The 266,412-nt window shown below is 46.0% G+C and overlaps 4 protein-coding genes and 2 long non-coding RNA genes across 7 annotated transcripts; 2 read left to right on the top strand and 4 right to left on the bottom strand.

Moving 5' to 3' along the window:
- Nucleotides 1-16,056: 16,056 nt before the first annotated feature.
- On the top strand, nucleotides 16,057-17,191 carry LOC142011212 (Fanconi anemia group M protein-like). Its single transcript, XM_074990321.1, is given in 3 exon segments — nucleotides 16,057-16,306; nucleotides 16,309-16,608; nucleotides 16,611-17,191. Coding segments are annotated over 3 exon segments (1,131 nt in total).
- Nucleotides 17,192-37,560: 20,369 nt separating this feature from the next.
- Nucleotides 37,561-47,017, bottom strand: LOC142006997 (uncharacterized). The gene is made up of 3 exons (XR_012643880.1): nucleotides 46,962-47,017; nucleotides 46,810-46,882; nucleotides 37,561-37,581 (listed from the first exon to the last, which is right to left on the bottom strand). It is a non-coding gene; the product is annotated as an uncharacterized LOC142006997 (long non-coding RNA).
- Nucleotides 47,018-55,276: 8,259 nt separating this feature from the next.
- On the top strand, nucleotides 55,277-247,560 carry ZNF654 (zinc finger protein 654). 2 transcript variants are annotated; one of them, XM_074998688.1, is made up of 11 exons: nucleotides 55,277-55,355; nucleotides 78,595-78,663; nucleotides 80,389-80,507; nucleotides 194,839-194,947; nucleotides 205,096-205,177; nucleotides 207,725-207,860; nucleotides 210,464-210,666; nucleotides 211,600-211,739; nucleotides 236,336-236,477; nucleotides 239,033-241,328; nucleotides 243,004-247,560. In XM_074998688.1, coding segments are annotated over exons 4-11 (3,009 nt in total). In that variant the 5' UTR covers nucleotides 55,277-55,355; nucleotides 78,595-78,663; nucleotides 80,389-80,507; nucleotides 194,839-194,945; the 3' UTR covers nucleotides 243,012-247,560. The 2 variants fall into 2 exon arrangements, with proteins under 2 accessions (XP_074854789.1, XP_074854781.1); XM_074998680.1 differs by lacking the exons at nucleotides 55,277-55,355; nucleotides 78,595-78,663; nucleotides 80,389-80,507 and adding an exon at nucleotides 167,649-167,784 and having other exon boundaries at nucleotides 194,839-194,984.
- On the bottom strand, nucleotides 63,947-77,531 carry LOC142015261 (uncharacterized). Its single transcript, XR_012646113.1, has 3 exons — nucleotides 77,455-77,531; nucleotides 67,483-67,605; nucleotides 63,947-64,253 (listed from the first exon to the last, which is right to left on the bottom strand). It is a non-coding gene; the product is annotated as an uncharacterized LOC142015261 (long non-coding RNA).
- On the bottom strand, nucleotides 110,016-133,944 carry BTLA (B and T lymphocyte associated). Its single transcript, XM_074983508.1, has 7 exons — nucleotides 133,857-133,944; nucleotides 118,287-118,607; nucleotides 116,911-116,947; nucleotide 116,308; nucleotides 114,584-114,737; nucleotides 112,270-112,316; nucleotides 110,016-110,357 (listed from the first exon to the last, which is right to left on the bottom strand). The coding sequence occupies exons 1-7, from the start codon at nucleotides 133,942-133,944 to the stop codon at nucleotides 110,016-110,018; spliced, it is 990 nt and encodes a 329-aa protein (XP_074839609.1).
- CGGBP1 (CGG triplet repeat binding protein 1) lies at nucleotides 159,290-167,151 on the bottom strand. Its single transcript, XM_074998670.1, has 2 exons — nucleotides 167,048-167,151; nucleotides 159,290-165,361 (listed from the first exon to the last, which is right to left on the bottom strand). Exon 2 carries the CDS (start codon nucleotides 165,340-165,342, stop codon nucleotides 164,839-164,841), a length of 504 nt encoding a protein of 167 aa, XP_074854771.1. The 5' UTR covers nucleotides 165,343-165,361; nucleotides 167,048-167,151; the 3' UTR covers nucleotides 159,290-164,838.
- Nucleotides 247,561-266,412: the final 18,852 nt, after the last annotated feature.

Raw genomic sequence — 266,412 nt, 5'->3', positions numbered from 1 at the left:
CAAACTTTGCCACCTCACTGCTTACCTCATTTTCTAGATCATTGATGAACAAGTTGAACAGGATCGGTCCCAGGACTGAGCCCTGGGGAACACCACTAGTTACCCCCCTCCATTGTGAAAATTTACCATTTATTCCAACCCTTTGTTTTCTGTCTTTTAACCAATTCCCGATCCGTGAAAGGACCTTTCCTCCTATCCCATGACCACCTAATTTACATAAAAGCCTTTGGTGTGGGACCATGTCAAAGGCTTTCTGGAAATCTAGGTATATTATGTCCACTGGGTGCCCCTTGTCCGCATGTTTATTAACCCCTTCAAAGAATTCTAATAGATTAGACAGACACGACTTCCCTCTGCAGAAACCATGCTGACTTTTGCCCAACAATTCGTGCTCTTCTATGTGCCTTGCAATTTTACTCTTTACTAGTGTTTCTACTAATTTGCCTGGTACTGATGTTAAACTTATCGGTCTATAATTGCCAGGATCTCCTCTAGAGCCTTTTTTAAATATTGGTGTTATATTGGCCATCTTCCAGTCGTTTGGTACCAAAGTGGATTTAAAGGATAGGTTACAAACCACTGTTAATAACTCCGCAATTTCACATTTGAGTTCTTTCAGAACCCTTGGGTGAATGCCGTCTGGTCCTGGAGACTTGTTACTATTCAGCTTATCAATTAATTCCAAAACATCCTCTAATGTCACTTCAATCTGAGTGAGTTCCTCAGATTTGTTGCCTAAAAAGTCTGGCTCAGATTTAGGAACCTCTGTAACATCTTCAGCCGTGAAGACTGAAGCAAAGAAATCATTTAATCGCTCCGCAATGGCACTGTCTTCCTTGATCGCTCCTTTTATATCTTTATCATCCAAGGGCCCCACTGCTTTTTTAGCAGGCTTCCTGCTTCTAATGTATTTAAAAAACATTTTACTATAGTTTTTTGAATTTTTGGCTAGCTGTTCCTCAAACTCTTTTTTGGCTTTTCTTACTACATTATGACACTTAATTTGGGAGTGTTTATGTTCCTTTCTATTTTCCTCACTAGGATTTGACTTCCACTTTTTAAAAGCTGCCCTTTTCTCTCTCACTGCCTTTTTAACATGGCTGTTTAGCCATGGTGGTTCTTTGTTAGGTCTCTTACTGTGTTTTTTTATTTGGGGTATACATTTAAGTTGGGCCTCTAGTATGGTGTCTTTAAACAGTTTCCATGCAGCTTCCAGGGATTTTAGTTTAATTACTCTACCTTTTAGTTTCTGTTTAACTAGCTTCCTCATTTTAGTGTAATTCCCCTTTTTGAAATTAAATGCCAGAGTGTTTGACCGCTGCGGTGTTCTTCCCAACACAGGAATATTAAAAGTTATTATATTGTGGTCACTATTTCCAAGCGGTCCAGTAACAGTTACCTCTTGGACCAGATCCTGCGTTCCAGTCAAGACTAGATCGAGAATCGACTCTCCCCTTGTGGGTTCCTGTACTAGCTGCTCCAAGAAGCAGTCATTTAAGGCATCAAGAAATTTAATCTCTGAATCCCGTCCTGAGGTGACATGCACCCAATCAATATGGGGATAATTGAAATATCCTATTATTACTGTGTTTTTTATTTTGATAGCCTCTCTAATCTCCCTCATCATTTCAGCATCACTATCACTGTCCTGGTTAGGTGGTCGGTAATATATTCCTAATGCCATATTCATATTAGAGGAATGAATTGTTATCCATAATGATTCTATGGAACATTTTGATTCCTTTAGGATTTTTACTTCATTTGATTCTATATTATCCTTCACATATAGTACCACTCCGCCACCCACACGACCTGTTCTGTCTTTCCGATATAATTTATATCCCGGTATGATAGTGTCCCACTGATTTTCCTCATTCCACCATGTTTCTGAGATGCCTATTATGTCAACTTCCTCCTTTGATATGAGGTACTCCAGTTCACCCATCTTATTAGACAGACTCCTAGCATTAGCAAATGATGCCTGCTGGGGTGTGTCTGGTAGTCCCTTACAAGACAGAGATATTTGCAGTGTTATTTCCAAATTTCTTAGAGGTTGCCTCAGTTTCCTCTACTTCTGGGAGCTTTTTTTCCTGAAGATATTTGGAGAGGGTAATATGTTATTGCATTTCATTTCTGTTAATTGCCGATTTACAGAGTTTGGCTGAAATTAAAGGAAAGTGTAGAGTCTGAATGTCACTTTCAGAGTTATGACTGCACAGACCTTCCCTTCCCTGCTGTGGTTGCACAAGTCACCCGTCAAAGTCTCATTAGGGAGGATTTTCAGTCTTCCTCCATTTGTAGACAATGACCCACTCGCAGAGACCACCAGAAGAAAGGGTCTTACCTGATCACAGAGCTCTATTACATACGCTGCAGGAGTTATTGAGTGTCTTTGTAGGTGGACTAATAAAGAGCTGGCCTACAAGTCGTCCACCTTAAGATGATGCAGAGAGAAATGGATCAATCAACCCTGTCACTTTGAACAGAGGTGATGTGTGGGGAGCACGTGGCGTGGGTGGGGGGTCACACACACCCCCAGGGTGGCCTCTCCCTGAACTCACTGTCAGCACCATGCTGTTTCCAGTGTGTGAGGGGCAGTCCCACCTCTCCCCTGTAGCAACACAGCCTAAAAGCACTGAAGCTCACATTACTCTTGGGCCATAGTGCTTGGAAGGGGTGGGGGAGAGCCGCCTGTGCATGTACCATAGGCAGCACAGTGGGGTATGGAAAGAGAGCGGTGTAGCTGGGTGTGAGAGGAGCAGGGCAGGGATCACATGGATGGTGCCGCTCCCTCCCATCCCCCAAAATCCCCAGACCTGTCCCTCTGGCTTCATGCATGTGATAAGCTGACAAAAGATGGAGAGCAGCCTTAATTCGCTCTTTGTACATGTGAGCAGATAACACGGGAGCGACGGGGGAGGGGATGAGAAGCACTAGAAGCAGTTAAGGAAGAGCTGTGCATGCAGGGGCTTTACACTGAGCTCTAGGAACCAAGGGGAAAAACTCTTAGGACTGTGGCATAGAAGAGCTCAGACTAGTTGATGATAATTATGTTTCTGGCCTTTAAAGCACTTACATTTAAAGTACTCCTAATGCACTTACAAACTTTTACATGCTTTCAAAACGAACACACACACTCAATGTTTCAAGGTTTTTTTTGCTAGCATCAGGAAGAAACATTCCCTGGAGCTTTTCCATTTTCTGTCCAGAAACAAGACTCTATAATATTTACCTCGAATCATCTTATAATTCCTGCCAGTACATTTGGCTGCCTAAATCACAACCATCTGGATGTGATTCATGGGAAGGACCAAAAGTGGGGCACCAGCTAAAATGACTCTTCTCTGCCCAGACGAGGGCCTCAAACTCCCCCCATCTCCTCACTATGCCACCTTACTTGGGACAGGGGATCTACCTCCCAGAGTGCTGGATATGCACTTCTGAGCCACAGAGCTCTGTGGCACATCAGCAGCAAAAAGAACAGAATGTGGGACTGCCAGGTAGACCCACATGGGCACCTCCTTCAGCACAGATGTACTGGCCCCAGGTCTCCCACTCAGCCGCTTCTCCTGGAGTCGGTACAGCCTTGCCAGAGGACAGGACTGGGGGCAGTACCAGTAGAGCCCGGTGTGGACAGAAAATTTGTATCTGCATCTGTAACCACAAAAACGAGCTGAGGATATCTGCATCAACATCCATGAATGTGAGTACCCATGGGTATAGAGCAGACGGTCACAAATTTGCAGGCTTCTAGGTACTGGTACAGCTGTGCCAGAGAATGTGCAAGTATGGGGCTGTTCTACTTCCCCATGTTCTACTTCTTTTCCTGCAGCTGTTTCCTCCTGGATGTGACCCCTCCCCAGATTTCTGGGAGGTGAATGTGACCCTTTTTGCTCCTCCCACACATTTCCTTTTAGAAACCAGTTGGATGTCAATTACTAACCACATTCCATAATATATGCCTGTTATCTTTCAACTGATGCAGAGCCACTTCTGTATGTTACAGAGAATGGAAGGGGAAGTGATGGTGTGTGTGGAAGTATGATGGGGTGGCTGGTCCACAATGGGTTAAAATCAACATTAGGAAGCTGAATGGCAGGCAGCCACCAGTGCTGCTGCAGAAAATTAGGGCACAGCTGACCCTGTTAAAAGGAAAGCCACAATAGAGGTGTCTGAGACTGCTGCAAGTAGCCTGAGGGAGAAGGTCAGTTTTCTAGAGCACGGCACTGCTGCCCCTGGGCATGGCCTGGCTGAGTCTTGCAGGATTAAGACCCTGGGAGAAGAGAGCAGGGAAGGGAGGAAAAGGTGCTGGGACTGTGGGGAAGTGGGGAAGCAGATTGTGGTAGGCTTTGAGGAGAAGCAGTGAGAGGCTTCTGCTGAAGGGTCTCTGGGTGAGGGCCAGAGTAGCAGGCAGGCCTGGCTCCACTTGCCTTCCACCTCCACCATGCTTTGCCAGTGGTGAAGGTAGCCAGGATTTAGTGCAGTTGGCCTCTGGAGTAAGAGACTAGACCAGCAGTTCCCAACGCTTTCCTTATGGGGATCCGTTCTGACAGTTCAGGAAAATTTGGTGACCCAAGACAATTCAAAAATGGTGGGGAAATGCAGAGACATAACTACCTAATTTTGCACCTGAAGCAAGAATATAAAACTGCGCCTCCTCATGTTTATATACTAATAGTCTATAAAAAGGGAAAATACATTAATAAAATAATAACACTATTTATTATAGTGTATTATTCTAGTATTAAACTTAATCTGAGTTGTAGATGGGGAAAGACTCATACTCAAACCATTCACCCCAGCCCCAGCTTAAACCCCACACTCAAAGGCTGGAGGGGCTTGGGGGAGTCACAAGCAAAAAATGAGAACTGAGAAATCAGCTACATAGAAGGGTGGGGCAAAAGGGGGGAAGAGAGAAGGGGGTGTGAAAATTACTGCCAGAGACTATTAAGTGGCTTGCCTGGATCACTACAAATATCGAAGCAACGGGAGCAGTCTTTGTAATACGTAAGGTGGGGGGGTCCAACTTTTTTTTCACTGGGGGCCACACGGCAATTTTTTAAATGCTCCAGGGGCTGAACACAAAATAGCCCCAAGTCACCACCACCACCACCCCCAGCCTTAGACACACACCCTCCGCCACCCAAAACTGTCCCCAGCCTTAAGCCCCACTCCTCCCTCACAGCCCTAAACAGCCCCAGTCTTAGACACTCCCCTCTTCCTGCTGCCTTTTCACTGGGACTGCTAGGCTGGGCAGCTCCCCCAGCCCTCCTGCTCCCAGCAGGTAACAGTCATTAAAACCAATTAACTCAAGTGTTCAGCTTTCAGCACCTAGGCATAAGGTAATTGTTATCCCTGTAATAGATATCTGCCTGAGGCAGTAGTGTTAAGAAACTGCAAATGACTTCTTTAACAACCTCATGCAGCTTGGAACTGCCCAGCTGGTGACCCTTACCAAATCTAATGGTGACCCATGTTCGGGTCCCGACCCATAGGTTGGGAAATGCTGGGCTAGATGGAGGCCAGCAGTGGGCCCTGAGGTAAGTAACAAGACAGGGGGTTGCTCAGGCCTGCCACTGGGGACTAAGGGAGCAAATGGGGCAGTTGCCCTGGGGCTCAACCTTGTGGCAGTGGCCGGAGCTCGGGGCCCTTTGAAGTGCTGCTAATGCTGCTCATTGTGGCTGTGGGAGGCCCAGGACCACGGACCCAGTGCACTAAGGGTGACTGCCCTTGGTCCCACTCCTTCAGGGTATGGGGAGCTGGCCTCCCCCTTCTCACTTTGTGCTGGGGCCCACAGTGGCTATCATTCTGTCTGGAGTTGCTGCTCCCTCAGGAGAACTGAGGGGCCCTGTTGCCTGGGCTCAGCCAGAGGGCTGTGAGCTATGAACTGGGACTAATGTGTGTCTGGACAGAGAACAAAACAAGTGATAGTGGCCAGACACCACTGGTAGAGAGCACCCTGGGTGGGTAGGGATGTGGGGTGGGGGAAATGAAGGTGTTGATAGAGATAATTTCTAGCATGACTGGCAAAGGGGGCACCGTGATGGTAAGTTGAACCCCATGACAGACCAGAAGTTAAGGTGACTGATGAGGAAAAGGAAGGTCAGAGAGGAGCTGTGCTCTGGTGAATCCTCTGGCTCATCAGGAAGAGGTTAAACTATGGCAGAGCACGTGGTTTGTCAGAGTGTAGTTCGTCATCTTTGCTCCCAGCTCAAGCATGCAGGAAGGGCAGTGGTTGGCAGGGAAGAGAGGCTCCAGCACCAGAAAACCAGGCCTGCCCACTGGACCACTGTGTACAACCCAACTGCCTCACCGAATTTTCAGGCCTAATACTGAGTGGAGATGCCTAGTTTCATGGTCTGCATGAGTCCATTACCCCCATGCTACACACACTTGCTCCTCTCGATCCACATCGTATTTGTATGTCTTTTGATTAGCTCCAGAATATGTAATACAGGCTGAACCTCGCTAATCTGGAACTCTCTTGTCTGGTAACGTCTGTAATCTGGCTTGATTTGAGTTGGCTACATGACCATTTATCATGTGTGTGGCCAAGTTTCCTGTTGTCCCCTAAATTTTGTTTCCAGCCACCTGTCATGGCTGTCAGCATTCTGCTCTGTTATGTAGCTGTGATTTACCCCAAAATGTCTTCCAAGAACCTGGTAAGCAGCAGAACTGTTGGTAATGCTGCTAAATAATATTGACTCCCAATGGTCCAGCAAATTCTTTCATCTGGCACCAGTCAGGTCCCAAGGAAGCCAGATGAGAGAGGTTCAACCTGTATTCGAGAAAGTTAAGAATCCTTGCAAAGCTATAAAACACAATGGCCCAGCCCCAGCTTCTAATGTAGGAAAGTCTAACAACATCTGAACCAATGCAAAATTCTACAGACAATATAAATAAATTTCTAAATAAATTAGAAGAGCTGTGGTTTCTGAAAAGATTTTTGATGGGAGTAAACTGCCTTTTTCCTGGAGGGCGGGGGAAAAGCCTTTCTGACGAGGAGAGAAAATACCCGCCTTCTTACAAAGCACTTCCTATTTGAAAAAAGTTTTGATCAAACAATCATAAGATTATATTTTTTCTAATAAAAATGCATCAGAATGAATCTTTAGGTTAAAATATCCCAAATGTATAAATTAGTGCAACTCCACTGAAATGTGTTGCACTGGCCGTGTCTACACTAGCCAAAAACTTCGAAATTGCCATGCAAATGGCCATTTTGAAGTTTACTAATAAAACACGGAAATACATATTCAGCGCCTCATTAGCATGCAGGCAGCCGTGGCACTTCGAAATTGATGCAGCTGGCTGCCGCGCGGCTCGTCCAGATGGGGCTCCTTTTCGAAAGAACCCTGGCAACTTTGAAGTCCCCTTATTCTTATGAGCAGATGGGAATAAGGGGACTTTGAAGTAGGCGGGGTCCTTTCGAAAAGGAGCCCCGTTGGGATGAGCCATGCGGCGGCGAGGCTCGTCAATTTGGAAGTGCCTCGGCCGCCCGCATGCTAATGAGGCGCTGAATATGTATTTCAGCGCTTCATTAGTAAACTTCGAAATGGCCATTTGCATGGCCATTTCGACGTTTTTGGCTAGTGTAGACGTAACCATTGTGTCCTCCACCCCCAGCAATGGTGAAGTGGGTGGTGAAAACCTCCTCAGAGAGAGGTTGTTAGCAGAATGCAATTGACTTTAATTAGTCAGAGATTTGCATATATAGAGAAGTCGCACTTGTCTCTGGTGGCACAGCTTGAAATGCCAAGTGAGTTTTGCAAACATGGCTTCTGAAATAGTATTAGCCCATAGTGCTGAGTGCTTTCTGGAGGTGAGTATCAGCCTCTTCACAAAAGTGTTTGCTCAACCCAGTGCAAATAGAGCAAATTTGGTTTAACACACCGCCTTTTACACTAAAACCCTTTTTTGAGTTGGGGGCCACTGACCCACAGAAAAATCAGAGGCCGGCAAAAATGAAGTAAAATACCCAAAACAAATCAACCCAATGTATTGCTGACTGGTCCATCACTAAAAAGCAAAAAGGACACTCAACTCATTCCCTTCACATACGAACCCCATAGCCTAGTGGGGCCAGGGCTAGTCGATTTTGTGAGCTCCACCAGGCTCTGGGATGGGACCAAAAATGAGAGGCTTGGTGGAGCAAAGGGACTGCCAGGAAGTGGGCTTGGGGTGTGGTGACCGAGAGAGAGGGTTCAGGAATGGGCTGGGAGTGGAGGGATCTGGGGGGGTGGGAGTGTGCAGAAGCTGGCTGGAGATGGGTAATCTGGGCAGGAGTGGGGTTCAGGAGCAGTGCAGGGGATCTGGTCAGGTGAGGGTACAGGCATGGTCTGGGGATGTAGGGTCTGAATGGAAAGGGGGTTCAGCAACTGGTTGGGATGGGGTGTCTGGGTGGGAAAATGTGCAGGAATGAGCTGGAGGTGGGGGATCTGGGTGGAGGGGTGGCACTTACCTTACAACCGTTCAGAGCAGTGGGGGACAAGCCTCTTCAAGCAGCACTCCTGAATGCTGGGGAAGGGAGCCCCAAGCCTCAGGGGCTGAATCCAGGCAGTCCATGGGGCACAGGTTTCCCATCCCTGATGTACTGTGGTGTTGCCTTCTGACAGAAATAGCACAAAATGCTTTCATGCTACTTGCCCAGAAGGGGCTAGTGTGGTCCAGGAGCACGGTGTTGGAGCCTGAGGTAAATGATTGGAAGACAGAGAAACAGAGAATCCCATATTCCAGTGTTTGTCTACAACTTCATCCCAATAACATTAACCAAGGAATATACATTTTGATTATTTCAAATGTAAATATTTCCTCCTTTTTCTAGAATCTGTCAATTCATTCTTATGCCTGTACATGACTTTGAGACATTTGGAAGGACCCTTTATCTCTGACTATGTCTACACTACAAGATAAATTTGACTTACAATAAATTTGATTATTTTTTAATTTCATTCTTATGAATTTGAATTTAAGTGTCCACAAACCTTTTGGAAATTTGACCCACCATTTCTCTGTGTTGAGTTTCCGCATCCCCATTGCCTTATCCAAGTTCGACTGCAACAGCAGTGTATTGTGGGTACCTATCCCACAGTGCCCCAGCCCTGGTTGCTTGTGGTTGTGTGTTGTCACTATCCCACGATGCAAAGCACTGTCCCAGAATTCAGAGCACCAGTAACCATGCAAAAACGAATAGGAGATCATGCCATTTTCTCTAGCACAGCACCAAAACAAGCATAGATCCCAAAATGCTTCAACTCATTGCACACACCATGACAGCATCTTTCCAGACTGTTGTGCAATTTTTTTTCAGATAAAAAGGTGATGATGGTTGAGTATGATGACGAAGGTTTGAAGAGGAAATCTTTCAACTGAGGTCCAAGAACTCACAAATGCCAACTTCTGTGAATGCATTGCTGACAGTGGATTGGTGGTTTTGAACTCGTGAGACCAGCATATGCTGGTGGGACCACATTGTTCTGGAGTGAGATGATGAGGTGATGATGATGATCAGCTGTGGTTGCAGAACTTTCACATGTGCAAGTCCACTTTGATGGAGCTTTGTGATTTGCAGGCCCCTGCCATTAATGAGCTTTGCCACGTCCTCCCTCTGCTTTGCCACGTGCTCTCTCTAGAACTCAAGCATACTCTCCCATCATCCTGCTATACTCAGCCACCACTGTGCTGTGTCCCTTGTCCTGTCACTGGTTTCTGCTTCAGAGCACTCCATGTGCTTCAGGATCAGATCCTTTTTTGGACCTGTTGTGCTTCCTCACCCTGTCTCCCATGCTGGGGATGCCCATTGGAAAGCGAAGGTCAAAACTGAGATACAATTCACACAAAGTGCTTATCCATGAAGTGGACAGGTCTCTGTCTCTACTATGAGGGAAAGTTTCTTTCTCCAAGGCCTATTAAGGCTTATTAAGGATGGTGTTCAAAGTGTGCATTACACAAGCCATCATTTATCCAGAACATTTTGTTGTGAACATGGTAAGCTATTGTCCGCTTTCCAGAGGGGCGGGGGCATGCTGCAAAGAAGGGGAAGCCGTCCAGTGTCCTGGAGCAGGGCAAAAACTTTTTCACCTGTTCTGGGAGCAATCCTCTGCAAGTAGCAAGGACTGCAGAACCCAGCAGCTGCATGGTGATAGGGAAGGGCGGGGAAGGGCTTGACTCCAGCCTCAGGGACAGTTGAGTGGGGAGGGATCCCTGCAAAGTGAAAGGAAATGTGGGGGTGTGATGGAGGTCAGGGGTCCCCAAGCACTGCACCCTGTCTGTAGACAGGAGTGACTCTCGCTCAGCAGGTAGAACAGGAAATTTATTAGTCGAGAGAGGCACAACTCAGCACAGAGGTGTCAGTACAGCTGGCAGACACAGTCATTCCAACCCATCCTGAGGAGAGGAGCCCAAGGGGTGCCCCATCTGGGGTGTAGCTTCTCACACTAGCCAGGTTGTCTCCTTCCAACTTCCTCTCTCCCCTGCTTCTAACTGTCCTCTCTGATTCAAAAACAGCTCAGCTCCTCCCTGCTCTTTGTTCAGGTCAGAGGTATTACCTGCCAGCTTAGGTTACAGTCCCAGGGGGTCATCCTTAGCTGCTGTGAGCTGCTCTGCCTGACACACACACATATCCAGCCTGACTCTCTCACACACACCCACCACACCACCACAGGGGGAAAGGGACATGGGAGTGGAGAAGGCCCAGAGAGCCTGCCACCCATGCGGGAGTTGCGGAGGGGCGAGACGGAACGCCCACCAGCTACATAGCGCAGCAATCATAGAATCATAGAATCATAGAACACTAGGACTGGAAGGGACCTCGAGAGGCCATCGAGTCCAGCCCCCTGCCTCAATGGCAGGACCAAGTACTATCTAAACCATCCCTGATAGACATCTGTCTGACCTGTTCTTAAATATCTCCAGTGATGGAGATTCCACAACCTCCCTTGGCAATTTATTCCACTGTTTGACCACCCTGACAGTTAGGAACTTTTTCCTAATGTCCAAGCTAAACCTCCCTTGCTGCAGTTTAAGCCCGTTGCCTCTTGTTCTATCCTCAGAGGCCAAGAAGAACAAGTTTTCTCCTTCCTCCTTATGACTCCCTTTTAGATATCTGAAAACCACTATCATGTCTCCCCTCAATCTTCTCTTTTCCAAGCTACACTAGCCCAATTCTTTCAACCTTTTTTCATAGGTCACATTCTCTAGACCTTTAATTATTCTTGTCGCTCTTTTCTGGACCCTCTCTAGTTTCTCCACATCTTTTTTGAACTGCGGTGCCCAGAACTGGACACAATACTCCAGCTGAGGCCTAACCAGCGCAGAGTAGAGTGGAAGAATGACTTCTCGTGTCTTGTTCACAACACACCTGTTAATGCATCCCAGAATCATGTTTGCTTTTTTTGCACCAGCATCACACTGTTGACTCATGTTTAGCTTGTGGTCCACTATAAGCCCCAGATCCCTTTCTGCTGTAGTTGTTCCTAGACATTCTCTCCCCATTCTGTATGTGTGAAACTGATTGCTCCTTTTGAAGTGGAGCACTTTGCATTTGTCCTTATTAAACTTTATCCTGTTTATCTCAGACCATTTCTCCAATTTATCCAGATCATTTTGAATTATGATCCTATCCTCCAAAGCAGTTGCAACCCCTCCCAACTCGGTATCATCTGCAAACTTAATAAGCATACTTTCTATGCCAATATCTAAATCATTGATGAAGACATTGAACAGAACTGGTCCTAACACAGACCCCTGCGGAACTCCACTTGTTATACTTTTCCAGCAGGATTGAGAACCATTAAGAACTACTCTCTGGGCATGGTTATCCAGCCAGTTATGCACCCACCTTATAGTAGCCTCATCTAAATTGTATTTGCCTAGTTTTTTGATAAGAATATCATGGACAACCGTATTAAATGCTTTACTAAAGTCTAGGTATACCACATCTACTGCTTCTCCCCTCTCCACAAGGCTCATTATCCTATCAAAGAAAGCTATCAGATTAGTTTGACAAGATTTATTCTTTACAAACCTATGCTGGCTGTTTCCTATTACCTTACCACCTTCCAAGTGCTTGCAGATGATTTCTTTAATTACCTGCTCCATTATCTTTCCTGGCACTGAAGTTAAGATGACTGGCCTGTAGTTTCCAGTGAAATGTAAAAGGGCAGAAATCACTGCAAAAATATCCAACTCAAATTCCCATGCTGCTTTAGTTTGCCCAAGAAGACATCACCCTCCTAAAACTAACGGGTGTCAACAAAGAAGAGCTGCTCATCATGTGTGACCACAAGCTGGAACATTTGCCAAAATGCTGTGTGGTGCCATGACACCAGATTGCTATCTGGTTGCACTACCAGAGCACCTGGATGAGGTCTTTGAGGAAATCTCCAAAAACGAGACGCACTCCATCTTCCGAAATGTTAACATGATATTCTGAAGGGCACAGATGCATAGAAGACCTGTACCCATACCCAAAACTATACCCACCTACAACCCGCTTCTAACATTGAGAAAAGAACTACTCACCACAGCAGCTTGGTCATGAGGGCTCAGGGACCAGCATAGTAGGGAGCGATTTCAGCTCTAGGATGAAAAGCTCCGGGCTGTCAGGAAGAACTTCCTCAAGCCCCTGCTGGTTGCCCCCAACCTCCTCTCCATTGGCTTTTTCCTCCTGCTCCCCCAACTCCTCTCAGCTCACCCCAGACTCCAGACCATGGCCTCAACAACTGTTGTAATGAGGAGTGGGCAACTTGGTGAGGTTCCCCTCAAGAAGCACATGTAGCTGTTAAAAACAAAAAAGCAGCAAAGTAGCACTTTAAAGACTAACAAAATAATTTATTAGGTGAGCTTTCATAGGACAGACCCGCTTCTTCAGATCATAGCCATACCAGAACAGACTCAATATTTAAGGAACAGAGAACCAAAAATAGTAATCAAGGTTGACAAATCAAAAAAAAAAAATTCAAGGTGAGCAAATCAGAGTGTAGAGGGGTGGAGGATGGGGGAGTCAAGAATTAGATTAAGCCACGTATGCAAAAGAGCCCCTATAATGACCCAGAAAATTCCCATCCCACGTGTTAATGTGTCAAATATGAATATAAAAGAGAGTTCACTAGCCTCTCTTTCAAGACTGTTGTGAAAGTCCTCTTCAGTAAGACGCAGACTTTTAAGTCATTAACAGAATGGCCCACTCCATTAAAATGTTGGCTGTTCATTAAAATGCAGCTGTTCATAATAGTGGCAGGTCTTTGGTGATGACCCAGGCCACTGATTGGCTTCTTGGACTCTGTGATAGGCCTGCCATAGCTCTTTCACCCTCACCCAGCATTGCTTAGAGTCTAAGGAGTCACCTCTAGCGGTCATCCACTGGGAGAAGGTCCAGAATCTCCCAATGGCTCTATGTTGGAACTCTCTTTCGAGCCTGTGACCTATTAGGCAGATCACTACCCTGAGTGTTCATGATTGAAGGAGATGGCTACCGATGCATTGCGATGGGTAGAAGAAATTTTTCATTGTGGGTGCCCTCTATATTACCAGGTCTGAGTGCTGATGAATTCAAATTCAAATTCGCAGGCTTCCTGTGACCTCCTTCCTACGCACCTGGAAAGCAGCAGAGAAGGAAGTGGCCATACCTGGTGGGTAACTGCATAGCTTTATGGGATACGTACAGAACACTTCTGGAGACTAATAAATTCAATTTTTAAGACATGGCACTTCCACACTGGCTTTTATTTGAACTTTTAAATTCGAACTTGACACTACACCCAGCTGGTTCCGATTACATTTGGATATCGATGTTAGTGCTCCCTAAATCAAGCTAATGGTACTTGCAGTGAAGACAGTGACATTTTAATATTGAGCTAACTGCCTTAAATTTGAATTTATCTCATGCTGTATACGCAGCCTGAGTTCTCTTAACATACTCAGTCCAGTCTAGACCAGTCTGTTAATTTCCCACTTTTTCATATAGTTTTATATAATATGTTGAATTGTACTTTGATATGTTTAGACAACGTAGAGTAAAGGCACAACAGTCTTTTGTTTGAAGTCATTTTAACCATCTTGTTATGTTCTGTATTCATGTTCATTTCTTTGGAATGCAAACTGAGGGAACATGTATTCCCCCTCCTTTTAATAAACATCAGATTCTTTGACAGTCTCACTGTTGTCTACACTCACAAATGCTCTCCAACACTCACGCTAATAACTCTTTTCCCCTTTCCAGCATCTGGTTTTCTTCTTGGTTTTATTTTTTTTCTAATCTGTTTGGCTACATCTACACTAGCCCAAAACTTCGAAATGGCCATGCAATTCATTTCAGCAGATAGGAATAAGGGGATTTTGAAGTTCCTGGGGCCCGTTTGAAAAGGACCCCTGTCTGGACGAGCCATGCGGCAGCAAGCCACAGCAATTTCGAAGTGCTGCGGCCGCCTGCATGCTAATGAGGTGCTGAATATGTATTTCAGCACTTCATTAGTAATCTTTGAAATGGCCATTTGCATGGCCATTTCGAAGTTTTGGGCTAGTGTAGACACGGCTTTTATGTGTAACTACCACAAGATTATTCTTCTTGTGTGTGATTCCCACCTCTCCCCTGCCACACATAATAGATACTTGCTAGACAACTATCATTTGTGAACTCTTCAATTAAATTCTCATTCGAGTTGGGGGTTGAGTGTACAACAGGTTGGCATTGCATTGGGTGCTCTTTGCTCATCCCAAACTGATAAAAATGCAGATGTAATAAAAAAATAGTTAACAACATTACACTGTCACTCACGGGCCAACTCCCTGCATGACATTGCCTCACTTCTACTCACTCAGTTGGTACGAAGCAGTCTGCACCACCATGGGCCCTGCAGAGCCAATGCTGCAGTGGGAGCAGGATTCTGCTCTCCTCTCGTTAAGAGAAGGGTTCGCTAATTCCTGACTGCAGAGTCTGTACTGCTGGTGAGGGTGGGAAAGGCAGAAACGCCACTGCTAGATTTTTTTGTTTTATTTTGCTTTTTGAATCTCAGGCTATTTGCAGCACATGCAACCTGAGATTGTGGGAGTGGGGGAATCATTGCTGTATTTAGTTAATAGAACATATTTGTGCTTGTGTCATGGCAAGAAAAATTATGGCAGAACCCATATCATATTCAGGCTATAATCAAACTTCAAAATGAACACTGTTTTGTAAGGAGTCCTCTCCAGATTTCACTCTAGCCCTTCCCCTCTTTACTTCTGACTTTATTCCCATCGACAACTGTTACCCTTTGGATCTGGTGTTGCAAAAATATGTCATTCCAACTCTCTTTGCAATCTGTTAATGCTTTGCAAGTGCTGACTAGAACTAGTCAGTAAGCCATGACACCACATCCTGTATGGGAAGTTTATTCTGCTAATTTACTGTTGCAAGACCCTGCTAGAAGAAACAAGAAATCATACCTGTGTCACTTTGATCTCTCTTGCTCAAAAGAGAAACAAGAAGTTAAGAGACCACCGGTTTAAGTCAGAAAAAGCTATTCATTGGCTGTGTTTATACTACCTCCCTCCTTCGAAGGGAGGATGGTAATTAGGGTGTTGGGAGTTTATTAATGAAGTGCTGTGCTGCATATGCAGCACTTCATTAGGCAAATTCCCTCCTGCAGCAACTTCAAAGTTTTAAACTTTGAGGTACCGGCTCGTGTCTAGCTGCAGCTCACCCTTCTGTACTTCAAAGTGCCAGGGCAACTTCAAGGTCCCTTTACTCCTCAAAGAGTTTTCAAGCATTCCCAATGGAGCCGCCGGACCTGGTGCTGAGGCGCCGAGCATGAGTGGAGGTGGGCAGCGGACTCTTTTCCAGAGCTGGGGGTCCCAGATTGGGCCCGCCCCAGGGCCGCTCCAGCAGCAGTTGGGCCCCTTCCCACCCCTGGAATACATCCCTGGCCCAAGGCAGCAGTGGCAGAGATGGACGATAAGGCACTGCTGGCAACGGTGGCCAAGGCTGAGTGGGGCCTGGGTGGCAGGTTCTGCATGGTGGCGGGCTTGCTGTGAATCTACCCCACCAACTGGCTGGTGCATGCCTACCTGGAGTGCATGGCGCGGGTGATGCTGCTGGCCAGCACGCTGGTGTACCTGCCCACCAGCCTGGGCAAGACCTTCATCGCCGCCAAGGTCATGTACAACTTCTACCACTGGTTCCCGTCCTCCAAGGTGCTCTTCCTGGCACCCACCAAGCTGCTGGTGGTGCAGCAGATGGAGGCTTGTGCCTGCATCATGGGCATCCCTCAGCACCACATGGCCAAGATGACAGGAGGTACCCAGGTTCTCAACTGGAAGGAAATCTGGCACATAAGAGGGTCTTTTTGCTTACTCCTCAAATAATGGTAAATGATCTTTCTCATGGAACCTGTCCTACTGCAGAAATAAAATATCTGGTCACTGATGAAGCCTACAAAGCTCTTGGAAACTATGCCTACTGCCAAGTTGTGAAAGAACTATGCAAATACGCAAACCAATTTCAAATTTTGGCTCTAAGTGCCACACCAGGCAGTGACACAAAGGCTGGACAGGAAGTTATTTCCAACCTATTGGTATGACAGATAGAGCTGTGTTCTGAAGATTCCCCAGATATTCTGCCTTACTCTCATGACGACAAATTGAAAAATTTGTTGTTCCACTTGGTGAAGAACTAGCAGAAATTCAGAATACTTACATCAGGGTATTGGAAACATTTGCTGGCCACCGGATTAAAATTCAAGTTTTGGCACAGCGTGATATTCCTAGCCTGACAAAGTACCAGATAATTCTAACCAGAGATCAATTTAGGAAAAACCCCTCTTCCCAAAATGTGGGGATACAACGAGGCATAATTGAAATAGATTTTGCTGTTTGTATTAGTTTGTGTCATGGTTATGAACTGCAGCTGCAGATGGGAACAGAATTATTATTTATCTTCCTGTGTGGAATTATGGATGGATCAAAAGGCTTGACTCGCACAAGGAAAGAACTTAGCTGGAATGAGGACTTCATGAAACTGTATGGGCAACTTGAAAACATGTTTTCAGACACAGCTGTGACTTTAGCAAATGGAATTCTTCTTTACAACAACAGAACAAGGCCTAAAAAGAAAATCAGCTACAGTCATCCAAAATTAAAGAAATTAGAAGAATTAGTAGGAGAGCACTTCAAATCCTGGAAGGGATATAGAGATCTCCAAGGTCATCTGTAATCTATGAGAGGAACCAGAGGAAGAAAACTTGTACATCAACAGCAAAAAGCATAGGAAGACAGTATCCAATAAGGAATTTTTGTGAGCTTATGTCCTCTCAGTGGAAGAAATAAAGTAATCCTGTCTTTCTACCACTGCACCAGCAAAATCTATGATAAACTTTAATTATTATCACTGTGAAGAGCCATAAATAGTTCATGGGGGAGCCATGAGTGTTGGAATTATTTTAATTGATATCATATTTACTCAAAGGAGTAAAGGGACTTCGAAGTTGCCCGGGCACTTCGGTATGAGCTCGAGCTGGTACTTTGAAGTTTAAAACTTCAAAGTTGCCGTGGGGGAGAATTTGCTTAATAAAGTGCTGCGTATGCGCCACAGCACTTCATTAGTAAACTCCCAACACCCTAATTACCATCCTTCCTTCGAAGGAAGGTGGTAGTGTAGACAAGCCCATTGTGTCTTATGGGTAACCTCAGATAAAAGAGAGTGGAAAACCATTCCTTTTCACAGCAACTTTTGCGCTTATAAAATTTGCTTTTTTTCCATATTGAAATGTGGAGTTCATTTGAACCGAGTTCAAGTCCCTCTGTCTCAATTTTTCATTGCAGTTCACTCTGACCCAGGAAGAGCTGGGACTGAAAGCAGGGTCTACAGCAGTGAGGGGCAACCTAGAGTAGTGAGTGGGCTGCATGAGTGACTCTCCTTCATCTCAGTGGACCTCAAGAGTGTTGAAGCCAAGATGTTCTCCCAAGACAGGGAAGTTTTGATACCTGTGGTTGCATACGTAGAATTTGCAGGATGCATTGATTGAACTGTAGCAGCACTTCAACTGGATGAAGAGAGGGAGTGTGCGGCTCTCACAATGTTAGGTGCAGTCAGCACACACCTCACATCACATGCCCTTGCTTCAAGTGCATGTCACTTGTGTAATACCAGGAGGAAAAAAAATCTTTGTGGATAAAAATCAGCAGAATCCAGCAACCCTGTCCATGAGCAATGGTAAAGAAAATGTCTTGTGAGCCACACACAGCACCCTGATGGGCTGCCTGTGGCCCTTGGGCTGCACGTTGCCCACCATTGGTCTACAACATCCCAGCCAGTGCCCTAGCTTCCAGGCATCTCTCTCCAAATATTTTCCCAATGAAACTTCATTGAACCAGAAGTGCCTCTGCAAAATGATTTAGCTGCAATAAAATAGCAGTGTCACATCTGTTCTAGAGCTCCCCATTGATCTAGGATGCAGCATTGTAGGAACTCTTCCCACTTTTGTGCCCCATTTGTCGGCTAATCTGGTTCTGCTGGCTGTCTGGACAGGTCACACTTAGAGGTCAGTCCCCACTCTCCTCTTCATGGTTCCTTTACCCAGATCCCCTGGTGCCTACAGCAAAGTCCTTCTGAAAACAAACAGAACATCACCGAATCACACTCTTCTTCTGAAGAGCAGCAGATCTCAGGACTTATCTCTGGTCCCTCTGGGACAGCTCAGAACTACAGAATAAATTAAATACTAGGGAAATATCTTTCATCCTTCTCCAGGTTTCTCAGTCCTCTTGTGCTCCTCTTCAGCTTCCAGCTCCACTTATAGAGTAGGAGCCCCAGGACTGCCCCTCCCTGGAGCTTCATTCTTTGTCCCAGAGATTCCACATGGGAGTTAATACCACTTCTGGGGCTCAGCTCTCCAGCTATAACCCAGCTCAACTGTTCTTCTCCACAGCCAAAGCTACGTTTTTATAGGTTCATTTTCCAGGCATTCTCTGTAGTCCCTTTATAGAAAAATCTTTGATTCCAAGACAGATTTTTTTAATAAAAAACCTTTTTTTCTATTGAATATTGTCCACAATACCACAAAGATGATCAACAGTTTCATTGATTTTGCATGCTTTCCTTACCCCAACTTTGTGTCTTTCTAATATGGTTAATATATTATTTCAGGCACAAAGACCAGATATGACTCTAAAATTGACTACTTGACTTTCTCTATGACTGTAGAATGTAGCTTCAATTTTTGAGTATGCATCATATACTTCATCCTTTTGCTTCCTTACTCCATCATTTTTTTCTATTTCTGTGCAAACTTGTTCACGACCATCCTCAGTTCATCAGCCAAGCCCCATCTGGGTCTAGGCCCAGGCCAGCCTCTGCAGACCTTAACTGCTGGACTTCCTTCCCTTGAAATCCTACACCCGGCACAGGTGTGGTAAGGCAGGGCTGACTGAACAGGGCTGGTTATCCTGGGCCTCTCCCCCTTAAATGGGCAGCTAATCTGCTACAAGCATAGCTGGTTGAATTTTTATTTTGTCAGGAATGTTTCAAACATGTCGAGTATCGAGTGTTAATGATGCAGAATCTGCAAGCTTGAAGCTTTGAGCTCAGCCAAGCGTGGAGGCAGCCTGCCCTTAACAATGCTGTTCACTCAATACTACTAACCAGAAGAGTATAATTGTTTCATGATGATAATGTACTGTTTTATATTCTGCCAGACTTGCATCTTCAGTGCTGCTGAATTTAACCTGTATGTCCTCACTAGACTAGGGACTGGCAAACCATGAGGGAATAAATGTGAACTCATCCAAAATTTGATATGAATATCTTTGGACTTGGCATCCTTTTTGCTGAACTTTCCAATTCAGAACAAGTAACAAATGCGTTAGTCGGGCAAGAAATTCTAAATTTAGGAGTTCTCCAAACTAGTAGGGCTTGTAATGTAACCGCAGGACTTTCTCCCATTGGTAGACCCAAAAGTGACCTTTCACATCTTCCACTAGTGGCTCCAGAACACACTGTACTGTAAGGATAAGCAGTGAGATTGGTTGTACAGCACAATTGCCTCAGATTTACTAGTAAATGATGCACTAAAGGCCAAAACCTAGCCCAGTGGAACTTAATGACAAAATTCACATGGATTTCCACTGAATCATCATTTCACCCTAAATATGTAATAATTCTGTTGTGATAGGAGTAAGTGTGTTAGTAAAGGAAGGTTGTTTTGTCTTGGTGTGAAAATTTAGACCCAGTCGGTCATATTTATAGGTGATTTTTAAGAGGGTATACGAAAATAAGTGGGTGTTTATCTGACAGCTTGTCTATACTAAGTTGTTCAACCTTGACTATAAGAGTATAGTTAAAGCATTACAGCACTACTCATATGGATGCATTTGTTTTATGTTTATGTTCTATATTGGAGTAGTTGTTCCTATACTAAAGGGGAATGACTAACCACTTTTATACCAATATAATTATGTTCGCACTAAGGCTGTGTTTACACTATGAGATGAACTCAAATTTAAGGAGTTAGCTTAGTATTACCATGTGACTGTCTTCACTGTAAATACCATTAGCTCGATTCAGGGAGCATTAATATCAATATCATAATATTGTCAGTATCTGCTGGGAGTAGCATCAGTCTCAAATTCAAAAGTTCGAATAAAGGTCAGTGTGGAAACGCCACATCTTAATATCAAATTTATTAGCCTCCAGAAGTGTTCCGTATGTAACCCACAATGCGCCTCACTGCTCTGCTCTGGCCACTGCTCTCCAGGTGCACAGGAATTAGGTAACAGGGAGATCTTCATGAAGTTCAGATCGGGACCAGGAAGCCTGTGACTTTGGGCTCATGTTTGTATGAGAGCCTGAGAAATGTTGTTCTTTTTTTGCTATTAGCGCTGTGAGTGCATCTACCCATTACAAATAGCCCCAGCATGGCGTTCATGGTTCTGTCTCCACACTTGTTATTTTTTGATGCACTGCCTGGTGCCAGCCGCTGCCCCGCCACACCATGTGGCAGCAAGGCTGTTGTGGGGTAGTGCTTGCATAAGAGGTTGAGAAACTTCTCAGTGGTTTACATTTGTGTGCGAGCCCGCTTCATTCCCCCTCAGGTGCCACGCAGTCAGGGTCTTTCCCAGTTCAGCCACATCACCTGGGTAGCACCCAGCCCAATAAAAGGATGTGCCTGTAGTTCGGTGCTGACCATGTTGCCAGGCAGCACCATACCCTGGCTTGCATGCAGTCGGGGTTCCAAGGGCAGGGAACAGCAACAAAGGGTCCTGTGGCACCTTATAAACTAACAGAAAAGTTTTGAGCATGAGCTTTCGTGAGCACAGACTCACTTCTTCAGATGCTTCAGATGCATCTGAAGAAGTGAGTCTGTGCTCACGAAAGCTCATGCTCAAAACTTTTCTGTTAGTCTATGAGGTGCCACAGGACCTTTCGTTGCTGTTACAGATCCAGACTAACATGGCTACCCCTCTGATAAAGGGCAGGGAAGACTTTTATGGGCTTCCAGCTGTTGGGGGGGGGAAGTTTCCCCCAGAAGCTAAGATATTCAGGGGGACTAATTCAACTGGCCCCCCACTGAACAACTCCCCCACACCCCGCATGGAACCAGGGTCTTGGTAACATATTCAGGGACTTGCTGCCACCAGTAGAACATTTCAATTGGTGCTGCAGCCACAGAACACAAATCCAACTGCCCCTTCCCACCACAAATATTTTTGAGGGCTTGCTGCCCATTGCAGACACCTGCTGCTTTTGCAAAATCTTTGATATTTCAGTTATAAAATCTTTTTCCTAACCTTTCCTATCCTGGTTCTTCAAGTTTTAACACCTCCCCCAAAACACAGGGAACAGTGGGTGGAGGGCCAGTCGAGATTCCTGTTTCAGTTATAAGTTCAGTGTATGAGATTTCACTGCCATCCCCCCCTCCCCCGTTGGCAAGGTCTGTGTAGTGAAGAACCTATGATTCTATGATTCTAAGAAGGAAGACAAAAATCTTTTTTCCTGGCTTTTTGTATCCTCTTTCTCCTAACTTTGCCCAATCTTTTCAGGGTCCCTGTGTTATTTTCAGGGATTGGATGAAATCATGGGGATGGGGAGACAGTTGGTGGATGGCCAGTTGATAAGACACACACTTGCTGATTTTTATGAAATCCTTGGTATTTCAGTTACAGAAGAAAGAGATTTCTGTTAACTTTGCCATCTCTGTGGATACCCAACTTTTCTTCTTTTCTGACGGGGAAAAATGGACATTCGCTTACATGGGAAGAGAATGAGGAAAATGCAATGTGGGAAGATGATGTCAAAGACCAGTCAGCATACCCAGTATGCTAAGGGGATGAGGGAACTGTGGGATAGGTTCCCACAATGCACTACTGCAACTGTTGATGTTTGCCAATTTAGTGTGGCAGCAATAAGTTGACTCTGAGGAGCAAGTGGAGAGGAGATGATAGTCAAAATTGAATTTATAAATTCTAGAGTTACAAAATTGATATTAATAAACTTGATTTTATCTCATAGTGTAGATGTAGTCTAAGCCTTTTACTGAGAGGACTATAAAACAAAACAGCAGAAATGTAGCACTTTGAAGACTAACAAAATGATTTTTTCGGTGATGAGCTTTCATGGTACAGAAAAGTATTAGTATTTGTAAGTAAAAAGATCTGAAAATGAGAAGTTCATGAAGTTTTTTATCGAGAGCCTGTTAGGGGACACAAGACGGCTGAGGTGGTTGGGTGCAGCAGGTATGACTGCCCATACCAAAAAGACTAGAGCTAGTCAGAAAGCAGAATTTCCCATTCTGTGGGAAATTACAGTGTTTTGTTCAAAATGGGAATGCAAAATTGAAATGTTGAACTTTTTTGTAAAATGGAATTTTAAAAAAATCACTGAGGAAAATTGAATTGTTGGTTTTCAGTACTATGAATAATTCTAAAAGATGATCGCTCTTATCTTCTTATTTTGCCTGTCTAATTAGTCATTTGAACCTCACTGAATGGAACTTGATTAACTTCTGATGTTATATTACTGTTGTTCCATAGTAATTGTCACTGACTGGAAGGTTTAGGCTGGGTTTCTGGTTTGAGCATGACCCAGCATGCCTGAATTGACACTGAACTCATTTGAAAGGAGAACCTACTATATTAAATCAGTGCTCAGCTGTAAATTTTTGAAGGAATAATGGTATTTTATTCTGAATTACAAATACTTCAGAGTTACAAACAACATCCATTCCTGAGGTGTTCATAATTCTGAGTGTCTGCTGTATTTTCCAAGGTGGCAGACTATCCCAGTCAGAATGTATGATTGCCACTAGAGTCCTGACCAAGGAATCTTGTTTTAGAATTGCTGTTGTTTACCCTGGTGTGGCTTTCTTGTAAAGGGGAGAGTATTCTGGTTGTGGACAGATGAATAATCTGCAATTCCAGGAATACATTTTGCCATTGTCAGTTGCTTTGGCTCCATATGGAAAGTAATAGTATGTATGTCAAACAAAGCTATGACAACAGTCCTCTTTTAGTTACATATGGTATACTTAATGCAGAGGTGGGTAATAAGTGTCTCACAGCCTGGACTCGGTTTGCCACAGTGGCTACGTCTACACGTGAAGCCTACATCGAAGTAGCCTATTTCGATGTGGCGACATCGAAATAGGCTATTTCGATGAATAACGTCTACACATCCTCCAGGGCTGGCAACGTCGATGTTGAACATCGACGTTGCGCGGCACCACATCGAAATAGGCACTGCGAGGGAACGTCTACACGCCAAAGTAGCACACATCGAAATAAGGGTGCCAGGAACAGCTGCAGACAGGGTCACAGGGCGGACTCAACAGCAAGCCGCTCCCTTAAAGGGCCCCTCCCAGACACAGTTGCACTAAACAACACAAGATCCACAGAGCCGACAACTGGTTGCAGACCCTGTGCATGCAGCATGGATCCCCAGCTGCAGCAGCAGCAGCAGCAGCCAGAAGCCCTGGGCTAAGGGCTGCTGCACATGGTGACCATAGAGCCCCGCAGGGGCTGGAGAGAGAGCATCTCTCAACCCCTCAGCTGATGGCTGCCATGGCGGACCCCGCTATTTCGATGTAGCGGGACGCACAGCGACTACACGGTCCCTACTTCGACGTTGAACGTCGAATTTGGGCGCTATTCCCATCCCCTCATGGGGTTAGCGGCTTCGACGTCTCGCCGCCTAATGTCGATGTTAACGTAGAAATAGCGCCCAACACGTGTAGCTGTGACGGGCGCTATTTCGAAGTTAGTGCCACTACTTCGAAGTAGCATGCACGTGTAGACACGGCTAGTTAGTCCTGGGTGAGCTGCTGGTACTTTTAGTTATCTGAACATCCACAAGTATGGGGGCTTGCCGCTCCTGTTGGATGTAGATCATTGTTTCCAGCTGATGGGTTTATAGGTGGTTTATATTTTTTTGGTTGTTTGTTTTGTTTTGTTTTGTTTTTAAAGATAGTTTGCAATACTGCTTTGTTATATCATTTGTGCAACTTAAAAATCATGACAAAAGTTTTTAAAATTGACTCATGATTCTGGGCATATATTTTTGGTGCCCAATTTGTATCACCCTATGGGAGCCTGATGGTATAATCCTGTGGCTTTTGAACCTGGGTCTGCATGGTTCTTCATTTGAGCGATACCTCCCTGCTCTCAGCCAGCCACTTGCCCCCAACTGATAAGGTGGTGGAACTGTGAAATCTGAAAGTGCATAAGAGAGGCCTCCATTGGGCCTGACTTGAAGAAACGCCAGGACATCTGGCTGGTCAGGGCTTCCTACTAAAACCCAAAGAGAGGCACAGGACATTGCTTGAACAACTGGGCACTATTTCATTATTGTTTGGACGTGGTAGTGGTCCCACTCTCTCAAGTGGGGAAGGAGGCCACCTCCAAGCAAAAATAGTCGGGGCTCTGCTAAGCAGTCTCATAGCTCTTAACCTCCTGACTGGAACAAACAGTGACTGAATTCCTTGGTGGGGTAAGACTGAACTGAGGTAACTCAGTTAGAACATACTGCAAAAAATGGGGCAGACAATCACCAAAGTTGATGGTCATACCAATACTCGGATCAACCAAGCTGGCCTCAAAACTGCTTCTATAATACCTAACTGATTACACAGAAGCCAAAAAACATTCCCCTTAAAAGCAACCCAGCTTTTTGGGCTCCCTCCTAGACAGTCAAATCAAATACATCAGTCCTACCAATCCCAAAGATTCTGACACATTACCTTCTAGGATACTTAATATTTCAGATCTTACCCAAATACACATTTACATCATGGGTGAGTGGAAATATTATGGTAGTGGAACATCATCACATGATGCAGTATTGTGAACTTTGTGTCATGATGGTCTGAAAGCAGAAGATATTATTGTTGAGGTGTTTATTTTTATTTATATATGTAAAACAACTTAGGAGAACTCATTTGATATTACCGGTTTTATTATGCTAAGGACTATACCGTTTATTAATAATCCACAAGCAGCAGTGAAGGTGTCTCAATATCATTCCTGAAGACGTCTCTGGACAGGTCATTGAAACAAAAAAACGGAGATCTATGTATCTCACAGAGCTAGAAGGGATCTCAAGAGGTTATTGAGTCCAGCCTCCTGCACTCACAGCAAGACCCATCCTTGACACATTTGATTTTTTAAATCTAACCTACCCCAAATCCTTGGAAGGCCCCCTCAAGGATTGAACTCACAACTCTGGACCAGTGTTCTAACCACTGAATTGTCCCTCCCCACTGTGTCTTTCTGCCAAGTCCATTTACCTGCTAGAGCTGTACACCATCATGCCAACTGTAGTGTGATATTTGTGAGTGGAGGTGATTTATTCACTGGGAAATGGACTGCAAACCCAGCAACTATTTTTTATAGATCTCACTAAAGCATGCTGGATTGATTTAAAACATCTGTAAGCAGAAAATTTTGCTTAATATCCCATGTTAATATTACTCTGTTTTGATGTTTTCCATTTGTCCTTATATTCGTAAGGAAAGGCTGGTATAACCATCAAAACAGATTTATTTCCAACCTGTGCTGTAGCAGTCAGCATTATTCCAGCTAGTATATAACAATAAGAAGTAGCCTGCACAGAGAGTCTGGATTCTACTTTCCAGAAGAAAAATATGATTAATCTTCTTATTATGTACTTAGGTCCTTAGAACCAAAAGCAATGTTGTTTTGAACGATAACTCTCAAATCAGAATTTTAATTTGATCCCAGTTTATCTCCATTTTGTCGGGAAATGAAAGAGATGAGAGTTTCCTTTCTGCTGTTGATGTAACAGACACATTGATCCAATTATTTATAACTAAAGATGGCTTTTACACTGGATTTGGTACTACCTTTTTTCTTAACCAGAGAGCTTCACTATAGCCATACATGTTGATTTAACCATCATTGTAGTTTTCCTTTAGAAATTAGTAATCTGAATATTCTCTCTATTGTCAGTCTCAATTTCTCCATTTATTTTTAATTTTTAGAATCTATGTTTCTTATTTACCAGGTAACTTTTTATGTGTGATTTCTGTCTAGCTGCTTTTGGATGGAAATTGGAATTGAATTAAAAAATGAACCAATCAATCAGTATTTAAAAATTGCCTTAAGTAAGTAAATAAAACTATATGAAATGGGTAGGTTACATAAGAAAAAAAAAGTGAAACTGAAAGTGTTTCTGTTGATCTTTTGTGCACAACCAGCTGAAACTACTAATAGTTGGAAATAAGTAAATTACCAGGGGTAATTCTGTTCTGCAGACTGTAAATAATATAAAAGTTTAATGCAGTACATGGAATTTTATGCCACCTTTGTAAAGATGGCATTCACACATTTGTTAAAGATGTCTTGCTCTTTGATTGATTCTGTCTAAAAACAAAACATTGGACTCGGTCCTCATAGAATTTGAGAGGGGCTTATTGGTTCTGCACATAAATTTTTATTTTTGATTATTTTAATAGCTTGTTGTATGTTTCAGCCTTTTGTGGCTTGCCTGTTACAGGCTGGAAGGCCTGGTGTTAACTATACCCTGATTTCTGAATGAGTCATAGATGAGAGAACCTGTGATTTCCCTGGGGTGAGGAGCAGGGGGAGTTGCAGAGTTGGAGAGCTCAGGGAGCTGCAGAAAGTGAAAGGCTCCTGCAGGAAATACCTGACATCAGGGGATTTTGGTGACCACAGCCTGGAGCCTTCTGTGGGAAATCCTGACGGGGCCTGGGCTTGGAGGTCAGAACCTGGAGCTTCAGCGACAGGAGGGTGGAGGGCTGGCTGGGAGAACACATAGGGACAGAAGAAGAACATGATGGAACCTGTCACTGCTGAGTATGAACTTTTCTGTTGTGGTCATGTTTTTTTGGGACTCTTGAGGATTGTTGACAACTGTTTCTATTAAAGCAGGCTTGGATGGTGGTAACTCAAAGAAAACCCATGTCTGGCTCTTAAAAGGTTTCAAAGAGGGAAGAAACTGTGGTGGGGTGCTAGAAGCTAACCTCCAGCCATGAAGCAGCTGGCCTGGTGACAGACTGTAGCATCGCCTCTAATCAATTCCAATTTCATTTTTATCATGTTTATTTTTAAAAAAGAAAAACTGATTTGCATTTTAAAAATCCGTGGATTTTTTTTTGTTTGGATTTTAATTCATGCTGCTGGAGAGCTGCCAGTTAGTAATTGCTACCACTTAAGGTTTCCAACTTTCTGATCACCCAAAACCAAACACCCCTGCCCCTTTCCTTCTCTGAAGCTCTGGCCCTTCTATTCCCCAAGGTCCCACTTTCATCACTCTCTTCCCTCTCCCACATTGTTCGCTTTCCCCCACCCTCACTTTCATTGGGCTGGGGCTGGGGTGAGGGATCAGGCTGGGACTCAGGGATGGGGTTAGGGAGGATGGATATGGGAGAAGTCTCTGTGCTGGGGCAGATGGCTCTGACTGGGAGTGTGGGCCATGAGTGGGTCAAGAAATAAAGTGCTTGGGGTTCAGGAGAGGGTTTTGTGCTGGGGCAGCATGTGGGAAGGAGATAAAGATTCTGGCTGTGGCTTGGAGCTCTGGGATAGTGCTGGGGTGAGGTTTGTGGTTCAGGAGAGGGATCAGGGCTTGCTGGGTTGAGATCAGTGTCCCCTGTAAGCTGAGCATTTGAATGGCCACCCAGGAGTGAGTCAAATGCTAGCAGAATGCCCACAGCTAGGTTTTGTGTTTCTGCTGGTGATGTACGTCCGCACATGTTGCAGTGCATATAACAATATATTCTGCAAGTGGATGGAAAAGATTAGAGGGAACGCTAGTTGGGGGGGCGGTTGGGGTGCAGCCTCTGAGAGGGAGTCTGGGTGTGGAAGAGGACCCTGGGTTAGGCAGGGGACTGCAGTGTGGGTCCCCATGGAACTTTTCTCAAATTCTAGGAAGTGGCTACCAAGTCCGTGCTGGGCCCAAGGCACATGGGTGGCCTGAGAGGCTTCATGCCCTGCACTTGTGCCTGCAGGCACCTCTCCCACAGCTCCCATTGGTCATAGCCAATGGGAACGACAGAGACAGCACTTGGGCTGGGAGCGACATGCAGAACCTCCCTGCCTGGCAGCCGCTTCTGAGAGCCACGCGGAACTAGGGAAGGTAGGAATCCTGCCTTAGCCTGGGCCAACCACCACGTTCTCTGTTTAGAACACCAAAAAAACAAACCCTAGCCGCCAAAAGGTTTCCCCTTTAAGAATCCTCTTTGTTGGGAGAATATAGTACCTCACACTGAGGAGGCTGATATACTGAAGCTTAAATGGAGGCACCTGACAACAGCTAAGCAGTTGCTGCACAGAGAGCTAGCAGCCAAGAGTGAGTAGATGAAGTTGTAACTCTTCAAGATGCTGTGCACCTGTACTGGCTGGACCTCCCAGAGGTCTGAGTAGGTACAGTCATTGAGCTAACAGACCGGAGACAATAGTGTTAGGTAGATACCTCTTAAGTTAAAATCTTTAAAATGAGGTGTTGTGTGGTTATGTTTGCTGGCAGTTGTGCTGCTCATTCGCTAGCTGTCTATCTCTGCTATGGAGATTTACAGAAGAACATGGTAGGCAAGGGGAAGTAAATGTGGAACTCAAACTAGGTGATACTTTTTATACACACACAGGATGACGCTCAAGATCAAGTGACTAGGGAAGTCTTTAGTTACAACTGCTAACAGCTGGAAATCACTAGAGATCAGTCTATTCTAAAGATAGAAAATAAAATAAAAGTTGAAGGCAGTACATGGGATTTTTGGCATTCAAACATTTCTTTGAATATATGCTGTATTGTAAGAAGTTGGTCAGTTCCCTTGATAACAACAAGATTTTCTTTCTTTCTTCCCTCCACCATTCCCCCTCCCCCGCCCTCCGGATCGAGAACATTTTGATTTTTCTACTGGATTCCGCATTACAAGCAGTGACCTGGCATGGCCTGAAAGTGACAACAGTAAAAGGGAAGTGTGAGCAAACCCAGGCTGTATCTACACTACGAGATAAATTCAATATTTAATAAATTCAAATATTTAATCTTAATATTATGAATTCAAATTGTGTCTACAAAGCTTCTTGAAATTCAACCCAACTTTTTTCAGTGTCAAATTTCTGCGTCCCCATTGCCGCATGCAAATTCAACAGCTTGAGCCCTGCACAGTGGGTACCTATCCCACACTGCCCTAACCCTTGTTGCTTGTGGGTGTTTCATGTTGGAATCCCAGAATTCCAAACCTGACCCAGAATTCACTGCCTCACTAACAGCACAAAAAAAGAACTGGACATTGCGCCATTTTCTGCTGCAGCATTCCAGCACAAGCATGGATCCACAAACTCTCCAACTCATAGCCCAGATTGTTTCAGCCACCACAGAGGCTGTCACGCAATTTGTCCTTTAATTCCAAATGTCTGGCTATCCTAATGGTGCTGCTGCTGCTGATGATGATGAGGATGGTTTGGAAGAGAAAATCTTCCAACTGTGGTCCAAGAACTCAGAGCTGCTGGATGCCCTGGATGCATTGTTGACAGTGAAGCGGAGATTTTGGACTCGTGAGGTCAGCATACACTGGTGGGACCACATCTTCTTGGAGTCCTGGGATGACCAGCAGTAGAAGCAACTGGCAATCGCACTGTGGAGTTTGCAATGCCCAACAGTTACCAGTCAGTGGCAAATCAGTTTGGGGTGGGCAGATATATAGTGGCGTCCGTGGTGATGGAGATGGCCCATTCAATCTGTTGGGGGTGTCCTCAGAAAGACTGTGACCCTTGGAGATGTACAGGCCATAGTGGATGGTATTGCTGCCCAGGCATTTCCTCACTGCTGTGGGGCAATAGATGGCATGCACATCTCCATCATGGCCCCAGCCCACCTGGTGTCAGAGTATATAAATCAAAAGGGGTACTTTTCCATGGTGGTGCGGGGGTTGGTAGATCACAAAGGTCATTTTACCGGCATCAATGTTAGCTGGTCAGGGAGGGTTCACAATACATGCATATTCCAGAATTTGGGACTGGACAGAAAGTTCCTGGATGGGACTTTTTTCCATGATCAGAAGATCCAGACTGGTGATGTGGAGATGCCCATTGTTATATTGGGTGACCCTGCTTACCCTTTGCTTCCCTGCCTGATGAAACCCTACACAGGAACCCTGGACCCCAGCAAGGGAAACTTTAATCAGAGGCTGAGCAGGTACAGCATGTTGGTGGAATGCATCTTTGGACATTTAAAAGTGAGGTTCAGATGTTTATTAACATATTTGGATGTTTCTGAACGTAATGTCCCCGCCTTTGTTACAGGGTGCGCTTTTTTGCACAACATGTGAATCAAGGAGTGAGACTTTCACATCCATCTGGAATTCCAAAGCAGAGGTCATAGGCTGGGCTTACTTGCAGCCACCTACACAGTCATCCACCTGAGGCACGCTCAGGCTGTAGCAGTACGGGAATCTTTGAAAAACAACTTCATGGATGGTCTGTAATACATATTCTACCCATGTATTTCTCTGCCATAATGCCAATATGGTTAGAAGAACAATGTGAAGATATCGAGAGGTATTACGGTGAAAGTAAGACCAGGGAGGTGTATAAGACAATTACGAATATTAATAGGAAATGGCAACCTAAGCAGATGGTGATCAAAGACGAGAACGAAGAAGTGCTCATGAACAGGGAGAAGATTGTGCAGCGATGGACGAGATATTGCATCGATCTAAACAAAGCACAGTTGGACCCGAGTGTCTCAGAGAGACTGATTGAAGAATCAAAAGAGATATCTCCCCCGAGCATCAAGAGCGAAACTGAGATTTCGAAGGAGGAAGTAGAAAAAGCAGTGAAACGACTAAAGAACAACAAGAGCCCTGGAAATGATAAGACCACGGGAGAGATGATCAAATATGGCGGAGCAAGCATGATTCAGGAAATACACCAACTATGTACTGTAGCATGGAAAGAAGGGAAGGCACCTAAGGAATGCTCAAGATCTGGGCTAGTGACAACACCCAAGAAAGGAAGTACATTGGAGTGCAAGAACTACAAAACGATTGACCTGAGTCATCTAGGTAAGGTCCTGATGATGATACTGAGAGATTAAGATCACAGATAGAAGAGCATATAGCAGACCAGCAAGCGGGGTTCAGAAAAGACGGAAGTACCATTCAGCAGATATTGGCACCAAGACTCATAGTGGAGAAAGCTCGACGAAAGAGTAAAAACGTATACACTTGCTTTGTCGATTTTCAAAAGGCATTTGACAGTATAGATCAGAAAGTGACTTGGGAGGTGTTGGAATCATACAGAGTGGATAGCAGACTGATACGGTTGTTGAAGGATATCAGTGATAATGCGGAGGCAGTGGTGAGAACATGCAGGGAGTTGGGAAGCTGGTTTAAAACAAGTAGAGGTAGGAAACAAGGAGATCCAATATCACCAAGTATCTTCATCGCACATCTGGAGAGAGCGATGGACAAGATCAAGGAAGAGGTAGAAGGGATATCTGTGCACAGCAAAAGAATTAACAACTTGAGGTTCACGAATGGTATAGTTATCATTGAGGAAGATGAGGAGAAGCTAGCAAAAATGGTGAGGGTGTTAAACGAAGAAGGGAGCGGTACGGACTGATAATAAACATTGATAAAACAAAAAACAATGGTATTTGGAGATAAGAAAATAGGAAGGAAGACTCGTGTGGATGGTATTGAACTAGAAAATGCAGAGAGGTTCACATATCTGGGGAGCAACATAACATATGAGCTGCACTGTAAAGCCACGTCTACACATGCCAGCTACTTCGAAGTAGCTGCGCCAACTTCGAAACAGCGCCCGCCATGTCTACACGTGGCGAGCACTATTTCAAAGTTGACATCGATGTAAGGCGGCGAGATGTCGAAGTCGCTATCCTCCTGAGGAGATCGGAATAGCCCTTAAAGGTCCCCGCCCCCTGCCTTCCTGTGCAGGAAGCTGAGAGAGCGTGCAGGCGTCAGCACAGCCACGCGGCCAGCCTGCACGCCCCTCTGCAGCCGCAGTCCACCACCCCCACAGCGATGGCCGCCCGCCCGCCCCCCAAGCAACCCCAGGGCACCCTCCCCAAGGGGAGCCAGGGCTCCCAGGCTGGCAGCAAGCTGGGGAAGAGGCAGCGGGGCCCCTCCTGGACAGAGGCCGAGCTCCGGGACCTGCTGGGGCTCTGGAGCGAGGAGGAGGTGCTCCAGGTAATGGGGAGCAAGAGGCGGAACGCGAATGCATTCACTCAGCTGGCCGAGGGCCTGGCCACCCGGGGTCACCCTGCCTGCACTCCTGACCACGTCAGGAGTAAGGTTAAGGAGCTGCAGCAGGGTTACACTCGGGCCCGGGATCCAGCCAGCCGATCTGGGGCTGCCCCGTCACTTGCCCCTTTTACAGGGAGCTCAGGGAAATCCTGGGCCCCCGGCACACCTCCTCCCCGACGGCCACCCTTGACACCTCGGCCGATGAGCCCCAGCAGGCCCCGGAGGTGGAGTCCGCCCTGGAGGCAAGCTCCGCACCCCAGGGCCCCCCCCAGGAGCCCACCCCTGGGACACCGGAGGAGGAGGAGGAGGGGGGATCCTCCTCCAGTGACAGGGGGCTCCGGATCACCATCCCGTCCCGGAGTTCCAGCAGGGCGTCCGCCCACAGGGTGTCCCCCGACCGTGGGAGCGGACCGTCAGGTATGTACCGCCCCCCGGTGCACACCCCCGGGGTTGAGGGGTGGGGGCAACAGACATGACCAGGGCCCTCCACATGCCCAGATGACCATGTCCCCAAGGACAGCAGTGGCATGTCCCTCAGAAGAGTGCATCAGCCCCTGCCCCCCAACATGACAGTGCCATGCCCCATCCCTGGGGATGGGGGGAGCGGAACCTAGGGTCCCCCGGGGGGAGGGGGTGGGACACCCATCATCAGCAGCAGCATCTCCAGGGGACGGGGATGGGGAACCAGCAGCAGAGGGGTGGGGGGACAAGGGCCACGGCTCAGGGCCCACACTAATGGCTGTCTCCACTCTTCTTCCCCCCCTGTGTTCCGCAGCTGCACCATCAGAGGGACTGGAGAGCGCCGGTGAGGTGTCAGTGGTCCCGGAGAGCCCACCGGGGCCATCACTCCAGGCCAGCCCGTCGGCGGAGCACCGACCAGCCTCAGGGCAGGGACGACGGTGGACCCAGCACCACCCCTGGATGGTGACCGACCCCCAGCTGCCAGCGATCCTCCAGCGGCAGCTGGAGGTCTCAGAGCAGCGCCTGCAGGTGGAGGAGTGGCGCCTCCATCTGCAGGAGCGGGCGCTGGCCTGGTGCCAGGAGGCATGGGGGGCCTTTATGCGCACATTTGAGCACATTGCCGACTACCTGGTCCCCCATGCCGCGCCGGCCGCCGCTCTGCCCACCCTGCATGTTCCACCCGCCGCTCCACCTGCTGCTCCTCCTGCCGTCTCACCGCCATCCACCACCGAGGGGCCTTCCTCCAAGGGGGACCTGGGGCCTGCTGACACCCGCCGGCCATATCTGCTGGTCCACCCAGCCCCCAGGCAGCCCCGGCCAGGGCTGAGGCCGAGGCGCGGGTCGCGGCCGCCCACCTCCAGCACTGGATATTAGGGGGTGCGGGGCCCAGGACGTTGCCCCCCCCTTTGTACATATCCCCTTTTACTTGTGTTGTATATAGTTTGTATTAGACCCCTGTTATTTTATGATACCTGCCCCCCCCATGTATGTAGTTTTCCCCTTCCTCGTGTTCCACTGTTTTTTGGTTATCATATAACATATAATATTTATATTTGTTGTAATAATATAATAATATGAATTCACCATTTTGTCGTTTCACGAACAACAGGTCTATTTTTATTTGCAAGAAAAGTCGGGGGGGGTGCTCTTGGGTGCTCTGTGGTGTGGGCGTAGGGGCAGGGAGTGTTGTGGAGGATGGGGGGGTGCAGTGGGGGGCCTGCCAGCATTCACCCCGCGGCCTCGTCGAAATGGGCCCGCAGGGCCTCCCGGACCCAGATCCCCTCGGGGTCCACCTGGCGACTGGGGGCAGCGGGTGTCTGCACGTCAGCCCTGCCAGCCTCCACAGCCGAGCCCTGAAAGAAGGCCTCCCCCTTGCTCTCCACCAGGTTGTGGAGGGCGCTGCACACGCCCACAATGTGGGGGATGTTGGTGGTGCCCGCATCAAGGCGGGTGAGGAGACACCTCCAGCGCTCTTTGAGGCGGCCAAATGAGCGCTCAACCACCTGGCGCGCGTGGTTCAGGTGCATGTTGAAGCGCTCCTGGCTGGCTGACAGATGGCCCATGTAAGGGTGCATGAGCCAGGGCCAGAGGGGGTACGCCGTGCCTGCGATGATGCAGAGGGGCATGGTGGTGTCCCCCACAGGGATCTCCCACTGGGGGATGTAGGTCCCCACCTCCAGTCGGTGGCACAGGCCTGAATTCCAGAATACCCGGGCGTCGTGGGTGCTGCCAGGCCAGCCAACATATATGTCCAGGAAGCGGCCCCAGCTGTCCACCAAGGCCTGGAGGACCACTGAATGGTAGCCCTTCCTGTTCAGGAAGCATCCTCCGCTGTGTTCTGGGGCACGAATGGGGATATGGGTCCCATCCAGAGCCCCGAAGCAATTTGGGAAACCCAGGGTAGCAAACCCCGCGACGGCGGCATCTGGGTCCCCAAGCCACACGAGCCTGTGGAGGAGCAGGGCATTGATGGCATGGACCACCTGCAGGGGAAGGACATGGGAGAGCACCAATGAGGGGTGAGCAGGGTGTGTCTGGCCCTCCCCTGCCAGGGCTACCCTCCACCCCCAGGGCTGCCTCCCCCTCTCCGTGGGTCCTCTTACCTCCATGAGGACAGCCCCAACGGTGGCCTTGCCAACGCCAAACTGCTGGCCCACGGATCGGTAGCTGTCTGGAGTGGCCAGCTTCCAGACAGTGATGCCGACCCGTTTCTCCACGCTGAGGGCACGCCGCATGGCGGTGTCCTGGTGCCTCAGTGCGGGAGTGAGCCACTGGCATAGCTCCAGAAATGTCTGCCGGCTCATATGAAAGTTCTGGAGCCAGCGGTCGTCATCCCACTCACCGAGCACCAGCCGCTCCCACCAGTCGGTGCTCGTGGGGTAGCTCCGCAGCCGGCAGCATGTGCGGCGGGTGGGGGCCAGGGGCTGCAGGGTCTGGGGTTGCTTCCTCCTCCCCTGGGGGCAGCTCCTCTTCTGTGACTAGAAGGTGATCAGCTGCCTCCTGCATGGCATTGAGCAGGGCAAGCACTGCTCCTGCAGGGGCGGCTGGGTGGACCTCTGGCTGCTGCTGCTGCTGGGGGTCCATAACTGCTTTGCCGAGGTGTGCATGCCTATGGCTCTGCAAACGGCGTACTGTGCAGGCTGAGTGTGTCTGGGAGGGGCCCTTTAAGGGAGCGGCTAGCTGTTGCCCCGGAAGTGCTAGTCCGCCCTGTGACCCTGTCTGCAGCTGTTACTGGAACCCTTATTTCGATGTGTGCTACTTTGGCATGTAGACGCTCCCCTGCAGCGCCTACTTTGATGTGGTGCTGCCCAACATCGATGTTGAACGTCGACAGCACCAGCCCTGGAGGACGTGTAGACGTTATTCATCGAAATAGCTTATTTTGATGTCACTACATCCAAATAAGCTAGTTCGATGTAGTGTTCACGTGTAGACGTAGCCTAAGAAGGAAATAGCGACTAGAATAGTGAAAGCAAGAGCGAGTTTGAAGGCAATGGATAAGATCTAGAAAAACAAAGCAATTAGCTTAAGAACAAAGCTGGGCATCTTGAAAACATGTATTCAGCAGCGTGTTGTACGGATGTGAGACATGGGTGATAACAAAAGATTCGAAAAGAAGAATATTGGCATTTGAAAGGTGTTGTTATAGAAAGATTCTGAGAATAGGATGGATGTAGAAGGTCACCAATGAGGTATTATATAGGAAGATACAGCCGAAAGAGAACCTGCTGCAGAAGGTTATAAAATGGAAGCTACAACTATTTGGACATATTTGCAGAATGAACCATGAACGAAAAATCAAGACTCTCGTATTTGGCATAATGAACGTTTCGAATAGGAGAGGCAGAACCCACAGAGAATGGACAGATTATGTAGTAGATTGGTGTGGAGCTAGTCTACAGAAACTAAGCCACTCTGCGCTGGATGGGGAAAGATGGAAGGAAATAGTGAGAGAGGCATCAGACACCAACGGGCGCTGAGCCCACGGTTATTGATGATGATGATGATGATGCCAATAACTCATACTGTGCCATAATGAATGAATGCTTTTACTTGGTGGGAGGGGGTTAAGTTGCAGTAAGTTGAATGCATGTGGTGGGCAGCCGTGCCTTTCAGCACCCCCCACTCCCCGCCCCTCAATCTGCTTGGTTCCCTCGGCCACGCATCTGCTGCAAGCCAGGGAGTTTCACTGCTCAGCTGTGCCTTCAGCGGTGCCCCACCCCCACCCCCTAACCCACCCAGTTCCCTCCACCATGAGTCTGCTGCGGACCAGGGAGTACCAGTGGGCAACTGTGCCTTCAGCACCCACCCCTCCCCTAACCTGTCTGGTTTGATTTGTGTTCCCCCCACCCCCGCACATCACCACTCCTTCAGGATGAGAAATCACACCGAGCTCAAAGGAATGATTTCATTTTGTGGGGAGGAGAGGCTTAAGTGGCTGGGAAAAGAAGCCTTCTCAACAGCGCTAGAATAGCCTTTTGTAGTGGCCTTTGGGGCTGGAGCTGCAAGGGTAGCCTTGCCCTCCCTCCCCGCAAGGGGGGACCACAACAACAGGGGGGTGGGCGACCTCTCATCAGGAAACACAAGCCAGCAGGTATCAGCTGCTGCACTGCAGTTGGGAGTCCCTCTGCAGCAGGGAGCGCAGGACCTCCGTCTGCTCAGTAATGGCCATTACGAGCTTTGCTGTGACCTCAGTCTGCTTTGCTGTGGCCTCACTCATCTTTGCCATTTGCTGCTGCTGGAGGTCAAGCATTCTCTCGTTAAAGTGAACTTGACTGATGCCACTGAACAGTGTCCTGTGTCAGCTTGGTGCGCTCTGCTTCAGCCTTTTCCATATGCATCAGGATCAGATCTTGTTTGCATTTCTTGCATCTTCAGTTTTTCTCTGCAACACTGGGCACTGGGTCTGCAAAACGGTCAAAGTTAAGATACAATTCACATAATGTGCTTTGAGGTGCAATGAATGGGTCTTTCTGTGCACTGTCACTGAAGGTATACTTTTGAAGGACATATGGGTTGTTAAGGATGGGATCGTAAGTGTGCATTTCACAATACATCACTTGCCATCACTTATACAGCACATTGCTTTGTGGACATGGTAAGCTATAAGCAATTGTCCTCCTTTCGGCGGATGAGAAGGTCTGTAAAGCAGGAGAAGCTGCCAGGTGCCCTGGCCGGGTGTCCAGTGGCAGTGAAAAATGTATGGCTGCATGGGGGATTTTGGTGTACATTAAAAGTAATGTAAAGAAAAAAAGTAAATAATCCAAAGAGAGGCTGGATGTAAAGGGACATGGGAGGGGAAAAGCACAGCAGAGGAACCCCCTGCAGGGCATGGGGGATTTCTTAAAAAATGAAAACAACTGGTACTTGGAAAGGGACACGGTAGGGTAAATGCCCAGCAGAACCTGGCAGCCACATGGTGCTAGGGAGTCCTGGAAAACCAAAACAACTGCTAGGGAAAGGGGACATGGCAGGGTAAATGCCCAGCAGAGCCCTGCAGCCTCAGGGCACCAGGGCATCCTGGAAAATTCACAGAAATGGTGGAAAAGAAATGCTGCGGGAAAGAACATGGGATGGGAAAAGCCCAGCAGAGCCTGGAAGCTGCGTGGTACAAGGGAGCCCTGAAAAATGAAAAGAAATGGTGGAAAAGAAATGCTGGGGGAAAAGGACATGGTGGGGGGGAAGCTCTTCAGAGTCTGAAAACTGTGTTGTAGGGTGGGGAACAGAGCACCCGCCGGCTGCTGCAGGCAAATGTAAAGGGGCAGGAAACATGTTTAAAAAAAAAAACCAACAGATGCTTCTGCAGGTTGCCAAAGAAAATGTCACCCTCCTAAAACTAACTGACATGGAGAAAGAAAAGCTACTCCAGCTGTGTGACCAAAAGCCTGGAAAATTTGCTGAAATGCTGTGTGGCACCATAACACCAGATCACTATCTGGTTGCCTGGTGTAGCAAGGTGTGCTACCGTGGAAGCCGCAACAAGTCAGGCCTGCCCAAGAACCTCATGAAAAAATACAAGAGTGCCTGGATGAGGCCTTCAAGGAGATCTCCAAAAATGAGAAGCGGTATTTTAGGGTGAATTTCATCAGGCCCTGGCGACTTGCAGACATCTATTTTTTCTAAGTAAATTTTCACTTGTTCTTTTTTTTTATTTTATCCTCTAAATCTACCCCCCTTCCCACTAGTATTCACCATGTCAGACATTTCTACATCAGACTTCTTGGTGAAAACCAAAACTAAGAAGTCATTAAGCACCTCTGCCTTTTCCAAGTTTCCTGATATTGTTTCACCCTCCTCACTGAACGGTGGACCTACCCGTTCCCGGGTCTTCCTCTTGCTTCTAATATATGTATAGAATGTTTTGTTGTTATCCTCTATGTCTCTGGCTAGATGGGGCTTGTTTTGTGCCTTTGCCTTTCTAATCTTGCCCCTGCATACACGTACTGTTTGCTTACATTCATACTTTGTAATTTCTCCTAATTTCTGCTCTTTATATGACTCCTTTTTGATTTTGAGATCATGCAAGATCTCCAGGCTAAGCCAGGGTGGTCTTTTACCACACTTTCCATCCTTCCTACACACTGGTACAGCTTGCTTTTGGGTTGTTAATAATGTCCCTTTGAAAAGCTGCCAACTCTCTTCAGTTGTTTTTCCTCTTAGTCTTGCTTCTCATTGCATCTTAATAACCCACTTTCTAGCCGCTTCTACACGAGCCGGCTACTTTGAAGTAGCCGTGCCAACTTCGAAATAGCGCCCGCCACATCTACACGTGGCGAGCGCTATTTCAAAGTTGAAATCGACATAAGGCGGCGAGACGTCGAAGTCACTATCCCCATCAGGACATTGAACGTCGAAGTAGGACACATGTAGCCAATCCGCGTCCCACAACATTGAAAGAGTGGGGTCCACCATGGCGGCCATCAGCTGAGGTGTTGAGAGACGCTCTCTCCAGCCCCTGAGCTCCATGGTCGCTGTGTGCAGCAGACCCTTAAAGCTCCCTGCCCCCTGAGTTCCTGTGCAGGAAGCTGAGAGCGTGTGCAGGCAGCAGCACTGCCACGCGCTCAGCCTGCACGCCCGCAGCAGCCGCAGCCCAACACCCCGCAGTGATGGCAGCCAGCCAGCCCCCCAAGTGCCCCCAGAGCACCCCCCCAGGGGAGCCAGGGCTCCCAGGCTCGCAGCCAGCCAGGGAAAGAGGCAGCGGGGCCCCTCCTGGACGGAGGCCGAGATCCGGGACCTGCTGGGGCTCTGGGACGAGGAGGAGGTGCTCCAGGTAATGGGGAGCAAGAGGCGGAACACGGATGCGTTCGCTCGGCTGGCCGAGGGCCTGGCTGCCCGGGGTCACCCTGCCCGCACTCCTGACCACGGCAGGGATAAGGTCAAGGAGCTGCAGCAGGGTTACGCCTGGGCCCAGGATGCAGCCGGCCGATCTGGGGCCGCCCCCGCCACTTGCCCCTTTTACAGGGAGCTCAGGGCCATCCTGGGCCCCCGGTACACCTCCTACCCCCCGGCCACTCTTGACACCTCGACCGACAAGCCCCAGCAGGCCCCGGAGATGGAGTCCACCCTGGAGGCAAGCCCTGCACCCCAGGGGCCCCCCAAGGAGCCCACTCCTGGGACTCTGGAGGAGGAGGAGGGGGACTCCTCTAGCAACGGGGGGCTCCACATCACCCTCCCATCCCGCAGCTCCAGCAAGGCATCCGCCCAATGGGTGTCCCCCGACTGTGGGAGCGGACTGTCAGGTGTGTACCCCTCCGGTGCACACCCCCAGGATTAAGGGGCGGGGACAAGAGACATGACCAGGGCCCTCCACACACCCAGACGACCATGGCCCCAAGGACAGCAGTGGCATGTCCCTCAGAAGAGTCCATCAGCCCCTGCCCCCCAGCAGGACAGCGCCATGCCCCATCCCTGGGATGGGGGGAGCAGAACCTAGGGTCCCCTGTCGGGGGGGACACCCATCAGCAGCAGCAGCATCTCCGGGGGATGGGGATGGGGAACCAGCAGCAGAGGGGTGGGGAGACAAGGGCCACAGGTCAGGGCCCACACTAATGTCTGTCTCCACTTTTCTTCCCCCCTGTGTTCCGCAACTGCACCATCGGAGGGCCTGGAGAGCACCAGTGAGGTGTCAGTGGTCCCGGAGAGCCCACTGGGGCCACCCCAGCAGGCCAGCCCCTCGGCGGAGCACCGACCAGCCCCAGGACAGGGCCGACGGCGGAGCCACCCACAGACGGCCACGGACCCCCGGCTGCTTGCAACCCTCCGCTGTCAGCTGGAGGTGTTGGAGAGGTACCTGCGGGTGGAGGAGCGGCGGCTGGAGCTCCAAGAGCGAGCGCTGGCCCGGCGCCAGGAGGCTTGGGGGGCCTTCATGTGCACCTTTGAGTGCATTGTGCAACACCTGGCCCCCCCCATTCCGCGCCGCCTGCCGCTCTGCCTGCCGCGCCACCCGCCGCTCCTCCTGCCATCCCTCCACCGTCTGCCACCCTGGGGCCTGCCGCCAAGGGGGACCATGGGCCTGTAGACACTGGCCAGCCGTATTTGCCGGTTCTCCCGGCCCCGACCCAGCCTCGACCAGGGGTCCGGCCGAGACATGGGTTGCGCCCCCCCAACACAGGGCGCTGGACATTAGGGTGCAAGGCTGAGGACGTGACCCCTCCCTTTGTACATATTCCCCCATTTGTAAATAGTTTTTGTTGGACCCCTGTTTTAGTAGATGCCCCCCCCCATGTAAATAGTTCCCCCCTTTTCTTCTGGTAATAATAATAGGTTGCACTATTTTGTTTGAAACAACATTTCCATTTATTTCAAAGAAAAATTTGGGGATGTGTGCTCTCGGGTGCTCTGTGGTGTGGGCGTGGGGGCAGGGAGTGTCGTGGAGGATGTGGGGGTGCAGTGGGTGGCTCGCCCGCAGCTGGCCCTGTCAGCGTTCACCCCACAGCCTGGTCAAAATGGGCCCGCAGGGCTTCCCGGATCCGGATCCCCTCAGGGTCGACCTGGTGACTGCGGGCAGTGGGTGGCTGGAAGTCGGCCCTGCCAGCCTCCACAGCCCAGCCCTGGAAGAAGGCCTCCCCCTTGCTCTCCACCAGGTTGTGGAGGGCGCTGCATGCGCCCACAACCTGGGGGATGTTGGTGAGGCCTGCATCCAGGCGGGTGAGGAGACACCTCCAGCGCCCTTTGAGGAGGCCGAAAGTGCGCTCGACCACCTGGTGTGCATGGTTCAAGCGCGTGTTGAACCGCTCCTGGCTGCCTGTGACATGGCCTGTGTAGGGGTGCATGAGCCAGGGCCAGAGGGGTTACGCCGTGCCTGCGATGATGCAGAGGGGCATGGTGGTGTCCCCCACAGGGATCTCCCGCTGGGGCATGTAGGTCCCCGCCTCCAGCTGGCGGCACAGGCCCGAATTTCTGAATACCCTAGCGTCGTGGGTGCTGCCAGGCCAGCCCACATAAATGTCCAGGAAGCGGCCCCGGCTGTCCACCAAGGCCTGGAGGACCACGGAATGGTATCCCTTCTTATTGAGGAAGCGTCCTCCACTGTGCTCCAGGGCACGGATGGGGATATGGGTCCCATCCAGAGCCCCAAAGCAATTTGGGAAGCCCAGGCTGGCAAACCCCACGATGGCAGCATCCGGGTCCCCAAGCCACACGAGCCTGTGGAGGAGCAGGGCATTGATTGTGCGGACAACCTGCAGGGGAAGGACATGAGAGAGCACTGGTGAGGGGTGTGCAGGGTGTGTCTGGCCCTCCACCCCAGGGCTCCCCCCCTCCCGCCCTGGGCTCCCTGGCCCAGGACTCCCCGCCAGGGATCCCCCCTGGGCTCCTCCCCGCAGGTCCTCTTACCTCCATGAGGACAGCCCCGACAGTGGCCTTGCCCACGCCAAACTGCTGCCCTACGGATCAGTAGCCGTCTGGAGTGGCCAGCTTCCAGACAGCAATGCCAACCTGTTTCTCGATGGTGAGGGCACGTCGCATGGAGGTGTCCTGGTGCCGTAAGGCAGGGGTGAGCCACTGGCAGAGCTCCAGGAATGTCTGCCAACTCATTCGGATATTCTGGAGCTAGCGGTTGTTACCCCACTGACCGAGCACCAGCCGCTCCCACCAGTCCATGCTCGTGGGCTATCTCCACAGCCGGCGGCGTGTGCGGCGGGGGGGAGCTGGGAGGGCAGCAAGGTCTGGGGCTGCTTCCTTATCCCTTGGGGGCAGCTCATCTTCCTTAAATAAAAGATGGTCTCCTTCATGGCACTAAGCAGGGCAAGCACTGCTCCTCCAGGGGCAGGTGTGTGGACCTCTGGCTGCTGCTGCTGCTGCTGCTGCTGCTGCTGCTGCTGGGGGTCCATGCTGCTTCCACGGGGTGCGCGTGCTTGTGGCTCTGCAGACCATGTGCTGTGCAGGCTGCGTGTGTCTGGGAGGGGCCCTTTAAGGGAGCGGCTAGCTGTTGCCCCGGAAGTGCTAGTCCGCCCTGTGACCCTGTCTGCAGCTGTTCCTGGCACCTTTATTTCGATGTGGGCTGCTTTGGTGTGTAGACGCTCCCCTGCAGCGCCTACTTCGATGTGGTGATGCCCAACGTCGACGTTGAACGTCGACGGCACCAGCCCTGGAGGACGTGTAGACGCTATTCATTGAAATAACTTATTTCGATTTTGCTACATTGAAATAAGCTATTTCGGTGTAGCATCCCCGTGTAGACGTAGCCTCTGAGTTTACCAAAATCTGCCTTCCTGAAATCCATTGTCTCTCTTTTTCTGTTCTCCAGTTCACCATTTCTTAGAATCACGAAATCTAATTTTGTGGTCACTTTCTCCCACACTACCTTCCACTTTCAAATTCCCAACTAGTTCCTCCCTATTTGTTAAAATCAAATCTAGAACTGCTCCCCCTCCACTAGCTTTTTCCACCTTCTGAAATAAAAACCTGTCATCCAAGTGTAACCCTTCTGCCAGAAGGAGTCGGCAGCAAGCAGGGACAGGTTCAACATTTAGGGGTTTCTTTTCATCCAGCTCACACAGAACTGGCTCAAACCCCCACCCAGTAGTCTGCAAAATTCACACACTCCTGGGCGCCTCAGAGAGGCAATGCTTCCCCGCTCGCAAGCACAGAGGCTGAGTGTAGAAAAGAAGCTTTTAATGAAAGAGGCAGAAAAGGCATATGGCATAAGTTTCGGAAAATACCACGCCCAGAGTTCATAACCTATTCTCAAGTAACTGTCCCAGCTCAAACGGATTGAGCAGTGTCCCTTGCCTCTCAGGCTCACCAGTCCAATACTGCACAGATCCAATCCACACACCCAAACTTTCTCCGTACCCCGCTTTCAAATGCCCCACTTACAACTCGGTCCAGTCTGTGCAGGCCCTGACGCATCACCCTGATGCATTCCCTCTCGGAACCTGAGGCAATGCCACCTTTGCACTGGTCCAGCATTCCACTTGCCCCTGCCAGCTACCAGCTACCCCACCGGCTGCTTGCCAGTCACCCCTGTCAGCCACCCTGCTGGCCGCCCACCTGTCACCCACTGCTTCGCCTACCAGCTGCTCACGACTGCCAGACACTTCTCTCACCAGCTGCCTGTTGGCTGTTTTGTAGGGTTTGCTGTTACTAAAATGCTTTTTTAGCCTTCCTAATTAAATTTTGGGTGTAGCAGCATTATTTTCAAATAAACTATTCCAGAAACTCTCTTTGGCTTTCAAAGTCCAGGGGGTTCTTTCAAAAGGCCCCCATCCACACAGATGACATACATTCTAAGAGCGACATTTTTGAATCGCACATGGTGGCCGCTATGCTAATGAGATGCTGCATATTCATGTCAGCACCTCATTAGCATCTTCTGAGCTGCCTCATTAATATGACACCTCCCAAAGGAGGGGGCATATGTAGACACAGCCTTCTGGAATATCTTGTTGCAAAATAACGTTTCTGTGTAGACATAACCTATGAGATTAAGGGCTGTAGCTATGTTGTCCCTCCCTTTTGGCAGCGGCATGCAAATGCAGCCAATGAGAAATGCAAATGAGCTGTGGATTTAAATATCTTGTGCCTCATTTGCATTCTCAGGTGGGATCTCAATTCTGGAAGAGCTGATTTCAAAAGCCAAAACAGCCACGTAGCTGAGCTTAATTCGAAAGGAAACCCCACTTTCAAAAGCACCCTTCTTCCTGAAAAAAAGTTAGAGATCCCATGTGAGTATGCAAATGAGGTGTGAGGTATTTAAATCTGTGCCTTCTTTGCCTTTCCAATCAGCTGCTTTTCCATGCCCCATCCGAAAAGGTGAGGCAGTGCAGCCACAGCCCAGGAGAATTAGCAGACAACTGGATTCATGTGTTCTGAGTTAAAGATAATTTATTTTATCTACTTTGATGTTTTAATAATTTCTTCTCTTAGCTAACAAATTTTAGTGTTTGATACTAAAGATATTGGTTACCAGCATCAAAACAGAAAAGCAGTCATATAGCACTTTAAAGAGTAACAGAATAATTTATTAGGTGATGACCTTTTGTGGGACAGACACACTTCTTCAGGTCGTGGGTCTGTTCCACAAAGGCTCACCACCTAATAAATCATTCTGTTAGTCTTTACTAGTCTTTGCAGAGCTCTGCCTGGGGTAAATGACTAGTCCTTTGGGACTGGAAGAAGTGAATGTGGGTAAATGTTGGGTTTAATAACATTTTAGCCGTGTCTACACGTGCACGCTACTTCGAAGTAGTGGCACTAACTTCGAAATAGCGCCCATCACGGCTACACGTGTTGGGCGCTATTTCGATGTTAACATCGACGTTAAGTGGCGAGACGTCGAAGCCAATAACCCCATGAGGGGATAGGAATAGCGCCCTACTTCGACGTTCAACGTCGAAGTAGGGACCGTGTAGTCGTTGCACGTCCCGCAACATCGAAATTGCGGGGTCCTCCATGGCGGCCATCAGCTGAGGGGTTGAGAGACGCTCTCTCTCCAGCCCCTGCGGGGCTCTATGGTCACCGTGTGCAGCAGCCCTTAGCCCAGGGCTTCTGGCTGCTGCTGCTGCAGCTGGGGATCCATGCTGCATGCACAGGGTCTGCAACTAGTTGTCGGCTCTGTGGATCTTGTGTTGTTTAGTGCAACTGTGTCTGGGAGGGGCACTTTAAGGGAGCGGCTTGCTGTCAAGTCCGCCCTGTGACCCTGTCTGCAGCTGTGCCTGGCACCCTTATTTCGATGTGTGCTACTGTGGCGTGTAGACGTTCCCTTGCAGCGCCTATTTCGATGTGGTGCTGCGCAACGTCAACGTTGAACGTCGACGTTGCCAGCCCTGGAGGACGTGTAGACGTTATTCATTGAAATAGCCTATTTCGATGTCACTACATCGAAATAAGCTATTTCGATGTAGCGTTCACGTGTAGACGTAGCCTTTATTATAAAGTTCAGTTTGTCTCGGTGGTAATCAGGGACTGGAATGCAAATGATACAGTGTATACTCCAGAGCAAAATGAGTATAGTGATCCAGGAATACATTTTTATTGCTAGTTTGGTGAAACCTAATAATAGACTATACCACCATTTGGGGTATTTGTGCTATTTTCTGATAGTCAGTCCTGAGTTTGGTGTTTTCACTTGAGGGTCAATCTAGGCACTGTTATAGTTCCATCAGATGTGTGCAGAAATGCTAAAATCCTTTCCCTCATATGAATAAATTGGAGTAAGTCTCAACATGAGTAACTTGTTAATGTGAGACCTATGGGGTTGTACTTACATGCTCAAAGGAAAATTCCAGACTGGCACAGCATCTACCTTATGTGTATAAGGTTGATGAACTCGAGTCATCAGCCAGAGGGATTGAACCTGGGAACTTTGGGGCTTAAGCCATGAACCCCTATCACATGAGTAAAAAGCCAATTGACTGCTAGCTAAGATTGTAAAGATTTCACCCCATATCAGTGGTGTCTCTGTGCCTCTGGCACTGCTTCTACACTATGAGATAAAAATGAATTTATTATTGATTTTGTAACTCTGGAATTTATAAATTCAATTTTGATTATCCTCATCTCCTCACGTGCTCCTCACAAAGTTGACTTATTACTGTCACACTCAACTGGCAAATCTCGACTGTTGCAGCAGTGCATTTTGGGAACTTGTCCCACAGTTCCCTCATCCCCATAGCATTCTGGGTATACTCACTGGTCTTTGACATCATCTTCCCACATTGCATTGTCCTCATTCCCCTTCCATTGTAAGCAAACATCCATTTTTCCTGACAGAAGGACAAAAAAGTAAGGCATCCACAGAGATGGCAAGTTAACAGAAATCTCTTTCTTCTATAACTGAATTACCAAGGATTTGATGGAAATCAGCAACTGTGTGTCTTCTCTACTGGCCATCCACTGACTCGCCCCACTTCCATGATTGCATCTTATCCCTGAAAGTAACACTCGAACAATGAAAAGCTTGAAGAACGAGTTGATAGTAAAGTCTGTGAAAAAAGAGAGTTGCTGAGGGGGAGGGTATTTGTCTTCCCTGTTCATTATACAGCTTCTGTGCACAGTGTCTGTTCTCTGCCAGCTGTCCACTAATAGTCCCCCATCCTTTCATTGCATCTGATCCCTGAAAATCACATAGGGACAGTCTGTATTCTCAACTGGCCCTCCACCCACTCTTCCCTGCATGAAGGGGTGCAACGTTAGGAGAAAGAGGATAGAAAAAGCTAGGAAAAAAGATGTTTGTCTTCCCTCTTCACTACACAGGAATTGCCAACGGGGGGAAGGCATTGGAATCTCATACACTGAACTTGTAATGGAAACAGGAATCTCAGCTGGCCCTCCACACACTGTTCCCTGTGTTTTGGGGGGCACAAAGCTTGAAGAACCAGGATAGGAAAGGTTAGGAGAAAGATTTTATAACTGAAATATCAAAGATTTTGCAAAAAGCCGCAGGTGTCTGCAATGAGCTGCAAGCCCCCAAAAATGTTTTTGGAAGTGGGAAGGGGCTGTGGTCTGCGGCTGCAGAGCCAGTTGAAATGTTCCACCGCCCCTGAGTATCTTAGCCGCCAGGGGGGCACTTCCACCCAGCAGCAGCAAGCCCCCTGGGTCCTTGCTGGGGTGTGGGACATGGGGGGTGGAGTTTCAGTAGCAGGCCAGTTGAAGGAGTTTCCCCCAAATATCTTAGACACTGGGGGTAATGGGTAGATGCACTCACAGTGCTAATAGCAAAGAAAGAAAGAAGTTTCTCAGCCTCTCATACAAACATGACCACACAGCCACAGGCTTCCTGGTCCCACTTTGAAATTCATGGTGTTCCTGTTACCCAATTCCTGAGCACCTGGAGAGCAGCAGCCAGAGCGGAGCACTGAGGGGCATTGTGGGTTACACATGGGACACCTCTGGAGGCTAATAATTTTGATTTTAATACTTGGTGTTTCCACACTGACCTTTAATCGAACTCCTGAATTCAAGCTTTATGCTACACCTATCAGGTACTCACAATATTATGACATCGATATTAGTGCTCCCTAAATCAGGCTAATGGTGAAGACAGTCATGTGATAATATTGAGCTAACTGCCTTAAATTTGAATTTATCTCGCAGTGTAGATGCAGCCCGGATTACACATCTAATAACACTTGCAACCTCCCAGATGACAAGAGAGGTCCCAGAACATTGCAGAAGGGATAATGTAGTGCCTGTCTTCCAAAAGAGGAAAAAGGAGCAACCAGGGACCTATAGACCCTGGGTTTGTCAGCCTGGTTTTGATACCTTGGAAGCTACTAGGTCAATATATAAGACAATCAGTTTCTGACTACCAAAAGGGTAGAGGAGTTAGCAAACCAGCTTGATTACCTTCTCTGATGGGGTAACTGGTTTTGTGGATGGGGAAATGTGGTGGACATAATATACCTGGAATTCAGCAAGGCTTTTGACACAGTCCCACATGACATTCTGATAAATAAGCTAGAGAAATGTAGGCTTGGTGGAACTACCATAAAATGGATACGTAATTGGTAAAGCAACTACAAAAAAATGAGTAACCATTGACACAATTATGTCAGGCTGAAGTGAAGTTTCACAAGGATCTGTTCTGGACCTAGTGTTATTGAACACCTTTATTAATGACCTGGTTGTGTGAGTATACTGATCAAATCTGCAGATGCCGTAAAACTAAGGGGAGTTGCCAACAGTTTGGAGGGTAGAGATAAAATTACATGGAATCTCGATAAATTGTAGAACTGGATTATAGACAACAAAATGAAATCTGTTAAAGACAAACATAAGTTGCTACATTTAGGGAAGAAGAAAAAATGCACAAATATAGAGTGGGGGAAGTGGCTTTGCAGTAGGGCTTTGAGAAGGATCTGGGAGTTACAGTGCCTTGCAACCTCAGCAATGGGATGCTGTTACAAAAAAAGCAAATGCAATTTTTGGTTGCATTAACAGAGACCTAGCATGTAAGTCATGGAAACTGACACCACTGATCTGTTTGCTCCAGATAGGTGTCCAGTTTTAATCACTGCCGTATAACAAGGATGTAAAGAAACTGGAAATGATCCAAAGGCAAATGACAAAAATGAACAAGGGGATGGAATGTCAGCCATATGAGCAAAGGTTGAAAGAAATGGGTATGTTTGGTTTTGAAAAGAGGAGGTTAAGTGGTCTTTAGATACTTAAAAATTTGCCATAAAAAGGATGGAGAAAAGTTGTCTCTTGATGCAGAGGAGAGAAACATGAGCCAATGGGTCCAAACTACAGCACAGCAGATTCAGATTAAATCTCAGGAAAAACTTGGTGACTATAAAGACAATAAGAACATTGGAACAGACCACCGAAGGAAACTGTGGAAGCTCCTTTAGTAAAGGTTTTTCCAAAGGAGGTGAGATAGCTATCTGTTTTGGATGGTTTAGCCACGACAAATCCTTCATCTTGGCAAAAGGTTAAACTAGAAGACCCTAGTATTCCCTCCTAGCCCTGTGAGTCTATGATTCTATGCAGTTAGTGTTGTGTGGTTTTTATTTCCTGTTTTTTGTTAGTACAGTTTTGTCAGGTTTAAAAGAACAGAGGGTGTTACAGATTAGAGCTGAAGTTCATCTGACAAAGCTTCATAGGACTCACGACCTGAGCAACATATATACAGTACTATGATAAGTTGCCCAGGCAGAGGGTAGAAATGAAAGAGCAAGAGAGGCTGTGGTTTGGTAAGTGAAGTGCACTGTGCAATAAATAGCAAGGAGAGATGTTTGCTTGACCACCTCTCCTTTCCTTATGCCCAACTTTACAGGCACATAACCCATCAGAGCTTCCCCTCATCTGTGTGCTTCCTCATTCTCCCTTAAGAAACTGTTCCACCCCTCCTTTTCAGGTTACAATACGTAAGCTGCTCAGAAGCATAAGATCTGTCAGTGCATTGTCTGTTTTCCTTGCTGTGGTTTATTTTAATTACAGTAAATGTACTATTCATTGGTGTCTGCCCACAGATATTTCCCCTCTCCGTTCTTCAGTCTTTGTGACTGACACCCGTACAGGGATGCTGTGACTTTGAGACTTCCGTTTCAGTGGCATAATAAAGGCAGGAAGGTGAGGTCAGTGCTGGAGATAAACATTTCCACACATGCTACTTACGATTAAATCGGGTTGTCAGAGAAACCCCAGCAGGCGAGAGCAAAGCTAAATTTCCAGTGAGGAGAAAAAATAAAACAGTTGCCAGCTCAAAACAAAGACCCCTTTTTTTTTTCTTTTTGCAAATTGCCACTTTCCTGCTTTTGCACCACGTTGTTCTCTCCTGCAGCAGATACCAGCATCTCTTTCAGCTTCCAAGAAAGAACAAGCAAGAAAATCTCACTGTCTCAGCCCTTTCCCTCTGTCTCAGTGACCTTTTTCCAATCTCCTGGGCTTTCTTTCCGTTCCTGCCTTTGGTTGGACATTCTGTGATAACGGACCCCAACCTCTTCACCTACCCATGGACATCCAATCAGCATTGGAATGGGACACAGGAGCCATTCTTCATCAGCCTCACTACACAATCTGATGCAGGAGAGTAAGCAATGAGTTAACTTGAGAAACTAAGGCAGGAGGGCTACGTCTACACTACAGTTCTGTTTCGAAAGAATGTCTTTCGAAAGAGAACATCAAACCGGAGCATCTACACATGCCAGCAGGGACCGAAGGTTCGGTCCATTCTTTTGAAAGGCCCCCAGCACAATTTTGAAAGACAGCATCCACGCACGCCAGGGCATTCTTTCGAAAGAACAGGGACAGGAAGCACCATGGGCAGGTTACATGGCAGATGAGCCCTTCCAGAGCCACTGCCTGCCATCCCCTTAAAGGCCTCCCCCCCGTACCTCAGCCTGCACACGCCGAGGGCCAGCAACCCTGTGCCCAGGCAGAGTGAGAGAGAGACAGCGAGAGTGAGAGAGACAGCAGAGGTGGCATCCCAGGCCGCTGTGGACCCCGAGCAGCACCCCCCTCCATCGCAGCCATAGCCAGCGCCCTGGCCGCAGTCCTGGCCACCGCAGCAGAGGCTCCAAGTGGCCACCACAATAAATAGCCACCCTTCTGGATGCCATCCTCAGGGCACAACGTCCCCAGACAGTCCCCCGGGTCATCCGCCACCTGTGGAGCTTCCCCACAAGCAGCGACTGGTGGGACCAGCTGGTGCTGGAGGACTGGGGCGACAACCGGTGGCTACAGAACTTCAGGATAACCAAGAGGACTTTCCTGGAGCTGTGTCACCAGCTCCAGCACCAGGACACACACCTGAGGCTGGCGCTTCCCCTGCATTGCCCAATGGAAGCTGGCCACCCCAGACAGTTACTGATCTGTCACCTACCATTTCGGGGTGGGCAAAGCCACCATCGGGGCCATCCTCATCGAGGTAAGCCGTGTCCAGCTCACATCTAGACTGCATGCGGGAGGTCAGGAGGCAGCCTGGCAACAGGCACCATTGGAAGAAGGGCGGGCACTCCGGGACCGGGGGCAGGGATGGGGATGGACACAGGTGGGCACCCCAGGGCCAGGAGGAGGGATGGGGACGGTCACGGGTGGGCAAGCCGCACCCCACCCCATGCTCACGAGCACACGCCCCCATGCCCTGCAGGTCGTCCGGGCAATCAACAAGGTGCTTCCCAGGCAACTGGTGCACATCAGGGACCTGGATGATGTCATCCAGGGATTCCAGGAACTGGGTTTCCCCAACTGTTTTTGGGCCCTGGATGGCACCCACAATGCCATCCGGGCAACGGGGCCTATGTGAATCGCAAGGGCTACCAAATGGTGGTGCTGCGGGCCTTGGTTGATGCCAACTGCTGGTTCCAAGACATCTATGGGTCTTCAGGAACTCAGGGATGGGACGTTCTATGGCCGAGGGGGACCTTCATCCCCTGGCGGGAGCTCCCCCTCAGGGCACAACAATGACGCCCTACATCATGGCAGACATGGCCTACCCTGTGCAGGCCAGGCTGATGCGGCCATATATCGGACACACCCAGCTGAGTCAGGACATTTTTAACGAGCGGCTGAACCATGCCCGGAACACCATGGAGCAGGTGTTTGGCCACCTCAAGGGGCATTTTAGATGCCTCTACACCAGGCTGGAAATGGGCCTCCCCAATGTCTCAGTGGTGGTCGGGGCCTGCTGCACCCTCCATAACCTGGTGGAGGTGAAACGCAAGCCCTATATGCAGAGGTGGGCCACCAAGGGGGGCCACGGGTATGAACAGCCCCCTGCTGCCCCGTGCCATCAGGCCCAGCAGGATGGGGTGCATGTAAGGGAGGCACTGTGCCAGGCCTTTGAGCGGGGGTCACGGTAACCCCCAACACCCTGCACACTCTCCCCCCCCACCCACACCCGGCACACACATGCACACCCACCAGCACCCATGAATGGGGGACACAGGTTAAACCATAAAAATAAACTATTTACTTCAAGAATTGTGCCCCTTATTTTCTGGGGGGGGAACTATATACATGTGGGGGGGAGGGTAAGTGGGGAGAACTATTTACTTGGGAGCGGGGAGGGTGGACAGGGGGCCAGGGTGGGGGGGCCTTACCCCTCCAGGGGGCTCGATGGCCGAGAGCCCCATTGCCCGTGCCCGCCCCTTCCTCCACATGTCCAGGAGCCCCACTGGGGCCGGGCTGGGGCTGGTGGCACAGGGAGGTCCCCTACCTGTGCCAGGCTCAGCACGGGGGGAGGGGGGCCTGGGGGCTCAGCCTCCACCTGGCCAGCCCTGGCCAGCAGGATGTGGATCAGCCAGATGAGGCTGGCAGTGGGGAGGGAGCAGGGCCTCGAGGTCAGCCTCTTTGAGGGGGTGTTATGGGGGGGCAGGGGGGAAACTGCTGGGAGGGAGCAAAGGGATGCATGGGTGAGGGGGGCGTGGGGGATGGTGGGGGGGCAATGGGGTTCTGGGTGCGGGAATGACCCGCAATGTACCGGTGGCAGGGGCCAGGTGGCCGACCACAGCCTGAGTGATGGCGTCCAAGTTGGACCCCACCCAGTCCCATGCCTGCTGCTCCATGGAAAACCACTCCCACACGACACCCGTCAGCTCCTTCAGGGCAGCCGTGTGGGCCACGTCCCCTGCCTCCTTCTCCCTGGCCTGATGGCGCCAGCGGAGGGACTGGCAGCAGCCCCGCACTAGCCCCATCCGAGGCCTGGGCCACTCCCTCTCGCCTTCAGTAGTGGGACTCCCCGGGCCTGTCGCAGGACTGGTCTGGCTGCTGGAGCTGTGGAGACAAAAGGGGAGAGGAACAGTCCATTAGTCCTGGTGAGGGACCCTCTGAACCCTCCCCCATCCCTCCCACCCCATCCCGGCGGTTCTGCAGGGACCACATCCAGGGTTCCCCATGTGGATTGCAGGAGCTCTGGCTCTCCTCTGCCTCCCTTGGTCCCTCCATGGCCTGGCAGCCTGTGATACTGTCCGGCCTGCATGCTGCTGAGTACCACATGTCAGCCCTGTGAGGTCGGGGTGGTGGGGCCATCTGGCCCACCTGTGCCCTGGGCTGATGTCCCTGTGGGTGGACTGCGGTCACCCCAGGTGGGACTGCAGGCCCCCTCCCCGGCCCTGTGGCCACCAGCGTGCATGGCACATACCTGTGGGTCCCTCCAGGAACTCGAGCGAGGTGCAGTCAGAGGGGGCCAGGCTGGATGGGCCCCAGGGGACGTTGATGACAAGGGCCCCTCGCTCAACCCCTCGTCATCGTTGGTGTCCGGGATCCATTGGGGGTGCCTGCGGGTGGCTGGTGGTCTGGGCCAGTCCTCCCCCTTGGTCCCCATCCTTGTCTCCTCCAGCTCGGTCGGCGGGGTCGGTGGTGTCCTCGTACACAGCTGGGGTTCCTGCCTCCTTGGGCCCAAGGAGTGGTTGAGTTCCTGGAACTAGGGGCAGCCGGTGGGTGCTGCCCCTGACCGCCCAGCCGTGTCCCAAGCCTAGCAGTACACCTGCTGGAGCTCCGTGACCTTGGGCCTCACCTGGTCTGGGGTCCATGTGGGGTGACCCCAGCCAGTGAGGCCTTTGGCCAGGTGCTCGAATGCCACGGCGTTCCAGCACCTGACTCCCGTCTGCTGCAGGACCTCCTCATCTTCCCACAGGGCGAGGAGGTCCTGCAGCTTAGCCTCTGTCCAGGAGGGGGCCCAAAGTTTGAGGGGTGGGCTCCCCTCCTGGGAGGACTCCCCCTGGTCCCTGGATGGCTCCCAGGGTGGGTGGGAGTCAGGGGCAGTGGCCATGGTTCCGAGCATGATGAGAGGCGGGCTGGAGCGTCGCCCTTGCTGTATTGCTGGGCAGCAGCGTGGGCTCCCTGCTGCCTGCACGCTTTCAGCTTCCTGCCTGAGGGCTTCTGGGAGCCTGCATGCTGAAAGACGGCCGGACGCTGGAGCCATAGAGCTCTGCTTGTGGCGTGAGCGGCGCCGCCACCTGCCAGCTCATCGCGGCCACGGGGGACCCACTCTTTCAAAAGATTGGGCTGCGGAGCGTCTACACTTGCTCTCTTTTGAAATTGTCTTTTGAAAGAGGGCGCTTCTCCCATTCCAGGAGCAGGGGACCAACTCTAAAAGAATGGGGCAGTTCTTTCTAAGTTACTTTCGAAAGAGCACTGTGTCAGTGTAGACGCTCCACAGCTTCTTTCAAAAGAACTCAGTCTTCTGATCCTAATTTCGAATGTACTTGCTAGTGTAGACGCACCCGAGGTGTATTTGTAAAACAGCCAGAGCTTAATTTACCTAAGTTGGAGGTTATTCAGGACAGTGGGTTTAGCATAGCTATTCTTGTCAAAACGCTGAGGGATCTTTACTGACAGGAGTGGACAATCGTTGGGCTTCACAGTTCACTGGGAAAATAGTCCAGTGCCCAAGGGCCATAAAGAGCTTCTGATTGCAAAAGGCAGAGAGGTGCATCATGGTTGCCCCCAAGTCACTGTCAGAATTCACTTCCTGTAGGCCGATGAGCACTTTCTGCGTCCACATTGTAACCCACTTGCCAGTTCATTCTCAGGACAAGGCCACTTTGGCATGGGACAAGTACACTTTCCAACGCCCTCACCTAATGACCTATGGCTGGAAACAATCACCAGTCCCCTGCAGCTGCGCTTCCCTTAATTGTGCCTTTACAGATAGATTTCTTACCAAGCCACAGTCACTTCCCCTCTGTGTGGGAGCAAGGAGTGAAATTTCTCTATTCATTTTCTGAATGTACCCTCTGAACATGTACCATGACAAGGCCATTGCACCTACTACCCACCTGCTCTCCCCTGGTAAGTAGCCTTCACTACAGACTTAGCTGGGTTCAGCAAGCTGGAGGTGGGTCGCAGTAGGAGCTGTTTGTTCTGTGGGAAAGCGTGAATTCTCCATACAGGCCCTGGGCATGGTTCTGTTCCCAATGGTCAGTTGCTGAGTTGCAATTAAAGAATGACACCGAGGGAGCACCTGCAGCTGCTCCGTGTCTGGCATTCTTTAGCTGTGTCTTCATGCTCTATGCATCTGCTCTCTAGTGTCTGGTAGCTCCTCTAAAATGTATCACAGGAGATATGGAAATAGAGCTCTGCCACATGTCCTTATTGGGGATCCCACTAAAAAGGGGGAGGAATAGCCACATGTACTCACAAGCCTCCAGGGGCTGCAGCAGCTGGGCTGAGTCTGGTCAGAGCATCAGTCATTTGAATTTCATTCCAAAGCAAGGGCCCAGTTTCCTAAAAGGCACTATGTAGCTGGGGGCAGGAAGAGTTATGGGTGCTGCAGAACGTTAGTCTCGGGGTAGGAGGCAAGGGTCAGAGTGCTTCATATTAAAATAATGCTGTGCTGTGGGTTTGGAAAACATTTAATAGGGCTTCTCTTGCACTTCTTCAGAGTTTGGCTCACATGGTAGTAGAGGGAGTCCCTCCTGGGTGCCTCACTCTGCTATTTAGGATTGTGTGACTCATTTCTCAGTCTTCTTAGCCCAGAACACCTCTCCTGCTATTAATGATCACATGACATCTCTGGGGTGAGTGTGGTGGTGGAGTGCATTGGAAAGCTAGACCGGGGAAGCGGTTAACATGTTTTAGCTCTCTGTGTGGAGGGAGTTTGTCCTTTCTGAAGAACAAAAAATAAACCACACTGCCTCCTTGGGGTCCTCATTTCACCTCCTCTCCTTCTACCTGTTCTGTGCCTCTTTCCCCACTCATGCTATCCTGTCATCTGGTCCCTTTCTCCTCCTCTCCATGCATGTTTTCCTACTGTATGTTCCTCTGCCTGCCCACACAACTTCCCTGTTGCCTGGCACCTCTGATCCTGCAGACAGACTATCCGCCCACTGGGCTATGGGCTGGAAGGGTGGTGTAGCACAGCATGGCCTAACAGGCTGCCTCTCCTGCCACCTGCCTGGTGAGTTGGGGTTGGGGAGAACCCTCAGCCTCAGCCTCAAATGATTGATGAGCCCCATTGCCTTGAGGGAGAGGAGGTAAAGGGGCAGGGCAGAGGGGGAGCAAAGGAGGGGAGAGGAAGGGCAGGCCCACAGCAGGACGGGGGTTGCCTTGGCTCCTGTGCTTGGGGCAGCTCTGCCTATTGCAGCCCGGCTCCCTGCCAGCTCCCTGTTGGCTTTGTCCACAGCTCAGCCAGCTGTTGCCAGAGCTGTGTGCCAGGGTGCCCACCCCCCTTACTTTCACCCTTTCCTGGAAGTCTTCATGATGGTAGCTCTGTTCTGTAGAGGCATCTTCTTTTACCTCAGCAGCAGCAGCCACAAGCAGGCTGGCAGCTCATTCTTGTTTCCAGATGCTCTTTCAGAGCATAAGGTTCTGCTTTATGTGCTTAATGGGCAGTTACATTCTCTTTACATTCTTTGTGCCACTTCAAAGGGGGGGAAAATCTCCTGTACTGTTTGTCCCAAGGTGTTACCGTGCAGCAGTATATGGGCATCTTCAGTGCATACCTGTAGATAGCTGCACATATCTTGACTCCAGTTTGCAGTAACATTGGGAAAAACTTATTTAAAATCCAGTTAAAGCATCTAAAGGGTAAAACTCATCCACACAAACGCTTGCGAATGGAAATGTTTGGTAAGGGAATTGGCTTTTCTATCATTTAGTACCCAACGTGCACATTAAAACACTCACTGTCTGACTCTTTACCCACATCTAGTAGCTCCTTCCTCCTCTGGTGGATACAAGAAACCTGCTCCTGCTTTTTTTTTTTAAATTTGCAAATCATCCAAAAGCTTAATGCTGATTTCAGCAACCTGAGAATGTTTTCTGTGGCTATATGTAATAGGTGGGTGTAGAATGATGTATTTTCTGTCCTGTGAGTATTAACCTCAGGGCAGACTGCACAGAAACAGCGCTAGGACCCCAATTAGATTTCACTAGCCCACTGACAAGAGTGAACTGTTACAGCACTAGAAGATGCTGACCATGGAAACACAGGACAGCCCCCTAGGCATTCCTGTTTATCTTGCCCCACCCTAAGCTGATAGATGGTTGCTAAGCACCAAAAATATTCAGGTTGTGCCCAGTTGCAAGAGACCAGTCATGTACCCCAGGTCAATTTATACCTCATATTTCACCCCATAGTAATGCCTGTATCCAATCCTACAGTGAACTATCTAAGGATTTATTAACTAAGAAAAGGAACGTGAGAGTAATTACAAGGCTAAAGCAAGCAGACATATACACACATATGAGTCGCCATCTATGGTTCCAGAGTCGACAGAATTCTAGAAATCTGTCAGTTCTCAATGTCTTTTAGAGTTAACCCAAGCTGACCCGGGAGATCTCTGCTTCTGCTTATAGCTCCAGCCCTGTGAGATGAAGCATTTTCTCCTCAGCTATTTTTCATAGAATAATAGAATCATGGGGCTGGAAGGGACCTCAGGAGATCATCTAGTCCAGCCCCTCGCTTCAAGCAGGATCAACCCCGACTAAGTCATCCCAGCCAGGACCTTGTCCAGCTGGGACATAAAAACCTCAAGGGATGGAGATTTCACCACCTCTCTAGGCAACGCATTCCAGTGCTTCACCACCCGCCTGGTGAAGTAGTTTTTTTCCTAATATCCAACCTACTCCTCTCCTTCTGTAACTTCAGACCATTGCTCCTTGTTCTGCCATTTGTCACCACTGAGAACAGTTTCTCTCCATCTTCTTTAGAACACCCCTTCAGGAAGTTGAAGCCTGCTATTAAATCACCCCTCAGTGTTCCCTTCTGTAAACTAAATAAGCCCAAATCCCTCAGCCTCTCCTCTTAGGTCATGAGCTCCAGCCCACTAATCATGTTTGTTGCCCTTCACTAAACCTGCTCCAGCACATCCACATCCTTTTTATCCTGGGGGGCCCAAAACTGGACACAATATTCCAGATGTGGCCTTACCACTGCAGAATAGAGGGGAGCAACCACTTCTCTAGATCTGCTTGCAGTGCTTCTCCTAAGGCATCTTAATATGCCATTAGCCTTCTTGGCTACAAGGGTACACTGTTTACTCATATCCAGCCTTTCATCCACCATAACCCCTCGGTCCCTTTCCATTGTACTGCTGCTGAGCCAGTCGGTCCCCAGCCTATAACAATACTTGGGCTTCTTCCATCCCAAGTTCAGACTCTACACTTCTCCTTGTTGAACTACATCAGGTTTCTTTTGGCCCAATCCTCCAACTTATCCAGATCACTCTGAATCCTATCTCTACCTTCCAACAACTCTACCTCTCCCCTAGTTTAGTGTCATCTGTAAGCTTGCTGAGGGTGCAACCTAGTCTCTCATCCAGGTCATTAGTAAAGATGTTGAACAACACTGGTCCCAGAACCAAGCCTGGCAGCACTCCTCCTGAAATCAACTGTCATCCAGATAATGAGCCATTGACCACTACCTGTTGGGCCCGACCACCATCAGCTTCCTATCCATCTTACAGTCCATGTATCCAATCCATACTTCCTCAACTTATGGGCAAGAATGTTGTGGGAGACTGAATCAAAAGCTTTGATGAAGTCAAGGTATATCACATCCATTTTTATTTCCTTCTTCCAGAACTCAAGCTGATGGAAGAAACCCTTTTACATACAGCCTCTGTGTGAGTGTGAGGGGGCATTTAAAAGTGTTGGACTTTAATGTCCCTGTGACAGGGTCAGGCCAGAATGCTAGCTTAGAAGGGGAGAGGGGCAACACTAAATAAGCAGAGATAGCCAGGCTAACGAACAGAGGGATATGTCAGGGCAGCGAGGAGCAGCTGATCTGGGGAAGCAGCCAAGGAGGGGCTGCTGTAAATCAGTTAGAGCCAGCTGAGTTCCCTTGGGGCTGTCGCAGAACTGTTTAAAAGGCCTCCTCTGCTGGAGGAAGCAGGGGGCTGGACTAGATGACCTCCTGAGGTCCCTTCCAGCCCTATGACTCTATGAAAAAGAGAGGAGAGTGGAACGTGAGGTTGTTGAAGTGGTAGCAGACAAGAACAGAAATGGTGAGAGTGAGTTAGGGAGCAGCAAAAGAACACCAGCATTGATAGAGACAATGGGGGATGGTGAAGAGTTCCCACAAGGGGTGTTTGGACTCCCCTGTGGGTGGCTGGAGTGGACCAACACCAGGCTCCTTCAGCCCAGGGACATAGGGGCAAACCACAGGTAGAACATGTGGGGCCCAACGTACCTGCGGGACTGCGAGCAGAATAAGGGGCTGGGGCTCAGGAGTGAGGCTGATGCTGCCATGCCTACAACAGCCAATGTAGTTCGAACAGACCTGTGTGAAAGATAGAAGATAATCCCCAACCCTGCTCCAGTAGGTTCACAGTTTCAGAGCAAACTTGTTTTACCTTTACAAACCAAAAACTTTTAAATATTATAGCATGGGTGAAAGATGTAAGTGAGATTAATACATGCAGTGGCTTACAAGCATTTCACAGTGTCTAAACATTAAATGCATTGTTATAATTTGAATATCCAGTTTATTCAAACCAACACATGGGTGAAACTGACTTGTTTCCAGCTATGAAGCCTTTGAAAGATCTGGCATTTGGTCTGCCAGCATCACATCTTGTTTACTTCTTTTCTGTAAACCGATGTAAGCACCCATTCTTTTATTTAAGGTGGACCTGCTCAAGAACTCCTGCCCAGCTGATGGGTTTGCACATATGGTACCAACTTCACACAGGGGAATTCATAACTTTACATATAATGTTGCTTCAGATCATATTCCTGATCAGCACGTATCAGGTATATGTTGTACAAAGATTGTTACAATAGAGTGCAGACAGCTACACTTGTTAAGTTCCAGTTTTTAGGGTAGAGGAGACGTTACGCATGTTCCCCAAACAGGACAATAGCCAAGGCTCAGTACAGTTCATGAACAATGCAAACTGCAGCCATGTTGTAATTGGATAAGAGGACAACAGTGTTGTAACTAAGTCCTCTGAACTGACTACATTTATAATGTAGATATGATGATTGGCCTGTATTCACTCTGGGTAAAATGTTGAAAAGCCCCGGAGGGTACATCTGCCCAGCTAGCTGGCTGTCTGTGGCAGTGAAACTCCACGACCAGATCCCATCCCCTGCCAATAGCCCTCACAGCCTAAGCTGCAGCCTGAGGCACAGTATCTATCCTGCTATTTTTAGCGCTGCAATGCATGCCAAGTTCTGTTGAGCCAGGCTCAGTAACTCACTGCAGCAGGTTGTGGAGATGTACCCCGCGCCTCTTAGGAGTTTGACTTTTTCTAAAGTGGCTTAGAAGCCCGAGTATAACCATGTTAAACATGGCTGGGGAGCAGCTATGTGAAAAAAGCAGTTTTGGCACACCCTCCTAGCTCGGGGGGAGGCATGGACATGTATACCTGTTGAGAAACCATCCTTCAGCCTAGTTATCTATACCAGGGTTAATACGCACCCACAAAAGCTCTTGAGCTAAGAAATTTGTCTATAAAACTGCTTGTTATGTTAGACCCACTACCTGACCTAATACATTTGTTAGTCTGTAAGGTGCTACAGGACTGCTTGTTATTTGTGAAGCTACAAACTAACAGGTTACACCTCTGAGGGTTAACTCTGTTCCCTACCAGAGTGCAGCATTTGAGACTAGGAGGATTGCCCACAAAGGGAAGTAAAAAGGGCTATGACATGGGTAGGCCACAACTATATTTATCATTCATACCTCTCTGTGGTGCTCAAAGGGATGAAGTTATCCATTTTCAGGCTAACCGACTAGCCTTTTCCTGGAATGCGGCTGCTACTAATTATATAGCTACGTGGAGTGACAAGCCCTGAAGGTGAGCTCTTCTCTGCTACTCTGATCACAGTGTGCCATGGAAGTGGTCCAAGGCAGCCTAATGTGGCTCTAAAAGCTCTGTCTGCACCTGGGCAAGAATTCCATTAGAATCATAACTTACGGTAACAGAATTACCTAATCAGTCATAACCCACCACCTTAACTGATTTACACCTAACAAAATTAATTATAAAGCAGACAGAAGCAATTACAAACCAGACAGAGAATGTACAGAAAACAGTAGAAAAGTGAAGACAATCATCAGAGACTGGTGGTTCCACCTCAGCTATTGATAAGTCGGTGCCTGCCAGATGAAATGCTGTTAACAAAGTTTTCTTTACCCACCTTGAGACCTGTTTAACAGTGGGTGGCACGAGGATGTGGTCTTCTTCTTAACAGCCTGATGTGACACTATTGTACTGGAGTGTAGCTGGAATGTGAGCATGTGACTTGTAGCTTCACAGTTAATGGCTGCTATTCTTTAGTCTGGCTGCAGGCAAGCTATAGGCCTCTCAAAATGGCCGGAGAAACCATATTGGTTACACTGGTACACTGAGGGCTGAGGACCCCCACATCGCCACCTCCATCCGGCACCAGGTCGAGCTGGTGGAGTGGCCCCTCTGTTTTGAGGAGGGGGAGGCTGCCTGGTGCCAGGCAGCATGGGCGGCACTCATGGACAATTTTAACAACCTGGTGGCCTCGTACTGGGAGCTGCTGGCCCAGCTATGCCCTCCCACTGCCCTACTGCTGCCCCTCCCGCCACGGCCCCACCTGACAGCCCCCCCAGGAGAGGACCCGGTGAGCATGAACACCAGCCTGAGGCCAAGCCCCGGCCTTACCTACCTGTGCTTCCCCACCCCACTTGGCCTCGCCGGGGACCCTGGATGTGGGGAGGGGCGCAGGACCCAAAGCCAGCAGGGGTCACACCCCTCCACTCCTGCCCTGGAGTGATGGCGCAACATCCAGGCCATCCATGTCCCCTCCCTCTGTACATAGTTAACCCCCACTCCAGTACATAGTGTCTTCAGTGGTGGTTGGCAACAATTAGCATTAATCGCTGTTTTACTAGTTTGCAATATATACAGTTTTATTTTTCCCAAACCCCTGTGTGCTGTGCGCTCCTGGGAGGGAAAGTGTGCAGGAGGTGGGGGAGCATGCAGGAGGCCCACCAGGGGTGGCTGGGGCAGCACTCAATGGGGCTTCTGGTCAAAGTACCAACGCAGGGCCCCTCCCAGATGCGGATCCCTTCCTGGTAGGACAGGCAGCTAGGGACGGCAGCTGGCTGCAGGTAGCCAGTGCTGGCCTCAACCACCCACCCCTGCACAAAGGTCTTCCCCTTAATCTCCACAATGCTGTGGAGTGTGCAACAGGTGCCCACCACCTGGGGAACGTTGAGGACACTCACATCCAGGCAGGCAAGGAGGCAGTGCCACCGCCCCTTCAGGTTGCCGAAGGTGCACTCAACCACCTGGCAGGCGTAGCTGAGCTGTCCATTGAACCATTCCTGGCTGGCAGTGGGGTGGCCCATATAGGGCCGCATGAACCAGGGCTGGAGTGGGTATGCAGCATTGGCCACCAGCCAGAGGGGTAGGGTGTTTTCCCCCATCGGGATCTCCTTCTCAGGGAGGTAGGTCCCTGCCTTCAGTTGGCGGCACAGGCCCAAGTTGCAGAATGCACACGCCTCGTGAGTGCAGCTGGGCCAGCCCACATATATATCCTGGAAACGGCCCCGGCTGTCCACTATGGCCTGCAGGACCATGGAATGTTAGCCCTTCCTGTTTATAAATTGTCCTCTACTCTGCTCCAGAGTGCAAATGGGAATGTGGATCCCATTGAGGGCCCTGAAGCAATTTGGGAATCCCAGTGCAGCGAAGCCCACAATGGCTGCATCCAGGTCCCCAATGTGGACCGCCCTCTGGAGGAGCAGGGTGTTCAGAGTGTGAACCACCTGCTGGGAGGGGACATAGATACCCATGAGGGTGCCCAGCTCACTCCGTCCCCCCCACCCGGGCCCCCATCCTAGGACCCCCACCCACAGTGGGTGCATGTCCAGGCCACCTTACCTCCATGATGACAGCCTCAACTGTGGCCTTGGCCACACTGAATTGGTGTCCCACAGAGCAGTAGCTGTCTGGAGGGGCCAGCTTCAAAACAGCTATTGCAACCCTTTCTCCATGGGGCGGGTGCACCACATCCAAGTGTCCTGGTGTCTCAGGGAAGGGGTCAGCCACTGGCAGAGGTCCAAGAAGATCTGTCACCGCATGTGGAAATTCCAGAGCCACCAGTCGTCATCCCACTCTTCCAGGAGGAGTTACTCCCACCACTTGGAGCTGGTGGGGTGGCTCCAGAGCCAGTGGAGCACCCAGGAGTGGGCAGGGGACCAGGAGGGCCCAATGGTCTGGGGCGTCCCCTTCTGCCCTGGGTGGGGGGGCTCCTGCCAGGAGATGCTGGATGGCCACCCATGCTGTGGCTAGCCAGGGAACTCACTCTGCTGGTGGTAGCCAGCTGAATGTCAAGCTGCTGCTGCTCCATGCTCGTTCCTGTGGGAACTGTGTCTGCAGGGCTTGTGGCAACTCCACAGGCCTCATGCTGTGCAGGTTGAGTGAGTTTAAAGGGAGGAGCCCTTTAAAGGACCGGCTTGCTGCAGCCCAGGAAGGGCTTATACACCCTGCGACCCCATCCACAGCCTTTCCTGGTCCCTTATTTTAAAAGGGGCTGCTTGTATTTGTAGGCACTCTCTTCCCAAGTCCGGGTCGGCTCCTTTTGACGTGCCGCATCGCTATTTCAACATTATACGTTGAAGGCGCCAGTCCTGGCCCATGTGTAGATGAAACATGTCGAGATAGTGTTTTTTGATGTCTCTACTTTGAAAGACACAACCTTGAAGTAGCGCTGTAGTGTAGACGTAGCCATGTTGTTTAAGCCTGCATGATTTCTGAGACCGTCCTGAAAGACAGCAGGCAAGCGGCATGGGGCCATATAAAACACAATTGTTACAACCCTTTGGGACATTAAAGCTCCTGTAGGGCATAACACAGGGGTCAACAACCCCTGGCATGGCTGCCAACAGTGGTACGCAAACTGGGAGCTCATCCCCTCTCCTGCCCCGCCCAGTCCAACTGGGCATGTGGTCAAAGCCATGACACCTGTGGATTAATGAAAGACTAGCTAATACTACAAACCACCATCTAAACGGTAAAGCTCCACATCTTAATTTATTTATTAGTGAAGCTGCTGTAAGTAGGACCATTAGTGACTTTAAAAAGTATCACTGTTTTGACTGAACAGAAGTCAAAATTTCAGCATTCTGCCTCAGAAAACTTGCCAACTCCTGGCATAGCAGATTCTTTGGTGGACTATTATTCCCTTTGAGCCATTGTTTATATGTGCAAAACTGCTTGAGTCTGGAATGCTCATCTCTTCCTCTGCTGCCAGAATATTTGGTTGAGATTTGCACCACTGTTTAGGAGACTTAGGTGTGTGTCTTCTGCTGAAATTAGTGCAAGATATGTCAAATCCCATGGGTGTCTTTGCAAATGTTTAAAATAGCTCTTCAGGTCAATGGAATGACAGGTCCACAACTGGGTAAGCAGAAAAGGTTTGCCTTTCCAGCAGGCATAGTCCATGCTTTCAGCAAAGTGCTGCTGTAGGTCTAGCTGCTTTCAAAGGTCTCGTGAGAGCTTTATTTAGTTTTGGATTATCTCACCAGGTGGGGGACAGCTGTTAGGCTACAGTAACAATCCTGCTTCTGTGTGTTTCCAGAAGATTAATAGTCAGTGATTAGATAACATACAATGGAAAGTAACAGAGAGGTAGCCTAGTCTGGTACTCCACAAAACAAAGCAACAGAAATGTAGCACTTTAAAGACTAACAAAATGATTTATTCAGTTATGAGCTTTCATGGGACAGACCCACTTCATTAGATCAATCTCATTTCCAATACAAAGCGACATTTATAAGTACAGAGGACCAAAAAAAAAAAATTGAAATAAAAACTGACAAATCAAATAGTACTGAAGGAGGGGTGTGAGAGGTGGGGGGATGTTAGTTATCCTGTCTGGGATAATTACGAGCATCAAAGGAAAGGAAGAAGTCCTTGTAGTGCCAGAGGTGATTGATATCTCTGTTCACACCATCTGTTAACGTGCCAAAGTTGAATATGTACTCTAACTCACAAATCTCTCACTGTTAATTTCTTTGTGTTCCAGGACACAAATTCTCAAGACTTTAACAGAATGGCTCACTCCACTGAAGTGTTCACTGATGGGCTGATGTGTATTGAGATTCTTGATGTCTGCTTTGTCGCCAAAGAATAAATGGACACAGTTTTGCCCAGTCTGTCCAATGTACATAGTGTCAGGATATTGTTGGCACATAATAGAATATATAATGTTGCTGGAAGTGCACAAGAATGTGCCTTCGATCTTGTAAACAACATGGTTGGTTCCAGTGATGGTATTCCCAGAATAAACATGTGGCCAAATTTGGCAGTGGGGTTAGTTGCAAGGGAAACTTCCAGGATTAGTATTATTGTGGTGTAGCCTGTGATTGCTGGTGAGAATCTCTCTCAGATGAGGAGGTTGTCTATAAGTAAGGACAGGCCTGTCACCTAGAGCCTTCTGGAGTGTAGCATCCTGATCCAAAATAGGTTGTAGATTTTTAATGATGCATTGCAGGAGTTTGCGTTGGGGGCTATAGGTGGTGACAAGTGGTGTTCTGTTGTTGATCTTCTAGGGCCTATCTTGACATAGCTAGTTTCTAGGTATTCATCTGGCCCTGTCAATTTGTTTTTTTTTTTTTACTTCTCCCAGCGGGTAACTCAGTTTTATAAATGCTAGGTGGAGGTCTTGTAGTTTTCGGTCTCTGTCAGTAGGGTCAGAGCATAGGCGATTGTATCTAAGGGCTTGACTATAAATGATGCATCGCGTGGCGAGAGCTGGATGGAAGCTGGAGGCATATAGGTGAGTGTAGCAGTCAGTGGGATTCCGGTAGAGTGTGGCGTCAATGTAGCCATTGGTGATTTGTACTGTGGTATCCAGGAAATGTATTTCTTATGTGGAATAGTCAAGGCTAAGATTGATGGCAGGATGCAGGTTGTTAAAATCTCTGTGGAATTCTTTCAGAGTCTTTTTACAATGGGTCCAAATGATAAAGATGTCATCATCATTGTAGCATTAGTAAAGGAGGAATAACGGAAACAAGAGCTAAGGAGTTGTTTTTCTAGGTCAGCCATAAAAATGTTAGCATACTGTGGGGCCATGCGGGTGCTCATAGCAGTGCTGCTAATCTGGAGGTATAAAGTATAATCTTCGCCAAAGAATAAATGGACACAGAGAAGACATCAAGAAAATCAATATATGTAAGCGGGTCAGTGAATACTTCAATGGAGTGGGCCATTCTGTTAAAGACCTGAGAATCTGTGTCCTGTAACACAAAGAATTTAACAGTAGATTAGAGCAAGAGATTTGTGAGTTAGAGTACATATTCAACTTCGACACATTAGCACACAGTATAAACAGAGACATCAATTACCTCACGCATTACAAGGACCGCTTCCCTTCCTTTGATGATCGTAATTATCTTAGACAGGACGATTAACATCCCCCCACCTCTCACTCCCTTCTTTCAATCCTATTTGATTTGTCAGTTTTTATTGCAGTTTTTTTTTGTCCTCTGTATTTATAAACGCCAGTCTGTATTGAAAATTAAATTGATCTGGTGAAGTGGGTCTGTTCCACAAAAGCTCATCACCGGATAATCATTTTGTTAGTCTTTAAAGTGCTACATTTCTGATATATTTCTGATACTCTGCTCATTTTGGCCTGTAGGATGTGTTGCTAATTGTCCATAAACATAGACAGAGCTCCTTAACAAAATGAGGAGAAAACCAGGCTATTGATCTTAGAACAGAAACAGTAACTATAGACCACAAAAAATGTCAAACATTATGTCATGTGTGGCATTATCTATTGAGTATTCATAGCTTTTAGTTTAACTGCCTCCAGGGTATCAGCTATCTGTCTAGCTTTGTTTCCATTTACTGAATTGGAAAAAAGGAGAACCTAGATTGTTTGAATTGTTATGTGAGCTGCCCATTGTATCATGAAATCCCTCATATCAGACCAGGTTATGATACAAAAGTATCTAAAACTCTTCCATAATGTTTTATTTTACCTTTTCATTTTGTGGTCAAAAGGCTACCAATTGCAAAGTGGTGGTCTCTCTCTCTCTCTCTCTCTCTCGTGCGCGCGCACATGCTGCATACTTTGGTTCCGTTTTGGCAGTTCAGTCAGTTAACTGCAGTGAAAAGGTTAAAGTAAAGATAGGAAAACAAATTTGTAACATGTCACTTAAATCATTTTTCCTTAATATAAGTGATATCTTTTTTCAGTGAAAGCCTAATAGAACAAAAGGTCAGACGCTAACTGATGCATGCACTGTATTGTTTGAATATTTCTCCCCCTCTCCGCTCCTTCCTCCCAGTGCCCCCACATTCTTTCTGTGCTTGTTTTTCTCAAGAAGAGGAGGGAAACAGCAAGCACAGGGAAGGGAATTTTATGGGAGTTGGAACTGCAGATGTCTTAGCACAGAGGCCGAATCCAAAAGCCAGAGTGAAAGAAAATGCAGCTTCGTAAATGGGTGCAGAAAACAGAAGGGAAATCAAGAGGCCTGCACAGTCTGTGGAGATGGGCCTCAGGGATTGAGTGCACAGGGGTTCTCATTATAAGTCCAGGTTATGTTCCTAAATAATGCAGTTTATAAAGGGGAATTAATATCCATAAGGAATAATGTGATTAGCTTGAGATACGGTCTCAACACATACAGTTCACACACGTATGGTACATATAATGGTACCTATAACCCTCAAAAAACAGTAAATAGAAACAGAATAGAAATAAATTAATATAAATAAATAGATAAATAATAAATAAACAGAAAAAGATAAGCCGGATCCCCACCACTCCCCCAGCTACCTGCCAGCTCCCCACCAGTTCACCATGGCTTCAGGGCTCACTTCCAGGGCCCTGCATTACAGCACCGGCCACTACAAAGCTCCCCTGTGTTCCTGGCTTTTGGTCCCTCGGCCTCTAAATGATGTAAGTCCAGATCAGTGTGACTTTTAATGAATCTGTTTTCCTGAATTACTCAACAACATATATGTGAAACGACTGATAGCGAAGCCACTTATAAGAAGGACCCCTGTAATCTGCCATGTTGAAGGTTGTATTGAGATCAAGGAATTGTTTCCACTATGTTATTTTTACCAGAAGAAAGGCTATAGAATATCCGTACAATGGACTAAGCACAGTACAGATTGAAGATTGTTTAAAATGTCATAGAAGCATTTCTACTGCAGAATATTGCCATATTTTTAATAAAGATTGAGCAAATCACCCCCCGCCCCCGGTGTATAACAGCAAAACAGGTTATAGAGTATTTTGGAATCAATGGACTAAAGGGTCATATAAAGGATTTTACCACAAGATTACAGGGGATACATCTGAATTGGAATTTGTTAGTTTGACACATTTAATCTTGGGCTTTTACACCTTACCAGGGGCGATTTCCCCACCTTTGATATTCACAGGAATGGCACACATCCCACTTCATTTACTTCTTCCACTGGTCCTATTAATGACAAGTGATTTCCCTCCCCCCACACCATACAAACCTTGGATTCTTGTCTATTCCAATCTGAAAATCTGAAGAAGTGGGTCTTACCAACACAAGATCATTACCTAATTGTACTTTCTGACGTGCTACAGGACTGCTTGTTTTTGTGAAGCTACAGACTAACACAGGTCATTGTTTACATGAAATTTTAGTTTGAACTGACTTTTGCTGGTTCTTTTTACATAGCCTGTTGTAAGACTGGACAAATATCTAGATGAGTTAATACACTCCGTAGAAGATACTCAGATACCCTGCAATATTAGCACCTCTGATTGAGAACCACTGGCCTAGATCATACTTAGCCTGCCTAGATCACAGAGGGCTGGACTAGAAAATCTCTTGCAATCTCCTCCAGACCTGTAATTCTCTGATTTTGCATCAAAAGATACTGGAAGAAGGTGATACATTAAAGAGCAACATATTACCTGAGCTGCTGTATATCAAAGAACTCAAGAATGACGTAGGTGAGTTACTTGAAAAACTGATTTTTCTTGCATTTTGTGCAAGCAAGAATGGCAAGGGTGCTATTTTTTTTAAGATGGGGAAAGTTTTGATCCTATTGTGTATTGCTGACACATGAACTTTAATTTCATCACAAGCAATGTGGCAGAAATGGTAATTAAATAAAACTGCAAAACACCTCAGCATAAAGGAAAAACAAACTTCTCCAGCACCTTTTTAGACTCCTTGAAACATAACAGTTATGTGGCCTTTCAAAAAGCTGGAGACATAGTCCCCTGTAAGAGGCTGTTAAGGAAATTTGGTAGCAAGGGGGTAAGGAAGTGCAAAAACTGGCTAAGGAAAGGAAAATGAAGACTAGGAATGAAGGGTACAATTATAGAATGGCAAAATGTTATCAGTGAGTACCACAATATTCTATGCTACAACAAATGTGGTTTTACTTGCTTGTTAATTATCCAAGTATGAACTTCATGAACTTCATCATATGACCACTAACAGTTTCTCATCTGCCCCTGTAGCATTTACTAAATAGAAATAAAAAATATTGATGTCTAATTGATAAGTTCTGTCAAGAATCTCATGTACAACACTGGCTTTGTTTTCCAGGAACAAAAGAATTGGCATCACTACCCCATCCCTCAGCACTTCATCCCAGATATAGTAGGAAGTTCAGTCTGTAGCCCATCTAACTCCAAAGGTACTGCCTCTCTCCTAATGAGAGAGAAGGTGATGAGACCTGGAGGAGGGTGACAAGAAGGGAAGGAAGTGCTTGTACAGAATGATGAGATGGCAGCAGCCTCCCTCAGCTTGGCCGGATATCTTGGAAGAGTAGATAACGCAGAGATCTTACTTCTCCTGCCTGTTTGGCATAGATACATATAATGTTATGTTCACTGTAGTGAACAAGCAAATAGCCCCTGTAACCACTGCCAAAAGACACAGCAGTTCCAGTTATGTTCAATCCTGTGTTTCTTCTGTTCCCTAACCATGAGGGAAGCATGCCAAGCAACCACTGGCCTTTTTAATCATACCCTACTAAAACTTACAAGAGAGTTGACATCATTCCCTCTCCATGCTCTAGCTTGTTCCCTCCCAAATCATCACACAAAAAAAGGTCAAAAACTAGACTACAGTCTCTGCTGCTCCCAGTGAAGAGAATGGTGGAACTACACCATGCTGTGTGAGTTAGAGCACCACTGTGAGCTGTTTTCTTTCGTGGTGTGGGTTAATTTCCTGAAGACAAGAGTTTGAGGGAAGGAGATTTTGGGTGGGCCTAGACTTGGCATAGGATTGCTGTCCTTATTGTATGGTTTCCTACCTCTTAGGTCAGGGTGGGTGTGAGAGTCACCAAGAAGGAATAGTAGCATCAATTTTTGACAAGAACACATGAAAAAGTGGCATGCTTGTGTTGGTAAGGGTTGGGGGTGAGTGGAATGGTGTTGAATAAGGGCACAGAGATGTGCATAGAAAGATTTTGGTAGTTGGATGGAAAAATGGTTCTCCACTCCTCTATATTTGTGCTTCTGTTTCTCTTTACTTTATCTCTATTTTTCATTCTTTTTTTTAATTCCTCATATCCCTGGGCTTCCCAGCATAATCTCCCAATCACTTCCCCTCCCCCACATATTCCTTCTTTTCTCTCACATTCCATCTCTCTTTTGTCTCTTCACTTACCTCAGCTTTTGTATTCTACTATGAGCCAGAGCTCCAAGGGGGTGGAAAGGAGACAGGCAGATGCTAATACAGCTCCCTGCATACATAATAGCTGTGGAGCTGACCTGCCATGGGTCTAGTATCTAGTCACAGAAATGGCTGAGATCTGATCTCCATGTGGATGTGACAATCTATTGACGCACTTGCTGAGGTGAAGAGAAGCCTCACAGGAGCTGTGTCTACACGTGCACGCTACTTCGAAGTAGCGGCACTAACTTCGAAATAGCGCCCGTCGTGGCTACACGCGTCGGGCGCTATTTCGAAGTTAACTTCGACGTTAGCCGGCGAGACGTCGAAGTCGCTAACCTCATGAGGGGATTGGAATAGCGCCCTACTTCGACGTTCAACGTCGAAGTAGGGACCGTGTAGACGATCCGCGTCCCGCAACGTCAAAATTGTGGGGTCCTCCATGGCAGCCATCAGCTGGGGGGTTGAGAGACGCTGTCTCTCCAGCCCGTGCGGGGCTCTATGGTCACTGTGTGCAGCAGCCCTTAGCCCAGGGATTCTGGCTGCTGCTGCTGCAGCGGGGATTCATGCTGAATGCACAGGGTCTGCAACTCGTTGTCGGCTCTGTGGATCTTGTGCTGTTTAGTGCAAGTATGTCTGGGAGGGGCCCTTTAAGGGAGCAGCTGGCTGTTGAGTCCGCCGTGTGACCCTGTCTGCAGCTGTGCCTGGCACCCTTATTTCGATGTGTGCTACTGTGGCGTGTAGACGTTCCCTCGCTGCGCCTATTTCGATGTGGTGCTGCGCAACGTCGATGTTGAACATCGACGTTGCCAGCCCTGGAGGACGTGTAGACGTTATTCATCGAAATAGCCTATTTCGATGTCGCCACATTGAAACAGGCTACTTCGATGTAGGCTTCACGTGTAGACGTAGCCAGGGAGTCCTCAGACAGTACATGTTCAGCAGAGTTAAAACCTGGGATGAAGTGATGGACCTGGAAGTGCACATATGTGTAATTGGCCAGCATATCCGTCAAGTGAGTTTTACATGAATTGGGAGTAAAAACATTGTTTTTTGTGAAACCATCAGGGACGTGTAGAGCGAAAGAGAATGTATTTTCCAGGGAGACATGCCCTAAACATGATCAAAAGCTAAAACAGAAAATACTGAAGAATGTGACAACAGTGACATTTTGCTACAAAGTCTTATCTGAGTGACTCATATTCTGTCACCAAGAAAAACAGGGTAATTCTTATGAGATACCAACTGTGGAAAAAGTAATTAAAAGAATAGGGGAATTTATTTCTTGATATAAAATATACAAATGAGTTTTCACTTGATAACTCTTCATTTCCTGCTGAGACAGCTTCACCTTTCCAGTGTTTTTTTTTTTTTTTTTTTGCGCTATGGTATCATATCCTATGTAGATTTTTTTTCTATTAAATAGATCCAACTGATTAGCAGAGGAAAGTTCTGCAAGAAAATTCATGTACAGTATGATCTAATCAAAAACATTTCATGTGTTGAGTTTACAAAAAATCATGTTGGAAGGTCTGTTAATTCTCATAAAGATATGGGGATAGTGATGTGTTTCCTGAGAATCAACTGTCAAATTCTCTTCTCAGCTCCATCACTACAGTGCTACTGAGGACACTTCCTTTGAAGTGATACAGCATTTGGTCTGTAGGGTGTGTGATCAGATACACCACCCTGCTCAGAGCTCTCAGATCTAGTGGAGTTTGTGGACATTACACACATTCCCTGATTCAGTCTTGTTGCCTCCTAACCCCCAGTGTCCTATGGCTGTCTGACAAACAGCTGCATAGCCTACAAGTGACGTGTGTGCCTGTGATGGGGTACAGATTCACCACCGTGACTACCTTCCGCTGCTCAACTCGAATTAGTCCAGTCCAGTTACTGAGCGTGCCACCTTTGGCTGGTATCCCATCAATTGTCCGCTTATCTCCATCATTGCTGGACCCACACCATTCCCTGGACCATAGTGTGTGCTTCAGGCCAGAGCCTTCTCCACTGTGCCCCCTCCTCCATTCTCCCCTGCCTTCTGGGGGAATAAGCAGTCTGTCTGAAGTCTCTGCACATACCTCCATGGCCCGCTGCAGCCCCAAAGGCCCTTGCCCTTGCCTCAGGGGGCAAAAAACAGTCTTCTTGGCTGTGCTCCTTTCTGGCAAGTGTTGTGCAAGGTAGAACCCAGGCCCACATAATAGTCTGGGTCCAGACCCAGGGACTCTAGTAGCAGCCATACACTGCTCTCCTTCTCTTTCCTCTCCTGCCTGTGTTCCTTGGGCCATGTTGTCAGAGCCCTTGCACCTTCTTGGCTCCTGTATCAAGATGACAGACTGGTAAATTTAATCAGAAATTCTCTCCCTCTGCTCTTCTGGGGTCTGCACAGCACTGCTCTGGCCTGAATGGCAAATCTCCCTAAGATACATTCTTCTGACCAGATTGTCGTTGTTTTAGGTGGAATCCAGGCCCAACAGCTGTTTGAGAACTCTGTCAGAGGAAGTTGTCACCAAAAGTAATCAATCCAATCACAATCAAAATCATAGGGGAAAGGCCTGCCTCCAGATATTAAAGGTTAAATATCCCACAAAGTTTGAAAGAGTTTCCCTCTGAGCTCCTTATTTTGTCTCCTTTTTGTTTAATACCCCATCAAAATTATTGTACTTAATTTTTCTTTCCTGTATATTATATTTCACTGCTCAGACTGAAAGTTGTTTAAATGTGTTTTTCTAAATGTGGAATCTCTGTAACAGTAATAAATTACCAAAGTATAGGGGCTAATTTTGCCACTAAAAATAGAAGTCCTGGGGCCTGTTCCAAAGATTTTTTTCACCCCCCCAAAAATGAACTCCTTAAGGACTTAAATGAAATCACTTCCCTCCATAAGATAGGCTTCTCATCCAGCAGGTTTGGCTGGCAGTCATGGGAATCTGGAGAGATTGTTTTGGAATAAATGCGTGTTTAAACTTATAAGGAGAAAATAGCCTGTAGGAGTATGAAGTTGAAATGAAACATGCTTCTGCATTCAGATGACTATGTATGAATGCTAAATAATTACCAGCCAAATGCATCTATTATGTGTTTCGCTGAATTAAAGTGAGAACAAAGAATAATTTCCCTGTTTGTTAGCTATACATCTCCACATAGATAAGACACTTAGTCCCTGTCTACACTAGCACATTCCTATCTGCTGATAGGAATAAGGGGATTTTGAAGCTCCTGGGGTCCTTTCGAAAAGGACCCCCATCTGGACGAGCTGCGCGGCGGCAAAACATGGCAATCTCGAAGAGTTGCAGCTGGTGGCATGCTAATGAGGTGCTGAATATGCATTTCCGCACCTCATTCATAATCTTCAAAATGGCTATTTGCGTGGCCATTTCCAAGATTTGTGCTAGTGTAAACGTAGCCTTATATAGGCTTAACCGGAACTCTCTCATCCAGCAATATCTGTAATCTGGCATTATTTTAGTTAGCTGGATGACCATTTACCATGGGTGTGGCCAAGTTTCCTGTGGTCCCATAAAGTTTGTTTCCAGTCACCAGCCCTGGCTCTCAGTGTTCTGTGCTGTTATTTAGCTGTAATTTACCCCTAAATGTCTTCTAAGAGCCCACTAAGCAGTGGAAGTGTTGGTAATGCTACACACAGTGCTGACATCCTGTGGTCTGGCAAATTCTCTCATCTGGCACTGGTCAGGTCCCAAGGGTGCCAGGTTAAACAGGTTCAGCCTGCTGAACCAGCAGAGAGGTGCCAACATGCCATGCATGGGGGAACCTGTCCAACATGGCCATCATTACCCATGCCTTTCACGTCCTGACCTGGTCCAATGCCAGAGCGTGTAACATCACAGAGAATGTCATGAGAGGTGCCATGCATTGCCACCTACCTGGGCAAATCTCTCGAGGGTGAGTTCAGGAGAGATGAGGGGGACCTATCTTCGCTCTGGTCCCATTCCCACAATGCCACCTGCTGCCTGGGGAACAAGATCAGATGCTACTGGGTTTGAAGTGAGAAGCAACAGGAGCTGGGCATGCTGGCCCCCCACATCAATAGCCTGGATCACACCATCACCACCGGTCCAACAAGACCATTCTGGAGAGGGTCCTCAAAGACTCCATTTGGTGCCGCTGTGCAGAGGCCCTGAAGAAAAATCTTGACCCCCAGGGAAAGATGTTTGAGGTAAACAGCAAGTGGGATGCCAATAATCACTTCCTCTGTACTGACAACGTCACCCACTTTACTGACTGGCACTTCATCCACTGCACCGGACTGAACTGCATCCCACTCAAAGGTACCATGGGGACCAAGACAAAAGATGCAGAAGATGCAGTTACACCAATGAGACCCTGCCTCACATCCTGTGTGGTTGCCAGACCCACTCCAGGGCCTGACAGCTCCACCACAATGCCATCCACGACTGCCTTGTCACACCCCCCTACCAAGTAACTGGGCACCATCACTGTGGTCTCGCCCATCTGGGGTACCAACAGCCTACTCAGACTGGACATTGTCATCACCAATAAGCAGGCCAAAAAGGTCACCATGATGGATGTCACTGTCCCTTTCAAGAAGCAGAAAGTGACCTTCTGAGTGATGCAAGAGAAAAAAATTGAGAAGTACATCCTGTTGGCCAACAGGGCTACACTGTCAAGATCTACACCCTCCTTGTGGGGGGTCCTGGGTGCTTGGGACCCCCCAAAATGAGGTGGTGCTGGAGGCCTGCAGCATCAGCCATCATTTTGTCTGCCTCATGTGTCAGCTTATGGTGTCCAATGCCATCACGTGGTCCCAGGACATTTGCATGGAGCATATCATGGGCCACTGCCAGTACTTGGGAGAAGTAAGCAACCTGCTTTCCCTACAACACATGCTACAGCTTCATGATCCATAGACACTTCCACTCCACGGACATGGACTGCGACCTTTGACTAAAAGAGGACAGACATCTGCCCACCAAAGAGAGGCATGGGCAGGGACTCTAACCATTTACTCCCTACAGGCTGTTTCTCCTCACAGATGCTGGGTCATGAAGGACCCCAGATAATAACTGAGACTTTGAATAGGGACATGGTCAGGGATCACTCCTAGGGCCCTCCCTGACAGACTATAGACTTTGCGTCTAATAAACTTTGCCTGGTTGCCCAGTGAGGGTGGACTCAACAGGGGCCACATCTTCTTTTCTCTCCCCACTCCCGTTTTCTTTGTTATGACTTCCTTAAATATTGTAAGAAAACAAACCAGCAGTCATATCACACTTTAAAGACTAACAAACTAATTTATTAAGTGATACTTAATATCATCATGACTGCTACATGACTGCTGGTTTGTTTTAAGACACAGACTAACATGGCTATCTCTGTTATTATTAAATATTGTAATAATACAACTGCATTTCAAGGCACTGTGGTACACACAGTTGTAGCACAGAGGCTCAGGGACTGTTACTACTTTGCTATGCATTCCAGGATCCAAATATCTTACAGTCTTATGTCAAAAGACAATATTTTCAAAAGCAACTGTGGTGGTTTTGAACATCAGACCTAGGAGCCAATGTCACCAAGATACTTCTGGACACTTTACACAAAGCGTCTAAACTAGAGCACCTAAATTTTGTGTTTAGGTACGTAAGTAGAAGCTCTTTGGTTTGCAGAGCGAGAGCATTTGGCACTCTCATGGACTTCAGTTGAATTTGTGGATGCTAAGCACCTCTGAGACTTCACTCTCCATGGTCAGTGGGCTTGATGCCTCTCAGGTTACATACTTCCCTCAGCTAAGGAAGTATGCCCCAAGTGTCTGCAACCTTCCAGCAGCTCATCACAGGTGAGCCCCAATTTGTAAGGCCAACAGACCCAGGTAGTCAGTAGGAGGGAATGAACCTATGACCTTATGGGATAAAGCCCTGTGTTCTACCACATCAGCTAAAGGCCAGCTGGTTCTCAGGCAAGCCTGTAGGGCAGAGACTTCGCTCTCCTTTGTCAGTGGTCTCAGTACCTCTGGGGTTATACCTCCCTACTTGTAAGCACAGAGTCTGAGTACAGAAAATATCCTTTTAATGAAAGGAGGGAAGTCACCCAACATTAATTAGAGAAAATGCTGCTAGCAGGATTCAGAACCATAGAACTGCTAGCAGGATGCATACCTGAGGATGCATGGGGCAGAATTTTCCACCTCATATTCTTGAGTTCTGCAACCAAAAGTTATTTATGGGCCCTTCTCTGCTCCCACATGCCAGCATACCCTACTCACAGTGGTTTTCTTCAGTCAGAGGGGATGCAGGGTTCAGAGGCACACTAGTGTGAGCTCACCTCCCACCTGTTGAAGAGGGTACTTACTTATTCTGCCATCTGTGCACTTGCTTTGCCTGGGTGCTCCTGTTTGCCAGCTGATTGTTGGTCACCTTCTAGTGCCACCTGTGTCTCTGCTGTGACCTCTGTGTCTTAGTGATTTTCAGTTCTTTGCAAGCTGGACTGAAACACTCCCCTGTCTCAAGTGACTTCAGCTCTAAATGAGCATTTAAGATAACACAGTCTATTTCTTCTGCTGAGCAGCAAGGAAGAACAGTTTAAACCAGGTCAAGCACCCCTAAGAAGTCTACGCCTCTTGGCTGGGACAGCTCTTCCCCCTAGCCTTTCACAGGACTCTAGAATTTGAATCCCTGGCTTAATAAGGACCTTTCACTGAGGGTAGCCCCCCATATAGAACAGGTCACGCATAGTCTTGCTTCCCTATATTCTTGCAATAATGAAAACGCTATTCAAACAGCATTTCTCTGCCCCTGTATTCAGTACTAAGATCATTAATAGCACAACACTAGACAATATTCATTCACTGTGAGTGACATCATTCTATCTGCAAGATATGTAGGCAGAGTAGGTGTGTTCATGTGAACACAGGTAGCTCCTAAAGCCTTTCCCCATCCCAGCTATCTGTCAGGCGAATTCATTCAGACTCTGCTTACACAAGGAATAGGAATCAACGGTGCTGCCACATATAGAATACTTTGTGCAACACCTGTCAACCCCTTCTCCAAAAAGGACATTGCAGAATGGAAGGGCATTGGAAATGACTAGAGGTATGGAAAGCCTGTGATAGGAAGTGAAATTGAAAAGATTGGGATTGTTCACCTTAGAAACAATGAGCAAGAGGGGGTAAGCTGAAAAATAATAAATGGCCTGATGCAGATAGATATCTGCAGTAGGTTCTGTTCTCCCCACCTGATCCGGTATGGAGTCTATGCCCCATTTTGACTGTGCTGGCTTTCTCTGTGCTCTTGCCACAAATCCACCAACATCAAGATCGAGTGATGGCTGCAGACAGGAAAACACAATGAGATACTATTAAAAAATGAATGATTTATATTTAGCATATATTACTCACACACAAACGACTTTAAAAGAACACTCTAAAAATAGGAAATGACAGAATCAAGGGTGCTGGCATGGAATTAATTTGGCCTCTTTGTTTCAACAAAGGAAAACAGGAAATGAGAGCACCCGTAGCATCTCAAGCAAACACGGATTACTGTTGAACCAGCCCAAAAGGTAATGCATCGACATTTCCAAATCAGTATTTTTTTGAAAAGTCTCCTTTCATGATTTCTCTGGGTCTTTGACTTCAGTTCATAGCCCATGCACAAGCACTTTGGCAAGGCTAGGAGGGGGAGAAGGGTTGAATCTGATTCCCACTGGCTCCAGACAGTGCATTCTTTTATTGTGTTCTGTGCCTGTAAGAAGGCTCAGATGGCAGAAAGCATGAGGCATGCAAGAGGGCACCCCGAAAGATCAGAAGGTTTAAGCATGACCAGATGAATTTGACTGCAGTGGTGCTCTCCGTAGCTAGCACAGGGCAAGTATTCCCTTTGAAGAACTCAGGGCACTTCACAAAGAGCAGTATACTGAGCTAAGGAAAGGTTAAGCTGCTTTCCAAAAGTTTCAGGGTCAATTAGTCACTGGGAGTGTGGGAGAACAGAACACAGGAATCCTACTCAGGGAGTGGGACTGAGTTCTCCTTCTCGGCTCACCACTGGCCTGATGGGTGACCTTGAGAAAGTTATTTTACCTCTCTGGGCCTCAGCTTCCCCATATGTAAAACGGGGAGGATGATACTGACCTTTGTGAAGCACTCTGAGATCTACTGATGACAATTGCTACTAGTATTGTCTCCTGGACGTTCTTCCAGTGACTCCATCTTTAATTAGGAGATGCATGCAATGCTTGGAAGAAGACTGTTAACTACCATACTTCTTATGCTAATTGGACCAAATTCTCCAAATCTCATGTGCAACCCCTTTGACTGTGATAGACCTGTGCTGGCTATAAATCATGGCAGAGTTTGGCCTTTGAGGTTTAAACTCCCTCATGACCCAGTGCTATATGAAGTAACTCTTTTCTTAATACTATCAAAACAAAAAAGCAGTCAAGTAGCACTTTAAAGACTAACAAAATAATTCATTAGGTGATGAGCTTTTGTGGGACAGACCCACTTCTTCAGACCATAGCCATAGCAGAACAGACTCAATATTTAGGGCACAGAGAACCAAAAACAGTAATCAAGGTGGACAAATCAGAAAAAAAAAAATGATCAAGGTGAGCAAATCAGAGAGTAGAGGGGCAGAAGGGGGGGGTCAGGTCAAGAATTAGATTAAGCCAAGTATGCAAATGAGCCCCTATAATGACCCAGAAAATTCCCATCCCGGTTCAAACCACGTGTTAATGTGTCAAATTTGAATATAAAAGAGAGTTCAGCAGCCCCTCTTCCAAGAGTATTGTGAAAATTCCTCTTCAGTAAGACACAAACTTTGAAGTCATTAACAGAATGGCCCACTCCATTAAAATGCTGACTGACTGGCTTGTGGATCAGGAGTGTTTTTATGTCTGTTTTGTGCCAATTAACTCTCATTAACTCTTTTTCTTAATACCAGAATTAAGACTCCTGGACCCCCAGCAGGCTAGACAAACATCAGCTGCTGCTCTCAGACAGAGAGAGCAAGTGCCAGCAATTCCCAGCTGTGTTCTGCGATTTGGGGGGTTGGGGGTGGGGAGAAGACAACCTCATTTAAAACAGACAAAATGAAACCATATTTTTTAGCTTTGATTGACCAGTCCAAGTTCCTTGTCCTCTGTGAGTCTGACAGTTTTAACATCAGGTTGTTATCTCAGTTATTGGGGAAGTAGAAATAAATAATTGGAAAGTCCCTTTTTTAAAGGCTCAACTGTTATGATTTTACTTAATTGCTTGTATTTTGTGTTTCTCTTTCTGGTTGTCAGAAATAAGGCTGCAATGGAACATTTTCTGCACCTGACCTTCCTCACAAGCTCTGACCAACTGTGCAAGCTATTGTATCATACCACTATAAACGTGATACCGAGGAATTTTCCACCACTGGGTAGGGTGCACAATCACTCCTAAAAATGTTCTGTGGTGGGCAGAGGTGGGTAGAGGCTAAGGGTTGGAGTCAGGAAATATTGTTATGTATGATGCATCTTAAATTTCACCTGCATACACCCACTCCTACTAGCTCCTTTGAAAAAAATGCCATGTTACTCATACATAATCACTGCCTATGAGTGTGTGCACCTACCGTGTTAATATAGGTGAACTGAAATCTTGGGAAGACATAAAAAGCAGACATTGCGCTGAGCCCAAAGACAGCTTCTGCTTGTAACTTCCTATGAGTTATCTGAGTAAAGAAAGCCTGGAACTGGGCAAGATTTCTTATTTGGCAAGGCTCCACTAAAGTTAAGCATCATGGCCCAACCATTTAATTCTTTCCTCTCACTTAAAAATAGGGATTCGCTGTTTCCTGCCTCCTTTTTCCTTTGTCCCTTTCTTTTGCCGACTGTCTTGTTTTCCATTCTTTCCCATGGGAGGCTGGTCTATGTTCTGCTGGGAAAAGACGTTCTTTTTCCCCACTGTGGAGTAAGCCAGGGAGGCAAGAAAGCCACAGACTCTGCCAGTTCCTAAGGCAGAGGCAGAGCTACACCAGAACTCTGCAACTCTTCGAGCAAAACTTTTCCTATAGATTTGTGAAGGAAAGGCCTTCACTTAAGAAATCACATGGGCCAGTTGGGCCACAGAAGAGAGTGGCAACGGAGAGCACAGGAGCCCCAATGAAAATTTCAGTAGCAATGGGGAAAATGGGAGAGTGGCTCATTGAGGGAACTGGTCTGATGCTGGAATATGATGTGGGGACAATAACTCTGAGGCAGAAGGGAGTTATTCAGATATTTTTTTCCATCTGAGGCCTACAGAGGTTAAAATACTGATGCCAAGGGGATGGAGGTGTAGACATTTTCAGGAGTATGATAGTAGATGACTTGGATGTGTCTGTGAAACACCAGCTATAGAGAAGAGCTACAGCAGAAGTTATGGGATCAAAAGAAACCCACCACTTTCTCACCATCTCTAAGATTCCTGGACCACTAAACAAGAGGGTAGAATATAATCATGACACTAGGAGTCCTATGGCACCTTATAGACTAACAGAAGGTGGCACAGGACTTCTTGTTGTTTTTGAACATACAGACTAACTCAACTACATCTCTGATATTTGTCATCATGGAACTAGGAGATTTAAACACCATAAAAAAATTAAGTCTCAAAAACATGTAGAGAAGTGTTTTCCATTTTTAAAATAAGTTGAGCATTTTGAAGGAGGGTCTTAAACCCAATTGTTAGAGCATATCCTACTTCCAGTGAAAGGCTCTTAGAGCTGGAATCAGATATTGCCAGTGAACCCATTATTATTCGTTAATCTTAATGGCAGTTTGCAAAATGCTAGAAATCTGTGGACTAAACTTCTTTGTTTTGTTAAGAATGGTACCACTGTATTCATGTTGTGTGTCTTGACCTTCCTCAATTTATGTTCGTGTACAAGGAATTGAATTCTGGATGGTTGATGTCTTCTTGTGAGAAAATGCAATTAAAATTGTAGATGTTAACAAAGGAGAATGAAAAAATAGGGTCACAGAGGAGGATGAAGAAGTGGCACAGACAGCAAAGAGGCAAAGTAGTCCCTAATTTTCTCTAATAAGTGGTTTATTGAGAGAATCTTTAGTGGCAGAGTTTGAATTTTCTTTCAAGTCAAAAACGTTTGCTTTTAAGAAGTCTCTGTGTGCGTGTCACTTTCATTGAAAACTTGACCTTGTTGGGCTGGAGTAGCGAGGAATTGTGAAAGTACTGTTTTTAATCTCAAGATAATGTGACGATCCATTAACCTGAGGTAGCTGACACATTTGTAAAGACTAGTCTGGACACTCTGAGGGGCAAGTTAACACATGGACCAGCTGTTGAGGAACAGATATGTCTCAATAATTCCAAATGTGAACACACTTATGCTGGAATGTGAGTACTTTGTTTCTGTTTAGTTTATTGGTTCAAGCTAAAACAGGATAAGGCACTATAGTAACAGAGAGGTAGCTGTGTTAGTCTGTACTCCAACAAAACAAAGCAGCAGAAAGGTAGCACTTAAAGACTAACAAAATGATTTATTTGGTGATGAGCTTTCGTGGGATTCATTAGATCTGGATGATGTGGGTCTGTCCCACTAAAGCTTATCACCAAATAAATCATTTTGTTAGTCTTTAAGGATAAGGCATTGTTATTCCAGTGTAAGAGGGTTCATGCTTGAAATAATTTAGGCATAATTATTGTGATTTAAATTTATACATTTGTTTCATGTATTTCACCCTGGACACTAATATGCATGGACTGCATGACTGCAGTAGCAGCACTGGGCACCTACAACTGAAACAATCAGAGGGATCTGTAAGGCAGCAAAAGGGTCCCTCAAAAGCCAGATTTGGACATGAGAGTCTTCCATTTGGCCCACCCTGTGTCAGCTGTTCATCTCCCTGCTGGAGGTTCCACTGTAAGGCCTACCCCTTTCTCCAACTCCACCTTGGGCTTCTGGTGGCTCAGCACCTGTACTTCCCTGCATGGTCCTAGTGTCAGCCTTCTTAGGCCTTTAAGTGCTATACTCTGCCAGGTGAGTGGATGTTTTGTGGGCTGGAGCTCCCCTGAGCCAGTCATAGCTGGGAAGTGGGGTTGTCTTCACAGCAGGGAGCAGGAAAGAACAACTGGTGCCTAGCAGGCCCAATAGAAGAAGCCCCTTTCCCTCCATTGCAATCACATCCTCTGAGTTGGTGAGGATCTGGGGTGGCCCTGAGGCCGATACGAGTCAGGGATAGGACAGGCTCTGGGCGGGAGGGAGTGACCCACTGTTTTCAGCTCCCCCGTTACTCCCTATCTTCCTCCCAGTGCCTTGTAGGAACTCTTGAAGTGAGATGTGCAGGGGACCCCTCAAGGGCAAATACTCCCCACTGCAGGCCTGTAAAATTAACACAGCTATTTACAGCTATTCTACAATGTTATCAAGTATTCTAGCCATGTGCCCACTGTCTGGCTTCCTGGTACCTTCTGCAGACTCTGCCCACCTTCAACCAAGACTCCTCCTTTCAGGTTCAAACACCAGCCCTAAACCCTAATGATCTTCGTAAGTGTCGACTAGCCTTATTGTTGTTCCTTCCCTGGCAAAAGGGAATGGTTATAGCAACACAACCAATGCATGTGGTCTATCTCTCTGTACAGTCTCAATGGCTATAAGTCACAATAGTTGTCTTAAGCTGCGTCTACACGTGCACGCTACTTCGAAGTAGCGGCACCAACTTCGAAATAGCGCCCGTTGCGTCTACACGCGTCGGGCGCTATTTCAAAGTTAACTTCGACGTTCGGCGGCGAGACATCGAAGTCGCTAACCTCATGAGGGCTACGTCTACACGTGCAGCCAACATCGAAATAGCTTATTTTGATGTTGCGACATCGAAATAGTCTATTTCGATGAATAACGTCTACACGTCCTCCAGGGCCGGCAACGTCGATGTTCAACTTCGACGTTGCTCAGCCCAACATCGAAATAGGCGCAGCGAGGGAACGTCTACACGTCAAAGTAGCACACATCGAAATAGGGATGCCAGGCACAGCTGCAGACAGGGTCACAGGGCGGACTCAACAGCCAGCTGCTCCCTTAAAGGGCCCCTCCCAGACACAGTTGCACTAAACAACACAAGATACACAGAGCTGACAACTGGTTGCAGACCCTGTGCCTGCAGCATAGATCCCCAGCTGCCGCAGAAGCAGCCAGAAGCCCTGGGCTAAGGGCTGCTGCCCACGGTGACCATAGAACCCCGCAGGGGCTGAAGAGAGAGCATCTCTCAACCCCCCAGCTGATGGCCACCATGGAGGACCCAGCAATTTCGACGTTGCGGGACGCGGATCGTCTACACGGTCCCTACTTCGACGTTGAACGTCGAAGTAGGGCGCTATTCCTATCTCCTCATGAGGTTAGCGACTTCGACGTCTCGCCGCCTAACGTCGAAGTTAACTTCAAAATAGCGCCCGACGCGTGTAGACGTGACGGGCGCTATTTCGAAGTTGGTGCCGCTACTTTGAAGTAGCGTGCACGTGTAGACGCAGCCGAGGAGATAGGAATAGCGCCCTACTTCGACGTTCAACGTCGAAGTAGGGACCGTGTAGACGATCCGCGTCCCGCAACGTCGAAATTGCTGGGTCCTCCATGGCGGCCATGAGCTGGGGGGTTGAGAGATGCTCTCTCTCCAGCCCCTGCGGGGCTCTATGGTCACCGTGGGCAGCAGCCCTTAGCCCAGGGCTTCTGGCTGCTTCTGCGGCAGCTGGGGATCTATGCTGCAGGCACAGGGTCTGCAACCAGTTGTCAGCTCTGTGTATCTTGTGTTGTTTAGTGCAACTGTGTCTGGGAGGGGCCCTTTAAGGGAGCGGCTTGCTGTTGAGGCCACCCTGTGACCCTGTCTGCAGCTGTGCCTGGCATCCCTATTTCGATGTGTGCTACTTTGACGTGTAGACGTTCCCTCGCTGTGCCTATTTCGATGTTGGGCTGAGCAACGTCGAAGTTGAACATCGACGTTGCTGGCCCTGGAGGACGTGTAGACGTTATTCATCGAAATAGACTATTTCGATGTTGGCTGCACGTGTAGACGTAGCCACCATGTGTTAATATGTCGAATTTGAGTATGAATTCCAATTCACAACTTTTTCGCTGTAATCTGTTTTTAAAGTGCCTTTGTTCTAGGACACAAATTCTCAGGTCGTTTTTGTTAGTCTCTGTACTTATAAATATCAGTCTGTACTGGAAATGAGATTGATCTGATGAAGTGGGTCTGTCCCACAAAAGCTCATCACCGAATAAATCGTTTTGTTAGTCTTTAAAGTGCTACATTTCTGCTGCTTTGCTCTGTTGGAGTGCAGACTAACATAGCTACCTCTCTGTTAATAATCATAATATATCCATTGCCTCAGGTCAGTAATAAATTCTTATGCTGTAGACCCCGCGTCCCTAAATTCCTCTGGGCAGAGAGGGCAAACAGGCTGTAGCATGGAACTTTGGAAAGGGGTCCCAATGAGTTATGTTGGGGGGGGGCAGTGTGAGGAGTTTTGCAGTGTTTCTGCCTGTGCTGTACCTCTTCTGTGAATAAGAAGAAGGTAATTCAGACTGAGACTGCTAAAATGGCACTTTCCAACAACCCTAAATTCATTTCAAAATCCAGAAGATAATAGAAGATTTTGAAACCACAAACTCCTGGCAGAATTAACCAAGTGCGTGGGGATTCCTGTGTAAACCAATAAAACCCCACTTAACTACAAACAACAGGTTTGTAAAAGGGATGGGAGGGTGCTATCTTTGCAGCATTTGAAAAAACTTGCAAAGCATTTGCAAGGATCCTTTGAATCTTGATTCATATACATTTGCTGTGAGCCTCTCTCTGGAAATGCAGCTGTGCAGCAAAAAGGGCTGGGTGGGAGGTCAACAAGTGTGACTATTCATATATCTTAAGGAAAGAAGCTCATTAAGCACTATTTTAAAAAAGACTCCTAGTATCTTAGCTCTTGTTAGACCTAAATTCCCTTGTCTCCCAAACTCAGAAACAGACCCCACCCTGTAAATGGAACACACCCTAAGGGGGAGGGGGGTTTCCAGCTGATCACATGGCTAGATGCAGCACAAAATCACTATATCCTTTCTTTTTCCAAAGAAGTGCTAGAAAATACCTATCTTTCTCAGAAGGAAAACCAGTGGTTCATTGCGTTTTGCATCTGTGCATTCAAAGGCATGACCCATGGTGCAGTAACACATCAAAAGGTGTAATGTGTTTAAAATTAAGTCAAAGTCATAATGAACCTTCAGGCTTATTCACTGGAAAAAACACACAGGCAAGTTCCCTTTTTCTGTGACATTTTAAGGGCTTTTTTGTTTTGTTTTGCTTTTTTTAAACACCACTGCTACAAAGTAGCTAAGGCAGGTGCACCCCTATGTCTATTTTTGCGGAGTGCAAAACCTCTGTGCAGGTATACGGATCTAAGCATTAATGATGTAGGGCACTTATGTGTAGAAAGAAACTATAGCTTTGCCCTGAGTTCTGAATCGATGCATTTTCCTGACATCTGCTGGGCACAGTAGAAAAGACAACCTTGCACTTATTCTGCAACTGGTCAAAACTCACCCCACTAAAGATGTAATTTCAGTTACATTTAAACACCAGGATCAGATGAGCAAATAATAGTCTCTTGCTTTTTGTTACATGAGGTCTACCATGTGTAGTCCTCTCCTTCCTGACTCTTGCCTCTGAGGTCTCAAGCTGGTACTTCTTTCTCCACTTCACCTATTCTAATATTGCTTTAATTTCCTTCTGTCAGAAATGTCCAAAGTGATTGTCCGCTAGGGACTAGCACCGATACCACTGGATTTAAATAAAGCAAGAGCCATGTGACATAGGAAATAGACTTCAGCAAGAATGACATAATCTGTGAAAAAACTGCAGAGGCAGAATAAATGCTGTAAGATACTGTTTCTTGACTGAACAAAGTTAGAACTTCCACACTCTAGTGCCTGTTTGTCTCTCTCCAGGCACTCAAACCGCTAGGTTTATCAGACAGTGATTTATGTCTCCACTTATAAAATCTTCATCTCACTCAGCCTCCTGGCAACTTGCTTTGCCTTTGTCTCTACTTGGGAAATACTTGATAATTTTACTCATTGTAGTTTACCATTATACCATCGGCATCGCCCCTAAAAATAAATAAAATGACTTAATATCCCACTTCAAGACACTTACCCACAAAGTTCTGAGCTTGAGGAAAAGGAAAGAACCTGTTCTACAGTTCTGGTCCTCCTCATCTTAACCATGGTGGGTACTGAATCAGAAGTGGTTGTAATCAAATCTGAGAATGTGACTATTCTAAAAAAAATGAATACAAACCAAAAGAAGCCAAAGTAACCAGCAATTCAGCAGGTAAGTAGAGGTAAGAGCACATGTAGGGAAATGGAAACTCCCCATTCTCAATCTAACTGGCTGTCAAAAGATACCTGTGCTTGGAGCAAAGGGAAAAGTGATATGTAACACACTGTAGTGTGAAAGATAGGGTATAAAACAGACCTTAATTAACTACTTAAATGATTACCTCTGTCACATTTGTTAGGGATTTCTAAATTTTGATTGCTTAACTAAAGAAATGAGCTCCATAGCTAAATATAGTTTTATGGAGTTTTAGCAAACATTGGCGGCGGCAGCAGCTAATCTAACAAGACAAAAATAGCATTGGAGTATGATCTGGCTAATGTAAACTAGGAAATAAGATGATTTAACCATTCGGGTTGTTTGAAACCAATCACACAACCACAACAGAAAATAACATCTCTGGTTAGTTACTGTATTGGGAAGGTGATGTTTGTTTAGATTTTTGACTGAGTTTTTCAGAACAGGGCCTCAGCTGTGTCAGTTAGTTGTCTATTCCAGTGTTGCTAGATGTCCAGCCAAAATGAGAGTCATGTTCTCTCACCATTCAATCAGGGAATAAGATGTGAGTGTTTAAGTTCTTGTCACTGGGACTGGAATTTTCCAGTCTTCGTGATATGCATTTTTTCACACCAGTTTGTATAAGGTAAGGTAGGCCCAACCATCTTGAGCCATACCTTGAATGCAGGCTGTTTTGCTGTGGTTAGCAACTTACCTCTGCAAGTCACTTTGCATGGGCCCCTTTGCAATGCATCCTTTGGCCACCCTGGCAGGTATGCTTGCTCAAGTTCTAGTTTCTCCATCAACTCAGCTTACTGCTTAAGTAAAACAAAACAGCAGTCATAGCACTTTAAAGATTAACAAAATAATTTATTAGGTGATAAGCTTTTGTGGGGCAGACCCACAAAAGCTCATCACCTGATAAATTATTTTTTTAATCTTTAAGGTGCTACATGACTGCTGTTTTGTTTTGTGAAGATACAGACTAACACAGCTACCTCTCTGTGACTGCTGCTAAAGTGTCCACTTTAAAGATCATATAATTTGAATCAAATCCTTCAATAGCTTTTGATTCTTTTGAAACTTCTTGTAACAACCCATTATAGAATGCAAAGCCACTTTAGCAGACCAGGACAGACATATAAATCTTTCATCCGTTCTCCTTGTTTTAACAAAAATAATGGGACCTTAGCATATAAGACTGAGCTGGGTCTCTGCTTTATTAACCACACAGTTACATACAGTGTGCCTGATGTATTTGATCCTGTTATGGTGTCACCTGTGTGGACAGAGTTGGCGAGGGGGTTTGTAGCAGAGATATGTTCCTGGGATAGTGTTTCTGTGGTATGGTGTATGGCTGCTGATGAGTATTTTCTTGAGATTGGCCAGCTGTCTGTAGGAGAGGACTGGTCTATCACCCAAAGCCTGAGAGGGTGACGGATGGTGTTCCAGTATAGCTTGTAGGTTGTCAGTGATGTGCTGGAGGGGTTTAAGCTGGGGCCGACACCATCACAGGACCTAAGCACATCAGCCACACTGTCAGGGGCTCATACACTTGCACATCCACTGATGTGGTATATGCCATTATGTGCCAGCAATGCCCCTCTGCCATGTCAATTGGACAAACCAGACAGCCTCTGCGCCAAAGGATAAATGGACATAAATCCTACATCAGGAACTGGAATACATAGAAACTTAAAGGGGAACCATTTAGCTTCCCTGGACTTTTAATAATGGATTTAAAAGTAGCCATTATTCTACAAAAGACTTATACCACAAGATTACAGAGGGAGACATCTGAATTGGAATTCATTTGCAAATTTGACACACTGAACCTAGACCGGGGCCTGCAACTGAACTAGCGAGAAGAGCCATTTTTCAAATTCAGTTACAAAATCAGTCTTTCAAGAGCTGCAACGCACACGAATAGAGACAGTCATTCATAAATAACATCAAACCGTACTTTTTAATCACACCTATTTTAAGAACAGTGCAGGCGCACACACAATGATGTGTGTGTTAGAAAGTTGCTACCCCATCCCCAGGCTTGACCCCCTCCACACCTCCATCCCCAGGATTAACCCCTCTGAACCCCAACCTCCCCACCAACCCTAGTTTTAACTCCCACCTCCCTGCTGCCCACAGACCGAACTCACCTCAGCGTGCACCTGCCATCTCTTCCCACTGCTCCCTGCTGTCTCCTCCTCAGGACAGTTGTGCAGCTCCAGAAGGGGCAGGCTTAGTTGCCCCTCCCCTCCCAGCTTAGACTTCCACCCATGTGGGATGGCCCCCTGCCCACCCAGCTTTCACTTCCAGGCTTCCTGCCACAGCTGACTGATGAGAGGCTCCAGCTACTGCCACTTAAACAAAAAAACTAAATTCATTTGGCTTAATGCCAGGCAACTGAACTTAGATTTTTGCTTAAGGAGTGGCATCCTCCAGAGCCGCAAGAGAAGTCAGCAGTGGCAGCACTGGGAGCCACAAGTGGCCCTTAAAGAGCCTCATGGGGCTCTGGAGCTGCAGGGTGCTGACCCCTGACCTAGGCACTTGAGTTGGGCTAATCATTCTAGAAATCTAAAAATAAGATCAAGTTTGCCAGATGGTTCAAATGTTTCTATGAACACAGGCAAGTTTCCAGTAATGCTGAGATGATTGATTTCTACTTAAAACCTGGTAGTTTCCGTGGAGTTTGTTCAAACCCAGAGCAACTCAGAGACAAGAGGCACTGCATTGTCTGAACTCAGGTGGGAGGGTTGCATGAATTCCTGAAAATTGAAAGGCTCAGTTTTGCAGCACTCCTTCAGAGACCAAGGAATTAGGCTACATGAGTTATTTATGCATATATAAATCCCCTGAAACTTCTCAGTAAGGCAACAGACTGATACAGTTATGGCTTGTTCCCAAAGTGAAAGAATGTGATCACAGCTCACTGTATGGACTATAGGAGATTTTGGATGATGACAGCAGTTTCTCTTTCTTTCCACAGTCTTAGAAGCAGGTGTTACCAGCTGAGTCAAGTCCAAGGCTGATGGATATGGTGCTTGCATTCAGCTCAGGAACAGATTTTTCAAGCCGTGCACTTGTGATTTATAGAACAGCTGTCTCTCAATATGATGCCCTGAATACCTTGTCATGTCACAGCAAATAGTTTTGGGGGTTTCATTTAATTGCACAGATGGGCCTAAACCCAAACACCTGTACAGTGCATATGTTTTAAGAAGGTGGTGCTGTCTAGTGACTAGCACCCAGAAATGGGAGCCAGAAGGGCAAGATCCACCACCTGCCCTGTATTTGCTCTTAAAGAAGGTCTTAACGTAGTTGTGCTTCCATTTTCCCGCTTGTAAACCTGGGGTAATGCTACATTTCCTAATGCCTATGTTTATATTATTATTAAAAGGTTGGAGGGGGGTTGTGTGTGTTGGGGGAATTTTCAGTGAATTTTGTGCTGGTGCACGGTGAAGGACTGGTAGCCCTCCGGAATGCATTCCCAACAGAAACAGCGTTCTGAAAGAGACCACCTAATCAAGCTGCTCATCCCACATAGAATTTCAGTTTTCTCTCTCTATCAGGTCATCCTGCTCTGTGGTAACCTACATCCTGATAGAGGCTTCACTCAGTAGCTGCTGCTCTTCACAGTTTGGTGTTAGAAAGAGCAGCAGGTAGTTTCTCAGTGTCTTGACAGCCTGGTGTCACTGGGATTGTGAGACTGAGGGTGTGGAGTGTGGCTGTCCACTGTCTCTACCACAAATGGGGGGAGTTGCAGTAGGGTAATGCTTGTGACTTACTTTTCTTTATGCTCAGATTTAAAAATGTAGAGCTGTGAGGAGACTGGGGAGAAAAGTGGAAACTGTTCTGTTCAGCCTTCACTCTATGATGTTACAAGTAACACTCTAAAATTAAACCTCCCATCTGTCAGCTGCTTCCTCCCCACATTTGTTACCTCACAGCTCTCTTTTATCATGGTCTCAAAGTTGATAAAAGGTTAAAGGTTAAAATGGGAAGCTGCAACCATAACCATCCTTGCAGGGAAGTGTGATGACCTAAGAGGGAGAAGGTGATGGGGCTCACTGCATTTGTAAAGCTATAACCTTTCTAGACCCTTGACCAATGACACTGAGGATTTTATAGCCACATGCATTAGATAACAGACCATTGCACGTGCTTTATGAAGCCTTGGGCTGAGGCTAGATAGTATCACCAAAACCACAATTACATAAGAAAACCTCACACTTAACTTTCCTTGCATGACTGAGGCTGTCACTACTAAAGCTGGCTTCTTCAAGACAACTCTTGGCTCTGCTCAACTCCCCTGATAGCAATGACCAGCACCTGGACCAAGGCAGAGACTAAACATATTTGCATTTATTGAAAGTACATGTCCAAATGGCTTTAGGGCCTAGAGCTGAATTATTTAAAAATCTTTACTGAGAGTAAGTCACCAGAACAGATGACTGGCCTTAATAATGAACATATTTTAGAAACTTATAAATTGCCAGTAATGCAGTAAAAATGGCCCTGCTTTAACAATCCTTTTAAAATCCTAGAGAGTAGATAAGCCTTGTATCATACTCTGAAAGTCGATGAATCCCATCTCTAATGGCTTGTCTCCAATACAGCATTCACCTGGGTAGCAGATCTCCACTGAAAAGCCCTCGGCATGCCTGACCTGGGTAACTGCATCCACCATGGTTCTGTACTCATCCATGGGGTCATGGATTTCTGGTGGGATTTCTGTGGTTCTTAGTGCTGCAGTAAACTGGGTTGCCTCTTAAATTCACTAGCAGGATAGTCTCACCATCTCTCGCCTCGCATGAAGCTGCTGTCTGTGAGAGTGCCAGGGTGCAATGCTTCATGTGACTGATTTCCAAATGGTGCTACTCCTTATTAATGCAGACAGACCTGGGGAAAAAGCAAACTATTTTTGGCAGCAAACACTTTATATGAGAATGTTATTAAAGAAGTCAGTCTGTTGTAGCCCACAATGTGATTCATAGTGCACATGACTGCTGAGCCTCTCTTTTTTTCCACATTAAGATGACATTATGGTTCCATTTCCTAAGAGGGAGATGATGATGGGGCGCATTAAGGCTCACTGACATAACTGTATGTGTAAAGATATAACCTTTCAGTTATCACATCACAGAACTTTACCAGTAGGCTGGTGTCAATGTCTGGCCAACTGGCAGCTTGGGAGGAGGATTTCTTGGATGGAATCCCCGTAATAAATGCTGTGAAAGTGCTGCAGAAGTAGAGCATACATGTATGGAATTAAAATGCTGAATGCTGTAGATGACTTACAGTGCAAGGTAAGAGAGGACTAGACAAACAGTGCAGATGAAGTTATGGGATAGCTTTGTCAGATCCTGGGCTTCATTAGCCAGCATGCTCATGGCAAAGCAGATGGGTTGACCTGCCTGGACTGAAGCGAAACCTGAGCTGAGCCATGATTACTAGTGCTGGCTTAAAGCACCCTCAACCCCAGTTTAGAGCCTTCTAGTAAGGCTGGAAGGGGCAGTATGTGGCAACACAACAGCAAATTCTACAGTGAAGATATGATTTATCAGATCAAGACAGAGAGAGAGTGTTCCAGTGCACCAAATGGCAGTTGCAACAAAGGGAGGAAGTGAACCACTTGAATTCTTCAGATCCACAAATACCAATCTGGGGGAATGATACCGTACTTGGTTAAAAAGATATTTGTCAATAGAATTTAAATATCTAGATTCATGTCATCCACTGGTGTAAAATAGACTAGCTTCATTTACGTAAGTGGTGCTAGGTCCATCTACATCAGCTGAGGATCTGGCCCTTAATGAATGGTGACTGAATTTACAAAGGCTGTGTAAAATACAATGACAAAAAACCCAGGTCTGGCTCAGAATGTAGCTGTCCATAGGGCTGGCTTTGTCCACAAAATTCTGTACAAGTAATGGAAGTTCTAACAAGAAAGCACCATTTTCAAGGTACTTTGCATGTGCTAACTAATACTAACCACACTGGTAATAAGTACTGCACAACAAGTAGTACCTATGTTTCTATGAGGGAAAACTGAGAATAAAACCTAGATTCTTAGAGTACTTAGGCTTCTTACTCTGTTTAAGATCGATGGGAGTAACACACCTTGAACTCTAAGCCAAAGTAACTCAATGAAGCTATAAAAAGACTCAAGTTCAACATGGAATAGAATAGAAAGAAGAAACTACTGGTTATAAGCTTGTTCTTAAACAACTAGACCACAGCTGCTCTAAGCAGTATACAGCTGGGCAGCAGTGTTTCTTTGCTACGGTTAGCTCCTCATCATAGACTTTGAATGTTCCTTTTTCATATATCAGTTATGCATCTGATCTGCTGTAGTGTTTTCCTGAAGGTCTCTCTCTCTCTTTTAACAGTGGTGGCACGGACATTTATTTGTGATCCTCTGTCACATGTGTAGGGAATGGGGCAGAAGGAACGCAATGCTGCTGAGGCTGGGAGGAATGTGTCTCCCAGAGATCATTTGCATGAGAATGCAAAGGTGTGCATGTGTGATACCTTCTTAGGCAAAGCCTAATGGGTAGCAAGTAAGCCATGAGATTTGGTCTATTGTAAACATGTAGTTGTAAAATCACAATTTAAGCTGACACTTAATGCGGGAGTTGTCAGATCTCACCAATGCTCTGAGTTGTTGTGGGGGACAGGGCAGTCGCCATAGCTGGTTAAGACATTGATTACACAGGGCTCCCTGGTTTAAAGCATTGTAAGGAAAAAAAAGGAGAGACGTTTGTTGGGTTAGCTTGCTAGGTGCTATGGCTCTGCCTATGCCTTGGCTGTATAGCTATAAAATTGGCTTGACTAACTCTCCCCACCCATTAAAAGCAAAAGTGGGATACTAGGGTGCTTGTGAAACCCCATATAAGGAACACTAGGAGTTGACATTGTACAGTAACAGTCAAGGCCATACAGAGCTGAAATAAGAGGGTTCTGTTTTAGGGCAATAATAAGCAATGGGGTTAGAAGTAGTGACAGCTGGCTGCAGTGACCAGCTGGTAGCAGTAAGGAGAGGCTGCAGACAAGTAGACAGCTAGTAGTGCCCTGGTGATGTATCTTCAGGCTTTGGGTTTGGGACTGCACGGCAGAAGGAACACCCTGTAACTGTGTGTGGGGTAAAGGACCAAGAGCCCCAGCAAGAGACTGGGTTCTACTGCATATGGGGATGGTATCTGGGTGAAGGGGGTTTGTCTCTTCTTTGCTGAGATATACTGCATCTGTCACTGTAACCTTGGGGTAGGTTATGGTCATTAAACAAGCCATTTCTATCTCAGACTCTGTGCTTGCGAGGGGTGGGGGGAGAACCGCCTTACAGGCACCCAGCACAGGGGTGAAATTGTCCCAGGCCACTGGGTGGGGGTTGGTTGTATCCTCGACAGGAAAACCCCACAAGAGTTGAACCTGGCCCTTCTGGCAGGCATCTGGCATTAATAGAAGGGTTACATAAGTGGGGGCTCATCTGGGATTTCTTTTGCTGGGTAGTACCCCTCGCAAGCACACACACATATATATATATATATAACATTGTAAGAAGCAGTTCTGTTGTTGCAGGATAAGTTAGAGTTTATACCATGGCTGGCCGTATGCTAGAAGACTGGTGTGAGGAGTTGAGTATCAATCCTAGAAATTGTCTGTTAGTTTTAGGAATACCTGAGGGTATGGAAGATGGCCCAATTGAGGCCCTTCTAACAAAATCCATTGATTCTCTAACGAGGTGTCGCATACGGGGGCGTAGACCTCATGTAGACGACAAAGAATTTGTAGTGTTATGTGAATTACCAGTAGCTGTGGACTCTTTGCAGATCCCAAGTGAGATAAAGATTCCCACTGGCACCTTGAAAGTTGTGATCGCCAAGGCCTTTGCAACAGGCCCCGCTTCACATGCCGTATTTGAGGAGAAGATGACAGCCTTCTTGGCAGAGGAAGGAAAGACTATGGCAGACGTGTCGAGTCTACTGAGTGCTGAACCATCAGCCCCTGGCCCTTCTATGGATGTATGGGCCAAAGCTTTGGAACAAGCATTGGAGAAGGTCCTGCGACCTCATCACGAGTCTAGTTCATACCGTAAGTTACACTTATTTTCTGGTGGTGCGGTCCCAATACCAGGGGAAGAAGCGTTTGAACCCTGGTTAGAACATACCACTGAAATGCTCCGAGAGCGGGCAATACCTGAAGCCGAGAAGAGAAGGCGACTGATAGAGAGTCTCCAGGGTCCCCCGCTGGATGTCATTTGCATGGTGAAGCTGGGTAATCCGGAGGCTAGTGCAAATGACTGCTTAGAAGCTCTCAATCATGCTTTTGAGAGGATTGAAGATTCGGAGGAAGTTTATTGCAAGTTCCTGAATACCAGACAATGGAGGGGTGAAAAGTTGTCAACCTATGTTCAGAGGTTGGAGAAACTACTGCAGAGGGTTGTCTTGCATGGAGCCATCACAGCGGAGCAAATGGATCGAACTCAAGTGTCCCAAATTGTGAGGGGAGTGCAATACCAGCACCCAATCCTATTCTACCTTTGGTTAAGAGAACGACTGGTGGCCCCACCCGGCTATTCGCGATTGATTAGAGAGATCCGAGAAGAGGAAGAAAGGCAGGCCACTAGTGAGAGCTGAGGCACTCAACCGTCCAAACATGGCGGTACAGCCCTCTCACAGCCCCCCAAAATATTGATGGTGAACAGCGGAGAGGAGCTCTCCCAGAAGGTGCAAGACCTGATGGTGCAGGTGGACGAACTGAGGGGCGCTATAGGTCCAGCCCGATCACCAGAGAGTGGTGAACAGCTAGCAGCAGTAGTCCATAAAACTGGGCTCAGGACCACTACTTCTACAGGTCGGCCAAGTATAGGATCATTCTTCTGCTACAAATGTGGTCAGGAAGGACACACTGCAGCAAGATGTCGAAATAGAGAAAATCCAACACTGGTGTACCAAAAGCTGAGGGTCACCTGGGAGAAGTCGGGAAATGGCTACAGGGTTTGCGGAAAGGAGCCGCACACACCCTCTGGAATTGAAGGCTACCTTAGAAGAGACAGACCCACGGCCTTCCCACAAGGACTAATAGGGCCTAGAGCAGAAGTCACTGTAAAGATAGAAGGGGTGGAATGTAGAGCCATACTTGATACAGGATCTCAAGTGACTATCATATTCCAGTCATTCTATCAACAAAGGCTTGGGCACCTGCCTATCCAGCCACTGACGGGTCTCAGCCTGTGTGGACTCAGCATGAATGAATACCCCTATGCGGGATATATCATAGTGCACCTAGAGTTCCCGGGGGAAGTGGCGGGGGTAAGAGAAGAGGTAGACACAGTTGCCTTAATATGCCCCGACCCCAAGGGAATCTCTGATGTGTCGGTGCCAATAGGGACCAACTCCAGTCTCTTTAAAGTACTGGCAGAATACTGCAGACGACGGGCCGGGGACCAATACCTGAGCACCCTGATGATTCATGCACTTTGTGCTGAAGCCTACAAGAAAACTGAGGATTCTAAACAGGAGTTGCCTGAACTACCAATGGGTGCCCTGAGGTATGCGGGCACAACTCCCATAGTAGTGCCTGCAAGGACAGAGCAAGAGGTGCTCACTAGGAGTACCTGGCTAAAGAGCAGGAGAGGGACTCTAGCTATGGTAGAGCAACCAGCTGACAGAGGCCTTCCTGAAGGAATGTTGGTTCCCAGTGGAGTTATAGCCTTACCCGCTGAAGCACAGGAAGAGGTGACTATACTAATCGCTAATGAGACGAGTCGTGATATTGTTGTAAAGCGAGGGCAAAAGATAGCAGACCTTTTTGAGCCCAATGCAGTGGTAAAGCCCCAGTGTGGCACTCCAGCCCCAACAATAGATCCAGAAAAATTTGACTTCGGAGATTCACCACTGTCTGAAGAATGGAAGACGCGATTAAGGGAAAAGCTTTGCAAGAGAACAAAGGTATTCTCACTGTATGAGTGGGATGTGGGATGTGCAAAAGGGGTTGAACGTAACATCAGACTGCATGATTCTCGACCCTTCCGGGAGAGATCCAGGAAGATCGCCCTTTCTGAGATGGAAGATGTGTGACAGCATCTTCAAGAGCTGGCAGAGAATGGCATCATTACAGAGTCCCACAGCCCATATGCTTCACCCATTGTTGTGGTCCGTAAAAAGAATGGAAAAATCCAGATGTGTATTGATTATCGCACCTTAAACAGCCGTACGGTGACTGACCAGTACACTATGCCTCGGATCCAAGACGCATTAGACTGCCTGCTAGGAAGCCAGTGGTTCTCAGTTTTAGACCTTTGAAGTGGATACTATCAGATTCCTCTGGGGGCAGAAGATAAAGAGAAGACAGCCTTCATCTGCCATTAGGGTTCTACCAGTTCGAACGCATGCCGCAAGGGATTTCCGGGGCACCAGCCACATTCCAGCGTCTTATAGAGAAAGTCGTGGGAGACATGAACCTACTGCAAGTCTTGGTTTACTTGGATGACCTGATCGTATTTGGAAGAACATTGGAGGAGCGTGAAGAAAGACTTTTTAAGGTCCTTGACTGGTTGGAGGGCTATGGGTTGAAACTTTCTATTGACAAATGCCAGTTTTGTAGAACATCGGTGAAGTATGTGGGTCACATTGTGTCCCAGGAAGGTGTGAGTACTGATCCAGACAAAATAGAGGCACTTGTCACATGGCCACGTCCCAACAGTTACTGAGAGCTTAAAATGTTTCTTGGATTTAGTGGATATTACCATAGATTTGTGGAACATTATGTGTCCATTATCAAGCCTTTGAATGATCTCACTTGTGGATACCCGCTCAACAAGAGCAAGGCTAAGATCAAGGGTAAGGGGGGGCCCTCAAGACTTCCAGGGCAGAAGTGCCATGGTCCTCTAGAGCCTTTTGGATCACAATGGGATGAGAGGTGTGAGAAAGCTTTCCGAGAGATCATTAACTACCTAACTCATGCTCCAGTCCTAGTGTTTGCCGATCCAAACAAACCCTTTATCTTGCATACGGATGCCAGTTTGGAAGGGTTAGGGGCAGTGTTATACCAAGATGTGGACGGCAAAGGGAGGCCTGTGGCCTTCGCTAGCCGAGGATTGTCTGACAGTGAGACCCATTACCCCATCCACAAGCTGGAGTTCTTGGCCTTGAAGTGGGCCATCACTGAGAAGTTTCGTGACTACCTATATGGTGCTAAGTTCCAAGTATGGACAGACAACAATCCATTGACATATGTATTGACAAGTGCTAAGCTGAACGCTACTGGGCAGAGATGGGTGGCTGCCTTGGCCAGCTACAAGTTCAGCCTACAGTACCAATCGGGGAGAAGCAACATTGACGCTGATGCATTGTCACGACGACCACAGCCACCGGAGATTGCTGAGATTCCTCTAGATGGAGTAAGAGCCATCTGCAATGGAAGTTATCACAAGTCCCAGGCCCCTGAGAGTTGCATTGCTGAAACTCTGGGTTTACCACCTGAGAGTGTGCCGTCGGCCTCTGTGAACTATATTGCGTTGGATCAATCGCCATTGCCTAGGCTCAATGCGGCGGACTGGCAAAAAGCCCAGTTGCAAGATGCTGACATCCGTGACACCCTACTTGCAAAAAGAGAGGAACAAGACCCTTGGACCATTGTTCCCTCCACTCCGGGAAGTAAAATACTACTAAGGGAGTGGAACAAACTGAGACTGATACAAGGTGTGCTGCACCGGGTCACCGTAGATCCATTGCAAAATTGACGAACACAACCGGTACTACCAACCAAGTACAGGGTTCTGGCCATGAGGGCTCTGCATGATGATTTCGGACATTTGGGTATGGAAAGAACACTTGAGCTTCTCCGTAATAGGTTCTATTGGCCTCGGATGGCCGAGGATGTACGCAGGAAATGTGAGATGTGTGCTCCATGTGTTCAATGCAAAACTCTGCCCACTAGAACAGCCTATCTGCAGAGCATCACGACCAGCAAACCCTTGGAATTGGTGTGCATTGACTTCTTGTCTCTGGAACTGGATAGAAAGAATATTGGAAACATCTTAGTGGTAACCAATCACTTTACCCGATACGCTCAGGCCTACCCCACACAGGACCAGAGAGCCACCACTGTGGCACGGGTATTGTGGGAAAAGTACTTCTCAGTGTTTGGACTCCCAACTCGGATACACTCTGACCAGGGCGAGACTTTGAGAGTCAACTCCTAAAGGAGGTGCTGAGAGTGGCAGGAATAAAGAAGTCCAGGACAACCCCTTACCACCCACAAGGTGACCCTCAGCCGGAACGGTTTAACCGAACCTTATTGGATATGCTGGGGACATTGCGCCCGGAGCAGAAAGCGGCCTGGAGTCAACATGTTGCCTTTTTGGTCCATGCCTACAATGCCACAAAGAATGACACTACAGGAGCCACCCCATATTTGCTAATGTTTGGACGAGAGCCCAGACTACCAATAGATTTATATTTCGGGGTGTCAGGGGATGGGGAAGGCTATGAGACGCATCTGCAGTACGTTTCCCGACTAAAGGAAAAGCTGCGGGGTGCCTACCGTTTGCCCGCAGGAACACAGATCGTAACAAACACCGGTATGATGCAAGAGTGCGCCCTCAGGAGCTCCAACCTGGGGACTGAGTTCTCCTGCAGAATCTAGGGGTTGCTGGTAAACACAAGATTGCCAATAGATGGAAGGCAACACCCTACCTGGTGGTGGAAAGACTTAAGGACCTACCTGTTTACAAGATTAAACCTGAGAGCGGATCAGGGCCAATGAAGACCGTACATAGGAATCTCCTACTGCCTGGGGGAGAGTTGGTTGGTGCACCTTCAGAGATGGACTGTGACATACGGCCATAGTGCAAAGAAAGTGCAAGGTCACATCCATTACCCAACACAGGCAGTGGGTGCAGTGGAGATGATCTACCCTTATCCAGCACCTTCGAGAATGACTCTGAAGAGAATGGGGTTCCCATGGAACACCCTAGAGTGGGAACCAGGTCCCAGAGTCTATCGCAGGAACCTGGGGAAAGGGCAACACCTTTGGCACTGAATCCCAGAGCAAAAGTGTTTAGGCCCAGGCCTGGGGATGCCCCTTCCACAGCAAGACTAGTCTGGGGTGATGAGCCTGCCCCAATTGCCAACAGTTTGGAGGAGAACCAGGCATGTGCAGATACACCCCGATTAGCTGATGGAGATGTTTTTGTCCAGGACATCCCAGTCTGTGAGTGAGAGACACAAGGGCCAATGCGGGTGGAGGGGGAGTCCCTGCGTGGATGCGCCTTGTCCCTGCTGTCAGAGGAGGACCCCACAACCCTTGTTATCCCCATCCTCAATAGGCGAGATAGAGCCATAAAGCCCATAAATAGACTAACTTATGAGGCACCTGGAGTAGCTGAGGAGGATGTAATACATCTGGCACACAAACCTGTGGAAGCCATAGTGAGCTTTCTCAGGCCATTAGAGGGGAATTCATGTGGATGTTATAATCAAAAGAGTGTTTTGCCGGGACGTCAAATTCTCAGCTGGGGGGAGGATGTAGGGAATGTGGCAGAAGGAACGCAATGCTGCTGAGGCCGGGAGGAATGTGTCTCCCAGATCATTTGCATGAGAATGCAAAGGTGTGCATGTGTGATACCTTCTTAGGCAAAGCCTAATGGGTAGCAAGTAAGCCATGAGATTTGGTCTATTGTAAACATGTAGTTGTAAAATCACAATTTAAGCTGACAGTTAATGCGGGAGTTGTCAGATCTCACCAATGCTCTGGGTTGTTGTGGGGGACAAGGCAGTCGCCATAGCTGGTTAAGACATTGATTACACAGGGCTCCCTGGTTTAAAGCATTGTGAGAGAAGAGGGGAGGGGTACTAGTTGTGGCAGCTTGTTGAGTGCTGTGGCCCTGCCTATGTTTTGGCTGTATAGCTGTAAGCCTAGCTTGACTAATCCTCCCCATTTGTTAAAAAAGAAAGTAGGATACTGGGGTGTTTGTGAAACCCCATGTGAAAGCTACCAGGAGCTGAAATCAGGGAGTGACAGCCAAGGCCATGCAGAGCTGAAATCACAGGGTTCTACCTTAGGGCTATCCCAAGCAGTGGGGTTGGGAGTGATGACAGTGCGTGGCTGGTAGGAGGGGTGGTGGATAACAGCAACCACTGGGTGGCTGATAGGAGGGGTGGCAGATGATGATGACCAGTGGGCTGCTGGTGGTAGCAAGGGGAGGCTGCACACAAGTGGACAGCTAGTACTGCCCTGGTGATGTATCTGCAGGGTTTGGGTTTGGGACTGCACTGCAGAAGGTACACCCTGTAACTGTGTGTGGGGTAAAGGACCAAGAGCCCCAGCAAGAGACTGGGTTCTAATGCATATGGGGATGGTATCTGGGTGAAGGGGGTTTGTCTCTTCTTTGCTTAGATATACTGCATCTGTCACTGTAACCTTGGGGTAGGTTACGGTCATTAAACAAGCCATTTCTATCTCAGACTCTGTGCTTGCGAGGGGGGGAGGAGAACCACCTTACAGGCACCCAGCATGGGGGTGAAATTGTCCCAGGCCACTGGGTGGGGGCTTGAGCCGGTTGGTTGTATCCTTGACAGGAAAACCCCACAAGAGTTGAAATCGGCCCTTCTGGCAGGCATCTGGCATTAATAGAAGGGTTACACATGTAAGGTTTTATATGTCTGAAAAAGCTCGGCGGTAGAAGGAAGCCAAAACGGCTGCAAAGAAAACAGCACAAGTTTTGAGCTTGGTTGAAAGAAGGTTGCATGCAACCGCACTACGACTACAAATATGGGTTGGTCTGATACTTACCTTGCACCATCTTATGTGTAAAGATGATTCCTGTTGGTTTAGTAATGAACACTGTCATATGAATGAAAACTAATTGAAGCATTGTGGGCATATAGGAGAATGTGAAAAGTAGCAACATTTGTCATTGAGTTGATGAGAAAAATCTAATAGCAGACCTCAAAGATCTTAGTTAAGTCTAGTTTTATTTCCGATAGCTTGCACCATTAAAGTGTGCTTAATCAGACTTCATTCCCATTCCCATCAATGCAATTGTGAAAAATCAAGGAAGCCACCACTTTAAGCAACATAAACATGCAGACCAGTTTCAGCTAATACAACTTAGTCAAATGCCTTAATACCAGACACTATAACAATGCTTTAATGTTAACACAGTGCACATATCCACATCTTCATCATCACGCTCAGATGTACAGCCAGAATACCAGTCTCTGAGTGATTTCCTGTAGTCATCTTCAGTGTGGTGTTTGTTGATGGGAAAAGTCTGAGGTCAGAGTTTAGGCAAGGCATTTGCGTGAAATGGTGAGGTACTGGGAGTGTGTGTTGTGGCTGCCTGTGTGATGAAACTGAAAGGGAGTTTGTTATGCAGCTGCTAAAGCTGAGAGTTTGGGTGTTCTGGTGTTTGGGTCGGAGATGTGAACTGAAGTTGGCGAGGGTGTGAATGTTGCTTAATTTGGTGCTGTCCATTTTTATTTTCATTTGGTTAATGTGCTGGCAGGCAATGCACTTGAGTAAGTTTAACACTAATGTCATGTATTTATGGAGGAATTTTGTTGCAATTTAAAAATCAATTACGGGCGGTCTTCAACCTGCAAGCCCCCGCCCTAACTCTGTGGATCTTCCCCCACACACCTACTTGTGCCCAGTAATCCACCTTGCTGCCATTTTTATGCTCACATCCCCAGCTCAGGGAATCTTCACTACAGCCCCTTATGGTCACTCCCTCTTCCCTCCCATGCCCCAAGTCTTATTGCCAGTGTAATGTCTTGCACATCCTCCCCTGTCCATGTTCCCCCCCACCACACACATGTATACACAAACACACTTCAATACGTCTCTCCCTACACTCCCTCATGGTTCCTCTTTCCATTTAACATTCCCAACAGAGAAGGGAATCTGAGGGGCAGACGCTGGAGACTAATGGACTTCCAGTGGGAGGGAAGGTGGGAAACAGAACTGAGGAGCTGAGCAGAACAGTGGAGATATCTGCAGCCTCTGGACAGTGTTCCCTGTAAGCTGAGCACTTGGGCAGCCACCCAGGAGAGATTCATATGCCGTCCAGCTGACGCAGAGCGCTCACAACCACCCACAGCCAGAAGCACGTGTTTCTACTGGTGGCGCATATCCACACATCCCTCAACCCACGTAACAAAATGTATTCTGCACGTGGATGGAGAAAAATTAGAGGGAATATTGTACCTGGCCCTCATTGTACACAACCCCACTGTGCAGGTTTCTTCCATAGGTTCCAGGTTCTCCATCCCTTCTCCTCCCTTATCTATTCCATGTACAGGAGAAAAACTTTTGATGACCGTGGAAACACATGGAAGTTCGGACCTAGATAGTAGCTAGAGTCAGGGAAATGGGTTAGGTAGTGGTGTGTTGGGGGGATGGTGACTGCGCAGAGAAGGCAAAGGAAGCCCAGTGAGGAGCTTGGCTGCCCAGCCCCCAACATCCTTTGTTCTTCTTTCTTCATGGTCCTCCATTCTCCTTCAGACATGACTGGGGTGTATTTCACTTTACAAAGTAGGGGGGTTTGTGGGCTTGCTTGCAAATTAGAGGTTCTGTAGCAAGGTGTGTAATCAGCATCTGTCTACAGAAACCTCGCCTAGAGCAAGATAGGGTGACTTGTGCCTCTCATGCAGCAGCCTGCTTTGTCTCTGTTTTGGGGGTTCTTGTATTTAGATTCTAAATGCTAAGAAATAAACCAGCTTTGTAGCAACCTTCCAGTAAAAGCATTTAATGTTTATTTAACTTCCGTATGAATATGCCATGAGCATAATGACCTACTTTGGCAATGAGAATCCCAGTCCAATGTGGTTCATCAGACCCAGGGCTGCTTTTGTACAAACCACAAAAGATTCAAGAGTCAGGAGATGCTGCTTCCCTAGGGCAGTTGCAAACTCAGGCATCTTTGGCTGTCGCTCTTGTCCTTACAACCCCATGCACGCTCCTTGTTGTAGGGAGGGTATAGTGAGAGGGAGATTATCGTGGCTCAGGCTGATGGAAAAGCACACAACTTGACACTCCCTCACAGAACTTCTCCTTCACTGAGGAGCATCTTGATGTGGTGAGGAGAAAGGGAAACTTTTAGTTCACTTTCACTTGATGCAGTCCCAGGCCTGACAAACCTTTGGGACTGAAAATCTGCACATCGGTATTTACCTTGCTCTTTATTACTATTTTTTTCTTAGTAAAGAACTTTTTATTGTGGTAGAATACGGGAAATGAAAGGGTAAGAGGTGACATGTGTGTTACTCCCTGTCCTAAAAGCCCATTTGCTGCAAAGCATATAAGCCTTAGCTTGCATACCTGGCCCATTGTTCCCAGGATAATCTGGCCTCACTTGTACTGTAAGTACAAGCTCTTCTTGGACAAATCAGATCAATGTACAATCATGAAAGGTGGTAGAATGGGCTTGAATGGACTGTTACGTGCCTAACTCCATGGACTTCACTGTAACTTCTGCAGGTCTTCATAGGTGTAATAGGACAAAAACATCTTTGTACATGTGTTTCTTGGTTTGTCTGAATACACCATCTACACAGTATGTGTGGTGCAAACCTTGCTAGTAGCCAAGAAATACAGGAACAAGAATGTATAATGTATGCAGTTTGCAGTGCTGTTTTAGACAGGATGTTAGACAGGCAAGGTGAATAAAGTAATATCTTTTATTCAACCATTTTCTGCTGGTGAGAGACATGAACTTTCTAGCTACACAGATTTTCTGGTTTGGACTTTGTATAAGTCGAAGAGCTTGTTTTGGCTCTCATCAACAAAAGGTGATCCAATAATAAATATCTCCTCACTTACCTTTGTCTCGCTAGTATATGCAGTAAGGCAGCACAGTGTACTTCAGGAAGGCCAGTCAGGTGTGGAATGGGTCCTCAGCCCCTTTTTTCTATTTTGACGTGCTACAGTGTCTGTGTAAGATGAATGCAAAGTGGACATCATCTGTAATGTTTTTGATTTTTCAGTGTTTTGACAACTTTGGCCCTACACCTGGCTCTTCTAAGTCAAGGGTGGAGGCACTGAGGTCAGACAAAGTGGAAGAAGCTTGCACTGGTGTTGCTGGTGTTGTGCCTCTGACTCGAAGTATAGTTAAACTGCAGTTAAACTCCCTTGGCTGGTCTGTTTCAGCTGACTCAGGTTTGCAGGCTTGGCATGCAAAGCTATAAAACTACGGTGTAGACCAGGGAAGGGCAATCAGGAATGAGGAGTGGGCAGCAAGAGTGGTGTTCCTTCATCTCATTGGGCCAGGGCAGCCTGTGGCCCACTAGAGTTCTACCTGTGGCCCTGTGGCCTCCCTGTGTGCCCCATTCCCTCATGACTCTCACACACAGGAGCCCCACACTTACCTGCTCCTCCCAGAATTTTCAGAGTGTGTGACTCACCTGATTTGCACTCTGTTCCTGTTCCTCCTCTGCCTGCCCAGAGCTGGGACACTGCAAACAGCTGATTCGTGGCCTGCGAGGATGAAGCGCAAATCAGCCAATTCATAGCAATCCAAAAGTGCTGGGAGGGAGGAGGCACAGTATATGAAGTGTGGGGCTCCAGTGCACTGGGGTTTGAGAGGAATATAGGTGAGAGGGAAGATGGGGGTCCACAGACTGCAGGTGGAGCCTCAGTGTGGCCCACCACTGATGTAGACATTGAGGCTCTAGGACCCTCCCCACCTCTGGTCCCAGAGTGCCCAACTATGTGTGCTGCAGTTTTATAGCCTCATAGCCTGAGCCTCATGAGTCTGAAACATCTGTTATGAGGAGGTCATGCATACTTAATTGAAGTGTGGACGTACCCTTAAAAACTGAAGTACAATGTGCTCAGTCTCTGGGGCTCTCATCTGAGCATTAAAAATGATTGATTTCTCAAATGTAACACTGAATTACTGGCATGTGTTGTAGTGGTTAGAATAGAATACACTAACTGCTGAACCTAAGAATGTCCGTCTAGTTTTGGATTGTGAGCCATGTTTCTGAGATGCAAAGGATTAATTGAAAATAAAATCAGTTTCAAACTTTTCCAGAAAAATGGCCCACGGAGGCTGAGCAGGCAGCATTTTACCTGCACAGATTATTTCCATCTTAAATGTTAAGTGCTCTCAGCTCTTTGTTTCACTTCTTCAGGATGTCTGGTCTTCTGTTAAGAACAGAACCCGTTGTAAGTGCATGCCAGCTCCTTTCACTATTTCTTGCATTTAGCACGTTTGGTGGTAAGACACTTCCTGTTTATCTACAGAAATCTTAGTTTCCAGATCAAACTTGGGTCTGCAGGGAGCTTGCTAACCTACAGCTCCCAGTCTTGCATCTGCCTCTGAATTTAATGACAGTTTCTGCTTCACATTTTCACATGCTTCCTGAGATGACTGTGGCAGAACTCACTCTGGAGGAGCAAGTAACTGTGCCTCCTGTTGCAGTTACCTAGAGGGTGATCAGCTGTCTTGATTTTATAAAGACAAGTCCCAGTGTTCCACCTTTTGTCTTACATGGGCACCTATTATCCCTTCCCACCAGTCCATGTTACTCTCTTTTCACTCTTGCTGTCTGGTCACCATAGTTCCTTGTGCCTCGGAAAGCATTTTACTTTCATGACATGAAAGCCAGATGTCATTGGGGGTTTACTTCTTCCAGCCCTGATACTGAGGGTTTAGCTATAGTTACTAGAGGTTTGATGCTCTGGAGGTTGACCTTCCAGGATTCAATATAGCAGGTCTAATAAGGACCCATCTAATGGAATGCTGAGGGCATCCCCATATGCCCTGGCACCCCCTCATAGTTGTGAGGAGTAAGGGAAGTTGATGGGAGGGTTTCCCTAGATGATGTCCTGCTATGGGTGTGGCACAGAAAATCGATGTAAGGTGCATTGACTCCAGCTAGGCAATTCTCATTGCTGTAGTTGCGTATCTTACTTTGATTTTCTCCCTGAGTGTAGACCTACCCTGATTGTACTTTATTCCATGAGAATCCTGCTGAATTCAGTGACATCACTTGCAGGATAAAATAGCTTTTATTTGGGCAGAGTAGCAGAATTTGGCTCACAATAAAATAGAATATTTAAAGTAAAATCCTTGAGGAAAATTAATTAATTTTGCTCACGTTCGTTAAAATAGAGGAGAGTGACCACACAATGATCTGTGGCTTGCATTTGTTTAAGGACCTGATCTTTCAATCTTTGTGTCGGCTAAACTGCTGCTGACTTCAGTGTGAGCTCTGTTAGTATAGGTGCTGCAGATTTAGTTCAAGCAGGTGGAATTAACCAGAACTTAAATGTACCATAAGAATAATAAATATTCTTTATTAGCAATCAAAAAGGATGATCAAAAACCTGTTAGTACCTGTGGTGTGGATTCACATAATACAGAGATAAGATACAAGCATTTCTCTTTTCCATTAACTTGAGCACAAATCATCTGGTATGTTACTTACACCCTGAGAACAGCAGATGTAGTACATCCTTCCTTTTGAATTGTGGTCTGAATTTCAACCAAGCTAGAAGATTCTCATTTTTGCAGAACTAATCTGTTGATACAAATAGTGCTATGAGTAATTTTTTTTCTAAGTACAATCTTTGTGGCACCAGATGCGTGGCATATGAGTTAAAACTGATCAATTGGCATAAACCAATGTTGCAAACATGGATCCAAATTTAAAATGGCATTGTGATGTCTCCTATGCCTTCACAAAGTTGGAAGTGATTGATTTTTTGTTAGTGTGTTTGGAGAAAAGTTGTATGTACATTTAGCCCACATTTACTTGCTAATAAAAGTTGATCAGGCTTGAGTGAGAACATTGCTCATAATTCATTGTTACCCAGATCAAAAACTTTCCATCCTTTAGCTGAATGAAAGCAGTATCATGTGACTTAAATAACCAATCAGAATCATAGGATGGCAAATTATGTATAATTTAAGGGAACAATTTATGAACAACCTATACGCTCAAATTTGACCACATAAACTGTTCATTAAACATCTGAACACGTGGGTTTTACCCACAAAAGCTCATCACCTAATAAACAAAATTGTTAGTCTTTAAGGTGCTACAGGACTGCTTGTTTTTGTGGTGCTACAGACAAACACGGCTACCCCTCTGAGACTACTGTTCATTAAATAGTTATGAAAAGTGAAAAAAATCAGCCTGTCCACAAAACTTTATAGCAAATAAAGAAACTAATACTCACAGAGAGATAGCCATGCTAGTCTATATACTATCAAAACAAAAAAGCAGTCCAGTAGCACTTTAAAGACTAACAAAATAATTTATTAGGTGATGAGCTTTCGTGGAAACAGACCCACTTCTTCTGATCATAGCCATAGCAGAACAGACTCAATATCCTCTGTTCCTTAAATATTGAATCTGTTCTGGTACGGCTATGATCTGAAGAAGTGGGTCTGTCCCACAAAAGCTCGTCACCTAATAAATTATTTTGTTAGTCTTTAAAGTGCTACTGGACTGCTTTTCTGTTTGATAAACAATATTTGTGTGTCTGCACAGTGAGAAAAACTAGCTGTTGGGCCATGCCCACTAATTCTTGCAGAGCTCTTTCATTTCTGTGTAGAAATCTGGGCTTGGGTTGGAGTCCAAACCAAGGGCGTGAGAGCGTGGACTTTAGCCTGAGCCCATAAATTTATACAGCAACAAAACTGCCCTACAGCCCAAGTCAGCAGGCAAGGGCCACCCGAGGATTTTTCTGTGCTGTAGATATACCCATAGGTCTCCTTCCTATCACTTCAGCAGCACAATACATCTTAGTCTTGTATAATATCATTCATGCACTTGTATCTCAGGTTCTCTACATAAACAAATAGTACAGATTAACATGAAATCAGAGGTGGAAGAAAATTAATTAAGGGAGACAATATCTTTCAGATAAGATTTTGAAAGTAAGGGAAGCTGGCAGGACCTAGGAAGGGTGAAGTTAATCCATCACTTAAAACATGATCTCTCCCATATTTTTCATACTGCCCAGATAAATCTGCCCTTACTTACGGTGACAGCTTGTGGTTGAGAATGACAAACTAGTAGCAACAACAACAAAAAAAGGTCCAAAAACATTAGCTTGCATTTTGGTTAGTAGTACATTGAAATGTTATTCATAGTCACAAAAAACCTCCCAATGGGGCATGTCTGATGTTTAAAATATGTTCTTCAGTCTTCATATCTTCAAATGCTTTCCTTCAACAAAAATAATTCATAATTTTCCCCAAGTAGACTTAATCTAGCTCATAGTCATTTAAATTTGTTTCGCTTTCTTATGCTCCTAGCCTTAATTATTCAGCTTTTGCTGCTCCTCTCCAAGGTTTGACGTTGTTCTGAGCAGTGCTTTGATCAGAGATGGGGAGGCAGTGTTTCCTAGAATATGACAGCTTCAAATGAATGAACGTGGAAGATAACCAATATGTGATTGCTAATATCCATGCGTGAACATGTTCAGACTTAAGTGAAGCCCTTTGGAGCATATCATAGGAGAAGGTATATTTGCATTCCGACTGCAAGTGACCCCGGAACATGTAATGTCATGGTGTTGAGCAAGGTAAAGAGACGCTGTTGCCTGGGCTATTTCTTCACACAAATGGTAGCATATTCTGTGAGTTCAACTTCCACATCCTGCTCCGTTCTCAGGACCTTTTCTACTCTAGCAGAATGGTTTAGTGACGCATATACAAGGACATCTTGGCTCACCATTGAGGGCGAGTAGGAGCCAACAGAGGCACTCTCACTGGCAGTGCCTGAGGCTGCCTTGCTACTGTTCCAGTGAGGGACATGATTGTCATAAATGGTGCTGTCACCCGATTGCTGCTGCTGGCTAGCCATGGAGCAATAGTAAAGTGCAGATCCATCACTGGGAACAGGCGTGGTGTTGTCGGTGTGGGATGGAGCACCTGTAGGCCTGTTGAGCTGTAATGGAACAGAATGGGGGTCAGTTCTGCATGGAACTGTGTATGAGAGGTGAGCAGGCTGGTCAACGCACACATGAGATATAACAAGAGATGCAGTATTCAGTTTCATTCAGGTAGGATCACCACTACTAAATTGTATTAAAAATGATGAATAAATGTTGGAGCAGAGGTAGACAAACAGGTTCCCTGGAACATACGTGGGGATAACGCACCCAGTTATGGGCTAGAGTTAAAAATCATTGCATCTTTAGCTTTTCTCTACCTTTTTCTGCCCTTCAGGGTGAATTTGAATATCATGCTACAAAAGCTCTCCTAACTCACTTGTTCTGTGCCTCTCACTTCCGTGGCCTACCCCTGCCCATCACCCGTCCAAAGAGTCTTGCATTCAGAATTTGTCCCCATCCTTCCATCTCCTAGCATGTCATATTCTTCATTCTTCACTATATGTTTTCTCTTATCTGGCATCTCTGTCTGCTTACAAGCTTGCTCATGTGTTTTTCTGAAGAAACCCTTTCTAGACCCTGCTTGCCTATCCACCTGAATTCCATCTCCCTCCTTGATTGGGGCATCTGTTCCTGCTGTCTCAATCTCCTCTCCTCTGGCCATTCCCATTGAATTCCATGCAGGCCAATTTAAGGCATTTCAACTGCTCTGGGGCTTCCCCTTAAAAGTTTTACATGATCTCATGCTAGCCACATTTAAGGACCATTTTTCTTTACCCACCTTTCCCACTGTTATTTGACACTTCTCCCTGGGCTTCAGGTTTCTTCTTCTCTACCATATTTCTGTTTTTCCACCAGTATCCTTTCCCTTCTCCTTTTATCTCATCAGGGTTTTTCCCTTTGTTTCCTCCACTTATCCCCCTGTAGTCTCTCACAAGGCAAGCTCATGCAGTCCAACAGTTCCATCTAGTCACTAGGTGGGTGATTCCCTAATCTCTTGTCTTCCCCACCCCATCATTCCTTTTCTTCTTCCATGTCTGTCCTTTCTCCAAATCTATCAGTTCCTCTTACACATTTTTGAAATCTATTCTTCCCCCTCAGTCCTTCCAACTTTTTCTGCTCTCACCTTGCCTACTGCAATCTACTCCACATTGGCTGCCTCTGTTGTTTCTAGTCTTCCAACAGTCAGCAGAAAGTGATACCACTAACACCATCTTCCTTTACTTGCGACTCTGATCAGATCACTGCCACGACTCCTCAGCACTTTGAGGTATTTGAATATCATACCAATGAATACATTTGTATTGTTTCCTTGTACTCGCCTTTGTATCCAGCTGTTTTCTCACTTGTCTGAGACAATAAGATCTTTTGGGAAGGGACTGACTTTTTTTCTTTCCTGTAACGCTGAGAACAATGAAGTCCTGATCGGTGACTGGGTTCCTAAGTGCTATGGTAACACACATAGCCTTTTTAAAAATTCCTTTCTCTTTTTATGTCAATTTCAGGCTCCTTGTCCTCACCTTCCCTGCATTACACAACTCCAGCCTTACCAGGTCTTCTTCTTCCAGGCTTTTCCACTCCCCTTCCCACTATCTGTGTTCCTTCAGGGTTCTCGTCCTAAAAACCCTATCTGTATCTTCTTTGCATCTTCTTCCACACTTCTCGAATACTTGGAAGGTCATCTCTCTGTCCCTTCATAGCCTTACTCAAAGTAAATTTCTTCCACTGTTTCTTACACAGCTACACATATAGCATATGGATTAACAAAGCAAAACTATTTCACTTGGAGTTTGTACCTACAGCATACGTGGTATTACATGACCGAAGAGTATTCTTTTTTAATTAGACAACTAGCTCCTTGAGCTAGGGACTGTCTCCCTATATGTGGGTACAATACTAAGCGCACTGTCAGCACACATTAATAACACAGGATACGACAAGGTTTGGTATCACAGAGCTGAAACACACCATGTTCATTTTCTTCTGTGAAGTTACTGGAGTGGTCTTGTGTTTCACTGGAAAGGAAAAAAAAAGAAAAGATGGTGTCTCAATAAAACAGTGAGAATTATCTTTCTGTTAGTAGTAAAAAGTTATGGATATCAGTAAAATGCCCTTTTTCTTACTGAATACAGCTCAAAACATGAAAATCCAGTCAGTGTGTGCCCAGATTGGATTCAGAAAGGTCTCTTGTCAAAGTATAATAAATTCTACATTTTACTGGGGAATATGACTGAGTGTTCTAGAATGTGTCTATGACCCTCCCATAATCCCAGAAATCTGAAAAAAGTCTCCGTAGCATATTGAGTGTGTTTGGAGTGGCAGAGATTATCCTGGATTAACTGGCAGAGAGGCAATTCTAGTAATCAGCAAAAACACACTAGCCATAAGCATCAAACATGTAAAACGCTCAATATACTTGAGCAATCTAGTTGGCAATTTTAGTGCCTTTCCCTGGAAAAATTCAAAGCATTTTTCCAGGATTAAACAACGAACCCTCAGAAAGGCACTGAGAAAGAGGTACGAGAAATTAGCCACTAATTGTCACCACTGAAACTACAATGTAGTGGAACTGTGGGTACCATTTCTGAGGTGGAATATAGCATCTTAATAATGGGCCATGGTACTACATCTTAGAAAGAGAGGAATAATGTTATATCCAATTAAAAACAAAAGGGGAAATTAGGGAAGCAGAATGTTATTATTTGGCGTGTGATCAGGATTGCAGGATTAATGCTCCCTCTTATCACAGAATCATAGAACTATAGAATTCAAGGGTTGGAAGGGACCCCCAGAAGTCATCTACTACAGCCCCCTGCCTAAAGCAGGATCAACCCCAACTAAGTCATCCCAGCCAGGACTATGTCAAGCCAGGACTTAAAAACCTCTAGGGATGGAGATTTCACCACCTGTCTCAGTAACACATTCCCACCCTCCTGGTGAAATAATATTTCCTGATATTCAACCTACGCCTCTCCCTCTGTAACTTCAGATCATTCCTCCTCGTTCTGCCATCTGTCACCACTGGGAACAGTCTCTCTCCATGCCCTTTAGCGGTCCCTTTCAGGAAGTTGAAGGCTGCAATCAAACCACCCCTCATTCTTCTCTTCTGCAAATTAAATATGCCCATATCTCTCAGCCTCTCCTCATAGGTCATGTGCTCCAGCTCCTTAATCATCTTCATTGCCCTCCGCTGAACCTGCTCCAGAGCATCCACATCCTTTCTGTACTGGGTGGCCCAGAACTGGATATAGTACTCCAGATGTGGCCTAACCAGTGCTGAGCAGATGGGAACAACAACTTCCCTAGATCTGCTGGAAATGCATCTCCTAATGCACCCCAACATGCCAGTAGCCTTCTTGGCTACAAGGGTACACTTTTGACTCATATGCAGGCTCTCATTGACTATAATCCCTAGATTCTTTTCTGCTGCACTGTTACTTAGCCAGTCGGTCCCCAGCCTGCAACAGCGCTTGGGATTCTTCCATCCAAAGTGCAGGACTCTGCACTTCTCCTTGTTGAACTTCATCAAATTTCTTTTGGCCCTATCCTCCAATTTGTCTAGGTCACTCTGGACTCTATCCCTACCCTCCAATGTAACTGCTGGACTCCTTAGCTTAGTGTCATCTGCAAATTTGCTGAGGGTGCAATCCATCCCCTCGTCCAGGTCATTAATAAAGACGTTGAGCAGTACTGACACTAGAACTGATCCTTGGGGCACTCCACTTGAAACCAACCACCAACCAGACACTGAGCCATTGACCGCTACCAGCTGGGCCCATCCATTAAGCCAAGTTTCTATCCATATTAACAGTCCACATATCCAAACCATACTTTCTTAAATTATGGGAAAGAATGTTGTGGGGGACTGTATCAAAAGCTGTTATGAAGGGATCAGTAATGATCACAAATAGTCAAGACCGTCCTGTTTAATGTCTGTGAAATTGTGGTGGTGGAGAGGAAGAGCAAGCAATCAAGTCACACCATTTCAAACTATTGGAGCAGTGAGTTTTTAGGTTTGGGTATGTTCTTGTTTCATCCCAACCTTTCCACTAACACTAGATGATGGAAGCATGTGGGACAAATAAAACTGCCAAAGAATCATCATCATAACTAGCTAGGCCTTGGCCACATTCTAGCTCATTTGTCAGTTGGGGATGGTTGTTCTCAGACTTTTTAACAGTGCTTAGAGAAGAGATGTTTTTAACAGTGGAAACCAGAGACTAGCAAATGACTCTGCCCCCCAGAGGGAAAAGGAGGAACAGGCGGGGGTACAAGAGCTCACCTTTGTGCCCCTGCAGACAACACAACAGGCATAAGCAGCCAAGGATGAGGAGGCACAATCCCCCCAGAGATGATAGGATATAAATAATCCACTTCTTATTGTAGGTCCCAGGTTGCTGAGGATCTCCTGTGGCATTAGTGGCATCTGCAAATTCCTCTGAGATTTGTTAGTACATGGTATAGGATGTTGATTGAATTATTCTGAACCATCTAATTAGTTCTTAATTTCAATTTACCAATCATTCACTCAGCTAACTGCACATTGTTAGAGTAACTTGAATTAGTCTAGTTTTCCGAGTATTGTAATGTATATATTATTAACATATTTAGCAAATTGCGAGAGGTGAAAGCCTGGCAAAAATTCATAGGGGGGCTGGGATTAGGGGCTGCTCAGATTTTCTGCTCTTCTCTTTACATATCCTGGACTGTTTGCAGCTTACAAAAACCTAACTTGAGAGGTTCTGTTTTATTTTTTTCTCAACTAAACTCAAAGCCCAATACTTTCAGAAATGGGGGCTGAAAGATGCGCTCCTCATTCCAGACTTTATCACTAGCTTAATTTTCAGACGTGCAGAGAACCTAGCAGCTTCTGCTGAAGTCTATGGCTACGTCTACACGTGCAGCCAACATCGAAATAGCTTATTTTGATGTTGCGACATCGAAATAGTCTATTTCGATGAATAACGTCTACACGTCCTCCAGGGCCGGCAACGTCGATGTTCAACTTCGACGTTGCTCAGCCCAACATCGAAATAGGCGCAGCGAGGGAACGTCTACACGTCAAAGTAGCACACATCGAAATAGGGATGCCAGGCACAGCTGCAGACAGGGTCACAGGGCGGACTCAACAGCCAGCCGCTCCCTTAAAGGGCCCCTCCCAGACACACTTGCACTAAACAACACAAGATACACAGAGCTGACAACTGGTTGCAGACCCTGTGCCTGCAGCATAGATCCCCAGCTGCCGCAGAAGCAGCCAGAAGCCCTGGGCTAAGGGCTGCTGCCCACAGTGACCATAGAGCCCCGCAGGGGCTGGAGAGAGAGCATCTCTCAACCCCCCAGCTGATGGCCGCCATGGAGGACCCAGCAATTTCGACGTTGTGGGATGCGGATCGTCTACATGGTCCCTACTTCGACGTTGAACGTCGAAGTAGGGCGCTATTCCTATCTCCTCATGAGGTTAGCGACTTCGACGTCTCGCCGCCTAACGTCGAAGTTAACTTCGAAATAGCGCCTGACGCGTGTAGACACGACGGGCGCTATTTCGAAGCTGGTGCCGCTACTTCGAAGTAGCGTGCACGTGTAGACGCAGCTTATAAGAGCTGCTGAGTGCGCCACACTTCTGGAAATTCTGACACATACAAAAATGTCCCAATGTGGAGTGAGACTAAGGGGCTTTGGGTTCTCTTTAAGAGACAGCAGGAGGACCTCTTTTGGTGATGAGGTCACAACTGTGCATTATTGGTTACTGTTACTTAGCCAGTTGGTCTCCAGCCAGTAACAGTGCTTGGGATTCTTCCATCCTAAGTGCAGGACTTCTCCTTGTTGAACTTCCTCAAAGTTCTTTCGGCTCAAACCTCCAATTTGTGTAGGTCACCCTGGACCCTATCCCTACCCTCCAATGTATCTACTGGACCCCCTAGCTTAGTGTCATCTGCAAATCTGCTGAGGGTGAAATCCATCCCCTCATCCAAGTCTTTAATAAAAATGTTGAGCAGTACTGACCCTAGAAAAATTTATGCTGCTTAACAAGTTTGACATCTAACAGACTCATAGGTTAAGGTCAAAATACTTAGCATACGTACTTAATCTACAATTATAATTTTAGCAATATATATTAGCTGCGTCTACACGTGCACGCTACTTCAAAGTAGCGGCACCAACTTCGAAATAGCGCCCATTGCGTCTACACGTCTATATTATAATTTATAATATAATATAATATAATTTATATATTAATACGTCTATATTATTAATACATTATCGCGTCTATATTATTAATACATAATAAGAGTATTATGTATTACACAGTATGACAGAGTATTCATTTCACACACATTAGATCACAAAATCTTTTACACTATGCTTGTGTGTATAATTAGCTTCTGTCTAACATGTGTTGAAAAATTCATGCATGGGGTGGGCTGCAGCACAGGATTCCAGCATAGGTGATGGGCACTTAGTTCCAAATAAAACATTCAAGCTATGGTGTAACAGTAGTTTAATGATGAGGTTAAACATTATTCCTGTATGTACAAAAAAAATTCCTTCCCATACAGTCAGATAAATACTAGATAGTTCCTCTATTTTATGAGAAAAGATCAGAACTTACTTGGTGGATCTGTGGAGTCATCTGTAGCCACTTCTGAAAAAGAAAAGCATGACAAAAATTGAAACAGACCTGAGAACTTTGTGAACTTTACATACACAACAAGCAACCTGACAGTGAAGCCCCCAGGACTTCTACATTTGATTAAGGGAAACAACAAAGCAATGAAGAAGCCAGTTGGAGGAACGGTGCCGCACTTGTCTCCTAAGCCTGTGTGAGTAACGCATGCACATTTTATTCAGCAGCCCCAGGACTGGGAGTTGCTGGATATTCAAGTTTTTGGATCACAGAGAGAAATACCTAGCAATGTGTAACACTAAAGAAAAACAACATTAGACATTAAGAAAAAACAAAAATATATGCAGAGTACTTATTTACCAACAACGGTGGTATGGTACGTAAACTTTACAGTATGTAAACTTATACTGTATTTGCTGTAGTTATTTGTATTTAATTTCACTATTCTGTACTTATGGAAAATGTAACTCAATATTTACTTCTGGTTAAACTGCCAATTAGTTGAGAGTCACAGATAACAGAATCCCGCATATGAAAGAGTTTACTGCACTGTGTTGGTCTTGTCCACTATCATGCACCTTCTTGCATCTTGAGTGATGCACATAACTTCTGACCAGACTTTACCTTTCCTGACCTTCCTTGTTTTTGACTAACATATTTCTTAATATCGATTGAACCTCTCTGGTTCAGCACTCTACACATGCCCTACTTCGACGTTCAACTTCGAAGTAGGGCGCTATTCCCATCCCCTCATGGGGTTAGCGACTTCGACGTCTCGCCACCTAACGTTGATTTCAACTTCAAAGTAGCGCCCAACACGTGTAGCCATGACGGGCACTATTTCGAAGTTGGCGCCGCTACTTCGAAGTAGCGTGCACGTGTAGACGCGGCCGAAGTCTCCTAAACATTCTTATTTCTCTCACTCTGTTTCTATTACCATCTGTCTTCCTTACAGATCTCTTTAAGACCATTAGGAACATATCAGGAAGGACCCAAGAGAATCATGAAAATAAAAATGCAGTTATGTGGGATTCCATTAAAGGTTTATCTAGTCTAAGCTGAACCTCTCTCCAGCATTTCGATGTGGTGCTGCCCAACGTCGAAGTTGAACGTCAACGTTGCCAGCCCTGGAGGACGTGTAGATGTTATTCATCGAAATAAGCTATTTTGATGTAGCGTGCACGTGTAGACGTAGCCTTCCTGGATTATTTCTGTACCACTGAATGGTGTGTTTGCAGAACCAGGCTTCCAGCCAAAATGAGTTTTTAGCCTTTGGAATCAGCTCTGATAATCAGAAATTCCTTTACAACTAGCTCTAATGCTTACTCTAGCTTCACAACTGTCCTCTAATGCTTACCTTGAACGTCAACCTTTACTACGTGGCTCTCACTGCTTAATCTGCCCACAATAGCTCGACAACGATAGAATCCACTGTCATTTTGATGAATCGACAAAAATTTCAGAACAAACACATTCTCTTCCATCCAAGCTGCGTTTCTTGTTGGCTCATCTTTCAGAAATAAGCAGTCCTGCCCTTCTATCTTGCACCAGTTCATGTGTGGCTTTTCTGTGCAGTACTTCACTGGACAATGTATACTGAGAGTCCCCCCAGGTTCGCTCCTGTATTGGAAACCTCTTGTAATCTGAAGTTCGACTGTGCAGTTCGCAGTCACATCTCCTGGAAGAGAATCAAAATCTAAACAAATATAGTTGTTTTGTCTCTCCCCCACATAACTCTATTTCTATTCTTTTCTGTCATTGCCCATTTGCTGCGTGGTCTGCTTTCATGAGATGGCCTTATGATTTCTATATGGATCACTGATAGAAGATAAACCTTAGATTATGGGTTCATTCTTCTCATGGGAGACAGAACTGGCTCTTACAGCAAACTGGTAATGTGAGGCAACCTTTTGTCCATTGGATCAAATCTAACCTAACTGTGACCAGGAGTTGCTTCCACTACAGTAGGTCAAGAATTCTCTATCAAAATGATTTTGGATGGAAAATGCAGTTTCTGCAAAATTGGGACAGACTTAAATTTATGCTAGTTGCATTAATGATGAGCTGTGCGTCTCTAGACTGAGAAATAAAATTTATGTTCTATTAGATTATTTAATTCTTTATTTCCTTGTTTTTCTGGTTTTCTGTTGGGTGTGTGACGTATAGTGTCCCTTAACTCTCCCACAGCTTAGAAGTTTTGTGCATTAATAGAAAAATAGGAAGCATTTGCAATCTGTCTTCATTTCACCCATAGAATTGTCCTCCCCACCCCGCCCTGTCCCGAGGCCAAAAAGAGGAAGCATCTGATCAACTTGACTCCATAGCAGGGCAGGACACAAAGGTAAACTGGTCTGTATCTGTTGCCTGCAAAGTGTGTGGTACAGCCTTTGGAAAACTGCCACAGTATTTAGCAACAGTGTGACATGAACATGAATAAACTGGATTACCTCACATTCCAAGCAAAGTTAAGATCAATTTGAAAGAGGAATCCAGAGTTTGTGATAGGTACAAAGTCAGTGCACACAGTTAGGCCTGGTGATAGCAGGCAGGGGAGCAAAGGGGGTGATTACCCCAGTACTAGTTGATTCTAAGGGGCCCAGACTCCAGGTCCTTTACATCTCCAGGGGAATGCTGTGCAACTGCCCCCAGTGATTGGGGCCCTGAGTTCCAGGCAACACTGAGGACTGGGGGACATGGCGTGCTTGCTGAGCAAATCCTGCCCTTTCTGCCCAAGGCCATGCCCCTTCCAGGAGCATGGAGCCGAGCCCCCAGGGACCCAGCTTGACTGTCAGCTCACCTACACACAATAAATTGTACTGAAGTGTATATGTACTCAAGTGTGTGCAAAGCAGATAAACTCAAAAAGCTTTTGATTTAGTCCTCGCGGTACATAGAATCATAGAATCACAGGGTTGGAAGGGACCTCAGGAGGTCATCTAGTCCAGCCCCCTGCTTCAAGCAAGATCAACCCCCACTTAGTCAACCAAGCCAGGACCTTGTCAAGCTGGGACTTAAAACCCTCGAGGGATGGAGAATCCACCACCTCTCTAGGCGATGCAATCCAGTGCTTCACCACCCTCCTGGAGATGCAGTTTTTCCTAATATACAACCTACACCTCTCCCTTTTTAGCTTCAGACAATAGCTCCTTGTTCTGCCATCTGACACCACTAAGAACAATTTCTCTCCTTCCTCTTTAGAGCTGACCTTCAGGAAGTTGAAGGCTGCTATTAAATCATCCCTCAGTCTTCTCTTCTTTAAACTAAACAAACCCAAATCCCTCAGCCTCTCCTCATAGGTCATGGGCTCCAGCCCTGTAATCATTTTTGTTGCCCTCCACTGAACCTGCTCCAGCACATCTACATCCTTTTCATACTGGAGGGCCCAAAACTGGACACAATATTCCAGATGTGGCCTCACCACTGCCGAATAGAGGGGAACAGTCACGTCTCTAGATCTGCATGAAATGCTCCTCTGAATGAACCCCAATATGCCATTAGCCTTCTTGGCTACAAGGGCAAACCGTTTACTTATGTCCAGCCTTTCATCCTCCATAACCCCTAGGTCCCTTTCCACTGTACTGCTGTTTAGCCAGTTGGTCACCAGCCTTTAACAATGCTTGAGATTCTTCCATCCCAAGTGCAGGACTCTACACTTCTCCTTTTTGAACCGATTTCTTTTGGCCCACTCCTACAATATATCCAGGTCACTTGGGATCCTATCTCTGTCCTCCAACATATCTACCTCTCCCCCTTGCTTTCTGTCATCTGCACACTTGCAAGCATAAGCCATTACAAGTGATACACAAATGAGTCTAAACTAGAATAATTTGCTAATCATATGAGCTGGAAAGAATGTGAAAATGGCACTAGGAGCAGTTGTCTGAAGTTACAGAAGAAGAGGAGTAGGTTGGATATTAGGAAAAACTAGTTCACCAGTAGGGCGGTGAACCACTGGAATGCATTGCCTAGAGAGGTGGTGGATTCTCCATCCTTAGAGGTTTTTAAGTCCCATCTTGACAAGATCCTGACTGGGATGATTTAGTTGGGGTTGATCCTGCTTGAAGCAGGGGGCTGGACTAGATGACTTCCTTAGGTCCCTTCCAGTTCTGTAATTCTATGATTCTATGATTCTAGTTTAGACTCTTTTAAACCCACTGCTGTGTAATCTTACCCTCACATAGTGCTCCTAAATTTGGAATCCTTTTGTCAGGATGAAGGGACATAATTATGGGCATTGGGGTTTGGGTTGCCTTGCACCTCATTTTTCTTTCAGGCTTTGTTGCTACTTTGGGATTTACATGTGATGCTGAGGCTTTGTTTAGTAGTGACACCATGCTTCCAAGATATAGTACATACAAATAAAGATGATTTTTGCCTCAAATAGCTTTCACTTTAATAGTGGAGTTCAGTTACTGTCAACTGTGTTTTCATGTTAGTTTTTTTAAGGCACACAGAAGACATTGAGAAAAGGTGCCTAGAAATAAAAGAAACATGGTAATATTATAAACATGCTATCTATGAATCTGTTGTTTTAATATTCTCTGGCACTCACATACACATATAACTGTAACCATGCATACAGTCCTAGTCCCGTGGATCCCAACAGACTTAAATGTATGCTTTTAAGGTAAGCACATGTGAAAGTATTGGAAGGAATGGAGCCTAAATCAAAAAGTTAGATCACCATCTATGGCCGGGGCTTAGACCTGTCCATTTCTGAGGAAAGGAAAACACAGATAGGCAGTTCATGTGTAGGACATACAAATACCGTAACAGCCACAGATGGCTGATGAGTCTGAAAATGGAAACAAAGAGCTAGAATTAGAAAGCAGAAGTTTCAACCAGAATGATAAAAACTTCTATAATAGTCCTCCGGAAGTGCCTGCTATGATCACACCTTGCCAGCAGTCCTTTCAACGCTATCGCTGAGTGTGAGAAATGGTTGTATCAGAATGTTAACTTTGGTGTATAGTTCTGTATGATACCAGTAACTCTGTCTGATACAGCAGTGTACTTGATGACTCTTCCCTAAATACATTAAATGTGTTATCCTTCACCCAAATAGCTGTCCATGGACAGGGACATAAACCAGCTCTCCTCCTGCCTACACCATCTGATCCTTCCTTGGACACAGCTTTAAAACAAACACCAAGTATTCCTCACTACATTGGCATCAGCATCCAAAGCAACGTTGGTATATTATTTCCCTGTCTTCTCCTGAGATAGGTCCTGATCCTCCAGTGATCTTCCTAGGATCCATGAAGATCTGCCCACAAGGGCTTTGCTGGAGGAATAGATCTTTAGGTCTTGAGCTCCTCAGTGCAGGGATGTGGCATTGTCTGCAAATCATTGGGCACCTTTATGGTGGTGTAGAAATAGAAACATCACCATTCACTATTAGTCAAGGAAGAATCACCTGATAAGTGTTTCAGAAATTCTCCCTAAAGGATGATGTATGTACCTGAGGGACTTTTTTGAAAGCTATGAAAACAGAAAAGCAGTCCAGTCACACTTTAAAGACTAACAAAATAATTTATTAGGTGATAAGCTTTCGTGGGACAGACTCACTGCTTCAGACCATAGCCAGACCAGAACAGACTCAATATTTAAGGCACAGATAACCAAAAATAGTAATCAATGTTGACAAATCAGAAAAATTATTATCAAGGCGAGCAAATCAGAGAGCAGAGGGGCAGAAGCGGCGCGAGGGAGTCAATAATTAGGTAAAGCAAAGTTTGTTAAAGAGCCCCTGTAACGAGCTAGAAAATTGTCATCCTGGTTCAAACCACGTGTTAATGTGTCGAATTTGAATATAAAAGAGAGTTCAGCAGCCTCTCTTTCCAAAAGGCTGTGAAAATTCCTTTTCAGTAAAACACACTTTCAGGTTATTAACAGGATGGCCCACTCGATCAGGAATACCATCCCTGATGTCACCACAGCCAATCTGGTGTCTGACCTCTGTAACTGACCTCCACATATATTTCCAATTTGGGGACAATTTATACCTCCAGATTAGTGGAACTGCTATGGGCACCCGCATGGCCCCACAATATGCTAATATATTTATGGCTGACCTGGAACAACGATTCCTCAGCTCTCACCCCCTATTACCCCTCCTTTACTTACGATACATTGATGACATCTTTATGATTTGGACCCATGCTATAGAGACTCTAGAAGAATTCTACAGAGACTTTAACAATCTGCACCCCACCATCAACTTATGCCTCAACTACTCCACACGATAGATACATTTCCTGGACACTAAAGTACAAATCAAGGATGGCCTGAATGGTACCACACTCTACCGGAAACCCACTGATTGTTATACTTACCTACACGCTTCTAGCTTCCACAGTCTATACCACAGGAACTTTTCCTTGCCTGTTGCCAACTTTGTCCACATATCTATTCTGGAGATACCCTCACTGGACCTAACCAGGTTATTCCCAGAATCACAGGAACATTCTCATGTTCCTCAGCTAACATCATGTGCCAAAAACGCCCAGATGTTTTGTATATTGGACAGATTTCAAACTCACTTAGACAAAGAATTAATGAACATAAAACAGACTTAAAAACACTCCTGATTCACAATCCTGTCAGCCAGCACTTTAATGGAGTGGGCAATTCTGTTAATGACCTGAAAGTCTGTGTTTTACTGAAAAGGAATTTTCACAGCCTTTTGGAAAGAGAGGCTGCTGAACAGTCTTTTATATTCAAATTCAACACATTAACGTGTGGTTTGAACTGGGATGACAATTTTCTAGCTCATTATTGGGACTCCTTTACATACTTTTCTCTAATTCTTGACTTCCCCCGCCTCCTTCTGCCCCTCTGCGCTCTGATTTTCTTGCCTTGATAATAATGTTTCTGATTTGTCAACCTTGATTACTATTTTCAGTTCTGTGTGCCTTAAATATTGAGTCTGTTCTGGTATGGTTATGATCTAAAGAAGTGGGTCTGTCCCACGAAAGCTCATCACCTAATAAATTATTTTGTTAGTCTTTAAAGTGCTACTGGACCCCTTTTTCTGTTTTCATAGTATATAGACTAGCATAGCTATCTCTCTGTTTCTTGAAAGCTGTTAATGGCTCTGATTGTGGCAAAGACATGTGAATGAGTGTAGCTGGGTTCAGAACCTCAAAGAGTGTGATAATCTATCCTCCTGAATAGGGTTTGCCAAGCAAAAGCCAGTAAGAGGAGCTCTTGAGCCAGCAGCAGTCTGACTGAGGCAAGTTTGCATTGAAATTGAACCATACATAAACTTTCACTTTTGCTGCTTGTGCCATACCTGCTCTGAGACTGAGTACTTCATTTTGACGACCAACTGTAAACAGCCTACATACATGATCACCAAGGAAAATTCTGTCCCATGCCCAACCTCCTATAAACTCCCTGCAATGCTACCAATTAAGACAGACGGTGCCATCCACACTTCACATGAATGTTTCAGTTGCTTTGAACTTACAAAAATTTTCATTTCCAATGAGAGTTCTCATGCTTTGTCTCATCCAAAAGGTGATTTTTTTAAAGAGAGACTTTGAATAAAATGCGCTCATCTGCTTCTCAGCAAGGAGAATGTGATTCACATTTTCCCCTCTTTGGGGGGAAAAAAAAGCATGTGTGTGTGACACTACAAAATGTCTTTATCTTAAAATTTGAACTACAGAGTCCTGTTTCTTTAGGCAAGGCACCAAGTGACCAATGTGGTCAATGTACTATTGATTTCAGCATTCACAGAAGTGAACTGCCCCTGGCTGCAATGCAAGTATTTAATTGCTCATTCAGCATCACTTGTAGGAAACCACAACAATTAGGCTTGCTGCAAAATAAGAGTGCTGGGGAGGCAAAACTGACTTCCCGCAGTTCAGAGGGATTGCTCTCCCTTGGCCACTTCTTCAGCCCATAAGCTGGAGCAGTCATGATAAAATTATGCTTCACTTTTACATAGTGCTTTTCGTCAGCAGACATCAACACACTTGACTGAAGAGTGAGTATCATTATCCCTATTTCATTGATGTGAAAACTGAGGCACACAGAAGGGAAGTAAATCACCCAGGGTCTCCCAGTTGTTGCTAACTGTGATCCGTAAATGCGAAAAAATGGCCCCATACACTGTTTTGTTTCTATGCTGCATTATGTTAGCCTGAATAACTTCTGTGCGTAAAGCTTTTTTAAAAAATTCTTCATTTTTAATGTTAAGGATTCAGTTACTACCTAGCCTGAAAGACTCTATTAAAGAGCGGAGAGATAGTGCGATGATAACATGCTGAGACATATGAGTGAACACACAATGAAAACTGAGGTACTGCAATGCAAGACCATTTTGGACAGACCATTTAAAACTCCTCCAGTTTTGGATACTACCTATTTAACTGCAATCACTTAACACTTGGGACAGAGGAAGCCTTTCTTCATATTTTGCAAACTCTCTCTTTCAGATAAACAATTTGAGCCTACAATGAATATGTTTTGAGGCCTCTCTCTTCCACAAAGCTGGTGAAAATTAGAACAAACATACCAAGTTTTCTAAGGGAAAAACTGAGCAATTAAGAAAAAAGACCTCTGCAAATATTTTAGGCCAATTTTTGGAAGAAAAAAAAAAACCTTTGTAGCTTCCCTTTAAAGAGCAGAAATGGGCCTCTCACCAGGGCAGAAGTGGTCTGAGGTAAGCCTTGCAGTTTTGCTTTGCTTTGATTTAAGCACCCAAATAAAACATATCATCCCAGAAAGTGGGAGACGTTATTAACCAGAGTCCAGGGCAGGGGTTAGAATCCAAAGTAGCAAGCAAAGACTTTTTATTTTCAAATTTGGTAAACAAAATCAATAATCCAAGAGCCACAATGCATGTGAATAAGACATGATTAGCAACACAATCAAAACACAGACAGAGTATCATGTCCCACAATGCACTGCATTTCGAGATCACATATTGTTTGCTATTTAGCTATGATTTGTTCATTGTTGGGCTTTTCGATGGTCACTGTTTATCAAAAATAATCAGGAGGGTTTTTTTTTTACTTGGCAATTATAGCATTGGGAACCACAAAGAAGTCCTTAAAGAGTCGGGAGACACAGGTTGCAGACCTCTGGTCCAGGGTACCCATTAGCAAAAGGAAACTTGGACTCTAGTGCTGTCATACAGAAGTTATACATACTCTAATGAGCTTTACTTCAGACTGAATCCTAAAATCATAGAATTCTAAGGCTGGAAGGAACCCCAGGAGGTCATCTAATCCAGCTTCCCGCCCAAAGCAGGATCAACCCCAACGAAATCATCCCAGCCATGACTATGTCAAGCCAGGACTTAAAAACCTCTAGTGATGGAAATTCCACAACCTCTCTAGGTAACGCATTCCAGTGCTTCACCACCCTCCTGGTGAAATAGCTTTTCCTAATATCCAAGCTACACCTCTCCCTCTGTAACTTCAGACCTTTGAGAACAGTCTCTCTCCATCCTCTCAGGAAGTTGATGGCTGCTCTCAAATCACCTTTCACCCTTCTCTTCTGCAAACTAAATAAGCCCAAATCAGTCAGCCTCTGCTTGTAGGTCATGTGCTCCAGCCCCCTAATCATTTTTGTTGCCCTCCATTGAATCCTCTCCAATGTGTCCACATCCTTTCTATTCTGGGGGGCCCAAGCTATACTGGGGGGCAGGGTGGGCAGAATGATACTCACATAATAATGCTCACCTTCCTTTTCCTTCAAGAATATGTCTTGAACATTTCTGCCTGTTTCCTGTGCTGTGGTTTATAAATAGTTAATGCTATTCATGTAACTAACCAACTCCAGAAATTATATTGTAGATGTGTAAGTGCATGGTCATTCAAGAATCAGTAGCTAAGGCCTTGAAAAAGCTGGCAGTTCATGTCTTGAAAAGCTAAACTGGGTGGTCACAATGAGTATTTGGATGTCAGATTTGAAAGAGGACAAAGGAATCTATAAAATATGTATTGTTTATACATCAAAATAGTCCTTATAGTTCTCAAATGACTTGTATAGCAAAAAAGCAGTGACCCTTTAGATCGTTTGATTGCTGTAATGTTTTGGATAGAGAGAGCCAAATTTCAATTTCTGGCAACACTGAATTACCCAGAAATAAAGTTAGTGTATCTTTCTAGTCTGTCACTGGGATAAATATCTCCTCTCATATGAATGCACATGCCATGACCTCACTGAGAGGAAAATCCTTCTTCCAATGATTTGTACTTTAAAAGAGTCTATATTTTGTTTTGTTTTGTTTTGCTTTGTTGTTTGTTTGTTCACATTAGAAATTAAAATCTTGTTTGCCTTCATTTAGTTTTGGGAAAACACAAAGGAGAACTGGAGAATTATACATGAGATTAATCATGAGGTGGAATCGGATTGAGATATTTCAAGAATTAACAGCTGATGCTAGTTTGCCTCAGAGTCATGCAAGACTCCATCAGCAGTGATGCCAAGACCCCTGCTTCTCCCTTTAAGAACCATGCCTGGCCAATAGCTCGTTTTTACCTTTTATTTAAGGAAAAGAACAATGCTATGAACCCCTACTTCTATTCTGGGGTACTGGTTAAGTGGGAAAAGCAAGTCCTCCTGAGTTTTCCAGTACCTTAGTGGTCTCCCAATCGAGTACAGACTAAATTTGATGCAGCTTAGTGTCTAAGAAAACATAAGGTAGCATTTGGTGGCTTGTGTTGTACTCAAGGTCAGTCTAGAAGATCCAATGGTCCTATATGGCCTAAATTCTAAGAAATTATTCATATTTCTAAGGCAAAGCAAAAGCAAGAAAAACATTGTTTAGAAAAATTTTGAGCTATGTCTAGCCATATAAAGAAGCAGCAGAGGATACAAACCAAAGTTCCTTGTTAACATTAAGTTTGGGACAAAAGTTTAAAGATTAGGTAATCTTGGAAAACCAGTTTGCCATCTCTCTATCTGAATGTGTGTTCTTGCTGTGTAAAATCTTCATACGCTCAGCCCTGGTCTACATGACAAACGTATGTCAGCATAACTATGTTGCTCATAGGCGTGGAAAATAGACACTACAGAGCAATGCAGTTTCACCAATCAAACTTTTAGTGTAAACAGCACTAGGTCAATTGGAGGGCTTCTCCTGTTGATGTACCTACCCCAGGCTTTTGGAGAGGTAGCGTACCTGTACTGATGGGAGAAGCTGTCATATTGGCAAAAGTAGCATCTTCCTTCACCACTACAACAGCATTCTAGAAATACCCAGGCCATGTCTACCCTACAAAATTATGTTAGTCTAACTCACATCACTGTATAGTGACCGCAGTTATTAAATCCCTTGTGTATGTGTGCACTTGGCTTCTTGTGTCAGTAGTCCATGTACTCCCCAAGAGCACTTGTACCATGTGTGTTATCACTGTAGGGTATTGTGGGATGGCTTCTGAAAGCCAGTAGCAGTAAACATAAGCACCACAGTATCTACACTGACACTGCACTGATCTGATTATGTTGACTCTACAACTGTATGCCATTTGGGTAAGTGGCATTTGTAAGTTAGCAAAAGATATGCTTACACTACCAAATTATGTCAACCTCAGTTATGTTGACATACAGCTACCACAGTAATTAATCTGCTTTTGCACATCATAGAATTATAGATCACTAGAAGTGGAAGGCACCTTGAGAGGTCATCAAGTCTAGCCCCCTGCACTCACAGCAGGACCAAGCAGCATCCAGACCATCCCTGATAGGTGTCTATCTAACCTGCTCTTAAATATCTCCAGTGTTGGAGATTCTACAACCTCCCCAGGCAATTTATTCCACTGTTTAACCACCCTGACAGCTAGGAAGTTTTTCCTAATGTCCAACCTAAACACTCTTTGTGGAAGCAGTGCGTGACCTCACCAAGAGCACTTGCACCGATTTAACTTATGGGATAGGGTTTTGCAGAATGGCTTCAGAAAAACCATAAGAGTTGATGCAAGCAATGTCATCTCTACACTAGTACTGTGTCAACCTAACTGTGTTGACTGAAGTGCCAGACCCCTTGTTGATGTGGAGTTAAGTCAGAATAGTGAGTAAGTCATATTGGCAGGAGTAACAATTTAGCATAGATGCTTGGGCTATGTCCACATGAGAGGGTTTTTCTGACAAAACTGGGCTTTTGTTGAAAAACCTGTGACGCATCGACATGTAAAATTCACTTTGTCAACAGACTGTCAACAAAACATGGCACATTTGCTGGCAGCATTGTGCCTCTCCACGTTCAAGCATAAAGCCTTTGTCGACAGTTTCCTGTTGACAAAACAGCTGTGTAGATGCTCTGGGGCCCTTTTGTCAACAGACAGGGCTTCCAGTTCACTGGACAGCCCTGTTTGCTGAGCTTCCATCTGGCCATTCTGTCAAGAGAAGGCTGGGCAATCTGGCTGCACTCTGTTGACAAAGTGCATTGCTCTTTCAATTTGCTTTTGTGTGTGGATGTGATCTGTCGACAGAAGTTTTGCTGGAAGATTTCTTCTGATGTTCAGTTCTGTCAATAGATGCTTCTCACGTAGACATAGCCTTAAGGAGTTAGGTCAACATAGGTTGCCTTGTTGATTGGCCTAACTCTGTGGTATATGCCAGGCCTCTTAGAGAACCCTGCTTCATCAAGAGCCAAATTTAAGGGAAGATACTTCCACAGCTAGGTGAACATTAGCTGCTGCACATTGATCTAATTCTGTAGTGCAGACCAGGCTTCATAAAAAGGCAGAGTTTAGTGCATAGGGTTTTTTTAACCTGTACTTCACACTTCTGCCCCCAGAAGGAGATTAGGAGATGGTCTCTCTCCTCTTTATAGTGAAAAATATTACAGTCCAATCACCATTCAGCAGGTATGGCATTTAGGAAGAAGAGAAGTAGGTGAAATAAAATTTTAAAATGATGAGAGCTGATTTCTTTTAATTAAGCATCAAGTTTCTATGACATGTAATAGAACTAAAAGATTTGCTAACACAAATTGCCCTGATCATGGTATAAAGCAGTGATTCTCAACCAGGGGTATTCAGAGGTCTTCCTGTGGGTTATCAGTTCACCTAGGTATTTGCCTAGATATTTACAAGAGGCTACATAAAAAGCACTAGCAAAGTCAGTACAACCTGAACTTCTCAGGTCTGGCACTCCTTCATCTGGCAACATCGGTAATCAGTCATGATTTTAGTTAGCCAGGTAACCACTTATCCTGGGTGGGCCAAATTTCCCTTGGTCCCATAAAGTTTGTTTCCAGACACCAGTCCTGGCTCTCAGTGTTTTGTGCTGTTATTTGGCTGTAATTTACCCCAAATGTCCTCTGAGCCCTGTAAGTAGTGGAAGTGTTGGTAATTCTGCTAGACAATATTGACCTCCTGTGGTATGACTGGTTCTGTGATTCAGCTCTGGTCAGGTCCCAAGGGTGCCGAACTAGAGAGGTTCAACCTCTACAAACTAAAATCGCATACAGATAATGACTTGTTTATATTGCACTACATGCTGAAAGATATGTACAATATGTACATTACAATTGATTTATTACACAGTAAAAATGAGAAAGGAACTAATTGTTCAGTAATAACTGTGACACTTTTGTATTTTCATGTCTGATTTTGTTAGCAAGTGGTTTTTAAGTAATGTGAAACTTGGATTATGCAACACAAATCAGACTCCTGAAAGTGGTACTGTAGTCTGGAAAGGTTGAGAACCAATGGCTTGACCAATATAGAGCGGCAGTGAGGTCTACTAATTTGTTATGGTAGTATGTTTAGTGCTGAGGGCCATACAATTTCACTTTACAATTAAAAACTAGGATTGAGAGGGCGGGGTTCCTGGGCAAATCTGACTCTGCTCTTATCTACAGCATAAGGAAGGGGAACCAAAGAGAGGAGAATTGCAGAAGACACACTTCTAGCTGATTTCCTTAATGTTTGGAGTGGATTAATGGATAAAACACAAGTGTGTACACTTTGAGGCTCCCACCAGAGAACTGTCCCTGTGATGTTGCACAAATGTAGTGGACAGCTAAATATCCATGATGATATTGTTTTTAAAAAGTAACAAAATACTCCAAATACTCTACATGGCTGAGGTGTTCGTGTTCTTACATACTGAATTTTTGCTTTTTTTTCCATTAATTTTATGAGGGCAACCTTAATGTTTCATCAATGTTTTTCTTTATATACAAAGAGAAATGTCTTGTGAATAATTACAGCAATTGGTGTATGAAATTCACCTTCCCACTGAGGTGCCTGATAGCTGTGGCTGTGTTCTGGATGGCGAAAGTTTTCTGCAAGGCCATGCCAAACATGAAAACAGATCACTTGGGCAGCAACTCGATTAATAAGGGTTTTGTTTAACAGAGGTTTAGAATTGACAGAGGAATGTGCAATGCAGCCATGCTGGTATGAACCAAAACCCACATGTCCTTCATTGTTTTCCATCTAACCTTTCCCTTTCCCTGGTTTTAAGGCAATCCTTTTGGAAGGACTCTGTTTCAGGGGGACTTTTACAGGATTTTGTGCTGATTGCCCCAGCAGTTTCTTGAAAGCGGTAGCCCCTGTGCTCAGACTGGGTGGAGAAAAAATACACTTTCACGTCACAGAGTTACTGAGGTTCCATTAGGCTAAAAATAAAACAGGTATACTGAGCACGTTCAGAGACTTTTCCACTTGTTTGTAGTTTTGTGCCTGTGAGATACTTTTCTCAGATTCAAGAAAGTGTACACTCCTCTCTGATGACTCTCCTACATCGTGTTTCTAACATGAGCTGCCTGTGTAAGGACAAAAAAGGTCAGTTTTTGCACGTGTTGGGGGGCGCATTTTCCATCTTATGTCAAAAATGGCTGATGCAATTCCGCTGGAACGCTTCAGACAAGTCCACCATGAGGGAAAGAGCAAGCACAAGAAATTCATTTCCAAACCGTGAATGTGTCAGTAAGTTACAACTGTAGAAATCCATGGGGTAATAATGGAGAATACTTTGCACATTTCAGCCCTGTGTAATATTTCTGCTGCCTTTCTGCTATTTGGGTGAGATAAAATGCATGTTGTGTAAGGCACCTTCCAAATATATAAAAAGGGATGGACCCTGCTTTTAGCAGTTCCCAGTCAAAGGACAGATGGAGCATGATAGATGCAGGTCAGAAAAGGTGGAACAAGAATGCCAGATTCATTATAGCCCACCTGACAGAAATGGATTTTTAACAGATTTAACTGTGGAGAAGGTTGGGTCCTGGCAGATAAGTCTGAAATGTTCAGACTATGGAGAATAAGGAAGAGAAGAGAAGAGAAGAGGAGAGAGACTGGACCTTCTCAGCCATGGGACGATGGTGGAGTAATACTAAGTTCAACAACAGAGGTTTAGAAGGAAAGAGCAGACTCCCATAGAACCCTGCAGGAGATAGTCAGTAGTTGTAGATGCTCCCGGAACCTTTGGGGTACACAGTTGTTATTTTAAAATGGGTAAAACACAAGGTACTGAAAGATTCAGTGTCTTGCCCAAGGTCAGGTCACACACTGAGCTGGGGTAGAGCCAATCAAACGGTTCCCGGTGTTGAGCTAACCCGGCACAGGGTTATGTCCTTTACCCCCCCACCTCTGACTTTCCCATGATCTGTGGCTAAACTGCTAATGACATACACTTCATCATTGTCTCATTCTATTAATAGTTATTCATTTTACATCAATATTTTTATTGCATCACAGCACGTACTGTGTAGTATATCATAGCCATGGTGACAATACAATTTTGAGGTTAACCTAGCACAGCTATTCAAAATCACTTCAATGCTTACAGCATATTATGGGCAGAATTTCACACTATTTTGGACGAATGGAATCATAGACTTGGGATCTAGAGGTTCGGGAGGGTGTAGCAGCACCCCGGGCTCTCATCCCTGCACCCAGGGACCTGGCTGCCATCCTGCACTCCTGGGACTCTGCTGCCAGCTCTGCACCTGGGGTCCCAGCTGTGGCCAGCCCTGCACACCAAGGAGTCTGTGGCCAGCCCCAGACTGGGGGCTCTGCTGTCAGGTTTTGCCTGGGGTCCCAGATGCTGGCCCTGCAAGCCAGGCCTTTGCTCCTTGCCTTAGCTGTGGTGTGGTGGGGTGCAGTGTGGTGCAGTGTGGTGTGGTGGGAGGTTATGTCAGCACCCCCCACTCTTAAAAATGTTCCTGCACCAATGGAATGGACCAACCTAGACTGAATTAATAGTAACAAACCAATGAGAGGCAATAAGCAGCTTTAATGGATGTGCTTATCTTTCTCACTATTGATTTTTGGGTTTTTTTACACACAAAATTGAAGGACACATTTCAAGGGTTATGCTCAAGTTTGAGACACTCCAAACCCTCTCATTCCACAATCACCCTGGGCTATCATCTGCTGTAACACCATTAACTTCAGAAAAATTATGCTGGGTGAGTTAGGCCTGCTGTCTTTATAACACACAAAGACTGACTCTCCCCTAGACTGCTATAAGTCAGGAGAACCACTATTACAATCAAGAACGTCATGAAAGAAAATGAGAGGAAAACCATACCCCTTATTTTTTGGGACGTCTGAGAGAGGCTGGATTGCTCATTACTAGGTTTGGGCATGCAAGCACTCTGAAAATAATCTGGGATGAGGCCACACTGGGTAAAAACCCAGGGCTTTTACTGAGGCAGTTGGATTTTCTCCTTGCACACTTGGTACAGGCTTTCTTCGTGAACTGGAAAGATCCCAGTCCCAATGAGTGAATTTTAGTCTAGACAGTAATCTAGAGGCCTAGTTTTAATACCCATAATCCACTTGCTTTTTATTTTACTGTATTAGTTTCCTGTCCTATAACTTATTCCACCATCACCATATTTTCCTAAAATGAATTTCTCCTCACCCAGGCTACACTGAAAATCCCTTGAGTACAAATTTTTCAATGAAAGAATGTAACCAAATTCACATTAGATTGATAAACCACCTCTTACCAGTAGCCTGACAGTTACCCAGACGTAGCGCCACAAGAAGAATGTGAAGCACAATTCTATTCGCCCGCATGCCTGGAGGAGCCTTCATTTCATTGGCATGGTGGAGATGGGAGAGAGTCCTCTGAGCCTAAAGACGTGAAGTTTGTATAGCCACCTACAACCTTCTGTGATTGCCCATGGTGTCTCTGAACTGATTCTCTTGTCTGAAGAGCTCAGATAAGGAAGGAGGTTGGGGGTGGGGAAAAGGGCGGGGAATTATTTCTGTAACCTATTATGCAAAAATCTGACAAGTTAGGTGGTGAACTTTTATGTGGTTGTATCAACATCCACCACTTGCTTACTTTCAAAATCTCTGATCTGCAAAACTTCTCTTTTTCCCCACAGTGCTTTTTCAATGTAGTAAAATGAACTACAGACTTAAATTTATAGTAAGAACATCCTCAATTAGTCCAACACAGAGGCTGATATTTTAATCTTATAAGCATCAGTAAATTCAAAGTTAAATGCACAGTAGTGTTTCTTCTGCCACAATTTTTCCAACTCTTTTGGATCACTTCTTTATTCCACTTTATTTTCATAGGACATTAAAAAAAAACCCTACATCAAAAGAACATTAAGGTTCTTCTTCAAGCAGAATCCCTCTGGGTGCTCCACTGTAGGTGTCCTTGTATTTCTTCACTGCTGGTTAGATAAGTTGACCATCCACCCAGTATTTGGCAGAACAGTCCCATATTTGGGACACCAAAAAGGCATCCCTACTTATTTTTTAAAAGGGCCTCTAATTGTCCCATATTTGCAACCCTTCCCCCCCCCCCAAACACACAGACTTTTTCTGCCAGCAACTGTTGGCTGGAGAGCACTCGGTTGCTGCATCTGTGCCACTTTCCTGAGGCTCTGTGGGGAAAGCAAGCAGCTGCCACTTCCCCAGGGCTGGAGGGGGGACTGCCAGTGGCTGCCACTTCCCCAGAGCTTGGGTTGGGCAGAGGGCGCTGGTGGCTTCTGATTCCCTTGAGCTGGGCAGGGGGAGGGCCAGCACTTGGTGGAGCCTGGAGAAGCTGCCCCGTACCCATATCTCCCTGTCCTATATTTTGGACAGGGAGATTTGATCGCCCTATAATTAAAGAACTCTGATAGCTGTGTCCATTAGACCTGCACATGTACCATCCCTCCAAGAGCCTAGCTTGGCTAACCTCACTCATTTCCTTCCCTACTGCAGAGTTATTGACAAGAACTTCAAAGTAGAAAGGAGGAAGGTGTGTTGAGGGGCACCCACAGGGGAGCCATCATTACTATGCAAAGTGAGTAACATTTTGCAAACTGAAGTGCTCAGTTTAGGAATTCCCACAATAAAGGCTGGTTGTGCACCTTCAGGTTTGACTCCCTTCTATAGATACATAATTGTACAGGCTGTAATTACGTGAGCACCTGCTACATTTTTGCCGCAGGAGCCCCTTTCTGAAATCCTGCATACGTCCATAGTCCTTTCCCCAGCCCAAAGCCATCTTCCTTTCCCTCTCTGCCTGCTTCCCCTCAAAACTCTGATGCATATTTTGCTTCCCTCCTCACTACCCTATATCAGTCTTACAACACACTCTCCCTCTCTGGTTTCTAGTCAGACAGATGCCTCCTTCACTTTCTTGCTGCCTAGATTCTAGCAGAAAGTCCATTGAAAGTATAGGAAAGATAATCCCCCTGCTCTCACTTTCAGCAGCCAGAAGGCCCCACCATGCAAGACCATCAGTTATAAGAAAAGTCCTACTTTGCCTCTGACACGCTTGAGATGGCACATACTCGTTCTGCGAAGATGAAGCAGGCATCTATCCAATTACACAACAGAGCTGTGAAGGAATGGAGCATGAACATAAGAATCATGAACGTTAAGACCTAAGGTCCATCTTCTAATCAAATGTCTCCTCTTTGACAGTGGCTAGAACCAGAAACATCAGAGAAAGGTGCAAGAACTGCACTCTAGAAGATGTGGGATAATCTTCTTACCCCATATAGGTTTCTGTTAGAGACTTCTTTAAGCCCTGAGGCATGGGGTTTAAAAGCATTTGGTGACATTAATTATGACAACTCCATAGATATTCTATGTCCATATAAGTAATCAATTCCTTTTTGAATTTTGCTAAATTCTTACCCCAGAGATTTACTGTGACAAGAGTTCTGCCATTTAATCACACATTGTGTAAGAAGCAATCAGGAATACCATCCTTGATGTCACCACAGCCAATCTGGTGTCTGACCTCTGTAACTTTGTTCTCACCCACAATTATTTCCAATTTGGGGACAATTTATACCTCCAGATTAGTGGAACTGCTATGGGCACCAGCATGGCCCCACAATATGCTAATATATTTATGGCTGACCTGGAACAATGATTCCTCAGCTCTTGCCCCCTATTACCCCTCCTTTACTTACGATACATCAATGACATCTTTATGATTGGGACCCATGGTACAGAGGCTCTAGAAGAATTCCACAGAGACTTTAACAATCTGCACCCCACCATCAACTTATGCCTCAACTACTCCACACAATAGATACATTTCCTGGACACTACAGTACAAATCAAGGATGGACTGATCAGTGCCACACTCTACTGAAAACCCACTGATCACTATACTTACCTAAACACTTCTAGCTTCCATCCTGCACACACAACTAAATCCATTGTTTACAGTCAAGCGCTTAGGTACAATCACATTTGCTCTGATCTTACTGACAGAGACTGAAAACTACAAGATCTCTACCAAATATTCATAAACCTGAATTACCCACCCGGAGAAATAAAAGACAAATTGACAGGGCCAGACAAATACCTAGAGACCAGCTAGTCCAAGATAGGCCTGAAAAAGCCAATAACAGAACACCTACAGCCCCCAACTCAAACCACTGCAAAGCATTATTAAAGATCTACAACCTACCCTTAATCAGGATGCCACACTCCAGAAGGCCCTAGATGGCAGGTCTGTTCTCTTCTACAGCCAACCTCCCAACCTTATGAGGATTCTCACCAACAGCCACAGTCAACACCACAGGAATACCAATCCTGGAACTTTTCCTTGCAACGAGACCCTTTGCCTACTTTGTCCACGTATCTATTATGGAGATATCCACGCTGGACTTAACCAGGTTATTCCCAAATCATGGGCACATTCTCATGTTCCTCAACTAACATCATATATGCCATCATGTGCCAACAATGCCCAGATGCTTTGTATATTGGACAGACGTCAAATTCTCTTAGACAAAGAATTAATGGGCATAAAACAGACATAAAAACACTCCTGATTCACAATCCTGCCAGCCAGCACTTTAATGGAGTGGGCAATTCGGTTAATGACCTGCAAGTCTGTGTTTTACTCAAAAGGAATTTTCGCAGCCGTTTGAAAAGAGATGCTGCTGAACTCTCTTTTATATTCAAATTCAACACATTAACACATGGTTTGAACTGGGATGACAATTTTCTAGCTCATTATCGGGGCTGCTTACATACTTGGCTTAATCTAATTCTTGACTCTCCTCCCACACCCCCCCCACTCACTGATTTGTTCACCTTGATAATTTTTTTTCTGATTTGTCAACATTGATTACTATTTTTGGTTCTCTGTGCCTTAAATATCGAGTCTGTTCTGGTATAGTTATGGTCTGAAGAAGTAGGTCTGTCCCACAAAAGCTCACCTAATACATTTTTTTGTTAGTCTTTAAAGTGCTACTTGACAGCTTTTTTGTTTTGATTGTGTAAGCAAATATTTGCTTTTTATCTGTTCTGAATGTTCCACCTTTTACTTCCACTGAAATCCCCACTGTTCTTGCGTTATGAGACTGGAAGAAGAGATGTTCCAGGTCTAACATTTCTAGACTATTCATTATTTTATATATTTTAGTATGTCCTTTTTTATTAATTTCCTTTCTAAGAGCAACAAAGGGTCCTGTGGCACCTTACAGACTAACAGAAAAGTTTTGAGCACGAGCTTTCGTGAGCACAGACTCACTTCTGAATTGAGTCTGTGCTCACGAAAGCTCGTGCTCAAAACTTTTCTGTTAGTCTATAAGGTGCCACAGGACCCTTCGTTGCTGTTACAGATCCAGACTAACACGGCTACCCCTCCGATACTTTCTAAGAGGGACACTCAATATTTTCAATCTCTCTTCAGAAGAGGCTTTTTCCCAGGCTTTTCTTTGAACCTACTCCAGTTCTGCAATACCTCTTTGGACATAGGGTGATCACTATTGCATGCATTTTCCAGATGAAGCTGCACCATTGATTTATATAAAGGTATTCAAATATTTCTGATATTATGCTTCATCTCTTGTCTTACTGATTGTGACATCTTTGTTGTTTTTTGACTGGAGCTTTTCACTGAATAGAAGTTTTCACTGAACTATCTACAGTGATGGCCTGGTCCCTTTCTTGGGTTGACACAGCTACTTTTGAACTTCATTAGGTCAATTTTTTCTCTTTGATGTGCATTACTTTGCATTTATCAACCTTAAGGTTCCTCATGATGAGTACAAATAGACTCTTCAGAGAATTTAGCTGCTAAATTATGATTTTGGATGTGTGTGAATACCAGTTTCCTGAGGCTTATAAATAGTCCCACTTTGGATGAATTTTCACAGAGATGGCCAAAAGTGTATTTCTGACACAAGGGTGACCTTGCCCACAAATGCACCAGAGTACAAGACACTGTTTCAAAAAATTGAGGTGCTAGCGAGTCTCAACTAAACAATTGTAAGATGTTTTTAACATGAGTAAACAATTTATTTTCCTCTAATCTCAGTCTCAAAAATAACAGAACCCTTTTAGCTGAAAGATCTTTGAAAAAGATTAGTGTGAGACAGATTTACAAGCAACTGAAAACAAGGTCTTCTAAGGGAAATTGTAAGGTAATGTTATCTTGAATCAGCACTGCCAGCTCTGGATATTATACATTTATCAGCATGAAAAGATGAAACAGGACAGAATTTCATGCAATTTAGTTGATCCTGCATTACAAATATATATGAGACTGCTTTTGGTAGATGATGCACCAATGAAGATCTAAATCCAGAAAGGTTTTTCAAGGCATTATTTTACTGGAGAAAAATAACATAGAAGAATTAGGAATAATACTAATCAAATATTTTAAAAAGTTTGCAAAGTTTTCGCAAAAAAGGGCTTATCTCATTTCATTGTCATTTTTAGATCCATGTAATTTTTTCTTTGTGTGTATCCGAGCAATGTCCTGCTATATGGAGTCCCAGTCCATCCTAAGCAGGACCCATTTATTAAAGAAAATTACCAGAGTATATAGACACACACATCAAGTTTCCACTTAGCTTTTAAATACTAGTTTCCTCTCTTACCAACTGGTGGCAGGACCCAATCTAGAATTCTACATGGCTCACAAAGACATCTAGTGGCTGCAGAAAGATGTTAAGGAAAATGCTCATGATCATGAAAATTCAAAGCTTTTAGTGATAGTGATTATTTGTGCTAGAAGTGTAATGTTTTGTGGTGGTGTTTTATTACTGCTTTTCCCATCAAAGTTTTATTTATCTAATGAGGAAGGCAGGGAAGCTGACAGCTTCCATGGACCACTTCTGTGTGTGTGTGGCAGTGGAGGGTGGGGCAGGGACCAAGGGTAGTCTCCTCTCAGTGCACCTGGAGTTCCCCTTTCTGCCCTTTCCCTTACCCCCAACCCTTCACACTGCAGCAGCAGCAGCAGCACAGACAGAGACCTGGGCCCCTTTGAATCACCACTTTGTTCCCTCTCCCCATCAGCGGACCTGGAGGGAGGAGAAATAATGTAATTGAACAGTGTAGTGAATAAAATGCTAAAGTGAACAGTTGGCAGGAAAATTATTTTTCCAAACTATTCAGGAAATAAAAGGATGAGGCCTTGGGGGGGCAGCTTTTGGCCAACACAAGTTTGACATTTTTATGATGAGTTTTAGATTGGGTTCCTTACCTTCGTTGAAGACCATTGGTCTATGTTTAGACCCTTTCAACGCTATTGGGTGCTTGCTTTACACAATTTGAAAACCAAAATAAATCTTTTTGGACCACTTCCTGATGTTCTTAAAGAATTATTAAACCCACTGGGATATTTTTGAGCATGGGTGTCCAACCTTTTGGCTTGCCTGGGCCGCATTGAGTGAAGAGGAATTGTCTTGGGCCACATATAAAATATATACTATAGTTAATGTATATAAATCACATAATAATGTTAAAAGTTTACGATCTTGTGGGGCTGCATTACCAGCTGTCCAGGGCTGCATGCAGCCCGTGGGCTGCAGGTTGGACATACCTGTTTTTGAGCATTTCTTGGGCCTTCTCAAACACTTCTGGTAGCTCTTAGGCACTATACTCGCTCTTTCGGTACCTTTTTCACTTGCTTCAGTTCACATTTGTTTGATATTTTAATAGTTTGGGGAATTCCTTTGGATGTCTATTTTCATGTTTAACCTTTAAATAACTTGAAGAATGTTTGGCTATTAGGGGTATTTTGGACCAGGTAGAGTTGCATTTGGAGGCTAATTGAGGCTCTATTCTTTAGTTCCTTTAGAGTGCAGTAGGAGTCTTTTTCTTCATGCAGTTTGTGGGTGGTCTTCCAGGATATTTTTAAAGTGTCTAGTGACTGGCATTGTATGGCTTTTTGAATTAGCTTATAGGAATTTTTTTTTGAGGGTGCGGGGGTTGACATCTCCAGGACTGTTTGTTATGTGTGGGTTCGGTAGTATTTGAAGGGTGATTTGTACACGTTGCACCTTGCTTGTCTGGCCTAGTCAGGACCTGACTGGTCCCAAATGAGAGAATTTGATGGACCAGGGAGGTCCCTTGCCACCAGCCCCCAAGTACCTGCTTTGGCTAACCCTTCTCCCCTCCCCTGCCCCCACTGCACGCACGCACGCACTCACGCACGCACACACCTCCTTGTCCACCTGCTGTATCCTGGTCTCCTGCTGTCCCAGTCCATTCTGCCACAGGTCTGTTGCAGTGCTCTGGCCCTGTTGTGCTGGGGGCTCCTGCCCTGGCCTTGCAGAGCTCTGACTTAGGCCTCAGCCCCTGTGCTGCTGGCATGGGGTCCTTGTCCACCCTGTATGCAGGACTCCAGCCCCTCTGGGGCTCAACTTCAGCCTATGGCCCCAGCCCCACTCTGCCACTTCTGGGGCTCTGGCCTTGGTCCCTTGCTGCTGTGGGCTGCCACAGGGGTCTGACCCTGGACTGCCCACTTCTTTGCATCTTACAGCCTGCCCTTCCACTCCCAGGCTCTCTGGTCCAAGAGCATCCATGGTCCTGCCAGACAATGGATGTTTCTGGACCACAGAGCACCAGTTTTCAGAGGTACATCCTGTATTTCTCCAGCACATTACTGGGAATTGAATTGGGAAAGGTAAATAAGTTGGTTGTTAAGGATCTCTCTGTGACAGTTTTTGCACCAACTTGTGTGAAGGCTGGTATTTTCTTACCTCCTATGTGACCCATCTGGGGCACTTTTTGGATGGTCTGACTACCCTGAAGTTTTCCTGAACTTTGTGTTAGACTCCAACATTTGCTAGATCTGTTGAGCCTCTGAAATTAAATTATTGATTTAAGCAAACTGCTTTTAGAGAACAGCTTGTGAAAGATTAAAAGAAAAGGTTACTCACCTTGCACAGTGCCTGAAGTTCTTCGAGATGCACCCCCTTATTCAACAATAGCTACAGCAGCACCTCCTGCATCTGGGAGTGCAGCTCTTCTGCAGCAGTGCCTGTCAAACTGCACATGCACAGCTCCCCATGTTGTGCCACGCATGGGTGGGATGCATATATATAGCACTATGTAGTCTGACCACCCCTCTGCTTCTTCTCTTATCTGTCAGCTCTGAAGCTAAGGGGAGAAGGGCAAGCAGTGGAGCACCTATGGGCATGCACATTTCAAAGAATCTTGGTTACTGCAGAGGGTGAGTAATCTTCCCTATGGGAGTGCTACTGTGGATGATTAAAAGGCAGTGCCCCCAGGTCGAAGGCTTGAGATTCAGAGCTACATGTACTGTGGATGATAGGACAGTATGTCCTAGTAGCGTATCTGACATGGCATCTTGCGGAATGGAGTGGTAATAGCTGCAAGTATCTGTGGGTACCCTGTGGTCGTTTGCAAACATCAACAATTGGGACATTGTTGAGAGAGGCGAGTGGGAGGATAAAGAGTGGGTGGAATGTGCTCGAGTTCCAGGAGGAGGTTGTTGATTGTGTCGTTCGTAGGACGGATGTATACACTGTGAGATTCACTTGGAAAGGCATTGCATAGAAATGGCCACACTGTTCAGTCTTTTGACCACTGAGAGGAATAAGTGTGGGCACTCTGCTGATTCACAGCATTCTGGCTCTTGGAGTGAGAGGGAGAAGTGGGTCCCGAACACAAATCAGGGAGCGGGAGAAGTAGGTAAGTGCAGGGCTCTGGTAATGCAGGGTGTGAGATGCATGCAGGGAGGAGGGTAGACAGGAAGTCCATGGAACTCCCGTGGGCCAAGGCTTCTGTGTCCCACTGAAGTGAAGAAGGGCCACTTTTGAGGCTGACTCACCATTTGTGGTTGCCAGTCTTGCTCAATGTATCTGAGGTTGCATGGAAAAATATGCCACTAGGTGGCACTCATTTTCAAAGAGAAATTCTGCTGTACAGATCTGCAGGAGCATCAGACTATTTCATTGTCAGGCCCCATTTGAATCGCAAAAGACTCCCAGTATTTGAGGGGCATATAGCAAAAAAGGCAATGCTGCTGCAACAAGCAGTATATTTCCTGACAATTTCTCTTGGGCAAGTGGTTCAGGGCTTCAACAACCTTAGCCAGTGTCAGAGACCTTCATAAATACAGAAGATTCCCTATGCAGAACAACTGGTCACATTTTTTCCCCCATATGGAAACAGAAGTGTCCCTACACTTACCATAGGGCCTCATTTTGCTTCTTGTCTACTCAACTGACTATGAGCTGGGGAAGAAAAAGGCCCATATTTGCTGAATGTGAGCATTGAAAGAAGAAATTAATTCAGCCCAAAGAAAGATCACAAAGTTTTCATCAGCAGGTAATTTGGTGACCAAATCTGAATCTATTTATGTAAATATGTTTGTTTCCTTGTCAGAGAATCTGAGTTATGATCCTGCTGCTCTTTGATATGACTTTGCTCTTGTGCTCATTAATATCACTTTGTATTAATAATTGTACTCAGAACTACGGGAAAGCTTCAGATAAATTAAATAAATAAATAAACAAAATACTGTGTAGACCTGGACTGTTGGCCCTGCTGGCTGTTGTCCTTTCCCTTGATGATTATCAACATGCATAGGTGCTGACCCTGTGGGTGCTCCAGGGCTAGAGCAGCAGTGTAGTTATACCTCAGGGCTTAGCTGTAGACAACGGATCGTGTGATAAGTCTTGGATGGAAGCTGTAGGTATGTGGGTAAGAACAGGGGTCGCTGCGTTTCCAGCATAGAGTGGTGTTTATCACTGATTTATACTATAGTATTGAGGAAACTGGTCTTTTGTGTAGAATGGTCCTGGCTGAGGTTGATGATAGGGTGAAAATTGTTGAAATCCTTGTGGAATTACTGAAGGGTCTCCTTACCATAAATTCATGTGATGAAGATATCATTGATGTACATAAGTAGAGGAGGGATGTTAGGGGATGGGAGCTGAGGAAATTTTGTTCTGCATGGGCGTAAAAATGTTGGCATATTGTGGAAACATGCAGGTGCCCACAGCAGTGCCATTGACTTGAAGGTATAAATTGTCCTGCAATTGGAAATAGTTGTGTGTGAGAACAAAGTCACATAGCTCAGCTCCCACAAGTGCCATGGCAATATCGGAATCATGTTCCTGATAGCTCATAGTCCATTCTCATGTGGAATATTGATGTAAAGCATTTTTACATCCATGGTGACAAGGATGGTGTTTTCAGGAAGATTACCTATGTTCTGTAGTGCCCTCCTCTTGCAACTGGTAATTTTAGCACTGTTTACTTATTCTTTAATATCTCAAAGGGTGGCAAAGTATCACAAACTTGAGTACCATCAGAGGATTTCATGGAAGTGATATTCGCACTCTCAGAGCAACACACTAGTAACCTCTTTCCAATCCTTTGTGTTTATTCATAGTTGCTTGCATAAACCATTCAGTATACGTAAGTAAACCCAAGCCAAGATCTGGCCAACGAAATGTGTTTGCTATAATTCTATGCTGTTAGCATCCATCATAAGATTATACTCTTGATAATGGTTCTTCTTAAAGGTATAGACCAATGTGATTATATAGAAATTATTTGAATAAAAAAGATTTGGCTACTAGTTTTGTTTAAGTGATTGTAGACTATCGATTCCATAGACGAAATCTGACAATTCTGTTTTTGTTGGCTTGGTTTTCTGTCCTCTCTGATAAGTGTCTTGTTTTATTCTTTAAGCTATGTGTCATTAGTTGGCCTCTTTTTTTTTAAACCAAGTGCTCTACTCCTACTCCCAATCCTCCCACTATGGTACTGGGAAACCATTATGCTGTTCTGGATATGTGAGATACTGGAGATAAGGAATCAGCCCCTACAGCAGAAGTGGAGAAGCCTTGTACCCCCAAGGCTGGGAGGTCTGCTGCTACCATTACGAGCAAGAAGCATAAGGCAGTGGTAGTAGGAGACTCTCTTCTGAGGGGGACGGAGGCACCCATCTGTCGCCCTGACATGTCATCCCAGAAGCTATGCTGACTGCCAGGAGCCCATATCGGAGACATTATAGCCTACTACCTCATGCTACTCATCCACGTGGGCACGAATGATATGGCAAGTTGTAACCCTGAGCAGATCAAGCGTGACTACAGGACTCTGGGAGTATGGGTGAAGGAGTGTGCAATACAGGTGGTGTTCTCCTCAATCCTTCCTGTCCAGCGTAGGGGCCCAGGCAGACACAGGTGCATTCTGGAGGTGAAAGCCTGGTTGTGAGGATGGTGTCACCAGGATCGCTTTGGCTTCCTCGATCACGGGATGCTGTTCCATGAAGGACTGCTAAGCAGGGATGGAATTCACCTTTTGAGGAATGGGAAGGATGTTTTTGGATCGAAACTGGCAAACAGAGAGGAGGGCTTTAAACTAGATTTGATGGGGACAGGTGACCAAAGCCTGTAGTAAGTAAAAAACATGGACACCTGGGAGTTGGGTTGGAAATAGAAGGGATCATGGGCTATAATAGCAAAGAGAAAAAGGGGGACTAGGCAGAACTGGGGGAAAAGCAAATCAATATCTTCTATGCCTATATACAAATGCAAGAAGTATGGATAATAATCAGAAAGAACTTCAAATACTAATAAGCAAAACACAACTATGACATAACTGGCATTACAGAAATTTGATAAGTATGACTGGACTATTGGCATAGAAGGGTACAACTTACTAAGGAAGGATAGGCAGGGTATACAGGAAGGTGTTGCCTTATATATTAAAAATGTGCACACCTGGACTGAGGTGGAGATGGATGCCGGAGATAAGTTGAGTGTCTCTCGGTTAGGTTAAAGGGGTAAAAAACAAGGGTGTTGTCATGCTAGGGGTCTTCTACCTGGCTAGGTGGTCTGTAGTAATGGTGGATGAGGGTTTTTCTAAACAACTAACAAAATCATCCAAAACACAGGATTTGGTGTTGATAGGGGACTTCAGCTATCCCAACATATGTTGGGAAACTAACACAGCGAGGCACAGACTATCCAGAAAGTTCTTGTACTGAGTGGATGACAATTTTTCATTTTAGAAGGTGGAAAAAGCAACTGGGGGGAAGCAGTCCTAGATCTGATTTTAACAAACAGGGAGGAACTTGCTGAGAATTGGAAAGTGGAAGGTAGCTTGGAAGAAAGTGACAATGAAATCATAGAGTTCGTAATGCTAAGAAATGGTGAAAGAGAGACAATGGATTTCAAGAAAGCAAACTTTAGTAAACTCAGAGATCTGGTAGGTAAGGTCCCATGGAAAGCAAGACAGAGAGAAAAAGCAACTGAAGAGAGTTGGCAGTTTTTCAAAGGGACATTATTAGGGGCCCAAAAGCAAGCTATACTGCTGCATAGGAAAGATACAAAGTATAATAAAAGACCACCTTGGCTTAGCCAAGAGATCTTGCAGGACCTCAAAATCAAAAAGGAGTCATATAGAAAGTGGAAATTAGGAGAAATTACAAAAGATGAATGTAGGCAAACTGCGTGTATGCAGGGGCAAGATTAGAAAGGCCAAGGCACAAAACGAACTTAAACTAGCTAGAGACATAACGGATAACAAGAAGTAATTCTATTAATATATTAGAAGCAAGAGGAAGACCCGGGAATGGGTAGGTCCACTGTTCAGTGAGGAGGGAGAAACTATATCAGGAAACTTGGAAATGGCTGAGGTGCTTAATGACTTCTTAGTTTCTGTCTTTACCAAGAAGGCCAATGCAGAAATGACGAACACAATATACACTAGTGGGAAGGGGGTAGGTTTAGAGGATAAAATAAAAAAAGAGCAAGTTAAAAATTACTTAGAAAAATTAAATGTCTGTAAGTCACCAGGGCCTGATAAAGTGCATCCTAGGAGATAAGGAGATGAAAGAGGAGGTTTTTGAGCCTTTAGCTATCATCTTTCAAAAGACCTGGAAATCCAAAGAAATTCTAGAAGACTGGAAAAGAGTAAATACAGTGCCCATCTATACAAAGGGAAAAAACAACAACCCAGGGAATTACAGACCCGTCAGTTTAACTTCTGTGCTGAGAAAGATAATGGAGCAAATAATTAAAGAATTCATCCTGTGGCAGGGTCAGGGTGGAGGGCCCCTCAGAGGGTGCCCAAACAAACAGAAGGGCCTCATATTGGGAAACCGGGGAGTGGGCAGGCATAGCCTGTCCACGACTAAAAGGCCCCTCTCACAGCAAAGGGGGACCGACTAAAAGCAACCAGTCCCAAATGAATTCGGGGGACAAGGAAGGAAGAAAACAGGGGTGGGAGTGAGGGTCAAAGGTTTAAAATAAGGGAGCCGGAAGGGGATACTGAGCAGAGGACCCCGGAGAGCACGCACCACTCCTTGAAGGTGTCCAGGGAGTCGGTGCACGCCGCCCAGAGGAACTCTGCTCGGATTCATGACTGGAGGGAGGAACGGAAGTAGGCCCCACAGTCGCAGGTCACCTCCTCTGCCAGCCTCCTCTCCCTGGTTTTGTAGATGGCCATTTTGGCCATGACCAGGAGGTCTCGTGACTTTGTGGGGCCACAGATAGGGTGTGACAAGATGAAGAGGTGTGGGGAAAAGTGCAGCCAGAACCTCAAGAGGAGGTTCTGGAGGAGCCAGAAAAGGGGCTGCAGCCTGGCATACTCAATGTAGATGTGCACCAGGTTCTCCCTCCTGCCGCAGAAGGTGCGGGTGTCTGGGATAGGGGTGAACTGTGCCAGGTACACGCCCATGCTGACCGCTCCATGGAGGATCCTCCAGCTGATGTCCCCAGTGGGCCGCAGAACAAAGGTGGAATAAAGACTGGCCCACTGGGGCTCCCCACCCTCCGATAGTGGTAAGAGGTCCCAACATTTGTGGTCAGGGCGGGACACGAGGGTGGGGAAGTGGAGCGTGTGAAGCACGAGTGTGTACAGAAGATGTCTGGGCGCAGTTTGGAAGAGGACCGGATGCAAGGTATGCAGCCGGCTGGGATGGTGAGGGGAAGGGGGGTGGACAGGATCACAGATCCAGGGGCCCACAGAGAGGTCCGGAGGGCTAGGAGTGTGAGGGGGGGTGGGGCGCACCCTCTCACAGGACCCGACTGAGGTAGATATGAGCAGTAGGCAGCAGGGCCGCCTTTACCTCCTCGAGTACGCATTGGGGAGAGCGCAGGGTGAGAGCCCCATGCACTGGGCAAGCACCGGGGCCTCCATCCAGTCCCCCCGGTCGTAGTCCAGGAGGTCTCTGACCCTGGTGATTCCACCTAGGACCAACCTCTGGCACACCGCGGGAGACTCCGCCACCTGCACACAAAGGTGGGGATTGTGTAACAGGGCCTCTGTGAGGAGATCTTCCCCCGCGGCAGCCCCTAAGGACCTGGAGGCTGCGAGCAGCCGCCAAGTGCGGAGGAGGTCCTGGTAGAAGGCTGGCAGCTCCAAGAGGCCTCGCGGACGGTCTCTCCAGGATAAGTAAGAGAGCTGCCGGTCGTATCGGAGCCCTCGGTAACGGCGGAGGAAAGCGTGTGCCAGCGTACTCCATGCCAGACTATCTGCACTGTTGGTGTTGATGTTGAGGAGTCCCTGCAGGGCCTGGAGGCGGAAGACATGGATCTGAGTGCGCATGCAAGTCAGGCCCTGTCCCCCCTCCTCCGGGGGAAGATGGAGTACCCCTGCAGGAACCCAGTGCAGTCCTGGCCAGAAGAACTCCAGGATTAACCTCTGGAGCTGGTCCAGGAACTTCGGGGGTGGGACCAGGGTGCTGAGGCGGTGCCAGAGCATGGACAGGACTAGCTGGTTCAACACCAGTGCTCTCCCTCTTAGGGAGAGACACTGGAGCAGCCCCGTCCACCTCCGCAACCGCTCAGCGACCCTGCTCTCTAAGCCCTGCCAGTTTCCCGGCGGACAAGGATGCATGGCGGATAGAAAGACACACAAATAGGACAGCGGTCCCGCGCTCCACCGGATGGCCTGAAGCACGGGTGGGAGGCAGCTCATCTGCCATCCAGTTCCGACCACCAGCCCAGAGCTCTTGACCCAGTTGACCCGGGCAGAGGAGGCCGCCGAGTACACAGCTTGGCAAGCCTCCAACCGCACCAGGTCTCCCGGGTCCTGGACCACGAGGAGCAGGTCGTCGGCGTACACCGACAGGACCAGCCACAGCCTCGGCTCTCGAAGCACCAACCCCGTCAACCTTCGATGAAGGAGACAGAGGAAGGGCTCAATGGCCAGGGCGTAGAGCTGTCCTGAGAGTGGGCAGCCTTGTCGTACTCCCCGTCCGAAGCTGACCGGAGCGGTCAGGGTCCAGTTGAGCTTGACCATGCACTCTGAGGCAGCGTACGGCACCCGGAGAAACCCGACAAAGCAGGGCCCGAAGCCGAAGGCCTGCAGGGCGCCCAGGAGATACCCGTGGTCCATCCTGTCGAACTCCTTCTCCTGGTCCAAGGAAAGGAGGGCGAACGACAGGCCGTCCCTACACCCAAGCTCTAAGAGATCCCGGACCAAGTACAGATTGTGGAGGATGGTATGGCCCAGGACGCTGTAGGTCTGGTCGGGGTGGACCACGTCCTGCAGCACGGACCCCAAGTGACGGGAGATGGTTTTGGCAATGATCTTGTAGTCCGTGCCGAGGAGCAAGATGGGATGCCAGTTCTGAAGGTTGCGGGGGTCCCCCTTTTTGGGCAGCAGGCTGAGGACTGCGCGCCTGCATGACAGGGGGAGGACCCCACTCTGCAAGGACTCAGCCCAGACCTGGGCCGAGGACGTCCCAAAACGCGGTAAAACTCCACGGTCAGCTCGTCTATGCCCGGGGATTTATTGGTGGGCATGAGACGGAGGGCTTCCGAGAGCTCGGCCAGAGTGAGAGGAAGCTGTAGCCGGTCCCTGTCACCCGTGCTGATCGAAGGGAGTTGGTCCCAGAGCGCCCTGCAGGCGTCAGCGTCGGTCGGATCCGGGGAGAAAAGGGTGGCGTAGAAGGCGCGAGCCCTCTTGCGCATCTCCACCGGATCCGTAAGAGGGGTGCCATCCTCCGCAAGAAAGCAGAGGATGTGTTTTTTGGCACCCCTCTTTTTCTCCAGGGCGTAGAAGAAGCGGGAGCCGCGGTCCATCTCCCGGAGGAGTTGGATTCGCGACCTCACCAAGGCCCCCTGTGCCCGGTGAGTGTCAAGGGCCCTGAGCTCGTTCTGCTTCTCCTGGTACGTGCCGCAGAGGGATGGATCTCCGGGGCTGGCGGCTAAACGCCTCTCCAGCTCAAGGACCTCCCATTCCAGCTGCCCTATCAACGCATCCCGCCACCGGCTGGCCCCCCGAGTATAGTCGCGGCAGAAGAGCCGCGCGCGCACGTTTCCCAGATCCCACCACCGCCGTGCCGAGGGAAAGGCGTGCCGCTGCTCGCGCCAGGCCAGCCAGAACTCCCGGAAGGACGCCACTAAGCCTACGTCCTCCAGCAGGCTGTTGTTAAAATACCAGTAGGCTGACCCCCGCTTCCCCGGCGAGAGGGAAGCCTTCACGGCCACCAGATGGTGGTCTGAGAAGGGGGCCGGCTGCACGCTGGAGGCGTGGGCCCGGGAGAGATGGTGCCGCGAGATGTAAATGCGGTCCAACAGGGAGTGTGCGGATTTATGGCCCACCACCCGGATTTAGGTGAAACCAGCGTCCTCGTCCGGGTGGTGGCTGCACCAGACGTCCATCAGGGAGCAAGGGTTAATGAGCTCCCTGAGGACGTCCGCAGCGGCCTGGCACTGCTCGGTCCCCGTGCGGCCCAGCTCCTTGAGGGTGCAGTTGAAATCCCTGCCGAGGACCAGGCACTCACGAGGATCAATGGTGTCGAGGAAGGCCGCCGCCTGCTGGAAGAAGGGGGTTCTCTCTGGGCCGAGTGTCGGGGCATAGACATTGACAAGGTGGAGGCGCAGCCCCTCCACCTGCACCCAGAGATGCAGCAGGCGGCCCGGCACAACCTCGACGCTCCCCAGCACCTCGGGCTGCAGGTCTGGGGAGAACAGGGTCGCTACCCCAGCCCAGTGGGCCGAGAGGTGACTGAAGTGGACCCTGTCTCCCCACTCCAGCCGCCATTTGGCTTTGGCGGCTGGAGTAGTGTGGGTCTCTTGTAGAAAGGTGACCGAGTACCCCGCCTCTCGGAGGAAGGAGAGCACTCGGCACCTACGGAGACTCGACCTGCAGCCCCTGACATTTAAAGTAGCAAGGATGATCGGCGCCATTTGGAAGGCTGGGGAGGATCCTCGCCAGAGGGAGCACCGACAGTTCCCATGGGGCCATGCAGCAACCCGTGGGCAACCCCAAAGGTGATGAGGGCGTCACGGAAGCCGCGGGCCCGTTGATAAACCGCGGCGTCCCTCTTCCCGGTCCCCTTGCCCTCCTTCAGAAGGGCCCTCACGGACTCTAGGACGGAGTGAAAGTCCCCCCAGCGCTGGAGGGCGAGAGCAACCTTGTTCTTGGAGCTGTGGACGTCCTCCAAGAACTGGCGCATCTCACCCGCCAGCGCATGGGGTGCTGAGGCCTCAGGGTCTCGGAAACCCGTCGGCCTCGTGTTCTTTTGGGCCCCACGGCCAGAAAAAAGATTGGGGTAGGGGCTGGGGTCTGAGTTTGGGAGGGATGAGGGCGGCAGAGGGAGAGCAGCCCCGGAAGTGCTGGGAGAGGGCAATACAAGAGAGGCCTCCTGAGGGGTTACTGCCTCGGGGGCAGGTATGAGTGGGTAGGGGTAGAAAAGAGGAGGAGGGATGGGGGCAGGGGAGGTAGAGTTCAGTGGGGGAAAGGGAGGGGTCGTGGGGGAGAGGGAAAGAAGGGAGTCGGGGGAGAGGAGGAAGGGCAGGGTTTGGGGGGCGGGGATTGCAGGTTCTGGAGTGGGGCATTGGCTGGGAGAAGGTATGGCGGGGGTGGCAAGCAGTGAGGCTGAGGTGGGGGCAAGGGCGGAAATATGGACCAAGGGGGTCTCCAGAAGGGGGGCCTCCTTGGGCACTGGTTGGGGGAAGGACGAGGCGCCGGCACTCTCGGCAGGGGGCGCCGGCAGGTCGGGGGGGGGGTGTCAGGGTTTTCGGTCCCGGGGACGAAGGGGGGTGCAAGGGAACCCCTGATTCCCCTGGGGCGTCCACGGGCTGGCCGACCTCCGCGGGGGGGTCGTCCCTAGTTGAGGGAGGGGTCACCTCTTGGGACGTCTCAGGGCAGAAAGAGGTGGCAGTTGAGGGATTGCTGGTGGGAGGGGTGGTGGGGGGTGGAAGGGGTGGGGGAGAGTCAGTAGGCGGCCCACAGGCCTCCAATAGCAGGCCTTCTATATCCAGGGCCACCAGGGTGAGGCCCAGGGCCTCGACCTCCTGCGAGAGGAGGGTGAGGCCGGGGCCCACCTCCTCCGGGCGCTCCGCAACAGCCGCCTGGGTAGCGGCTGGAGGGGTGTCGGAGGAGGGCGTGGGCGCGGGAAGAGCTGTCTCGGCCTCTTTGGGCTCTGGCTCCCGGGCCGAGAGGGTGTTGTTTTCCTTGGCCACCGCGGCGGCAGCAGCCTCCGTCGCCCCCGGCAGATGGTTGGTAACCGGGGGTTCGGCGGGTGGAGCAGGGCTGATGGATCTCTTGGGTGCCTTGCACGGCACCTCCACCCCGTCCTCCGACGGGGTGGGGTGCCGGACGCGCGCACTCCGTTTCTTCCTTTTCCCCCCACCAGTACCCAGCCCTCCGAGGAGGCGGGCTGGGCAGTAGAGGAGGAGGGGCCAGGGCTGACAAGGAGGGAGGGAGGGTGGAGGGGGGTAGGGCGGCAAGGGAGAGGAGCAACCCGCCCTGGGGTGGGCCCTCTTTTGGTCCTGCCGCCGGCCCTGCCTCCCTCTCCTCCGCAGGCCCGGCTCTTGTGCCCGCTTGGGTGCCGGCGCCTGCTTCTTCTTGCCCAGCACCATGCTGCCCGGCACCCTCCGATGCCCGAGCAGCGATGGATCCATCCGGGCTGAGGAGGAGGAGGAGGGGCGGTCCCAGGGCCTGTCGCAGTCGGGGCGCCGCCGGTCTCGTGGCTGACGCCCCCCAGGTCGGAGGAGGTCCCAGGCTCCTCTTCATGCCGGGCCAGGGGGCAATCCCTCCGGACATGCCCCGCCGCCCAGCACCCAAAGCACTGGGCCTCCCCCAGGGCATAAAAGACCCGATACTGGGCCCCTTGATAGGGCACCAGTATAGTCCCCTCCTGGGCCACCCCGCCCTGTGCTGCCGCCGGCGGCAGCTGGATCCGAGCCTGCTGGCAGAAGGAGAGCACGTGCCATAGGGCGGGGTCTTTGCAGCCTAGGGGGAGGGGACTCAGGACCGTCAAAGGCCGGCCCAGGGTAGTGAGGAAAGGCAGAAGGGCGGAGTTGGGAAGGAAGGGTGGGACAGATGAGAACACCACCCGCATGCCCAGGTCTTCCAGCGGCTCCAGGGGCACGTGCACGCCCCCAACCGCCAGGGCCCTCTCCACCGCCTCCTGGGCAGCGGCCTCCAAAGCCAGGAAGAAAACGATCTTCCCGAACATCCGGGAGGCCGCCACCACGGCCGCGGACCCCACCACCCGTGCCAACGCCCGCACGTAGGTCTCCACGTGGGGCGAGGCAGCCACCAGGAGGCAGCGGACCCCGTGCCTCCTGGTGAGCACGCGGAGGGACCCGCGACCGTGGGGATGGTAGTCCCGGCGGAGGCGGGAGGAGCAGGGTGCAGGGTGGCGGCTGCTGCCTGGGCATACGACCTGGGGGCCGAGATGTCAGGGCCCCCAGGAGTGGTGGAGGGAGCAGGGGGAAGGGGAGGCTGCGGAAAGTTTTTGGGCAGCCTGGGGGAGAGTCCCCGCCACAGTGGGTTTAGCCTTCCAGGAGGGGCTCTTGCCCTTTCTTTTCCCCTGGCCCTTCCTGCCCTTTTGGGGGGGTGGGTTTGGAGCCGGGTTACTGGAGGACGCCGCGGCGGAGGTGGTGGGAGCCCCAGAGCCTGCGCCCGCGCCCTCAGCCGACATGGCGGCAGAGTTGTGGGCGGCCCTGGACGAGTGGGCCGCCATTTCAGGGGTGGGAGGGGTGACAGTGGAAGGCGGAGGGGGTCGCTGGATGACCCTCCAGTGGGTGTGGGGGTCATGCAGGGGGGTTTTAAGATGGAAGAGGTTTACTGGGGGTGGAGGCCTTTAAGAAAGAACGGGGGAGGGGGAGGAGAGTGGAGGGGAAGGAAGGGGTGAGGCGTGGCTGCCCCTCCCCCACTGGCCGGGCTGAGGACCCAGTCAGATGGGGGAAGGGCAGGGCAAGGGGAGCGAGGTCAGGGAAAGAGAAAGCAAAAATGGCCACAACTCCCAGCACAAGATGGTGAGATGGCTCCTGTTTCTGCACTGGGATGTGGAGGGAATCAAAGTTTGTGCGTGGGGTGGGGCTCAGGCGCTTTACTAAAACAAAAAGGGGGGGCACGGGCACGTGGCAGGGGGTGGGAAGGAGGGGTGGCACAGCCAACCTAGGGGGAATGGGCGTGGGGTTAATGGGGGAAGGGGTGTGCCCACGTGCGCCTGAGGGGTGGGCCCACAGCAGCTGCTGCAGAGCCTCAAGAAACTGGGGGGAGAAGGAAGGGGCAGCTGGTTGGAGGGGGCCCAGGTGGAGGGGGCCCCAGCAGTAGCTGGGTGTGGGGAGGGCAGTAAGGGAGGGGGTGGCTGCAGAGGTGGGGCAGGGGCCACACCCTAACACCCCACCCCTGGCTATGTAGCCCCCCCCCAAACTCACCCATCACCCAGCCACTCCACAGGATGCTGTGGAGGGAGCCCAACTGCCCCTTTAAGAAAGCCCCTTACCTTCTCCAGGTGGTGAGGATGCAGCAGCTGCTAGAGGAAGGGGGGGGCCAAATGGGGGACCAGCAGTTTCCTCCCCCAAAAGATGGAAAGGAAGGGGGGACCCCCCTTGTTAAAGGGCAGGGGGCAAGAGTTCCCCACCCTCCACCCACTCAGCAGCTCCTAAGAGAACTAGCTGGAAGGGTGGAGGTGTTGGGGGAGAAGGAAACAGCCTATCTGCCCAAGGCAGGAGGGAAGCTGACCCCAGAAAAGGCAGGGGTAAACAGCCCTGCAAGGGGTCCAGGCAGTCAGGGGCTGGGTGGCTCCCATTATCTTGCCTTCCAACTGTGGGGAGCCAGGGGGTCCCACGGCAGCGGCAGCAGGAGCCTCCCAGGGGGTCTCCATCATCCTGCCTGGAGCACCCACAGCCAAGCAGAAGGGCCAGCAGGGCAATCAGAGGCAGCTGGGTCAGAGATGGTTCAGAATAAATGGGGCCAGCTGGCCCCAATGACTGAGCTAATAAGAGGCTTTTAAAAACCCTTCACGGGGAGGGGAGTGTGTGTGGGCGAGGAGACCAGAAGTATTGAGAGAAAGCAGGTTGGAAAGGAGCGGAAGAAAGGAACAGGAGCACCAGGAACTACAGAGGGAGAGTGAGGAGCTGTAGTAGACTGACAGGGGGACTTGTTACAGCTGTAGCCTGGAGAAGGTACTGAGGGAATCATCTGGGGAAGTGGCCCAGGAGAAGAGCTGCTGTGCTAAGGGAGTCAGCCCTTCCCACTAGCAGCCTCATAGGGTCCATGAGTCCAAACCTGGCATGAGTGGGCAGGGGCTGGGTTCTCCTAAGACTGCCCCTTGACCCAGTAAAGGCACCTGGGTCCTTGAGTGGGTCCAATGGACTGAATAGAGGCCAGAGGCCCAGGAATAGGACTGACTTTGTCATATTCTGCAAACATCTGGAAGAAAATAAGGCAAAAGAACAAATCATGCTAGACCAATCTGATAGTGCATGGTGTCTTTTTTTTGAGAGGCTAACAAGTCTTGCGGATAAGGGTGAAATGGTGGATGTGGTACACCTAGACTTTAGTAAGGCATTTGACACAGTTTTGCATGATCTTATCACATACAAATACAACTAGGCAAATACAACTTAGATGGGGCCATGAGAAGGTGCGTGCATAACTGACAGGATAACCGTTCTGAGAGAGTAGTTATTAATGACTTGCAGTCATGCTGGAAGGGTATAACAAGTGAGGTCCCAGAGGAATCTGTTTTGGGACTGGTTCTATGCAATATCTTCATCAACAATTTAGATATTGGTATAGAAAGTACACTTATTAAGTTTACAGATGATACCAAGCTGGGAGGGGTTGCAACTGCTTTGGAGGATAGGGTCAGAATTCAAAAGGATCTGGACAAACTGGAGGAATGGTCTGAGGTAAACAGGATGAAGTTTAATAAGGACAAGTGCAAAGCACTCCGCTTAGGAAGGAGCAATCAGCTTCATATACACAGAATGACTTTAAAACCTATGCCTAGGAAGGAGTACTGCAGAAGGGGATTTGGGGGTCATAGTGGACCAAAAGCTAAATATGAGTCATCAGTGTGATGGTGTTACAAAAAAAGCAAACAAGATTCTGGGGCACATTAACAGGCTTGTAGTGAGCAAGACATGAGAGGTCACTTTTTTGCTTTCTCTGCACCCATTAGGCCTCAATTGTAGTATTGTGCCCAGTTCTGGACACCATATTTCAAGAAAGATGTGGAGAAATTGGAGAAGGTCCAAAGAAGAGCAACAAGAATGGTTAAAGGTCTAGAGAACATGAACTATGAGGAAAAACTGAAATAACTGGGCTTGTTTATTTCAGAAAAGAGAAGATTTAGCAGTGACATGATAGTGGCTTTCAAGTACCTTAAAGAAGATTACAATGAGGAGGGAGAACAATTTTCTCCTTCACCTCTGAGGATAGGATAAGAAGCAATGGGCTTAAACTGCAGCAGTGGAGACTTAGGTTGGACATTAGGAAAAACTTCCTAACTGTCAGGGTGGTCAAACACTGGAATTAGTTACGTAGGGAGGTTGTGGAATCTCCATCGCTGGAGATTTTTAAGAGCAGGTTAGATGGACACCTATTGGGGATGGTATAAATGATGCTTTGTCCTGCCAAGAGGGCAGGGAACTGAAGACGGTGACCTCTCAAGGTCCCTTCCAGTTCTAGCGTTCTATGATTCTATCTGATGAAGTGGGTCTTTGCCCACAAAAACTTATGTTCCAAAATATCAATTAGTCTATAAGGTGCCACAGGACTACTTGTTTGTGCTGAAGGAAAGATTTATGCATCATCGCAAGCCAATAATCTGTCTAGTATTTCCTCCTAACTTGGGCAGAGATAAGTTGCTCATAATGCACCTAATCAACTATGCATTAGTCCCCTGGTGTCCAAAAGGAAGACACTTGATTGCCAAATACCCTCCCCCACCAGGCACCGTCACCACCCCCTGCAGCCAGGTGCTGTACCCCCCCAGCCCCCACAGACTCACGAGAGGTGCTACCCAAGCTGCCCAGCCTCAAGCCATGCAGCCCTGAGAGCAGGTGCAACAGTTTGGGTGGCAGCAACGTGGCTCCAGGGGCTCACATGGTAGCTCCTTGTGTGCCATGCGACAGTGGTGGCTTGGGAGCTCAGGCACCGCGTGGCGCTTGGGGCTGGGCGGCTCCAGCAGCACAGTGCCTGAAGAGCCACTACACCACTGCATGGCCCCGAGCCAACCTCGCAGTGCCTGAGCTACTACCCAAGCCACTGCACCAGCCTGCCAACCCACATTCACCACAATAGCAGCATGTTGGAAACTGTGGCATTAGCAAGAAAGGGGAAAGTACTTACCTTGTAATTCTGCTTTCCTGAAAATATTCTCTTGCTCTTTAACACTGAGTTTTACTAGAGATGGGGATGGGGTTTGAGCAGGGGCCTGCCTCTGGAGGAGGGGAGAGGGATGGGATAAGAGCAGGGGGCTGGGGGTGCCTGTTTCTGGGGGAGTGGGAGGGCACTGTCCTTCATAAGCATTCTGAAAATATGGCAACCCTAGAGTGGCCTGGCCTCCCACATGGCTGCTGGGGATCCCCCTGGGGCAAGACGCTGCCCAGAGGTGCCCAGCACAGCCCATGGGGCAGCCACAGCCAGTAGCCTCTGTGTACCTCACAGGTAGCCTCCTTTAAGTGGATGCTACCAGGCTTTTCACCCCAGTGAGTGCAGGGCAGGCAGTCAATGCACCCAGCCTGGCTGCTAGTGTGGGCCAGGAGCCCTGCAGTTCTGCTCCCTTGCACCCGTGCTGGACATGGGAGGTGGGAGGAGAGCCCAGGCAGAGCAGCACCATGGCAGTGGGAAGGTGCTGGGCATAGACACGAAGGTCAGAAGGGATAGGAAGGCATTACCGCCCCCCAGTTGGCCCTACAGAGGCCAGACCTGGGGTTCAAACATCCAAACTCATCCCAGCACCTCGGCCTTCCCTGCCAGCTGAGCTCTTAGGCCTCACCTAGGAGAGATTAAGGTACTGCCCGACTGACTAGCAGAGCACACACAACCACGCCCTGCTGGCAGCGTGTGCACATCACCCCACTGCCACATGCCCTGCCCCTGCTCGCAGTCCCACTTCCACATAGCCTGCTCCTCTACAGTGCCCCACTTCCACACACCCTGTCCTGCACACACAGGGCCACCAGAACTTAAATACACCTGCCTCTTGGTACAGCACCACCACCATTTACATCCTATCTGTACACACTTCCCTACCTCGACACACAATACCATCACCATCTACACACCCTACCTTTAAGCACACACACATCACTACTCGCACCTCCACGTGCACCCTTGGCCCTACGCACTGCATCACTTCCCACATTACTATCTTGGCTCTGCACCCAGTGCTGTCAGCACACCCAGCTACCACCTGCCCTCCCTATCTTCCTGTGCAGCTGTGCCACAGCCAGCTGCCAACAGCCACTAGGAGCGTGGGCACTGCTGAGATCACAGAGACGGGGGCACAGCTGGTCCACCACACACAGCCCCTAACCTCTCTGTCAGCAAGCCCGTAGGAACCAGACACAGCCGCCCCGCGGGCTCTGCCTGGGCTCCCCCACTTCCTGTGTCCAGTGCAGGTGCAAGGTAGCAGACCTGCAGGGCTCCTGGCCTGCTGGCAGCCAAGCTGGGTGCATTTACTGAGGGGAACAGGCCAGTAGCAGCCCCTTAAATGAGGCTACCCAGGAGGCGCATGGAGGCTCCTGACCATGGCTGCCCTGTGGCAGCTCTGGGTGGTGTCTTGTCTCTTTTGTAATTTTAACTTTTGCTACTATCCTAATTACATTATAAAAAATCAGTATGGAACACAAAATCTTTCCTCACTGAGAAATTTGTGCTAATTTCATGGGTCACACCAGAAGTGGTCCTCTTCAGTCAATGAAAAATACGTGTTTTTACCAGGCCTACGCTATGATGATAAATACAAGGTAGAGCTTAGAAACATGATCTGTAGGTCATTGCACAGATATTCCAATAATTAAACTACATTAGAACAGTCATGGAATTACGTAGCAAATCATGTGATTCTTATAGTGGGGTGATCTGCAAAGGATTGCCACTTGACAATGTTCATTACTTGTCAGAAACAGTATTAGCCTCTGTGCCTTCTTTTCAGGATTCCACACTGCCTTTCCTTGACAATGAACAGCAGCAACTTCTGAATATTTCATTTATCCCTGGACATAGTTATGCATCTAGTTATTCTGGCTTGTTCTACATTTTTATAACTTTATTAGTAGCATTACAAATGAAAAACGTTATAAGATAATGCAGTTTATGTGTTTGTTTACTTTATAGAAGAAAAGGACTAGGGTTAAGGACCATCACCAATATATGTCCGTCGTTTAATCATTAATGTAGTTATTCTCTCAACACCCTTTATTGCTGTTACACCTGTGTATGAGGCAAGGCAAAACTCGGTGAACTGACCCAGGTCAGGGAGGAAATTTGCTGCAGAGCAGGGAACTAGACCCAGGTCTGCTATTGCCAGGTCCTAGAGTAGCACCATAATCATGGGGCCATCCTTTCTCCTTGTACATCCATTTGCTGGGGAAAAAGGCTGACTCTAGAGTTTCATATGTAATGGTACATTCAAACAGCTGGTAATACCACCTTTTTATTTTGGGTTAGAGAAATTCAAGTTAAACATACAACATTAAAATCTTACAATAAGTGATAAGGTTACATGCTTGATGGAATAAAAGTTAGCAAGAAGGACAAAGTGAACAGAATAAACAAGGAATATATCTGACCACAGACTTCCAGAGACACTCTGAAAATTAGGACAATACAGTATCAAACAAAGCTGGGCTAAAGTGCTTCACTGTTCAGTTCTGTAGAATCAGCAAAATAAAATAACTCCAGACGAAAAATCTTTTTCAGGCTAATGAATTATCCACACTGCTGAAACAAGTCCCTCTCTTTAATGGAAAACCATTTTCAAACTACACAATAGGTTTAATGATTTCTATGAACTAATGACCAGTCAGATTACAGGTTTCAAAATGCTTTTAAAATGACATGGGATCAAAAAATATTAAAGACCTTTATTTGTTTTGTCCTGGTGACACTCAGCCTGCCTGAAACACTACAAAAATACTACACTACTTGATGCATAACCCCCTATATGACTGTCAAGCACAGAATGCTAGTTTTGCCCATCTTTTTGAAAATTGGCTTTTAAAAATGCATTTCAAAGTACATAGTGTCCAGCTGCCAATCTAGCCTATTTACAAAATTAAAAAAAATTATCACAATCACAACTATCAAATATGTTAAGGGTGGCAAAGCCGTTTACAGCAGACCCTTAATTCTATCACATGAGGCAACTTAAAAAAAGTTTCTATTACTTCATATGTTAAGGGCTTGATCTTCAGGAAGCATTTGGAATAATGCAGAAGGAAAACCCATGAATTTTAACATTTCATTAAATACTGAATTCCTGGTATACAGAGTTAGGGGTGAGTTCCAGCTGAAGTTTTGACTGTAATTTGCCACCCAAAGCAAGTGTGATTCGTCAAGGACAAAAGTTTTATTTTAAAATGCAAAATCCCAGAAAACATTTGCACGTTCAAATAAAACAAGTGTGCATGTCTCATAGGCAGTTTAAATTAAAACAGAATCCACATTGTGGAGTATGATTAGAATTACGTAAGAGAATAAATTAATTCACCACTTGCCTGTCACACTTTTTCTAGGCTCAAATTTGCCTGGTATGCTGTTTGTATTTTTAAGACTTTATGAATACTTTCCATAAAAGTTGGAAGTCTGTTATTTTTGAAAACAATCAAGAGAAAAATGATTATCATTTTCCACTAGTACTGTTCCAGTGAAGCTTGAGAAAGGAGTCACAATAAAACCCCATTATCACACATAGACTGGGCATGTTAAAAGCAAGGCAAATACATTTACTCTTTTCATTAATACCACTGTATTTCAATTATCTGGGCCATGCTGTGAACCCTTAATGATCCCAAGGTAAATGTAAGAACTAAGGTTTGTTACAAGGGGTGGGCTCCTAGCATGATTTTTTCATTTAAAAAAAAAAAAAAAAAAAGAAAAATTGGCACTGAAATACTGTAGGATGCCTGCGAAGAACTACCTTAAATGTGTAAATTGATACAGTGGAAGTCTAATTTTAGATCAGATTTTTATCACTTTATAGACAAGTACAGTGTTTCAAAAGGTCTACCTAAATCACATTACTAATGTTTTTCTATTATTTGAGTAATCTCTTAGGTACTTGAGGAAGAAAATTATTTACCAAAGTTGCCTGTCACATTGTTTCTTCTAAAACAAGACTGAAATGGCCTTTTTGTTTTGTTTCATTAGTCTGTGCACCAATATGCTGAAACAAAATGGTAGCATAGTTTTTTTTAAAAAATGGTTTATTAGTTTAACAGTAGAAAGCAGAAGAAAAACATTTGTGTTTAGGTTTTTGGAAAGTGTCCCTAAATTTCACAAATTATTGTTGGCATTATATAAAAATCCAGGCTAGAATTAGTCATCTCATACTAGTACCTAAAATAGCACTTTGTTTTAATGGAAGACTGACTTCAATAATTCATACTCAAGTTCTTGTGTCAGTTCTCTCAACAGTTTTCCCTCTGTGATTCATCCTTACTAGAGTTGTATGGATGGAGTAAAAAACTAATTCCAAGATATCTGAGGGTATATCTAAGGGTATATCTACACTTACCTGGCATTTGATTTTGCTGCTTGTTAAGACATGGCAATATAGATCTCTGGTATCAGCAACGCTATTGTGTGGAGTAAAGGACTTTGGCACGAGCCCCTGATCTACACAATATAAGAAAGTTGATTCTGATACATTGATTCTAACTATGCTAGTGGTGTAGATAGAACTGTGTGTTGGAAATCAACTTAGAACCCTACCATAGACCCAGCCTAACTTTGATTAATGAAGTGCAGGCAGCATTACTGCACTGAAACAAGAAGTTGTCATGGAAGAACACTATCATTTTAAGGCATATCTAGACTGCACGCTTTTGTCAACAGAGCACACATCCAGACTGCAGATCTCTCAAAAGAGATATGCCACTCAGGAGCATTCTTTTGACATCCCTGTACGCATCGTTCCATGGGGAAGAAGGGATGTCTCGACAGAGGTGGAGGTTTCCAACACTTGGCCCTGTGTGGATGGGCCAAATGTCAGGAAAGCCTCTCCCAACAGAACTGTCAGCAAAAGATACGCAAATGCATTGTGCAATTTGCATATCTTTTGCTGACAGTTCCTGGCAATCTAGACATAGCCTAAGGTAGAAAAGGCTACGGGCAGTGGTTATTTATACTCATGTCTTAAGAGGATTCATATAAAACAATTCCAGCACTAGCCAATGCATGATCTTAAGCTGCAATAAGCATGTCTCAAAACTAATTACATTCACAAAAGTAAACTGAAACATCCAAGATCAGGAGAAAGATTTGCATTACTACTTCTATCTGAAGTACTAATGCAGCAATTGATAATGAAAATGGAGTTGAGCATCAGTGGCTGCTGTGGCGTTCAGCACAAGTGCAACAATTTGCTTGCCCACTGTTGGTTTAGTTTGCTATGTCTATACAAATATACCTTGCACAGAAAGCAATCAGCTGCAATGAAGAAATGATTAAACTGTAAATGTTCTCTTTTGAGCCATTCATGACAAGTTTTTGAAGATTGCATAAAAATAGCATTATGCGCTTTCCTTTCTTCCTCAAGCTGATGTGCCTTTTACATTACTGAGAGCTGCAGAAACCAAGCAAGTTAATAAGGAGTGAGTGTGTCCCTCTCCAATCACACCTGTAAGCACCATTAGTGAATACTACAGTCAGCACCCTAAAATGAAAAAAAAATAAGAAATACTGTTAGTGAAAAACCAGAAAGGAAAAAAAGCAGCAAAACAGGAAAAACTAAAACTGAAAGACAGCACACTTAAGTCTCTGCCTTTATGGTTAGAGCCTTGCGTCAACACAAAAATGTGGATCCATGTCCAATTGGCTCAACACTTCAGCCAATCTGCAACATGGATTCTACTGCTATACCCCAACAAATCTGGAGGGGGGAAGGGTTAGGGAGCACATGTCAGTGGCCAGTGTGGTGCAGGAAAAAGGCAGGCAACAGGAAAGAAGGGACTGTGGCTAAGGGCCAATAAGAAGCTGAGGCTCCAAAGGGCAGTGCTCACCAGGTGGGGGGAGGGGCAGGGGGCTAGGCAGAGCCAGTGCTCAGCCCCTCTTGCAACCTTTCCCTACCAGCAAGGAAGGGGCCTGCCCTTGCACCCTCCTCCTCTGCTTGGGGACAAAAGGTGAGGGAGGATGCTGAGAGCCCTATGAGGGTATCAGTTCCACTATCTGCAGATATGAAATAGATCTCTGTGGATAGGCAAGTCTCTATTTATGGTGAGCAGAGGGCATGCTGCACTGCTTAGGAGATGCTCACAGTCCAGGGAAGGCAACCAGAAAAGACAACGGTGTTACTTGCCTCTGCACAAAATTCTCTCTCCTCACTCAAGAGCTGTCTAGGAGGCTAAGTTCAATGGTCTACCACCATACTTAATTTAGCCATAATACTCAACCCTCCAAAAAGATGAGAAAAGGGTACAATGAACACAATTTAGGGAGGAACAAAAGTATATTACTGATATACTTCACTTTTTTTAAAGTTACACCTACAGTTACTGCAGTGTCAAAATGGCAGAGATCAATCTTCTGGGGTTCAATTTAGAGCATCTGGTAAGGGACGTGTTAAATCAAACACTGAGGGTGTTCTCATTGATCCAGTACTCCTTGCAGTTGCGAGAAGTAATGGAAGTCAGTACAAGAGTTTCTTCCACTGACATCCCGCTGTGGGGATGCAGAGAAAGTTGACTTAACGATGTTGACTCCAGCTACACTATTCTTGTAGCTGGAGTTGCACATTTTAGGTCAATTTTTCTCCCCTAGTGTAGACCACTAAGATACAGCGAACATGGCACTGTCTTGGAAAAGAAACTGTACTCCAGATAACACTTATTCTACTTTTCACATTTAGGTCGCTTAGTCTGCTACAAGCACAAGACCCTGTAAAAGAATGCAAGAGCATTAGTAATCTTAAACTCAAGTCACACAGCTGAACTGCTATTCCCATATGTCAATCAGTTCCAGCTGTGCTCTAATCTTTAGCTAACAGACAGAAAATAAGCTGTTCTGCTTCCTCTGCCAGATTAGGAAAACATCACCATTTATGTTATTAGGGACTGTGATCAGGCATGTGTTTCATAGGCCAGCAGCTGCACAAGGCACCTTGCTCAAAACCTTACATTAAAGGGACCCCTTAAAAGTGCAAGATAGTGAATTTAAATCCGAGGTTAGTGCTTTTTTTTTCAATTATGCAATATGTAACAAAACCATCAAACTCCTTGATTTAAGAGGAAAATGAAGTCATAAGTAGATATTTAGACAGACAATAACATTCAGAGTTACATTAGATAGAATAGATGTGTGTTTTCAAAAGGATCCAAGTCCCCGTACTCTCAAGAACAAATCAACCTTTACCGGCAGTTGGAATTTGCTTCCGTGGACAGATTACAATGTAACTGGCCATTATATAGGGTTTTTCCTCACTTTTAGTGGTACAGGCTTTATGGTCCATTGGTATGATGTAGTAAGGTAATTTGCACTGTTTGTCCTTCTTTGTGCAATGAGGATGACAAGACTGAGTTGGCATGGAAAGTCCTCCATGCATAAGTGTTCGTTAATGTCACATTAAGTTGGTATTTATATAGTCAGCAATATGATGTTCCCTACCTTGAAAATGAGTTCTGCTTTACTGTGGATATAAAGTCCACCGTAGAGTTATCAAAAGTCTGTGGCTCATCACTAATTTTGGTGACAGATTGTAATTTCTACAGTAATACAAAATAAACTGTAAAACAAATATATAACAGTGTACACATGAATATAAAAATAAACCACACCGCCAATATGTAACTTTAATACTCCATCCTGAAAAAAGTTTTCTTAACAGTCTTCTGTATTGAGGAGCTGATTCTCATTATCATAGCCATCAGGCAGGTATGTTTTCCTTAGCTGGTCTGACTTTGGAATGGAACTACCATTCTTCACATGACGAGACAGGAAAGCTCGCACTGAGGGATGGTCTGCTTTCTCAAGTGGAATGTTAGCTTCCAGGCACATCTTCACAAAGTCCTGGATGACATTTATTTTCTCTGCCTGAGCAGCACTGTTGCACTGGAGAGAAGCAGTGAGAGTCCTCTGCTTCTTTCTGACATTCTGCTCCTCAAACTCTGCCTTCCGCTTTGTATGTGTTTTAGACTTGAGATGGTCATTGATTGCAGACTTACGAACGTGATTCAGGACTACATTGCAGGAAGTACAGAATAATTTTCCTCCATCTTCATGCAGTTCACTTCCAAATTCAGTTACACGATCCCGAGGGGTCACATACAAAGCTGTCTTAGAACGGTTACGGGAAGGAGTAGCTTTCACTCCAAAACGTTCCATTGTTGTTTCCAGTAACCTTCTTAAAAAAATAAAAAGAGAAATGCATATCAGAATCATGTAAATCAACTGCCCTAGGCTCCACATTTATACATCTAGATGAATTTTATTTACTCTAGATATAACTGGGCAAAACATTGTACATGCTGAATGACTGATAGGAAGACAACATGAGAGAAGTGTAATTGAGAAACTACATGTCAAAGTTTTAAGATCAATTGAATGGGGGTATTTAACTATTGACATCCCCCCCAGTAGTCTGGAGAATTCTAAATTTTACTTGTGATTCAGATTTTTTTTTTTTAACAAGTCATCTTGGACAGCCCAGTGGGAGATCCAAGGCCCTAGAGCTATCTATTTTAGAATGTTTACACCAACTGGCTATATCATATTTATACTGAACAACAGAGGAATTTCCAGGAGCGGAGACAAAAACAACATGGGCTATGTCTACACTACAGAGATCTTTTGAAAGAAGCCCTTCCAGAAGATCTCTTCTGAAAAAGCTTCTTTTGAAAGGGAGTGTCCACACGCAAAAAAACAGATCAGAAGAGCACTCTGCTGTTTTGAAAGAGAGCATCCACACAGCTCGCTGCTCTTTTGAAAGAACAGGCTGGGGATCGAAAAACCAGGCCCTATGAGGACAGCTTTTTTGAAAAAAGGGCCCTGCAGCGCATCTATGCTTACTTTCTAGAGTAGCTCTTGCTGAAATAGGAAAGGAAAAGTGATTTTGAAAGGAATGCTGCATTCTTTTGATTTGCTTTGAAAAGAACACTTTTTGTGTGTGGGTCCTCTATAGGATCTTTTGAAAGAACCCCTTTCTTTTGAAAGAACTCACTAGTGTAGACACAGTCATGAATAAAAAGATAGCATGGTCATGTCACATCACTGGTCATAGTGAAGACTTCTGTTGAGACAGAAGCATCTCGTGAACTAGGGCAAAATGTTGAAAAGTTTCTAGAGCTGCAAGAACACAAGGCCCCATTTTAAAAATAAATTAATGTTACCCCCTGGACCTAAGCTGTGCACTTTAAGAAGGAATTTTTACTATTCAAGAAATTCAAATGTAGTGTCTTCCCAATTACCTTTATTAGACAAACAAGGCAGGGCATGACTGTTTTGAGAGTAAACACTGCTTCACCCTACTTATCTCCTTTGAAGCAGTAACATTTATTTATCTCAGCCGTTTGTAGCTTCCACCCCCCACAGTATGCAACACTGTATTGACAGGACATTGTCAACGACTACTCAGTAGTCTGAGTGTTGCCAGAACTGTTGAGAGACCGTTCACCGCTCCTACCCCAAACACACATGCATTTAAACTAGAGTCCAGGCTGAGGCTTAAGCAATCAAGACTCAGGCCTAGTGCTCCTAGCTCTAGGAGGGAAGAAGCCGCCCTCGCGCCTGCACAGGGCCCCGCTCAACTCAGCAGACAACTTGCCTCCAGCTGACTGGAGGTGTGAGAAGCGTCAGGTGGTGAAGCGCTGAGATGGACGCAACAGATTTGATCTCGTTACCCCGCGCGTCCTGCTCTCCCGCCCCGCCCCGCCCCGCCGGGACTGCGGCCCCCGCACCCCCGTCAGCCCCAGCTGCAGCGTCTTCTCGCGCCGGCCCGGCCCCAGTCCCGTTACACAGCCCACCTGAGCCGATCCCGCCTCCCCGAGCGACCAGTGCAGGTCGCCCCTCCCCCACCCACGCCCCATCTTACCCCCGCCGAGCGGGCGCCGCGCAACTGCCGGCTCCACCGATTTGCCCACCGCCCCAGCAGCTGCGGTAGGCGGGACTAAGCAACCTAACAACGCCTGCTCCAATCAGTGAGCTGTTTGCTTCAAGCACCATGCCAAGGAGTGGTCGCCTGGCTGCACTATGAAAAGATAGGCAACTCTTCCCTCCAATGCCAAACTGGTGGGCGGGGAAAATGATTATGATTGAAGGTTCTTCGGACCGATCCAGAGATGGGGATGCTCACGATGGGCCGATACCAGACCAGCTCAGACCCCGTTATAAGTAAGTTTACTGAAATTGATTGAATTCACTTCTCACCAATCAAAATACGGAACCTCAGTAACGAAGTTAGGTTTCATCCAATCACATGCAAGCGATGGGAAACGGAGCAAAAGGAGGAGCTAAGGGTCAGAGGTCGTTTGCTGCTCTTCCGCCGTACCTCCCGTAGTAGATGATTGGCATGTTCAGCAGCCAGTAAGCTCGCGGCCCGTGGACGGGGTCGGATGTGAGCTCTAGGGCGAGGAGGCGGGTCATCCGGTGTGTCGGGCGGGGGAGGGGGCTCGGTACGCGCAGGGCGGCCGGAGCAGCATGGCGGAAGACGAGAGCGATCAGGAGTCGGAGCGGCTCGGTGAGGAGCTGGAGGCCATTGTGGTGCCGCGCCTCCCCGCCGGGGTCTCGCCCGCGCTCAGCAGCCAGTATTACTGCCGCCGCTTTTGCCAGGTGAGTGCCGCCCCGCCCCGACCCGCCCCGCCCCGCCCCCCGGGCTGCTCCTCGCCCGTCTCCCATTTGGCTCGGCTCGGCCTGGCCTGGCCTCTCCGACCCCCGCCGCGGAGGGGGGGCTCTTGGGGCCTGTTTATTCCTATGGGGGAGGGATGATTCGCTTAACCCCGGGCCCCCAGTAGCGGGGGTTGGTCCGTCCGGTGGTGTTGCTCTCGGGTTCCCCTACCGGGCCTCGTCTGCGGCCCGGCCCTGTCAGTGTCCTGCGGCGGCTGGGAGCGGCCTCTGCCCCCGCTCTGTGTGCTCTCTGTTGTCCTGCTCGTCGGATCCGCCGCTGCGGGGGGAAGCGCGGAAAACCGAAGGGCTGTCTGGGATGAAGGCTTGGGTGTGTCTGCGCTGACATGGGCTGGTGGGGCCATCCGTGGCATGTGGGGGGCGGCCCCCTCCCTGTTAGGAGTTGGTAGCCCTCGCCTGAGGAGCGGCAGCAGAAGCTGGGTGGTGGTTTTCCTGCGCCAGGGCCAAATGGGTTGGGTGGCTTTGGAGGTCGGGGAGGGTTTATGACACTGCTCCTCAGTGGGGAGCAGCTAGGTAAATGCGGCGTTCGCCTTTCCTAATGGTTGGCTTGCTCCTGACAATGATCTCGAAGTATGGGTTCCTTATTAGCTAACGGGAAAGCAGTAGATAGTTTTTTCCTGTGTGTGTTAATTGTACACTAGTCAGCACTTCTTGAGGAAGCATTATCCCATTTTAGTGCCACCTAGCTGTCTAGTTACATTGAACTAGAACTAGTTATATGTGGTCTAGAACATATCTCAATTTATTTCATTTCTAAATCTCCAACATATAGGTTTGGGAGATTTGGAAAGAGTCATTTACCAAAGCTCCATATTTTTTCAGGAGTTGAATACCAGGTATTCGTGTTTTCAATAATTTGCTTTCCTCTTATTTCATTGAATGGGACACCCCAGCTTGACATTGAGTGCATTGTTATTTAGACTGTAAGTCAGTGAGGGGCAACCTAGGTTAACAAATGGGCTGCGTGTGTGTGGGGCCCTCCTTCATTTTGGTGGGCTGTAAGATTGTTGTAACCCTGACAGTCTCCCAGGATAGGGCAGTTTGTTTACCTGCACTTGCATACCTAAACTTTGCAGGGTGTGCCAGTTGAACTATAATAGCACTTTGGATGCAGAGGGAGCATACAGCTTTCACAGTCCATGGTGTGCAATTAGCATGTATCTGACTTCATGTACCCTTGCTTTTTAAGTGTGTGTCACTTTTGTAATACCACTATTGGGCAGAAACAAACAAACAAACCAAGCTAACTATTCAGATGAAAACCTGCAGAATCTGGCAACCTTGCATGTAGGGAACATTTTTTTTTTTTTTTTTTTTTAAATCTATGGGCTATAGCGGGCTGCATGCAGTCCTCCTGTTGCAGGTTACCCACTACTGCTGTAAGCTGTTTGGTTCAGGGAGTGCCTGGTTCTTCTGTTTGTACAGAACATACCACAGGAGGGTCCTGGTCTGTGACCAAGAGTCTTGTGTGCTATGACAATCTAAATGAAAATAACAAATGAATTGAAAATAGTTTTGTAGTGGTTTTACAGCCATATTTTTATGTTCAGGTGTTCCCTTCCCTTTACATGAAACTCGTGTAAGTGTAAACTGCCTGTAGGTATTGTCTAAAGCACAAATGGAAAATCAGTCAAATATTTGTAATAATTCAACTGTTGCTTGCACAACGGTGGACAAAATATTAAGACAGCAGAAGTTGTGACTTTTAAACTGGTGGTTTTGACAGGGAATGGTATACTGTACTTTGTAATCCAAGTGTGGGGTTTAGTCTTAAATATTTCTCGTTAAACCTGTTTTGCAGTGCACCTTTTTGTGTCAGGAAGAGGTGCTGGTGAAGCAATGTTTGTGTATTGTATTCCCACAACCCACACAGGGAGATGAATGAAACAACAGGACAGGCCAAGACCAGAGCAACATGGATACAAAAATGTATAATCCATTTTATTAGCAATACTGTTTTAAATCACTAGCTGGGTTTTGTAGGCTAGAGATTTTCCAAAACTTTTCTACCCCCTTACTCTTCCATGTTCAAAGTAAACAGTAGGGAATACTATCTGTAGTTTTCTGGTTAATTAAGTGGGTGCTAATTTTGAGTATGGGAAGCATTCAGTTTCCTTTCTTTCAGGCAGTATACATGTTTTTCAGTAATCCAAATAGGAGTGTCAGTAGAACTTGTTCTCTTTCTGTTGAATTTTTAGTGTTGCTCTGATGAACAATAAGTGCAAATTTGTGTGCTTATTTTAGACATAATCCTTGCAGTCTTGTACAAGTATTCTTGAGTCTCTAGGCTTGTCTGCATAAGGCAGTGGTTTTCAAACTGGATATGAGAGCTCTTGTCAGGAGGAATGTGAAGAAAAATCTTGCACAGGGGTACAATATTCTTTATTTAGTAAAACTCGGCAATTTAATCATGCTTAGGGTTATTACAGATCTCAAATGGGCATATAAGGTAAATTACATCATTTGGAAAGGGTCACACAGGCTAATAAGCTTGAAAACCACTGGCATAAGGAATTTCTATATGAATGTACCCGCATTAGGCCAAACCCCCAACAGAGATGACCTGTACCTGTGTAAAGCAGAATTTGCAGCTTTGACTTACCATATTTTGGAAACACACTAAGTTGCATAGGTGCAACCACCATACTACATCAGTGTACCACATAATATTTTCAGTGGTGCAAATATTGCTAGCATACACAAGCCATTGACCTCTGTCTACATGCAGCAGAACTGCCCACAAGTAAAGAATAACACAAGGGTATGCTGTCTTATTATTGCTTTTCTAGTTCCTAATATCAGAGAAGTAGCCATGTTAGTCCAAGTCCACAAAATAAAATAAAAAAAAAAAAAGTTCTATGGAATCTTATGGACTAACCAGTTTACCAGAGCATAAGCATTTTGTCAGATGAAGTGGGTCTTTGCCCATGAAAGCTTATGCCCTCCAATAACTCAGTTAGTCCATAAGATGCCACAGGACTTCTCATTATTTTTTCTAGACCCCAGTGACTTACACTTTCTCAATTTGTTCTGTCCTTTAAAACTGACTAAGACATTGTTTTGCTCTTAAATATTATTGTTACTTTGATATTCCTTTCCTTAATTAAATATTGACTTCCTTTCCTAAGCTGTTTTCTCTTCACTCAGCTCAGAACCCACCACAACATTTTAGTTTCCTACTCAGAACCTTCTTCTGATTAAGTTCATAGTCAACCCCCTGCCCTCCTTTTTGCACTAATTAAAAAGTTTGTACTTCTCCATTTTAAAGTTCTTCAGTGGTGTGGAATTTAATATTCCTGTATCTTGGTCAAAAAGAAGAAGCAGCTGCATGGGTAATTGCTAGGAAAAAATGTTGTGAGGTTGGACTGCTAAAGGAAGTGACTTGTTTCTTTCCAGAATAGCAAGCAACTATTAAAATAACTACTGATTGAACTTCTCTAGTCCTGCACTCTCTGCTCTGGCAACATCTGTGGCTTGGGACAATTTTTGATCATGGGTATGGCCAAGCTTTCCACAGTCCCATAAAGTTTGTTTACCCCCAGCAGTCTTGACTCGGGTCTGTGCTGTTTTTTTTTTTTGGTTGTGATTTACCCCAAATGTCCTCTGAGACCCAGTCCATGCTGAAAGTGTTGATAATGCTGCTAAACAATGCTGACCTTGTGTGGTCCAGTAAAATCTATGGTTCAGCACCAGTCAGGTTCTGAGGCTGCCACACTATTGAGATTGTTGTTTGGTTGTTAACATGGACAGTCAGCCTCTCTAAATTACATTATTCACTGTACAGATACAATCCCTCTGTGCAGTCTGAGGAATGTATACACAACAGATTTTTATGGTCGAGGCTTATTAGAAAGGAGTACCATGTGTTTGGACAGACCTATTGTTCTGTTGCAGTGTGCTTTATTGGATTGAAATTTCAATTTAAGATGGTGCCTGAAAATGCAGTTATGACTATTTCTTTATGCTATAGATCAAACAGTGCTTCTCTTGAGGTGTGCCTGCATTTTAATAGAATGAGAACTGATTAGCGTGGCTATGTACATGGATTCTCTAAAATTACATCATTGGCTTGATTTTTGTTCGTGATGTCATAAATGTGTTCCATAGTGCCATTATTTGCTGCTGGGATCTTACTGGCTCAAAGTATGAGCCTGTTATGCAAGATGGAAGTGTCAAGGGAAAACTAAACCAGTGCAGTTTGAGAAGGTGGGACAGAAAAGAGGCAATAGGAGTCTGAGGCAGTAAGTGACAGTTTTACATCATCTCATTCCCTGACAGTCTTTTTCTGAAGGCTTTTAGTGGCTTTTTCTAAGCTATAGATGCTAAATATTCCACGCATGGGTCATGATTCTATGAGGTGCCCCAAAGAGCTCAAAGGATCTGTATAGTGATGATCACTAGAGATTTTGGGACTTCCCTTGTTTTCTTTTATAATCTAACACTTTTCACTCAAAGAATAAGTAGGCTTCTGGTGAATACTTATCTAATAAAAAAATCCATGGAAACTTTAAAATAAAAGAATATGAAAATAATTGTTTTCAGAATAGTACAGAGAAAGTATATGTAATTTCCTTTCTAATTTTTTACATTGGGGTGAAACAGTACTTTTTATAGGGAGGTGCATTGCTTAAATCTACGCACTTGTGAAAAAAGCTTTTGAAAAAAAATGACGTGAAGTGAATGAGCCATATTTCAGTAGCAGTCAGCCATCCCGATTGTGTATTAGTGGGCAATTGCTGCATGTCTTGAGTGGCTGAAGGCATTCAGTATTGTGCCTCTCAGTGCTCTGAAGAGAGCCTATTAAGTAGCTTGCACTGGTACCCTATTACGTCTCATTCTGGTGTAAGTTATTGCATCACTCACCTACATCCATTAGTTCTTTATTAAAATACATTCATCTCTGCCTTTGTACGTCTGTGCTTATATACCAAATTGGTAGCAAATAAGGGAGTGTAGAAGTAACTCTTCAAGTTCTGCAGTATGTGTTTAGTAAAGTAAGATCATACCTGTATAAAGACCTAAAGAATGTTAATTTCACTGTTCCTTTAGGACTGCTCCATTATGGCAATGGATCAATGGCAAAGGATTGCTTCTGGATTACTTCTTTTTGCCCTATATAGTTATTTTTTTCCTTGGTAACAGTACAGCATGTTTTCTTCCTAGGGAAGCACGAATTCAAAACTTCTTACTCGTAAAATTCAACATCTTTAATTCTGTTTAACAGAACAGACTGCAAATGACCATTTCTGAGAAATAGTGTGACAGGTTGGGTCACTGAGGTCCTCTGAGAGCTATCACCTGGTAAGCTAATCATACCACTGAGCCCACCACTCTGTCCTGCTGAGCCGGAAGCTCTGGTCTCCTCCAGCAAAGGCATAGAGTTGGGTAATAGCCCTGCAACAAGGTAGCACAGATGCTGCACAAGCTCAGCTCTGTGAGGGCTCACCTATTTGATAATCCAGGAACACAACTTTCAAAAGGGACCAAAACCCCAAATAAATCAATCTGACTCTGTAGAAAAGTTGTCCGCCACGAAAGCTCACAAGATTCACTTTCTCAATGAAAGAGAGATGCACCATGATTTCTTCCCAACTCCCCTCCTTATAACAATTTACAGTAGGTTTGGTAATAAACAAATGTGGTTTTACTTAAGTATAAAAGGTAGGATTTAAGTGATTGTAACTGATGATAGACTGATCAAAATACATGAAATAAAAATAAAACAAAACCCACCAGCTAAACCTAACACACTGTGAAGCTTTTTACATGCCATTTCTCATGCTGACACAAAGTTTCCCAATTTTATTTGGCCACAGAATCCTTTTAAACTCAAAATAGTTTTGCTGAACCCTCTTTGCGGGCTCTACTGCCAGGCCCCTAAACCTGCTCCCCCATCTTCAGTTTCTCACCGTAGCCCCCAAATTCACCCCCTTATCCTCCAGCTTTACCCTCCTGTCCTAAAAACCTGCATCCCCATCCTGAGACTTAACCCTCCTCAGCCCCGAATTGCTCCCTCTCCCAATCCCAGGATTAACCTTCCTCAGCCCCGAACCAGCCCCTAGGACTAATTCATCTGTAGCACTGGCTGGGGAGCATAAATTGGGTGGCCATGTGTGCCCAGTGGAAGGAAGGCTAGCATGGAGGTATTCCTCTTGTGGGGCTGAGCAGAGCCACACCCACGGGACAGGTGTGGTTGATTGGGTAGGAGGGCAAGTGAGGGGCACTCTGTCTCCCTACCCTGCTGCCGCTGAAATAATGGAACTAAATTCAATTGGTTTAACAGCCAGATCCCTCCCGCTGCCCTGTCGGCCGTTAAACCAATTAAATTTAGTTCTGCTGTTTCAGTGATGGCAAGGCAGGGAGCTGCAAAGGAAGTTTCTTGCACAATCCTTATTTTCACTTTGCAGAATCCCTGGGTTCCACCAAACATCATTTGAGAAACACATGTTCTGACAGAGAGGTTGCCATGTTAGTCTGTATTCTAACAAACAAACAGTCATGCAGCACTTTAAAGACTAACAAAATAATTTATTAGGTGATTTGTACTGTGGTGTCCAGGAAATATATTTCTTGTGTGCAGTGGTCAAGGCTGAGATTGATGATAGGATGCAGGTTGTTACAATCTGTGGAATTCTTCCAGAGTCTCTTTACACCATGGGTCCAAATGATAAAGATGTCATTGATATAGTGTAAGTAAAGGAGGGGTGTAACAGGGACAAGAGCTGAGGAATTGTTTGAAGTGAGCCATAAAAATGTTAGCATATTGTGGGGCCATGCAGGTGCCCATAGCAGTGCTGCTGATCTAGAGGTATAAGTTGTCCCCAAATTGGAAATAATTGTGGGTGAGAACAAAGTTATATAGGTCAGCCATCACATTTGCTGTGATAACATCAGGGTTAGTGTTCCTAATTGCTTGTGGTCTATCTTCATGTGGAATATTGGTGTAGAGAGCCTCTACGTACATGGTGGCAAGGATGGAATTGTCAGGAAGTTTCTGATGTTTTGACATTTCTTCATGAAGTCAGTGGTATCTCGGAGATAGCTAGGGGCACTGGTGGCATAAGGTTTGAGGAGGGAGTCTACATAGCTGGATAGTGCATAGTTAAGGTGCCAGTACCTGAAATGAGAGGGCATCCTGAGTTTCAAGGTCTATGGATTTTTGAGAAGCAAATAGAATAATCCAGGCCAGGGCTCAGAAGGCGTGGCTGTGTGAATTTGGTCCCAGTAGAGGCAAGGAATTCCTTAAGAAGACAGTGTAATTTCTTTTGGTATCCTAAAGTAGGATCAAAGGAAAGATGTCTGTAAAATGTGCTGTTGGAGAGTTGTCCAGTGGCCTCCTGTTTGTAGTTCAACTTATTTGCAAAGATTACCGCACCCACTTTGTCAGCTGGTTTGATTGTGTCAGTGTTATTTTTGAGACTCTGGACAGCATAGCATTCAGCATGGCTGAGATTGTGTGTCACTTGGGCCGTGTCTACACTTGGCCAAAATTTCGAAAGGGCCATGCTAATGGCCAAAGCAGAGAATACTAGGGAGGCGCTGAAATGAATATTCAGAGCCTCATTAGCACGTGGCCAGGTGCAGCACTTCAAAAGTGCCACCTTTCGATCGCACACGGCTCATCTGCACGGGGCCCTTTTCGAGAGGATCCCGCAAACATCAAAATCAGCTGATAGGAGTAAGGGGTCCTTTCAAAAAGGGCTCCGTATAGATAAGCCATGTGCAATCGAAACGCGGCGTGGCTGGCCGCATGCTAATGAGGTACTGAATATTAATTTCAGTGCCTCATTAGTACTCTCCGTTTTGGCCATTTACCATGTCCCTTTCAAAATTTTGGCCAAGTGTAGACACAGCCTTGGTGGTGTTTGCATACAATATCAGTCTGTACACGGTTGCAGAAGTATTGAATGTAGAAATCTTGATTGTCACCATGACCGTCGGGGGAGTCTACATAGAAATGTTTTTCTTTTAGTGTTTGTCGGGGGGCGATCTAGCGAGTCAGACTGATGATGTTCATTGGTGTGTTGGAAGTATTCCCTTAGACCATGGCTTCCCAAACTGGGGGGTGTGCCCCCCGCCCCACCCTGGTAGGGCATGTGAAGAAATTCCAGGGGGGCATGAGGCAACCCAGCCCACTATCCATCATTTTCTGCACCTGAAGAAAGAGCCAGCATTTCCTTCTGGCTCTCAGCCCCTGCCTTTTTATGTGGGTGACCTGGTGCAGCTGCTGTAAAAAGCAGGTAGCCAGCAAAGACCCCCTGTGGAACTAGCTATCTTCTGTGAATGAGTGAGTATGGGTTGCAGGGAAGGAGGAGGAGGATGGGATTAGATAGGGGGCTGGGAGTGCCTGGCTTTGTAGGAGGGCAGGGGAGGGACTCGGGCAGCCGGCTCACAGGCCTTGTGGGGCTCGTGGCAAGCTTTTATGTTTATTTTAAATTACAAATTCACATTTTTGTTAAAGGGGCGGTTGGGTGATGGTAAAGAAGAGGTGGGTGGGCATGAGGGTTTCTCAAAAATCAAAAGCAGGGCGTGAGGCTGAAAAGTTTGGAATGGTGAAAGACAGCTCTGGCAGTGCAGGTCTCAGGCGGCTGGCAGGCTGCTGTGGGCAGCTCTGGAGGCTGGCATGGGGCTCAGGCAGCTGGCCAGCTGCGGCTGTACCAGGCAACCACAACGGGCCAAGAAAAATTATTTGTGCTTATTTTTAATTTTAAATAACATTTTTATGTCAAGCTTGTGGGACTTGTGGGGCTCAGGATGGTGGGTGGGTGACTGGCTCGGGCAGCATGGGGCTGGCGCAGATGGCTTGGGCAGCTGGTCCCAGCAATGCCGGTCTCAGGCGGGCAGAAGACTAGTGCGGGCAGCTCTGGTGGCTGGCATGGGGCTCAGGCAGCTGGCCAGCTGGGGCTGCACCAGGCGACCACAAGGGGCCAAGAAAAATTTTATGGTAATTTTTAATTTTAAATAACACTTTTATATCAAGCTTTTGTGTTTATTTCAAATTCTGCATTGAAATTTTTGTTAAAGGGGGAGTTGGAAGATGATAAAGAAGAGATGGGGGGTGTGAGGGTTTCTCAGAAATCAAAAGTGGGGCATGTTGCTGAAAAGTTTGGGAACCACTGACTGAGATGGTGAAAGAAGGCTGTGAGGGGACCACAAATTTGTATCCATTTCATGGAGGAGGTAGGACAGAAAGTGAGTGCCTGGGATAAGAGAGATTCTTCTGCTGGGCTGTCTGTAGCTGGAAAGGTTAACAATATTATCTGGTGAGCTGAGGTTGACCCAGTTGTAGTATCCTTTGGTACAAAGTAGTTAGTTTATTGTCCATTTCTTTTTTTAGTTTATTGTCCATTTCTTTTTTTGGGGAGTAGAGGTATATTATAGATTTCTTGTCTAGTATTGTTAAAGTCCTGTAACGTGGCATCTTGTGTTCTACTACTGCTCTAACAGTAGTTCCAATCAACTTTTTTACAAGCTAGGAGGCCTCCTACTTGGACCTATCCTTCCCCATGTTTCCAACGGGCATCTGGGTGCTAAGGGTGGGAGGGTTTCCTGGCATCTGGCCACTCCCTTTTGTTTGGTTTCCTACCTTTTATATTCCCCTTGCCTAAGGTGGGAATTCTTTTGTGTGTGGTTCAATAAGTTCACATACAGGAGTGCTACATGCACACAATATTATATTCAGCAGTTTGTAATTAAAAATGACATTCATTTTGCCTAAAGTGTCTGCATTATGCATATTCATAAACCAGTTTTCATAAAGCATGAGGGTGGCAGTCTTTTTGTAATTTTATACATGCACTTCAATAGCATGTTTTAACTAGGTATGTGGAAGAGTTTGATAAATATTAACAGTGGTATACGGAATTTGAAGTCATTAACACATGGTTTGTTTGCAAGGACTTCAGTTATTATTCTTTCCCATGGCAACAGTCATTTGGAAGTCATTACCTTTGGGTGTAAGGCAGTAAATTGTGACCCTAGAAAAATTATAAACTAAAGTAGGAAGGCTAAAGCAACTTTCTAGAGGGTTACAAGAGTGTTTATGGTTTTTTTCCTGTCAAAAGAAAGTACTTCCAAGGTGAGCTGCTTTGAAAATAAACATTAATGGTGAACTCTGGAACCACATAAAAATAGAACTACGTTTACAGCTGACTGCACTTGTGGTGAAAACAGTATTATGGCTTGCATTATCAGCATCATAGGTGGATCATTTTTTTTTTTTCGTGTCAGTTAATATGTATGTTTGAGAAGTGTGCTTTGTCTTAAGAAATACTTGTTAAGCTCATTTATTATTTAATGTGTTTGTTACATGAAGCTCTATAGATCAGTTTACAGCATATATGCTAATAAATTTGTTTACCATAGCTAATAGTTAGTATTTGGGTTTATATAGTTGTCTATATGCTAATGTAAAGATACTGACTTTTATATTAAATCTTGCTCAAAACTCATTCAAATATTTGCTGAAGTAGCGTGGTCTTAAACAGCAAAGGAGTACAGAGGGCAGCTTGTGGTGTTCAGTCCTCTGTGGCATCAAACTGCAGACCTGCACAGTGAGAAGTTGATTGTTTTTCCAGATGCCAACACTTCTAATATGGTTTTCTGTTTTCAGGTAGTAATTTAGTAGTGAAAGCTTGTTGAAATTTATTAAACTATGTGTTTTAGCCAGGGAACAATTTTTAAACACTATTTGTAAAACCTTTGAAGACAATACCAGAAAAAATTGCTCAGTGCTTCTGATTTAAAAATAGAATTAAAAAGAGGACGTTGTAAACGTTTAGGCCAAAATAGTATAACCTGTTATATATTTCTCAGGAAATATAATGCCTTGGGTAATTTTAAATGTTTTATCTATATGTTTTGAATGTATGCCTCATTTTCATATGGTATATAGAAAACATTGTGTATGTCCTTAATATAAGAAAAATGTATCTGTAGCTAAGGCTAGGGCTATGCTGTAGCCCTAACTTGAAATAAGTAATGCAATTTGCTTAACTTATTTTGAGGTATCTTTCTTTGAACTTCCCACTAACCTTCATACAACAAAGATTAGTGGGAATGAAATATCGTGCTCGAAATAGCCCTGCTATTTTCAGAGCAATGTTTGGCCATGCGGTTTCTATTTCGGGATACAAATGTATCCCAAAATAGAAATCATAGTGTAGCCTTTAGGCTAAGGCTTTGTCTTACGTAAAAGATTTATGTTCCTTCTATTAAAGACAACTTTGAAAATGTGTTCAGTTTAAATTAGTGTGTCAGAATTAACTGTCTTTAAACATTCAGTACAACCCTCTTTACATAATGGATTTTGTCAGCTTCTAGTTACCTTCAAGCTTCTGGGGCCTCTGAGTTTCATACTATATATATGTTTTCAAAGTTGTGCATAGGTGTTTAACAACTGAAATCTGGCGGCTGTTAGAGAGTTACAGAGCTCGCTTCCTATGCATTACTCTGCAGCTTCACCTCATGTAGCAAAAAGAGTTAGTAAGGCCTCAAAATGTACATTATAGCAACTAGTTAACGTGCTTTTTGTTCTGCAGAGCCTGATCATCAGGCTGTTTCATATGTGGACATCCCATAGAAGTCAGTTTTGTGAGTTTCAGAATCTTTGGCTATATCTAATACAATTGTATCAAACCTAATAAGGGCAAATCCTATATGGCAAATAAATCTATGTAACACCTTGGGTTACTGGAAGCTACTGGAATTGAAAAAAAAATGAATATGTTGCTACACTTTACATGTTTAACTGCATTTTCCTCATATTGGTCAGTAGAAAGGAATGAGGTTCATTTCACTTGTAGTAAACATTCACTTCTTTAGTGCTGCCTGTGTCAAGTGTTGCAGGGGGAAGTCTACAATTGTCAAGGGATTTTTTTTCTGAAGTTTCAGAAAATCTTACTCTTAAATTTGGATTTATTTTGCCACGTCTAAAGATTGTATGGTAATGCCCATTACAAATCTTGATTCACATAAGCACTTCATAAAACAAAGGTTTGTAGTAGCCCCATTTTACTAATGGAAAACCCACCATTTAGTTCCATGGTGTCCAGCACCCTAGCCACTGACCACATTTGACTGGTTGAGTGTGGGTCATTGGCTTGAGCAGTAAATATTTTTTTCAGAATAATGTGGCTAGTTCACTGTAGTAGTGGCTACTGCTTCAGAACTGGGTGGACACCACAGGTTTAGTGACTTGCCTGGGGAGATCGGTGTAGTAGAACTCTAGCCTCCTTGATCAGGTGACTGTAAACCTTCAACAGCCATGGGCTCAGCGCCCGTTGGTGTCTGATACCTCTTTCACTATTTCCTTCCATCTTTCCCTGCCCAGTGTGAAGTGACGTAGTTTCTGTAAACTAGCTCCACACTAGTTTGTTATATCATGTACCCATTCTCTGTGGAGTTTTGCAAATCTTGCCCACTGTTACATGTGAAAAATAAAATGACCATGAACCACATTGGTGCACAGTTTATTTGGCTGGCTGTCTTGTTGGGAGTTCAACTGGAAAGCTGACCTAATTGTAGTCACTGCTGTGTGGACATATAACCCTTTAATTCCTTCAATTCATATTTCATTTGCTCCTGCTTAACAGTTCCCTGAATTCAGCCATTTTTTGTTTGTTCTCTAATGTGACTATGGGGTGTACAGGGAGGGGTAGGACCTCTGTTGGAGGGACTTGTTGTACCCTTCGGGGGTAGTCCGTCCACTTTGGTCCCCGCCTGTCACTCAGCTCCCACTTGTGGCTCCAAGTAGCTGCAGCATGCGCACCGGCCACACCCGGGGCAACGGCTTCGACAGGCTGGCCGAACCAGGTGAGTGTAACCAATGGGGCTCAAACCCTCGGTGAATTTTCGGATGTGCCTACCCAGCGTGTGAAGTCAGTTCTGGCGGACTGGGCAGAAGAGATCATTCAGATCCAACAGCCAAGAAGGTGGTTCTGCAACGCTTTGTGGAAAGTGAAGGGCTTGACAAGGCACGAAAGACGTCAAGGCCGTCCACTGCAACCAAAGAAGCTGCCAGTTGTGACAATTCTACATACCACTGGTGCCTGGCTTCCAAGGTCGAGAGAGTGGGATTGCTCCCGTGCACTGGCTCTACCACTTAAAAAGCTTTCCCGCACAGGTCCTGTGCAAATCATCAAATCATCACATCACCCAAGTCCTGCCGTGATGGGGGAGGGGCGAAGTGACAGGTGGAGGTTACCACTGGGAATTGTAGTCCCAATCCCGCACGTAGGCAGCCTGTGGACAAGTGGTCGTCCAGCTCTGTACCTGGGGCAGCAGAGTTGCCCGGCAGCATCCCAGGCGTCTGAGCAGTCCTCTTTAGGACAACACTGCTCACCCTAGTAAGGGAGGGGCCTAGAAAAGGTGGCCTAAAAATTGCCTGCCCTGCAACAATAACTGGCCAGCAAGCCGCGGCCAGCAGTTCAACCCTACTTGTGGTCGAAACCAAAAGAAAAATTTGAGAAAACTTACCATTGGTGTATGGAATGTTCATACCGTCATGGATCAAGAAGCTGTTGCAGGACCTGAGAGAAGGACAGCTCTCATTCCTCGTGAACTAGCCAGCTATAACATCGATATAGCAGCATTAAGTGAAACAGGGTTGGCTGGGGAAGGTTTCTTGAGTGAACCAGGAAGTGATTATACCTTCTTCTGGAAGGGTAAGACTGAGACAGAGGATAGAATACATGGAGTCGGTCTGGCAATAAAAACCTCATTGATGCGTCAACTCCCAGACCTTCCAGTGAGTATCAATGAAAGATTGCTGAAACTACGCTTCCCACTAAATGCCAAACGTCATGCCACCATCATCAGTGCATATGCACCCACTCCAACGTGCCCTGACAACTCAAAGGAACAATTCTATGAAGATCTCGACAGGCTGATCAAGGCCACACCTGCAACAGACAAACTTCTCCTACTTGGAGATTTCAATGTCCGAATCGGGGCTGACGACGAGAACTGGAAAGGAGTAACCGGGCCACATGGTGTAGGCAAAATGAACAGCAATGGACTACTCCTTTTGAGCCTTTGTTCTGAAAATGACCTGACTATTACCAACACTTTGTTCCAACAAGCGGATAAATACAAAACGACGTGGATGCACCCTAGGTCTAAACAGTGGCATCTGATAGATTATGCCATTGTCAGATGGCAAGACATCCGAGACGTACTGATCACCAGAATAATGTGAGGTGCAGCGTGCTGGACAGATCACAGATTAGTCAGGATGTCTCCAACTTTACGTCACTCCCTCTCAGCACAAATGCCTTAAGCATGTGCGACCTGCTTTTAACATAGCCAAACTGAAGGACGCCCAATGTTTAAACAATTTTCAGAAGAGTCTCGATGATAAATTAACATCCCACGGTCAACTGGTCGGTACTGTAACCGAAAAGTGGGATCAGTTCAAGCAGATAGTGACTGACACAGCAATAACATCGCTTGGACCAAAGAAAAGAATACATCAGGATTGGTTCGATGAGAACCAAGAAGAAATATGTTCCCCACTGGAAGTAAAGAGAAAAGCCTTTATTGAATGGCAAAATGACCCCTCCTCAGCCTCCAAACGGGACCATTTCATGCACCTTCAGAGCAAACCACAGAAGGACTTCTGTCAGATACAAGACAGCTGGTGGGAGAGCAAAGCCGAAGAAATTGAGCACTACGCTGAGACCCACAACTCAAACATGTTCTTTAGTGCTATTAAGACTGTCTATAGACCTTCTAAACCAAGGGCTACCCCATTGCTCTCATCAGACAACACAACACTGGTCAAAGACAAAGAGGGCATCAACGAAAGATGGTGAGAACACTTTAGCAACTTCCTTAACAGACCATCGACCGTGAATAACAATGTCCTCAGTGAAATTCCACAACAACGTGTCCTGACAGATCTTGACTTTCCGCCCACTATAGATGAGATTAAGAAAGCTGTTGGCCAGATGAGTTCAGGAAAAGCTCCTGGAAAAGATGGGATACCAGCAGAAATATATAAAGCAGCAAGTCCAGCAGCACTAGCAGCATTCCATAGCTGATCATCAGCATCTGGGCGGATGAAAACATACCACAGGACCTCCGTGGTGCTGCTATTGTCTCCCTTTTCAAGAATAAAGGCAGCAAAGCAGAATGTGGAAACTACAGAGGCATATCCCTCCTCTCTGTTGGAGGGAAGATCATCACCTGCATCATCTTGAACCGCCTACTAGTCAGTATTTCCGAGGCAAATCTACCTGAAAGTCAATGTGGTTTTCGACCTGGCCAGAGCACAGCTGATATGGTGTTTGCTGTCAGACAAATACAAGAGAAGTGCATTGAACAGAACATGCACCTGTATGCTGTCTTCATAGATCTGACAAAGGCGTCTGATACCGTTAACAGGGAAGCCCTTTGGACCATTCTCATATTCCTTGGCTGCCCAAGAAAATTTGTCCAGATTATACGCCTTTTCCGTGACGACGTGACAGGTGAAGTACTGTCTGAGGGAGCCACATCAGCCCCCTTCAGCATCACCAGTGGCGTGAAACAAGGATGTGTTCTCGCTACTGTCTTATGTAACCTGTTTTTTGCATGCGTCCTTAACCATGCAGTGAAAGATCTGGACCAAGGTATATACTTGAAATACCAACATGATGGTTCACTTTTTGACCTCCGTCGCCTGAATGCAAAGACTAAGACAGTGCAGAAACTCCTTTCTGAGGCACTCTTTGCCGATGACCGTGCCCTTATGGCTCACACTGAAAACGATCTTCAGCACATTGTCAACAAGTTTGCTGAGGCCTCGCAAGTTTTTGGACTATCAGCCTCAGAACGACAGAAGTTCTCCATCAACCTGCTCCTGTCCCGAGTATCTCCATTGATGACACTCAGCTTAAAGTAGTGGAGAACTTTAAATACCTGGGTAGTTTCACATCCAGTGATGGATCACTGGATAATGAGATCAACATGCAAATATCCAAAGCGAGCCAGACACTTGGCTGTCTGCGTGTCAAAGTTCTAAACCACCATAACATCCAGATGTCAACAAAACTGCTTGTGTACAGAGCTGTTGTTCTCTCATCTCTCTTGTACGGGTGCGAAACATGGACACTATATAGGCGTCGCATCAAGCAGCTTGAAGCATTCCACATGCGCTGCCTCCGTAACATCATGAAGATCCACTAGCAAGACAAAGTGCCCAATCTTGAGGTCCTTGAGAGAGCCCAGATGACAAGCATTGAAATGATGATTAGGAAGTCACAACTACGTTGGACCGGTCATGTCAGCTGCATGGATGCCAACAGATTCCCTCGCCAGCTTCTGTCTGGAGAACTCTCCCAGGGCATCTGGCGTATAGGTCGTCCACGGAAACGCTGCAAGTGTACCATCAAAGCCAATCTGCAGTACAGCCGTATCAAACTTAGGGACCTTGAGGACGCCGCTAGTGACAGAACACAGTGGCGTGCAACAGTCAGAAATATCTGCATTGCCTGTGAGGAAGACTGCTGCTGGCATCTACAAGAGTCACGCGAACGATGTCGCAGAACATCAGCAATGCACAACCCACAGATTGCAGATGGTGCATTTCGCATGCACCATCTGCGGCAAAATGTGCACCTCCAGAATTGGCCTATACAGTCACCAGAGGGCACACCATAAGACCAATAACAGATGATCTGCACAGATTTGTCATCATCGGATCGATGGACTACCATTATAATGTGACTATGCACCCTTTTCCTTATTTAGTGATTTCCTTTTCAATTGCTTCTTACTCTTTCCAGTCCCTCCACACCCTCTACTTCGCTTTCCGTGTATGCGTAAAGCAGATGTAAAAATATGGATCCTCACCTGATCTACAACTGCTGGAAACAATGTGCATCCTGTCCACAGTCCCCTCCGCTCTTTTATGTGTATTTTACGTGTGCTTCAGCAGCAGTAATCAGTCTCTGTGCCTTGTGTGGATGCTCTAGGGGTGCTTGTCCCAGGCTCTGATGTTTCTCCTACTCTGCCGCACCGTGTGCTTACTGAGGAACAGGGCTGGGGCAGCACGGAAATTGACTGACTGCAAGTGAAATCTGGTTTGCCAGATGATTGTTCACATGGGCTGAAACCAAGCCCAGGTTGATAGGGTGCTGACTCCCTACCCTTGCTTCCCCCCCAGCACAAAGCTAGTGGTTGAGGTGGGCTATTGGGCACACTGGGTCTTCAGGCAACTGCTGCTGCCATGTTAGCAGCAGTGCAGTAATGAGTACAGAGGACTAGCAGCAAAGCTTGCAGGGGGATGTCTCTACACACAACTTCTCTGCAGGCAGCCTTATGTGTCTCAGCTACGCATGGATCCTTCAGCCAGTTGGGGTGCTTGAGGGAGAATGTAGAGAGATTAAAGGAGGGTTGAGAGTCTGCTCCTTGACTTTTTTGTGGTGAAATTTGGTTTTGAGAAAAAATACACTACCTTTCTGCTAGGATTTATACAGGATGTGTGCAAATGGAAAACTGCTTATACAGGAGAAATGTGACACTGACTAGACACAAACTGCTATCAAACACAGAAAATCCAAATAAAACTAAAAATAAAAAGGTGCCTTTTTCTTTTTGCTGGGTTTCTTAAAAATAGCTGAATAATTCTAGTGGGCTGAGATAAAATTGTTAGTGGAGCCACAGGTACACGTGCAGAATGTTGACATGACTTGAAATGCCTTTTAAATTGCAGTTTCTCTTTCTAAAAATTTTTAGTCAAAGTTTTCTTTATATGCTCCGTTTGGTTGTTTATATAATTAAATACATGCTAGCAAAGTTTGTCTGAGTTAATGCTAGTTGAGTTATAAGGACTTAGAAGGGAGGCCTGTAATAGGAAGTACAACAAATGCACTATCCATGCCACTTAGAGCAATTGGGGAGAGCAAAATGTTACACATTTTAGAAACTTTTTTTCTGAGCACTGACAATCTCATTGCACTCTTGTTAGATTTGGAGTAATCTCAAATACATTTACCTCATCATTGTGAAATCACTTACTCAGTGGCAGCCAATTTTACAAAAATGTCAGCAGCTCCCTCTCTCGACAATCCAAACTGTGCCTTAAAATAAAATTTTCAAGTAAGGTGAAGAGAAATATTGTTTGCCACTTTCGTAAATACATATTTTTAGTCAAAATATATTAAAATCACTCTGCTTGTTTTCACTGAACATAGCTTTTAACTTTGGCTCAAGAAAATACTCCTGCCAATAAACACCTGGATGGGTACTTTTCATGCCTTTAGGGCCTGAATCCATGACAACTTAGTTGTATAATTTGTTTTCTTTAGAATGGACAATAACTGCTCCTGTTGAAAACTACAAAAAGGTTGTGTCTGCTGTAGCATTCCTCTTTCAAAAAAAGCATGCAAATAAGGGAAATCAAAAATTCAAATGAGGTGCAGATTTACGTATCTGGTATCTCATTTGCATATTCTTTCGAAAGAGCTTCTTTCAAAAGAAGAAAAGCAGTATATATGTGGCTCTTTCGAAAGTAAACCCCATCTTCAAAAGAACCCCTTTTCCCATAGAAAAAGGGAAGACGGGTTTTTCAAAGATGGAATTTACTGTTGAAAGGGCCATGTCTACACTGCTTTTCTTTCGAAAGAAAATGCAAATACGGCACTGGATATGTATATCTGCATCTCATTTGAATTTTCGATTTCCCTCATTTGCATGCCTCTTTTGAAAGAGGAATGCAAGTGTAGACACAGTCTCACAGTGTCTTATTTTACTGGCAAATTCAAAACTGATTAAGCAGTCAGTACACCTCCTTTTTACATGTAGAACAGCAGAATAAAACGTTATTTTGCCAAAAAGAATTGCAGCTGCAGCACAGCATAGGTAAACTGAACACAAATTACTTTTAAAGAATAAAAAGAAATGGTAAAACTTTGAATTGCATGTTCAAATAATCACAGTGCTCTGAATCCTTACATTTATTGGGCCTATACAAATATTAGTTCCTCTGTTCGTTTTAAACTTAACTTAGCACATGTCTTATAACACATTTTTCTCTGTAGTGGATTAGTGTTGATGTGGAATAGTTTCATAGACTTCCGGAGCATTAACTCTTCATTTGGACTTGTGTGATTAGGATCAGAACTTGACCTATAATGCCTGCTAAATCAGAACGTTTGCAACATTGTTTATATTTCTTAGTTTTTGAAGATAGCAGCAAGGTCTTAGTGAGTATTTGTAAGGAAAGTTAATGAAATTTAGGCTGTAAAAATAAATCTTAAATTATCTGTTATAATTTGAAGTTCACTATGGGGGGGAGTAATTGCAAGCACCGGTAAATGAGAACACTATTGTGTAGTATTCTTATTACCCCTTATCATGCAATGTCTAGTGGTAGCAGCGATACTGTGTTTAGGCATGCTACACGGCAGACAGGGCTGGCGTGAGAGAAGACTAAGGCCTTTACACAGATGACAAATCTCCAGGAGGTCAAGGCTGAGGGCAACCTGCACAACCTTTATGGGAGGAAAGTGCTTTCCCTGAAGGAATCATTGCAGTTAGATTCCTGTGTAAATGTTCCTTTGTGCAGCTTTTTACTTTAGCGGCAGGGTGGGAAATGATCTGGCATTTTGATTTATTAGAATTGGCATACCTACACTGTAACAATTTAAGATATTATCCTTAAATTTTTGTGACCAAGACCACTTAATGACAACTGACAAAGTAATACAGTGGGAGGTTTTACATGGCATTTTGTACGTTTTAGTTCACCAAGTGATGTCATGTGAGGCCTCAAATGAAAGCTAGTGTCATCCTGGTCATGAATAATACTGTGAAACACATGTGCAGATAATGCATAAAAACCTCGGTGCGTGCGTGCGTGCTCAGAAAACATGTTTTTGAAGTCTCAAGGTTCTCCATGTCAGAGCTCTCTAGTCTGGCAACGTCTGTAATCTGGGGTGATCTTAGTTTGCTGGACAACCATTTATTGTGAGGGTGGCCAAATTTCCCATGAGTCCATCATTTGTTCAGAGTCAGGAGGGGTGGCTATATTCTGTGCTGTCATTTAGGTCTAATTTACCTATAAATATCATGTTAGAGCCCAGTAAGCTGTAGAAATTTTCATAATGCTGTTGAATGATATTGACCTTCCGTAGTCTGGCAAATTATCTCATTCAGCATGTGTCAAGTCCTGAGGGTGCTGGACTAGAGATTTTTCAGCCTGTAGTCACCAGCAATGGTGAAAAAGAGGTTTTATGTCAGGCAACAGTTCTTTATTGGTGTAAAATTCTGTTCATTTGTATATTGACTGTTGTCTTGTTCACAGTTGTCCCGTCTCTCCAGTTCAAACTGAATGCAAATGTAAGATTGTAAAGAAAAACGTCGGAAAGAAACTCAAGCTAAGTCTACAGTAGCTGCAGAAGATTGAATGCTGAGGTTCAATTTTCGAGGGTGCCATTTTTCGCATATGTGAAACAGCATGTTCCAGGATCAATGTCGACCCTGGAACTCCTTGTGAGCCGCAAGGATTAAGGAATGTTGGCAGGAGGAGCGTTCGTATCGGCATTTTGCAGTGAGGACAGGAACCAATGTCAATAGCTGCAATATTGATTTTTAGGTACCCAGTTGGCATACCTAAAATTGTGTAGCAGCTGTGGACATTCCTGGTAAGTGTAGACATAGCCTAAGGGAAAGAACAACACATCTGTGGTATGAACAGGACTATATTTGACAGCAGAGGAGAAAACTCTCCCTTTCTCCTCTTCTCTGGTCGTCTCCTCTCCCCCCCCCCCCCCCCCAACCCACACTTCACTGAGGAAATAAGAGGAAGAGGTCATTCATCATGATCATCATCAGTCCCTTGACCGAGGTCGCTGGGGCGCCTTCATGACAACATTCTTTATAGTGTGTCTCCATCTTTGGCAGTCACATGCCAATTCTTGAGTTGCGTCAAAGCTCATCCCTGTCCATTCTCTAATGTTGTCTATCCATTTGCTTTTTCTGTCTGCCACATCTCCTTTTGCCATTGACTGTGCCTTGCTGTATGGTCTTGGACATGCCTGATTTTGTTGCATGTCCATACCATCTTAGTTTGCTCTTTTTCACTCTGGATAGTAGGTCGTGATGAGGTCCTATTACTGAGTTGATGATGTTTCTGACCACTTCATTTCTAATACCTGCTATGTAGGGGATGTTAAGAAGCTTGCGGTATAGCCTCATTTCAAGGGCCTTGATCTTGTGCTCTAGTTCTGCTGTCAGAGTCCAGGTCTCACAAGCATATAGAAAGGTGGAGTTGTACAAGAGCTTCCATGAGCCTTACTTTTGACTTTAGGGATATGTTTTTGTCTTTCTAGATTGGTTTTAATTTTGCCGTTGCTGTGGTTGTTGTTGCTGTTCTGGCGAGTAGTTCTCGTTTTGCACCTGCATCAGAGATGATCGACCCCAAGTATTTAAATTGTTCTACTTCTTCCAATTTCTGTTTTATGGATATTTGTGTGGCTATACCCCTAGGATTGTTGGTCATGAGTTTTGTCTTTTCTGCATTTATTTCCATGCCACATTTTGTTGAAGTTTTATCTAGGCATTTAACAAGGTTATCTAGTTCTTTTTCACTCCCTGCCAGTCCAGCAATGTCATCTGCGAAACGTAAGTTGGTTATAGATTGACCGCCAACACTTAGGGTTCCAGAGTGGTCATCTAGAGCATCTATCATGATATGTTCCAGAAGGATGTTAAAAAGTGTAGGGGAGAGTATGCAGCCCTGTCGTACTCCTACAGTGGTACGGAACCAGGCACCAATGGCACCATTGAATAATATTGCACTACTGGCCTTTTCATATAAATTTTTAATTATGTCAATGAGTTTACTGTTGATTGTTAAATTGCTTCATTGTTGCCCACAGTTCTGCGTGCCAAACTCTGTCGAAGGCCTTTTTAAAATCAATAAAAACAAGGTACAGATCTTGCTGATGTGAGTTGTATTTCTGACAGAGTACAGGTAGGTTGAAAATCTGTTCAGTGGTACTCCTGCCTGATTGAAAACCAGCTTGTTCTTCAGAAATAATCTTCTCAGCCTGGGGTGTTAGTCTGTTCAGTATGGTTTTCAGCATCACCTTACCAGGGTGGCTAATTAAGCTGATGGTCCTGTAATTTTCACATAACAGTAGGTTTCCTTTTTTAGGAAGCGTTATAATTAGTGATTTAGTCCAAGTTGTTGGCCATTCTCCACTCTGCCATATTTTGTTGCAAGTCATCATGAGTATGTCAGCCATACTGCTGTCTCCATTTTTTACAAGTTCTGATGGGATGTTATCTATGCCAGGTGATTTGCCTGTCTTTAGCAATTTAATGGCTGCTTCAACTTCCTCCCATTGGATGGAAAAGTTTTTCTTCTGTTGGGTTGTTAACTTTCAGAACATTGGGATCTCCATTGGAGTTACAGTTGTAGAGCTCAGAGCAGTATTCTGTCCATCTATTTATAATGTCTTTCTCTTCAGTGAGGCAGTTGTGCCTTGTATGGTGCTTATTGTGTTCTATAGTCTGTGTTAACCCTTTAATAATTTTAAAAGCTTTCTTACTGTTGCTTGCATTTAGGCTCTCCAATTTCTAAACAGCAGTTTTCGATCCAATTTTCTTTTGCTGCTTTCATACTGGTTTTTATTTTGTTGTTAATAATCCTATATTGTGTTGCTCCTTCAGCTGATTTTTTTTCTTTTTCTTAAATTCTCTTCTTTGGTCACAAAGGTTCAAAATCTCATTGGCAACCCATTGTTTCTTTTTGGGACGATATGTTTCTAGCATCTCTGTAGCTGTTTCTGTGACTACATTTTCAAAGCTTTTAGTGAGTGTTTCTAGGTCTTGCTCAGGTGCGAGCAGGGGAGCAAATTTCCCTCCTATCATAGCTTGGGACTCATTGACAGTATTTGGGTCTTTAAGCTGGTCCAGATTAAATTTAATGTGACTGTTCTTTGGTTTAGAAATCTTTTTAAGTCGTATCTTTAAAACTCATTAGGACCAGGTTATGATCACTCCCGATGTCTGCTCCCAGGAAGCTACGTGTCTTGTGTACATTCACACCAGACCGGAAACGCTTTTAGATTACATTCTAATTAATCTGGTTATGATGTTGTCCATCGGGGCTGTGCCAGGTCCAACATCTTGATGGTTTATGGGCTGCCAGTGTGTTTGCTACTACTAAGTTATTGTAGCTGGCAAATTCCAATAATCGGAAGCCTCGGTCATTAGTCACTTCATTACAGGAGGGCCCAGTGAGATTCTGCCAGTTGTTTATGGCGTCCATGCCTATTTTGGTATTCCAGTTACCTTGTACAATTACAATATCTTTTTTCGGGATTGCATCTATGATATTCTGAAGTTGGCTATAGAAGCTTTCCATGTAATCATCATCATGGTCAGTAGTCGGTGTGTACACTTGAATGATGGTAATGTTGAATGGTGAAGCTTTCAAGCATATGGACGTAATCCTGCTAGATATCGGGCAGCAAGCTAGAACTGAGTTCTTGATGTCTTTATGTATTAGGAAATGTGCTCCATTAAGGTGTTTATCTTCTTCTCCACTTGAATAGAATAAATGGCCTTCATCTGTTCTGAGCGCCCCAAATTTTTTCCGTCTTACTTCGCAGAGTCCAAGGATATGCCAGGTGTAGTTTTTCATTTTGTAGGTCAGTTCTTTAAGTTTACCTGTCTGATTTAGTGATCTTATGTTCCATGTGCCTACGGTGAGGTATTTTCTTGCGCGCAGGCTTTTGGTTCACTGGTAGCTGACTTAACAAAACCATCCTGGGGGATGACGGAATGCGTGGACCTTGTTAACCCGGGCGACGACCAATCCGGTATGGAGTTAGTTATGTTAGTTGTCATGAGGCATGTCTTGGGCAGATTTCAAACCTGGCGGAGCCCATCCCTCTCCAGGTGGCCAGAGCCCCGTTAGCCTAACAGAGGCAGTTGCCAGTCGGTACCACTAGAAGGTGGGGTTGACTTGTGTGGACACGGACACGGGTCATCAGCAGGCTACAACTTTTCGCTTTTCACCCTCCCGCAGTGGGAAGAGCTAGCTGATCCTGACACTACTGGCTGCAGTGCCAAGCATGCACCACACCTTGTAGGTCATTGCTGTTGTATAAGTCAAAAATGGTTTTAAGGAGGCTTTGTTGAAAATGCTGGAGACAACTTTTCTTTAAAGAGAGTAACTTGTTAGTAGAAAATAGTCTATTTTTTTATATGTAACCATTTTTTCCCAATATTCTTACTACTAGAAGATTTACCTGACATTTCTCTGGTCCTTCAGATCAGGGGAGTGAGGGCGTGGTGGGCTCAGGTTGTGGGGTGCTCAGGGTAAAAGGCGGGGGGGAGAGGCCAGGAGTCATGATCGGAGGTTGAGTGGGGTAGTGGGAGACATGCTGCCCAGCTGGTGGCTGCTCCCTGGGGCTGGTGCACTTGCTGCTCCCCTGTGATCATTCTGAAGTATACTGTTCCTGACATCAGAACCCTCCCTTTCCATTTGAGAAAGAATCAGGCTTCAGGTGCATCCCATTGTCTGGCATAACCAAACCCTAACTTTGCTTTCAGTTGCAATAAGCTGCATGCTAGATTTGACTCTCCTAGGTCTAATTGTTTAGGAGGAATTCTAGAACAAATAGACTCATGGATGGACAGACACAAATTCTCTAAAATATGTAGTAGATTATGTCAATCCTCTTTGTTTTTTTTATAATCTTGTTTTCACAAGAAATGTGTTAGTGGTAAACAAAATGAAGGTCCTGAATTGAACCTAACAAGCTGAGGTGTGTACTGTTTTCCTTGTGAATTGTAAGCCTGGTATTTTGAGAGTTCAGTGGGTAAGGGTGGTTCAGGGAATGCGCCAAGTTTTTGGGGTTAGGATGTGCCTACAGAGAGAGAACAAGGCTTAGAAGACGGTGCTTGTATTGCCAGAGGCTTGTAGTTTCAGGGCAACAGGAGAGCTACCCACAATGAGAGTTGGTGCACACCTGCCTCAGAATCCCTGGGGAGCATCACAAACTTCATACAAGTGTTAAAATGTTTACATTAGTTGACAGTTGCTAGCATGTAGATATGCATATTTTCTTTAAGGATCCTAAAAGTCTTAACTGCTCCCCTACACATTCAAATGTGCTGATCCCTGGAGTGAAAATTTGCATCCATTTTGTAGGGACAACGCTAGATATTTTTTTTAATCTGGGTAACACACTGCTCCAATTAAAGCTATACAGTTGAACTTAAAATAGTTGAGTCTTAATAACCTGTAGTGGAAATGAACCATAATTCCTTATGCTGATAAAAAGCTCTACTGAAGAGATGGAATCTGTTATGGCAGGGTCATGTATTAGTCATCAGTTACTGTAATTAAAGTCACTGTTGGTGTTGGAGTATAACGGTTCCTAAAGTGCAGGTTCACGGGCAGAAGAATTTGAAGTGACTAGCCAGGCTCTTTTGTCTGCTGGGGTGTCCGTCTCCTTTACTGGTGTTCTATTTAGTTGCCATGCTTTTTGAGAAACTGATCAGAATAGTGAAATCAAGAGAGCTGATCTTTCTGTTTTAATCAGCCACTAAACGCTGACAACAATTTTTTTGTTCCAGATAATTTAGTAGACCCTATGAATTAGAGCTGCTGTCTTCTTTTCTTCAGTATTTGTAAACTAATAGCAGTCTAGGTTATAAATGTCAGTCCAAATTCAGTAATTTAACAGTTCTTAACGTGCTGCATGCAAACACAAATCAGACAAATAAAATCAGGTTAATGACACTAATCCAGAGGCGTTAAACCAAAAACAATTTTGGCTCATTTGAACTGGTCAAGGCTTTGAACTGGTGTGTTAAACTATTTTATCAATGGAAGCAGGTGTGTCGGGGTGTGTCTGCTCATGCACGTGCACATACACTTCTGTTCTTTGAATGTAAGGTGAACCTGTTGTCAATGCTGCATTGGCAGAACATTCAAGAATTTACTGTGAGAACATGTCTCCTGTTTACTGTATGTTCAGGGACACTTAAGAGATTTTATGATGAATACATTTACTTATTGAGTCCTTTCTTTTGCACGAGCATCATATTTAGGACTCATTTCTGCAGAAAGTACATTTTGCTAGCACTATATTTTTCTAAGTACTCATCTTGTAAGTTTCACTTCAAATTGTACTTTTTCTTCTACGTAATTGGAGTAGTCAGTTTAAATGTGACACAGAAAAGAAATGTTTGCCTGTAAGACGTGAACTCCTTTCTAATGTGTGTTGTTTTTTAAATCATTTAACAAACAAATAGTTAACTTTTTTTACAGTCAATATAAATACCCAGTACAGTTGGAAGAAGAGCCCTTTGTCTAAAATTAATCACCCTTATTTTTCAGTTAGTGGTGAGACTTTCAGTTTTCTGTATATTTGCACCATTCAGGGAAAAAGTTCAGACTTGCCTTTGACTTTCGCAATAAGGAATGTCAATCCAAAAACAGGTTTTTTCCCTGGTGAGTATGTTTAGCCTTCCTCTGTAATAAAAAAGCAGAAGAGCTCAAATCCACTTTTTGCTACTCAGTGGCATCTGAAGTGGTATGTCTTAATATATCTGTGGACTAAACCTTTTTCTTCTGTTGCAAAAAAAAGCTTGTAGTTAAACATAGAGCATAATTGCTTATCTGACATCACGTGGCAAGAAGCTTTCTTCCTCCGTTGCTTTCTGAGAAGAAGCAGTCAGAAATGATTTTAGGTCTGCATTTTGTGATGTAAGGAAGCTAGAGTTTCTTCCTTTATATTTTTACTTTATCAAAATGAAAGTATATGAACAAATACTACATGTGTAAAATATATAAAATCGTTATATCCTAGAGGAATGAATTGTAGTTTTATATCAATAACCTTTATTAAACATGCTACTTGAAACCTCCTATCCCCATCCCCTTAAACTATATATCTTTTTTTTTGTTTTTAAACTGTTTTGGTGAACAGTTATGTTCTCTATTGTAATACAGCTTTGTTACTGTTTTCCCTATAGATTGTTGAAGACTATGCTGGAAGATGGCAGGTCCCTTTGCCTCAGCTTCAAGTGCTTCAGACAGCCCTTTGTTGTTTCACGTCTGCCTGTGTATCATTCCCAGCTGAATGTGAGCACGTACAATATGTTTTGAGTAGCCTAGCTTTGTAAGTACATCCTTTTTCCTATTAACTCCATTTACAGGCTGACTGCTAGTGTTCTATTTTTGCAATGGAAGCTGCATGTTGTAAGAGGTTCTGTTTTGTAAAGGCGGTTATACTTTCTGCTGTGTAAATACTGAGACCAAACTAATAGCTGGTGAATTAAAAAATTGAAACTCTGAAGGGGGAGTGACTTTAGTCTAGTGGTGTCCAGCATTTTTTCATGGGGGACCACACAGCAATTTTTACATGTTCAGGGGACCGAACATAAAATAGCCCCAAACCAGCCGCTCCCCCACTCCCAGCCTTAGAAAACCCACAGCCCCAAACCTCTCTCCTGAATATTGTGATAAGAGCAGAGAATAGGACTCAATTTAACTGAGTTAACGGCTAGATCCCTCCTACAGGCCATTAACTCAACTAAATTGAGTTCTACTCCAATTTTTCTCAAGCTTTTTTTTAATAAAGTACACTTAAAAAAAGAAAATTAAGTACCTTAGTACCCACAATTTTCAGACATGCAAAATTCCCCTTTCCCTCTCCAAAGCCAGGCAGCCCCAGCCTTCCCCTTGAACCGAATCCTCCCATCCCCCAGAGCCAGGCACCCCCAGCTCCCTGCTTTAAACCAATCCCCTTCCCATCCTCCAGAGCCAAGCACCTCCAGCCCTCTCCCTCATAAATGCCCTCCCTATCCCCCAGAGCCAGGTACTCTGAGCACATACTGAATGCAGTGACTTACCAGAGCTTCCACCACATCCATTGAGCCTCATTCAGGCCCAAGCCAGTTCCTGCGTAAGCCACGTTCCAACCAGGGCTCATGTGAGCAGTGCTGGAAAAATGGTGGCACTTCTGGCAGTGCGGGCCAGATAAAAAGGGTCCACAGGCCGGATTCTGACCCACGGGTTGGACATCCTTACTTTAGCCTATTCTTTTAACTTAAAGACATGCTCAAGCCAAACTTGTGAAAGTGTTGCACTGTTTCTTTGGGGAGAAAAACACCTATCTAATAGTAGAAATGTGCCTATGATCATTTTAATTTTTCCACTAAAATTTTGAAAGTTATGTTCTTGTGAAATATTTGCAAACCAAACATCTGGGCAGACAGGATTACGAACAGAAAATTAAATTGACTGGTACATTTGTTGCCCAAGTAGAGACGCAAAAAGTAAATAAACTAAAAACTATTGTGATGGCCTAAGGCTTTTGTAACAGGAAAAGATTTGTTCAACAAAAAAACTTTTGTGATAAGAGTTTTACATAAGGTAGTTAGGATGTTTATTTTGAGGAAAAGATTTACTTAGGGATGACGTACAGATCTTGAACTGATAGCATTTTTAGTCTCTCAATTTATCCTAACAAAATCCACCTCACTGTATTGTCTGATTTTAATAAAGTGAATCTTGAAAATGTCAAAGTAAGCTAGAGGATAAAGGAATTGTTTGTTTGTTTTTAGATCTTATGTTGGCTCCTCTCATCAGTAGGTGGAGAGAAGAAATTGGAAAGCACACTGAGTGCTGCTTTTACAAATAAGAGCTTGTTCCGCCTGAGTAATGAGTTAACTTTGTCCAGCAAACAGAGCAACAACACTGTCTTGCTGACCTCTGGTTTCAGCTGTTCCTAGTTTAGTTTTTATTGCTAGTTTTACTTGGTCAGAATTAGTCATGTCATTGTGAGCTTTTGTTAGCTCCATGAACTGAAGGTTAGAAAAATACCTGTAGAAGAACACTTTATTGGTCTCTACATCTTCAGCGTGCATCTTCCAAGTGAGGTGGCAGACCCACTTTTTCTTCCTAGTCTTTGAACTACCTAGCAGTAATCCCAGAAGGCTCAAAGCTTTCATTTTTTGCATTCATGGTGTAATTAAAGTGAAATGTGTTTTAGATTTAATTTATTTAAGTGAAAATACAACTAAGTGCTGAACTGCTGAGTGAAACCAGAAAAATTAGACTTATCAGATGGTCAAGTATCTGAGTGTAAGCTACGTATCCCTATAGAGTAGAATGAATATAGTCATGGTATCCCCTTTTACAGAAAGAGCCAGTTATTTTCTGAGGCATGATTTAGGTTGTTTAAATACCTTGGCTCATACCTGATACTTATTAGCTTAATGTGGTTCTTTTAAAAACAAAATACATTCTAAAAAAGGTGTAGTATTTCAGGGTGGGGACAATACCTTCATATGTTTGTACAACTCATAACATTAATGTCATTTTAATCCTGGGTAGGGCCCCTGGGTACTACTGCAATACAATTAATACTGAACTGTGACTCCAAATTTAGAGTCTGACCTTTAAATTAAGTACAGGCTGAACCTTTCTAATCTGGCACCCTCAGGACGTGACCCATGCCAAATTTTTAAACCACAGGAAGTCAGTTAAGCATGCCAGTGGGTCTCTGTAGACACAGGAAGTGGAAAGGGGGAGAAGGGGGGTTGCAGCACCTCCAGGCTTTGCACCCAGTGTGGCCCTGTTAGCACACAGGGTGCCTGCTGCCAGCCCCTCTGCTGCTGTCTAGGGTCCCTGCCCTAATCCGTGTTTGCATCCCTCACTGCCCCAGGCTGGAACTGTAGCAGGTGACCATGGACAAGGAGTTGCTGAGTACACCCCACCCCTCTTCTTCCTCTGTCCTTGAGCTTGAATGTCACAAATCAGCACACAAGAAGAGGAAGAGAGAGGGAGAGCTTGATGCTGTTTTTTTCCCCTGTGACTGCGCGAGCATCGGAGCCCCCACAGAATCACCAGCAATGCCAGACCATGGATATTGCTGGACAGTAGTATTCTGGATCACAGTAAGCCCTCAAGATACGTGCAGTCAAGTTCTGCTTCTCATGTTAACGAGACTGCCACCCCTGATGAGCAGTTTCCTGTCAGGCTGGCAACTGCTCCTCGCGGTTTCCTGGTCCCCAGAGTGGCAGGGAGCTGGGAACCAGGCAGCAGTCTGGCTCTGGCCCTCCTCCACTTGCAGAGCTAGGAAATTGAAGAAGGCAGTAGTCCTGGTTAGTTTCCTGGATCCAAGGAGTGGAGGGGAGCCAGGAGTCAGGCTGCCACTGCTTCCCTGATCCCCTTCGCTGGCTGGAGTCAGAAAACTGAGCAAGGCTGCTCCCCTGTTCAGTTTCCCCTCTCTGCAAGTGGAGGGCAGCTGGGATCCAGGCTGCTGCCTGGTTCCCAGCTCCCTGGCTCTTGTGGGACTCGGGAGACTGATCAGGCTCCAACCAGCTGGTTAGTTTCCTGGGTCCAGCAAGGGACAGGGAGCTCCCTTATTTCTGGCTCCCTGCCACTGTGGGATCCAGGAAATTGACCAGCCCTGGAAGCAGCAGGCTGGTTCCTGTCTCCCGTGGACTTGCATGAAAATTGGAGTTATGCAGGGGTTGCAGAAACACAACCCCTTTGTAACTCAAGGGTTTACTGTACAGAGATCGGGAGAAACTGTCTGAGAAGGGACAGGAGTAAGTTACTTGGTCCTCTATCACCCCCTTATGTTAAACGTACACACGAGTTTGGGAAAGGATTGTCCTTGCACTTGGCTCCAACTTAAAGTTGAGGGGCATTGATTACAAAACAAAGCCTTTTTTTTCCTGCGCAAAACCTGTTTTGATTTGCTTAGTTTTGTTCTGATGTCAAAAAAAAACGATTATAGGCATAACAATTACCAAGGAAATGTGGCTGAAGTTTGCTAGTCCTGAGGATGTTGAAGTCAGTCTTTAAGAACTAGGACTTGTATTATTTATGGTGTCTTTTAAGAAGGAACAGGAGTCTGCCTGTGACCCCATCTGGGCTTTCTCCATACTTGAGCAGGGTTTCCATGGTAACCAGTTGGTAAACTACTGAGAGCAGGGATTTCTGTTCTCTCTGTGCACATACTAAGTAAACTATGGTCAATAAATGAGGCAGCATCTATGTTATGCTTAATATAAGAGCTTGTACGCTGGGATTATTGGTAAACAAGTATGTACAAGAACTCTTCTTTTACAATTTTTAAAACCTGTTATCTGAAATGGTGTGACAAATGGAAATGAACATGAGCGTAGATGCCTATATTTGATGCGTGAGGTCACATATGAGAGCATGACGAGATATAAAATTAACTACTATAATTTTGATATTTATGTAAAAAGACTGGGAAAGGAAGTTTTCCGTCTTATTTTGAGTGGCCATCTGAGGCTGGTGACTTACACTTTTCAAAGATGAATTGCAGACCTAAAGTTCACATTTATTCATCTTTATTAAATTCTAGAGTGAAGGTGTTTAGAGCTAGAATTACTGTAGTCTTTCCCAAGCAGCGTGAGTGTTCCTTAGGCTCATTGTTAGGGACTTTAGCTGCAAATAAAATGTTTGAAATTATTTTCCTCACTTTAGATTGTTAATGAAAATTTGTGGGCAGCAAGAAGTACTTGTCTTTCGATTAGAATGGCTGATGAAATTTTCCTTTAGAGTGGAGATTAAAGGACCCTTGTGCAAAACTGCAGCTTTGAATATGGAAGAAAGTATAAAAAAATTAACCATACCTTTTTAAAACAGGCTCTAATACAGAGTATCTCTAATTTTTTGACAAATTCTAAGTAGCTTTGTGATTCATCATGGAATAGAGAAGAATTAGATGCATACTAATGTAAAAGGAGCTCAACCCTTAATTATTTCAAAATAGCCTTTTATGGTAGGTCATATTCTTTTTATAAAGAACGTGACTGGAAGGGAATATGTGTTGGCCTGGTCTACATTTGAAAGTTAGCTCAACTTAGTTTTGTCGCTCTGGGGTGTAGAAAAAATCATACCCCAGAGCACCTTATTAGGATGACCTACCCTCCCCGCCCCCCCGCCAGCATAGAAATGGCAGTCAACTGAAGTATTTCATCAGCCTAGCTTTTTGCTGTTTGGTGAGAGAGATCGAAAGAGCACACCAAAGATGGAGATAAGTTGGCTGTAACAGTAAGTCTTAAGATCAGTCCCCTGTTACTTCCAGCAGCTATAAAGGCAGAGGATACTGGTGCTTGCACAGAAGCCCTGTTTGGGTCTTAATATTTCATGACAGCCGATGGCTGAAATCAGGCTGCTGAACTTCAAGTTCCATTCGCACTTGCATCCCTAAGGCAGAAGAATCATTGTCTGCTCTTGGTATAGTAATCCCGTGAGGTTTGCGTTCCACACAGCCCTTGTGAACCTTGAATTTTGTGTAAGTCAGGGATGGGTTGGGGCCCTGGGAGCGGGTGGGAGGTTAAGCCTGGGGTGGGTTAGGGTGGCGGGTGGTGGGAAGGTGCAGTTGAGCTGGGGCTTGCAGGGGGTTAGACCCAGGCAGTAGGGGGTTGGGGTGGGGGTTGAGCCTGGTCGGAAGTTGGAGTTGGGGCTGCAGCAGTGGTGGGTAGGGGGTTGGAACTGTAGCCCCACATGCGTGCGTGCTGGGAGTTGGAAGCCCCATGTGCAGGTTGAAGCTGGAGCCCCACGTGATGGGGGGTGTGAGCTGGGGATGCAGAAGGTTCGGAGGTGTTGAATGGAGTGAACTGGGGCAGGGGTGGGTTGAACTGGCGGGGTGGTTAGAGCCCCTGTGCATGCTGCCGGTGGCTGAGACACGAAGCCCCAAGTGTAGGAGGTGTGAGCTGCGACCGTGGGGGAGGAGGGAGATGGGTTGAGCCAGGCAGGGGGGTTAAGTGAGGGGTGGGGCGGTTGGCGGGGGGGTGGGGGGTGGAGCCCCATGCAGTGTGCTGGGGCCTGAGAGCCAGAGCCCTATATGTGGGTTGAAGCTGGAGCCCCATGCATGTGGGGTGGGGTGGGGTAAGCTGGGGCCATGGAGGTGGGGGGTTGAGACGCTGGGGTTGACGCAGGGTGGGGGGAGGTGTTAACAGGTGTGAACTGGCACAGCTGTCAAGTGGTGCTGCTCTGGGAAGCAGGGGGGAAGAGGGTGTTAGCCTGCCTGGCTGCTGCAGGGGTGGGCAGCTAGGGAAGCTAAAAGCCTTCCCCGTACCTTCCCAGAGCGGTGCAGAGCACCGCTCTGGGAAGGCTGGGGGAAGGGACTCTTAGCCTGCCTGGCTGTCTTCAGTGGTAGAAAGCTAGGCTGGCTGAGAGCCCAGCAGCTTTATGTTGTGCGAATGTGAAGCTGCCTAAAGCGAGGGCTTACTGTACAAATCGGGGGTCAGAGATGCATAAGAGAGGGGTTGCATACTCTGGATTCACATACTCTGAGACCTTACTGTGCGTGAAGCTACCTGGCTGTGAGAAGGACTTCAGTTACTCTGGCCATGCTTCAGAGCTTTGCAGGCTGATTGCCTTCATTGCTTTATTCTCTTTCCCAAACCACTCTGAATTTTTATCTTCTGTGAATAATTTAGTTATCTGCTCATAACTTTCCCAATCAGGAGTTGCGTGTTATATGGGCATTCTTCTTGGCAGTTCCTCTGACTTCCAAAAGGCTTTTGAAAGGTAGAGTGAAACAGATCAGAATATTAGGACAGATATACACTTAAAATACTGCATTGACACAACTGTTCCCATGCAGCTTTACTGCAGTTGGACTTCAGTGAAGACGCTTTTATGCCAACAGGAGAGCTTCTGCTTTTGGTGTAGTGTGCTCACCTTTCCCAGAGGCAGTAGCTATGTCAACAGGACAAGCTCCCCCGTTGACATAGTGCTGTCAAAATGGGGAAGTTAGGCATGGATTTTTTTAGACTCCTGAATGATTTAGTTCTACTGATATGGGTTTATAGTATAGATCTGGCTTTAAGGTACAGGCAGTACCAGGGAAACAGACACAGCCTGCAGTTTTGAAAGACAATTGCACAAATTTTCTTTGAGTTCATACATTACACCCTTGCTACAATGCCATTGCTAGTAATGAACTTTTGGATATAATGAACCCTGATTGCTAGATCCCACTTCAGACCCACCCCTTCAACAGCAGCAGTGCTGTGGTAGCTATGAACCATACTGGTCCCCGCCCCCCCCCCCCCCCCCCACAGTTGGCGGGGCTCTTTAGCAAACCCCTGACTATAGTGAACAAATACCATGGATCCCAATGGATTTGTTATAGCAATGTTGTACTGTATTTGCAACACTACTTCTGAAATCCCAGAGGCTAGAAATCCTAACTTTTTATGTAAATGAAATCTTAATCAGGAAAAACTGATGGCTTAGCGCTTTTGCTAGCAAGTTACTCATACTAGTAACCTGAAATGGAAGCCTTTTCTTTTTACTGTTCAGGAAGTTTTAACAGGCTTAAATCCGTGCCATGTAAATACCGGAAACAAGATAATCATGACAGTGGTCAGATTTTTGTTTTGACAGCAATACAGTTTAACAGGGTTTATCAGGTTACAATGTTGGTATCATTACCATGTCAGTGATGTGTTATGAATGTTTTTATTTAGAGGACTTTCTGATTGCATGCTTAACATACCTGTCATGTCTATCGATTGTTAATATTCCAAAAAAGTTGAACAATTTTGCTGGGTTTTTTTGCTCATGAATATGCTTTGTTGGAGCACTGAATACATGGTAAACCAAAAATGTTTCTGTTTTGGGGGGGCACTTTAATGGACTTTAATTTTTCCATAACCTCTGATATTTCTTTGATTCATTCTGCTAGAGTTTTTTTTATAATTTCTACTCTGTTATTGCCTTATGAAATAGCAGAATTTTATTAGTAGTTGAGATGGTAAATTTCTGTACATTTTATTTTTTATCATTAAGATACTTTGAAAAAGGATTTAGTGACTCTTCTTTAGTTCTAAAGATAGTGGATTTCTACAGAAATCCATTCAACTAGTGTGCTGTGGTAATATCGATAGCAATAGAGTAGCATTGAGCAGTACTCCAGCAGTTGTCTCAGGAGGGATGTTAGGTTAAGTCTACACTAGGCAATGTAGTTGATACACAATTCTAGCATCAATCCATTTGCAAAGCTAGAATTGATGTATCAGAATTGATTTACTCCTCTAGCTTAGTCCTAGCCTCTTTGGTCTCACTTTGATGTCCCTTACTGAATGTGATAGTGGGGAGTGCAGGGGTCGACAGACAAGCCCAGAGAGGTCAGTTTTGGCATGTCTTCACCAGGCATGCAAAATTGAACTCAGGAAATCAACTACAGAGCATTGATCTTCTGCTAAGTATAGATGTTCCCTAAGTGCATCTTGAGGAGTGAGGGAGTCTTGCTAAGGGATACTTCCTTGCTCTCTGCTCACATAGTGGCAAGTTGGAATACTTTTAGCTGGTGACTTGCTTTGGTATTAGTCAAGGATTGAGCTGTAACTTGAGCACAGCATGTTATGGCTCTGCAATTATCCTTTACAAAAGATTTTAATAAATCGTCCATGTGAAAGGGATTGAGTGATCGGCAGGGCATACAAAATATGCACATATAGGGGAAGAGCAGTGAAATTAGGTCAGATTAAAATCTACCAACTTTGTGTGCGTTTGGTGTGCCAATTCAAATTTGATCCCATGGAAGCTAAATTAAATCTCATTGTGTTATAGGCACATTTCATCATTGTTGAAAACCACCTTAATGGTTTTTTTCTTTAGACAGTAAAAAATGATTCATAAGTTTTCTGGTACAACAGTTTCAATCACTCTTGAACTTGTCAATTAAATTCATAGTGAATAAATAAAATATGGAATGGCAAACTATGTAGGTGAGAAGGTAAAATATTTGTGACTTTGACATTCAAAAGAAAATAACCTACTAAGGGTTAAGTTTCTCTTTACAAAAACCCCTATGCAAAGCATCGGACTTGAATTGCTTTCTGCACATGGCATCACAGAAATATATTCCCGTATTTGTTAAAATTGAAATTGCTAAATTTTCACTTGAATATTCAGACTTGTAGAAATACAGCTTGAGAACAATGTATGGAGATTTAGCTATGACTATTGGTGACTCGGAGCTAAATCTTTGTGCAGTGCACTGAAATTAATCCCATCTAGCAGCTGTCGTTAGTGGGAAATCTGAAAATAAGAAATTTGTGAATCCTTTCCTGAGTGGTGTGGCTTTGAATTTGAAATGTAAATCTTTCTGTTAGTTTTTGTTACAATAGTACATTATGCTTTTGGGAGACAGTTTCACCTCATCCTATTTAATTTCCATCTCCATATCACACAGCAAGAGTAAGTAGAAACTATGTTAAAGGTGATGTGCACAGTTCTGTTTTTGTATTATAGCATCATCTTGATAAATAAAAGAAGTCAAACATTTTGTCTCTGCAAAGTTTTTTTTTTTTCCTCTTGTTTTGAAAAATATCAGAGCTGTCTATTGCTGTGTTCTTTAGCTAAATAAGGGGACTGTGATGATAAACCTTAGAGGGAGTGTTCAGATCCAAACGTTGAGGACATCAACTCTTCAATCTTCACACTTCAGAAAAGTGATACCTTTTAAACAGCCGAAATAAAACATATGTTTGTTTAATTTGGTTTCATTTACATGATGCCTCTGATTTTTATAGTCCTCTGAGTTAGACCGTAGTTTGTTTTTTAGCGGTGAGCAAGACTCGAGTTTCTCATTTACAACCAAAAATAGTGTGTAACATGGTGCAGAACTGAGAATAATTTTCATACATGGTGGATGGGATTGTCAGTGTGGAATAATTTTTGCCCAGCTCTTAGTATTGGTACAAAGTGAGTCAGTCAGGCCAATGGTGAATGCTTTGGAAAACATTACAGGGTGAACCTCTCTAATCTGGCACCCTCAGGACCTGAACAGTGCTGGATGAGAGAATTTGCCAGAGCTCAACATAGTCTAGCAGTATTACCGACACTTCCACTGTTTACTGGGCTGTTTTATTTAAAAAAAAAATTAGGACTAAATTAGTGCTAAATAACAGTACAAAACTCTGAGAGCCAGGGCTGGTGTCTGGAAACAAGCTTTTTATGGGACCACAGGAAATGTGGCCACACCCATGATAAGTGGTTATCCGGCTAACTAAAATCGTTCTGCCTTACAGATTTTGCTGAACAAAAGAGTTCCAGACTAGAGAGGCTCAGCCTGTTCTCTGTTTTAATTGCTGTGAAGTATGATACAGTTTAATATTTTTTGATTGCCTAAGTACCAGAAATCAGGATCCCTAGCACTGACAACAGTTGAAAAGATTCACCTTTGTTTAGTTTGTTTTTTGACTTGTCATTACTTGTGCTTGTAGGAGTTTTTTTGAATTGCTGCTGTTCTTTGGAAAAGATGAGTTCTATGAAGATCCTTTAAAAGATATCCTAGGTTCAATCCAGGTAATACCCATTGATGCTTGCTTTTATGTTTGTAAAATGCTATTTTTGTTTTTTTGAAGACCAGCCTGTTCGTAGAAAGCTATAGTGAGTGTTAGAAGATGCAAGGATTGGTCGAACACTTCAGTAGAGTGAAAAAACAGATGGAACATTTTTTATTCCCATTTCCCATCTCCTCTGTAATCTTATTAAGGGGGGGAGGGGGAAATTAGTACACTTGCCATTGCTTGTACTCTTCACATCAGAAGCCTAAATAAACTGGAGCACAATCCTTGTTTTGTAATGATAAAGATTTTCAGGAAAACTATAATTTTCTTTAAGAAAACAGAAAAAATTGAGACCCCACATCAACAAACTAATTTCTGACAGCTTTAGTTTGTCAGTCAGATAAACAAGTGCTCCAATTTATGACTTTAATCTAGTTCCTCCTCCACAATTTTAGACAAGGGACTGAAAAAAGAAAAACTCTTGACTTTTATTACTTAGGAGTATGCTGTGTTCAAACTTACTTTCCCTTTGTGTTGGATATTAGAGGATGCTAACATCTAGTTCTTCCTCAAGTGGTTGTTCATGTGCGTTCCAAGTAGGGTGTGTGTTGGCGCATGCCCAGTCATCGGAAGCTTTTTGCCCTAACCAGTATCCATAGGGTCAGTGTGGCGTCCGCTGGAATGTCGCTGTAATGGTGACCAATATATGCAACTCCCCCGCCCCCCATGCCACCCAGTTCCTTTTCTCCATGCTGGTGGTCGTTAGAGCTCTTACCATTCTCTAGTCAACTTCTTAGCGGGTAGCCTGTTTTTATAGTGTAAATAGTTCTTGAGTATATGTAAATAGTTTTATTGTTAGGTAGTTAATTCTCCCATATTGTGAGAGCCAAGACAGGGCTTTCTGCATTCAATGCCAATCGCTCTGCTGCTGTGCCATCAGGGAGTGACAGTGGGCCAGTTTCAGGTGCCCTATGCTCCAATACAGGCACCATCCTCAATGTGGATGTCGTCGGCACTAACACCAGTGGCTCCACCGTGGTCTTTGGCATCTGAGTTGGTGTCGGGCTCCTTCTACTCAAGCTCCGGCTGCAGTGGGAGCACAGGAGCATAGCGCCACAACTGTTGCAGGCATTGTAGTCACCATTGGGACGTTACGGTTTGGCCACCAGCTTCGCAAAGTGTGCAGCAGTGGCCCTTTTGGACCCTGTGGGCCTTTCACGAAGCAAAGACCCAGGGTGCTGGGGACCCTGCCTATTCCACCCTCAGCATTGTCACCGTTGTTGGGTACCCCCCCACCGGAACAGCAGCAGGACCTGGCAAATGTTTCAGGGTTGCTTGCCTCTGTCTTCAGCATGGACCTTGGTGCTGTCATCAGCCCCATCACAACAGGGCTGGACTCCATCGGTACTGACAACCATGGTGCTGAGTTGTATTCAGTAAAGTATTAGCTGAGAGAAGCTACAGCGGGAGTAAATGTTAAAGCAGTGAATTGAAAATGCCTACAAGCAGTTCTCTAGCTTGCAGGACATACGTGGCTTGCCCAAAGACGCTTCAATGTGCAATAAAATCTAATGGTGGATGAATCTGATTTCTTTTTGTGGATGACTGGTACTAGGTTTGGTGTTCAGATATCAATTGATAGTGATGAGGAAGGTTACTTTACAAACCATGAAAGAACAGCTAGGGCAGCATGAAGATTGTGGCAGCTACTGCTAATATCAGGTTACTATAAACAAACATTGAGAGAGAAATAAACTTGGCCTGATATAATTCTGAAGCCTTTTAATGCTTATCTGTTTTAGGATATTGCCTAGTCACCACAAAATTGCAGGGTAACCTTTTTTTGTATCGAATTTATTCACTTCTGCCATTAAAGTTAACTCAGTAGACTATAGACTGCATTACTGGACCATAACATTACTTGTTGTAAAACCGTGATTATGAAAGCTGAACAGCTGCCCTAATATGACGTCCAATTAAATATCTCTTTGTTGGAAATGAGTGTTCCCCTGGGCTGTTCTACACATGCCAGTTTCTCTGAAAGTGGCGTGCTAATAAATGGCCTGAAATATGCTAATGAGGGGCATATGTAAATTCATGACACCTCATTAGTATAAGGTCACATGATTTGGAGTCCAGAAGATGCTCTTTTGGACTCCAAAACAGCATGTAGACGCGTGGCCCCTGGGGGGTCTTCCGGAAGGAAGTCCTTCCGGAGGCCCCTTCTTCCTGAAAATTTGTGGAGAAAGTGATGTGGAGAAACAGCCCACATGTTCAGGAAATGGCACAAACTTGTGTGGCTTAATTGATATCAATGTTAGGAAGTTCACCAAAGTTTATATATAGTCTTTGGATTACTGAAAAGCTAGTTGTGTGCCTTTTGAGGTTTAATATACAGCTCCAGGCAACGTGTGTAATTTCATAGTTTTGGAAGTTGATCCAAAAGAAATACTACTTGAAACTTGTTCACAATATTATATAGTATGTGTTTAACTTGTATGGCAAGTTTTTCAAGCCCTTCTTACAAAGTTTGACTTAATGTAATGCACTTTTTTAATCTTAGGAATGCCAGAACCTCCTAAGCCGATATGGAAATATGAACCTGGAATTAGTGACTCGAATTATCAGAGATGGAGGGCCGTGGGAAGATCCAGTATTACAAGCAATTCTTAAAGCAAAGCCTGTATCTCAGGACTTAGGTACTTGATTAATCACACATACTTTAAAACATGCATGTTAGTCTTTTAAAAATGTATTTTATAAAATACTTCTGCATATTGGAGCAATACTGGCAAAGTGTTTTATTAACGGTACTCGTACTTTTTGATATAATTTATTTGATGTCCTATGTTATAGGTACAATTTTGAAAAATTTGTTCACTCTTAGCTCACCCTGTGGGGAATAATGAGCTCAGACATTTCAGAATGGTTCAAAAATGTCGTGGTTTCAGAAAAAATAACCCGCCAATTATGTACCCAGTAAAAGAGACAGAGGACAAATACTTGGTTACGTTTTTGTCAATACTCGGTACAGTCATCTTTCTGCCCCCCTCCCAATAAAATCCACATGACAATCTGGTTTTGTATGTTAACATTTAACAGACATACCTGGTATATAGAGATTTTGCTCAATTTAATAATATCGCTACAAGTGCTGTGGTTATTTTGACTATGCTTGTTCAGTAGTATGGTAATGCCTTGTTAAATAGAAGGGTCTGATGGCTCTTTCTGCATGTCTGTCTACAGAAAAGTGAACTCTTACAGTGATTGTTTTTTTTCTGATATTTACTTGGCAAGGATTTTTAATCTTGTTAACTCCCTAAATACATAGTTTAAAAAAACAACTTGACAGTGAACTTCCTGCTTAATATTTCATTAATGTAAATGATAATCAATTAGGGTAAGTTTAAAACCTTACTTTAGGCTGCCATAACTTTAAATAGGTTAATTTTTATAAGCACTCTAATTTAAAACAATTTTTTTAAAAAAATCATGTATTTTTACCCATCTTGCCTTTGGTTAATGGATGGATGATAGACAGCTATCTATGTACGTAGAAATTGTCACTGAGTAGTGTATTCATGAAAATCAGCTGGACAGTGTGTACTGTGTGAACTACTGTTCTGGGTTGGTTCCCCCAGTTTATAGTCAAGGGGGATAGGCTATAACAAGGAAGGGTTCTTTGCTCTTATGCAATTCAGCAAAATTTCCACATGGCCATGCAGGAGGGCAATCTGTAGAAAAATAATCCTTTATTATTGTATAAGTACTTTCTTGGAAACGGTGATACACTCTCCCTTTGGGGAGACAAGGGAGTCTTCAAAGCAGTCTGCCATGAATTGCAGACATTAAAATTAGAAGGGACGGAGACTGACACAAATGCTGTCTGCTATCAACCATTAACTTTTATAGTCGGAACATCTAGTAAATTAAAGCAAGATTACACATAGTCCTTGCCCAGACAAAAATGGAGGTTTTATTTAATTTTTTTAACGCTTTGTTAAAATTAATGGTATTGTGCCTGTAATTAGGATTTGTCTGTTGCTTTTAAGGCTTTGATCAGCAGCATGTGTATTCTTGCCTGGGAAGGTAGGGCCATCTGTGCTAGAGAGGAGAGGACAGGGAAGCAAGTCAGGTTAATCAGCTGATAAGCACCCAGAGTTGAAGAAGTGACTTGGGAGAAAATATGATCAGTACCCATTAGGTGAGAGCCGTTATTCCGGGGTTCCTGCTGTGAAACTGGGCTTGCAACTTTTGGATATGCAGGCATGGTGACCTATGACTCTATTATCTGGGGGGGAAAAAAAAGTGCTATAAACTGAAATACTACTACAGACTTTCCATTCATTACTCGGTGAAAATGGATGATGTACAAATCATTATTCTGAGTCTTTTGATATGAGCAGAGAGAGGAGGTAAATCGGAAATCTCATAATTTGTCAGATATTATTTTTTTGCATGTAAAATAGGCGGTTGAGGTCTGGGTTACCTTTCATGCAGATTTAGCATGACATCAGTTAAAGGGCCAAGATCCTGATATTGTATTGTGCTAGATGATGGCCTCAGTAGTCCCATCATGCATTTTAATATAATTGGAAATCTCAGTTATTTTTGTTCTAGTGGTAGTCTGAAGTAACTACTGTTGTTCATGCTTGAATTTTGCCATCCATTCAAATCCTTCCCACTCCTTTTTAAGTTGTTCATAACTTTCTCATACAGGTACCTTGGGTTGGGACAGTGGGTCGGTCTGTCAGTCTTCACATTACTTAATCTTATGTAATACAACTGTGTACACTAAGTGATTTACTTCATTTTTATGATAAACTGGTTTTTTTGTATATTTTGATAATGCCTGGGAATCCCTCTAAAAATCAGCTTTATTGTCCAAGAGGTGTAACAAGTACAGTCCCTGCTGCACAGTACAATGTAGATGGCAGACAAAGTGTGCAACATTCTAGCTCTTCCAAATAGGAACTGGGATTTTGCAGTGTGAATTGACTTAAAAATGTTGATGTTCAATGAGAATCTGTTAATGTAGACCTCATGATCTGAAATCTGCCATTGTGCATGTGTTTTGGTTTTTCTATTTTATGAAGTTTTTTTCTACTTCAAGGTAAAGAAATTAAACATAAAATCTAGCAGTAGTAGAATCTAGTTCTTTTGAATATGGTTTTTAAGTATATAGTTGGCTTCAGAGTGTTTTATACAGTTTAAGGACCTGTAAAAATGAGTTTGTGATTTTAAATATTTCTGTTATGAGGACTTGATTCTAATTACATCTACATTTTTCTTTTCCATACAGTTAACAAATATTTAAGCTCTGAAAATCCACTGTTCTTTGAACTACGTGCCAGATACCTTATTGCCTGTGAACGCATCCCAGAGGCAATGGCTCTTATCAAATCTTGCATAAATCATCCAGAAATCAGTAAAGATTTGTATTTCCATCAAGCTTTTTTCACCTGCCTTTATATGTCTCCAGTAGAAGATCATCTCTTCCAGGAGGTACTGTGCATCAGTGTACATTTTTATGCCTCTAGCAATTTTATTCTATATAGTCATCAAGAGAAGCATATAGAACATTTTATTCTTAGTACAGGCAAGTGTCAGAACAGCAGGTGGCGCACTATTTATCTACTTAAATTTATTTTCTGAGAACTAAAGTCTGCTCTCTATTCTGAATGTACAGATCCTAGTGACATCATTTGTCATTAATATTTACCCAAAGTCAAAAATTTCCCAGTATTCTCTGAAGTAAATTTAGATTTCAGAGACATTTTATAACAAAGTACAATAGTGGTTTTAAAACAATGGGGCTACAGCAGAAGGATTGATTTTAGATGACTTTGAGTTTAATTCTTTGAGCCTTGTCCAGTTTCTTACTTTTTAACAACATTCTTTGTCTGTGCTGGTACGTGAAATTACAATGCAAAATGTGCTTATCCTTCCAATATTGATAGTACATGTTACAAAGGAGTTAATTTTGTGTCTAGTTAGTCTAAATCCAGCCCCCTAAATGTCCCCCTCAAGTATTGAACTCACAACCCTGGGTTTAGCAGGCCAATGCTCAAACCACTGGGTGAGCCCTCCCCCTTTCAAAAGGGTGTGCTTTGTGTGTAAATGCTCCATGCGCTCTTTTGAAAATACCCCATTTTTAATTTTCCGTTTGAAAGACCATGCCAGTGTAGACACAGCTAAATGTTTGGAAAGAATAGGTTTTGCACATATTAACCCTTACATCACATTGAAAACTTTACCCTACATATCTGATGATGTTTAACAGGTAAACTTGCATTAGATCATTATTTACAGAAAAATATGACACTTTTGCCGAAAGATCCCTGTGAATAGCAGTTCCTGTGTTTATCATACTTTATGCCAACTTCTTATCCCCTGCATTAGGAAATGTATCTAAACTGATCTTATTTTAATTGATAGCACTTATTGAGGACCGATTGCAAGAGTGGAATTGAGATTATCTGCAACACGGAAAAAGAAGGGAAGACTACTTTAGCCTTACAGCTCTGTGAGTCGTTCCTGGTCCCACAGCTCCAAAGTGGGGACATGTATTGTATCTGGTAAATACTTTTTTTTTTTTTTCCTGCCCCAGTGAAGCAGCTCATAAGATAAATGCTTATTGCCATGATGGAAGTGAAGTGTGTTAACTTTAAAATGCAGCTAAACTTTAAAACTGCAGTTCTAACTTCTTACTTTTCTAGTATGCATGTTGTGCATATTTGGCCTGTGGATGTAGTTATTCAGACAGCCGCTTTCATAGCGCGTGCATGCTATGTTCATTATACTTGATAACAGATTCAAAGATGCAGCAGAACGATGTGTGTGTTTAATTACAGACTTGCACTGCTGATTGGATCAGTAAATATAATCTATTTATACATTTTCTGGTACTGCACGTATTTTCTTATCCAACTTTTTAAATAGACAGACCAACATCATGTACCTGCAGCATGCTGTGGATGTATGCTTTAATATCTAACAGAGGAGCTGTAATTTTATGAAAATCTGCTGTTTGTGAATGACAGAGATAGCCGTGTTAGTCTGTATTCTAAGAAAATAAACCAGCAGTCATGTAGCACCTTAAAGGCTAACAGTTTTATTTATTAGGTGATGAGCTTTCTTGGGACAGACCCACTTATTCTGATGATGATTGTTGTTGTTGTTGTTGTTTTGTTAGTCTTTAAGGTGCTGGTTTGATTTGCTGTTTGTGAATTAGCAAAAATAATATTTTATTTACTACTCAGGCTATTGTGTTTCAAGTAGAAAGAATCTGCAGACTATCAAAGTGAAATGTATCTATTTAAATAAGATTCGTATAATAGAAATCTCCATGTCTTCAGAGAAGAGTATAGGGCTTGAGTTTTTTTGATAACATGTATGCTCCCTAGAATACATAAAAACACACATTGCTGAACCTCCTGAGGTCTGAAAGATGCCTGAATAGAGACTGTTTTACTTTTGGATTTTTTTTCTTAAGGCATCTGTTCTAAAACATTGGTGAAACAAGAAGATTCAATTAGTTTTGCTGAACCCTACTGATCTGCTTTGTGACTGATCGAGAGGGTTTGTAATCAGATTGGAAAATGGAGAGACGAGAAAGCTTTGCCTCAAGAAGGGGCATTATGTATGACAAAGCAAAAAAGTTGAATGAACTGTGAGTCTTAAAATATTTTTTGACATTTAAACAAAGATAAAACGTAGACTTTACCACCAATTCATGATACAAATTAATACTTGATGTCTGTTTGGGTTTCAGAGAATTATTTACTAGACTCAACCCCTATTGCTCTTGTAAATCTGGTGGCAGCAGTAATTGTCCTCTACCCTAAGATTTTTAAATGTTGACCTTTGGGTTAGACACTGTACAAAGTCAATTTTCAAATATAAACCATCCCCACATTTGCTTTTGCATTCAAGGTCAGAGTTATGAAATTCCAGCAAAGGTGCTTGATGCTTTATTAGGTCTCTCAAGAATTGCAACACTTTTTTACTATTCTCTGGTGCTTTGGTGTCCTTACCTAGAAGTAGCAAAAGCCTCAGAATTTTCTCAGCGTTCTGAGGCAGCATCCGAAGTGAAGCAGTATAGCTCTGCTAATTAACAGCAACAGACTGACAAAAGAAGACATCAGAAAAGCTATTGCCCGTCTGAAAAGTGGAAAAGCACCTGGTCCAGACAGCATTCCTGGAGAACCAATCAAAACAAATAGTGAGACATGCATCAACATGATGTATTTGGGACACTGAAGAGATCCCACAAGACTGTAAACATAGCTATCTTATGAATCTTCCAATGAAGGGCAACCTGAAGGAATGCAAGAACTGGAGGGGCAGCATGTTATTGTCTATTCCAGGTAAACTGTTGTGGAGAATGAAGACAGAAAATAATAGACAGGGATGAACAGGCCGGCTTCTGAAGTGAGAGATCTTGTACTGACCAAATAGCAACTCTGAATGATCATAGAGCAGTCAGTCACTTGAGTGGAATTCCTGCCTCCCCTCTGCCCCTGTCCTCCAACCCAGTCATAATCTTCAGAGACTTCGAAAAAGCCCTCACAGATGTTGATAGGCACATTGTGGAAACTGCTGCTACGCTGTGGCATCCCATCAAAAATTATTAACCTGATCTGTTCAACATACAAACTGTTCAGTATACTTAGGAGTGTGACAAGGGTGCCTATGTCACCCTTCTTGTTCACAGTAGACTGGTGTGACAAAGTCCCTTGTCAGCCCCTGTGGGTCCCTGCACTTCCTGGCGGTTCTGTGCTGCCTCAGAGACTCACGGAGGCCCCTTTTTTGTCCAGGCCTTTCCAAAGGCAGGGGTCTCCGCTTAGCAAGCCATCCTCATCATAGGCAAGACCAGTATGGGGAAAATAACACCAGTCCCCTTGCAGGCCTGCACCTGCTCCAGTAGAGTGATCCCTCTAGGGAAGGGTGGGCGGAGTCCAGACCCACCCTCTACCCTGGACTCCGGCCCAGGGTCCCTATGAGGACAAGAGGTAACCGGCAGGGCCTTCACCCCTGCCCCAAAGTAGTAGCCTCACCCTGGGTCACTTCGCCCACCGCTTCCCCGTGGTACCTTCTTGCTCTGCTCTTGCTCTGCTCCTTCGGTGCGCCTTCCAAAACCCTTCCCCCTGCTACCAGATGGGGAGCCTTTTATAGGGAGCACAGGGCCCATCTGACCAATGAGGGCCTGGGCCTAGACAGGGAACAGAAATGCATTGGCCCACCACCCAGTATACTGTCCTTCTAGAAGGCTCCAGACGCTTCTAGGTAAGGGTCTGCCACACTGGATTATGAGCAGGACAGTAGGTGGTCATCAACAGGACACTCAGTGGACACTTTTCAAACAATTATTTTTGCTGATATCCTCCTCCTTTCCTGCCAACTTGAAAGCTTGAAATAAAACGGCACAATGCTAGACACAACTGCCTCAGTGACTGGACTGAACATTAACAAGGGCAAAACCAAGACAATGAGGATCAACCAGTCCAACACCACCACCATCACACTGGGAGGGGATGATCTGGAATATATGGAGCAGCTTACCTACTTGAGGAGTATTATAGGCAGAAATGGAGGAACATACAAGGATATCAGTGCCAGGATAGGGAAAACAGCTGCATTCAAGACTTTGTCCTATATGGAGTTCACAAATAATATCTGCGAAGATCTTCCTCACAAATGTGAGGAGTGTTTTCTTGTATGCCAAGTCTCATACCCATATTAAAAGTCTTCAAATCAGAAGCTACATTCATAAACAGATGCCTGGAGTACATCCTTTGCCTCAAATGGCAAGACCTTGTCACTAATGACAAGCTTTGGAACAGAGTAGGATAAGAACCACTTGACGTTCGAATCAAGAGAAGAAAGCGGAGATGTCTAAACAACACTCTCAGAAAACCATCATAGTCTGTGACTCTCTCAAATGAAACCCTCAAGAATACACTAAAGAGACACACCTCAGACAAAGTGGAGGTCTCCTGAGATTGAAGGGCAAGAACTGGTGTACTTCTGGAGTTGGCTAGAAGCTTTGTCTTGAGACGCAGTGAAGTGGAAGAGACTTGTAGATGACCTGTGTTCCACTCGGAGCACATGGATTTAAGTCAAGTCTGGGGGAAACAATTGTCCATAGCTAGAATAATTAGTGTGCTGTTTTATAAAAAGCTTAACCACCTTAGCTGCATACACTGAAGAGGAGTTCTTCAGGCCTCAAAAGTTAAGTGATCATGGGCAGGATTTGTAAAGAGAGATCTAAGAATCACAGTGCCATTATCTGAAAGCTAGAAATCAGAACGTTCAAGTTGAAATATCCAAGTCTCAGCTCTTTTCTCTCAGGCCACTGGAATACCTTGGTTATTTGCTAGATGTGACACACGTTATCTGGCTCCCAGTCAGGATCCAGGCCACTATCCATCTATCAGAGAGGATTTGCCAGGGTCAACACATACCTTCAAAATAATAATGCAGATGTTGGGCTATTGGCCACATATATTGCCAGTATCTATGGCATACCTCCACCTAAAGCAAGTTTGGTGTGTACTGAAATATCTGAATGCAAATGACTCAAATATCCTCTGAGAGTATAATGGCCTCAACCACTCTGTCTATGGGCTGCCAACAGCCAAATCTGCAATTTAGGCAAGAACAAAATCTGTTGATCCAAAATGTGGTTCATCCTTTGTGAAATAAAAACACCCATAGAAGTTTTACACAAAGCTGCATTAGGCTGTCTGGGAACAACTACACATAGATGATGTTGTGGAAGAGAGGGCAGTCCTTGATACACAGGACCTTGAGACCTGGTATAGCAAAATAATCCTAGTTCAGGATGTTGACACAAGCAGACTTACCAGAACAGGATCATATCTTCCAGGTCTGTAATTTGGTTGTTTCCAGATATTTGTCATGGTCACTTGCTTGGCATGAAAAAGTAGTACATTTTTCTGATCTGCAGTTGACTTTTATTGTTGGATATCTATTGTGTTGACTGTACCAGAAGGATCATCTCATAACCACTCAGAATGGATATCTAGTGTTCTTGTGTGCAGAGATGTTCCTTCCATTTTTTTGGAAATAGGTCATATTTGCCTTTCTTCTTAACATGGGTAGCAAAGGGCTTTAGATCCAGGTAAGTGTTATTTGCACCGGCAAAATATTCTTCAGCTTTTGTAACGGATCACATGAAGCTGTATGTCTGGCCACATTTGGTCAGAGAACCGGGGAGTCTCTGCTTCATATCCTGTGTTGACATTTCTTGGCAGTATGGCTCTAAGGAAGAGAGAATCAGAAGCTTGAAATGAAATGTGTCAAAAGCATCAAAGTGGTTTAAAAATCTGGGGCCCATTTCAAAAGTTACCTAACCCCTTTCTTTAAAATTTGTTTGCTTTCAGTTTGACATAAGCGTCCGCGTGGCTAAATGACTTGACTTAGGCTTTTGAAATGGGTGCTTTTGAATATTTTACCCTTTGGGTGTGTCTGCACGTGCACAGTATTTTGAAGACGGGCCCTTTTTCGAAAGAATGAAGGGAGCATCTACACGTTCCATGCACTCTTTCGATTTGAAATCGAAGGAATGCAGCCCAGACATCAAAAGCTGGACCCTGATCCTGTATGGGAACGGCGCCACCCATTGAAAAACAACGTCGAAAGAAGGCACATATAGACACTTCACGGCCTGTTTTTTCGAAAAAGGAGTCCTCCATGATGGCACCCAGCCCGAGCGTAGAAACACCCTGCCCTGCCAAGCGGAGCTCTATGACCCGCACGTCCAGCCGCTCTTAAAGCTGCACAGACTCAGAAACCCCATGGCAGGAAGCTGAGAGCAGGCAAGCTGCGACAGCACGAGCTCCCAGCAGCACACCCGCTCAGCTGCCCCCAACGACAGCGACAGGCACATGGCCAGCACCTGGCAGTCTCCCAAGCCCCAGGGTCCCCCCTCAGAGCCCCCACAGGGCTCCCAGGGGTCCGTCCTGGAAAAAAAAGAAAAGGGGCCCCAGCTAGACAGACAGTGAACTCCGAGACCTCCTGGGCCTCTGGAAAGAAGAGGCGGTCCTCTGGGAGATGGGAGTTAAGCAGAGGAACGCTGCTGCCTTCACCTGCCTGGCCTGGGGACTGACCAGCCAAGGCCACCTGGAGCAAGTCCAGAACAAAGTTAAGGAGCTCTGGCAGGACTATGCTCGGGTCTGGGACAAGGCTGGGCGCTCAGGGGCAGGCTTCTCCACCTGCTCCTACTATCGGGAGCTACACCACATCCTGGGGCCCTGGGACAGCTCCCCACCCACAGCGGTCCTGGCCAGCTCAGCAAACCAGCCTGAGCTGGAAGAGCCAGGACCAGCCAGCCCGAGCCGGGGGACAGACACCACCCGGGATTGGTTCAGCGAGGAGGGCAATCTCGTCATCGATGTCCCCTCACAGTCATCCAACTGGGCCACGGGGAGCAGGGTGTCCCCGGAGATCATCGAGGTCCGTCCCAGTAAGTGCACAGTGGGGCCAGCACCCCAAGCAGGGCAGGGGTGGCGCCCCTGCCAGTGGACTGGGCACAGGCCCAGGGCCAGACACCCTGGCTGGCCACAGCCCTGAACACGCCCTCTGCGCTCCCCAGCACCCAGACCCGTGTACAGTTCCAGGCACCCAGTTGCCCAGTGGGACATCTGCAGGCCAGCCCATACCCAGTGATAGTTCCACCCGGGAGGGAAGCCCTGTGGGCACTTAATGCCACAGGGATGCCATGGCCAGGCCTGGGGGGGGGGGGGGGCGTGTCGGGGGGTGGGGGGCCTCGGGGGACAGAGTCCCAGGGGTGGGGAATGGGGGATGAGGTCGTTCTCGGAGATTGACATGCTATCCATCACCTCTTCCAGGCACAACAAGCGAGGGCCCACACAGTCCTTCGGCATCGGTGGTCCCCAAGAGCTCCCCAGAGGCTTCGGACAGGGGCCAGACACCTCCAGCAGCAGCAACACACTGGGTGTTCAGATGGAGGTTGCAGCGGCACCCAGGGGATGACCCTGCCAACCTCCGCCAGGCAGAGCTCATGGAATGCCGCCTGGACGCCATCCACAGGACTTTGCAGGAGCACATGGGCCATGTGGCCCAGCTCCTGGCCCTCCACACCCCTCCCCCAGCTGCCAAACCCCTGAGCCCCCTGCAGGGCCCCCCCAAAAGGTCCCCCCCAGCGTCCCCTGCCCACCTCACAGAGTCCTCCACTCCACCCCACAACAATGCCCCCTCTGCTGTACCATCACTCCCCTACCTTCTGGTGCTCCCTGTCCCATCCCAGCCTCACCATGGCACCCGCTCCCAGGGAGGGAGGGAGAGAAGGGTATTGTTGATAAAGGTTTTCATTCTGCACCAATGCCTGTGTCCTGTGGCCCCATGAGTGGTGGGGGGTAGGCATGGGTGCAGTGGTGGTGATGGTGCATGTGTGGGCGGGGGTGGATGTATGGGGGGACCGTGAGGGGTGGGCATTGGGGGGGCGGTCAGTGCAGCGTGGGGTGAGACTTACATGAAGGGCCTCCCGGATCCGGACACCATCGCGGTTCACCTGGCAGCTGGTGACAGCAGCAGGCTGCTCGAACCCCATGATGGCCTGAGCTGCCCACCCCTGCATGTAGGCATCCCCCTTGCCCTCCACAATGTTGTGGAGGACACAGTAGGCACCCACCGCTTGTAAGACATTGCATTCCCCCATCTCAAGGCGGCAAAGAGGACACCACCACTGCCCTTTGAGGTGCCTGAAGGCCCGCTCTACCACGTGCTGGGCCCGGATGAGGCGGGTGTTGAAGGCTTCCCTGCTGGGGTTGAGGTGGCCAGTATAAGGCCGCATCAGCCACAGCAGTAGCGGGTATGCCGCATCCGCAACCATGCATAGTGGCATGGTGGTGTTCCCAGCCACCATCTCCCTCTGGGGCATGAAGGTGCTGGCCTCCATATGCTGGCACAGGCCAGAATTGCGGAAGACCCTGGTTTCGTGGGTTTCCCCCGACCAGCCCATGTAGATGTCCATGAACTGGCCTTTGTGGTCCACCAGGGCCTGGAGGACCACCGGGTGGTAGCCCGTCCATTTGATATAGTGGCTGATGCTGTGTGGTGGGGCGCGGATGGGGATGTGCATCCCGTCCAGGGCACTAAAGCAGTTTGGGAACCCCAATGAGGAGAAACCCTCAATGGTGGCATCCAGGTCGCTGACGCAGATGACGCGGTGCAGGAAAATGGCATTCGTGGCACGGGCAGCCTGCATGGGAGGGAGGCCGTGTGCTCTGTGTGTGGGAGGGTGTTCCCAGCCAGTGACCCCCTCCCGGCCCTCCCCAGGCCGGCGACCCTGAGGGGTCCCTGTGCCCATAGGCCCCTTCCCCATGATGGGAGTGGTGCACTGGGCCTAGCATACCTCCATGAGCACCACTCCAACAGTGGCCTTGCCGACCCTGAACTGGTGACCTGCTGAGCAGTAGAAGTCCGGGGTGACTAGTTCCATAGCACAACTGCAGCTCATTTCTCGAAGGGGAGTGCAGGCTGCATGGTGGTGTCCTGATTCCTCAATGCAGGTGCCAGCCAGTGACACAGCTCCTGGAAGGTGACCCCGCTCATGTGAAAGTTCCAGAGCCTGGTAGTGGCATCCCATTTCCCCAGAACCAGTCACTCCCACCAGTTCGTGCTGCCGGGGTGGCTCCCCAGGCACTCGGATGCCAAGGGGTGGGGTGCAGATTGGGTGGGCTCCGAGTTCTCAGGGAAACTGTTCTGCCTTCCAAGGAGGAAGGGGTAGCTGCAGCAACCATGAAGACAGTGTGGGCAACAGTGCCCACAATGTCTGCATCCCGTTCCAGGAGCACGGTGTCATCGGCCATGGTGCTGCTGCTGCGCTGGGGTCTGCATTGCTCCTGGCAGCTCGATGGGCCTCGGCTAGTGCAGGACAGGGGAACTGGAGTGGGGCCCTTTAAGGCGGCGGCTGGCTGCAGGCCCCGGAAAGGCTTGGCGGCCATGCGACCCCATCCGCGGCATCTCCGCCTCCCTTCTTTTGAAAGAGCGCTCATACATGTGTGGGTGCTCCCTTTCAAAATAATGGGATGGGGTCTTTGAAAGAGTGGGTCAGAACTGCGATCCGCTTTTGCCAGGTGGTCGTGTTCTTTCGAAAGCTGGTATATCAATTTCTGGCTTTTGATTTTGGTCTTTCGATGGTGAGCTCCTGTGTAGACGCAGCCTTTTTGTTTAAGGAGTTAATGAGTCTTTGAGTGCTGTCCCTGTGTGTGCTCCATGGGAGGTGTTGAGCTTGGAGCACGGGAGACTTGTGCATGCGCTAAGCCAGCATGCGCCATTCGTGGCACTAGAGATAGTGCATGCAGCCCCCCTCTCTCCTCAGTTCCTTCATCGCCACCCTTGGATGCAGTTGGAGCGTGGCTCTCTTCTCTTCCCTCAGACCTGTCGATAGAAAATAGGATTTAGTTGTTGGATCTATTGTACTGTTGGTTATTTTGTTCTTTAGACAGTTCTACTTTGTAACATACTTATTTGAGTTTTAAAAAAAAATAAGGAAAATGGAACAGGAAGTGGGAGCTTCCCACTTCTCATCAGTTTCACTCTTCTAGTGTGTATTGCTCTGATGGGAGCTGCCTTTTTTAAGTAAAGGAAGAAGCAGCAAAGCAGAGACAGTGAACTGAACAAACTACAGAACTTGAACATGTCACTCACTGCTGGTTTTAAAAAGTGCTTGAACTGCCAACACCAGATGCCTGCTTCAGACGGGCACTCAGACTGTATCCGCTACCTAGGGGAGGCACGTATGCCGTCAAAATGTGCTCTCTCCATTTCTCTCACTGCCAGAGCAAGGAAGGACAGAGAGCTAAGGCTCAAACTGGTCTTATTTGACAGAGCGCTCCAGCCACTGGCAGAGCAGCGTTCAACACCAGGCAGCAGCATCACTTCTGTCAGGGACGCTCCTGCTTCCTTGCTGGGACGCAGGCTGAATCTGAGCCTTGACCCATAGAATCACTGCCCAGATTAAGCACCGCAGATAAACTGGGCACTTCGGGCATACAGAAGCCCAAGGCCATTTGAAGTATAAAATCTAAAAGCCACTCCTCAACTAAAGTGGCTGTGGTGCCCCCCGGCACAGGCAGTAGCAAAAACGACACCACAGCATAGAGACAGCAGTGCCAAGTGTGCAGCTGGCACCTGAAGAGACACAGCCTTTACCGGTGCCGGACAAGCATGCAATGCCGCTTTCTTTCCCTGCACTGGCAGATCAAAGCGAAACTTTACTGCAGCAACTATGCAGCACTCTTAGCCAGTCATGATTTTGATTCTAAGCTTTCTGAACGTATACCTTATTTGCTTGAGGACAAATGACCCATCCTGAAAGCCATAGTTCAGGAAGGCCACACTGCAGCAAAAACATCATTGCAGATGGCATTGGTCTCGACTGGTACAGCACCTAGAGCCTGGCCCCTGGCAGTTGCTATGCGGAGATCATGATTGCTTCAGGCAGCCAGTGTTCCAAAAGAGCTTCAAGCAAAGGTTGAAGACTTACCATTTGATAAAGTGAAATTATTCGTGTCAAATACAGATGAAACTTTACATTCTAGCAAGGATACAAGAACTACTTTGCAAACCTTGGGGATTAACTCTTCCCCTTTCTGAAAGAGAAGATACACCCCATACCAAAGATACAAGGACCAGTCATTTACAAGGTGTTTTAATAAGCGTTACCAGTACGATGTGATCCAGTCTGAGCCAGTTCCTCTCAGCTGCCCTCGGCTGCAGATGGACTTCTCCTGGGCTCCTCAGCAGCACATTGGAAAAGCAATTTATGTATTGTTCATAGATCTTAACAAGTTTCTAATAGTAGTAGTTTTATATGTAATAGTTTGTTAGAGTTGTATAACCAGTTTTCTCGTAGCTAGTACATTTAATAGTTGTGTTATCACCTCGTTTGCAAGTCCAAGAGCTAAGCTAGTAACAGAGGGATAGTCATGTTGGTCTATATACTGTCAAAACAAAAAAGCAGTCCAGTAGCACTTTAAAGACTAACAAAATAATTTATTAGGTGGTTAGCTTTCATGGGATAGACCCACTTCTTCAGATCATAGCCTTACCAGAACAGACTCAATGTTTAAGGCGCAGAGAACCAAAAATAGTTATCAAGGTTGACAAATCAGAAAAATTGTAATCAGGGAGGGAAATCAGAAGAGGAAAGGGGCGGTAGGAGGGGGGAAAGTCAAGAGTCAGGAAAGAGCTAAGATGAGCTAAGCTTTTAACAGCTCTTTTGTTCTGTTGAAATGCCTGCATCAGGTTTTAAAAAGTGTGACTCTTGCCGGGAGGTAATGCCGGCTTCAGAGGGCCACTCTGTGTTGTTCAGGAGAGTCCCATGTGCCTCACAAGAGCTCGCAATGCTCTAAACTTACAGGGAGTGCTAGAAAAGACAAAGAAATGAGATTGAGACTGATGCTTTTTGAAAAAGCTTTCCAGCCTGATAGCACAGACCAGCCAATACCTGAAGGCATGGCAGCGGGTCAAAAACACCAAGCGACCTCACTGAGCTCCCCAGGAGGCCATAAGAAAAAGAAATTCTCTGGCTCGATGTTTGCCTGTTTCATCTTGTGACAAGTCGTACTGAAAGCAGAGTTTCCTCACTAACTAAGGAGGACAAGCTACCTAAGCCTAAAACTGGCTCCACCAGTGCTGATGGAAAAAAATCTTGCCCGGAACCAACGGGTTTATGGAACTCACTGGTGCCAGCACCAGCGGCACCAAGGGTCTCAGCATCAAGTACAGCACTGGCACTACCTGCACCAGCTTAGGCAGCACCAACTTCTGGAGGGAACTGAAAAAGGCACAGGCCATGACTCAGCACCATAGCCCATCACCTCATTCACCGATTTCTGACATTCTCTCCTCAACCCACGTCTCCATGTTCTCCCATGGTACCGTCATTTCAGTGTCCAGTATCTCCTCTATCACCATTCCTGAGACCACCACCTTTCTTAGAATGACTGCACCACACCTACAGCCATGGTTACCACAGGTTGCCTTCACCCCCACCATCTTGGAGTTTGTCATACTTGCCTTACTCTTATCACTTTCACAAGTACAGGAGACTCTCCATCTCTTGCTCTTCATTTGCAGATACTTAAGCATGCTGGTACTCTTGCGTACAGGGGTCACCAGCAGCAATACCACTATCACAGCAGATCTAGAGATATCTCTCTCAAATCCAGACAAGAGCATAGGCATTCAGCTACCCCTCCACCACTGCCATCACTTCAATCTCCACAGGCCCAATCTGGAATTCCCACCCTACTGGAACCAGCAGAGGAACAACTAGGGGACTTAGAGGAGCACATGGAAACTAACCAGACAGACACATCCTCCTCATCCCCAGATGAGGCAGTTATTCCAGGCGATTACCCCCATTGCCTGCCCCTGACGATTTAAGACCATTTCAAGGACTGTTTAAAAGAGTGGCTGAGAGTCAGGATATTCAAATAGCTGAAGTCCCAGAAAAACAACACAAACTTTTAAAGAATTTGAGACCTCCAGCACCATCCAATAGTGCCATGCTGTTAGATGATGCTGTAACGGAGGCAGCGAATAACAGCTGGCAAACCCCTGCCTCCATCCCAGCCACTAACAAGAGGTCTGACAAAAAGTATTTTGTGCCTTCCAAGGGGATGGAATTTTTATTCAGCCATCCTCAGCGTTAACTTGCTGATGGTAGAGTTATCACAGCAGAAGACTAATGCACCCCAATATAAATCTAGTCTCCGACAAGGATGCCAAAAGGCTGAACCCGTTCGGGAGAAACGTCTATGCCTCTTCTACCCTCCTTTTGTGCAAGGCTAACTATGCTGCGCATTTGTCTAATCGTAACTTTAGTAACTATACGAACCTAACGACCCTCATGGATTAATTACCAGATTCCAAGAAATCTATTCTTAAGGCAGTTGTCCAAGAGGGTTATGCAGCATCTCGTACATGAGTACAGATAGCCTTAGATGTTGCTGACGCTGCTGCCCATTCCACAGCAATAGCTGTGGCTGTGAGGCAAGTATCCGGGCTCCAGACCTCCATGGTAGCTAAAGAATTACAGACCAAGGTTGAAGACCTGCCTTCTGACAAAAGCAAATTATTTGCTGAAGTTACAGATACTGTATTACATTCCAGTAAAGATTCTCAGACAATACCGAGAACTTTAGGGATATATACTGCGCCATACAAAAGGAAGAGATATTACCCATATCGGAGATGATACAATTACCCATACCAGCAGCAGTCCCATCAGCAGAGGGTCTATGATCAATCCAGGCAACCCTGTAGGCTGCCTAGAAGGTGTAACCAAGAACAACGCAGTCCACCACCACAAAACCCAAGGCAGGAACTTTGACTCCTCCATTAAGGCTTGTGCTACCATCTCCATGGCCCAACGTGAACCACCGGCTCAACATCTTTTTCGTTGTCAGCTATGTCCCTTTTACCATCAGTCGTCCAGGATCACTATAGACAAGTGGGTGCTGGAAATAGGCTATGCCCTCCTATTCCACACAGTACCACTCACTACTCTGCCTCTTTAAGGACCTCTCTCTTGAGACCCTGTTAAAACAAGAAGTCAATCACCTCCTTGCAATAGAAGTGGTGGAGCGAGTACCTCACACATTCAGAGGGAAGGGCTTCAACTCCTGTTACTTCCTTATGGAGAAAAAGATGGGGATAGACACCCATCTTGGACCAATGGGCATTAAACTGCTGCCTAGCAAACAGCACTTCAAAATGATTACTGTTGCTTCCGTAAGCTCTGCGCCAGATGTCACAGATTGGTTTGCAGCCCTTGACTTGAGGACATATTTTCATATAACGACGCACCCAACTCACAGACGCTGCCTCTGGTTTACGGTGGGAACAGTACACTTTCAATACAGGGTACTGCCCTTTGGCCTTTTTGACAACATCCAGAGTTCTTTTCGAGGACCCTTGTGGTAATGTCAGCATACCTACGTCATCGAGACGTTCTAATATTCCTGTACCTGGACAACTGCTTTCTGAAAGGGCACTCTCCATCGGACATCCTCTGTCACCTTGGAGACATTCCAATCCCTGGGCCTGGTTTCAGTTTACAGAAATCAACACTAGTGTCCACATGGAACATAGGGGCTTATTTTAACTTGGTATCAGCAAGAGTATACTTACCTGTCCAGCTCTTCCAAGTGATCCACTCCATAATCGAGGTACTCATTCTCAGCCTTATGGGGCAGGTAATGGCCTGTTTACAATTGATTAGTCACATGGCTGCCACTACATATGTAGTTCAGAATGCCAGGCTGCACTTCCAGTACCTACAGCATTGGCTGTCGATCATCTATATGCTTGCAAGGCACACAAGTCACAAACAAGTATCCTCAACCACACAGGAATTGCAATCCCTGTGGTGGTGGAAGAGACCCAGCAATCTGCTGTCTGGGGTCCCCTTTCACTAAGCCCAACTTGCTGTATCCATAACCACCGATGCATCGAGCATGGGCTGGGGTGCACATGGCCACGTCTACACTAGCCCCAAACTTCGAAATGGCCATATAAATGGCCATTTTGAAGTTTATTAATGAAGCGCTGAAATACATATTCAGCGCCTCATTAGCATGCGGGCGGCTGCAGCACTTCAAAATTGACGCGGCTCGCCACTGTGCGGCTCGTCCCGACAGGGCTCCTTTTTGAAGGGACCTGGCCTACTTCAAAGTCCCCTTATTCCTGTGAGCAGATAGGAATAAGGGGACTTCGAAGTAGGCAGGGTCCTTTTGAAAAGGAGCCCCATCAGGACGAGCTGCGCAGCGGCGAGGCGCGTCAACTTTGAAGTGCGGCGGCTGCCCGCATGCTAATGAGGCGCTGAATATGTATTTCAGCACTTCATTAGTAAACTTCGAAATGGCCATTTACATGGCCATTTCGAAGTTTCGGGCTAGTGTAGACATGGCCCATATGGGCAACATGTCAGCCCAGGGCTGATGGTATCAACGGGAAATGGCCCTTCATATAAACCAGTGGTTCCAAACCTTTTCGGGATGGTGGCCCATTTTGACGATTCAGTAAGACTGTGTGACCCAAGGTAATTCCAAACTGGTGGGAGGAGGTTCTCCCTGGGGGAGGAAAACAATTATAAGTCTTGATACACCCCACCTCCTGCCACCAGGCTTAAACCCCTCAAAGCCCGAAAACACCTCACAGACTTACCTCACACAAGCGCCACTGTGCCCCCCACCCCGCTTCTTCGCTGAGCCGCTACTTTCTCTGCGCAGCTCCCCCCAGCCCTCTTACTCCCTTCTCCCAGCTGCAGCAGAGGCAGTTTCCTGCCCTCCAGCACTGCAGTGGGACTCAGTTTAATAGGTTTGATGTCCAGATCCCTCCTGCTGGTCATTGAACCAATTACATTGAATTCTGTTTCAGCGCAGCAGGGTAGGGACTGGGAGATGGAGAAGTGAGTGGTGGCAGCAGCAGGAGCTGCAAATGGCCTCTTAAAGAGCAACAGGTGGCTCAGAGCTACCCAGCCAGTGACACCCTTAGAAAATCTAATGGAGAACCCTGTTTGGGTCCCAACCCATAGGTTGGGAATCACTGAAAACCTTCTGGAACTAAGAGCAGTGTTCAGTGTTTACAAGCACTTTTTGCCCCACATTTGAGGGGCCTGGATAAGAATATTCACTGACAATGTTACCACAGTATTATATAAATTGGCAAGGGGGAGCAAGATCTGCTCTTTTTGTGTGGAGGCCCTCCGATTTATGGAAGTGCTGCATACAGAATGGCATAACGCTGGTGGCCTTATACCTACCTGGGGCGAATCATGTCATGGCCGATCTGCTGAGCAGACAATTTGCACCAGACCACAAATGGGAGATAGTCTGACATTCTCCATCCTATTTTTCTGTCTGGGGCACTCCATCCATAGACTTGTTTGCAATCTACAGCAATAAGAAATGCTGCCTTTATTGCTCCAGAGCAGGCATAGGGTTGGGGTGTCTCGGTGACATTTTTCTTTTCCCTTGGGAAGGCTCTTTCTTACGTGACTTTCCCCAAATGGTCCTCAAGCACAAAGTGTTGGAGAAAGCCAGATTGGAGGGAGCCCAATCTGAACCTCATAGCTTCTGCCTGGGCTCAACAACGTTGGTTCCCAATTCTGCAATGCAACATTTGTTGAGCAGCCACGTGGTCTTTTTACCACATGTTCATGGCTCACTATGCATTGCAATCCCATGTAGACAGAGATATGGCAGTAAGTCAGGCAGTACTGTCCACAGTAGTTGCACTGAATTAAAACCCACCATCCACCTAGGTAGGCACTGCTCTACAGTCACCTACCATGGAGCACCCACAGAGACAGCACTCAAAGAAGAAAGAAGTTACTTGCCTCGTGCAGTAGCAATGGTTCTTCAAGATGTGTGTCCCCATGGGTGCTCCATGTCCTGCCCGCTTCCCCACTCCTCGGTACAGTAGACAGTTAGGGTGTCAGTGAAGCAACTGAGGAGAGATTGGGGTTGCATGCACTATGCTGAGTGGCGCGAACTATGCACGCTGGCTTAGCACATGCGCAACCCTACTCAATACTGCTCAGCAAAAGTCTCTGTGCTGTAGTGCTTGGCGAGCCCAACACATGTGGAGCACCCCCAGTGGGACACACCTCGAAGAACTATCAGTACTGCATGAGGTGAGTAACTCGTTTCTCTCTGGGCTCTCTCAGATTTTAAGTGGCGTGCTATGTTTGTGAGATCGTCATGATCCTGGCAAAATTGAACATTTTTGAGTTCTTAAGAGGCATGTGGGGTTTTTTTTCCCCATAAAGTTTTATGCACACAAACATTGTTCAAATAAAGTAGCTATTATCAGGTCAAGCCTGCGCATGCACGCGCTCGCGCTCTCTCTCTCTCTCATATGTGCTCTTTTTGGGGGCTGGTTTCTGTCCCTAATAGAGAGGCTAAAATGATTGATGGACTTCCTTTAACTTCATGCACTTGTACCATCCTAGGACGGTCTATTAAACTGAGGAAAGATTGTTTTTAATTTAGTCCCTTATCCCATGAGCTTAGGTTTTGAATAGAACTTTATTTTTGTGAGGGAAGAGATTTCAGTTCTGAGTAAGTGAGATTCAGGATCTAGTGTCTGAATCAACCTGTTTTTTAAATGTTATGTAAAGCTATCGAGAGAGATTCTCAAGTGTTTTTAGTGTTCTAGCTTTCAGTCCTGGCAATGTTTTTCTTTGCTTAGTGAGGCTGTTCTTTACAAGCTTGATGTCAGAAAGCTTCCTAGACTTACATCTAGCATAGATTAGAGCTTTTAGACAGTCAGCCAAACATTTTATTATTTTTATGGGAATTCACTAGGTTCTGTGGGATTCAAAAGAAAAGTCCAGATGGCTTGATGGCATCTTGTTGGTTTGGCAGGGCTACAACTTGGTCATGACACAAACCTTACTTCATACAAGTGTGAGTTTCACCAAATCTTGGCTTTCGGTTTAACCTGTTAAATATGGAAGGCATTTGTGAGAAATTCTTTACATTATTAACCATGGGTTCTGGTTTAGGTTTGTTCCAAAGGAAGTCAAGAACCTGTTTCTGGAATAGATGTCTTATATTTAAGAGTTCTTTGTTTTGAAAGATCTCTTATATTGAATCCATATGTCATGGAGTCACAGTAGTGACTCCATAGTTAGTGGTGGAAGAAATCGCCTTATTTCTTAATGGCCCTGTGTTCTAACAGTTTTCAACCTGAACCATATATTCCAGTTAAAAACTCTGCCTACTAGCCCACAAATTGCAAATCTGATTGCCCATTAGATGTTCACCTGGCTGTGCACTTACATGGTACAGGCTAAAAAGGCTAGTACAGAAGACGAGGTGATCAGCTTCTGTTGGTGAGGGACAAGCTTCAGAAAGGTTGCCTCTCTCACAACAGAAATTGATCCAATGAAAGATCTCAGGTACCTTGTCTCTCTTAATCCTGAGACTGACATCACTACAACCATACTGCACAGTACAGAAAACATCACTGATAAGAAAAAAACTGGTACTGTAGTAATATACATGCATATGGAAACATCAGTATCTTCTAATGGTAATTCATTGGTAGGGCCCTGCCAAATTCAAGGTCCATTTTGGTCAATTGCGCAGTCATAGGATTTTTAAGATAATGGATTTCATTATGTGGTAACTGTATGTGTCCTCGCCTAAAAGTTATGCAGAAGGTTGCAAGGTTATCGTAGGAGGATTGTGGTATTGCTACCCTTACTTTTGTGCTTGTGCAGGTTGGAGGCCCAGGTCTGAAGGCAGTGCCATTGCCAGTGGCAGTGCAGAAGTAAGGATGTCATGGTGTGTTAATTGCTATCTTTATTTCTGTGCTGTTGCTGGCAGTATCACACCTTGACAGCTGGGTACCCAGTCAGCAGACACCAGTCTGGTGGCTCAGATCTGAAGGCAGTAGAGAAGTAAGGGTGGCAATACTATGACTCTTCCTCTCCTCCACACAAAAACTTTGGGACTCCCACTTTCAGAAATGTTGTTCTCCCTTGCTAAACTTGTAGCATAGTGTAAAAGTACACACAAGACTAGATTTCATTGTCCATGACTCATTTTGTAAGCCAGGAATTTGGTAGAACCCTACTCATAGACTGATCCACCCTATTGTTAATTGCATGTCTCTACTATCTTTCCATTTTGCAATTCAGACATTCTTCTTCGAGCGAGTGGTCCCCATGGGTGCTCCACAATAGGTGTCGGGCTCGCCCAGCACCGCAGATTGGAATTCTTCTAGCAGTTTCTATTGGATCGATCATGCGCCGACGTGTGCCGCTCCCTTGTGTGCCCCCGGCCATGTGCGCGATCCGGTCCCCGCCAGTTCCTTCTCAACCGCCATCGGCTGCAGACGGAATCCGCTCAGGCTAAAGCCAAAGACAGATAAGAGAGTTGTTTTTACGTGTAGTTTGTTTGTTTTGTCACTATCAAAAAAAAAAAAAGAGAGAGAGAAGAGGAACGAAGGAGAGAAGGGCGGACAAGAAGGCTAGTTAAGCCGTCCGCTGCCCCACAGGCCGGTGATTGTTATTTTGGGTTAGAAAGCACTGATTAGTGGCTAAGTACCCTATTAACAGGAAAGACTCACTGCGATGGCCTCTTCGGGGTTTAAGAAGTATGAGTCATGCTGCGAAGCTATGCTGGCCTCCGATGGGCATAGTGAATGCATTCGCTGCCTGGGAGTCACACGTTACCCAGAAGTGTTCCCACTGCGCTAAGCTTACAGCCAGGGCCAGGAAAGACAGAGATGAGGCTCAAAATGATCTTGTTTGATAAGGCTCTCCAGCCGGAACCGCCGGAGAAGCCTCACGCAGAAGGGCCCTCTGGGTTGCATAAAAGGAAGGCAGCCTCTTTGACCCCCTCGGTGCAGAAGAGGAGGAAACTCTCCCCGGCTTGATCCTTGCCAGTGGGCAGGACGAGCGGAACGCAGAGCTCCCAGCCGCGAGCTCATGAAAGCGGCAGCACAGCAGAGCGCGTGGCAGAGGCTGAGCCTCCGATTACACAACAGACAGCACGCAAGGCGCCGCGAGAGCCAGCGAGGCAAGCGCTGGAATCGGCGGCGCCGACGGCGCAGGGGCACCCGGCACGGAACCTACCGGTGCCGGAGGAAGCTACCCGCGCGACACCGCAGCTGACTGTGCCGAGCACGGCGCTGACAACAGGGCCGAGATCCCCGGCACAGGAAGGGGCGGCGCCCACCCCGCAGGGGAGGCACAAGGCAAGCAAAAACTCGGCACCTCAGTCCATCTCCAGGCAGGGCCGTGCTGCCCTTATCACCTAGCGCCCCGCCCCCCCCGAGATACACACACCACACCGACGGGCTGTAACTCCACTGGCTTATCTAGGACCTCCCTCTCTGTTCCTCCAACCAATTTCACCGTGGCTTCAGCCACCTTCACCATTTCTGGGCATGGATCCCCTTGAGTACTATCACAAACCAGCTTCACCACTATCTCTGTCATCGTGGAGGTCCCGCTCTCTCAGACATCATGGGTACACTCCCCGATCGTGGTCCAGGTCTCCATCACCGGGCCCTTGCCCATGCTGCTATGGTCGTCCTCATCATGCTGAACACAGACACCGCAGGTCTAGATCCAGGGGCAGGTCCTCCTCTGCTTCTCATCAATACCCCCGTGTACACTCTTGCTCTGGGACGGGAACACAGTTGTCTCAGGGGGAGTTAGGTCCAGAATCCCGAGACTTTCCTTCACAATCCTCCAGGGAGCAAGTATATCATCGACCTCGGGAGCCAGAGGATTTGAGGGAGGTTTACCCCAGTGGTTCCTCCTCATCCTCCCCAAATGAGGCCATGGCCCCCGGGGATGTCTCCCCCCCAGATGACCTTAAACAATTCCAGGAGCTGTTCAAAAGAGTAGCTTTCACGCAGGACATTCAAATAGCAGAGGTGCAGGACAAGCATCATAAACTCCTGAAAAATTTGAGACCCCCGGCTTCATCTACAATCGCTATCCCGCTGGACGAAGCCATTATGGAGTCAGCCACTAACATATGGCAGACCCCGGCCTCTATTCCGCCTACGAACAAGAGAGCGGATAAGAAGTACTTCGTCCCAGCCAAGGGCATGGAGTTCCTCTTTAGTCACCCGCAACCCAATTCTTTGGTGGTCAAATCGTCCCAGCAGAGCTCGAAGGCGTCTCAGTACAAATCAGGGGGGTCGGATAAAGATGCTAAGAAGCTAGAGCTGTTTGGCAGGAAGGTATATTCCTCCTCTACCCTATTATTGAGAGTGGCAAATTACGCGGCACATCTATCAAACCACAACTTTGACAATTACTCCAGACTTACTCCCCTCATGGATTCACTCCCGGAAGATAAGAAGCCGGTGTTAAAGGCGATTGTTCAAGAGGGCTACGCAGCATCGCGGACGGGAGTCCAGATTGCCCTGGACGTGGCAGACACAGCGGCACGTTCAACAGCTGCAGCAGTGGTAATGCGTAGGGAATCCTGGCTCCAGACGTCTGGTATCCCCAGGGACCTGCAGGCGAAGATCGTGGATCTTCCCTTTGATAAACAAAAGCTGTTTGCGGACTCAACCGACTCGGTCCTCCACTCCAGCAAAGACTCGAGGGCCACACTTAGAACGTTGGGTATTTATACTCCCCCATACAAGAAGAGGAAATTTTATCCTCAGCAAAGACGCTACGCTTACCAACCACAGCGTGCTCGATATCAGCGAGGCTACGACCAAGGGCACCATCAACAGCAGCAGCAGTACAGGACTCCCAGTCAACGTTCTCAACAAAGCCGTACACCCTCGGGGCAGGCCCAGAGACAACAAGTTTGACGGGTATGTTGGGGGCTGCACTGTCAACACCATCGCTCAGTGCCACTCTCATCTCATGTTCCATCATCGCCTCAAACTGTTCCACTCCCAATGGCAAAAGATCACCACAGATAAATGGGTGCTAGAGATTATAGCCACGGGTTACACGATCCCTTTCCAGTCACTTCCACCTACGAAGCCTCCTGCCAGGCCTCATCTCAGGGACGCTGCCCACGAGGCGAGGCTCAAGCAGGAGGTGGATCACCTTATGTTCATAGGGGCAGGGGAAAGGTTTTTATTCATGCTACTTCCTAACAGAAGAAAACAGGAGGCTGGAGGCCGATCTTGGATCTACGGGGCCTCAACTGTTACTTGCGCAAGCAACGCTTTCGGATGATCACAGTTGCCTCCATACTTACGGCACTGGATGATGGAGACTGGTTTGCAGCCCTCAACTTACAGATGCTTACTTTCATATAACAATCCACCCAGCACACAGACGCTTCCTCCACTTCATGGTCGGCAGGGAACGTTTCCAGCACAGGGTTCTTCTGTTCGGCCTATCCTCGGCTCCCAGAGATTTTACCAAAACCCTAGCAGTGGTATCAGCCTACCTGCACAGACGGGGTGTTTATTTTCCCATATCTGGACGACTGTCTGCTGAAAGGGGCCTCCAAAGGCAGAGGTCTTACGCATGATACACGTCACCGCGGACACGTTTACTTCGCTGGGCCTAGTTATCAACCTCGCAAAGTCAAAGACCGAACCTACACAAGATATAGAGTTCATAGGGGCACGCATAAACTCTTATCACAGCAAGAGTATACCTGCCCGATGGCCGCTTCCGCGCCATCAACGCACTTGTGCAAGTCATGACGTACAGCCCCACGGTGCCAGTCCTAATGTGCCTGCAGCTGTTGGGGCACATGGCAGCAGCGACGTTTGTGGTACAGAATGCCAGGTTACACATGCGAAGCCTGCAGCATTGGCTGGCGAGTGTTTACAAACCGGCATCCCACACTGTCCACAAGGTGGTGTCGCCCACGACAGAGGTGCGCGGATCCCTAGCGTGGTGGGAAAATCCCAAGAATCTGCTAGTGGGGGTGCCTTTTCACCAACCACAAATTTCTATCTTTCTTACTACTGACGCCTCCCACATAGGATGGGGAGCGCACATTGTTAGCAAGGTGACGCAAGAGCTATGGTCCCCTGCGGAACAGACACTGCACATAAACATACTGGAGCTCAGAGCAGTGTTCAACGCGTGCAGACATTTTTCGAGATTACCTGCACGGCAAAGTAGTCGGGATTAATACCGACAATACCTCCACTATGTTCTACATCAATCGACAAGGAGGGGCATGATCCCGTGCGTTCTGTGCGGAAGCAGTCCGATTGTGGAACTGGTGCATCGCCAACAATATAACGTTGAAAGCCTCGTATTTGCCGGGCGCTCACAATGTGAAGGCAGATCAGCTGAGCAGGCGTTTCGCACTCACGCACAAATGGCAGATCTGCTCCGACCTGCTACGGTGCATATTTCGTACATGGGGGTTTCCCCAAGTCGATCTGTTTGCCACCCAGTACAACAAGAAGTGTCCCCAGTACTGCTCCAGAGCAGGAATAGGGCGGGGGTCCCTAGGGGACGCATTCATGATTTCATGGAAGGGCCCTCTACTCTACGTGTTTTCCCCCCCCACAACGCTTATCCAGAAGGTTCTGCAGAAAGCCAGAAGGGAGAGAGCTCGCATGATACTCATAGTCCCAACTTGGGACCGGCAACAATGGTTTCCCTTGCTTCTGCGCATGTCGGATCGTCCACCACTTCACCTACTGGTGGCGCCGGACTTACTCACTCAGGCTCAGGGGTCCATAGTGCACCTGCACCCTCAGGGTCTGCGCCTACAAGCATGGTTAATCCATGGCTCAGCGCCTTAGAGAGCACGTGTATGGAGGGAGTACAACAAGTCCTGGAGTGTAGCCGAAGGGCCTCCACCAGGAGGACTTATAAACAGAAATGGACTCGATTTACAGCCTGGTGTTCTGCCAAGCAGTTAGCTCCCCTTGACGTTCCTATAACCGTAATATTAGAATACCTATTGGACCTCAGACGAGACAGGCTTTCTCTATCCTCGCTAAAGGTCCACCTCGCTGCTGTATCAGCTTTTCGGCATACAGAGGAAGGGCCCACTGTATTTGCCCACCCTATTGCCACAAGGTTCTTGAAGGGGCTGGTAAACCTTTACCCCCCTCGAAAACTGCTTCCGCCGTCGTGGAGTTTGGACTTGGTGCTCAGCACACTATCGGGACCACCCTGCGAACTATTAGCCACGGTACCCCTCCGACTCCTTACGATGAAAACAACCTTTCTCCTTGCGATTACGTCAGTCCGCAGGGTGAGCGAGCTCGCAGCAGTGATGGCAACGCCGCCCTGCACAGTATTCTCAAAGGAGGCGGTAACCCTACTGTTACACCCAGCCTTCGTTCCAAAAGTTTCTTCGGAGTTCCATCTTAACGAACCAATAGTTTTACCATCGTTTTACCCAAACCCTCACAGCTCCAGCAAGGAGGCGTGCCTACATCTCCTAGACGTGAGAAGGGCGTTGGCCTTCTACATAGACAGAACTAAGTCCTTCCGGAAAACGGACAGGCTTCTAGTGTGTCTCACTCCCAGGTCAAAAGGGGAAGGCCTCTCTTCACAGAGAATTTCAAAGCACATCGTGTTCTGTATAAAAATGTGCTACAAGCTTTGACAGACCCCTTTGCTGGCCCCACCTAGGGCTCACTCCACCAGGGCGGTGGCAGCATCAACAGCCTTCTTCAAGGGCATCGCGTTAAAGACATCTGTAGAGCGGTGACCTGGTCATCCTGCGACACCTTCGCCAAGCATTATGCCCTACATCGGGTATTAGAAGAGGATACCCGTCTGTCGACAGCAGTCCTCTCGGGGGCAAGCTGCACATGAATCGATTACCCACCTCCTTACTTGGGTTACTGCTGGGTAGTCACCTATTGTGGAGCACCCACGGGGACGACTCGAAGAAGAAAGAGAAGTTACTCACCTGTAGTAACGATGGTTCTTCGAGATGTGTCCCCGTGGGTGCTCCACCACCCGCCCATCCTCCCCGCTTCGGAATCTGTTTGGTGTTTTTTCAGGAGCATCCGAGGCAGTTGGTCAAGGAACTGGTGGGGACCGGATTGCGCACATGGCTGGGGGCGCGCAAGGGAGCGGTGCGCGTCAGCGCATGCGCATTCCAATAGAAACTGGTAGAAGAATTCCGATCTGCGGCGCCGTGCGAGCCCGACAGCTATTGTGGAGCACCCACAGGGACACATCTCGAAGAACCATCGTTACTACAGGTGAGTAACTTCTCTTTTGTGCTCCTGAAACCTTCCTCATTTTATGAGTGTAACTCAATCTCAGAATACGTTGGCATGGCAGTCCTGACAGTCCACTACCCTGTAATCTTGGGAAGTGGGAGGTAGATGGTATAAGCTTTGTTTGTACGTAAATAGTAGAAGCTTTTTGTTTTGTTGTCCAGTTATCTGTTATACTGAACTGGTTCCATTAATCTCCTGTTGCACATATTAGTGAATCTCTGATATCAGTAGCATGGATGCTTTAACAAACTTGTAAAAGGGCATTTTTCGTTGTGTAGTTACATGTATATATTTGTGGTTTTAATTGGCTTGTTCTTAATTATCAAATGTGATACTTTTAGAATTAATAGCGTGCAGATAACAATCACAATCAAGCTGTCCATAGAAATACATCTTTCTTGAGGACAGCTGTCTTTCAGCCATAGCCTGATGAAACTGTTTTGTTTTATATTTATAGGGACCTGATATTTATGTGGAGTAAACTGCAGCTTAAATCTAACCCATCAAAACAAGTATTTGTTGATCAGTGCTACCAGCTTTTACGGATAGCTACGAACATCAGAGTAATTTTTCCTTTCATGAAAGTCATTAAGGATGAAGTAAGTGGTGTATTTTTTTCTTATATTGCCTATTTGACTTAGTTATTGCTACTTCATTTTCTTGTGTGTGTGCCCATTACAGCAAAGGGGGGAAAAAGCGTTGGTTAGACCACGTTCATTGAAAATTTAGTCAGAACCCCAAAACTTATCTTAAAAGAATTTCTGGGTAATTCTCATGACAGTGAGCACCCTAGTGCGTTTTTCAAATAACAATATTCTATTAAAATTTGGGTTTTTTCTGTTATTCCTTCAAGTTGTGAGGAGCCCACATAAATAAAAGACGCAGCTGACACAGCAAATGGCAACATTTACAAAAATAAATGTGCGAAGCAAATGCATTTAAAAAAAAAACTATACTTTTATTTACGGTAGCTTTCATGGGCTTCTCGTCGGTCCTGTGCCTTTTGGCATCATAGTTCTAGGGCTTTTTGAAGTATTTTCCTAAGCAGACTGTATATATTTATTATTCAGGGGGCAAATAGAGATTTTTGAATTGTCTCAAGGGTGGTAATATCAGTTAAATCAGTAGTTGCCAAACTATTAATCATCCAGGACAAGTGTCCACTGCAGCAGTTGCTGCTGATCTGCGAACATCTGGCTAGTTACATGGTGCTGTTTTCATAGTTTGTATTAAATGGCACTAAAAACACTCTAAATGCTCTTCTTGCAGTCTTTTGCAGTGTAAGCAATTGCTGTAGTTAACAGGGGATGTTACTGCTGTGCTGATAGGAGAGCTGATGATCCAGATAATCTCAAAGGAGAGAAAGTATGATCTGTAAGACAGTCACTACTATGACAAGGCCCATGCTATACACATTCAACACCTCTTGAATTAAGAAACTGACGTGATTAATTGCTATTGGCAATATGTCTACCAAAGAACTGGGCTATTTGATGTAATGTGATATTACCTGTGGCCAAACAAGGTTTGAACTAGAAGAAATAGTAAAATTAGTTAGTTCTTTGCTTTTTTGCTTGTATTAAGGCACAGAGATACGTATTTTAACCTGAATCTTGCGTTTGTATGAGTGGGGAAGTGTTCTGAAAGATCTTTAATCTTTTGGCAAAGAATTAAGCAATGGCCCAGGAAAAAAAAATATTGCCAAGTGCCACAGAAAAGAGCTAATAGAAATGGACCAAGATGCTAAAACACATTGCATTTCACACACTCATTCAATGACTTTGGGTACCGGGTTCAGCCTGTACTTGTCCTATATACTTTCACATGTCTTGTAAGGGTTGTAATAGAGCAGCATTGCACATGCTGATATGCTAAATAGCTCAAGTAAATTCTATGTCTAATAACTGATTGCCTCTAGAGCTGACAGCAGATTTTATAGTAGCAGAAATGTATTAGGTCTTCCAGGCATTCTGAGATTTAGGTGCATGAAGCGTGTAACTAACTGTTGTTTTTTTCACTTCCGCCAAAGTAAGTCTGTTATTTAATTACACAGTGTAGTTATGCACAAGTGTAACAAATCTGTTAATGTTCACCATGTCTTGAGCCTAAATAAAAGTCTAATTTTTTCTTAGTGTTTAGGTTAATCTGGTATTGCTCTGTCAGTAGCATTTAACTAAATACTTAACAGCTTTTTAGATTTTTAAATACTGCAACTAATAAGTGAATAATGAGTACTTGTTAATATAGAGATGTCAAAGATGTATGCAACATACAGCTATAATAAAACCTTGTTCCCAAATTTTTCCTTTCTCAAAAGTAATTGTCAGGTAAGATGTATTTCTGGCAATGCATAAATTTCATAGTTGAGGACCTAGCTTAAATTTAAAATTATTAGTATTTTTCAGAGTGATAGCTCATCATTTTTGAAATGTCAAGCCACTATGGTATGTAAAGTTAGGCACCCAAAATCACTTGTCACCTTTCAAAAGTTTGACCCACAGTTGTAGTTTTCTTCTTTTTTTTTTTTTCACCCAGTATAAGTTTAGTGAGCCAAAATGCAAACATTTAGAAAGCCCAAGCTTCAGCACCCCTTGTGTAAAGCACTCCATTGTATTCCTCTTGCCTTAAAGGCTGTGCAAACATATGCAGAATCTGCCCAGTTACATTGTAAAATACAGACCTATTCATCAGGATACAGATGGCAGAATAGTGCTTTGCACAATACTCCCTTGCCCACAGTTTTCTAAACTGTGACTAAAATATGCCCAAACCATTATCCTTCTGTCTCTTTGACTATAGGAATGTGCAAAGCAAAAGTATCCAAGTTTTTTTTGATAGCATTACATATGCAGCCTGCAGTGTAAACCAAATGTTCTGCTTGGGCATAGCTTTAGTGTATTTTCTTGCTTTACTTATGTATCACTTCATCCATTCTGCTTTTGGAACATTTTGTTAAGTTAAACATATTAATAACTGAAATGCCTTCTGAACTCCACTTATCTTTGAAATATTTTAATAGAAAAGAGTTGCATGTTGAAATTTTATTGTTTTGAATCTGATTTTTGTTTGCTCTTTGTGTTGCATTCAAACATGCCTGTCACAGGCCGGCAATAAAAGCAGGAGATGATGTATAATCTTAATTTCTTTTCTACAGGTTGGAGACGATGGTTTGCAGATTTGTGTTGAAATATGTGGATGTGCTCTGCAGTTGGACCTTCGTGATGATCCAGTCATGAAATGTCTCATATACAAAACAATTGCTCATTTTTTGCCAAATGACTTGGAGATACTCAGAATTTGTGCGCTTTCTATCTTTTTTCTTGAGCGCACCTTAGAATCTTATTACACTGTTGAACTTCTATATAAATGTGCAGACGAAGAGTATAATGAGCACACTAGTTCTGTTCAGAACCGTGTACGATTTGAATTGCTTCCAATTCTGAAGAAAGGTTTGTTTTTTGATCCAGAGTTTTGGAATTTTTTGATGATCAAGCAGAATTGTTTATCGCTGTTGGGGGATAAAGCCTCTGCTGGCTTAGCTGAAAGTACACTGGAAAATTCTACTGCTACTACAGAGAAGCCAATGGAACATCAGGCTTCGAGTGAAGAATTTGTCTCTTTAACAGATTTAAGTAATGGGGAGTTTGACCCTGAAGACCCATCTGGAGCCCTATCCAAAGGTCAAGCCAGAAAGAATCATGCAGCTTTTGGAGTATCTAAAACAGATCATAATGTACCAAGGCACCGTTGCGCATTATGCAACAGGGAATTTCTTGGTGGTCACATTGTGAGGCATGCACAGGCTCATCAGAAAAAGGGCAGTTTTTCATGTGTGATATGCTGTAGGAAGTTCCGGCAAAGAGGACTCATGCTAAAACACTTGAGGAATCATGTCAAGAAAATACAAAGGCAGCATCTTGCTGCTACCCAGCAGGATGATCAGGAAATCCCTCCTGTAGATGAAGTAAATTGCTCTCAGGCATCCATCTCTATCGAAAATGATGATTCGTGTAGTTCTAAACATAACGAACCAGAGGCGGCGGCTGTTCCAAATACAGAAGTGGAAGTACAAAACCATGACCAGGTACTGGACATGGCTGAAAATTATGTAAGCCAACAGGATGATGTTATTGAAAATGGCAGTTGTGACAGTTTAAATATTGATCCTGAACCTTTAACTGCAGAGAGTTTGCCTGAGAGTGCTGATAGCCCAAGTCAAGAGTCTCCAATACTTCATAAAGTAAATGGAGCTTTGTGCTCTCCAAAGAATATGGATGTTATGGATCAAGAAGGTAACTTCAAGTGCCCCGCCAACAGTTGCATTAGAGTGTTTAAAAGGATAAGATTTCTCAATAAGCATGCAAGAAAAGCTCACCCAACTGATCTGAAGGTACAGCAGCATATAATGAAGTGGAATAAAGGAAAATGTCGGTTTTGTCAGAGAAAGTTTGCAGATTCTCAGCATTTCATAGACCACCTAAAGCGACACGTATATCCAAATGTTTACTTTTGTCTGCATTTCAACTGTAATCAAAGATTTAAGCTGTCCACGGAGCTTGCCGAGCATACAAAAAGTCACAATGCTTTTAAAGCTCAGTGCAATTTTGCAGAGTGCTGCGAGCTTTTTGAAGAGCTTCCTTTGCTATACGAACATGAGGCTCAGCATTATTTAAACAAAACAGTGGAGAGTTCCGAAGTAAATGAAACAAATTCTTCAAATACTCTATCAGAGTCACTTTGTGGTTTCCAAGTAAAAGATGTACCTAGTAGCGAAAAAGAAGCTGTAGATTTACCAGTTCCGACCTGGAAGGCGAGGAAAGACTCTACAGAACCAAAGACGTATATTCAGAGTATTGAGAAGAAAACATACAGTGTAATTCAGAATGGGAGTGAAAATTCATCTGATGTTACTGCTACAGTTTTAAGCTTGATAGACCAAAAGATGCCTATATTACAGCCAAATTCTGAAAACTGTAATGTTCGTGACCACCTGGTCAATGGGCACAGGGAGTTGGAACAGACTTGTTCAGTTTCATCAGATGCAGCTTTGGACAGAGTGGCAGATGAAACAAGGACAGAAAATGGGTCAATACCAGTTTTACAGAATTGCAATGATATACCACAAAATAATATTGCTGCGGTATCTCAGTTACCTTCCAAACCAAATCAGACAACAGAAAACACTTCATATGGCTTAATTTTAACAAAACCATATGTTAGACCATTGCCGCCAAGTTACCTTGATGAACGATACATTAGCATGCCAAAACGTCGAAAAACCATGACTGATAAAATAGATGCCCATTCTGAGCAAGATAAAGCTAGTAGCAAATCAGAAAGATTTAGATGTGGGAACTGCCTGTCCATTTACTGTAATTCAGAAGCACTTGAGGCTCACCTTGCACAAAAGAAATGTCAAACGCTCTTTGGATTTGATTCAGATGATGAAAGTAAGTCTCTCTCACAATGCTTTTACATTGCATACGTACATACATACATATGTTTAGAGGTAAAAACCTGGGAGCAGTCAGGTTTCAAGACAGAACAGATTTTTGAAAAGACAAATAGACCATATAATTTTAGTGTGTGGAACCTTAAGAAAAGCTAGCTGAATGTAGTGATACGGACCTGAAAAAAACCAAAGTATTTTAATAAGCTGGAAGAAGTGCTGGTTGCATTTTTCCTCCCACATGTGTGGGATGAATTTTAATATGTGCATCAATGTGGAGGTGAGGTGAGACCCACCAACTCCTTATTAAAACAAAAAGCAGTCAAGTAGCACTTTAAAGACTAGCAAAATAATTTATTAAGTGAGCTTTCATGGGACAGACCCACTTCTTCAGACCATAACCATACCAGAACATAAATTAAATTAAAACATAAATTAAATTAAATATTGAGTCTGTTCTGGTGTGGCTATGGTCTGAAGAAGTGGGTCTGTCTCACGAAAGCTCACATAATAAATTTTGTTTAGTCTTTTTAACGTGCTACTTGACTGCTTTTTGTTTTCATAATATACAGACTAGCACGGCTCCCTCTCTGTTACTGTTCAACTCCTTATTAGTGCACATAAAACGTGGCAGAGGTGGGGCTGAGGGAGTTGTATTGTGGGAGGGGGGATCGGCTGGGACAGATGATTGGGGCAGCGAGGTACATGTGTAAGGGCTCTGGGGTGGACATGAGGGGCTCAGGATTGGGGCAGAAGCTTGGGCTGCAGGGAGGGTTTTACCTTGGGGGAATGGGGCTCTGAGTTAGGGTTGGAGATGAGGGGTTTCAGGTGCAGGCTGCATTGGGGCTATGGTAGGAGGAGAGAACTCCCCACAGCACTTTCCCTGAAACAGCACCTTAGGTGCATCTCCCCAGACCATATCAGGTCTGCACCATGGCTAGATTGGAGCTGGGAGATGGGTATGTCTCCATGGTTGTGGCAAGTCTGGGACAGGTCTGTGCTGGGTCTGGTGGGGAGAGTTACCTCTCTCCCTGCCGTGGCCATGGGCAGCTGCATAGCCATGCAGCTTAGGTGGAATGTTACAGAGGAAGATAAACTAAGTCAAGCTAAGAATTTAGGAAAAGAAATGAGAACTGAAAATCAGACAGCTTTGAGAGTTTTCAGCCAAGACAGGCTTGGGTTGTTTAATTTGAGTTTTCTGCTTACATGTTCCAGCAACATTCCAATTCAAAGCAGTGTTTACACCGCTGGTGTCCAGTATGGTCGCCACTTGTCACATTTGGCAGACACGACACTGTGGTGTGGCTCTTGGGGCCTTTAAATGCAGCTCCTCCTATAGTCGCACATGAGTGCCGCCTGCCTGCGCCCCACCCCTGGTGGGAGAAGCACATGCCTTCTCCGGTGGCCCCAGCGGCTCTGAGTCACTGGCATTAATTTAGAATGGTGGCTGAGAATATCTGGTTCTGGCAGAGGGCTTTTATTCTGGGGGAAGGACTGGGGGAACCTGGCCTGGAGGGGTAGGGCATTTATTTAGAGAGGAGAATGGGGGCCCATGCAGTGAATATAGGATGACAACTGCAACAGTGGCGATCTTTAATTCCTGTTGGACACCACTGACTTACACTATTTACAAAGGAACAAAATGAAACATAACCAACATGATCTGTTTTTTACAGGTGCCTGATTAAATGGTGTGGGAAGAGGTATCAACTGAGGAGTGGTGTGAGAAAACACTACATGAAGAAGCATCAGTTTGCTTTTCCCAGATGGCCTTAATCATAAAGCAGACTCCAATTACTACAGAAATACATGACCTTGATAAAAGACAAAGCACATTTTCTAGACAGGAATCACAGAGGAATAGTAGGAGCTGTGCAGGTTTTGAATCCAGAAAGGTTGCTACAAAGTCCCCAAAGTACAAGTTATCCATAATGTCCCATCAATTCCAAGTGTATGATCAAAGAACAGCAGCACAGTGTGTCTGGCATGAATGCTTAAGAAAAATAAAACAGCTGGGCTGGCAGAGAAGAGAAGTGGCTGTGGCTTAGGGAGAGAAATGCCACTGGAACATGCTGCTGCTTTAAAAAGGTGTAGTAAGAGGAAACCCTTCCTGTCTATGCTCAAAATTTGCTTAATAAACATGTTCAGAATCCAAAACGAAAGAGTGTAGAGCAAAGTCTAAGTTGGACAGTGTGCTACTATAGGCAGAGTGTTAAGGGACGGAACATCCAGTGAAAAATGCATCAACAGTCTGATATTAAATGTCAGTTGTACAAGACACAAGCCAGACCCACTTAAAAACCCATTTAAAGTATATGGAGAAATTATACATACTCAGTTTTTGGAAATGTCAGTTAAAGTCCATTAACACAAATAAGTATACAGCAGCTGTTGGTACTAACATATACAAATTCAGGCTAAAAATAAATTAATAAATCGGGAAACTTCTGTGCCCACTTAGCATCACACAGTGATAGAGCACAAAGGGTGTGTCTACTCTACAAAATTAGGTTTATTTTATTTCGTTTGAATTTGAGTATCCTATTTGACAAATGGGATTTTGCATCTTCCCCACTAGATGACTGTAGTCAATGGAGCACATCTTCGCTGCAAGGGGTTGCGTGACTCAAGGAGTGATGCACTGAGTAGCTATCAGACAGTCCCTGCAGCAGATTAGAATTCTGGTCTAGGGCCCCAGTGTCTCCTGGGTTGAAAACATTGTGGGCGGTAATGGATGCAGGTCATCAGCCTCCCATGTCTGTATCTCAGAAGCAGCCTTGCACTGTGGCATGTTTGTCTGTCTCTTTATTGTCACATGGCATTGCTGTTTGTCCCTGATGTAGCCCTTATCCACCACGCCCAGTGCTATTTTGGCATAGATATATCAGCGTTTCTTTTTCTGGTTTGGAGCTGTGCGTGTACACTCTTATCTCACCTTTCTGCAGCAGTCAGATCCACTGTGTCCTGAACACTCCATGCTAAAGGTGTTTGTGACCCGGGTCATGCATACTCCATTGTGCTGGTGAGCTCTTCACACTGCCCCGTGGGAAATGAGCATTCAAAAGTTCCTGGGGCTTTACCTGCTCAGGTGGCTGGAGAATATTGGACTTCAAAGTGTTTTTCAGAGGGTTCACAGTGGAGCACTCTGGATCACCACCTGGGGCCCAGTAACTCTGAAATGCAATACACAGTGTTTCCACTGCCAGTAATTCAGGCGGGACTGTTGCATCAGGTTTTACTGCATTTATTCAGAACCTAAAAGATACACAAAGTGAAAAGGCATTCTTCAATTTTCATCAAAGGAGAGTGTTGCAAGTGCTTAGATTTACAACTGCAATTATACGTACGTTACCCACCAATAATGCTACCTTGGTTTGTAAATTACGTAAACTGAACTATCATTTATTAAAACAGTGGGCATCAGTAAAATTTTCAGAGTAATCTAGGGCAACACAAAGGGCTTTCCCAGATCAGTTTAATTGACTGATTCCTCACAATTCATTTACAGTATAGTAATGCAGATCACTTACTCAACAGACAATGTAAGAACTGATAACAGTTGAAAATATGGGTACAGGATCTGTTCCTTGTAGCAGCACCTCACATTTGCAAATTCATAAGTTTCCTTGTAAAGTAGGTTAATTATTTCTGGCACCTAACTCCCTATAATTGAAAAATAACTGCTAATAATCCTCTGTGAAATCAAATATATGGTCATACAACCTCTTCCTTTTTTTCCCTTTGCTTGCAGAAAAAAAGAATGCAAACTCAGAATACTTTTTAATTACTAGAAAATGGGTTTAGCCAAAAGCAAAAGGGTATAAAATTATGATCACAGGTATGTGTGCATTACATTAATACCAATGTCTAGGGCACTTCTAGAAAGATCTGCATAATATTTGAGGCACCAAAGAATGCATTTTTATTTACAAGATACAAAGTTCATTATATGTATAAAATTTATTTTTAAAATAAATGAAACTAAGGGAACAAAAGTCAGTAAAATGCATTTCCTTATGTCCATTTACCTACTCTAAAGTTTCTGCCAACTAACTTTTAAGAGTCTGGTTTTATTCTTTGGAATATTTCCAGGCTTCCCTTTTGGTTTTAGTTTGTTTTTGTCTATTTAAATTGCTTAAATACATCTGGAAAAAAAATAAAGGTTAATTTTAGAGTAAGTTATAGGAAACTTAAAAACGTGGTCAGTAGATATAAAAAAAAAGTATGTATTAAATCTCTAAGTGTACTTAACTTTTGATGCTTTTTGCCATTATTAAAGCTCCACGCGTTGCTTTAAAAACCTGATTGAGATTTGTGTTTTCTTGGTTTAAAGTGTGTGGCTTATGGGCATCTATGTACATGCATAAAACTGTGACCATAATTTTTCTACCTGTTACTAATTTTTTGTTTTAAAGATGCTTCAGTTGCACACAACCATTTTCTTTTATCATGTTTGGTATACATAATTTTTAAGAAAACTCTAGATTTTTATTTCATGTAGGCAAACACTTAAAGGTAAAGCCCTGCAAAGTTCATGACAAATGCATCAGATTGTGAAATTCAGATCTCTTTCTCCCACCCCCTCCCGTGAAACCTGGTCTTTTTGTGTGCTTTTACCCATACGCTACAGGTTTCACCAGAATTTCTGAACTTGGGTGTCCTGACCCAAATGGGAGTTGCAGGAGGTCACAGTATTGCCACTTTTACTTCTGTGCTTCTTTCAGAGGGGGGCAGTTGGAGAATGGCAGCAATTGGCCTGGGCCCCAACCAGCATCAGCACAGAAGTAAGGGTGGCAATACATGCCACTCTTCTATGCTGCTTCCTTCAGAGCTGGGCAGCCAGAGATTGACAGCTGCCAATTGAGGACCAAGCATTGCTGCTGGCAGCATCTCTGCCTTCAGAGTTGAGATCTTGGCCAGCAGCCACTGCTCTCCATCTGCTCAGCTCTGAAGGCAGAGCCTCTACTTTAGATAGAGCAGAAGTATAGGTAGCAGTACCACAATCCCCACCCCTACCACTCTCTCACAACTCCTGTAACAACAACACTGAAATTTTCAGATTTTAAGTAGTTGAAATCATGAAATTTACATTTTTAAATGTCCTATAACCATGATTGAGCAAAATGGACTCTGAATAAGCTAGGGCCCAATTTAAAGGAATAAATTGCAGATTATATTTTAAAGTACTAATTTGAGTTCAAAAGATATTTAATCATCCCTTCTGTCCTCCTGTTGACATACTCAATTGCAGTATTAAGTAACTATAATTTGAAAATAACTTCTAATATGCGTGGGATTATATGTACTTTGTAGGGTTGCGAGATGTTGAAAACTGTCCTAAATTTGAGTTTGCAATTTCTAGGGCTTCAATAAATTGCAAATCTAGGATTTAAGTTTTTTTTCAGACTGAAGTGTCATGTGATTTAAATTACACTTCATCCAACACTGGTATATGGTTTTGATCCAGCAAAGAGTGTGTGTAATTTTAAGCATGCATATAGTCCCATTGAAGATAATGGCAGTATTGATCTGCTTACCGGTATTCATGTGCTTGACTGCTTTACTGGATCAAGCTCTGTCTGCTTTTCGTTCAGATTATCATATTTTAATCATCTTCTTTCAAGTGGACTTAACTTGGCTTGACTTGGCAGTTTTTAGAGCTCATCTGTTACTCCTTGAACATGCTCCATTATAAAGGTCATGTCAATTCTAATTTTCAAAAGTTGCTGCTTGATAGGCATCCTCAACAAATAATTGTGCAAGTTAGGTTGAAAATGGTCATCTCTGTGGGGAAAGGTTACTGGTACTTGGGTTATTTAGCCATATTCATTTTTAAAAACCTATACATTGTATAGTTTGGATAATTTATAACATTAAACTTGTGGTTTTAATATCACAGCAAAGGTTCAGCTGTACTCATTTATTGTTTAACATCAGTGGTATGGACGAAAGACTTGCAAGGGTAGTAGTGTTCTTTAATTTATTTGGTACTGTATAACACCTTTCTGACTAAATGCAGTGTATGCATTTTGGGACTCTGTTAATTTGTAAAAAATATTGAAGTTTCAGCAAGAAAGGAAATTTGTGCTTCCTTGTTGAATGTTAAATTATTTTACTTTTCATTTATATAAGAGTACAAATTAAAACTGAGCCATCAAACTGCAATAAATCAACAGTAGTTTCATTTTACAAACCTTTTTGTACTGTACATAGATTGTTCAATAAAATATTGTCTGTTAATATAAAGTGAGCTTGTTATCTGTTTGGGAGTCTGCCTGATAAGTATTTAACCACAGTGTTACTGGGTCCATGGTGTAATACTGTATTGAACAACACCTTTTCAAATCTAAGTAGCACTCATCAGCTGGGCCATCCCAAGGAGACGGTGAGCCCCAGGGCAACCCCCTACCCAGTGCCCTAGGTAGCAGCCCCCCTCCATGTCACAGACCTTCTCTGCCCCCCACCCTGCGGATTTCTCCATAATCCACCCCCAACCTGTGGATTCCTCCGTAATCAGCCTTAGTTGGGGATTATCTGGGGCGAGGCCCAAGTGGCGGCAGCAGCAGCAGCAGTGGTGTCTCAACACCCTGGCCTCCCCTCTCTCATGCATTCACCACATGGCACAAGCAATGGTCTGCTCCACTTGACCACACCCTTCTGGCCCACTGTCTCACTTTTCTCTGCAGGTGGCTGGGAGGCTGGTCCAGACTACCACAGAGAAGCAGGGTTCAGTGGGCCTGGAGGTTGCAGCAGACTGGCGTGCACCATGTGGTGAGCATAGAGGGGAGGAAGGGAGACTCCCCGTGGCTGCCACTGCCTGCACCACACCCCAGATAAACTTCCTTTTCCTGACCATAAGGTTATGGGTTGGCCACTGGTGGAGCTACCTAAACGCAGGGCCTGGAGCAGCCTACTCGCTTTGTGCTCTGCTCATCAATCTGTTCATGGAATGGTGTGCCCTAAGAACTTGTATCATCATAGCATGTGTCTGAAAAATGTACACCCCAAGAAAGAGAGTTGTCGATCTGACCCCAGTTTAGGTTTGCTAAATCAAAGGAAGAATTAGTCTTATCTCACTAAAATCTCTTGGGAAAACAGATTAACTACAGCAATGGGAGAACCCTTCTCCTCCTGATAGTATCTGCACTGGTGTGCTATATGTGCAAGCACAAACCAAACTTGTGACGCATAGAAGTGAAAAGTGATGATGTATGCAGGTTTGTTTGTAAATTTTATACCCCTAGATTATCTGTGATATCTTCTGCTTGAGTGCCTAGAATTGAATCAATGGAGTTGTTAAAGGAAACTAACAGACAAAACAATGACACACGTATAAGATGTCTGGAGATAAAACTGGGGGGAATGGTTTGTAGGAGAATGCCCCCAGTGGTAGGGGTGCATAGTTACAGCTTGAGATAAGTGCAGGAATGTCAGGAGAGCCTGGCTGATCAAAAAAATAGGTCAGTTAAAAATAAATGTGAAAAATAGGGTAAATCTGGAAGCTAGTTTGGCACAGTAATTTAGTGTATCTTGTTGAGCTTTAATATAGTACATAGTTGCATGTGATATACAGCAGGGGTCAGCTACCTTTCTGAAGTGAGAGTGCTGAAATTTGACCTTTTGACTTCGACACGTTTTAAAGTCACTAATAGTCCTACTTACAACAGTGTCAATAAATTAAGATGCAGAGCTTTATCATTCAGGTGGTGCTTGGTAGCATTAGCTGGTCTTAATTCACAGGCAGCATGGCTTTGAGCAAGCTGCCAGCTGCAAGCTGGAGGAGGGGTGAGGCTGAGCTCCTGTCTCGTGCCAATGAAAATCAGCTTGTGTGCCACTCTTGGCACCCATGCCAGGGCTTGCTGATCCCAATACACAGTGTTCTCAACAAATAAAGTATTCATATAAATGAAAATATGGATTGAAATATCAACCACCACCAGCATGGGCCCAGCACCCATAGGTGTCCAATGCCTCCCTTACTATTTCCTTCCATCTTTCCCTATCCAAAGCAGAGTGGCTTAGTTTCTGTAGACTTGCTCCACACCAATCTACAATATCATCTACCCATTCTCTGTAGGGTCTGCTGCTCCTGTTCAAAACTTTCATCATGCCTAATACCAGGGTCTTGATTTTTCATTCATCATTCGTTTTGCAATTATGCCTGAATAGCTGTAACTTGCATTATAGAACCTTGTGCAGAAGGTTATCTTTCCTCTGTATCTTCCTATATAATTCCTCCCTGGTGACCTTCTGAATCCATCCTACTCTCAAGATCTCTCTATAACAACTCCTCTCAAATGCCAATATCCTTCTCTTGGAATCTCATTATCACCCATCTCTCTAATCCTACAACATGCTGCTAAATACACACATTTTGAAGATGCTCAGTTTCGTTCCTAAGTTAATCGCTTTACTTTTCAAGATCTTATCCATTGCCTTCAAACTGGCTCTTGCTTTCACTATTCTAGTCACTATTTCCTCCTTACAGTGTATATCATATGTTATGTTGCTCCCCAGATAATGTGAATTTCTGTTCTCTAGTTCGATCCCATCTACACTGATCTTCCTTCCTATTTCCTTATCTCCAAATACCATTGTTTTTGTTTTGCTTTTCATTCTGTAAAACATAATCAATTACAGGGTGAACCTCTCTAATCTGGAATGCTCTCATCTGGCAACATCCATAATCTGGCATGATTTTAGGTAGCTGTATGACCACTTACCATGGGTATTGCCACGATTCCCATGGTCCCATAAAACTTGTTTCCAGCCACCAGTCCTGGCTGTCAGTGTTCTGTGCTGTTATTTAGCTGTCATTTACCCCAAATGTCTTCTGAGAGCCCAGTGAGCAGTGGAAGTGTTGGTAACACGTTAGACAATATTGACTTCCTGGCAAATTCCCTGATTCTCATCCAGCAACCTTGGGATCTGACTGATGCCAACCTGTATTTTGAGAGGTCAATAGTGGAAACAGCTGAAGTTAGTGCGTAAGTATTGACTTAGTCCTGCTAGGGAATACTGCCCATGCTGCTTTTATACACTGTGAGCCTGATTCTAATTTGCACTAATACTGCTTTACGCTGCTCTGACAGTGTAAAAGAGTTAAACTGGGCTTAGATGTAAATAAAAATTGCACATGGGCAATAGCATGTGTTAATCATAGAAATGAGGGACCAAAAAAGGAATTCAGTAGGCTTCTTTATGCTGTATTTCTTTAGACCTTGTCTATACTAAACCTCCCCGTCTCCATTCCCTAACCCTTCCCCCCATCATTTTACCTTGGTGACATACCATTTGCTCAGAGATCAATTTGTTGCATCCAAGCAGATGTGATAAATTGACTGTACTGTGTTTGTAACACTATAGCACTACTTGTTTGAAAATGTATGTAGTTACATCAATAGACCCCTCCATGTGCACAAAGGTTTTTATTTCTCTGTACCTCACTCCTGTAAATCATAAAGAGCTGTGTATTGATATTGTGGTCATGTAAGAGGGTTGCACTACTTTCCTTATCAGGTTTTAAACCGACAGTTTTTGCACTGCTATAACTATGTCTAGAGTACAACTAGGAATCTGATGACTTAAGGTTTATTTTTAGTAGCTGTCAGAAGACTTCCTGTGTGAACTTCAGCAAGCTACTGAATTCAGTTCCTTTTCTGTAAGGAGGTGACAATGTGTTGAAACTTTTCAGATGAAACTATTTTCCATTTGTGACTTCAGTTCAAGGGGAGCCAGCTAAGGTTACTTAGGACTAAAATGCAAACAATGAAGCAGCCACTCCCCAGGCAGGAAGATATTTCCAAACCAGCATAAAACAGCCTGTATGACACCCTATGGGTTACCCAGAAGCCAACCACATGCTTCTTTAATGCAACCGAACATTAGGCCACCACCTGGACGCTCAAATAAATCTGATAAGGATCACTGAAGATCATATTCATCACATAAGAAAGCCCCAAAGGCTCTCACCCATTACCACCCCTTCCCAAGGTTAATGAATATTTCTGACCTTATCACAATACACTCTTATAGCCAATTCATACCTAAACAAATATTTTAAAAGAAAGAAAAGCATATTGGTTAAAACATCAGTATCACAGCAGCCACAAATAGTTCTGAGAACAGGTTTCACAGAAGTGCTCATGAGCTTTGTAGCTGCAAATAGTTCAGTGGAATGTTTATGCTAATCTTTTCAATCCATGTGTGGATTTTTCCATCCACGTGCAGAACACATTTTATGTGCACTGAAGCACATGTGAATGTGCACCACCAGTAGAGACAACCTAGTTGTGGGAGCTCTGCTAATCAGCTGGGTGGCATTTGACTCTCTCCTGAGTGGCCGCCCAAAGTGCACAGCTTACGGGGAACACGAGTTCAGAGTTATCAATTCTATGTGCCGTTTAGAGGTTCCATGGCATACTGGGATCTCAATCTTGCAACTTGAAGCTTTCCCCATCAAACATCCAAACAGATACAAGATAAAAAGGATTGGGTCCAAGATATCATTATACAATTTCAGGCTTCTCCTAGTCTTTACAGCTTAAAGTCATTAAGACTATGTCTACACTAGAGCAATCTGTCGACAGAAGTTTTGATATCTTCCAACAAAACTTCTATCAACAGATTGCAGCCAGACTGCCAAGAAGATTGAAAGAGTGATCCACTCTGCCAACAGAGATGAACCGGACTGCCCAGCCGCTCTCTTGACAAAACAGCCAACTGGAAGCACAGTAAACAGGGCTGCCTGTTATTCCAGAAGCCCTATCTGTTGATGGAGGACTCCCAGAATGTCCAGACTTAGCTTTCTTCTCAAGACAGTGTAAAAGACTCTCTTAAACTGGGCATATATGTAAATAAAAATTGGACATGGTAAATAGCAAACACCTTGTGTTAATCATAGTAATGAAGGACTGAAAAAGGAATTCAGTAGGTGTGCTTATGCTACAGGGTTAGGGTTTCTTTCGAAAGAGGCATTCTGTCTCATGGGGGAGTGGCAGAATGCTGTCGACAGAAGTGCCACAATCTGTTGATTTACTGTTGGCAGAATGCCTTGGGAATGTGGATACTCCATGGGTTTTGTCAAAAATATGCCAATTTTGTCAACCAAACAGTCTAGTCTAAACATAGTCCAAGTGAACAATAGGCGATCCTGGAGACTTATTTCCTGAACATTATCCGTACTTGACTATATGGATTCAATTGCTTGTTTACGATGATTAACAGATGAGTAGCTATACACTTCAAAGATAGTGTCATTACTATATTTACTGTTATTTTACAGTTAATTTAAATGCTAAACATTTCATTTTGATCTCTGCATTGACAGAATATAACAGATGTGAATTATTTGATTACATTGAAAACTGTTGCTTTGCTTAAAATGTTTTGCAAGGGCACATTAATTGAAGTATTTTGTTTTCATTTTTTATGGAAAAGTATTAACATTTTAGAACACTGACACTTGTAAATGTTTATGAAAATGTTATAGTGTGTGGGAGATTATAATTTATAATATAAAAATCTGAATGAAATGCTTTGACACTTGAAATTTTAGATACAGAAATAAAAAGATATCTAGAAAAATAACGCTAGTTATTAAAGAAAAAAAATCAGGAAATCCATGGGCCAAATTCAGCTACTTTTAGTACTTGAGTCAGAGTATAAGAGTTTGAAACTGAATATTTAGTAAGTAAATGACACACATTAACTCTCAGAAGGTAGACTAAGAAACGGTACGGGGGGGTGGTCCTTGTAAGTCCAGGTTACATTCCTAAATAATGCAACTTATAGTGAAATGACTTATAAAGGGGAATTAATATCCATAAGGAATAATGTAATTAGCTTGAGATATGTTCCCAATACATATAGTTCACACATGGTACATAATGTACCTGTAACCCACAAAAAACCATGAATAGAAATAAAATAGAAATAAATAATTAATAATATATAAATAATAAATAGAAAAAAGACAAGCCAGTTCCGCAGGGGTCTCCCTACCGGTGCCCCGGTGGCTCTCCACCTGTGGTTCCCTGCCTGTCCCCACAGCTCCCTGCCACTCTCCCAGCTACCTGCCAGCTCTCCCCGACTCCTCCTGGGTCCCCTCAGTTCCTCTCAGGTCTCCTACGACTTGTGGGCTCACTTCCAGGGCTGCTTCTTCGAGTGTCCCTGTGGGTGCTCCACATTAGGTGTCGGGCTCGCCCGGCGCCTCAGATCGGATCTTCCAAGCAGTTTCTGCCGGACCGCGCATGCGCCAGTGCGCGCCGCTCCCCTGCGCGCTCCTGGGGCCACGTGCGCGATTCGGTCCCCGCCAGTTCCTCTTAACCGCTGTCGGCTGCAGACGGAATCTGACTAGGCTACGGCCAAGTTAGCGTATTCAATGGTTTTTAGCTGTTTTCTTTAAAGTTTTCAAGTTCTTAGTCTATTGTTAAGTTAGCCAGTTGTTATTTTCAAAAAAAAAAAAAAACAAGAAACAACAAGCGGGACGGAATTCAGTCCAGTCCTGGTAACAAGCAGAGCACCGGAGGCCAGGAGCCTAGGGCCATTAGCCCTCCTGCCGCGGCAGGCTAAGCACCCCATTAACAACTAAAAGACTCACCAACAATGTCCTCTTCAGGATTCAAGAAATGTGAGTCTTGCCGAGAGGCAATGCCAGCATCTGATGGGCACAGTCACTGTATAAGGTGCCCTGGGGAGTCCCATGTCACGCAGAACTGCTCCTTCTGTGCAAAATTAACAGCCAGAGCAAGGAAGGACAGGGAGATGTGGCCTAAAATGCTGCTATTCGACAAGGCCCTCTAGCCAGACGTGCCGGAGCGGCCGCAGCAGGAGGGACCCTCCGGGGCCCATAAAAGGAAAGCCGCCTCCCTCACCCCATCAGCGCAAAAACGGGGGAAAGTCTCCCCAACCCGATCCCTGCCGGCAGCAACAGCGAGCGGGACGGGAGGAGCGCACAGCCCCCAGCCGCAGCAACAGCTGATCGGCGGCGGCACGGAGAGCCACGTGGAGGCAGCTCAGCCTCCAATGATCAAACAGCCGCCCCGCACCGCAGGCAGGGTGGCGGCTAAACAAGCACCGGTACCGGCGGCACCGCAGGCAGCGGCACCGACCCCCGGGGAACCAGCGGTGCAGAGCGCGCAGGCACGCAGCCTGCAGGCACCAGAGGACACCACCCGCGCGGCACTGCCCAAGAGCATGCCGAGCGCGGCGCGGACGGGGCCCAGATCCCCTGCACGTCAGGGGGCGGAGCCACCCCCTCAAGGGAGGGGGAAGGCTGCACAGAAAACAAGACACCGCAGCCCCTCTCCAGACAGGGCTTCAGAGTTGCTTTCTCTCAGCCCTCCACTCATGTTGCGGACTCCAACTAAAAGGCAGGGGTCCCCCCTAGCCTACCCGGAGCCCCTGTCTCCATTTTTACAACCAGCCTCGCCCTGGCTGGGACCACCCTCACCCTTCTTGGGGTTTGAGCCGCTGGAGTACTATCACAAATCGCTCTCTCCAGTGTCCCAGATCTCTCGACGATCTCGCTCCCCCGGATGCAGAGGGTATGCACCAAGGGAGTGGTCCAGGTCACCTTCCCAAGAACAGTGCCCATGCTGCCATGGTTGTCCCTATCATGCGGGGCATAGACACCACCGGCAATCTACCAGGGAAAGATCCCCACAGATGGTCCCGTATCCCCGAGGGCAATCGCGAACGGGGGCAGAGACTCAAGTATCTCAGGGGGAACTGGTTATGGAACCCCGAGATTTTCCCTCGCAAGCTTCCAGCGAGCGGATGTACCATCACCAACAGGAACCGGAAGGGTCCAGAGAGGCGTACCCTAGTGGTTCCTCGCTCTCCTCCCCGGACGAGGCTATGGCCCCGGGGGACGTCCATCCTCCGGACGATCTCAAAGTTTCAAGAGCTGTTTAAAAGGGTGGCCTTCACGCAAGGCATCCAGACAGCAGAGGTGCAAGAGAAACACCATAAGCTCCTCAAAAATCTGAGACCTCCGGCCTCCTCCAAAATAGCAATACCACTTGACGAAGCAATCTTGGAGTCCGCCACTACGATATGGCAGCCCCCTGCGACTATTCCGCCTGTCCACAAGAGAGCGGACAAGAAATACTTCGTGCCGGTGAAGGGCATGGAGTTCCTGTTCAGCCACACACAACCAAATTCCTTGGTGGTGGAGTCGTCGCAACAAAGATCAAAGACATCTCAATTCAAGACGGGGGAACAGACAAAGATGTCAAGAAGCTAGAGCTGTTCGGCAGAAAGGTGTACTCCTCCTCCACACTACTGTTACGAATGGCAAATTACACAGCGCATCTAGCGAACCACAATTTCGACAACTACACTAGGTTAACCTCCCTCATGGACTCGCTTCCAGAGGACAAGAAACCGGTGCTCAAGGCCATCGTGCAAGAAGGCTACGCGGCCTCAAGGATGGGAGTTCAGATCGCCCTGCATGTTGCGGACACAGCAGCACGCTCCACAGCTATGGCAGTGGTGATGCGAAGGGAGTCCTGGCTCCAGACTTCGGGTATACCGAGGGATCTGCAGGCAAAGATCGTCGATCTTCCCTTCGACACGCAGAAGCTGTTTGCTGAATCAACTGACCTAGTCCTTCATTCCAGCAAAGATTCAAGAGCCACACTTAGGACCCTGGGGATTTACACCCCTCCATACAGAAAGAAAAAGTACTACCCTCAACAAAGACGGTACCAGTACCAGCCACAGCGTCCCCAGTACCACAGGGGTTACGAGCAAGGGCAATATCAACAGCACCAGCAGTACAGAACTCCCAGGCGATGTTCCCAACAGAGCCGTGCGTCCTCGGGGCAGGGCCAAAGGCCACAAGTTTGACACACAGATCCAGGGCTGCACCATCACTACCATCGCACAAGGTCATCCAAAGCTGTTATTCCACCATCGCCTCCGACCATTCTACGACCAGTGGCAAAGGATCACCACAGACAAATGGGTGCTGGAGATCATAGCCACGGGGTACGCCATCCCCTTCCAGTCGCTCCCACCGCCACGACCTCCACCCAGGCCCCACCTCCAGGAGGCCTCCCACGTAGCGAGGCTCAAGCAGGAGGTAGACCATCTCATGCTCATAGGGGCAGTGGAAAGAGTGCCGGAGCAACTGCAAGGGAAAGGGTTCTACTCGAGGTACTTCCTCACGGAGAGAAAGACAGGAGGCTGGAGGCCCATCTTAGATCTTCGAGGCCTCAACCGGTACCTGCGCAAGCAACACTTTCGGATGATCACAATCGCCTCCATCCTTACGGCACTGGACAATGCAGATTGGTTCGCAGCCCTCAACTTACAAGATGCGTATTTTCACATAACTATCCATCCGGCTCACCGACGATTCCTCGGGTTCCTGGTAGGCAAAGAACATTTTCAATACAAGGTCCTACCGTTTGGCCTCTCCTCGGCCCCCAGAGTCTTCACCAAGACCTTGGCAGTGGTGTCAGCCTACCTGCACATACAGGGGGTATTTATATTCCCGTATCTGGACGACTGCCTACTCAAAGGGGCCTCGAAGGAAGAGGTACTACGCATGATACGCGTCACAGCAGGCACGTTCTCTTCGCTCGGCCTGGTTATCAATCTGGCAAAATCAAAGATAGACCCCACACAGGACATAGAGTTCATAGGGGCACGCATAAATTCTATTACAGCGAGAGTGTATCTACCAGAAACACCGCTTTCAGGCCATCGGCTCCCTTGTGCAAGTCATCACCTTCAGCCCTACGGTGCTGGTTCTGACGTGCTTACAGCTGCTGGGCCACATGGCAGCAGCGACGTTCGTAGTACAGAACGCCAGGTTACACATGCGCAGCATGCAGTACTGGCTGGCAAGCGTATACAAACTGGCAGCACACACCGTTCACAGGGTGGTGTCGCCCACGACAGAGGTGCACAAATCCCTTCAATGGTGGGTAAACCCCAAGAACATGCTAACGGGTACCCTTCCACCAACCACAAATATCGGTTTTTCTTACTACAGATGCCTCCCACATAGGGTGGGGAGCACACATGGGCGAAGAGGTGACACAAGGACTGTGGTCCTCCACGGAACAGTCACTGCACATAAATATACTGGAGCTCAGAGCAGTGTTCAACGCCTGCAGACACTTTCGAGACCATATTCAAGGCAAAGTAGTCGGGATCAGTACAGACAATACCTCCACCATGTTTTATATAAATCGGCAAGGAGGAGCTCGGTCCCGTGCCTTATGTGCGGAAGCAGTCCGGTTGTGGAACTGGTGCATTGCCAACAATATAACCTTGAAAGCCTTGTACTTACCAGGCGCTCACAATGTGAAGGCAGACCAGCTGAGCAGGCGTTTCGCACTCACGCACGAGTGGCAGATCCATCCCAATCTGCTACGACCAATTTTTCCACGCATGGGGCTTTCCCCAGATAGACCTGTTTGCCACTCAACACAACAAGAAGTGCCCACGATTCTGCTCCAGGGCAGGACTGGGACGGGGGTCCCTGGGGGACGCATTCGCGATCTCCTGGAGGGGCCCCCTGCTTTACGCTTTTCCTCCCACAGTGCTGATCCACAAAGTCTTGCAGAAAGCCAGGAGGGAAGGAGCCCGAATGATCCTGATAGTCCCAACGTGGGATCAACAGCAATGGTTCCCCCTACTCCTGCGCATGTCAGACCGTCCACCGATGCCCCTTCCGGTGGCGCCGGATCTGCTCATGCAAGCCCAGGGGTCCATAGTGCATCCGCACCACCAAGGCCTGCGACTACAAGCGTGGTTAATCCATGGCTCAGCTCCCTAGAGAGCACATGTACGGAGGAAGTGCAACAAGTCCTAGAAAGTAGCAGGAGGACTTCCACCAGGAAGACCTACAAGCAGAAATGGACTCGCTTCACAGCATGGTGTTCTACCAAACAGCGAGCCCCCCTTTCGGTGCCTATACCTGTAATATTAGAGTATTTACTGGACCTCAAGAGAGGAGGACTCTCACTATCCTCGTTAAAGGTCCACCTTGCCGCCATTTCGGCATTCAGACACGAAGAGGAAGGGCACACGGTGTTCGCCCATCCCATGGTTACCAGGTTCCTCAAAGGGTTGGTAAACCTATACCCCTCTCGGAAACCGCTTCCACCTCCGTGGAACTTGGACCTGGTGCTTAATGTGCTAACGGGACCACCGTCCGAGCCTTTAGCCATGGTTTCCCTCCGCCTCCTTACGATAAAGACAACCTTCCTTCTCGCAATCACGTCAGCTCGCAGGGTGAGCGAGCTTGCGGCAGTTATGGCAACGCCACCCTGCACAGTATTTTCGAAGGAGGCGGTAACCATACGGCTGCATCCAGCCTTTGTTCCTAAAGTTTCTTCTGAGTTTCATATTAACAAACCTATTGTTTTACCCTTGTTTTATCCAAAGCCTCATAACTCTAACAAAGAGGCGCGCCTACACCTCCTGGACGTGAGGAGGGCGCTAGCCTTCTATATAGACAGGACCAAGTCCTTCCGGAAAACGGATAGACTCCTAGTCTCTCTCACTCCCAAATCGACAGGAGAAGGTCTCTCTTCACAGAGAATCTCGAAGCACATCGTATCCTGCATAAAAATGTGCTACGAACTCAAAAAGACTCCTTTACTGGCCACGCCCAGGGCTCATTCCACTAGGGCGGTGGTGGCATCAACAGCCTTTTTCAAGGGCGTTGTGCTAAAAGACATTTGCAGAGCGGCGACCTGGTCATCCTATGACACCTTCGCCAAGCACTACGCCCTTCACAGGGTATTCCAAGAGGATACCCAGCTCTCGACAGCGGTCCTCTCGGGGACAAGCTGCACATAATCCGATTACCCACCTCCTATCTTGGGTTACTGCTGGGTAGTCACCTAATGTGGAGCACCCACGGGGACACTCGAAGAAGAAAGACAGGTTACTCACCGTAGTAACGGTGGTTCTTTGAGATGTGTCCCCGTGGGTGCTCCACTACCCGCCCATCCTCCCCGCTTCGGATCTCTGTTAGTGTTTTGCAGGGGCATCCGAGGCGGTTGGTCAAGGAACTGGCGGGGACCGGATCGCGCACGTGGCCAGGAGCGCGCAGGGGAGCGGCGGCACCGGCGCATGCGCGGTCCGGCAGAAACTGCTTGGAAGATCCGATCTGCGGCGCCGGGCGAGCCCGACACCTAATGTGGAGCACCCACGGGGACACATCTCGAAGAACCACCGTTACTACGGTGAGTAACCTTTCTTTCTGCACTACAGCATCTGCCACTGGCCACCCCAAAGCTCCTCTATGTTCCTGACTTTTGGCCCCTCAGCCCCTAAACAACATAAGTGCGGATCATCGTGACTCAGAAAGAACATGTTTTCCTGAATTACTTAACGACTTATGCTGGAAACAACTGATAGCAAAGGGACTTATAACAAGGACCCCCTGTATTTTTGGCTTAAGTTGATGAATGTAGAGAGAATTTCTGGTGTTAATAGGCAATAGGAAGACAGATATGGGGAAATGGGGGAGAGGGAGGTGTAGCTATTTTATCTACTGCACTAAGAGGTAATGTTGGATCAACTGGAGACAAAAATCATGTTACTCAAGTAGTGATCCTGACAGCTAATCTCAGTGACATTTCATCTTCAGTATATTAATGCTATAGAAGTTGAGCATTTTTATGAGAAGTGTGACTTAGTCATTTGGCTACATCTATGCTAGCTATCTCCTTTCAGAAGGGGCATGGTAATGAGACAGTTTGGAATATGCTAATGAGATGCTGACATGAATATGCAGCACCTCGTTAACATAAAGGTGGCTACATGTGATTTGAAAGTGCTGCTTTCAGAAAACACACCTCCCATGTATGCAGGGGCCTTTCAAAAGGACCCCTGGACTTCAAAAGCCCCTTCTTCCTAAAACCAAATAGGAAGAAGGGACTTTCAAAGTCATAGGGTCCTTTTGAAAGGCCCCCGTCTACATGGGCAGGCTGTGTTCCGAAAGCGGCAATTTCAAATCATACATCAGCACCTCATTAGCATCTTCCGAACTGTCTCATTACCAGGCCCCTTCCGAAAGGAGAGGGCTAGTGTAGATGTAACTTTGGTGACTGGCTGTTGAAAGCACATAGATTGACAGCAGATAGAAGATAAAACATTAACATAAGGACAGTCACTTGTAAGTCCTGTATCCACAGTATTAGCAGGAGCCCAGCAGTATGAAGCATAGAACCAAGATTTGGCTGCAAGGTTTTTCCCCCTCACCATTTGACATAAGAATGGCCTTTGGGTCATATCACTGTACGTATAGTATATGTACATTGTAATACATTCAAAGTAACATAAAGTTGACTGAGCCCGTTAAATAAGTAAAAAGAAATCAACTCTTTCTTTTTATTTTTAAAGCTTTAGGGTTTACATAGGAAGCAAAGACACCTCCGGCCACCCGACCTGCTGTGAGAAACACACAGGAGTGTACCCATCTGAGCTGATCTTCTCTGCCTGACCATATCTGCTCTTTATGCCTACCTGGGGTCCAGGGATGGACTTGCCTCTCCCAGTTCCTACCACCACATCTTCCTTAAGTAACGGGAGGGAAAGGGGAGGAACAGTAAGCCCTTCCCTGTGGATGGAAGCAACACGCAATGTCAAAAGGCAGCTCACACATCCAGGCTGCAGCTGGCTATGGATATAAGCAGAAGTCTCAAACTCCTGGCCCTCATTTTTACAATCTGGCCCAGGAGTTGGCCTATCCTTCCCTGTCACCTCAGCCCTGCCCCTCCCTGACACTGCCCCAACCTCTCCCTTATCCTTCCACAATATATGTGGCCAGGCCCTTTGCTAATCCCTGAGGCTGTGCGCTCAGGGGTCGGGGTGCCAGGGGGAAAGTGTAAAAAGAGACAGGGGTTGGGGGAAAGGGGTAGACAACCATCCCAATGTGCAGTAAGAAAAGCAAATATGGTAGGCAACCAGCTTGGCTTACCAAGGATGTGTATAAGAAGTGGAAACTTAGACTGATGACTGAGGAGTATAAATATACGGCTGGAGAATGCTGCGTGGGGGCGTGGGGCAGGGGCAGTAATCAGGAAAGCAAAAGCACAGTTGGAACTGCAGCTGCCAAGGGATGAGAAGGACAACAAGAAGGGTTTCTACTGGTGTGTTAACAGTAAGAAGGTGATCAGGGAAGGTGCGGGGTGGTTACTGGATGAGGGAGGTAACCTGGTGACAGATGACGTGGGAAAGGCTGAAGTACTCAATGCTTTGTTTTGCTTTTGTCTTCACGGACAAGGTCAGCTCCCCAACTATAGCATTAGGCAATGCAGTATGGGAAGGAGGTGGGCAGCCCTCAGTGGGAAAAGAACAGGTTAAGAGCTGTTTAGAAAAGCTAGGCACGAAACCATAGGTCCAGATTTAATGAACCCAAGGGTACTGAAGGAATTAGTAAATGTCATTTGGTCATTAGCTTTGAAACCCCATGGACATTGGGAGAATCACAGAATCATAGGGCTGGAAGGGACCTTAGGAGGTCATCTAGTCCAGCCCCCTGCCTAAAGCAGGATCAACCCCAACTAAATCATCCCAGCCAGGACTTTGTCAAACTGGGACTTAAAAATCTTTAAGGATGGAGATTTCACCACCTCCCCTAGGCAGCACATTCCAGTGCTTCACCATCCTTCTGGTGCTAAAGTTTTTTTTTTTCCTGATATCCAACCTACATCTCCCCCTCTGTAACTTAAGACCCATTGCTTCTTGTTCTACTATCTGTTGGGGTCAGGTGGGGGGATGGTATGGGTTGCTGGGGGTCGCTGCATGGGTGGGACATGTGCAGGTGTCGGTCAGCCCCTTTTAACCAGCATATGTACAGTCACTTAGCATATTTGTAGACTTTCTAAAAAAATCCATTTCCAGGTTTCTTGTAACTGTGAAGAACCTTTGCATACTACTTCCATTTATCTAATGAAGAGTACATGTCTAAATCCATGCTGCAGTTAATGCCTGTGGCTCTCTCCATTGGGGCGGGTGTTGAGTGCCATGTATTCCTCCACCTAGACCCAGGGAGCACAGCTGTCTGAGGTGCATCCAGACTGGAGCTGGCAGCCATGTGAGTAGCCACCTGCCAGCTGTGGCACAGGTGGGTGTCCCTCCCAAAGTGCCAGGGAGTCCAACATGCACAAGACCTACCTGGGTGTCCCTCCAGGAACTCAGGGGAGGCCTGGGTGGAAAGGGCTTGGCTGGAGACCTCCAAAGACAAAGCAATGACGAGGGAACCATTGCTGGAACCTCACCTGCGTTGTCAGCTTGCCCATCATGGCTCTGGGATTCTGTTTTGGTGCCCGTCAGGTGGGGGCTGCTGCCTGCTGCTGTTCCCAGCACCTTCTTGGGCCCGTTGTCAGGCTCTGTGTCTGGCCTAGCAGTCTTCAGGAGGTGGGTGGGAGTTGCTGCTTGCTCGGGCTCCAGGAGGTGGTTGAGCTCCTGGAAGTGGGGGCAGGTGGTGGTCACTGCCCCTGAGTGGCTGGCAGCAGCACAGGCCTGGTAGTAGGCCTACCGCAGTTCCTTGACTTTACTCCACACTTGTTCTGCTGTGCTGGCAGGACGGCCCAAGGAGCTCAGGCCAGTTGATGGGCAGCTGAAGGCTGCCTCATTCTGGCATTCTCCAGTCATGTGGAGCAGCAGCTCCTTATCCCCCTAAGGCTGCGTCTACACGTGCACGCTACTTCGAAGTAGCGGCACCAACTTCGAAATAGTGCCCGTCGCGTCTACACGCGTCGGGTGCTATTTCGAAGTTAACTTCGACGTTAGGCGGCGAGACGTCGAAGTCGCTAACCTCATGAGGAGATAGGAATAGCGCCCTACTTCGACGTTCAACGTCGAAGTAGGGACCGTGTAGACGATCTGCGTCCCGCAACGTCGAAATTGCTGGGTCCTCCATGGCGGCCATCAGCTGGGGGGTTGAGAGATGCTCTCTCTCCAGCCCCTGCGGGGCTCTATGGTCACCATGGGCAGCAGCCCTTAGCCCAGGGCTTCTGGCTGCTTCTGCAGCAGCTGGGGATCTATGCTGCAGGCACAGGGTCTGCAACCAGTTGTCAGCTCTGTGTATCTTGTGTTGTTTAGTGCAACTGTGTCTGGGAGGGGCCCTTTAAGGGAGCGGCTGGCTGTTGAGTCCACCCTGTGACCCTGTCTGCAGCTGTGCCTGGCATCCCTATTTCGATGTGTGCTACTTTGACGTGTAGACGTTCCCTCGCTGCGCCTATTTCGATGTTGGGCTGAGCAACGTCGAAGTTGAACATCGACGTTGCCGGCCCTGGAGGACGTGTAGACGCTATTCATCGAAATAGACTATTTCGATGTCTCAACATCGAAATAAGCTATTTCGATGTTGGCTGCATGTGTAGACGTAGCCTAAGAGTGCCAGCAAGTCCTTCACCTCAGCCTTGCTCCAGGAGGGGGCCCTCTTCTTCACCCCGGCTGGCTTCCTGGGACCCGTTGGATGAGGGTGCAGGGGACCAGTGCACTGGCCATGGTGCTGCAGGATTGGCTTGAGGATCTGTAGGGTGTTCTGGAATGCGTGCTGGTGGGAGCTCATTCTGTCCCTGCTGCCAGCATGCTCTCAGCTTCCTGCCGTGGGGTTTCTGGGCCCCTGCATCTTTAAACCCAGCCAAACACATTGACCGTACAGCCCCACTCCTGCTGGCAGGGGTGTCCCTGCATCCCAACTGGCTGGCACCAGGGAGGGCCCCTTCTTTTGAAAGAGCAACCCATGGAGTCCCTACACATGTTCTCTTTCGAAAAAGCCTTTTGAAAGAAGGTGTGCCTCCTGAAACAGGAAGGGAGCAACAATTTTCAAAGGAGCACCGTGTCCTTTTAAAATTCCTTTTGAAAGAATGCATTTTGTGTGTAAATGCTCCACAGGACCTGTCGAAAGGGCCTCTCCCTTCGAAAACTACCGTAATCCCTCAATGTATGTAGCGGTGGCCCAGAATTTCAAGTAAATTGTGGGGGGGTAGGGGACCGGGCAGCTTGAGGTTGGTGGGGGGGGACAACCACATGTCCCCCAGCTTCTCCCAGCTGGGGGGCACACAGCTGTTTGCAATGCGATTTCTGAGCTGGGCATGCAGACAGAAGCTTGTGGCATGGTTTCTGGGGACTGTGCCACAAGCCTCTGTCTGTTCACTGGGCTCCCCAGCTGGGAAGCCAGGCATGCAGACAGCTTGCAGGCATGCAGTCATGCAGCTGGGAAGCCAGGCATGCAGCATGCAGTCAGGCTACCATCCCTGACAGACAGCTGCCTGCACCACCGGTTCTCCCATCCGGGAGAACCGGTGGTGCAGGCAGCTGTCTGTCAGGGATGGCAGCCTGACTCGCGGCTGCCGCCCCTGACAGGAGACCAGTCCTGTCAAGGGCAGCAGCCGTGAGTCAGGCTTCTGTCCCTAGTAGGAGCATTTTTCCCTTGACCCCTGCTCCCCTTCACAGGAGTGGTTCCCCCCACCCCCGACAGGAGCTGTTTCCCGCTCCTGTCAGGGTGGCGGTCATATTAACCTGGGACGCACAACTTGATAGTGCATATCTTGAGGGTTTACTGTATTTTGAAAGCACACACTAGTGTAGACATGGCCAGGGTGGCCTGCACTGTCAGGCCAGCAGGAGGAGCAGCTGCTTCAATGTGCTGCAGCTTTGCCTCATCCCCAGCCTTGCACACTCACCCCTATTGTCAGCCACTGGACACCCACCCACCACTCTCCTGTTCACCTGGGGCGGGTGGACTGATGGCAAACAGATGTCCAGCCAGTAGTAGGAACCACCAGTATTGATGAGGGGAGCTGGGGTAGACAGAAATGCAAGACCATTTGTCTGTTTTAAAGAAAAGGTCAGGATGCTTGCAGGAGAGCTGAAATATGGGACTGTCCTTTAAAAGCAGGACAACAGGTCAGCCTAATGTTAGGTCATTTGTATGATTAGAAATTTAGTTTTTGTTTGTTTGGAAGAGGCATTATCTGTAGGGATTGGTAATGGGATATGGAGCCTATATCTGAAAGGAGATCCCTAACATCAACAATAGGTCCAAAGCAATCTAGATACATAGAATTTAGGCCAGAAGGCAGAGGTGACTGGTGTGGGGATTGCAGGAGGGGGCACCACCCAGCTATCCCTACTCTTCTCTACCCATGCCCCACTCCTTCCTAGCCCCAGCCCCACCCCCACCTTCTTCTTCCCCTGGAAGTTTGCCTTGCCATTTCCAGTGACAGGAGGGGCATTCCTCCGACCCCTGGAGCAGCATGGCCTAGCAGTAGTGCTTCTGGGCTGTGTTGAACCTCCAATATGTTATGCTTCCCCAGCACCTGCACACTAACACAGTATCTGAAATTAGAGCACAGAAGCAGTGCAACCCCTGGTGGACTAGACTATTCTGTGCAACAAGCAGGAAGACCAGGAGGAACCAAGAAGCACCACTGCTGAGACCCCTACAATGACAACAGACTGATTAAATGAAATACACAGAGCTAATCCTGTCAAAGGCTCTATGCTCCCACACTGCAGAGAGAGGCAACCTCCTCTCCCCCAAGCTCAGTCAGTCTGATCTGGGGTGAATTCCTTGCCAACATCGTTTCAAGTGATCACTTAGAGAAGCAGAAAGCCAAACCTGTGAGAGAGTGGCTGTACCATGCCACTGTGGGCCAGAAGCAGCCACATGTCCAAACAATACCAAACGGTATGAAGCCTTGTGAATCAGGCAGGAGACTGGACTATTGGCTGGCGTCCCAGTGAGGGCGGCATGTGGAGTCCCTTTTTTTTTTTTTTGTGCAGAACTGAACACAACCTGTAATTCATCTGAGAGAGTCATCGGGCTTGTGTTTGCCTACAGTGCTACGGAAGGGCTGCGTGAAGATGCTCCTCCACCAGCAAGAGCTCCTCCCACGGGTGCAGTTAACGCATCCCCGCAGAGGCAGTAGCTCTGTTGGTGAGCAAAGCCGGGCTCGGTCGGGAGAGCGACATCGCTCAGCGGTGTGGCTGTTACCGCCTCCCCCCGACAGCTGCAGCACCCCACGTCCGCGGCATGGCTCGGCCCTTTGTCCTTCTACAGTTACACTCCCTGCAGCCACTCAGGCTGGACTCATTCC

The sequence above is a fragment of the Carettochelys insculpta genome, chromosome 1, assembly GCF_033958435.1.
Source record: "Carettochelys insculpta isolate YL-2023 chromosome 1, ASM3395843v1, whole genome shotgun sequence".
Taxonomy (NCBI): domain Eukaryota; kingdom Metazoa; phylum Chordata; order Testudines; family Carettochelyidae; genus Carettochelys; species Carettochelys insculpta.
The sequence above is the reverse complement of the archived record's forward strand: the minus strand, read 5'-3'. Positions and strand labels throughout refer to the sequence as shown.

Bases quoted from the DNA above. Each gene is read 5' to 3' on its own strand.
- BTLA (XM_074983508.1), bottom strand. From the start codon at position 133,944: ATGAAGGCTCCTCCAGGCATGCGGGCGAATAGAATTGTGCTTCACATT. The intron at 118,608-133,856 runs GTAAGAGGTGGT...ATTCTCTTCCAG, and splicing joins GGGTAACTGTCAGGCTACTG to GAGATGTGACTGCGAACTGC. The intron at 112,317-114,583 runs GTGAGCTCTTGT...TTTCCTTTCCAG, and splicing joins TTGTCTGCAGGGGCACAAAG to TGAAACACAAGACCACTCCA.
- CGGBP1 (XM_074998670.1), bottom strand. From the start codon at position 165,342: ATGGAACGTTTTGGAGTGAAAGCTACTCCTTCCCGTAACCGTTCTAAG.
- ZNF654 (XM_074998680.1), top strand. From the start codon at position 167,653: ATGGCGGAAGACGAGAGCGATCAGGAGTCGGAGCGGCTCGGTGAGGAG. The intron at 207,861-210,463 runs GTACTTGATTAA...TTTTCCATACAG, and splicing joins GCCTGTATCTCAGGACTTAG to TTAACAAATATTTAAGCTCT. The intron at 210,667-211,599 runs GTACTGTGCATC...TTTAATTGATAG, and splicing joins AAGATCATCTCTTCCAGGAG to CACTTATTGAGGACCGATTG.